This window comes from Xiphias gladius, chromosome 12 (assembly GCF_016859285.1).
Source record: "Xiphias gladius isolate SHS-SW01 ecotype Sanya breed wild chromosome 12, ASM1685928v1, whole genome shotgun sequence".
NCBI classification, from domain to species: Eukaryota; Metazoa; Chordata; class Actinopteri; order Istiophoriformes; family Xiphiidae; genus Xiphias; species Xiphias gladius.
Window position 1 is genome coordinate 13,205,071 of NC_053411.1, and position 269,930 is coordinate 13,475,000.

Genomic DNA, 269,930 nt, shown 5'->3' on the forward strand with positions numbered 1-269,930 from the left:
TCACACTAGATTCACCGGCTGTTTTAGCATCTGTGCTGTGACTCAGGGAGCAGAGCTTAATTTGTGCTGTGGCTCCTTGTCCGCTCTGCACTGAGTTTATAGTTGATAGGTATCTGACACAGCGATATTTTGTTCAGATCTGGTGGATGCTGGCAGGCTGAGCAGAGATGAGGTGAGCAGTGCAGGCTCAGCTACTGTCATGTTTGCTGGAAATGTGTTGGAAAGGGCAATGTGAAGGTGTGGTCAGTATCACAGTGTGGGTGTAATGGCAGAGAGAGAAGAAAAAGAAGAAAAAGGCATAGGATGTAATAGAGAAAGAAGTACAAAAATGTAACAACCCAGAAGAAAGGGTAAAAAGATGAGAACAAAAACAGGAATATTTTTGATAGTTTTTATTATACAGACTACGATACTTCTTAGCCATAACTGCCATAGTTGTGCATCTCTTGTTGGTCAACACACTGTTTGACACTCACTGTCTTTGATATTAAAATGAGATAAGGCCACCACTCTGTGTAAGCCTGTCCCATTGTTCTTCATGCCATGCACATTTCATCAATGCTCTCGGGATGAATGCCATATCTTAACTTGTAAAGACTGCCTGGGATAAAAAAGATGAAGAAAGAAGGATGATATAAAAAAAAACACAAACACACAACATTGGGGAATCACAGAGATGAAAAACTGGCCAAGTCTTCTGAAGGCCACCACAGACACAGGGTAGCCTTGATCTGCACAGATATGTAAACACCCTGCTGTCCTAACTTTCAAACATAACAACGTCCTGGCTATGGTGCACTGTCAAATTGTTCTTGCACATACGCATTTAGATATTTCAACTGCAAACTGCAGATAATAGAGCTGGCAAAGACTTGTCATTAATTTAAAAAAGGGTTTGAAATTGAGCTGTTGCTTGAGCCCCTTATGCTCTGTCATAGATTTTTGGCAGGTCAGCACAAATGGCAGCAATACTTGTCTATGTGGACAGCTTCAGTTCAAACACTACAATGATGAGAAAAGTAAACTTTTATCCTCTTAAAGGTTTCGTTAGTAATGTTTTTGAAATATTAAATTTAGGGCAGATGTGTTTGATTGCAATTGCAATTGTTTTAAAAAAAAATTAATAATCTGCTTAAATTAAAAAAAAAAAAAAACTTAAAAACTAATCTGCTTCATCAAGACTGTGTGGGTGTGGTCAGACAACACATCAACTGATCATACCAACATTTTGATTTAACTATTACCAAATCCTGATTGGTGCATGGACTTACGTGATTAACGTTGGCAGAAAATAGTATGATCACGTTAAGACCACGTACTAAGAAGCTGATTGACAGTATGGGTTTTCAGGAATTAAATTAACACACTTTTTCACAGTAAAATACCGCTGAAAGTTAATAGGTGATAATATTGAATTGTTACCCAGTTATTTTCTAGTGCTGCTGCCCATCAAATGTACTACCACTTTCTCCAAACCACTGACCATGAAAACTGCCCGAGCTTTAAAAGCGCTGTCCATCACAGTACTGTCACTGACTTGAAAAACCAGCCTAGTGAGTAAACACACACATTCCAGTATGATTCACAGCCATACCTGTCCATAAATGGAAACATTTGTTTGATGTGTTTTCACTGGCCCAAAGTACACTGCACATCCCTGCCACTGGGCCCCAGAACAAAGGTCAAATTCCTAGTGAAAAGGTCACATTCATGTGTCATGGGTCAATTCACAGTGAGTAGAAGGTTTTTGTGTTTGTTACTATTGTTGTGTGCTCATTTCCTATGCATTTATGCTTGTGTACGTGATTGTGTGTGTGTGTGTGTGTGTGTGTGTGTGTGTGTGTGTGTGTGTGTGTGTGTGTGTGTGTGTGTGTGTGTGTGTGTGTGTGTGTGTGTGTATATGTTTGTGTGTGTGTGTGTGTGTGTGTGTGTGTGTGTTCTGTTCTGGGAAGAGGGTCATTCAGGTTTCATGCCCTGGTTGGCTTTCCTCATACTAAGGGACACTAGAGGGATTTAGCTGTAAAGCCTGCTCCATTGTTGTCCAGCTGGTGGAATGTACTGGTCCCACTGAGTGTGAGTGTGAGCACGTTTGTGTGTGTGTGTGCGTGTGTGCCTGTGTGCGTGTGTGCGTGTGTGCGTGTGTGTGTGTGTGTGTTGCATACCTGCATATGATAATGTGTGTGTTTGTGTATTATGTGTACATCACGTCACTGCACATTCTTGTGTTGCCTTCCAGTGTGTTTGCGTGACAGTACCGGGAATGTGAGTGTGTTTCTTTGCTTTTGTATGTGTATCCTGGATGCCATGGCTTGTGTGTGGGTGGGTGTATGCTTGTGTTATTGTAAGCCTGCTGTTACCATAATCACCTATAATGCTGTATCAACAAATGACCTTTCATGAAACTGTTCTCTTCAAATCACACTCAGTAGCTTTAGTTCTGCTCAACATGTAGTTATGGATGACTCACCTGATTGAAAGGAGTGAGCCGGTTCAGAAAACGTAGAGTGTTTCCATCAAGTGTTATGGGTCATAATGGGATTTTGTCCCCAAACAGTTTTTCTACTGATTTTAAAGTTGTTTCAGTCTTGACAGTGTTTTGACTTGGATTACTCTTGACTTTGAGCTTCGTCCTTGTGGACGTGCCATTCTACATCTTCCGTATGAAGAACTGTATGAGAACCTCCACTGATTTTAGGTCTATTTACAGGTCTTATGGAGGTTGTATAAAACCTTTTGTGTTCCCAGAGGGAGCTGTGTGAAGCTGTGATAAATTGTCTCAAGTTATGTCACTTGAGTGATGTCAGCGTCAGTTGACTACAAGTTTAAAAATGGAAATAAAAACAAATTGAGTTGGTTAGGAAATTAGAAAGAAGTGAGTTTACCAGACCTCTGTAGCTGCTCCTCATCTCTGCACAAGGCTACATTAGCCGCTACTAGCATAACACACCCAAATCTCTGACTGAACTGTCAGCAGATGCATGGTGGGTAATGTAGGCGCCAGGTTTTTCACAAGAAAGAAGAATGCATGGAATTTTAAAAAAAAGAGAATATCTCTGGTTCTGCTGAACTGATTTTGAAAATTTTTCTTTTAAACTTTCCTTCCAGACTCCGACGGTACTATAGCAGTGAAATGCTAAATTGGTGGAGTACTCTTTTAATACTGTGTTAACGACCTTATTTCCTTGTAACCCCTTAAAGTGAAGCAATGCTTATTCGTGACCAATTTTTGGTGTGGTTAAAAAAAAAAAAAAAATTAAAAATTAAAAAAAAAAAAAAACAAAGATCAGAAAAATGAACATACCTTTTAATTGTTTGGTGACAATGTTACTGTGTTATTTAATGTTGTATTTGGCCTCTTTATGATTATAAAGAAATTCTTCAAATAACATTAATTATGAATTCAGCAAAATCCAGCATGTGTATAATTTGATATCCACCACCACCATCCAACATTGGACAGGGGGTTGATAGGTAACTGAAGTTTATGTTTATTTCTATGTTTTGGGTTTTTTTTTGTTTTTTTGCTTGCAAAAATATTGTTTGTGGACGGTGTTGAGTCTTCTAAGACTGTGGAAGTGGAATACCAAGCGTTCAATCATGGACTCTATAAAATGTGACAATTAAATAGTTCATATGCGTTGATGACTTTCTGTAGTCCATCTGGTAGCAGACGTGTGTATTGTGCTTACCTGGATTTGGAGAATTTGTTGGTAAGCAAAGCTATGTTATTTTTGTCGCATCTCAATTAACAATATGCCCACTACTTAAGAGTAAATAACAGACCTGGTGATTTCTGATTTTAGTGAATCTTGAAGGAGTAGTAGGGAATAGTTCCTATTGAATGGGTCCTGTTAAAATACCATTTCAAGCTTGGCCAAGAGAGAGGACCAGGCCTCAGGACAAATGCCCATTCAGACTCAGGTTTAATTTGCTCAAACTCAAATGAAGGCAAGAATGCACCATGCAAGACTATTAATAATTACATTTTAAATATCTTATACTTTTGCTTTTGTCTAGGTTATGTACTATCCATTATGGGTCGTCGGCGGACCCTCCCTAACATCAACTCTCCAGACTGGGGCATCCGGATGCAGGCCGAGAGGCAGGCTGTCAACTTTATGGTCCAAGGTGGGATGACTGACAGCTGTTTGTGGATAAAGTCAGTCACTGTAACGTAAATTGATATCTTCACAGTTAAAACATACTTGTGTGTGTGTGTGCGTGCGTGCGTGCGTGCGTGCCTGTTTACCTGCACATTACAACTCACTTGCAGGGTACTACCCCTTCGCAACACATCTGTGGTCAAGCAGATGTGTGTGTGATTTTGTTTATGTGTATGTTTGCACAGGTTCTGCTGCTGATCTCTGTAAGATGGCCATGATCAGAATTTTCCACCTGGTCTCCTCCACCACCTCGATCTCTGCCAGGTAAAACCACTAAACATGGCGCTACTGATGGAGAATGCTCTTAATACAAGCCATTGCTCCCATATTACACCTAACACTGTATCCTTCATTCTCTGTGAAGGAAAAACATGGCAATGCGCTATAGTAATAGACAGGAACTGGCTGAGTCTGTCACGCCAAAACGCATAAGAGGCATTCACTGGTTTACCAGCCAAATAAATTTGAATAATTAAATAGTTTGTTCCAAAATTATTGCTGCTGTTGTACGCCAAACATTCAACTAAAGTAAACACACTTGAAGCAAGGGCCAAACAAGAATTAGATGGATATGTTGGGAGAGTAGGGTGCAAAGTAGAGGGAGGACTCGAGTTCCCTTGTGGTGGTTTGCTGATGAAGACACTTGGGATCAGCTGTGTGTCATATGAGTATTAGTAGCTGTAGCTGTGGCTGTGGCGTGGTCGTAGCTGGTGTTTAGTGTATTTTTGAATGTGTTTGTAACTGCAGGCTGATAGCACATCTCCACGATGAGCTTCTCTACGAAGTGGAGGACTCCCAGGTGGAACACTTTGCAGGTAAATGTACTGCATTCAGTATCAGTGTTGGAGATTAGTTACCAAATATGCTTGAAATTTGTTTTACACATTAAAGCCTGTTTTGGTTTATTTATGTAACAATTTTAAAATGCATATACAGTATGGTTGACCACTGCTGTGCACTGCATAAAAGTGCTTTATATTATTATGGCTATGGTCACTGATATGATTGTTAATATTTGTGTGGCTACATGTGTGCATATACTGTACTTTTGTGTGCAGCTTTGGTGAAGAGCACAATGGAGTCCCTGCAGCACATAGACCATCTGGGCGTCCATCTCAAGGTGATTGACTGGAACCTGAAAGTAAAATCTTTCAGTTACCTAACACTGTCGATTCAACACTGTGTGAATTGTGCAGAGATCGTACACTGCACACTCTATCTTTAATTGATCATCAACACAAAGTTGAAGGTTTGTTTTTGTTGCCATGGCACCCAGGCTAGTGGAGATGTACACATTAATAACCATACAGTATTAGCAGAGGGGAAAGAGCAGGACCATGGCCCAAGAAATAGGCACATGGCCTAGCTGCACTCTTTGCCTTTACTGTTAAATGCTACTTACTAGTTTTATTTTTCTATTTTTTTTAAATCAGAAATCATCCTTACTGCTTTTTCAGTAAAACCAATAATTGCTCATTGAACTACTGACTACAGACAACAAATAACAAGACCCCCATTTTGTAAAAGTGTTTTGAAGATTTTCAAATTCATTTATTTGCTTCAGAAATACCTACTACTTGCGAATATTTTGCCTCCAAAAATAAGAGCATTTGTAGTCAAATTACCATCAATTTTGAGGCTGCTCTTGTGTTATGCAACAGTTAGGTGAGTGATGAAAATCAATTGTAGGTCACTGTGAACGACATCTACACATGTATACCAACACCCTGACATCTTTCCCCTTTTTTCTGTATGTATGTGTGCATGTGTGTGTTTCCTAGGTCCCCCTGAAGGTGGCAGTCTCCAGTGGCAAGTCCTGGGGGTCCATGTCTGAGCTTAACATCCCTCAGCCGTCTCCCTCTCCTTCTGTTTGAGTCCTTCCTCCTCCCTCCCCTCACTGCCTGCCTTTCCACCTTTTCCACTCCTCTGTATTCAATAATAAACTTTTCTCTTACCGACATTTTCTCCCTTCTCTCCCTCTCCGTGTGTTCTCATCTTTCTCTGAGTTTCTTGTTCCACTTCTCCCTTCCATAGTCTATCTCTCCGCCTCTGACTTCACTTGTCCTGCATCCACATCGCTATGGAAACCAGGCAGCTGCAGCTCCTTCCAGCTCCCAGTTCGCGCTTTCACTCCATCCGTATCCGGGGGCAACGGCAGGAGCCGCAGACTGGATTGCACCAGTTCTCTTTTTTCTCTCTTTCTCCATCCTGAAAAAAAAAGATTCCTTGTCCTCTTCTCCTCCGTTTTCACACTATCTTGTTAAGACTAATCCTGTTTTCTCTGCTTCATAGCCAAGGTGAAACTACACATTTGAGGGAGTGCTTGATATTTATCGGTTCATAAAATTGGTTGTCGGTATGCTTTGTAAAAAAGGACATAGCGGTTGAGCTACTGTGTACCTGAAATATGGTGTACTGTGTTTAAGGGAAGACTTTCTTGTTTTTATGCTTTGTTCGTGCTGAATAAAACTTGCATTTATTCTGTGTTCTTACAAATGTGTGTGACAGGATGTTCCCACTTAATGAACCTAATGACATAGCTCATACATTTTCATTTTTTCATGCACGTTTTTCTATGTACGCTAGGCAGTAATCCTTAATGAATTTAAGCTAATATGCATATTACATTTAAGTGAATTGTTAGAGTTGATACTCTACCCTTAACAGAGGTGTAGAACAATTGAAGCAACATAATAACCTTGTATTTCAATGAGTGAGTTTAAGTAATAGTTCCAGACAATATTCATGTCAACCTCAATTGTCGTTGGATGATTTAAGAGAGAAATTATAGGGTAAAAAAGAGCAATGGAGTGTTTAGAAAAAGTCACTTATATTTAGCAGATATTCAATTACTTTAATACCATAAAACCTTTGTGTTGGTTGCATTTAGCTGATTCAAAGCAGATGATCTAATTTTGCTCATCATCCAGTGAGCCTCCAGCGCCTCGCTCTCTCCAGCTCATCTTTTATCTGCTCACTTGGCTCTAGCCCACTCACCCCTTTGTCTTGTTCATGCCTCAGTCACACACACACACACACATTCCACGAATGTTCGTACACAAGCATAAACACAGAGTTCAGAAAAACACACGCCCACTTTTTTTTTATCCACACAGCCACCATTAATGCACTCACACACAGTCACCAGCTTCCAGGCACACTGACCGAGTTTCCTTGTCTCTGTCAGCCATAACAAGACTCTTTTGGCCCCTTTTACACTATCCTCCAATTAGGACCCTTTAAGCCTAAAGAAAAATGGGCCTAGGCAGAACCATACCCTGTCTGCCATTTTAAACAAAGCCTAACCCCCATTACCTATTTGAAAGGTCACTTCATGTTGGCTACTAATTATAGGAGTTGTCACTTTTTAGGTCGGTACAGAGGTGGCATGTAGCGTATCCAGCAGATCCTCCAACAGTTCTGTATTGTCATGTATTTACAATCCTCTAGTTTTACTCTTTTTCAGTGGAGCGGACCTTCACTTTGCCTGTTTAACCCACTAACAGGAATGTGCTCTCCATGTGCTGATGTGAGAGAAGCTTTTCTCACCAGGTCAGTATGAGCAGTTCAGAGCCTAAGCAATGGACAGTGTTATGGAAATCTACCCCTCTATTCTTTCATTGTTCTGTGGTTTTAAGGGTGCAAGGCCTTCCCCCCCTTTGAGAGGGGAGTGTGAGACTGGTATGTGCAAATTCTAGAGAGCACTCTGCACTTTTGGAGCAGGGATGTTCAAAGTAGGTATGAAGGTAAAACAAACACTAATAAAGCTGTTTTCCAGCGTTTCAAACTCCTTTGTTTGTGTTTAGCCAATGTAGAGGATGCGTCATCGTACTGAACTGGCACTAGACTTTTGCTCTACCATCAGTTGGAACAATTTTTATTTTTGTTTATTTCAGCAGTGAAAATGGGCTGGCAGCAGGTCATTTGACAGAGAGAATAATTATTATTCCATGCCTGTTATCTTCTCTTTTACCAAATTAATATACAGTTACAAATGCTGGGGGAAATAGTATGTAAAACTCTGTTAACCTCCACTGTATTTCTTGGACTTTAATTTTAAACATAACGAATGAGGTTATGATTATGTTCATTTCGGTGACTAATACCATCACTTTAATGACCTGTGCCATTAACAGGAGCCAAGGCCTGAGGGTCCCTCTGAAGACTCCAGTTGTCAAGGGCAACACATGAGCTTCCCCTTGCTGCCATGGTGACGATGAGATGTGTAAGTAGACCCTGCGGCATGTATTCTCACAGCTGTGACACTTATGTCACTTCAAATATAATATTTACCTCAAATTATTCTCAGTGTATGTAATTTCCCTTCTCTACTCTGCCTCAGTAAAATAAAAATAAAAAAAATCAGTTTACAGTTGCAACATATAAAAGCTTAATGCATCGTCATGTTTAATTGATACAATATATGTACATCCATGTTTCAATCATCGTCATAATGCAAGAAATCCCATCTTTACATCTATACAGTGTTCCAGTTGTTGTCAGTATAAAAGAAAGCGTTAATAGTCACAATAATAATAGTAATCCCAGTGTGGTAATACAGCAGTCTTCCAAAGGAATGGCAGAAAGGGAAATGAAAGCTAATAGACCCCAATAAAAACCAGGTTGTCACTGCAGTCTCACTGAGGTCGGGGCAGACCGGTTGAACCAGCACCTACACTGTTGGAGTCTCTCTCTCTCTGACCTGCTTCTTCGTCTCAACAACTCTCCCCCTGGGAAACACTAGATCTGCTAAATCATCACCATGCTTCTCCTCATTACTATGCATGAGAATCTCAGACCACATCTTCCCTCTGTATAATTTTGACTCTGCTTTTCTCCTTTTTTCATTCTCATCTCTTCCCGTAACCTCGCAAACCCAGTGGGCCTCAGGCGCTATGTAATCGTCGCTTCACTTTGCATGCCTAAGGGCCTCTTTTCTCAAATTCCTCACACTAGCCAAAGCACCCATCTTCCCCTACAGGTCCCCTACCCCTCAGTTACAAAGTTCCCCTCAGTTGCAATTTAACCCCCTTCCCCCCTAAGTCCATCCATCTCATCTATCTATCCATCAGTCCCTCCTTCCATTCCTTGATCATGGCCGGCTGGTTGACCTGCCTGCCTCCCCACAGTGTGGCTGCATATCAATCCCCTGCTGTGCTTTGTACGGGTTGGTTTCCTGGCAACAGACAACAGCCATGACAGGGCTCCAGGGCAGAGAGAGCCCCTTGCACTGCAGCAGCTTGCTATAGCTAGATAGCTCAGTCCTGAGCTATCTAGCTATAGCTGATATTCATTGCCATGGCTGGTACGCATGTGCTACAAGCTAACAGAGCTGCTGCAGTTGCAGTGTTTTAGGCTCTCTCTGACGACTTGAGAGTTCAAGCAGACAGGCAGGACAGGGAAGGCTGTGTCTGAACCCATCAGTGTGGGACAGAGACACCAGGGCTAAGATGGTGCACTTTAGCCCCTGAAAGTGGCTGCCATTAGTCAGTATGGGACTGTTGTGAGGTAGTACAGATTAAGACACCTGCACTACTGTAGAAACTGTTTATTAGTGCTGTAAATATCATTAAAATATATTTTATATATTTTAAATCCACAGTTTCTGTTACAAAAGGAGTAAAAATGACCCCCACATGCTATTTACAGTAAAATATACTTTACAACTTTACAGTTACTAACTTGCAGATTCAAAAAAAGACTTTGAATCTCACTTGTAAGAAAAGCCAACATGGTTGGGTGTTGTAATTCTGGCAGCTGCAGCATGTTTTTTTAATTGATTATTTTCAATTGTACTGACAGAGTGGTTTTATTGAAGTTGCAGTGCATGTCTCAGTGGTTCAAGTTAATCAGAAGTCTTTGTGGTTAAATAAAAGCTCAGTTAAGAGACTTACAGCAGATAGCACTTTCAGAGCGTGGCTATGCCATCTTTTTTCCTGTCTGCTTGAGCTGCTCTTTCTTTAGCATCCATTATCCCCCCTCTTGTCATTTCCCCCATTTACTATTGACATCTGTACAAATATGCAGAGGTACACCTGTGTACTTCAACTTTGAGTTTTAAAAAACACATCTTTGACACTTCTTTGTAAAGAAAAATACAAAAAACAGAAACATTTTACAATCAAACACCCCTTCAGGCTTCGATATAATGAGTGGTAATGTCGCAGTGCCAATACTGCAATGGCATCACTGCCATTGGTAATTGGTACAGTATAAGGGATATAACATCATTGCAGCATTTCATGTTTATAATAAAATCCTTGCACAGAGTATGTCATTATTTTGTGGATTAGTCTGTTTGTCTGTATTTATTGCTTGATTAGATGGCACGTGGGCAGGATTTTTCCAAATAATACCAAATAAGTATAGGGTTTTGTTGAACAAAATATAGCCACATAAGGAATAAAAATGCAGCAATTACTGTCACCTTTGGCAAATGTCCACCTCCAAAAATAGCCATGGGTCATAGTATGAATTATATATTATGTTATCATGTCTTGTATATATGTTTAAGATATATACAGTCAGTATTACAGGAGAAAGAGAAACTTTATCCATATTCTTTATAGGAAATATAGAAAAATCAAAACTACTTGTACTGTAATAGCAAAACAAGACACAGTTGTGCTACAAGTGCTTATGTGTTCTTGGCACCTGTGGCCTCAGTCCAGAGTGAGTCCTTACGTATTTTCCACAATGGTGCAAAATCCTCACCAGAGGTAGAGAGAGAGAGGGAGTCCATGCTCTGGAGCTCTGATGCTGCACATCTGCTCCCGCCGCCCCACCATACCCCCCTTTGTAACTGCCAATGTGGTACATTCCTCCCTCACCCCTCGCCCTCCTCGTTAGGTGGAACATTCCAGGCGACAGCCATCTTCTGAGACAAAAATGAACTCCATCGGGATTGGGTAAAACCAGCAAAGATGACAGGTTGCAGAAAATAATACATCAGCAATAGTAGAGATACGGCTATTTACAGTCACACAAAATTTCTAACATCTAATGTAGTGGTTTAATCACTTAATGAAAAGAACCAATAGCTGCTTTTCACCCCTTTCCACTGTTCTTCTCATTCATAAAAGTAAAAAAAAAAAAAAAAGCAACCAGAAAAGATTCAAAACATAAAAATCTTTCTAAGACCTTAAATGTCGGCAGTTTACATTCATGCCTGTGAGTGTTCGCCCCCAAGAATGTTGAGCATGGACACACACCATCAGAGTAACACAACACACCCACAGGATCTGTACAATTGTGCAGTTTCGAACTCTATGCTCCTTCACCAGTAGACGAACTGAATAAAATAATGATCAAGACAAATATAACTTATATTCATACCGTTTGGTTATTTTAACAGCCAGAACTGAATGTGGGCATGTTTTAGGATTTGAAAAACTGCTGAAGTTGAAGCTTTGGCTTCAGTAGCCTCAGCTTGTGCCTCTGCGTCTGGCATCAGAGAGAGAGTATCAGATAATCATTTTTGGGTTCTAAAGCACTCTAAACTAAAAGAGCCTTCTCCAGCTGGAGAGGCCTTTATGCAGCATACCTTCTCAAACCTCAACCAAGAGGAAAGCACACGCGCACTCAAACAAATCCCAGAAAACCAAATAGAAAAAGTGTGAGATTGTTTTTGGATTGTACATCAGCAGAACATTTCAGAGGAATGGTTTTGTAACTAAATTTACACTCTGGTAGAAGTTGCATACAGTTTAATTACTACATTCTAACATTATGTATGCAACACCAGTTTTAAATGAGAGGTGAGACTTCACAGGCTATAGCATAGCATTCACATGAAGTATAAAACAGACATAAATGCATTATAGTCAGTGCGCTTCATCTTTACAATTCAAAATCACCCTTTAACTACCATAACCCATGCAGGCCACAACATATTTTTGAACTTGTTAGATTCCAGTGCATAAGGCTTTGGCAAAGGCGTTTTGAATATGACCTTTGTTCAGAATATGTACCGATACGGATAATAATTTCTCCCAAAATACATGAAGGAGCATTTTAAATTTCATCAGGCAAAAACTGAGATTGGCAGCAGCAGAAATGGCTCAGAATTGACAGACTTCACATTCTTCCACAAGATCCAGACTACAGTTTATTTTACAATCCACCTCAGAAAAGCCCATCTCTCACTCTCAACCTTCAGATCCCACCCAAGTCTTATAAAGAATGAGTTATATAGTATGGATCTAAACCCACCGGCAGCGGTAACTGACATTAGTCATTTGACATTCCAAATTAGTCTCTGTTTTTCTGTGTCTGTGAGGAAATCTGAAGCTTCAGGACCTTCAACAATGATATCACATTTTGTTTTAGGTGAAATAGATGGTTTAAGGTCAGATTTGTTATATTTGGAGACAATCCAGAAAAAAAATGGTAGTGTTCATACAGTAGTTTGGCTGTTGTATCCTGTTACCTAATTTCCTGCTTAGTTTAGTGGGAGGTTTAGAAATACTGTATGAAGGTCTGTGGTAGCTGTTGCTCCAGACACATCACAAAATACAGTCTGGTCCTCTTCTCTCTCTCTCCCGCAACAACCAAGTTTAAAGCAGATGCATCAAGGTAGCGTCAGGCATCCTCAACGTGTTGGCCCCATGAAAACATCTAAATTAGTTTTTGAAAACAATACTGTCTGATGTTTTTAGTGCATTCATGCCTTGTGTTTACTTTGTGGAACTTCATAGGGAAATCTTAGTTTGACTAAAATTAAAAGACAAAGAACTTGTCAGTAGCTAAGCCTCTTCTAGACATGTCTTGTTTCACATGGCTTGAACAAAGTGAGGGATTGTGTACTATCATACATCCTTAACTTAAAAAATATATATATATTGTGGCAAGTATAATCCATTCTTAGATGCAAAAGAAAACAGTGGAGGGTCAGTGTGGGGTTGGAGGACACTTCTGACAGGGAACACAGCTATTGTCTGTGACAGCTGGAGCCAAGTCTAAACATTTGACCTTCACTGCCTGTTTCCTTTATTTGCATTTGATAAACTTGGCAAAGGGGTTGGCAGATGCAAGATATTTCACTTGGTGCTCATAATGAACCACAAGATTTTGCACTATATACTGCATGGGAACGTGTGTTTTCTTTTGCATTGTTCATCTAATGCCCATTGAAGATCTTATCTTAGTCCTGCAAAGTGTTTGGGAACCTTATTACAAGCTGGTTTAACAGAAGAAGAGCTATGATGCTTTCAGTCACATGCCCTCACTCCCACTGTGATCAAGGAATAAAACTAACTTTTGTCCTCCAGCCAGTGACGGATAAATCTGCGGATAAATCATGGCCATTTTAGAATGGGATACAATTTCTAAACGATGGTTGGCTACCGCCTAAAGATTTATGAGCACTGGCTAGTGGCTGGTATTCATTTCACAACCTGGTCTTGATTACAGAGAATTAAGATATTTAAAATAAAATAAATTATTATAAATAATTGCAAGTCTATGGTTCCACTGTATGCCATGTGCTAGGGGTTTTCTCCCCTAAAAGTTATATTTGCATTCCAAAACACAATTCATGCAAATGGTACAATTTTTCTTTTTTCCAAACAAAGAAACACACATTTCTTTTACATGTTCATCTAAAAAAGAAGCTTATTTTCTTTTTATATATATTCATATTTATTTATATTGTATATATATATATCAGTTAATTTTTTTTTTTCTACACTTTTCCAGGGCAGGCACCGTACACACACCAGGTACAGAGGCATGCCACACTTGCATTGCTTTTTGCATTCTACAGTTGGTTGGCTGACAGGCAAGATGTCATCCAGGCAGTGCTGCAATTGGTGAGTGTATCCTATGTCTGCACCAACTCTAAACACACACACACACACACACACACACATTCTCACTCACTTTCTGTGTCTTCTGCATCACATCCATACTCATATAACCACTGGCACTAATCTTTCCTGTAGTTGCAGAGGCAGCGTCACACTGCCTAGATGACATCGGAGTAGGGGCAGGGTTAAGGGTTGGTCCAACAAGCTTCAAATGGTTTAATAAAAGCAGTGCAGCAAGGCTCTGTGGCGCATGCAGAGATGGGCAGGGAATGGGTTGGGCCTGGGACGGGGAAGGTCAAAGGTCGGTGGAGGGTGTGCAGGGTTCAAATGGAAGGTGTGGGGTCTAGCCCAGGGTTGCAGACAGATTCGTGAGTGGGAGGTAGGGAGAGTTTGGAGGAAAAGGGTGGCAAGGTAAGGAGGGTCAGTGCTAACTTCATGATTATGTTTGTATTCAGTTTTTTTTTCCTTTTTTTTTTCTTCTTATGTGATTTTTTTTGTTGTATTTTGCTTCATATTTTGCTTCTACAAATGGTTTAACGACACAACTTAGGCTCAGAGTAGTGGATGGCTGAATCAACTGCTGGTTGTGTGTTGGGAGAATGGAGATGCAGAGAAGTGTTATGGGAGAAACTTTGACGTTTAGTTCACTACATGAGTTTTCAACTTTATACACAATATAAATACATGGGGGAGGGGGAATACCAATGCCAATATATTGGTTTAAATAATTATTTGCTTATTGTGCTCAGTTATGTAATGTAGGATTGCAAGTATTGCCAGTAGTCATGTCTTACCCAAATTGTTCCCCAATAACCTGGATTTTAAGTATGTGGAGTGTAGACTGCAGCTACTTTGTAATTGTCGTAGTTTTGAAAATTTGCATATTACAATGTGGCAATATGTGTTTAAAGTTACAAAATTACTAATTACTAATTATCAATCAAATAGTAAACATATTCAAAATGTTAGAATTTACCGTGATTCAATCAGTAAACAATTTATGAGTACACATAGAAAGTAGTAAGGTTAGGTAGATAATACTTGACTCGTAGCAAGAAAGGTGCGCATCTGTTCACGCAAAATAAAAATAGGTTAATTGTTAATCATACAGTGTTGAGGCCAGGTCTAATGTCTGAACATAGCCTCATCAAACACACACATACACACACATCTACAAATTCCCAACAATCACACACACATACACAAGCTCTGACATGCAGCTATATTGTATCTTGGGATCTGTCAGTGGGACACTGCAGTTAGAAAGCGCCACCCTCCTGTCACCTCAACCAATCAGAGACCCTCTCCACAGCTCCAGTGAGAAAAGGAGTGATTAACTGATGGTAGATCTAGAAAAAAAAATTGAGAGGAAGGAGAGATCCGATCAAATATTTAGTGAGGAGAATGAAGAGGAGCTTGTGTGAGGAAAATGCAACTGTGTTGATCATGTCTGTTTAGGATGCAGGATACACACTGCATATTCTGGTAACCATCCTGTCATCCTTCTCTCTCTCCATGGGGGTCAGTAACACACTCTTGCTGTGCTTCAATATGGTATCTTCAGAGACTGGCTAAAAGCCAAATGACCTTGTGTGTGTGTGTGTGTGTGTGTGTGTGTGTGTGTGTGTGTCTGTCTGTGTCTGTCTGTGTCTGTGGGTCTGTATGTGTGGGTGCGTGTGTGTGACCAAGCTCTGTCCACAATGCACACACAAAATGTAACATTGCAGAGCTTTTCCCCACTCATCCATTGCTCTGTCCACCCCCGATTAAACAAATGCAAACGTCTCATTGCACCCGCCTGCATCTACACCTGCCTACTGAGTTTTGCTGTGGGGAAATTAAGAGAATGTGAGAGGGAAGAGAAGGCTTGAGGTAACGAGGGAGGGGTAAAGAGGGGCCTTGTGGAATAGTAATGAAGGGAAGTATTGATCTGAGTCACATGAGCTTAAAACCAAAGGGGCAAGGGAGGGTGCCTAGTAGGCGCAGTCTTCATAGTCTTCTATGAAAGCCAATTTTTTTCTCCCACAATGAAAAGGGAGGGGTAAAGGTACAAAAAAATAGATTAATAAAATAGAAGAAAAGAAACAAACTCTTATTGAAAATGTAAAAGTATAATACAAAAACAACAGCAACAAAAGCATAATAGTAATAAAAACGTTAGTGACTTTAAAGATGAAATAGTAGAAGTGTTAAGTAGTACTTGAAGTTATCTCTAATGACACAAAATAAATAAGGGCTGTCAGAGGAGAGGATGCGGTCGGGGCTCTCAGGTGAAGGAGGGTCGTTGCTCTCTCTCTCTCTCGCTCTCTCTCTCTCTCTCTCTCTCTGTCCCTCTCTTTCTCCATCTCCCCCTCTCCATCTCTCTCTCCCTCTCCCTGTCACCTCTCACTCCTCACGGAGCTGCAGGCGGTAGCGGCTGTAGCGGATCTGGAAGAAGAGCCTCTCAAGCGGCGAGCGGCTCATCCCGGGGAGCCTGTAGTCCTCGCTCTGGCCCGTTCGGCGGAAGCCCAGCGACTCGTACAGCTTGTGGGCGGCCAACTTGACGGCCGTCGTGCCGAGGACAACGGCAGCGTAGTTGTTGCGCACTGCGAACTCCAGGACACGACGACCCAGCGCCTTTGCGATGCCTTTGCCGCGGTAGCGCGAGTCCACCGACATGCGCCGCAGCTCAACCGTGTTGTCATCGTCACGGCCCTGCGCCGCCACGATGCCCACCACACGTCCATCGAGCACTGCCACCCAGAAACAGGAGCCTGACAGAAACGAGAGACAATACGTTTGATAAACTTAGGTATGGGTTGTATGAGCAGGGCATTGCGAAGGCTGTGGTTAAAGTTAAAAACTTAATAGAATAATTAATCATTTGGGGAAATATTACAGAGAGTCAAAAATTGAGACCACTCTCGTGGCTTTGTGGTAAATACGAAGCCGCAGGTCGGTTAGCTTAGCTTAGCTTACCTTAGTTTAGCTTAGCATAGCATAAAGACTGGAAACAGGTAGCCTGGCTCTGTTCAGGGGTAACAAAATCGGCCTACCTCCTCCTCTAAAACTCAGTACTTAACACATTTAATGTATATCTCACTTGTTTCTGTAAAAATAAGTGTAAAACTACAGGTTGTGGTTTAACTAACATGTCTAACGTATTTATTAGTAAGCTTTAGAGGTGCTGGTAGATGGATTTTGGACAGACTAGCTTTTTCCCCGTTTCAATTCTTTGTGCTAAGCTAAGCTAATTGGCTGCTGGCAGTAGTTACATATTTACCACGCAGACGTGAGAGTGATATTGATCTTCACGTCTACGTTTTGCCAAGCACGCGAATAAGCGTATTTCGCCAAACGTCAAACCATTCCTCTGATACTTTCAATGTTAATTCATATGTCATTAATTGCTCTATACTTATTGTTATATAAGCATAGAATGGGGCCGGAAGCATTTCAGCATGTGGTTTAGTGGTTTTATCATTGTACTGTTATAGTCTGGTGGGGATCCATGAAAAAGATTTTTTACCCTTGCATTCAGCTGCTCCAATACTCTGAAGCGCAAGACTATATTTCAAATCCCAGTCAGAAATGTTGTGTTCAAATACTTTCTACAGGAAAAGGTTTGCTACTACCCATGCATTTAATTGTGGGAACACAACGCAAACATGGTTTACTTATCAAAATATGCATCAGTGGCATAAAAAGCAGATATTTAGGATGGATGAGGGGTGTTTAGTACCAGAAACTTAGGTCAGAATGAACATCCTATGTTCTCATTAGCACCATGTTGCATCAGGTCATATAGCTTAAATGCTCTGAGTGGAGAGAACAAGGGAGCGAGAACAGAAGAAGGGATGCAGGGAGTAGATGAATGAAGAGGGACTGGTGCTTAAAGGCATTAGCGACTCAGTGAGATGTTGCTGATTAAAAGCGCAGGCAAGATGGAGCAGTCACTTAGGGCTAACAGTGTATTGGAACAGAGACGTAGATCTCAGAGAACAGCAAAAAAACACATTTTTTGGGGATGAGACAGACATTTTCCACGTTGAAAGGATCGTGTTGCAGGAATTGATTCTAATTTTGTCCAAACAACATTTTGTCATGTAAAAACTTCATAGACAGGAACAAAAGATTGTCATTTTTACAGCAGCTCATAATGTATCGGGGACTTGCTGTATCCCAGAGTTAATACGTCAAACACTTAGACAGACACTGGTGAAAGACAGACAGAAAGACTGATAAAAAGACTACCACACATACAAACAGACAAACAAGGTCAGACCATCACAGATGAAAATGTCAGAAGACAATGCTCCTCCACCAGAGTGCGGATAAGAGCTTGAATATCAACCCATTTTAATATCAGTCTGTATTCAGGCTGCAGTTTCTGAGCCGTTCACTTTGACAGAATGATTATGCTTGTGCAATATTTTCCTTTTTTTCTTTACATGGCATTTTAAATTAAAATAGTTAAGTTTCATGAGACAAAACTTTGTGAACAAGAGCTGTAGAACATCTTAACTATCGATTATTCTTGTCAGCTGTGTCACTAGCTTTGGACTCCATTAGTTGAAACTCTGTTTCCTTTATGTTTAGATTCAGAGCTAGAAAATTGCTCCTTAAAGAGAAAATTAAAAAAAGTTGAAATCCCACTGTTATTCATGGTCCCCACAGTAACCTGGCATAGCACATCAAAACAAACTTCATAGAGTGTTAAATAACAGACTAACACCACAGAGAAAAACTTCAATAAATAATGTTATGGGTTATAATCCTTCTTTGAAATCATTTCCCTTTGGATCTTAATCAGGCAGTTTTTAAAATGAACACCGCCTGTAGTCGCATGCCCTCTCAGAATTTCCTTTACCGATCATAATCTTTCAAGGAAAACGACGCTCTCAACCTCCTATTTATATTAAATAACCATAGTCCAACAGCCTTTCCATCAATGTCAGCAGTATTTGCGGCATGTGTTGGCAGTGCTTATACTAAAATGCCATCTGTTTATTATAGATGAAGTAAATCTGACTATTCCATGACTGTCAGAGGCTGACCTGTGGACATTAAAAATCTGTGTCCGTCTGTCCATGAGCTCTGAATCCTAATTCTCTCTCTCTGTTCTTACTCTCTCTTATCTTGCCTTTACACATAACCCATTCTCTCCTTTATTTCCGATTAATCTCTCTCTCTCTCTCTCACTCACTCACTCACTCTCACACAAACACACACACACGTAAGAAAAAAAACAGGCACGAACAGGCGGTCACATGAACATCCATGCTTCTGCTGGATTCCCCGTGTGTTTGGCGGGATTTGATGCCCCTGTAGCCCTGTGTTAAGCTGATCTGGAGGCTTCTGTTACAGAATCAAACAACTGTCATATGTAGGATGCAGCAGGAAAGCCAGAGTAACTCCCTGCCCTCCCAGTTTCCAACCAGTGTTCCACTAATCTGTTAGGGCAGGTGTGATTCTGAATTATATACAGGAGTATTCATAGCTCCTTGAAGCATCCTGGCACCCTAGTTGAGACGTTGTAGATTCACTGTCTGGCCAAATCAAATTTTGGGAGCAGGTATTGACACACCGGTGGGAAAAACTTTGCACGTAGGAAATGACTGATCAGAAATTTTTGTCCTGTTCACTTTCTCTGAGGTAATGTAGGTCACATGACTGTGAAGTGTACTGACATTAAATTAGGTAATTTTTGCATGATAAAAATCCTTCAGTCTTAAAAAAAAAAAACAATTAAACAGTGATGTATCACTGCCATTTGGGGCCGCCAAAGTGTGAAGTTGATTATGTGGAGCTTTGAATGATGGATGATTGTTTAAGAGGTTGTCTGTGTGATTCACATTTGCAAAGTGGTTAAGTGTCTTGCATCCTTCACTAATACTATGGAATGATGCTTCATTATAGGCAGATGTCAAAGCTGCGGTGTCAACTCCTGTGGCACTCTACCGGCATTATTATGCTCGTGTGTGTGTGTGTACGTGTGCGTGCACGTGTGCACGTGCGTGCGTGTCGGAGGCGTAGGAGGGGGGATACACTTCCATAAAGCCCTCCTGACCATCTGTCTGAACTGAGCCTGTGCCAGGAATGAGGACAGCAGAGGGACGCACGCACACCAACCACCCCTCTGCCTATCTGCTCGTCAGACTGTGTGTGTTTCTTAACACAATGTCTCAAAAACTTCTCTCAGATGACATGGACAATGAACTACACTGAAAAAAAAAAAAGAACTCAGAATGTGTCATCCCTCTCCCTCTGACTCTGCTTTTCTTGTGAAAGCTAAGAAAGGTATATTGATCACATCGCAGGTCAAAGAACTTCACATCTGCCGCATCTGAAACAGCTACTATTAAACTGCATGGATTTAGTGAACTATTGTTATTTCTGCTGGGAACTGCACTTCCTGAGAGATAGGAAGATAGAGGGAGACAAAGAAAAATGGAAAGAACAAAAAGAGAGAGAAAGTTATACGAGGAGTATTGTAGCTCAAGAGAAAGTGGAGAGGCCATAATGTTATGCTCCACCATTTATACGTGATGAAGATGGTCCAGACCCTCTAGTCTGCAAATCTGCGGCTGAAATATTACAATTGATACAAAATAGTAGGTGATTTGTGGTCTAATGTTGCATATGCTGGTTTTTCTACATAATTCCATAGTTTAGAGAAATTGCGATTCTTACCAGAGGGTTATAGAGGAAAATGTGAGGAACATGAAGGAGTAACACTTTCCTCTTTCCCTCGAGAGCTATTATAAAGCCTCTCTTGGGCAAGGCCCTTAACTCCTAACTCCTTCAGTTAGCATGTGTGCGCCACTCTGCAGTAATGAAGTGGATTTATTAAAGGATTTTAGCCATGCTAGTGGCAAGGTGCTAGGAATGGCAGGATCAGTCTCCCGGTTGTTCAACGACTTTGGTCCAGACTGAAATATCTCAACAGTTATTGGATGGATGGCCTTCACATTTTGTACAGACATTCATGGTCCCCAGAGGATGAAGCCTACTGACTTTGGTGATCCCCCAAATTTACCTCTAGCTCTACTAGCAGGTTGACATTTGTGGTTCAGAGTGAAATACCTTGACAACTATTTGGATGGATTGCCATGAAATTTGGTTCATGTTTCCCACAGGGGGAATTGTAGTAACTTTGATGACCCATTAACTTTTCATTTAGTGCTATCATCAGGTCTAAATTTCTCTTTGTCCCATAATTTAGTTTATGACTAAAACATTTATGTTTATGACTGAACATTATACCTACTAAACTAAAGGACGTTAGGATTGTCACTGTGAGTATATTACCATGCTGATGTTAGAATATGGCTCCAAGCATTAGTACAGCCTCACAGACCTGCAAGCATGGTTGTAAACTCAAGTCTTGTTAAAGATTCCTTACAGTCCAGTACCTGATATATTATATGTTTAGTACTTTGGAATTACTGTTGTGAATTTTAACTTTCTAGCAGTTTTAGTTGGTCTGTGATACAGGCTGGACAGAGAGGGAGATGATTGGGACTAGATTTTTCGTGTCTAGACAGGTGTCACGGGTCCTCTGTCCTAGAGTGGGGATGCATGGGTTAGAATTGATGGGTTGTCTTAAGAATAAACAGAGGATGGAGACATTTTGTCTACTGCTTAAGAAAATAGAACAGTTGCCAAGTGGTTGGACATTGAAGAGAGTATTGAGATAAAAGTGTCTGTAAAAGCAAAAACTCCATCCTTACCTGATGCTGTAAATGTATTTAAAGGTTGTATTTAAAGCCGTTTAGTCCTTCATGTCCCCACAAGATTGATTAGAAAGGGGGAATGAGTAAGACGCAATATGTCAACTATTCATCCTGTGATGTTTTCGAACAAGGCATTAAGCTCCCTGTTGCTCCAGCCCAGCAGCTCATTGCTTAAGAGTAAAGGTTCATGCAGTGGTAATAAAGTGCACCAACCATGTTTTGATGTGTGTAAGTTAGGCTGGAAAATGTTACGAATGAGTTATAAATAAATAAATAAATAAATCAGAAAAAAAGAAGAAAGCGGGAAAAGAAGAAGTCATTCATCCATCTTCTCTGAAAGAAGGCGTGAGCAGAGGAGGAGGAGGAAGGCGAGGCATCTGTGTTAACAGTAATAGTGATGAGCCTGAAAGGCTCCATTATTGCTGCTAGGGTATACAAACACAAAGAGGGGGAGGGAGGACAGAAAATGTACCATTAGTACGGGGGGGGGGGGTTACTGTATTCTTAATGCAACAGATCTAATTTCTTTAACTACTTTAAAAAGATATTAATATGCCTCCATGCATGTGTGTGGGAGTGTTTAAATACTGGCTGATGTTGTGATATGAGCCCTGAATAAAAACCGAAAAAATCGCGCACACATACTCAAACACTTGCTCAGACAGGAGCGCATTCACAGGAGTACTTTTTGTGATGTCTAACAAGATTATTCTCTTTTCCGACAGAGGAAACCTAGAGGGCTAATTCACTTGATAAGCGTTCAGTCTAGACGCCGCCTCACTGTGCTGTAGTTCACTTCTCTGTCAGCCAAACGCCATCCTGAGCACTCTGTGGGTGTAAGCCCCAATGAAAGCTCATAAGTAGCTTGACTGTATTCTCTGTGTATTCTTGCTTTGTTGGTCTGGAGTATTGTTTTGTGTTCTAATAATCAAACTGTGACTTTATGGTTATTTTTATGTGATATCATTTATGTTTCTCCGCAGCATGTGTGTCATTGTTGCAGGGTACATTAAACACCAGTGATTTACATTCCAGGAGCGGCTCTGAGTTGAAACTGTTGCATCCCTGCATGATTAATCTGACCCAACAGTCGAATGTGGTGCAATATCAGCATAATTTTCTATCCCAACAATCAATTCTGACCACAATCTTGTCACTTGCTTCGCTAAAAGGGCACAAATGTTTTGCTTTGTTGAGGCTGGATACCAAATAGAATCCTACAAAGCCAATAAAACTCCAAAAAAAAGGGCACCAAAAGGAGCTTTTTTGGTATTCATTTTGTTTTGTTTTTTTATCACCCAATGTATCCATGACCTGAAAACCTTGTGTGATTATTTTGCACTACCTATACATTACAGCATTTGGACAGGAAGTTGTTACCAGTAAGCAAAAAGCAAACAAAGATCTGCTAGATAAGACAAAGGCATGAATTTAGTTAATTTAAATGTACCATATGCCTGTATCTTCTTACTTTAATGTACGATTTTTCCCTTTAAAGAAAAATTTTTTTTAGATCGTTCCTCGGTCTTATACGTCACCTCTTTAATGCCCTTCCATTCAGTCACACAAACACAGACACACCTTTCCTCAGATCAGAGTGCATGCTGGGAGTATGGATTAGCCAGTCACGTATAGCCCACACATCAGCAGTTTCTTCCTCCGTCACGGACAAATGAGGGAGAGAGGAGGGGACTTTCAGACGCAGGACATGCTTTACAGTGCAAATACAGAAAATTAATACTTCATGTGTAATGAGGCTTGGATTTACAGTAGGAAAAGCTTTTGCCATCGACTTGGCCTTAAAGCTGAACTCAGTATGCAAAGGAGACTGATGCATTGACCTGTGTGTTGTCACGTGTGTATACACTCTTACAGAGACTCCCACACCCCCAAAGTGTGCACCGTTCTCTGTTACATTTCCATTAGCTCAGAGGAACTCATTATCTGGCCCTTTACTGTTGGTTTTACTGCCTTCCTGCCCATCAACGTGTCTACGCATGTTGTTTGTTTGTATGCAAACATGTAGGTACATGCCCACATTTTACACACATGCTACACTTTACTGTGTGCATGCCATTGTTCACATGGCTGCTACGGTTACAGCCTGAGGCTCTCTCTCCTCCCTCGTTCCCAGGGTCAAAGGCCATCACGGTGGGCTTCACAGCAACATGCAAAATGTGACTCCAGCCTAGTAGATCTGAATCTACGTACTGTATATTGTTCATGTATAAATCAAGACCAAGCTGATTTTGCACATCGGCAGAAATCGCTTTTAATCGATAACAGGCTTTGAAATTGCTAATCTGTTGTGATCCATTGTTGTTATTGGTCACCAGAGTCAACATAGCGAGACAATGCATAGTGCTGCAATTTATGACGCTGCTGTCGACTCGTCATCCACACTTTCCTATGAGTGTCGTTGTTCAGTATTGATTTAAGAAGAATGTGACACACAGACTAGTGAGATTACAATACATTATTAATGATCGGCTCCACTTCCTCAAAACGCTGGTTAGACAAGAAATACACATGTTCAGGTACTTGCAGAGGTCTCCACTTTCTCCCCATGCACTGTCTGGGGAAAGCAGAGTCAGCCAGTCATGTAAAGGACAACATGGCTAACACCATGACGGGCTGAAAATTTCAATATTTTGGAATACTTCTTCACTGTCCCTCTTTCCTGTTTTTCTGAGTCCTTTTACTGAGTGAGTAAGCACTTTCACACACCAAAACCGGGCAGTGCACTGTACTACTACTGTATGGAGTTCTTCTCTAAAATTTCAAAAAACAATAAAAAATGCCCATCACAGTTTCTCAGAGCTCAATGCGCTGTTTTCAGATTGCATGTTTTGTCTGACCAATGGTCCTAAACCCAAAGGTAATCAATTTACAGTGATAGAAAAGCAGTATATCCTCACACTGTTTTTAAATGTGTACAGTAATATCAATGTTGCTATTTAGCTCTGTATCTTTGTATCTACAATATAAAAACTGCTTGTTGCTAATTATTAGTAAATTACTTATTTTTGTTTGTTTATTTTTGAAAGAGACTGAAGGCTGTTTCCTTGACTGGGAGGAAGCATCACTTCCTCTGTGCCGGGATGATGGATAACCCCGTTGGCCACTGCAGTGCCTTCTCTGCACCTCCAACATAGATGAGACAGTGAGGAAGAGGAGGAGGAGTGATACAGGTGGGAGAGAAAAAGAAAATGCTGTGGCTCAAATGGCAACAAAGATGGAGGGATAGGAGAGGAAAGGATAGATGGAAGGATAGCTTGATAATCTGCGAAGCTTCAGCTGATGAGCCTGAAATATACCCAGGAGAATCCTTTGTCTCTGTGCTAACCAGCAAACTCCTTATTTCTCTGTCTTTCTCACATGCACACAAAACATATCTTTAGAGTTGTGGAGCACAGCCCTCTTTCAGATGCCCCCATTTTCCATGTAGCGCTCACCTCCTTCCCTACATTCACACATTTTCCCTCTCTCTGTCTCTGTCTGTCTCCCTTTTTCTGTCGTTCGGAGCTAAAATTATCACAGCAGGTACCAGTGGACGAAGCTGCTCTTTCCCCCGGAACAGAGCGAGCTCAGACAAATCCCACACAGACGCGCACACACACACACATTCACACAGAGCTACAATGACACTGACCAGCAGGTATTATAATGTCTCCTGCCTTGATGAGACCATGCAGTGGTAATGACGCCTCATTAAACTGCCAGTATTACTGAGTGGGTATCACTTCCAGCCAGCGAGGGTTTGGCTCAGTATCTTATGTCGCCCTCATTATATTACATCCACTTTATCGGCACTAAGCTGCTTCAGAGTGACCTAAAGTGATTGAGCGAGTCAAGAGTTCAAGGGAGGGGGTATGTCGTCCATGTACTGCTTGAACATAAAGGGAAACCTGTTTTCTGTATTTACAGTTGGTTTTGCCTTTTTCGGAAAAGCTGTTTAAATCTTTTATCATCCTTGGCTCAATGAGATTAAGTGACGGATTGTTACAGTAATGGTAGTTCTATTCATTTCCTATGAAAGGAACGAACAATCATGTGACCACGGCTTGATGAGATCAGTGCTGACGTGAACCAAGCACCCATAGAACTTTTAAGTAGAAGAATATTGTTATAGTATAGATAATATTTGGACGGTACTAAGTCAAGAACATTGTGAAATACAAAGTAGGTTTCCATACTGTACACACACCGTGCATCTAATGAAACCCTCACAAACTGAAGCGGTCATGTTTGGTCTGTAGGTACTGTAGCACCTGCAATATTCTCCAGACGAAATTAAGTTTGACATATTAACTAAGGTGAAAGCTTTATGTAACGACCAAGGGCTGCACTTGAATTTGATTGCTCCAGTGTGGCTAGTCTGGTCAGCTAAACTTTTTTTAAACTTCTTTTTTTTTTCCATAGTTTCACTGTCAGCCACAATGGTGCTGCCTGTAACTGGTCGACAATGACGGTTTACTTACAAATAGCTTTAGTATAACTCCATCTTGTCTTCTTATTTTGAGTACCTTGCGAGTCTTGTCTCCCTTGTCTGATTCATGCAGCCCTGTATCTGATAACACATCCACATAGATTAATAAATGTGTGTATTGTTGAGATCTTCTAGGGCAGGACTACAAAGGGATTAGATGAATGCAGTACATGGAATTAGGGTCAGCTGCTCATGGATAACGGCTTATGGACAAATAAGTTCAGTGGCATTTTGCAACTGTTTCTTAATCTGGATAAAATACCCTCAATGGTTAAGAGTCTCTTGTCTTCATTTTCAGTTCCTCTCAGCAAATGCAGCGTAGTTCTTAATACACCAGTGGTAGACATATTGATTGCCAGACTAACTCGTTAATTTGTGGCAGCTGATATTGAGTTGTAATTGCACCAATTTTAAGTTGTCAAGCTCTTATTGAACTGTTTAAATCAAATAAAGGTCTTAGGGGTTATATCAAATCCTTCCAAAATAATTTCTTTAAGTTCATTTTGACTTGAAATAGCTGAATCCAAACTGAGAAGACTGACTTTTAAATTGTGTTTAAAGGTTCAATCAATTTCCTTCATTAACTTTCACATAGGATGGAATTTAATTCCAAACTGTGTTTTGAAAATTAAATTTGCTTAAAAAACTCCTGACATGTCGGCAGCTGTTATGTTAAGGAAACAAGCTGTTAGGTTTTTTTTTTTTTTTTTTTTTAAACAGCCATATACATTTATACTCCCAGCCAATCTTCCTTCGGTTAGCTTTACGACTCCTCCACCTACACACGCACAATCACACACATGCACTTTATTATGGGGCAAATGAAAGAGATGAGAGCTGCCATTAAGTGGCAGCAGAGTGAGTGATCAGAACACAGGCACAAAGGAGATAAGAGTATTGATTGGTGTAGCTGCGGCATGTTTATAGGGATATGTGGCTCCAGTCAGTCAGTTTTCTTCCATTACCCAAGCCATCTGTGGTAAGTGTCTACTTATTATAGTTTATTCAATTAATTTCTTTAAACTGACAAAGAACATAAAGAATGAGTAACTAATGGCATCCTCTCTTTCTCTCTCCATCATCTTCTGACTTTGGATCTCTCCTCCTTACTGCATTCAAATGAGTGTTTCTCCTTTAAGTTGACGAATTGCTGGGTTGCAGCAAGACAGCATTTTCCGATTTATCCTCTATCTGTATAATTATCCATCTATATAATTACCTATCTATTATTAAATGTTAATTAAAAATGATTTAGGAAACCCTCTCTCAAAACGTGTTCTCACACACAAATGTTTTCATACACACGCTGTTAACGCTCAGACTTCCCTGTCATTCCTTCACACACACACAAACACACACCTTTAATAAACATTTAGTCATTATACTAAATTATATTTAGTCATAAGTCATTTTCATGGCTGGCAAAGTTCATTCCTTTTTTCACATTGCAGTCAATTTCTGACTTGTTTCACTCATTCCTACAGTAAGCCTACCCGGTATTCATTGTGGACGCTGTTTTCTGAGATGTAACACAATACTGAACAACTGCATGATGGCTACATTTTGTACAGTTTCGAAGATTCAGTCAAAACCAGGAACATCTCCATATTAGTTCTGCTGAATAGCTAACGTTAGCTACTTGGTGTAGTGGAAGCTGGACTGTAATATGAGAGTGTCATCCCCGCGCTCAGGCTAGACGTTTTCTTTGAATCGTTCTTATATTATTTTCTACTGCTAGCTGGCTAAAAGATGGCGGAAAGATTTCCTGGTTAATTTTAGAGAAATCTTAGTTCGCATACTGACATTGATGAAATAAGGGCTTAAAGGCCGTGGAAACTTGGTTTCAAATCTCTCCTGTGTAACAAAAGAAATTCATGACTAACAAACGAGGAATCAAAGTTACTGTTATTTTATTTATTTTTTTTTTTTTTTTTGGGGGGGGGGCATCCTTGGGTGTTATTTATGGAGAGGTTAGCTGTCAAAAACTCAGGTGTGATTTGATCTATTTAGTTGTTAACATTAGTAAACAGTCCCCCCGAGTAAATCTGATTGGTGCAGGGAAATACGTGACATCACCTTTTTTTCATTCTGCGCCCCGCCCCCACCACTGAGGGCACAAACAAAAAAATCTCTGACGTAAAAAAACAAAACAAAACTGTTCTAACATTGGCAGAGGATTGTGTGTTTGTGTAGGACTCAATCGCTCATAGAGCCTGGGCCTTTAAGTTCAACAAGGCCTCTGCTGAGCGCCAAATGTTGCATTCTGTACATAAGCGACACTCCTAGAGGTGCCTCTCCATCAGGACTTCATGTCGGTGCCCAGGTGTTCGTTCCCCCTGGGCCCATTCAGTGTGCATGGATATAATCATTAGCATTGTCCAAGGGCAGTGGTGCCTGACCCCCTCTAAACCATCACGGCCCTGCAGCAATAATGGGAATGCTAAATTGCAATTGTGTATGCTGTGGATTACCAGGCCAGAGGGCACAATGTCAGAGAGAAAGAGACAATGGGGGGCAATTGACTGGCTTAACTAACACCTGCTTTTTATATTGGCCACGTGGTTTGGGTTACAAGGGGATAAATGTGTCCAAGAAGTTACAGAACTGGGGAACGTGTGAAAATGTGTCGTGTGTTTGTGGTTGGCCATTACTCAAACTGAAACCTGAATCCTGAATAAAATGAATAGTTTGAGATGGCGCCAGAGGTGGATTGATTTTTCCAATTAGAAGGTTTAGTGGAGGAAATGAGCCTTGCTGACACCCAGTGTACTGCAGAAAGTATATTAGGTGTTTCCCTCCATGCGATCAATTGCCCTGTGAAGCAACCCCCTCAGCTCCCCCTGCCTGTGATCAAGTGGAACTCGGAGAGGAGGCAAGTTGGGAAGGAGTGGAGAAAGAGACAGGGAGGAGGGGTGGGAAAGAGGGGTGGAGGAGAAGGAAAGCAGCAACCTGCATATTTGATGAGTTGTCTCTGCATTGCCTGAAGACTCCCTAGACCTGGCCACGTTTTACTTCAAGTGTGCGTCAGGCACATCACCTTTCATGTAGTTATTTGGGGGTTTTTTTCCTTCCTGCTCTAGCAAAGTTACAGACCGTAACTTTTCAAAGTATGGAGACGGCATTTTTACACAGTATCTTCATCATCATTCCTCTTGATTTCATTTCAAAATCAACACAGGTGGTGGAGCATTGACAAACAAGACAATGTGTATTTATCTCATTATTCACACTACGGTGAGAACACTGAGTTTCTCCCACGTCTTACCTGTGGGTTTCATGTAATAAGCCTCTATGTCAGCCATGTCCGTGTGCAGAGCACAGTCCAAATAACTCTGGATAACTTTCCTGCTGTAGTAGTAGCGCGCACCCATGAGAATGAGGGGTGCACAGCAGGTCAGCGTGACGGATTTGGTCACGAAAAAGCACATTACTATGGAGAAATGGAAGAAAAATAAACGAAACCTGTCAGAAAAGAGAATCACATGTTTGATTTTGGCGGAATTCGACCCCACACAGACACAAAAGAAAAAGCAGATTCAGTATGGCATTTTTTAAAAGAGAAACAGTTACATCAAATTATAATGGCACAATAGGAGCACTTTGGTAAAGAGAAATCAGGATTAGTTCCACACAAGGCGGCAAAGTAACATTCATCAAACTTTGAAGCATGGCACATTAGTATAGCTGCGGGACCACACACTTTGACAGGATAATATTTAAGAATTTCAGTAGAGAGTACATGCTAGTATCGAATTCATCAAACCAGCACAGTCCATATTGGAGTAATTAGTCGGATGTGACGCTGGGGGGCGCAAAGGGAAACACCAACAAGCGGGCTTGGTGCTGCATAGCATGTTGCTGCGTGGCATGCAATAACCTAGCGGTTAGTTTACTCCACAGCACCCCAGCGTGGTGTGAAACATCAGCGCTGGACTGCAGGGTGCAATGACCTCTCGCGCTATTAGACAGACTCTAATTGTCCACAAAGAAACTGCATCGGAAGAGAATCTGTTTGGGGGACATTGCAGGCAGGGCTGTCATGTCTAGTGCAGGAGTCTACCTGAGGCCAAATTGATACATTGGGGCCACCTTTTCACGGCTGAACCGCACACATTTTGAGAACGCAACAGCTTGTTTGTTATCGACGCGCGTAACGGCAGCGGTCACGATACGCGAGGCCTTAATTTGCGCCGAACAACATCAACAAAAGCCGAGCGAGTTCAGTGCATGACTGGCGCATTGGCTGCTGTGCACAGGCGGACGGGGAGGGCTGGGGGGTGGGGTGGTGGTGGTGGTGGTTGGGGAGGGGGGGGCGTGTTCGCGCAGCGGGGGATTTTATGGATGTGTTGGGGTGGCGCGGGGGAGTGCTTTTTGGGTACGTGCGCGTACCCTCTGGACCAATCCTCAAATTCATTCACTCACTCATTCACGGCACCGGCATGTCATCACATCATCAGCAGGCTCGCCGGTTATACACATGCACCATGCGCCAGGCCATGCCTTTTGTTGCATGATGGGCAACATGCCGGTGTGTGCCGGCGGAGGGAGAGCCACGACGGGCACAGTGTGGTGTTGCAGCAGATTTCAACTTAACTGTACATCGCCTACAGGGCCAGATAGTGCAGAGAAACGTTAAATTGTGTGGGATTTAAGACCAGTTCCTCAAATAGCCTAAATCAGATTAGATGAAAACATCACACAAAAAAGCGCAACAGAGACATTAGCCTACACTGTGATGAGAGCTCGCTAATAAGTAGTACATACACAAATAATGTTGTAAATTACAATGAAGTTGTTTTTTTTTGTCATTAGAAAAGTGTGTCTGAGTCCCTTCATGGGAATAAATACGTCGGCGCACAGGCTACCTGATGCAAAGTAATGAGTGCTACTTACCTGTCAGAAGAGCATATAAAAACTGGGTCTTGGGCTGCTGCCTGAGCCCCCTAAACGCCGTGTTGGGTATCCTCTCCATAATACCCTCGTAAAAGATGCGGCGAACCTCCTCCTGATCCCCGCGCTCGAACTCGCGGATAAAAACCGCATCTTTCCTCACATCCTTGGCCTCGGCGGGGCTCAGTGCCGCGCTGGACGGAGGAGAGCTCCACATGATCGACTCTTTTTTGGTCCCAGGTATAGCATCGTGTTCGTCCGCAACAATTTTAGTCTCGCAAACCATTTTGGGAGACGAAAAATGCATGCAACTGGCCGCAGAAAAAACAACTACAGTTCGGAAAAAAAGTTGAAAGAATGAGAATGAAAATGGGTGATGCGTGAGATTTTCCTAAAAAACAGAGAAACGATGAAGGGGATAAGACGAAGGGGGATGTTCTGCTGCAACCCTGAGCGTTTCTGACGACCAAGACTTGCCGGTGTGATTCAAGCAGTATTTATAAGCGGGCAGGGCGGGTAGATTCAGGTTCAGGGGTTGGGTTGGTCCTCTCGCTGCACAGATTGGTGGAAGCGGTGCGTCGTTAGATGTTGATGGAGGAGGGAGGAGGGAGAGAGAGAGACGCTCTCGTTCTCTCTGTATCTGAAGCGGCTTCTGTGTGCCGGCGAAATGTGTATTTTGAGGATGTGGGCCCAGGGGGAGGGGGGCGTGATGGGGCGATTGCGTAGAGAGGTCGTTTCTGAGCAGGCTTGTCTTCATAATGTCTCGCAATGAGGAGGATCCCCGCTTTGTTGAGATACCGTGGCTATAGAGGATGCGATACGCAGCACAAAGGCGCAAGGTAAAGCGGGGGAGGATGCGTCAAAAAGGAGGAACTCCTAGTCACAGGAAGACTGCAGCCCCTCGGAGAAAAAGCCCCCACTCCGTTTAGAATTCAAAAATCGGGTTTAGGGTCAGGTTTATAATTAAACTGGGATGAGAAGAAGAAGAATCTGGCAGAGCTCCTCTATGCATTACATCGGTGGATGTGTCTGCTGTTGCGCAGATAAAAAAAAAAGGGGGGCTACTGTGACATTGAAGGGACAGAAAAGACCCTGCTGTAGGAAATAAGCATTTATATTCTGATACAATTCGACATTTTAATGACACCACGAAGCCTCAAATTCAGCTTGTAGTCGCCCCTAATGTCTGGCCAGTTGCTGCACAGCCTCCTCTGCCCCGTTGACTGACAGCTCTGCTGCACTGCAGTGATGCCTCCACGGCTTCCCCCTTCGCTCCGTCACCCTGTTCCTGTCACACATCGCCGCTAACATGGAGAGTACATCTCGCCTTACTGCGCATCTGAAGCCTCCCATTAGCCTCTATCTGTCGGGGACTTGCCTCACACACTAAGCACCGGCGACCACAATAACGGCTTCGCGCACGACTGTGGCGGTGATGGTGGCGGTGGTCATGATGATGATGATGATGATGATGATGCTCGATCCGGTCCTTTGTTGTCCCCCGACACTCCCTGTAATTAACCGTGGCTGTCGTTACACAGAGTAAAACCTCCACGAACAAAAGTCCTGCCATTATTTGGGTGTGCTTTTATTTTGACATGTTCAGTATAATTATAATTAGGAAGAAGAACAAGGCTCAGTTGACACTTCACAGTTTATGACAACACTTTCACCACTCGTCAAGAGATGAGGAAAAAAAAGATGGTAATAATATATACACATAAAGATGCTATACAGTCGGATAGAAATGGGAAAAAATAGGGTCAGTGTACGTGTTAGTATAAAATGTTCCAGTAAAGTCGAAACCGCACCATTATTGAGCATCACCGGCACATGGTAATACCTATAAGAATATCGTGCTATAAAGTTTTCCTTGATACTTTAATTGAGGAAAAATTAGAGTAAACATTTTTCAACATATGAACATGTGTCTCAGCCTCTTTGCGGAACCGAGGAACCTCGCAGAGCCACAGTCGCACGTGTAAAGCAGAAACTAGTTTGAACTGGATCATCAGAGGCAACCGGCTATTGATAAGGCTGCGTCCACCCCCACTCTTTCCCACTTAAGGTATCCCTTTCCCCTTCCTCCCATCCACAGAGCCGCCGTAGGAGGAGGAGCGCAGGCCGATAACCTGCAGAGGCAAAAAAAAAAAAAAAAAGTCCCCACATAGTCTGGCATTTGCTCTTAAAAAAAAAAAAAATGCGGTAGAAAGATGGATTTCTACGCATCAGCAACTGCTCTGCTGTGGGTCTCACCATGCCGATCGGGTGGAGGATGCTCGGGGCATGCGCACTGTTTTCTTTTTTTTGGTTGACTCCTGGCGGTGCTGCCTTCAAGTGCTGTCGGCGATGTCGCAACCATGAAACGGCAAACAGCAAAGTTGTAAAGAGCATCTCATTTTCGACGATTAAAAAGCGAATGATGGTTATACCAGCGACAACCCCAGATACACGTGACGATATTTATGGTATCTCCAAATGTAAATATTATCCTCTCAGCTTGTCTAGTCTGTGACGCGATTTTGGAAATAATACAGCATCCACCAAAACATCCCTCGTTCTCATAGCCTGCTTTCAATTTTCTCAAACACTTCCACTAAAAAAAAAAAATTAAGAAATTGAAATGTTTTCAGACATTTAATGAGATTAGCTGGTGTTTTTGTTTTGGAACTGTGCTGTTTTTTTTGACAGACAGTAGAAGGTGTATTTCACTAAGAAATTGAAGTACTGACCTAAAATTGATGTTGCCCACAGCTTGGATATCAATAGAGACTGCTTTCGTCGGTCTGAGGGGATGTCCGTAGATTTTTAATGAGGGGTTCGCAGATGGCAAAAAAAAAAAAAAAAAAGTCGGACTAAAGTACTTGTAAGACACTGCTCTGAGTTTGCAGTTATTGGTAGTTGCCATCTTTGGAAAAGGGGGTGCAATCTGTACATAACTGGCACCAAAAAAAAAAAAACATAACAGGACACATACTTAGTCCATCATAGTTTGAATCAAGTAGTGTATGTGTTTGTCTGGTTTATGAGAACATAAATAAAATATGAAATATTCTGTGTCTGAGTTTACAGTTTGCTGTCTTTTCTGTTCAGTCAGCTAGTGGATAGTTCAGTTTCTCCCTGAGGCATTTTGCTGAGTCCCTCAACAACAGATTCTTAATACCTCGTTATGACCAAATGTTTGTTTCACTTTCACATCAGCACAAGATCAGCCAAGGAGGGGTGCAACAGTTGTAAGATACATAACAGCTGAAAAACGAAGGGTTTATAACAGCTACACAAAAGCCACTAAGGAAAAAAGTCTTAGTCATTATGCGGTAAATAATCAACCAGTGTTGGTATTTTTTAAAGCTTCTGGATGTGCCCCACTTTGTATTTAGAACAATAAAAATGACAGATGCTCATCTACAGGGAACAGTGCAGTACAAACAGTGATGTTGCAAATGCTGATTATGGCTGCAGTATAAATGCGATGTCACGATTCAGTGTTTTCATCAAAGGGACAGTAAACATACTTAGCCAAAACTTAACAGCAGCCCACGGAATGTAAGAAGTTCGAGGTCAGAGAGCTGAATGCCTGTCACATGTCAAATGATGTGTCTGCAGAATAATGTAGCTTTAAACCCATTGCACTTAAAAAGCCCAATGAGCACCCTCCACGTCTCCCTTTGAAGATTTAATACTCATTCATATTCTTTGGGTGCTCATGACATGCGAGAAAAAGAAAACTGCTGGACAACGTTGCTATTCATCCTTTGTAATTAGGGTTCCACCAGAAAAAAGTCTATTTTGGTACCATCATTAAAAAATGTTATCTCCTGTACAGCAGTCATTTTAGGATATCTCACACTCAAATTTTCAAACCTGGCTCTACATTTTCAGACTTGGCAGAATATTCATGAATAAAGCTGTGTCAATCCCATGCGATATACTTTAAATTATATAATACTATTTTGCATAATTAGTACTCTTTGTTAGCATTGATCCTGTACCAAATGTGTGTTCTTGCTTCTCCGTTATTCTCCATATTAACAGCCCCGTTGAAAATCCCTGCAAAGAGCCCCACATATTGTTCCAATAATCTTGAATGTGACCTCTGCTACTTTGTGTTTCCCTGCAGCTGAGGAAACCCCCCTCTAAAGGTCACATCATGCCACTGTTGGTTCTCCTGCCTCTACTCCTGCCGTGACCTTTGACTCCTTTCAGCGACTGGGCAGCTCAGAAGGACTCTGCTGAGAAGTTTAATGCTACAGCCTGTTTCCCACAATGCAGCGTATCCAGGTTGGTTCTCTTCTCCCTCCTTGTTTTAGCAGCTATGCGTTTGCATGCAGTTAAACTACTTTTCATACTATAGTTTAGCTTAAATCCAAAAATCTGATCATATATAGTTAGCTACAGAAGTATTTGGACGGTGAAACAATTTTCGCAATTTTGCCTCTGTACACCACCACCACAAATGATTTGAAATGAAGCCGTCAAGATGTGAATGAAGTTTAGACTTTCAGCTTTAATTAAAGGGATTTAACAAAAATATCACATCAATGTTAAGGAATTACAGCCATTTTATATATATAGTCCCTTATTTTCAGAGGCTAATAAGTAATTGGAAAATTGGCAATTGATCAGTTTCATGGCCAGGCGTGGCCTGTTCCCTCATTATTTCATGACAAATTAAGCAGATAAAAGGGTCTGGAGTTGATTCCAAGTGTTGAATTTGTTTTTTGGTAGCTGTTCATGGGAACTCTCAATATCGGTTCAAAGAGATGTCGATGCAAATGTAGGTCATCATTAGGCTGAAAAGACAAAACAAACCTATCAGACAGATGGCAGAATGGCCAAATCAACAATTTGGTACATTCTTAAAAAGAAGGAAATAACTGGCGAGCTCAGTTATACAAAAGGGCCTGAAAAACAACGGAAGACAACTGAAGTGGATGATCACAGATTTATTTCCTTGGTGAAGAAAAACTCTTCACAACATCTAACCAGGTCAAGAACACTCGAGGAGGTAGGTGTCTAATCAGATTCAGTCAAACACTACAAAACCGATAGGACAGTGCTTCACAGTACAGATAGATAATGACCCGAAACATACTGTGAAGGCAACCCAAGAGCTTTTCATGGTAAAGACATGGAATATTCTTCAATGGCCAAGTCAGTCACTTGACCTCAACCCAATTGAGCATGCTTGTCACTTCCTGAAGACAAAACTGAGGGAAGAAAGAACCACAATTGAGCAGCAACTGACGGCAGCTGCAGTAAAGGCCTGGCAAAGCATCTGAAGGGAGGAAACTCAGCATCTGGTGATGTCCATGGGTTCTAGACTTCAGGCAGTCATTGACTGCAACGGATTTTCATCCAAGTATTAAAAATAATCCTCACATTTATAATTACGGTCAGTTTGTCCAATTACTTTTGAGCCTCCGAAATTGAGGGACTGTATTAAAATGGCTGTAATTCCTTAACATTTAATGAGATATTTTTGTTAAACCGATGAATTATAGCTGAAAGTCTACACTTCAGTCACATCTTGGTGGTTTCGTTTCAAATCCATTGTGGTGGTGTACAGGGGCAAAATTAAAAACATTGTGTTGCTGTCGTTAAGCAATAAAATAGCTAAGATAAAGAGTACATCAAAGTACAGGACTACAAGACAAAGTCATTTTTTCAGTCTCTTTTTAAGGCTTTAAATTAAGATCATAATGTTTTTCAACTTTGTGACAGAGATTCAGATGTGAAAGAAAGATTGAATTGTCAGGCCATGTTTCTCTGTGTGTGTGTGTGTGTGTGTGTGTGTGTGTGTGTGTGTGTGTGTGTGTGCGCGCGTGTGTGTGCGTGTGCGTGTGTGTGTGCGTGTGTGAATTTGTGTGGGTGTGTTGGTTTGTGTGAAAAAATTCTGACTTACTACCAGAGGCCTGTCTCCCTCTTGTGGTCACAGGTCAGATGCACAAAGGCAGACTGGAGTTTGAAGTAGTTTCTGAGACATGGAAATGAGGTGTTAGAGCTGTGGCCATACTCATTAAGTGTTTTACCATTAGTTTGTTTCCCAATATGCTCTATAGTTCATGGATAAGAAGTTTCTTTTGAACCCGATTTATGAAGCTGCTGAGAGCAGCCATGACTAGTTGGGGGGAGTGGGAAGAAATCAACCTTTGACCTCATTGTTATGGATGACGTTTTCCTTTAGATGCTTCATGAATACGTCCTGTTGTTGAGGGACATGAAGTTTCTTGACCTTGGGGTGGGAAGGGAGTTTTTGAACAACTAGTAAAACTAGATTGAGATGAATACAAGACATATGAACAAACCAAATGATAGAATATGCACCATTAAAGTGACAAATGTGGCAGACCCTTCATTTAGTATTATTACCACTTCATCCTTTCTAATCCAGTGATTGAGCCTAGAAGGGTTTAGCCAAAGTGGAGCAATAGATATAAACATTTGTAAAGATATTTGAGAAGATAAAGTACTCTAATCATCTAAAAGTCAGTGAACTTTTTTACAAGTTTTTGTTGAATAATCTATAATTCACTTTAGATTTGAGATTATGGCACAGTAGGAAAATAAAAAGAATTAAAATAAGAGTGAAAGCTGAGATATTGAAGCCTAGCTCAGTAGTGTTGTGTGTTGAAGGGTTTTTATTTTATTTCGGCACCTCCTACATCTTTCAAGGTGAGATACTGAAGGTTAATGTACTGTATAACATCACATTATTTCATTATTTCACTGCAAGGCAGTTGAAATAAGCTAATGCCTACTAAAAAGAAAAATGTAACTTCTTTCAATAGTGTCGGTTGCTTGGATCTCATGTTCAGATGATTCGAATGGTTTCAATCAAATTCTACCATAAAATGGGAGATACTGAGGGCTACTCTTAATATGTTTAACATATTCTTTCATTATATCCCTTAATGTCCCTGTAGGGGTTAACCAGCTTCATAATGATTCGACAACTCAGTTTATAGCTCAGCCAGAGCTGGAGCAGCAAGTATGAGGGTTTGTGACTAATCACACACTTAAGCTCTTCCACCCTTAATCTTGTGGCAAGACTGTTGTCGTTTTATTAATGGAGGAGCACAACAATACAAGTAAACAAAATCTAAAATTTTATATCTACACAACTTATTGGTTTATTAAGTTCACCTGTACCTACAATAAATCCTATTTTTAAAGCTTAAAGCCTTCACTTTTGCATGAAACTTTGTTAGAGAGTAGTTGTTGGAGTAATACTGAGGCAATTCAACATTAATTCTGGCCAATACAACACCACCACTAAATAATAATTACTCTAAGGTTAAATGAACACCTAGATGACACAGTGTCAACACAAAATGAGCAGTGTACACAAAAAAAATTGGTGAACTAGCAAGTAAATCAGCAAAAGCAAACAAAAAAATAATTTCAAGAACACGGAAACTGGGGCTTGGATATAAAAATCAGATGTGGAATTAATAGTTTTTATTTAATTTCTGCACTTGCTACACTTGCACAATGAGATATTGAGGAATACTTTATGTTTAATATAATAGTATTTGATTATTTTCCCGTAGCTCAAAACCAAGTCCATGCTGGAGTGACATATTAGCTCCTAATTCATCCAGTACTTGGACTACAGGTCTAAAACAAACATCAGCTGATGAGATATCATCTAAATATTTACATTTTTAAATTCAGCTCCACGCATGTCCTGAAAAAAGAACATAATGTTTTGTTCGTTTTTATCATTATTGGGAAACAGCATTAGATGTTTTGTGTCTGCCCTGGTGTGAAGATTAATTCATGTAGATTAAAAGCACGGGATGTTACAGCTCTAAGCAATTTTAGTTTTGTTATTGCTCCTGAATCTGCAAATTTCTCACGGCAACCCTCAAATCCTGAAATCTGGTATAGTGCCCTCAAAATTTGTTTGCTGTTATAATCATACGATTTATTATAGCACCTCTACATCTCAATTTCAGTGAGTGTAATAATACAATCGGGGAGCGTATCTTAAAGCTATTTACCTTTTATCAAAACAGAAAAATAGGACTCAAAGGAGATTTTCAGTTCATTCGATCCCCCCTGGAAGCTGAGGGGGATGTAAATGCATCAGGCCAGATGTTGGACTGAATGCACAATGATGTTATCTTTATATATTGTATATAACCACTGTGTATTATTCCGCCAGTTTGAAGGAGCTGCTCCTGATGTTTTCAGAGTTTAACGTTAGTGGCTCTGTCTTGCTCTTTATTGCATTTAGGACAGTTTACAGAAACCAAGATCATTGTTACCCTCCATAGCGTTACTTTTCTTCAAACACAGCAGTGAGTCCTCATCCTAAAAGCCTTTTGTCTTTTAGCAAACATGAAGTTTGTTTGTCGAGTATTGGACTAAGACAAGCAGCCAAGCAGGGTTATGTCAGAATGAAATAACAGTTGGATCTTACATTTTCATACATATAGGACTAGGACTAACTGCTGTAATTCTGACCTCCAATACAAGAACAATGCTCTTTCTGTATTACCACGATCAAGAACTAGCCAGGATACTGACATTTTGCATAGAACCTGTAGCATGGGCTACCCGCTCAGCACCAAAAAGCAGACAGACAAAGCTAGTGAATATCTGATGAACACAGTGGAGTATTTAGCAACTAAAGCACCAGATATTTCCCTCAGGAGTTGGTATACATCAAACCAGAGCCAAAAGGAGAGAGAATATTGGGCTTACATTTGTCTGGTGGCCACAAACACAACTCAAAAGTAAATGATAATGTTGCTCTGTAACTGCTGGACATAAAAATAATCATTTCAAATTGTCAGAAGAAGGTGATGATATGTCAGTATTGTCTTCACAACTTGTGACTTAACAAAATCAGTTAACACAGGTTCTGGACCCCCTTTTTACAGAGTTCTAGTTTTAAAAGGAGGGAGCTTGAAGCAAGGAAAAGTCAGTCAGTGATTTTCAACAAACTGACTGAGCTAATGTTAGTTCGTTTGGTCAGCTAGCTAAAGTTGATAAAATCTGCTAGAAACAGCTGTCATTTCAGCCATCAAAATGGACGGTATATTAGATACCTGCTTTTGTCTGTGTGAAATCAAGCCTATTGTTTCTAAAATTACTAAGAGTTTCTTTAGTAAATCTGCCGACTTTACCTTAGTAAACTGCATTTTGTGCCGCGCGACAGAACAGAACGGAATGCTACATGCATAGCAACAGTTACGAAGGAGGCAACAGTTACCATTAAATCTTGGTTTGTTTACCACCAGTTTTCAAAGCCTTTTCTGACTTACAATTAGATTTTCTTATCCCCCAACAAATTCTCATGACCCCGTACTTCTTGAACGATTGTGTGATTTTGAACGTGGCATACATAAGTACATTTAATTCATGGTTCACGAAACACTCAAAGTCCTGTCCATGTATAAAAATAGACTCATCTTTGCACTGAGGCGTCAGTATCTTATAGCCACAGTACAATCAGTTGTGTTTCCATTATTCGGCCTACTATCTGTTGCCTTTTTTTTTTTTTTTTTAAATGTATTCAAGTGATTAGCTATAGTTTCATGCTTGCTGAATGCCACTACTGCAAATATTATTGCATTTAAACAGCAACACTGAAACTCCCTATAATAATCCACTTGAATCAATGCAAGAAGAAAAAAAATTTGATACTCTAGAGGAAAACAAATTTGGACTTCAACTGAAAATAAGAATGTACCAACAGCTTTGATGGCGCCAGACCCATCCCGAGCACAGCCAGGAAATCAATCTTTACTAACATTTAAGTAACTGATTACTCCAATAGTACACTTCAGCCTTCAATTTTATCATTTGAAACCAACTGCTATATGAATCAGCAGGTTCATCAGTCTTCTTGCCCTGAGCCATGGCGCATTAGCCAAATTGGAGCGAGAGCTGAGAAACAAATATTTGAAAAGCAATTTTTTTTTTACTGTCTTAAAGTCAGGACACATATCACTTATTTGGTAGTCGTTGTACTCTGCACTGTAGGTGGCCATACCATATGCCTAGGAGCACTTTGTCACAAACCAGCAAACGTGTGGAAACTTTTCATTGGATGATCTTTATGCTGTAGTCACAGTGCAAACACTCAACGGTATGCCCAGCTCAAAATTATATATATATATCAAGTGCATCAGTCAGAAAGTTAGAATACTCCTGAGAGATCAGCTTGTCAACAGTATATATACCTGTCAACTGCTGGAAACTAAAGGTGAGTACAATACCTTTATTTTTCTGTACATGGACCCAACAACATCAGTTACTAAATACTCACAGAGCATTTGATAGTATGTAAGGTAAGGTTTTATGTTTTCTTTCAGAAAATGAAGATCCAAACTGTTTTCCTGGTTTTTGTTTTTGTGGCTACGATCCGTGCAGCACCATCACGAAACAATGCTGCACCAGTCAAAGGTAACTAGATGATAAAATGTGATGTATTATGTGTGTGTGTCATAATATTTGAAGGAAATTCCATTATGAATGGATGCAATTATATATCTTCCTAACTCCCACAGCTGATTCAACCAAACACGAAGAGGTTAATGCTGATGAGTCGAAGTGGAAAAGTGCTAAAGAGTGCCTAGCTAAAGATGAAGAACCCAAGGATAAAGCCTTGGAAGATGAGGAGCTTGAGAAGAAAGCTTTGGAAGATGAGGTGTTCAATGAGAAGTGCTTGGAAGATTTTGAGCTTGAGAAGAAAGCTTTGGAAGATAAGGTGCTCAATGAAAATTGCTTGGAAGATGAGGAGCTCCAGGGGGACCTCAGTTCCGAAGAGGATTAAGATGAAATTCAGCCTGATGTTGAATAAGCTGAGACAGATGAATCCCACACCAAATCCTGCCTGTATGTCACAAGTATACATTACTTTTCATACTTTTTAAATAATTTATTTGTACCAAAGGAGCAAACAAAGATGACAAAACAAATATGAAATAATGATGGCAAAAAAATACAAATATGAGTCAGTTTTTTTTCTCATATTTTTTAGGCTGTATATTCATATGTATTTGTATCTGCTCTTTCTCTGCAGCTTTCCACCACCTGATCTTCAGCACCAGGGGTATCGTCATAATCGTCTGTTACAATAACAGTGAATAGTAGTACAGCATTAAAACCAACAATCAAATAAAAGCATTTGACATCATGAAACAAGGTGTTTGTCTCCGTTTCTGTATCTTTACTAAATTTAGATTCCCAAAAATGCTGACATGAATTCAAAGTGCATAGTAAAAGGTGTCTGAAGAAGTTTCATCCTTAAAAAATTGGATAATACAGAATTAGTCTGCCAAACCACTGTTTTTCATTCCCATAAATTGCCCAAAATACTATTTTCCTAATAATTTATCCAGTCTGCACATATAGCTTTTCGGAAGGGCTATGAGTGAAACCATGTAGATACCTAAGTTTAAATTTCTAACATGCAAAAGCAGTTTTTCTTCAGTCTTTGTTCAGGACATTTAAAGGAATTTGTTGTGAGACACACAGTGAGCAAACATACTGTATAAACCCTCTGGGATGTATTCTTTAAAACTAGACTGTCCATACTTATCTTTGGGAAGAAACAGGTTTTTGAAATGAGATTCACTGTTGGTTTAGCCAAAATGAATATTTTTAAAAGCTCATGGATCATGAGGGAAGGCTGCAAGTCTTTGTCAGTTTGCCTTCATTAATATTTTTAAGATATGGTTACCCGAGGTTGCAACAAAAAACACAGCACCAGTTCGTGGCAACCAACAACCTCCCAGTGGAAAGACAGTGGTTTGGCAGACTGTTCTTTTTAGCCCAAAGAATAGACTTGGTATACTCCCTGTACAAAACGGAACTTGGAGTCTTGCTTGGTACATCACGGTTAAGGAGGGGCCAGAGGATTTGGCTGAACTTAACTTTGGAATCCAGACTGAGACCAGCTAAATTTCAGCAGAAAAATGAGTTTTTACACGCAATATGAATTTTGGTAGAAAAAATGCCTGTGTCAACATCATATGCCAACAAAACTCTGTGTGATTATGTGTACGGTGGAAAAAAAACAATTAGGGTGTAGTTACTTGTTACATTTGAAACCAGGTCTTCGGGGGCTTTAACAAATGGAATTCCTTGGAAAATAGATTCACCCAAATTTTTAAATGCTCTACATAAATTAAAGTAAACGTACTGAATTTAAATCATTTCCATTTACTCAATGTCATGAATACTGGCTCTGATATTATCATGAACTGAATCTGTACTGAAGTCTATAGTATACTGATACATAAACCTTGATAACTGAGAAAAAGAAAATACTCCTCAAGTTGCCTTGGCGAACAGCTGGTTTGCATCTGTACTGCCCTATCTAGCCTGCTGGTGCTCTGTGCTTACTTCCTCATCTCGAACATCTCTTGAAGTTCAAACCATGATTTCTTTTCTTCTTCAGAATTACTCTTCTGTCACTTTCCAGTCTCTCTCTCTCTGTCTGTCTTGGGTAGATGTCTATGTATCACTGGCCAGGCATCTTTCAAGATTGTCATTTTATGAGTAATTTATGGAGGCCCTTCAAAAATATATGTATGTATATTTAATGCATTATCATGCATATCACTAATTCATGGTGCCCTGCTAACACTGGCAAATTCTCCAGGCACCTGCTGTTACTGTGGCTTCCCACCAACCAGAGTGCCAGCATGGGGCTGCAGGGTAGAGACACCAAGATGCACTGAGTAACCATTAAAAGAGTTTTCGCTACTATAACATTTTTATACTTCACACATGGAGCTTAAACTGTTATATAGGTAGATGCACTGTCAGTTTAAAAGCCCAAAAAGCTTCAGCGTCTGCCTCACCAAGATTATCTGCAAATATTTAAAACAAGGGCAAACACCAGATTATTCACTGTGACCCCAAATGTGTTTGTTTTAATATCGTCCAGACACAGCTCAGAATATCTAGAATGGTTAAATAGAGTTAAATTTACCATGACACACAGCTCAGAGGTTCCTGAAAGCAAGACACCAATTACATGACATGGTTTAACAACTGTGGGCAACAGAGTATTGCCACAAATCTGAGGCTTTGTGATGGTTTTGACAAGTTTTGATCCATATTTAGGGACCATGGTTACTTTTTACGCAGTAAAAACAACATATAGTACAGTGGAATAGTCACAAAATATTGGCAACCAGCAAGAATGAAATACAACAAAAGTTACTTAAACAAAGACAAAACATTCTTCAAAAAGACACCTGATTTACATTTAACTGGTGGTTTATCTGAATGTCATAAAACAAGATTAAGAGTCTACAGCCATGCTAGGAGCTGTTTGAGGCTGTACTTAGGCACAGCAGTGCTTCGAGCTAAATGCTAATGTCAGCATGCTAACATGCTCAGAATGACAACGTTCACATCCTGATTTTATGCAGGTATAATGTTTACTGTGTTCACCATTTAGCATACTAACATTTCCTTTGTAGCATTACTCACAAAGTACAGTTGAGGTTGATGGGAATTTCAGTTTAACAGGGATTCAGTAATAAAGCAATGCATTGGACAAGTTTAAATTCTGGCTGTGCTTTTCACTTCAGAATGCAACCACTGGTTTCAACCAGTTGATGTTTAACACATTAAGTGTGAGCCAGAGGTGAAACAAACCACAGTCACCTAAGATTGGCTAAAGCTGCAAATTCCATGGTGACACATACACACCAGTGGCACACATGTTAAGCAAAATTAAGCAGACCACCAGCCTGCACTCAATGTGTTAATCCACCTGATATTTCTACCCGTGAAAACATCCCAAAATCTTTTTTTTTTTTTAGAATATCCTGCCAGTTAAACCTCCACCAACATGGTCTCGTGTCACTTGTCACTATAATGTACTGCTTTCTCATCAACCTAGTGGGGACTCCAAATCGTGGCGCTTTGTTTTATGTTGTCTTTCTTGCTCTTGTTGTTAATTCTATAGTTTTGTTTGTTTCTTTCTTTTTTTTCCCCCTTCTCATCAGGAAGAGGCATTACCAGCTGCTGAACTGCTTTAAGTTTTTCAGTTTCATTTCACACCGGCTGCCGGTCTTTGTTTTCAGCATCTCATTGATGGTTATGTGATGACTACCATGTTAACACTAATCTCTTATATTTTCCAGTAGCAGAAAATAAGAAAATCTGATGGGAAAGCTAATGGAGTTCCCTGCATAAAATTGCACACAAGGAGGATTTCCATGAAATATACACTTTTTTATTGGGGTAATATCTGCTTTGGTTAACAAAATAGCACATACAGTAGCTTAAGCATTTTTTGTACAGACTATGGGTCTATTATGTTGGATGAAACTGGTTTGTTTGTTTTTTTTTCTATTGACTGGACCACAACAATGGGGCAGTCCTATAAATGAGAATGTCCATAATTGACTGAGTGAGTGCTTGATCAGCCGAATGCCGCGTGACTGAGTGCTGACGTTACACCATTGGTTGTCCGGCTTAGTGTTTCGCCATTGGCTGTTGCTCTTTCAAAATGAATTGCCGCAGATAGTTACTATTGCGTCATGCTTCAGGCATCGTTGCCATCTTGGCGCCTTTGTCACTAGATTTACCAACTTTTCACACCCCTTAAGCAACTTTTCTTCACAAAAGCACTTAGCAACAAATCTAGTGACTTTTTGGACAAACGTTAGCTACCATCCGTAGAAGAGAGTCACTAAAATTGCCCTGCGAGGTTGGGCTTTCCCTCCGCAAGCACACCTTTCTACGTGTCTCACTCTTTCTCTCTGAGTGATCATTTTACAAGTAAATATAGCCGAAATCACAGCAAAGCTGTTGTCTTCAACTTATGTGTATGGTGATTTTGTCAGACAACATCTCAGTCATAAAATCCGGAGTTTAGCAGAGCAGAACAGCAGCTTGGAAATGTTGTAGAAGTGACTGCTAGTTAAAATGTAGTCACTATTTCATACTTGTTCCATTGTCTGACAATAGAAACAGAAAAACATGTAAATGAAGACAGCTTTATTGTGAATTTGGCTGTATTAAATTACTCCTTTATGTGAGCACAGACAGTAGGAGAGAAGCAAACTGATAAAGGGCCTTCCAGCCATATACTAGGTTTCGACCTAGTCTTACTCCTTAACACACCTCTCCAAACAACTGTCAGCAGTTTCAAAAGAACATAATCTGCTTGCAGCAAATTCATAATGTCTTGACTGAGAACATGTACCAGAATGCAATATCTGAGGTAACCATCCCTTCCAGTGTTTACAAAAAATGAAACTTGGCTTCGATATCAGACAAAATGAAGGTGAACATGAATGTTATTTGAGCCATCCAGTGGCCACTTCCCATGAAGAGGGGCTAGGCCAATTAGCACAGAGTCGTCCTCCACCTGACATTTTGGTATCAGAGAGTCTATCTTTATCTACATGGAGGGTGGGGCACAGCAAACACGCATAGAAGTCTGAACAGTTGAGCAAACAATAATGAATTAACAGTTCAAATATGTAAAAGTAAAGGATGAATAGTTGAAATAGCTAAAGGTAATGAATAATTGGTAGACACAGTTAAACGGACAAACAGTTAAATAGTCAGGTAAAAGTCATAAATAAGTGGCTAGCTAAACTGGTTGGTTAAAGGGTGGATGTCAATGTTCTGCATCTCTAGATACATAAAGTTTGCATTAACAGTATGAATGCAAACTTTATCAAACTGACCTGAACATTGACAGTTAAACTGTCTTCAAAGGTTGTAACAATACTAACTTTTACATAACCGATAGTGTTAAATAACATCCAGTTTAAAATCAATTCAAATGAACACATTTCAAACATGACAAGTGGTTTTCTAGTAAATACACCTTTCTTCTCAGTTTTCCCACATAAAACATTCTGCACGTCTGAATAATACATTTGCAGGCTAAATAAGTGCCGCAGTTGGGCAAGGTGAGAAAACTTTTGTGGCAAAGTCAAAGCAATGCCGAAGTAAGACAGAAGGATAAAAGGGGAAGAAAATATTGAGTATTTTGCTTGCTTGCCACCACTGGAGAATTTCAAACAGCTGGAGCGATCCAGTCAGCTTCTCCAGGAACAGATGAAAGAAATGTTGAAAGGCCTCTGTAGAGAGGACAAGCCAGTGAGAGAGTGGGGGAGAGAGTGAGAAAGAAAGTGGAGGCTGCTTGACAACAAGGACTCTTTTCAACGTGATTCAGCGTATATTCAGTTTCCCTGCATACCCAAACTTCTCATTCACTCCTTCCAGTAAAACCCTGGTAGGTTCAAGCTGCCTCTGCAAGAGAATTGGGGTTCGCCTGTGCCTGCGTCCTGTGGTGCAGTATAAGGGTGTTTGCCTTGATAGTGCTGGCAGTACATGGAGGTGCCTCTGGGCTGAGATTCCTGCCAGGTCACTGCAGGCGCTTCGGTGGCCAATGTATCTCCTCAGTTTTCTCTTTGTATCTATTTACAGTATTTCACCCCATCTGCATTTACGGCCACGAGGGAAGTGGAGAGTGCTGCATCACTGCGACACAGTTGGCGGTCTGCCTTTACTTAGGGCTCCTCCTGCTGGTGTAGATGGGGGCCTTGCAGGTTTTTATTCATTGCTGTAATCCCTGTTGTAAATAAATAAAGAGGAGCGTGCGTGGGAGGGATTGAAGTCAGCTAAAACGGAAGGACCTTATATCATAAGGTCTGTGACTGGTAGCCAACACGCACAGCGCTGACAGGGTTGTGGTTCTGCAGACCAGCTCCTTTAGAACAGATAGATGAACATGAGGGAGAGGTGTTGCTGTGGTTAAAGGCGTTGCCCGTATACAGCCAGTATAAAATTAAATATAGAAACATAACCTTTGATACAAATGTGAACAGAAGGGGGCCTTACCACCTAAACTTAATACATAATCTGCTATCCCTCCCAAATTGATTGTAGGATCTTAAAATATAATGCTAGACAAAAGCTAGTTTTTTTTTAAAATTGCATGGACCAAACAATTCATTGGTGAATCAAGAAAATAACAGAAAAATGATTGTTGCAACCCTAGAAAGAAGCTTGGGAGAAAAGTTTTTACACATTAGTTACGCATAGATATTGCAGCGATTCAACTACAAACTGAGCTATGAGACCCCGCAGTTACCACAATTAATAAATGAATGGATGCGTCCATGTTAGTGCCAGCATAAACCCACACATTGCTTCTTTATTACAGCTCACACTGATGACGTGTAGTATCAGTCCCAGACAGAGAAAACAGTAAAAGCAGTCAAGATCATTTGTTGTTTTTATTGATTGAGGTACAACATTAAGACAATAAAATGGTTCATGTTCATGAACAAGCAACAATAAGACATTTATTATTTCTATCTCTTATTTCTATCTGTTGCCTGCTGCAATCAGCATTCCTCTATTCATCCTCCCTTCTCCTGCTGATATTGCAGTTCATCCGATACTATACAGCTCATTACTACTCCTCCATACACCTTTGTCAGATAGAGAAGACAAAGTCTGTAGACACCCTCCGTGACATGTACCGATGTACATATTCATGATCTAGACATACAAATCTATATTAACAGTAGGTTAACAGAAAGTGCTGTAAATTCATGCTACAGTGCTGTGCTAAATCAAGACCTACAAGAACACTTTTTCTGCCTTAAAAAAAAAAAAAAAAGTCTGAAAATATTGTTTGTAAAATTTCACATTTCCTTCTGCTGACAATTTCTTTACAAAAAAAAAAGAAACATGGTTATTACAATTGAAAATTACAGTTTTTAATAAGTTACCCAACCTTTTTTTTGCGATAGAAGCCAGGCTGCAAATCAGTTCATTTCAAATCAGTGAAATTCCAGTCGTTTTGCTGATTCCTAAAAGGTAATTCAACTTAAGACAGAAATATTTTGAGCAGTTAAATAAATTTCCACGTGATGCTACAGTTTGATGTCTCTAATTGTCGTAAACATTAATCTCATACAACACATTCAACGAGTAAATTCACCAACGTATTCTACTGTATCTACATTATACAGTCAAATACTAAAAAGTACAAAAAATAGTTTGTTTTATAGGAGACAGATGAGAGCTGACTCGAATCTTATGACAATGAAGACAAACTAACCTTACAGGCATTTGTTTCACAATGTAAAACAGCAGTGGTATAAAAGTCATCCCGAATAAGGCAAAACAATAACATGCTTTAATGATGAATGATATGAAATCAAAGCGTCACTCGACAGTGATATGACCGAAAAGAAAATAAAGTGCCTATTGTGTTAATAAGTTAAGATGAGAATTACTGTACATGAGGAGAGTGGAACAGGGTTGTTTTCAGTGTGTCGGGGCGTGATGACAGGTGGACGTGTCCTAAGGTGTACTCGCGGCAGTGAAGTGCAGATCTCAGCGCAGCGAGTTGGTGGGCATACAGTCGCACAGAGCCCTCCTCTCTGCTCTCAGCACCAGCGTCTCTGTCTGCAAAGGACAAAATAAAAATGTTACTGCATTAAACATCAGCTGAATTCGGGGGGGGGCTTCGTGCATCCAGTAGTTCTGAGGGGGCACAGGTTCACAGATCGATAAGAACAGTTTTTATCTCATCTTGAAAACTGGCAGTTTATTTGTGACACAAGAGCAGTTGGCAGCTGGTTTACTGGGTGTGAATTAGATTTGTTTTCCACAGTTTCCTGTACATAATAAAATTATACCCAACAGAGATGCTATAAAGCCCCTAACAAAATGTAAAGCTAGAACTGAACTGGCCAAGTTTCCCATCCAAAGAAGGAGCTTTGTGTTTACTAGGGAGAGAAAAAAAATATACAGAAAAAGGGATTTTTGTTTCGAAATGAAAACAGAAAATGTTACAAAAACACAGAAATAGAATTAAACTGTTCAACAAAATTTTAATTGCCGTGACACCCTTGGCTGAGCTCATCGAGTCAAAAAAGGAATACTGATGATCTGTATTGAGAATTAATGCAGCAAAACACATCCACTGGTATACGGGGGATGCCGAAGAGAAAACGGAGTATCAAGTAGTTAAATAGTTGAGTCAAGTCAATTTTATTTATTTAAACACATTCTGTAACCTACCACATAAGCTCACATTAAATACAAATGTAAAATTACAGCGTATCATAAAACCTCCGGTGCATCCAGCCGTCATCATACACCAACTGTTAAATGAAACAGTCATCATCCGCTGGTGCATCATTAGCATTTAACACTTTGATCGCCTGGGGGATGAAGGATTTCTAAAACAAAAATCATAAAACAGGGGGGAATACAGGGCCCGATACACATAGGAAAATGACATGATGCGGGAGAGCAGGGCTTCACCTACCCTGGCGTCAAGGTTGAAAGCGGTCTTCTTTAGATCTTGCAGTGCCCTCTGCATAAACTCGAATGCATGACAGTCCACACACGGGCGACCTGGAAAGTAGAGGAAATAGTTCCGAAATAAAACGAGTCATATACTGGTCATTTTCCTGGTAGAATATAAATACCCTCTGAATTATTTTGTGAGGATTTTCTCTTTTAGACATCATCTCAAAGCAGATTCCCTCCTCATTAAGTGGGAGCCGTAAGTAAACTACACCTTAAAGAGAAGCTGTGTAACTTTGGCTGCGCAGTGCCCACTGTGGCCACAAGTAAAATTCACAGGATAATGGTAAATGTAAGTAGAGAAGAGTTATATAAAGAAATGTACTGTAACACAGCAATATTGACTTCAGGTTTTCTAACATGAGCTGTTATTAGTCACCATAAACTAGTGGTAACCCCAGAACAAGTAGGGCTTCACCAGCAAATCCCCGGCGTGTACTGAACTAGGGAAGGGGGGTGTTGTATTGCTTTTTAATTCAACTTTACATTTGCGAGAAGAGGACTGTGCCGTTTCTTCTTTTAAAACGTACATAGTCTGTAACGACTGCGACGATTAATCGACTGACAGAAAATTCATTTAAAGCATTTTAGTCTTTTAGTCTTTTTTTCAAGCAAAAAAGGCCAAACATTTGCTGGTTCCAGCATTTCAACTTTCAAGATGTGATGCTCTTCTGCCATATATGACAGTAAACCGAATACCTCTGGGAATAAAATAAGCTATCGAAATAGCTCACCTATGGCCCCGGGAAACTATAATGACGTTTTACACTATATCATGAAATTTTATAGACAAAAGAATTGATTAAATCGAGATCATAGTCTGATCAATCAATAATGCAAATAATTGTTAGTTGCGGCCCTATTTCATTCATTGGGATTTTACCGGGGAAGGTTTACTTTTACATCTCGGTGTAAATATTATTTCGAAGCTTTTCCATCTTGACAGTAGCAAATATAACTGTGGAGAAGGCTAGAAACAAGGTCCAATTAGTTCTCAAACGAAATTACAGGTATTTTCCTTCAAACCTCCTCGTCGGTTAAGCCTAGTAGAGAGGAATGAAATGTGTCTACGAGGAGCAGTGAGGGCCCAGTGTCGTGTTGAGTTCAAGATGTATACACCGAGTAAGATGACCTACAATTTCCACTAAGAAACCCCTGTAAAGGATCCGCTCTAATCAGATCATCGCTGTAAAATCATCACTGAGGTACGACAAATCACACCTGACACCCACTTTAAAACCTGCCCTGAAGAGGCAGGGGGGGAAAAAATAAATAAATAAAATCACAAATCTTATATTTAAATCCACCTACTTTCTGCAGGGATGACAGTACCCGGCTCCTGATCCGCGTCAGCTGCACCGAGACAGAGGAGCTGGACCGCCAGAAGGAGCACCGCTGCCTGCAGATATCCGCCGGATGCCATGGCGATGGTCTGATCGATTACCTTTAATATGGAGCCTTAAATCAGCAGGTGTTTGGTTTGCACAAATGCCACAGCGGAAAACGTCCTACACGGCCGTAAGTCAGTGAAATCACCAAACCTCACGGGCTTTGTTTAAAAAAAATAGTCCGCTTGTCATCGGTAAATAGTCGCACGGTTTTAAAAATACGGTCTACAGAGAATGAATCGTTTTTATTTAACGAAGTGTCTGTCAACCTACCGTCAGTCGGTCGATGATAATTCGCACAATCAGCGCAAGATGCCCACCTAGGATTGTTTTATGTAGGTGAAGGGAGCGCGCATGCGCCAGGGTACCCTAAAATTTGCTTTGGGGACCAGAATCAAGACTTCCGGTGACATCATTCAAAATAAAAGCCTGGACAAACGTGCACAGTAATACACACTATATTTATACACTCAGTTATCAGTTCATTAGTTACACCTAGCTAAAACTAATCCAGGCTAATACTAATATAGATTAATAATAGAGTCCTGCAATGTTTGTGTTGAAACTGTGTTAAAGAGGTGTTGATTCAACTGTGTGATCATTTTGGAGGCTGATCATGGTGTAGTCTATGGTATTTATATGTATATATATCTTTACATACAAGGTTTCCACCCTATATTTTTCTGTCGACAGTGGTGGAAAGTGAATACTGTATAACACAATGCATTATGTCGGCAATAAAATTGCAGTTATCATACCTACGTCTAGAGCTGCAACGATTTATTTAATCCATTAGTTGATCGACAGAAAATGAATCTGCAACTATTTTGATAATCGAATAATTGCTTTGAGTCATTTTTTTAAGAAAAAAAAAAGCCAAATATTGCTGGTTCCAGTCTCTCTAATGTGAAGATCTGATGCATTTATTGCACCTTTGTCGGTTGTGGGAAATTCTAACAGGAATTTTGCATTTACGATTAATTGAGAAAATAATCAGCAGATTAATCATTAATGAAAATAATTGTTAGAAGCAGCCCTACTTTCGTCATTTCCACTTTTTGTAGGAATGTTTTGAGACATCAAAAAATTATGCTGAACTCGTTCAAAGTAAATTAACACTCAGCCACATTTCATGTCCTTTTCTGATGATAGAGGCCTGGTATATTCATTGCTACTTAGGACATGATCAAATAATAAAGTACACCCACTATCATCACATCAGTTGATATTTTGCTTTAGTAGTGCATAGTCTCATTGGAAACCAACTGATTACATTACCACAACTAGCTGCACCACATTGAACGTTCAGTGTGTTTCTAATACAGCATTTTAGTTAGTCATTAAATTTTAAAAGAACTAAATGCATAAAAATGAAATAAAAAGCACTTTTCTGCCAGTTACACCCATACACAGTTACATTTTAAAGGTGAATTTTTTTTACACTTTATTAACAAAACAATACATACAACATATGGACAAATAAAATGTATCAAACCAGATATAGTCATAGTATTAAACTATACTTAAATTTGAAGTACAGCTGTTTGTCCTACAGATGTTTCAGGGTTCACTTGTGATTAATGTCCCCTTACTCCGTGTGGGCGGGGTCCTGACTGCTGTTTTCTTAGGTAGCCCGTTAAAATGCCCGGACTCAAAACACTTCTTTTTCCAAGATGGCGTCGATGAAGGACAGCGACACCGGCCTTTGGCTTCACAACAAACTGGGCTCCACGGACGAGCTCTGGACGCCTCCGAGCATCGCCTCTCTCCTCACCGTGTCGGTAATCGACAACATACGGCTGTGCTTTTCGAGCTTGTCGCCGCCAGTGAAGTTGAAACTGCTGCTCGGGATGCTGCACCTCCCCAGGCGGACCGTTGACGAGGTGGGTTGCTGCGCGTTAGCTTGGTGTTAGCCTGACAGGTACTGTAAGCGATTAACTCCGATACACAGGTAAAGGAAGAGCTGAGTCTTGCCTCGTTGCTCTTAAATCGAAACACTGCTCTTTCTGCGGGTGTTTTAATTTGCTTGTGAAATGTCTAATCACGTTATTAAATCTTTTTAGTTAGCGTTAGCTTGCTCTCTTTCACTATTGGCGATTGTTAATACCGTTAGCCAATTTAAGAAGCGGCAAAATACTTATCCGGAAGTTTGGTTTTTTTGTTTTGTTTTTTTTACATCAGTTTCAAGACTACAACATTTTAAAAATTTTACGATAACGTTAGCCGGCATCACGACTAACTTGTCCATAGCGCGCAAAGGCGCTTTCTTGCAGTGGTTCACCAGCGACGGGAAACATTAGCCTGGCGGGTCTCGTTCAGACATGATGGTGGGATGGGCACAGGCTAACTGAATGACTGAGTTGGAGGGCGGTGCTAGCTTTAGTCCGACATATCACCTGTTCAGCTGCCTAAAACGTTTAAGACTCGTCATCACTGTATCCTGCATATTCACACACAGACAAAAGCCCTACCTCTGCAGAAGTATCTGAACTACGGTCCTATTAATCCCTAGTACTCCAGATTTAATGCATTGTACAGTGGAAGAAGTACTGATGTTTTGAAGTAAAAGTAGCTGTGCCTCGACATAAATACACCCTATGACAGGAAAATGTGTCGCAAAAGTGTCAGAGGGGATTCCCCCGAACAACAGTGATGCTCCCCTCCTTTACCATTAAAGAGAACATCGGTTTAGTTGAAGGTAATCTATGACAGATTTATAGCTAATATCTGGAAGTACTCAGCCTCCCATATATCAGACCTATGGAATATACTCCCATGCTGGAAAGAGTACACCAATACAAACCACAAAATACTTGAACATAGAGGAATATAATAACTAGTAATAATATGAGACCGACAGAAAAACATTACAAAATTTATAAGCTCATAAAAGAAAAACAATCCCATTCCTCCATATTCTATAGAATGTATTCCTAGCATGGATTTTTTTTTTTTTTTTAATGACAACTATTAATGACACAAAATTACTTAATACTCACATATATCATATATCATATATCATACTGCTATATCATGTTAATATATCACATGTAAAGAACACCTATGTAAAGATACTATATAGGAGTGTTGTGTAAGGATGTTTTCACAGTCCTATGCAAAATACGTTCATAAGTTCTTAACAGTACATAAGTATGACTAGCAAAATGTACATAAAGTATCAAAATAAAAGTACCGGGCAGAATGCCCATGTCAGTTATATTTTTTGCATTGTTACTGATGGATTGATGTGTTGTAATTGTTAAAAGTGGAGCCAATTTTAATAACTCTACATTAGGGATATTGTTTTGTCTATTAAACCTTAGAAAACTGTGTAAAATTGTCAATAGGAGTCCTATGTAACATCTTCAGATTTGTTGTTTGTGTTTGTTTGTTTTTTTTTCCTAATCCATAGCAGGATTTAAAGATAAAACCAAGAATCATCATCAATCATATAAGACAGAAAAGTAGCAAATTCTTAACACAGATAAGTTTGCACCTGAGAAGGTTTGGCATATATTTACTTCAAAAGTGACTTTCACAATTAATCAACAGTATAAATAATAGCGCTGTAACTTACAAGGGCTCACATACTTTTTAAGAAGTTTGCTCTAGAAATTAAATTGAAAAGCGACTAAAATAAGTTGTTGTTGCTGCTAGACGTCTTTCTTCAGTTGAGCCAATTGTGTTGTTTGAATTTTGAATACAGAGCAATATTGTAGGTTGCTCTGTACTTCTGGGGGAGCACGGTGGTACAGTGTTTTTAGCACTGTCGCCTCACAGTGAGAAGGCTCTTGGTTCGAACCCTGGTTTGCATGTTTTCCCCCTATTTCCTCCTGGTACTCCTCCCACTGTGTGTGAGTGAGTGGTTGTCTCAGCATGTGCCCCTGTCCAGGGTCTGACACTGGCATCTCTCTCAATGTCAGATGGGATTGGCTCCAGACCCCAGGCAACTAGCAAAGGAATAAGCGGTATAGCTAATGGCTGGATGGATATATGATATGATTATACCATATTTAACAAAAAAGTTTTCCCTGCCCTTTTGCGTTTACACCATGTTAAAAGTTGACCGATGTTTCATACACACTATTACATAATCTCATTTTAAATTTGAGAATAAATCAATTATTTGGTATTTTTGGACACCAGTCTGTGTAGAAATCCAACAATATTTAGCTTTAGTAAAAGGGATTTTTATTTATTTATTTATTTATTATTATTTTTTTCCAAACACAGTAATAAGTTACTCAGTGTCCATCATCTTTTCTTAGGCAGCATTAGGCATTTTTAACTTCTGTTACTTAAGAGTTGTTACACACCACCTTCCTCTCTTGCCAGATGAAGGAGGCCCTGTCGGAGATAATCCAGCTGGCCACGGTGGACTCCGAGCCCTGGGTGCTGATGGTTGCAGACATCCTCAAGTCCTTCCCAGAGACTGGTTCTCTCAATCTGGACTTGGAGGAGCAGAATCCAAATGTGCAGGATATTCTTGGAGAGCTCAGGGAGAAAGGTAGGGATTGTGTCACTGTTTCCTTTTTTATTAATTTAGCTGTGGTGGCCCCACCCTGACTGCCACCTGGCAATATATGTTAAAAAAAAAAAAGTCAATATAATGACACACCATCTGGCCATATTACTGAGGTTGTTGCTTGAAAAGAAACATGATTGATAGATATAGAGAGAGATAGATATAGCAGAGTTCCCTTTGCATTTGGGCTCATATGAATTTAGATCTCCATTAGATAATGTGTCCGCACTGTTTGGAAAAATAGATGTAATGGAAACCACAGTAACTCTCATCATGGAAGTTTGTTCCCTGTAGTTTCATGAAAATTTTTTAATGAATACAGTTGAACAACTTCAGCCTATGTGTAAGGTGGGAATCGGTGGGATAGGTAAATGTATTTAAACAATTTAAATTACACCTAATAAATGCAGTTATGCAGTAGTATTTGCACTAAACTTCTGGTAAAAGCACCTCCTAATGATGGTTGGTTAACCAACAAAGTGGCGCATGATGTAAACGGTGCATAGTTTAGCTGAGTGCGGGAAATTCCTGTCTGGATCAGTATTACATGTTGTAACACAATTATATGAAATATGCTCTGCCCATTTGATGGTGAACAAGTACGTCAAAATGAAAAAGGCTAAGAAAACATTTGTAGAGAGGATTTAAACTGGAAATATATATCAACGCTCCCAGCTATGTGCCTGTTGTGTAAACATTGGAGGAATGTAATATGTATTAGGGCAGATGGTTCAACACTGATGGATTGCTTATTGTGAGACAAAATTTATCCCCCTGAAAATCCATAAAATGTGTTTCTGTTCCAGAGCAATATATTGAACCTTTTTTGCAACCAACCACATTAGCCTGTGGATTCTAATTCAAAGAGAGATTTTCGTTAATTTGCAAACCACTTTGGATTATCCTAACACAAAACAAGCCATTGAACATTGACAGGTCAAGTAGCAAAGTGGGTGTTCACCAGCCACAGACACAAATATACCAGGGTCATTGCTTTAGTAAATTCCCAGCTGACCTTGATCTCTCTGTGTCGTCTTGTCCTCAGTAAGTGAGTGCGAGGCATCTGCCATGCTTCCTCTGGAGTGCCAGTACCTGAACAAGAGTGCGTTAACCACTCTGGTTGGACCCCTTACACCCCCCGTCAAACATTTCCAGCTGAAAAGAAAGCCGAAGAGTGCAACCCTCAGAGCAGAGCTGCTGCAGAAATGTAAGTTCCTTAAAACTTTAATTGATACAGACCACCTTTCTGTCATTTTTTAATCTTCTGTGGCTTGCCTATTTATATTTATTAGGTAGTGGCTATAATGGTACAGAAGGTCAAAGAATTGTTACTTGTTGTTACAAATGTTTTTTTTTTTTTTTTTTTTTTTTTAATTTTTTATTCTGTTCTCTTCTAGCGACAGAGACAGCCCAACAGCTGAAAAAGACAGCTGGAGTGCCTTTTCACGCCAAAGGGAGAGGACTGGTCAAGAAGATTGACACTACTAGTGAGTAGAAAACCAACAAATACGCTTCTTTAATGCTGATTGAGGGGGATCGGTACTCTGAGTTCATGATTGGCCACTTCAGAGTGTCGTTTTGGCAATCCAAGTCTTAAGTTACTTGTGTAATTTTTTTTACAGTATTATCATAACTTTAATTTTTAGCAGTCAAATAAAGATGCAAGAAAGTATCGCTTATTCCACATGATAGCCAAGAAACCTTCTATTCTGGTTTCTGTCCCTGTTGCTGACGCATGTATCAATATTTGCATCACAGCTCCTCTCAAAGGGATCCCCAAGGCCCCGTTCCGCAGCCCCACTGCCCCCAGTATGTTCAGCCCTCCCAGTAACCGCACACCTATAGCCCCTGCACGGACGCCCCTGCGTAAGGAGAGGGGGGTCAAGGTAATGTTTGATTTAAGTCCTGCCCGGGTTTGTTGTTACGTGTTTGTGTTTTAATTGTCAATCAGTTCCTGCAGGATTTGTGTTTGAGGTTAGAAGTTTCTCACCGTTGGCCTTTTTTCCTCCTTCAGCTGTTAGATATTTCAGAGCTAGACATGGTCGGAGCTGGAAGAGAAGCTAAGAGGAGAAGAAAGACTTTGGGTAATTATATTTTCATTCCTCCATCAGTCCAAGTAACCTATTAGCCAAGAAATGTGTTATGATATTGGTCCTTACATGTATTCTTCTGCTGTAGAAACAGAGACCGGAGAGAAAGCAGCCAAAGAAGAAGCCGTGGTGGAAAACACCACACCAGACTACGCTGCTGGCCTCGTCTCTGCACAGGTACTTTACTCTTTTACGTGTGTTTCATTCTCTCTCACATCACTCAAACATTGTTGATTTCTCCTGTTGTGTCTCACAGTACCCCCTCCCTTATCCTTAAGTTTTTCTCTATCGTAACAAATCTTTCACGTGCCGTTTTGTTTTTCAGAAACTGGGGGCGCTGAACGAGAATCCTCTCCCGTCAACCAGCTACCTACCAGCCACACCCAGCATGGTTCCCTCTTCATCTTACATTCCCAGCTCCGAGGCACAGCCAGGTTAGACAACACCACGCTGCATTTTACTGTTTGCTTTCCTACTCTTATTAGTTCAAGGAGGTAAAGAAAATTTCCCTGCCGGCATCAGGAGAGCATCGTGTCTATCTCACAATCTTTCTCTTCATCATCTCCCTCTGAAGCGAATGCTGGTGGTTCGGGTCGGGACACGCTGCAGTCGGCTCGCCAACCAGAGGAGTCGGCAACAGTGGGCGCTGGCGCCACCCCCACCTTACCAGGACAGTATAAACAGAGGACGCCTATGTACAACGCCAGCACCACAGCAAATCCCGCAACCCCAACATCCCCCAGCACGCCGACCTCCACCCCCGCCAGCAACGGGCCCCCAGCTGCTGCGACTGCCAGCCAGCCGGAGACCCCGACCCAGCCTCCCAGCACACCTCAGACACCCACCCCGACACCAACTCCTACGCCACCACAGCCCCAGCCCAAGAAGAATCTCTCTCTCACGGTAAGGTGTAAAACCAGAGCCTGGGTAGTTGAAAGACATCCCTTTGATTTCATATACTCCTCCTAAGACCACCGAATCTATGAATTGAATACTGTGTATTTTTTAATTATCCACTGTATTCAGGGTCTTGATATGATTTCTTAAACCTTGTATAGGTCTTTTAAAAAAATGTGAAATTTCTCCATTTTTTTTGACACAAAGTAGTTATTAATTTTTTTAGAATTATGTATTTCAGCTCGTTTCTTCTCAGTCAGTTTAATTCTCTGCCACATGCTGTTTCTGCTTGCCAGAGGGACCAGATGTACGCTGCCCAGGAGATGTTCAAGACAGCCAACAAGGTCACCAGACCAGAGAAGGCCCTCATCCTGGGGTTCATGGCTGGATCCAGAGGTACAGGACTAGTCGCACTAGCTGCCTGATCGGAAAAACAAGTGTCTTCATTAAAGCAGTCATTTCTGATTTTCTGCCTTAGTAAGCCTGATATCGGTTGTTTTTTGTTGTTGTTTGTCCCTTTCTGAGAGAATGACACACTGTCAAACACATCTATCTTGTCACTATGAAAAAAAAAATTGCAGAAAATAGAATGAGATTTTGGAACAAACTCTTACAGGAAATACAGGAATTTAAATTCAGTGGCATACTGTAGATTCAGTCCTAATTACAGAATTTACCCGATGATTCCTGGTAAAGCAGTAATAACTTGTGTGCTTCCTCCCGTCTCGCAGAGAACCCGTGCCCGGAGCAGGGGGACATCATCCAGATCAAGCTGAGCGAACACACAGAGGTCTTGCCCAAAGCCGACGGCACTGGCAGCACCACCATGCTGGTGGACACAGTCTTCGAAATGAACTACTCCACAGGACAGTGGACCCGCCTCAAGAAATACAAACCCATCACCAATACCTCCTGAGGCGCTACACTCACTCACTCAAAAAAAAAAAAAAAAAAAACCACACACCCAAAATTTCTTATCCACTTCAAACAACACGTTTACACAAGTATTTACAAACACATTTGGGCCAAATCCAGTACTGGGAGGGTGAGAGATCGTCAAGGAGAGAGACGTCCTCCCTTTTCCTGCACCGCCAAAAAGAAGGACTCTGATGAATATTTCTGTATTTTTTGTTTGGTTGTTTCCCCTTACCCTTTTATTGTTTGTGTTTTTAAGTCGCCCCCAATTCCTGAAAAATGCTGTGGTCGGGAGGGGGTGAGAGTGTTATTTGAGTCTGAGCAGAGGAATTACTCTCACAGCAGGCACCTTTCAACATTTTGTACTCTTAGGTACAAGCATGTCATGTGTCTAGAAGGAAGAAAAGACGAACTGTCTGTATTTTTCTGTATGAATGTGACGTTCGCAGCTTATTCTTCTACCGTTCAGAACAGAATCATGGTTTGTGACAAGAGAAAATGGAATGATCATGGGCGGTGAATAGCTCATAGTGCTGTCAAGTTCTGTTTGGAGCCTTCTGGTAGATGTTTAATAATTTTTCATCCTTTTTCAAAAGAAGGGAAGAAAATAAAATGACAGACTCCAGGGGGATGTTTCTCATCTTTGTTTTTCCACTTTGAGCATTTCTTTGTTGAAGGGAACTAATCAGTAGTTTCATATGTGTTTTTTACATTTGATCTGCTCCGGACCTTTTCCTCCCCACCGTCATTTATTCCATTTTGAAATGATCACATGTTGATCGATGTATCTTATTTTCTTGCGCATTTATAGGAAGTAAGACATTGAGAAGGTTTTTTGCCACATCAAGCCTAAATGGGGAGCAAAGTGTATTTCCTAAAACGTTGAACTATTTCTTTGAACCAGTAAAATTTGCATTGTCCTACTCAGAGTAAAAAATATTTTTTTCAAGATTTTTTTTTTTTTCCCTCCTTTTGTACACTGAGGAGGGCATCAGCTGAAATATTTGTGCTAGTATTTTTTTCCCCACCACTTTGCATTTCAGCTATTGCCAGGTTTAGGCTCTTTACATTTACAAAAAATTTCTTCCTGGTTTGGTGCCATTTGGAGGGACGCTGGGATCAACAGCCTTTTCACTTGGAGCGTGCCTCACACCTGCTGCAAACATTTTCTGGTTATTTAAGAAGCTGTGAAGTATAAATGAGAGAAAAGACTGACTTTTTATTATTATTATTTTTTTATTTGCTGAAACAAATGAGTTGCAGCATAAAAAAAGGGCACCACAATCGATTAACTGTCATAATGCAACGTTCACATTATCACTCAATTAAGGTTTTGCACGTTTTTGTCAAGTGTGTTGAAGTATTTGTTGTTCGCCGTTACTGATGTCAGGTAAGTCTTATCTTTTTATCTTCTATATATTACAGTCATGTATGTTGCTAGTACTAGTCATGAGCTAAAAGGCCCTACACATTTACAGTACACACCTGCACAGGTGTTTCATTACTCTGGCCAATTGGACCCCCTCACACTTGACTGTCGCCTCCATTAATTAGTTGCACCTGATGGCGCAGGACAAATTACACCTTTATGATTCGTTAATGTGTCAGGAGTCCAGTTACCAACTCAGCATAGGTCCAGCCAGCCTGAACCCTAGTGGAGGTCCAATTAGTCAGAATAGAAATAACCTCTGTGTGTGTGTGTCTGTGTTTGCGGGACATTAAAATAGTGAACCTGTTGTACTGGCCTTTTGAGAGTTAAAATAGAAACAGCACATCTGCTGCACATACACATAGAACTGTACGGCTGCCAGTCAATAAATTAGGTAAAACAAATGTGTAAAGTCAAAATTGTGAAGTTAAAGTTCTTTAAGAAGCATCTGCTGTATTTCACACTGTGAAAGGTCTGATGTGGTGCCAATGTGCTGAAGTAGTAACACAGATAACCAGTCATGAACACCACAAAATCTTTGTTTTTGCGTGATAATGTGAATGCTCGATTAAAGATATTTCCACTAATATAAAAATCAATCTTTTTTTAAAGCTTGTGCTCATAACATAACAGTCCTGGAACAGGGTAGATGATAAAATCATGACAGACACTTACTGGAACGGCCGATCCCTCATTAGTACAAAATTAATCTATTTCACTTGAACATTCAGCGCTCTGATTGTACCTCTCTGTGATTGTGTACTACAGCAAGCAGCAAGGCAGATAGAGTACCACAATCTTTGATCCAACTGGCTCCAGTTTGGAGATTTGGTAATTGCTATGGGGGCATGGTCTTAGATGGCTCCGGGGTCCCTCCAGCCTCCAAACTTCTTCTCCAGGTAGAGGGCCACAGCCAGGGTTAGATGGTCCTGCAGCTTCCCACCTACAACCTGCAGACCCAGGGGCAGACCCTCCTCGCCCAGACCCAGAGGACACTGGGTGACTGGCAGCCCAAGGATGTTGATTATACCTGTAGATAGAGAAGAATGGATGAAGTGGTTTAATACCTGGAAATAAAGAGATGACTGAAGCTCTATCTGAAAGCTCTACTGGAGGACGTCCTGTAAGTGGAAACAAAGTATTACATAATGTGTTATGATCACTCTGATGGGATTTTAGGGTTATTCTATGAGGTGAAATAACATGAAAAACACAAAAAGCCACATAAAAGATGACTTGAACAGACACAGAATGGACTAAAAAGGTGCAGATCAAGGAAAAAAACAATTACAGTGGTAAAAGTAGTGTCTGACTGAATGACGGGAACTGTTAAAAATGCTAGCGGCAGGACTGCATTTGTATTGGTTTGTGTGAAGTTGTGTAATTTGCTATAAATGTTTATGTGTGAAAGAATAAGTAAATGAGGTAGTATAAATTAAGGATAAAGATGACAAAAGTAGGTAGAATAATAAGTAAGTGTATTATAATGAAGAAACAACATATGACTATATTTTTTTGGTGAGAGCTTAAGTTTCTTGTAAAAAAATGATTTTTTTACTTTAGAAAAAGCTCCTGTCACAGCAGAATTACGTGATTCATTACTAAAAAATTACAATCTAAACTTCAATAATGACAACTGTAATTTCCATCCTGCAAAACCTTTCAAATGAATCAAGCTGCAGCTGCAAAATGTTCAAAGAACTCCTTAGTTTTGCTCCTACGGTGGTGTGGTAGCTACGACGCTTAAGACAGCTCTGTGGAAACACGCCGGGCAGATGATCACTGACCAGTGTAGGTGAAGTCGAAGGGTCTGAAGAGCGGGTGGTGGTGTTTCGGTGCCACTCTGGGGTGCGAGGGGTAAAGAAAAATACCATCAGTGCCTAGCAGCTCGTCCACGTCCTTCTGCAGCTTCTCCTTCCGCTGGATGGTGAGGGTTGACGGTTTGGACGTATGGGTCATCTCCAGCAGGGCCAGACCTGAAGACGTCACACACACACACACACACACACACACACACACACACAGTTCAGTTCATGAAAACCTGGACAGCTACAGCTTTAAGACAGCTTCTACTAGAATAAAACAGGATGACTTTAGGAGCCAATACATCTTTTTTCTCCCCTCATTATTTATGCAGCCACAAATAATTACACAATTGATTTTACTACTGAAAGTTTCTTTTGTGTATGACTGCTGATGCTTATTGTGCTGAGTAAGTAATTGTGAAGACCTATGAAAATAAGTGATACTATTTAGTTTTAATTAATTCTTCAATTATTTTACAAAGTGTTGGTTCATTTATGTTTAATTTATCCATATAATTCTTTCATGTCTTTTTTTATTTATATATTGCAACTTTATTAGCAACAATGAACATTTTATTGAACCCATCACAACAGAAAATTAAATATTAACAAAAGTAGTTAAAAACCAGTATTGAAATAAAAATGAAAGTAGGACTTAATTGATAAATACAAGTTAAAATAAATGATAACAATAAATTTTTTTCCCTCTTACTGATAGCAGCCATGGTATGCTCCGATTTTCCCATCATCCATTTCAGCAGCTCCCACAGAGGCCACACTGGTGGTCCTGGTTCCCCCATCAGCATAGCAAATGCCACAGGAGGCTAAGAGAAGAAAACGTTTTAAACACAAATGTTTTTTGTTTCTAAAGGTCACGTAAGATACACACAGTGTGTATGTTATCTTTCATTGGCCACAGTGTTGTGCTGTTCCCATTCACCAACGACAGACACAGTCACGCGATTCCCATTTTCCGTTGCCGCCGGACTCCTCATCCTGTAGCGGGATCTTCATCACGCTCATAACACTAACCTGCTTTAGTGCCCTTACTGTCCTGTGGGTGCGTAAATTCAGCACCAGGCTTTCATTTACAACAAGTAAGTAAGTAAGTAAGTGATTTATTAGTCATGAAGTACCTTAGAACAGAAGTGCAGAAGTAGTACTCACTTGTAGCACATAAAATACTAGAAAAACACACGCTCTCTTCATAAAATTCTCTGCAGGCTTTGATGCCTGAAATACTGTATCTAAATCGACTTGAGAAAAGGTGCCAGAATAAAGAAGTTATTGTGTCAATATAATCTTTCTGTGTGCCAGCTGTCCCCGGTTAAATCTCACAGGGTTTTCCTCATTGCAGCAGTACCGCTCCTTGTAAAGTTAGTAGAGCACAACTGCTTTACATGCAGTTAAGCGGTGTAGTCGAGTGGTGTACCAGCCAAGGGCTCGAGCCCATCTTAACCTGAAGAGTAACTAGGGACTTTAGCTGTTAAATACATGTAGTGGAGCAACAAGTACAGTATTTCTCTCTGAAATGTGGTGTAGAAGTATAAAGTAATGTGAAAATGAAAGACTCAAAATGCAATTACCTCAAAATTGTACTAAAGCACAGTCCTTGAGTAAATGTGCTTAGTTACTGTCCACTACCACTGAATAAATAATGTCATACCAGATTTACCAAATGACCCTGCAGCCCTCAGATAAGTGTAATTGTATCACTCATCTTGTGGGGACGTTTTGGGGACTCGACTTCCTTCGAGAGCAAAAAGCGAGTCCCCGTAACATAAACCATTAAATTTTACAGTGAAGGCTTTGTATAAGGTTGGGGTAGGTCTCCAGGGAATGAAAGTAAGTCAATGTAATGCCCTCTAATGTGATGGAAACACGACTGTGTGTGTGTGTTTGTGTGCTGTGCCCAGGCAGCTAAACAGATTAGTGAACCATTTCTGGGCAGCAGACAATAGCCGCTGTGACTAAGACTCGGCCTGTTTTCTTTCACTGTGAAACATCTTAATAGACGGACTCTTGGCAACGGCAAATTAACAAATTCCTTTTTTCCTCCCGTCTTTCCTGTTTATCTTCATCCCACCACCGGGAAACCTGATGAAAAGCACTCATGATGCTGCTGTCCAATAGCTTTTTCTGTGCAGACATGAAGGGGCACACTGCTCTGGATCAAGTTTTCACGTGGACCTACCTTGCCGTCCTTATCAGGAAGACCCATGTAGGTGTCCCAGATCTGGAAGCTATAGCGGAGCTCAGGGAAATGCACTTCTTGGACTTCTACTCCGAGATCTGCCTCCAGATGCTCCACCACCTAGAGAACATCACATGAGGATTTCAATTATAAAAACGCCCCTGATGTGTTTGCATTTCCAGCACTCACTCATTTCAAATTACTTAACGGACAGATTCAACACACCTTCCTCTGAATGTCCCTGAGCTCTTTGCTGAGGGGGTTTGTCAGAAGAGAGCCCCCATCATGAGGGATGGTGAAGAACCGCAGCTTCTTCAGGTCAACCTTCGTGTTTAAGGACAACCTGCGTACACGTGTAAGCAAATGCTGCAAACAAAACAAACATTTGCGGACCAAAGACCACTGTCGAACCATCATACCTCTACAATTTGATCTTACCAAACACTCAGGCCAACGCAAACAAACGAGACCTGACTCCTGGCCCTGTAAGTCACGTTGGATTTTGGTTCAAGTTCTTTGCATTCACTTGATAAGGGTTTGCTTTTTCTGAATGCCATATTTGGATCTAATTCCCCGGACACCCTCACCTTTACCTGAGGAAAACCATCTTCCTCTCTATACCCAACTGGCAGCGTAATAACTCTGTAAGTGCACAAGCAAAGAGAACATGCTCTCCTATTTCTAGAAACCTACCGTGTGTGCTGCCTCAGCTATGAATGTATCTGAATGTTTATATAGTGAGGTAATATCGGAGAAAGACACTCAGTAAATCTTCCCTGGGTAAAATAAAATTTTAGAGTTAGGACACTAGCAGAGCTCTTACATGTGAGCATTGGGTCCCGCCATGATCTTGAGCATGGGCAGCAGGTCCTCAGCGTAGCGGCACATGGGACCAGTACTGAGGTACTCCTCATGTCTGCCGGAGACAGGAGGGTACTGGTTGTCAGAGGACACAACACCTGCAGAAACACATCACAGTTACAGTGTGATCGAATACATAAATATGTTCTTTAAACCTGCAATACCTGTTTGTTTGGCCACTTGGGGGCAGTGGAAACAAGTTGTGAGCACAACATTTGACATTTCATCCCCTTTTTGGTTTACTGTATACAGAGAACTTGTTAGCCAACAGGTGCTTATTTACACATCCAGCAGATATAGAGAAAAGGTGTCATTCATTTGGAGTCGTGTTTCTCTCCACCCTGACAAATGTTAGTCCAATATTCGCTCTTCTTTTAGCTCCATTTTGGGTCTCTGCCTACTCCTGGGGGAAACATCTGGCTCCTTAGCTGCTAAAGTTGCAACCTGTGTCTGTCTGCTGCCTGGTGCTGAGCAGTTAGTGTACGGTTATAGCCACTTTAAATATAACATGTACATATTTAATGTAACAGAAGTGTAAAAATAGTTCTGTATGTAAGTACAATGGATACTGTAACACCACATTACGTAAGGATAGGCGGAATTTAAGTTTAACATCAAGATTCTCTTACCCGGAGTGGTTTTATGACCAAATATTCCGTTGAAGAAACAGGGCATGCGGATGCTGCCGCCGATGTCTGAGCCTATGCCAATGACGGCGCCTGCTGCTCCAATTATACTGCCCTCTCCCCCTAAGGCCAGTAGGGAAAAGAGTCGATACACAGAGAGAGAGAGGAAATAAGTCCCAGGTCTGCTTTATCTTGTGCTTATTATAGTTTAGCGGGCAGAGCACAGTGTCTAGCATTACAAGGCTTGCTCGCCGAGATCAGTTCCTATAACTTCTACGTTTCCTGACCCGCTGACCGCTCCCCCTAGCAGAAGACATCCTTGAAATGATCTCACTCTACCATTTGAACCCCTTTTATTTTATTCATTCCATTAGTCTTGATACATAGGGTACATCCGTGCAGCAGCACTCCTACCAGTACTCAGTTAAAGGCTGAGTTAAAGCAATGCGATGCAAAATAAGTCTTCAGAAGCCGCTTACTCTATTTTAAAGCTTCTTGTAAAAGTTTTGTTTATATCAGTAATGTGTGAAAATCTGAGAGAACTTATACTGTAGCTCTGAACACACTTTTAGTTGATTGCAACATTTTACTTCCAGCCCCATTATTCAGCAACTAACGTATATCCAGTATAAAGACATTTCATAAATGTTTTACAACACACTATAATTTAGTTTTAAGCAGATATAAGTGTTTATTAATGTATTTTTTTACAACTATAACTGCTCCTGTGGACATCCATATGTGGAACCTGGTGTATAAACAGATAATGAATGACAACATAGTAAAACACCATTGTAATCATTTAAAGTATGTCTTCATAGGAGAAGTTATAATTATTGACAAATATTGTACATCATTTAACACAACTACGTTATAGTGAGTTATAAACTATATGGTAACTGTTTGTATATTGCTTAAAAATGCAAACTAAGGGGGCTTAAAGTTAAAGTGTTACCAAGACACCTAAATTGCCAAATAAATGTAATGTAACATAATGTGATGTAATGTAATGAGAAGGACAGGTCTATATTTTTATTCATGACAGCTGAGAGACACAAGTTACAGTATAACTCCAGACTCTTCAGTCCTGTCGGTTAATTCACCTCAACTGTGAGTGTTCAAAAAAAATATGAATTAAATAACTACTAAATACTCCCAAAGACATGTAAACAGATTCTGAAGTGGAAAACCGGTAGAGGCCAGAGCCTCTGTGTTTGTGTGTCTGCAGTGAACTGTAATATGATTATGAGGAAAAACCAGGGCTACTCCTGGAGACAAAGAGACTGGCTTCAACATGAAGCCGTTGTGAATAAATGATTCGACTCTCTGAACTGAAAGTCAACAAACGTGTCCGATTTCCCTCCTCCCCCTCATCATTCAGTAGGTTAAACCAGCCGCTGCTGACCTGAGCTTCCGCCTGGTATCCTCTCCAGGTCGTACGGGTTGTTGGTGGTGCCGTGCAGGTGGTTGTGGGACTCGTACCACATACAAAGCTCGCTGGTGTTGGTGACGCCCAGCGGGATGGCCCCCGCTCTCTTCAGCAGGGCCACCGGTGGAGCGTCGACGGTGGCCACGACTCCTCGCCTGGCGATCACACCTGTAGTGCAGGGCATCCCTGCAAGACGGAAATGTGTCAAATGCTCAACTGCATTGTGGAATAAACTCAAAACTAAAGACTGGCAAACTATTCTTCAAGTTATAAAGTCATTCTTATTTACTGAAAATGCTTTTTCTTGTGTTCTCGTACTTAGTCTTTATCAATTACTGTTTGCACAAAAGTCAGAGACTAGGTGACCAAATGCAAAAGTGGCTTTCATAACAGGGTTTTGTAACAGGATTAACAATGTTGCCTCAAAATCTTACCCACATGTCATAATAACCCTTGCTCAACTGCTTGTTTGAACTCTCCACGTAGTGTTATAATGTTCCCAATGAGTGGGTGCGGGTGGATGTATGTTATCAGTATCAAATGCTGACTCAAACACTGATCATGTGAAGAGCCTGTTTTATAGTGGCTGACAGGAGATCGGATTTCTGGAAGTTACCCTGGAGAGCAAAGGACTCTTTGACAGAGAGTGGGACTCCCAGTAAAGGCAGTCGGTCCTCCAGCACCTCCTCTCCTCCAGTTTCCTCCTCTATCAGCTTATCAACCAGGGCCGCCTCCTGGAGGGCAGCAGTAAACCTGGACGGAGGGAGAAAAAATAAACTATTTGTTGAATTCCCGATTAAAAAGGACGGACTTTAAGATTATGCATCAGAGAGGAATCTATAAATATGTCAGAATTCGAGTGTTCAAAGTCAGTGAGAGAGAGAATTCAAGTACCATGACGATTATTACGCTTCATATAATTAATATACTTTTCAGTAACAACTTTCAGATTTTGTGTTTCAGTTTGTCAAAAGACAGTCTCAAACATGACAGATGATGACCTAAGTAAATAGCCTGCAGGAGTAAAATTAAAAAGGAAAATGTCAGCACTGAAATAAATCATAATTTAGCTCCAAACACCCACAAGGCGAATGATTATTAATAAAGAATGTGGGAGCACCATAGGGCTGCAACTAATTTCCATTATCAATTAATTTGCAGATTATTTTGTTCATAAAATGTCAGAAAATGGCGAAAAATAATTTCCAACAGCCCAATGTAACGTCTTTAAATGTCTTGTTTTGTCCGATTGACGGTCCAAAACGTCAAAATATTCAGTTTAATATCATGTACAACAAAGAAAAGAATCAAATCCACACATTTGAAAAACTGGAACCAGCAAATATTTGCTTAAAAAAAAAAAAAAGACTAAAACGATTGAGTTATCGTAATAGTTGTCAAGTAATTTTCTATCGATCAAGTTATTGATTAATTGACTAATCATTGCAGCTCTAGAGCACAATATACATTAAAAAGATAAAAGCTAAATATCAGATTTCTTGCCTGTCTTTTATAACAGCGTTCAGAAAGGGGTTGACTTCCTGGATCCTGTCAATGTAAGCCTGCACCACCTCCACACTTGACACCTGCAGAAACAACATTTTGTCTATTTAAGTGTGTGTTAGGATTAGTTTCACACACACACACACAAACACATCACAGACGTCACTGCTTACATAGAGTCCACTTTAAGCAGTGTGTGCATAAAGGAAGAGATACCCTCAACGAGCACTTTACACCTGTACACCTGCTTATTCATGCAATTATCCACTCAGCCAATCATGTGGCGGCAGTGCGGTGCATAAAATCCCTCCTGTCAGCCGAGAGCAGAGATCTGAGGCTGTGGTGGGCACAGGCGCATCAAAACTTGACAGTTGACGACTGGGGGGGGGGCGTAGCCTGGGCTGAGGAACCTCAATTTCTGCTGAGGCAGCAGATGGTAAGGGTCATAATCTGGTGTCAACAGCGCGGCTCCATTGACCCAACCTGCCTTGTGTGGACAGGCCAGGCTGGTGGCGGTGGGGTAACGGTGTGGGGGATTGATTTCTGGACACACTTTGGGCTCCTTCATACCAATGAGTCAGTCTGAATGCCACAGCCAATCTGAGCAGCGGCGCTGACCGTGCGCATCCCTTCATGGCCACAATTTATTCACCTTCTGGTGGCTACTTCCGGCACGAACACGCACCATGTCACGAAGCACAAGTCGTGTCAAACTGGTTTCATGACCGTGAGTCCAGTGGTCTTCAGTGGCCTCCCACAGTCCCACAGGGAATCCAACGGGGGGGGCTCTGGGCATGTGGTGGAACAGGAGACTGGCAGCATGACTGTGCATCTGACAAATCTGCAGGAATCCTGCGATGCAATAACGTCAACCTGGGGCAGAATCTCACGGGAAAGTCTCCAACGTCGACGCCACGGGGAACCGAGGCTGTTCCGAGAGCAAGAGGGATGCTCAAGCCAGTATTAGCGTGGTGTCCCTAATAAAGTGATCGGTGAGTGTATACAGGAGGCATAGGTGCGTTGTCAGTCCACAGGTGTAACAGTCTCAGCTTCAGGGCTTGTAGACTTGGAAACAAAAACTAAAAACTGTTTGGGGGCAAAACATCCTTGGAGAGTGGACCGGAGGTGCAGCTGTCTTTGGCCGTAATAAGGCTTGTAAATTTAAAGAAAAAAACTAAACAAACAAACAAGAAAAAATAAGCTACAGGGATCATGTAAGACAAAAATAAATTCACACAACTGCTACTATCTCCCCACCAGCTAAATGCGAGTCTAAACAATCATTAACTCGAAATAGTTCAGTGACTATGAACTGCACAAGCTGCGATTCCCCTCCGCCCAGCTGCGGTTGTCAGTTGGTTTGTTTTTTTTTTGAACGGGTACAGACCTCTTTTCGCCGGATCCTCTTGGCGAGCTGCGTCGCTGACACGACCAGCAGCGGGTTGCGGGCGGGCGGCAGCTTCTTCCCGGCCACTGCGGGTCGCCGAGGCGAGAGGAGCCGGAAAAGCATGGCGAGGACTCCCATGACCGCCTTGAAGACCCATACCTGAACCTTTTCCACGCGGCTCAGACCCATGTTTCCACCGCGGCGAGGGGACGGGAGGTCAACGGTTGCTCGGCGGCCGTCACTCCGGAACACCAACTACCGTGTACCTTCCGGATAGTGTATACATACACATATATATATATATATATATATACCTGCTAGTCAAGTCGGCACAAGCGGGTGAGGACGAGGATACCACCGGAAGTTCAGTGTTTTGCCTTCAAAATAAAAACCACTAACTAGCTTCATATAGCAAAATTTCAGGTCAAGTCATTGCCAGGGGCGGATTATAACCTAGTTCATTTAAAAGTGCTGAAGTACTTTTAATTATGTACTATACTTAAATACAATTCGAGGTTACCTGTGTTTTACTTGAGTGTAGTTATGGGGTTTAGAAATTCACAAGCTGACTAGCAGTAAAAGTAAAGCAATTTAATAGCCAAGTCATAAAAATTAGCCCCACCGTTAGCAGCTGCAACATTTAAGAAAAATACACATTAATACATCAATAATTATAATCCAGTAATGTTACATACAATCCCGTATTATTCTGAGATGGAACATTTTGCATATCAATACCTTTACGTGTGGTAAAATTATATTTCAGTGCTAATACTCTTGTACAACTAAAATTTTAACAGGATCCCAAAAAAGCTAGACCTTGATTAAAGATTTTTTATTTTTTTATTATTTATTTAATTACTTATTGATCAAACTACTATTTCCAGGGTCAAGGGTGAACTTTCAAGTTAGAATTGTATGCAATAGTAAGACGATTAGGCCATAAAGGTTGTACTTTGAAAATAATGACCGGAACATTTATAATTTCTTCTGGCGAGTTTGACAGTGACTTCTGCCTCACAGGTAACCAGAGGTAATGTGTAACCCGTGGTTTTTAAAAAATAAACGCGGTTGCATAATAAGCTCTGTTTTACGTGTTAAACTATAATTGAATATGACATTTAGAGGTTAAATTAAAACCTTTTTTATTTTCTGAAAATTGTGCAACAAATTCACAGTGAGAAACATTAACTTTTGCCCTCACACAAGCCAGGATTGACCTCAAGTAGTCACTGCTTGGATAGTCAATTGTATTAAAAGTCAAAACTTCATTGAATTTACACACACTATTTATAGGTTTACAATAGGATTCACGGGATTCAAATTTTAAAAACATTAGTGGTTCTGTAATACAATTAAATATAACAAGCTTATACACTATGCAGCATGTACATGGAATGGCAGTACTTGATTTGATAAGATAATGCCTATGTTTCTATGCTTATCAAAACAGTGAATTAAAAAAGAGTGAATAAAAATGAATAAGACAGACAAAAATTCTTATTACAACCCCAGGAAAAACAGGGTTATATGTTATATCCATTCACTTAACTGTTCAGCTGTGTCTTCTGTTTTCCTATGATGGTCTAAATCAGTGGTGGAAAATAAAAAGGACAGTCTTTAGGCACTTGTTCCTTCCTGGAGTATTTCCATTTGGTGCTACTTCCTACTTCTACTCCACTACACTTCAGAGGCCAATATTGCGCTTTTTTTTTCACTCCACCACAGGCTCCAGCGACTATAACCGTCTATCAACACTAGAGCGCAGCATGGCTGAAGGCTCCAGCGACCAGCGCGTTGCAATGCAGGTCAGTGGGTTAGTGGAGAATCTACACTGTCCATTAGTTCCTGTCTGCTGCTGTGTTGTGCTGCGCCAACATCACACTGGGCCGACATGACGCTGGTGGAAGGACTTCTACACAATGCACTTAGTGTTTGGTTTTAGAGACACACGAGTGCCTTTTTTTTTTCCTCCCAAAATTATGTAAAGTAGATATTAAAACTGTTCTTGTAGGTGTTTGTCATGTGACCTTTTATCTAAATTTTATAATTTCTCCTTTTCCTTGCCTCTCTCCCGTTCTGAAATACCCAAATAAAGACCTAGACTGGATAAAATCCGTGGTGGAAATTGACTGAGCACAGTACTTCATGTCCTGCACTGAAGTACAAATTTGCAGTACGTGTACTTTCCTTCGTTCTCCCATTCTACTTTACTTCAGACCTTCCTCCACTCCAGACCAACTATGGCAGTATATTGCCACTTCCACATTGACGCATCAGTAACCATAATCCAATCATAAAACATACAGCAAAATAACAATCTCAGGGCTGAGCAAGGACTTTTACTGTTGATTCTTTAGGCACATTTAGCTGATAACACATCTGTGCTTTTACTCAATGAACATTTTGAAAGCAGGACTTTTGTTTGTAATGATATATTGATCTTTTTACTTAAGTAAAAGATCTTGGATTAAACTGTCGTGGCACTTGCACCAGCCTAACTTGCATAGATTTGACTTTTTTGTATTTATCCGTTGGCTGACACTATATATTTTTAGGTTAAAACTAACATCTACAAGAGCATCTCAACACTGTATATTTAATCAACTCATCAATATATAATCTGGTTTATTTTAAAGAGCACCTTGGTGGCAATTATGTGTTAAATCATGGCTCCTGTATCTTTAATTTAAATTAAAAAGCGACTAAACTGCCCCGATAAATGTTTCAACGACATGAAAGGGGCTTTGTGCGCTTATCATATTGTTGGAAAAACTTCATATTGGGTTTGACTGTGTGAATAAGAGAGATGTGAAATCAATAATATCCGCAGAATGGCAGCATACACCCTGCCTAGCTATTTATTGCTCCTCTTATTTCGGGAGAGAACTAATGAGGTTAATTTTTTCTTTAAATTCTGTCAACTGAAGGAAGTGGATGTTTTGCACACTTTAAAATTTTGCAACCTTCTGCTCACAGATGTTGACCTACAACCCGTTAACATATTCACACATAGCTGAGAGGCTTTATCTTGGGCAAGTAAACTTTTTCTGTTGACAAAATGAAGAGACAGTCACTGAAATTAAGAGATAAATACTTCTCAAGGGCTACACCCAGTCTGAAAAAACATAATAGAAACATATCCCAGTCCCAACCGAATGGGGAAAAACAGATCATTCCTTACCTGTAAGGTGAAACCTGAGGCTCAGAAAACTACCAGGCATGTAGAGACAAGAGGGAAGACCAGAGATAACACACAAACAACAGTGTTTGTATCCCTGTGTCAGGCTGCTAGAGCTCTGCTGCTGTCTGGGAAAGTGTGTAAAGTAAATGTGATTGCATTTAACTTCCCATTATTTTGCAATTATATAGTGTTTTTGGAGTGTATACCATGTGCTCTGCTGTGTTTGATGGGAACTTTAAACCCCCTGTGAATGCAGGGCTTCAGGGTAAATTGATATGGGGTCAATGAACAACAGAGGATGCCTTTGGGCGCTTTTGTATTGATTTCCGTCTTCTTCCGTGTCTGTTGTCATGGGATAGACACCACATGCCATCTACCTATAGCTAATTATTGTGACTCTCACATTTCACATGCACAGTATAAAAAAAAAAGTCTATAAAACCCAAGATTTTGCAGGCCAATGAAATTTTGGCTCATAATTTTATACTCTGTACTCCCAAATGGAACACATATAGTATTATCCAGCCATTTAATTTTCTAATGAGATCACAGTCAAAACCCCCTCTGTTTCCAGTCATCTTTGAGTGGACAGTAATTTACTTTACTGTTCCCTTTGGATGAAGCAGCACTTCACTCTGATCCACTTTCCAGCACCTCCACTCCACCGTCTTGTCCCTTGGGATGAAAAAGACTTTTTTTTTTTTTATGAGCATAAGTGACCATTTTCATTAATTAAAATTTAAAGTGTTTTGAGTTTTTCCGTGATTATTCTTCGTGGGATAAAACAAGCAAGATAAACATCCAGGGACTTTCTGCTAAAACCAAGATTACTCTCAGATAGTTTAGCTCCCTAGAAATGCACTGCAGCTCCAATCCACTTTTTAATGGTGGGGGGAAATTGCCTTCAAATCGATATTAAATCCAAACAAAATGCATCACCATTATTACCTAATAATTTAAAAAAGATGTGGAAAATGTGCAGAAAAGGTAACATATTCTTGCAGTTTTTTATGTAAATATTTTATGAAATCTGGTAATGGCCCACATTTGAGTACAACAAAAAACATCATGTGAAATCACACACGTGAATCTGAACCACATGCTGTTTCGTCGCATGTTGGACACGTTTATTTTCATATGTGAAATATATATATATATATATATATATATATATATATATATATATATATATATATATATGTATATGTGATATTTGACTGTATTTTAAACGTTTCTAATAATGTTGTTTTGACGTGTATGTTTTGTTACATGTGAAACTGTGTACACCACGTGATGCTAGACAAATTGGACACATTAGAGAGAAACGAGACATTAGAGTAAATCAAATCCAATCTAATTTAATAAATAATTTCACTTTCAGCATTGAAGGAGAAACCCGGTTATGTTAATCTTGTTTTTCGTTGGGGGCCTTGACAGCCCTCCTCCATATCTCTATTCAAGTTCAATTAACTTTTCGCAATTGAAAGAATGACTGGGCCACATAAAACATGATAAAAAGTGATCAAATACAATCGACATCATTTGAAACATATAACAATTGGATAATATGCTGAATTTTATTGTTTTTTTGTTTTTTTCGTTCTTATTTTTCTGTAACCATGGGGTATAGGTACAGGGTACAAGAGATAGGTGTCTATATTGTAAAGGCCAAAGAGAGAGAGATGTTGGCAAATCTCGAGATTGTATACAGGTATTGAATTAATGGATGTACATTAAGTGCATTCAGTCTCATTTGTGTTACGTCCCCGTTATATTTTTGAAAAGTGGCTTTTTTTCCATATAATGTTACATGTTACATGATATTTTGAGAAATTCTTTAATAACAAGAAAACGATATTGCTGCTTTTTTAAAATATGGACCATCTCTAAGCTCATATATCTGTGTCTGTGTGTGCAGAATGCAGCACATACTGTGTTATTTTCATATTTATGTGTGTTATATTACATTTGTGTACAATGCTAATGTGGCTTCCCCCACCGTCAGCAGCAGAATGGCCATCTCCAAAAGTCTATTTGTCTATCATCCAAGATGAAAGGAGGAGGTTGAGAAGGGGGAGAAGCGGAGGGGTGGACCATGTGGCAACCCCTCCACCCCCCAGCCTCTTACCTCTGCACCTCCTTGGGGGACCAGCGTTTGGGAGCATGAAACAGCTGGTGTGCTCCAAAAACCAATTATAAAGGCCCCCCCCCCGACTGGCTTCCTGTAAGCCCAGGCAGGGGAGAGTGTGATTGTTAGCACCCACAGATGAGCCTTAACAAGGGGCCACCACTGGGATGGTCAGATGGGAGACAGCATGTTCAGGATATAGATTGGCGCTGTCCAGACCTGGATGTATAGGTGGAAATTGGAATTTCAGACGCAGGGGAGGCCTGCGTTTAATGTTTTATTTACACTGAAGTCTCTCTTCTGAGGGGCCTTGACTGGAACTCCGTAGAGAGTTGGCGGTGTTTTGGTGTGAATCATGACAGGCGTATGTGGTTGAAAACATTTTTGGACACAAGCATCTTAGCTGGAGCAGGTTTAATGCGTTAAAGGTGAATTTCTTGAGACCAAAGACTTTGTTCTTTTCTCTAAAAAGAAATAAAAATCCATTTATGGGGAAATAAAGCTATAATTTCCTTTCAATCACTGTAGCTAAAAGCTTGTGCCTCTGTTGTAGTCCTACATATCCCGTTGTCCTCTTTGGAGATTGAATCTGAACAGCTCATGTGTTAGATGCAGCATGAGCCTGTTATTGATTCCCTTCCTACTGGGCGCTGTTAAAACTTTTCAGCAGGGGATCTGAATGGGAACCACATGAGACCGCCTCATTAAAAAACATTTTTTTTGTCCCTTGTGAGGGCATAAAACTCACATTGATTTTAGGCCCTTATGCTGCTCGTAGCATCAGTCTAACTATAATGGCAAAAATGAATTAGTCTTCTCTTAGTAGTAGACAAAAACAGGTTTAAAATCACATATTACATATCAAAGTACTAAAAAGTATATCTGCGTTCTGTTCAGGGAATATTATCCAGGAGTCATTGTTTGGCCTTTGCCTTAAAGGTAGGAGGCTTGGGTGTGTCTTGTTGTTTGCTCTTCACACAGATAGTTTATTTATAATCAGTCAGTCTATAAAGAAAGAACACAGAACGACACCGTCAAAGAGTAAATACGCCCGGTAGGTGGTAAAGTAGCCCTGAGACAAGTCAGAGGGGTCAGGGGGGGTCAACATAATCCCCTGTCACACACACACACACTCACACATACACAGGGATGAATGCTTGCACATAATCCTCACACACAAGTTCACTGAAGCCCAACTTGGACTCAGAGCAAATACAGTAGTCAGTGTGATGAATAAGTGATCAGCAGCACTAAATAATAAATGGTTCATATTATCATCAGCGACAATGGTGTGACTTCAGTGTTTTTCCTCTGGCTTTAGGACAGAGCCAGTAAAGTGACTGTATTAATAATGCAGCGACAGACACACAGATCTGTTCAGCGGGAGGACACAAACCTTGACCCGAGCAGCTCAAAGAGAATCGCACGCCTCCGGCTGAATGTGTTGACGGTGTGTCATTACTCGGGCTATGTGGCCGTGATGTGTGAGATGACTCCCCGCTGAACGACACCCTGGCATCCGGCACCTTCAGGTGCCCCACACAATGTTCACGATCAATTGTGAAGAGCATTAATATCCATGTCTGAGTCAGTATCATCTTTTAAAGCTCTTTTCAAATATACTTTCATCAGAGAGCTTATATCATTTTTCTTGACTTTTACTTTGTCTCTTAATTTCTTTTGTCTTTTACTTCTGAAATTGATGTGATCTATTTGACTCTTGTCAACTTAATGTCTCTTTTTGCCTATAAGTTCCGCATTGGATTAAATGTCATATTTAATTGTAAAATTATTTAGTCTAATTTGCTGCCTTGTGTGGAACAATTTGTATTTTTGGTTTTGAGAAGTTCTCTGTACATAAATACAGTTATGTCTCCAGGTGCATAAATACATTCACAAACTTTAATGGGAAATTAAAATGGCTTTTCTCCATGTACACGGGATTCATTTTAGTGTTTAATTCAGTGTTTTATAACATACTAGAAGCTAAAGTGCATTTTAATAATTCATCCTTTTGGATTCATTCCAGTCAGTTATTTGTTATAAAATCTTCATTCAAGTGCTACCAAAATATTTCCCGCCAGACTAATCTGCAATATTTCAACAGGGGAGTAATGGGTCTTCAATTTAGTTTTGAGATTCAGACTACAAATTAGTTTGATAAATATCAGTTCAGCCGGACAGCATTTATTCTGAAGACATCACGCACATCACTGGTTTGCAACCTTTTTGACTCATGGCGCTGGTTGCACACGTCTGTGTTCAGACCGCTTCATTTTAAAAGCTTTCACAGTCCCCAAGAGGTAAAAGTCTTCAAACTCTGTGGCAAAACAAGAAACAATCAACAACATTTTCAGCAGAGGAAGTGTTTTTCTCCCTCTTTGATATCACGTTAATCCGCCTGTGACACTTGACCCTTGAGGGGTCCTGACCTCCACCCAATGCCGGATTAAGGACTGGGCAAGGCGGGCAACTGCTCCCAAAAAGCCCCAGTTTCACTTTATGTCACGTTACTTTAATAATCATAGATTCATTTGGGAATTTTCACCAGGATAGTAAAATATCAACCGAGGCAGGTCCTGCGTTGTGTCTTGGGGGCCCTCTGTCACAATGTAACACACCATTTAACAATTAAAACGAATTTTAGTTTAGTCCTTGTGTTCACATTCCTAAATAAAGTTGTGTTCAATCAAATTAGCGCAAGTGCTGCATTACCGATTGGCTCCTGGGCACGTGCTGAGGCTGCCATGCAGAGTTCTCCGTGCAGTGCAGCGCACTAAGGGGAAGTTGGAGGCAACTGGGTGTGCACACAGAAGATGGTGGTGGTGGTGGTGGGTGGAGGAAGGCTCTCCATTCCGTAAACATTGGTTTGCTACGGCACGACTAGGCCTGTTTTCTGGTTAGTGCACACTGTAGCCCCGTATGATGGGGCGAGCTCGGGTACCGCGGCACAGCCAGGCAGATAGGTGAGAACCGGGCCGCTTTAAGCGCCCCCACAGGTGCATTTTTTCGGTGATCACGTGCGGGCCCGCCCCGCCTCGCCTCCTCCAATAAAGCGCAGCAAAAGTCACCGCTCCGCTTCCTTCATGCAGCCAAACACACGGCGAGGCAGGCGCGGAGGTGCGGCGGCGCGGACGTAAAACGAAACCAATTGAAGCCCGCGTGCGTGAAGGCGGTTCGAGGCGGTGCACAAAGATGATTAATTAGTAAAAAAAAAAAAAAAAACACAAAGCCGTCGGTAACCGGACGCCGCAGCTGATCCGGGCTCGGGGCTCAACAGAGGACACCGGCGCATGAGGAGGTTATGTTTTTTTTTTTCAAGACAAGGCCAGGTAAGTTAGACCCCCGCTTCACGGGCGAGCATGAGTCTGAGCCCGATCGCGGTCCAGTTGCGCGTCAGCATTTTCACTTTGAATCGCGAAGCCGGCGGCCTGTGTGTGTGTGTGTGTGCGCGTCCGTCCGTCCGTCCGTGTATCCCTGGGGGGGGACTTCACTCCGTGACGGACGAGCTCGGCAAACTCCGCTCAGTTTGGCATCCATAATTTAACAAGCCGCAGTCCGGCTGTGGGAAGATCCGCCACACGCCGGTTCCTGCATCAGGAGGCTCCCGCGGGCAGCACGCGTGTGACCCGGCGACCATTACGAGATCCCTAAATACTGTCCGAGTGATTGGATCAGTTTGAGGCAGACAGCCAGTGTGTGTGCAAAGTGCAGGCAGTGACAATCGGACGTGATATCTTGCTGCATCTACGGCTGTTATCAGTGACGAGCAGATAACATGTCACACAGCCTCATTTACATACCACTCGCTGATGGATTTTTTTTTAATTATTATTCTAAACGACGTTATTGTTTGTACCATGCACTCCGTGAACCCAAATTTCACCTTGTTTGTCTTCGTGGCGATGCACAGAAAATGTTCAGCGCAATTTGAGAGCTGCAGTCATGCGTGCCTCGAAGCCCTGTGAGTCAGCGCAAGATAGTTTTTGTTACTACCTGTAATCATTTTCCGACAGCCGCACTAGTTAGGCAACACGCCGAGTCGGCGGGAGCAGGAGTTCTGGTAGCAGATCGGTCCCATCCAATGCACACACTTTATGATTTAGTAAATTAACGCCCCATGTTTCCGCCCCCATCATCACTGTCCCTCTTCAGTTTTTATAGGCTGCAGCGCCAGTGAGGCAGCTCTGTTGCGCACTGGAAGCCCAGAATTCAATTGGTGGAACCAGGAGGGGAGCCCCGGCCTTTTCCACTGCAGGAGGAGAAGAGTTGGAGGAAACGGAGAGAGAGAGAGAGAGCGAGAGAGACGCCGCTGCCAAGACAGCAGCAGCAGCCTGCGCAGTTTAGAAAGAAAACGGCACTGCCTCCTCTGCTGCACGGCATGAGGGACTTCACCCAAACTGCGCACTGACTCTGCAGGATGCACCGCTGCAGCTGCGTAGTTTGTTAAAGACTGAGAGACGCAAGCCTGTTCCGGACCAGGGCAGGAATTTGACCGACGAGCTCGCTGACCAGAGCTGCGACATTTCCTTTCCCCACTAAGCGTTTTCCTCATTACTTCCCTCCGGCGAGCCCTGCGCTTTGGCCTTGCGGCGGACATGGGAAATGTAAACAGTAGTCGTGCTGGATTTTAAACTACGCACACGTTCCACGTCCTCCTCCCGCCCCCTCCTCCTCCTCCTCCTCACGGGGCGTCCGAGATGGAGACGAGGGTCGAGCCGGAGCAGGAGGGAGAGGCAGAGCCGCACATGCACAGCGTCCACGGAGCCAACCGGATCCGACCGTCCTCCTACCGGGCCCTGCGCAGCGCCGTGTCCAGCCTGGCCCGCCTAGATGACTTCAGCTGCGAGAAGATCGGCGCGGGGTTCTTCTCCGAGGTTTTCAAGGTGAGATGAAGTGTCTGTGTGTGTGTGTGTGTGTGTGTGTGTGTGTGTGTGTGTGTGTGTGTGTGTGTGTGTGTGTGTGTGTCTGTGTGTGTGGTCCCCAAAGGTATGGTCAACGATGCTTTATGACTCACTTTCTAACTGTACTCTTTTGTTACGCACACCTAGGTTGGTGTCTTGTCGAGGACAGGCTCTAGATTTAATGTGCACATCCTGCAGGTCTCCATGGATACGCAAAACCAAACCGTCTGTATTTATGGGACTATTTTAGATGATTAGACAGATTGTGAACTTCACCAAAGTTCTAGACAGCCCAGAGTAAGTTGTTGACTTCCTGTTAACTCACTTGACTCGACTTGATCCCTCACCGTCAGTGAAACAAGGGGTATCTATGGCAACCAGTGCATCCTGAACCAAACACCAAGGAGGAAAAAAGCAGCCTAAGGCTGAATATTTGCAGGAGGAAGTTGGTGATGAAGGGTTTTTTTCTTTGTTTCATGGTGGAAATTTACACCTCACTGTCCCCATCCGCTCGTCCTCTCCTCTCCAGGCTCGTTTGCAGTGACCCACATGTTGTGCTAGGTGGACGCGACGTGTTTTGGTGTGTAAGTGGATACGGTCAGGATAGGTAGATCTGGCACACGTGTAAGTAACCCTACGCTTCCCCCTCTCTCTCTGTTCGGACCCCAGCAGCCTTCATCCCTTTGTCACGCTGCAGTTCACTTGCATAGGGGCTAGTTCCAGGGAACGCCTCATTAATGAGCACTCTGAGTTGCCACACACAGCCCGGGCCGATGGTGTGAGAGATACACGGCACAGAGAGTAGCCGGCCTTTAAACGAACTGAGAAGAGATCTTGATTTACAGGCTACGCTAATAAGGATTTATCTCACTTGATTGAAATTGATTTATAGGTACTGAGAAGTTTTTGGATGCATTCAATGTTCAGGAAGCTGGAGCTCCACAAATTTTATCTTGGGCGTTATAGGGCCTAATTGATAATCAGTATACATTAAAGCAACAGAGTCGAAAATCTAAATCTTTTGAGAATCATCCTCTAAATTGGAAAGAACCTAAACCAGCTTGTTTTTAAAGAGATTTCATGGTTACCTGCTGAATATGGAGCCTGCAGCTGGTTTTATACAAGACTTCAATAAGATCCAGGATGAACACTGACATAATGAATGAGTTTCTCTCTGAACATTGAATATCAGGCTGCGCTGTGCGAGCAGTGTACATAAGGCAGGTTTGATGGCTGATTAACTGTTGTGGTTTTGATTATAAGGAGACGATTACTAGTTATAGTCCTTCCTCCTCCTTTCTGAGAAATGAACCCTAAACTATACAAACGCATACACTCAAAGTGGCTCAATTGATAGATTTTCACCCTTTGATCTAGTTGTGAGGTGTTGTAATATCTTTTAGATAAAAATAAGTAAAAAAAGTAATTTTTTTTTTTTTTTTTTTTTTTTTTTTTTGCAAAGCTGGATAACAGTGAACACCACACACTGATTGTGTCAGCGTGATTAGTCCACATAACACGTTAGTATGGAGCAGAACATGGATCCACATTTTAACGAATGAATGCTCCACATTTCATAGATGACCTTTGGAAAATGAATATTGTAAAAAAAAAAATGCCAATAAATATAGAGAGAAGTGACTGATAATAATAAATCATCTTCATCATTTTTGTCATTTTATAGGAAAAAAACTAAATATTTTTTTCAAAAAAATGTGAGTTTTTATGGGTTTTCTTTGTTTTTATGTAATTGTAAATTGATTTATCTCTGAGTCTGACAAATTGAACAGTTTGAAAATGTCACATTGGGATTTGGGAAAGTGTGATGGGCGTTTTTCACTATTTTGGAGTTTGTTTGGTTTTTTTTTAGATTAGATTATAAATCAATGAATCATGAATATCATTAAAGAAATCTGTCATGATAATTATCAGTTGCAGCGTTCTCCAGTTAAATCAGATTAGCAAGGCGTGATGCTATTTAAAATGGCTTCATTTCAGTGTTCTTAGACAGTTCGGATTATTGTGGTTATATGCAGGTCGCCACATGTGCAAATATGTATTTTATGAGGGAAATTTAGAGCTGTTTATCTCTGTTATGCAGAGTGTAATTGGATATTTCTCCTCCTATCAGTCCTGCGTCAGACAGAGGTGTCAGTCTGTTCTGCAGAGTTCAAGGTCTCATGTCTTTGGCCCACTAGAAGTCAATGGATACATGCTTGTCATATTTTTGGGAATCTTGAACCCTTCAAAAGGACTTTAACGAGATTTGAAATCATTAAAAACTGCTAACTTGCCAACTTAATTGTTTCATCTCTCCTTTGTATATGTGTGCCCAGAAGATATCTTGAAGATGTCATACAGCGTTGGTCTGTAACCCCATGTGGGATGGGTCACATGTTTGGTATGACAAGTAAACAGAAATGTACCATAACCTGCAAAGGTTGAACTGTGAAAATCGGCAGGATTGTTGAGTCAGTGTGCTTGGCATGGCAACGGTGATCCATGCTACCATATTTGAGCCGTGCAGTAACGAGAGGTGAAGTGGAAGGTTTAACGCAGTGGAAATGCAGGATTGTGACATTTCATACATTTCAAGCTCAATTCTTAATTAGATGTGCTCTCTGAACAATCCAGTCTTAAAAATGCATGGCCAAGTCGACCCTCAGCTCATCAAATAAGACTTTTTGTGTTGTGACTTCCCTCTTGTGAATTCTCCTCTTCTAAAAAAGGCTCTTCAGGCCACTCAGCCTTCAGAAGCCACTCCCTCAGCTTTGCCCTTTGAATGGCCAATGAGCATGCAAATGTGACCGTGTTTACTGCTGGCTTGTCAAGTTGGCACTTAGGTTTGGATCAGCTTGCCCTTTGATAGTGCCATATAAATGCAAAATTGTTACCGCAGCTATCAGTCACATTTAAAAAGTTTGCTGACATTGCTGACTGAACGATTGTTCCTGTGTCCTGCTTTAGTTCAGAGGAAAGGGCCTGACTGTTCTGCTGCAAAACCTCTCTGGGATGTTTTTGTTTATTAAGTTTAGAGGCCACTAAAATGTATATGTTGCATATACTTGCATTCAGGCTTTGAAATGAATGTCCTGCGCTTGGCTACAAAAGCTCTGGCCTCCCGCCATGTGTGTGTGTGCGTGCGCGGGTGTGTGTGTGTGTGTCTGTCTGTGCGCGCTGTTGTTGAGCTTCAGTCCTCAGTGCAGATCAATGGACGCTCGCGGCAGGCAGAGAGACAGCCATTCACCTCTCCAGAGTGCAATTGTGCAATCTGAAAAAAAATTAATAAATAAAAGGGCAAGAAAAAAAGGGGGGGGGGGCACACGTGTCAAGACAAATCCTTCAGGTGCTGCTTTTCATCTTCCTTTAATATTCTTCCAAGGAAAGTTCTCTCTCTCTCTTTGTGTGTGTGTGTGTGTGTGTGTGTGTGTGTGTGTGTGTGTGTGTGTACTGCCAGCTTTGGCTTGTTCAAGACTCCTGCTTTTGTTTTGTGTGTGTGGGGTTTTTTTTTTTTTTTTTTTGGTTTTGTTTTCTTTTTTATCAGCTTCAAATGCAACCCTGATAAACCTGAAGGCTCAAAAGCAATAAAACATAAAACCCCTCAATCAAAAATAAATTGCACCGTCACTAAACGGCTCAGTTAACTGCAGGTCATTATTTATTCTGTGTCTCAGGGCTGCAGGGTTTTTTTGAACACACAGGACGGTTCAGTTTCTAAATGGATTACTGCATTAGCGTGTCGTTTTCCAGCCGTTTCTGGTCTGATAATATTTTATATATTTGCTAATACAGATAACACCTGCTGTCTAAGAACCAGGAAACACAGAACCGACTTCTTATCAGATTTGGTTCTCATTTGGCCCTTCTCCATAATTTACATGAGACATGAAAATCTCACAACATTGTTTTCAAAAGCTTACGGAGCCCCCCAGTATACTCAAAGGCAACTTCAGTGCTTAAGTTTTTGTGGCAGTCGTGTCTGTTAAAGATCAGACTGAGTTTTAAATGTGGTCAGTGTTGGTCTTTCGGATATCTTCTAGCCAGCTCTAACCACTCAAACATGACTTTTATCAAGAGTTTCAAACAAATGGTTCATCATTTAGGGAAAAAAAAAAAAAAAATCAGTTTCGTGTAAGAAGTTAAATGAGAGGATACCACATTTGTTTGTAGTCTAAAACTGAATCTAGCTTAGCCAAAGATGGCGAATTCCACCTACCGGCGCCTCTAACACATTATATTTTGTTTTCTTGATCTGTGCAGAAACAAAAGTGTAAAAACTGCATGTTATGGTTTTGTGCCAGATTTTTAAAAAATACATGTCCTTAGACAGATCCAGGCTAGCGCTTTCCCTGTTTCCAGTTTTTGTTAGCTAAGCTGACCGGCTACTGGCGGTGCATATACAGTGTATTTACCACATAGACATGAAGCTGGTATTGACCTTCTCATCCAACTCTCAGGAAGAAAGCAAATAAACGTATTTCCCAAAATGTTGAAATATTTAAAGTATTGTATGTATGTATGTATGTTAGTTCTGGTACAAAACATCAAATAATAGCATAAATGTTTAACATTGTGCACAGTCCCTTACAAATAAAATGGATAAATGTACTTTAAGTGTCTTGTTTCTCATTCAGCAAACAACCTTTCAAGTGAAATATTGAGACTGAAAATGTTTCAATCTGCTGCTCTCTGTTGATTCAGTCTAAAAATATCTGTCAGGCTTCGTAAACCCAGACAAACGTTGTTCTTTTTTTGCTCATCATTAAACCATAGAATCCAGATTGAGAGTTTTTTATCGTCTCGTTGCTTCACTTAACTCCCCATTCTTTCATTAACATTGGGAGAAGGAATAATTCCATGGCTGATTTGACTGTTTGTCCTGGTATTTGCTGCCAAAAAGTTTGAGGCAAAATTTTAAAGTTGAAATACATGTTGAGAATTTTTCCATAACAAAACTAGTCCTCGTGGAAATTGTCATACCACCAGTGATTGGCCCGATTTAGAGTCTAGTGATGGATATGTGTGAGTGTGTAGGGGTCGTTTTATGCTCACACATGAGATATGATGATAAAAAGCCGAGAGAGAGTAATTTAGATAGAGAGAAGAGATTTTAAACAGACAGGAGTCTCCAGAGGACAAATACTGTCAACATGATTTGGAGTGTGGGGTGTGTGTGTGTGTGTGTGTGTGTGTGTGTGTGTGTGTGTGTGTGTGTGTGTGTGTGTGTGTGTGTGTGTGTGTGTGTGTGTCAGCTGCTTGTGTCAGAGGAAATGGGTTGCCAAACACTGCTGTGGTGCCACTGCTTGTGTGTGTGTACGTCTGTGTTGTGTATGCCTAGTTTCCATCTGTCAACAACAGTGGTTTGATGAAAATTCAGTAGGATCAACTTTTCAACTTAAGTTTAATTGTATTCTGATGGTCACATCATGTTACAAAAACTGCAAAGCTGTCCTCTTACAAAATTCACATATTAATGACTTAAACTGTAAAGTTTGTTTTTCACATGTGCGTTTTGTCTGTAACACAAAACGTGTTACATTGCACTGAAGATTAACATTGTGTTGTTTTTTATAGTGTTCTGTAGTTTTGCATACTTTGCCATATTGTCATTAGCGCTGCAGCTAATGATTATTATTTTCATAATAGTTTGGTACATAGAGTAAAAAGCATAATCCAGATAATAGTGAAAAATGCTGATTAATTTATTGTAGACCTTATTATAAATTTAAAAAAAAAAAATAAATAAATAATGTTTTTGGCATTTTTGCTTTAAAAAAAATTGTTAATTATTATTTGATTATAAAAAGGGTTGCAGATCAGTGTCTTTTTTTGTTTGTTTACTAAGTGATAAAACGATTTCATTTCAGCTCTAATCGTCACATATTTTCCTAATGGAAAAATGTTATTAATATCATATCGATATCCAAGTCCTATCATAACTTCCATCTTTAGTGCTGAATTGATTAGTGGATTAGTCAGTCAAAAGAAAATTAACTAACAACAATTGATAATCTATTAAAGATTTAAGTCATTTACAATGCAAAACTGCCAAACATTTACTTATTCTTACTACTTTAACGTGTTTTTTTTAATGCTTTTTTGTTTTTATATAAATGTAACCTGAATATCGCTGGGTTTTGGACTGTTGATTGGATGAAAAGCATTTTTCAAGAATTGTTTTTTTTTTTGTGGCATTTTTTTAAGCCCTAATTAGATAGCCAGCAGTGGAAAGCTGATGGGAAATGAGCGGCGAGAATGAATTTCAAATTTTGGATGTGAACCAGGGATGACGTGATTCATGGTCAGCACCTTAACCCCACCAGGGCTACCTAAAGCAATTTGAAGGCAAAACCTTATATAGAATAAATGAATGATTGATTAATCGGAAAAGTAATAATAATAATACGCTTTAGTTGCGGCCCTAGTCCTCTTCATTTCGGTTAAGTTTTGTTATTGACTACATGATCTTTCTTAAGACGAGTCAGCTTTGACATCCTATCAGTTTTGGGTTAAGTTCAGCCGTGACTCATCTTGAAGCTGTGCATGAGAGGGAGAGATTCTGATTTTGGGACTCTCCCATCAGGACGTGTTGAGATGCGACCAGTTCTTAGTAAAAACCTGGCTGCTGGAAGAGTTTCATCTCTGGGAAGATAACAAGACAATAAAGGAGAGGGGGGGTTGCATACACACACACACACTATCCATCATCAGCTGTCACGTTTGTGCTTGTGAGCAGTTTCAGTGTTCAGGATTAGGAGGCTGTGTGTGTGTGTGTCCGTGTTGCTTTTGGGTGGTGGTGTTGGTATGGGAGAGCCAGTGCAGACTTGAACATCAGTGGCTTAGTGTAGCACTTTTCCCTCATTGTTCCTCGCCTCCCTTGCTCCAGTCAGGGCCTGCTCCGTTGCCACTCACTGCACAAGTATTTAGCTCTGTTTACGTTCTGCACGGCCACACAAACACGAAAGCGCTGAGCATGTCATGTGCCTGTCTTCACTTGAACCACCATGTTTATTGCTGAAAATATTTCAACTTGACCCGGGATTAAAATAGAGAAGTGTTGGGCAGGAGTTGCACCATTATCTGTTTGCATATAATCCTCCAGATCATGGTTACCAGAGACAGCGTATGTGTGTTTTACGTCGGTGCGCAATGAGTGTGTCCTCCCGTCCACATGTTGGTAGTGTGGTAGTCTGTAGCTGGACCTCGCGGAAAACAGCTCGCTTGTAATAAAGTTAAACAAAGGATCAGTGTCTGCATGTGTGTGTCTAGCCAGCATCACAAAAATGTTTTTGTAGTGGAGCTGAGCTCAGTTGTTTTAATTTTCATCTCCCGTCATGCTTTAAAGAGTTAGTTGACCGAAACGCCAAAAAAGCAAATACTCATTTATCTCTAGTGTTATCAAAGCCACACAGAGTGTATTTCTTCCACCCAGGTTGTTAGACGACTGTCTCCGAAATCTCTGCCTCCACCCTGATACAGTGGAAAAGACTGGCATTAAATGTGTGGCGCTCACTGCAATCAGAAGTGACATTTTAAAGATGCAGCAGCAACATCTCTTTCCAGAAAGTGCATCCTCGTTAATCCACAGAACACACTAGAGACAGTTTTTTTTGTTTTTGTTTTTTTCATTTGAACTGCTTTCTACCAAAGACACATTCCCTGCAAAAACTCTTCAGAGTTGACAGAAATCTTTGGGGATTCAAATCTCGAAACTTGGGTGATTTAAGAGTACTCCAGCAACTTAGTATTGCAGTTCCAAAAAGTTGGGGGATTTGTTAGACACAAATATTATTATTATTATTATTATTATTATTATTATCATTATTATTATTAACTATTATTTTTTTTTTTAAATTTTTTTAAAGATGGTCAAAATTGAAACGGGGGGACAAGATTATCATGACTTTTAATCCATAACGACTTCCACTCAAAAACACCGGATCCTACATTAACCATTATGTGGTAATGCGCTGTAACTGTTTCTCTGCTTCCCAAACACTCACAGCATGCTAGAATGATTCCTGTAAGTTTTATTTTATTACAATAGAGAAAGCAGAACATTTTGAGCCCAAATTGGCTGGTAAGGAGGTTTTGATCATTTCAAAAGTTACAGGGGACTAGTTATTGCCGTGGTACTAAAAACTGAGTCACTGGCCTGCTGTGATTTAATTAAAGTAATAGCGGAAAGACTGAATTTTATGGTACTGACCAAGAAACTGTAATGTGGATTGGTCGTGTTACGAGATTTAAGTGTGGTAAGATCAGTGTTGGATCTGGACTGTTGCGTCTCCTGGATCAGGTTGTTTCTCTGAGCCCGGCTCAACCGCACAGAGGGGACCCCCCCCCCACTCACTCACTGATGGACCCGGGTTGGCCGGGTGCCTCGTCTCAGTCGCCTGCACACATGCATTCTCACTCTGACACTTTCACACACTTTCTGTGCGTCCTCACGCTGTAACTGAGAGCTGAGCCTCAGGCAATGGCCTAAGCGCTGTGTTGTTTTGTTGAGAATCGTGAAAATTACGTCTCCTAACCGACACACACACATGCAGAGCAAGTGGAGTCCACCGACTCAGGGACTTAACTCAGTCTCTTCAAAAGTCAGCATGAAGCTCACAAGTGACATTGGTTGAGGCTTTCCTGTTTTGTTTTTTTTTTTTAAAGTGATGGCTCAAAATGCTGATTCCAAGGAGAAATTGTGCTTTAGTATGGTTTAAAAATTCTGCAAAAGTTATGTATTTAATCATGGTGAGGTTACAGGAGTAGATCCTGTTTTTATGTCTGGCTGTCAGGTACTTTTTCATGTAAAAACAACAACAACCTAGCTGTGAGCTAAACATTTAGATCTTATTGTTTTGCTTTGCAGAGTCTTATGGCTACAAGAAATAGATTTCAGAGCAGTCTTGATGTATTTCCACTGACAATCCCCACTGTTTATTTGGAGACCCCAGTGTGGTTTATTTAAAAGTTGATTTAAATTTATGAATGTGTACGTTCAGCTGATGAAATGATAACAGTGGTCTCTTTAGGTGGGAAATTGTGAAGTAACCATGAAATCTACGAGGGAGAAAGAGGCCTTTGGGGTTAACCCGGTGTCCGCAGGCAAAGTCATTCTGGTGTGTGTGCGTGTGTGTGTGTGTGTGTGTGTGTGTGTGTGTGTGTGTGTGTGCGCGCGCGTGCATGGTCACACTCAACCACACTCCACCTCTGCGAAACTGCAGCAGCATGTAATTTGTTCTGCAGGGAGTTTTCTCTTTTCGCCTACAGAATTGCAATTACATGATGAAAGTATGTGGTGCACCTGAAAAGTATTTGTCCACGTACTTTTGTAAATATAAATAATCACAAACATCGACTGAATATCTGCCCTAAAAAGGGCTGTGGCGGACACCAAGGTCATGTTCTCAGTATTGTTTGAGGAAAATGGGGTGTTTTAATGTCCTGAGAAGAACTTCATATTCTACAATTTCACTTTAAGCCTGGTTCAAATTTTTTTTCTTTTTAGTGTGGAAAACCTTCAGTTTGACTGTTTTTAGGCTACAAATATACATAAATACAATTAAAAATACAATAAGTCCTATAAAATAATGGGAACTGGTATTTCTCTACCAAACATTATATTCCTGGCATTGCCGGAATGACTTTGAAAAAGCATTTAAGTAATTATTTTTAGAGATATAATTTGCCAAGAACATATTTTTGCAGCTAAATTATTAAAGAAAATGTGGAAAAAGAAGATTTCAGACTTTTTTTGGTTGCTAGTCAAAAGCCCTGGACTTTGGAGTCTTGATCCGTTTTCTAAAATCCTGTGTACAAAAACAATGATAAAACATCATTAACAAAATAAAACTCCGAGTTTCTGTTTGTTTCAAGCATTAGAGATTTCCATATGTCAGTTAAACTGATTTTCTGGCCTTTTGTGAGACTGAAACAAATGTTCCTGCCATGTCTCTGCTAATACAATCTTTATATATTCAGTGTAAAGAATCCTTAAAACCTTAAAATCCTTGACATTTTAAAAATCCTTGACATCTCTTGCCCTTGTGTGCATCCTCCATCTGCAGTTTCTGACAAATCCTCCCCCTCTGTCTCGCTGTGCATCAGTCTGCCTCACTGGGCCGCCAGCTAATGACAGACATCGCCACACATGTTGGCTGCACAGAGTGAGAGGGAGAGGAGATGCCTGTGACCTTTCCTCTGCTGACAGCAGTACTTTACAAGGCCGAGTATGTTTGAAGGAGAGCTTTAGGGAGTGTCTGAGCGCGTGCATGCTAGCAGAGGTCTGTCATAGGAGTGTGTGTGTGTGTGTGTGTGTGTGTGTGTGTGTGTGTGTGTGTGTGTGTGTAATTGCTCCATATTGTGGGCGTAATCTTTATGTAGGCGTGGACATCAGCATTCCAGCGGCTAGTCCGTGGAGATGACCGGTAAAGCAGTGGGCATAAAGCATGTGGGGGGGGGGAAAAAAAAACACACCATATCCTTCTTGTGGTGGCTTTGCAGAGTTAAGCCTGTCAGATAGTTAAGAGACACCACACACAGACAGACAGACAGACACACAGACAGACGGACAGAGACACAGCATGCATGTACACACCTTAGAAAAGGTTGCCCAAATTGCACTTGAGCACCGTGTTGAGTCAAACAGACTCGCCCTGTAATGATGATGAGTGAGAGGTTGTTTGTTGGGAAGCTAAAAACTGTCGGGACAAAACAGTTGGGTCAAGCAGCGTTGCAGTTCCAACCACTGCTGCATCATCAGCAGTTGGCTCACGTTTGCACTGTAACCTGCCTATGTGAGTCACTGAGTGTGTATTTTGTGTGTGTGTGTGTGGGGGGGGCTGGGAGACAAGCATGTAACACTCTCTTCAATTAAGTGAGAGGGCAGATGTGTGCAGAAAAAAAAAAGGCCGACAAGTGTGATGTAAATCCAAAGCCATGCACAGCCCCATGGTCCTGTGCATCAGATAAATCTGTGGTAATGGAAGCAGGAGGAAGCTCCTTGTGTATAAAGAAGCCTAATCGGCTACGGAGCTCTGTCTACCAGCTGCGTGAGTCCGCCTCATCCTCTAAGTGCTGTAAATATATAAAGAGAAGCAGAGATTAGTCCTGCACCCCCTCCACACTCCTGTTGTGCGTGTTTAAATTTCTGCTCGGACTTCCCGCTCTGCAAGAGGAAGCAACTACTGTACCCAGTGTATGTTTGGATCTGTGTGTGATTTACATGTGTGCATCCATGCATGCGTGTAGCACTTTGCCAAAGGCTGGAGTCCTCAAGTGGCTCAGCGGAGAAAGGATTTAGTGCAGCAGAGACTGACTCTCATTGACTGGCTGTTCATATGGAGACGGCAGCCTTTGTCGTGTGTGTGTGTGTGTGTGTGTGTGTGTGTGTGTGTGTGTGTGTGTGTGTGTGTGTGTGTGTGTGTGTTAATAGCATTACTCACTGCACTCTGGTCTGGTCTCTAATAGGCTTTGTGTTTCCCATCACCACTCTGATCCTCGGCCAAGCAGAGATCCAGGCCAGTGTCACACTGACTTCAGCTCTTCACTTGTGACTTCGGCCACTCGCCCCCCCCCCCCCAATTCTCCCTCCCCCAAGTCTTTCATTACACGCTCATGTCACTAATGAAGACACAACCCGAAACCCTGTAGTGCCAGTTCAACTTTATTAATAGCTCGAAGGAAATTTGGTTTGCAGTCAGGCAGTAAAAGTCTGATCCCTGAGCCAAAATGCAAACAAAAGCTTCACCTCACAACCAAAACAGGTTAGCAACCTGCTATTAGTCAAACTGATTGACGGGTCATTTTTAGTCCGCCTAGGTATTGTTATAAGTTGTTATAAATTAAAATTTTAGATTTTGATTTTTGAATTTTAGATTTTGATTCGGACCAAAAATTAGATGCCAACTTTGTATTCTTTTTTTAGCAACACGGCTCTTGGGGTAGTCAGTCCACGGTCCCGACTGAAATATCTGAAAACAACTATGGAATGGATTGCTATGAAACTTTGTACAGACTATCATGGTGCCCAGAAGATGAATCCTAATCTTCTGACTTTTCATTTTAATGCCATAATTAAAATTTTGATTTGTCCAATACTTTGTCTAAATACCTGCAAAACTAATGGCATTCCTATCAGCCTCAGCTGTAGTTGTGCTGGGAAATGGTGGGAAATGGTAGCGAATGTTAGCATGCCAACATGCTAAACTAACACAGCTGTTTCACCATGTAGACTCTTGTCTTGTTCAATGCTCTGCGCTACAAATGCATTTTGGATGATACCTAAAGAGATGTTGAGGTTAAAAACCCAGCAGTACTTGAAATGTACAGACAAAAGACAGCAAATATAATTTAAAATATTGTAGTCAGACATTTATTTTCATCAAGTCAGTCTTTAATCATGTATGCAATTACAGATTAGGCCCTAGTAGAGAAATACATTAATACAAGAGATGAGCATTAAAGTAATATAAAATATATACAAATTTGTAAAAAGAGTTATGAGAAAACTGAACAGCAATCCTTTCTAGTTGGTGCCAACACTTGCCTTCACACTTATCTCAAAAATATCTAACACTGGTAATTACACACATAGTACTGGGATTTCGCAGACCCGCGAATACAACACACACACACACACACACACACACTCGCAGACTCAGAAACACCTCTGACTTTTTCCCCCCGTGGACTCGTCTGCTGCTTGTGTGCGTTTCTTTTGAAAGTCTCGCCAGGCAAATACGCATGAACACGTAGCCCGAGGGGGGAGCATGTCGTGTCTCCATGGTTACCATACCAGACGGAGACCCTGCCATAGCAGCAGGTTGGGGCAGAGAAACAGCCAAAACAAATGGAGAAAAACTCAACTGGCCGGCTGATGTTTGATGGCCAGGAATATTGCCGAGCACTGAGCGGTAGTTTCATTGTATTATTTCAGATGGTATTAACTCATGTATAAATAAATTATCATCATAAATATCGTGCTGCAGGCCTGTTCTGTTCAGAAATATGTTATATGTGCTCATGTGTACTTTGAGGTACTTTCAATCTACTAATAGGTTGATTTGAAAAGTGGAACAAGCATTAATTGCTACGGAGCGTCTGGGCCAGTTTTTTTTCTTTTTTTTTTCTTTGTTTAATAAAAAAAAAGTATATTTTCTAATGCTAAATTGCACAATATCCCCAGCTTTCCGATTTCTACACAAACAATGTTGCACTTGGATTTTTGACATCTTTTCGCATTGTGTCAAATTGTGAATTATTTCAGTTTATCAAAATGAAGCATTCATGTGGGGTTTTTTTTTTTTTTTTTCTTTTTCTTTTTTTGTGTGTGTTGTTTGATTCAGGTGCAGCATCGCGTGTCAGGCCAGGTGATGGCTCTAAAGATGAACATCCTGGCCAGTAACAGAGCCAACATGCTCAGGGAGGTCCAGCTCATGAACAGACTATCCCATCCTAACATACTCAGGTAACTGAAACCCTGGGACTCCCATATTTCTGATTACTGCGAGTTGGATTTCATTTATGAAATATGAAAGGGAATATCTTCTTGGTTTTGCTTTTCTCTCCTTTCTTTCACATGCCTGTGACGGATCTGTTATGTCTGGTCCATGTGACTTTTCATATAATATCTTTTGTGGGTGTGGAAATTGTTGTTCTCCTTTTTTGTTAATGAAGTGGTGTGTTTGTCTGCTCGGCCACCAGGTTTATAGGGGTGTGTGTCCATGAGGGGCAGCTCCACGCTCTCACAGAGGTAAGACACTAATTAACCCTTATTCCCTGATACCAAACCGTGATGTAAGGCAGATTGATTTCGGTAAAATATCCAATCGCCTGACCACTATTTCAGTTAGATTGTGAGCTCTGTCTCTTAATTCAACTACAGGCCTGTATTTGTGGCCTACATTGTATAAAACAAGATAAGCTCGTACCAAGTAAAATCTCAAGCTGATCTTGTTTCTACATTTTATGCAGTTGATGGAGATTCACTCTTGAAACACCAACTCCAGGGTACTACTTTCTTAGATCCTTTACTTTAAAACTTATGAATTATTATTATTATTATTATTATTATAATTATAATTATAATACCTAGTCTCTTAAACTATTGATGGGATAGACACATCTACATCAGTTTACACCTTTATAATCACACCTTTTATAAAGGTGTGAATGGGTGTTTAGATATCAGGTGCTTGTTTTGGATCACGGGGGAGAAAAAGCCTTTTTTGAAAATCATATTTTGACATTTCTCCCCTTTTTGAAGTCTTTAATGTCTAGAATAAAAACACGCCTCTCCACATGAACTCCTACTTGATCTAATGCACAGTAAGAGCATCCACTCTGACGGCCTGACCAGCGAGGCCCCAGTTGACTGTATTACAGAGACAGGGATCAGGCAGCTCACGACATTTCACCTGTTTCTCAGATGCGATGGGTTGACCTGACGTTGCCCCGGTAACTGAGCAGCTCGCCAGTGAAAAAGAGAGAGAGAGAGCAGGAGATAAGAGGGGGATTTGGAGTTCTGACGCATGTACTGGCAGTGTTTGTATAGCTTTTCATCATGTTGTATTGATCAAACAGGTCAGCAGGTTTCACAGACAAAGCGATTTTAAAAATGAGTGATTTTATTATTATTAATGAATTAAATAATACGCTTATTGAGAGGTTTAGTTGATGGACAGGTGGATAAAACTTGTGGTTCAACTATTTTGGGGCTTCAGTTAATGATTATTTTCAGTACTGATTATGCTTTAGTCAGTTTAATCTATAAAATGTCAAAGGGGGGGTCCTGGTAGATCGTGGTAATCACCTAGGCCTCATTCCTGTTTCCCCAGCCAATATTAGAAGCAGCTCTCATATTATTTTAGGCAGTTTAAAAATGGGATACACGCACTGTGCATTACTAATGAATCTCTCATGTTGCTTTTTATCCTGACGATCCAGTACATCAACGGCGGGAACTTGGAGCAGCTGTTGGGCAGCGAGGTGTACCTGTCTTGGAGCGTACGGCTCAGGCTGGCTCTGGACATCGCCCGGGGACTGCAGTATCTGCACAGCAAGGGCATCTTCCACAGGGACCTCACCTCCAAGGTGACGATAATACACACATGCATCACAGCCCACGTACAGTACACACACATCGCTGAACATCAGCGCAGACTGACGCTCCACTGGGGCACTGCACCTGAGGTAGCGATACATATGTATTATGTGCACTAATGCACACGGAACTACAGCCACTTAACATGTAGATGCTCAAACACAAACTGATAAACTGAACAATAAAAGTGGTAAAACTAGATTTTAACGTGGGACCCCACTACAAGACGGTGCCTAAAAATTAGGTAATAAATCAGGTTTTGCTTTAAGGCCCTTATCTTCTCAGTTTATATTGTGATTTTGTCATGCATACAGTATTAAAAAACATATTTGCGACTGATTAAATTACAACAAATTATTTGCCAGATATTGAACCTGGAGTTTTCAGGACCCCAGAGGTTTCTGGGGACCCAGCGCCTTGCAGAAATCAAGGTTTTGGCTCAAGCCTCCAACATCAGTCTGTCCAAATAACAGGGACCAGCAATACAAAATAGGAAAACGGACTAGAAATAATAACCGAAAAAAATCTAGGTGCTTGCCCTCGAATCAAGCAGCAAGTCTGCGAAGGAAATGTTGACATGCTGGAAACTGCTTGCCATTCGCAAATTCTGAGTAGAGATTGGGGTCATATAGCTGCTAAGAAGTTGACATTGTGAAATAATCCCTTCATTGTGTAAAAACACAGAAATAGACCATTTCTGGGGAGATAAAGGGATGTGTGTGACCTCTGACCCTCTCTGCAGAACTGCCTGGTACGCTGGGAGGGCGGCGTGTGCTCGGCCGTGGTTGGAGACTTTGGTCTAGCGGAGAAAATCCCAGATTACAGGTCAGTCCATAACAGTCCATTCATCAAAATTTCTATCAACACTGTGATTAGATAAGTCACGCTCAATAAATTACATTCTTCCACTTCTCTCTTTGTGTTGTTATTCTTCATGCCATATCTCCCTGTGCAAATGTTTAAAAAAAAAAAAAAAAAAAAAAAACCTCCCACAGCTTCTCTTTTCTGTCGGAGTCAGTCCGATGAGACAGAGTCACAAAAAATGAGACCTATTGCTCACACCAAAGCAGAGTCAAGTTTTTCCAGAATATGCGGGCACATATTGTGGTTAAAACTCCCCCTCTCCGACACAACTTTCTCTCTGTGGAACAATTATTACTAATATTGTCAGGCGTTGTTTTAAGGGGGAGGAGGTAGCAGAGACAGCAGCTTGACTCGCAGAGGTGGTGTCAATATTTAATGTGACCGGCCATGACGCACGACAGACTCTCTGCTTCTTCCCCTCCGTTTGCAGCTGTGCCTCTAATATGCACTGACATTTACGTGACATCTTTTATTCTCCACCATCAATTCACCACTGGCCTGTGCTGACTATAAATAACCAGCAGAGTTACAGCCATCCTCTCGTGTGTTTTTTATTTTCTTCAGCTGGTTTTCCAGTGACATCATGTCTCTCATAGTGTTGGATGATCAAATTCTTTACTTAAACTAAAAGTAGTAATAGCACAGTGGGGAAAATGTTCCATTGCAAAGAATTCAACATTTTACTTGTGCGAAAGTGTTAGCAGTAAAGCCAGTAACTATACTCATGTATGATAAGTAAAGGTACTCATTGTGAAGAAAAAGAAAATGTTTAAAAATCTGAAATGAGTCTTCAAAATTTCAGAAAAACTTTGTATCTCTCAAGTAAATGGGGAAGAAGCATGGCCATGCTCCTGTACGGGTTAAATACATTTTCTTGTTTTAGTGTCTGAAATGTAATGTGTTTATCTAGCTGAAAAAAAGGCTTTTAGTAGTTAAAACATGAATAAAATCCCCAAAATGTGTTTTTTTTTTTTTTTTTTTTTTTTTGCCCAAAGTTAGATGAGCAGATTGACAACACGCTGATGGCTTTGTGAGAACAGAGCCAGGCTATCTGTTTCCCCCTGCTTCCAGTCTTTATGCTAAGCTAGGCTAATCACCACCTGCCTCTAGCTTCATGCATACTCAGAAGTGCGTGGTATCAATCTTCTCATGTAACTCTTGGGAAAACAGCAAATCATTTTTCCAAAATGGAAATATTCCAGAAAAGTAGCTGTAGATCAAATGAATTGTAATTTAAGTGCATAACTTGCACTAATGCACTTTGTTTTTCTGTTACAACTTGACCCCACTACTTCTCCTTGGCGTCCATATAAGCCCATGACTCAAATTAGACAACTTGTCTTCTTTATGAATATTATTTCTCCAGAAACAAATCAACAGTCAGGCAGTGAGTTGACAACGATGTAGAGCATCACCTGAATTGTTGGGATGTCGAGGCTGACTTTAAAGAAACGCAGCAGCCAGTGTGTCATGGCTCCTGCCCACGCATGTGCACTCACACACACACATACACTCACACACTCGCGCACACACTCACTCACTCCCTCACTCCCTCACTCGCGCCATTAGCGCCTCATCCTCCCCTCCTCGCTCTGTCTGCAGTCATTTAGGGAACACATGACTCTCGTTGAGACAAGACAGCTGCCACTGTAACCTGGCCTGCCGTTTTACTGTGTGCTCTCCTTCCTGTGGGTCTGTTTGTGCCCAGCCACCTTTTTGTGTTTACACAAGTGTGCGTCATTGTCAGTGGTGGTGGGAGGGGCTTGTAACCTCAATGGTTTTGACGCTTTCTACTAAAATTTCTGCTTTAAAACCTCAAAATCAATCCAATGAGGTGGAAAAATTATGTCCACCAGGCTAACGACAAGGCTAAAAAGTTGACTTTTTTCTCGTGAGGCTGAGGCTTCCACCTGACTTAACGGCTGTGCATTCCTGCACCTATAAAACATGAAGCGTCTGTTTGCTCCAGCCTCTGTTTCAAAAGCAGCCGGTGAATTGTGTTTCCGTCATTTTCAAGGGCATGTTTGCTTTTTCTTTCAGTCAAACACTGTTATATCCTGTAGTGGAGCACTAGCAGAGAATGGATGATTGTTGACAACCCTTCTCGAATGTGTGTGTGTGTGTGTGTGTGTGTGTGTGTGTGTGTGTGTGTGTGTGTGTGTGTGTGTGTGTGTTGGACTGCTAGCATTGTGCTTGTGGCATGGAAGGAAAGAGGGAAGGAGGGAAGGAGAGGAGATGAAGGGGTTTTAGGAAAAGCACTCCAAATAAGGTCAAACTATTCCAGTCCTCCTCCTTTTGCTCTCTCTGCCTTACTGGATCTCTCTGCCCTCATAGAAGGCACTCTTGTCCTTTACGCTGCCATAGTCCCTCCCGAGTTTTTCCTTTAATTCTTTTCTATTCATTTTATAAGGTTTTTTTTTTTTTTTTGGTAGCTGTTTTCCCTCTGCTGCTTTCTGTACTCTTGATTTTGTCGGTTCACTTCTCCAAATGTTGTTTACATTGGGAGCCATGACCGTCTCTGAATCTCATTTCTCCCTCCGCCATCACTTCCCTGCTTGTATTTTTTGCAGCATCATAACCCACAGTAGCAGATGGAAATAGCACAGAGAGGAACTATCTGCCAGCAGGGTGTGTGTGTGTGTGTGTGTGTGTGTGTGTGTGTGTGTGTGTGTGTGTGTGTGTGTGTGTGTGTGTGTGTGTGTGTGTGTGTGTGTGTGTGTGTGTGTGTGTGTGCGTACGCAGGCATGTTTCCAAGCACGTTGTCCTTGCACATTCATGTGTTCCTTCCTTTTTATGCTGCTTAAATTTCACAACGATATCTCGGCATAACTGAAAAACACTGTAGTTTCGCAGATACAAGGGAAGTATACAGACACACACAAACACAGCGCTAGATTTCACCTCATAAAACCCCTCTTAGATTGGGTTCAGCATTAATGAAATGGAGCGCGATGCCTGCTTGCTCAACTGTTCTTGTCTGATCGCTTGTTTATCTGTTGACATCATCAGTCTCTTACAAATGGCAGAGATCCTAAATGGAAAACAAAGGAAAATATTTTTGTCTCTCATGCATCAATATTGGGTGAAGTCTGGACACAGACATGCATTACTTTATCCTTATGCACATACCTAGATATTTCATGTAGTCGTCGACCCCTTTTACTACTGCTGCAAGTAATGAATATTTTCATCATTGATTATTCTCAGATTATTTTCTCTATTGATCGTTTGGTCCAAGAAAATGTCCAAAAATGATGAATGCCCATCACAAGTTGTTGAAATCCCAGATGACATCTTTAGATTGCTTGTTTTTTTCCGACCAGTGGTCCAGAACCAGCAGATATTCCTTTTTCTGTCACATAAAATGAAGAAAAACAGCAAATCCTGACATTTAAAAAAATAACCATCAAAGGTTCTGAAAGCACAAGGAGACATCTTCAATTGTTCAAAACCAAAATAAACTGATGTGTATATATTGGATTTTAATAGAACATCAAACACAGCAATAAAAATCTGTAAACTTCACATTTAAGCAGCTGGAGCCAGAGAATATTTGCATATTTACAATTTTTGCCTGATATAAATATCAATATCTAATGAATTGATTCATTAAAGCTTTCTCATCATCAACTACTTTAAAGCAATGTCCCCCAAATTATACCCAGATCATTTCAAACTCAGATGTTGTGAAATTAATTTGAAAATAAATTTTCATTCACCTCCAGTGTTTGGGGTGGAGGTGGCAATCTCATAACCAAGGTGAATAAAACTAAAACTTATCTGGGTACCACTCACTTATATTATAATTTGGTTGAACCAGCCTTTTAATGGTGAGGGTTATTAGATATTATTTGGAGCTGCATTCAGTTTTTTTATTTCGGGGACTTTCAGGCCAACCACAGTGAAAGCAGTTAAACAGCAATTAAAACGTCGGTCTGTTTTTCTCGCCTTTTTGTGAAGATTTATTTTTCAGATTCACTCATTTAAACTGATGGATAAGCCCTTAAAGAAACCTTGTTATACTGATTAGTGATATTTTGTAATGCAGGAAAACTGAATATAGCAAGTTCGATCCTCTAAGTGCTGGTTTAACATCAAGCTCCCCTCTGTTTCTCTCCTCTCTCCTCCATCCATCCCCTCCTCGTCCCTCTCTTTTTTTTGCAGTGAGGAAGAAGACCAGGATCCCCTGGCTGTCGTCGGCTCCCCCTACTGGATGGCCCCAGAGGTGCTCCGAGGAGAGGTGTATAATGAGAAGGTACTGACGGATCGCTTTCTTCATTACTCTCCAGCTGCAGTTTGTTGCAAGAGTTCAAGGTCCACAATGTGTGTGATGAAAGCTGCTCAAATAAACCAAGGAACCAGGCAGCGAAGTAAAGCAATAACTATTTAATAAATCAGTTATTATGTCGAAGGGAACCAGGAATTTAGTTACATAAGAGGTGTAGTCCCTTGGCCTGGGTTACTAGTATTTTCTGTATTGCTTGGTGGAAATCTTGATTGCCTGTTAGAGTTGCATTGAAGTGATGATTATAATGTTTTAGTTTTATGCAGCCTGTCTGGGCTCCGAGAAACCACAAATAAGTATAAACCAGATCCAGAATGTAGTGCATATATTTAGATTGTACTGCAAAAAGTAAAAAAAAATTATACAAGTCCACATAACCTGCATCAACAGGTTTTCAGACCTACATGTCTACAGTAAAATTTGTAGATTAAGTAGAAGTATGTAGAAGTAAAGCATATTTAATTGTAACCTGAAAGAAATAAGACTTAATAAATAAATAATACTTTTCTTGCTTTCTTTTTTAGAAAAATTTGACCAACTACAAAACAAAATTAACCAATATTTTTTTGATCTGTACACTAGAATATTTGAGTGTTTTGTCAAGGCGTTAAATAAAAAATTAACAAATTTATGAAGTTTGATTAGATAAAAGTCATGCATGCTGTCTTCCTGTTTCATGTTACTTCATCCTTACCTTTCGTTGCGTACCTCGTGCTCATCACCTCGTCTTCCTCTCTCTGCAGGTGGACGTGTTTGCATTTGGGATCATCCTGTGTGAGATAATTGCGAGGATACAAGCCGACCCTGACATCCTGCCACGCACTGAGGTACGGATTACGGCGTTTTCATCGCAGTGCCTTAACGACTCCCCCGCTCCATCATCATAATCATCATCATCATCACATACTCATCTCATGCATGTCTCATTTCATTGAGCCCCGCATTATATAATTGTGTGACCTCTGTCACAAAGGCACAAAGGTATTACTGATAATCTGCAAGTCATCTTCTAGGACAGTTACTGAATTTGTGCCTGAAGTCTGCCAGTATTTCAAGTGTCCAGCACATGATTGTTGTGCAAGCATAAGTGTCAAAATAACTCGTAACTTTAAGCAACAGTTTCACCATTGTCCGATATGATTTTGGAAAATCAAAATGATAGATATTTAGTTTTGGAATTTAATCTGCTGTTGGACAAGCGGGAAGCTGACTTTCTTACCTTAACAGAAGATTGCATGCCCCAAAAATGTAACTGCTAAAGGGCTCACAATAAGCAACTCACTCAGTGCATATAATGCCTTATGATGTGTGATCTGAGACAGATCATTACATACATAGACATTTGCAGCAGATTTTCGAGTTGCCCCGTGTGTTAAAACTGGAAGAAGCAACAAAACTAGGTATATCTAAAACTCTTTTTATATTAGTTCACTGTTGTCTCGTACTGCAATGCACAGACAAAATATGGGAACTGCTCACGGCTGCCAAAAAAAAATTAAAAACAAATTGCAAATGGTTGTGAAACAGCGCCAGAACCATATCATACGAAAGTTTTGGTTTCTTCATTGTGAAATAGCATTCCAAATTTGCAGTTTGATGACATCTCTCAGTACAAACAATAAATGAATCTGTTGTATACTAACTGCAAAAATGGCACATGTAATATTCCATTACATACTGTAGAGTAGTAGTATGTAATACAGATTAAGGACACGGCATCAGTGTTAAAATCTCAATCAAAGCCTTTTTTTTTTTTTTTTTTTTTTCTCCCCATGCCATGTAATTTTTGAAGGGCTCTTAAAACATATTTAAAAGCAAATCCCAAAAGAAAATATACAAAATCTAGATTTCTTTTGACCTAGGGGAACAATGCACCCATAGACATGAAGGTTAAACCCTCATTCTGTGACACTTTCTTTGTGCTTTTCTATAGGACTTTGGTTTGGATGTGGAGGCCTTTCAGCAGATGGTGGGAGACTGTCCTCCAGAATTCCTGGAACTGGCCATCGCCTGCTGTAATGTAAGAAACTCATCTGACAATACACTGTCCCCGATTTATGATATTGTTACCTCCCTGTCATCTGTCTATTCTGCTGTTCTCTTTGGTGCAGGGTCACTTGTGCCTTTAGCCTGTTGTTGGTGATTACATAATAGTCTGAAGAACTTCAGGTGCAGGTGTATCTAACGCCTGTCAACTTCAGTACATATGTTGGTCTCTTGTTTGAATAAACCAGAGTCACTTCTCCGCAAAAGTCAAGATGGCACACTCTCTCTAGAAACATTTCTGTAACCCCACCCAACATGGCACGAGTCTGAATTGAATGCTGTCAGTTTACCAACAAGGGGAAAGCAGCATGCCTTTTTTTTTTGCCTTTTTAAGAGCACTGTCCAAAAAATTTGTGACTTAACTATAATTTTTTTCCTTTTTTTTTTTTTCTTTGCAAAAGGAAATAAAACTAGCGCAATAAATCAGGAAATGCAGCAAATGTGCTCATTTGAGGGTCTGAACAGTCTGTAAAATGTTTTTATGGGTTCAGGCCTTAAGAGAGAAACGCCCTTAAATAAGGCATAAGTGATTAATTCATGACGTTAATTCATGGATATTCTCCAAGATGGTTTATATACAGCATATGAGCAAATAGAAATTAAATGAGTCATGACCTACTTTTTTATCATTTTAACTCGGCCGACTGTGTAAAATAGGAGGCAGGACTCTATAAATCATACCCGATGAATGATAAAGTTTATTAGGATCTACATGGTTGCTTGTGATAAGGAAAAGAGGCTTTTGTTTTTTCTCTTTTGTTCCAGATGCCAAATAATGCTGGAGCATTATACATTTATTCTTAATGGTCCTGCCATGTTTATTGTAATTATGGAGCATTTCTGTAAACTGTGTTTAAAGTGAGAGGGGCAGATCAGGAGGCATCTACCCACCTGATCCTCACTTTAGTTTGATGACCAAATCAAAGTCTAGATTAATTTAGGTGATTAAATCAACCTTTCGCACTGCAGTTGTCAAAAGATTGTCCGTCATGCTCCTGTTCAATCTGTTGAATCTTTCTTTCCTGCCAGATGAATGCAAAGCTCCGTCCCTCCTTTTCCCAAATCGTAGCAGAGCTGGAGAGGAGACAGGCTGAGAGGAAACGGAAGGACGAGCCAGCGGTCAAAGGTGAGTCCTCACTAGGCACCTGCGAGTAAACTAAGATTTGTTTCAGAAAATTACCACTAATCACCCTGGATTATTTTTCCTTTTAAAGCTGTGTCTCTAGCTATTGGCCCTCTGCGAAGACGATCCCTCTGCCTCCCATCAGATCCTCGCCTCTCCCGCAGCAAATCCGACATGCTCCACCCCCCGGACACACCCCCCTCCGTCAACCTGGCACCTCCCGCTCGTGTCAACCCCTTCTCTCAGAGAGAGGACCTCAAAGGTGGCAAAATCAAGCTGTTCGACACTCCCAGCAAGTCGGTCATCTCCCTGACCTTCACCCTGCCCCCGCCACCAGACTGTGACGACCCCTCTGCGACTCAGACTGACGGCGCTGACCTGCCCAGGGGGCACAGACGCTGCCACTCGCTGCCTTGTACGCCTCCGCCTCACCTCACTTCGGCGCCAAACACTGTCCTCACCGAGGAGGATTCCCCGTCTGAGATAAACGGTGAGACAAATGGAGAGAGCGAGGAAGACAGACTGTTAGGAGAAGAGAGGGAGCTCAGGGAAGGGAGTGAGACTAACCTGGCAGGTGAATCAGGTCTTCCTCTGACCCTTGAGCCCTTGTCACTGGACCTGCTGGACCAAGAGGAGGAGGAGGAAGAGGGGGAAGAGGAGCCCATGGACTGCACCAGCTCTCCGGACACACAAGACAGCCCTTCATCTCCTTACTCCAAACACTCCCCTCCTCCCTCGCAGTCCTCCACCCCCCTTCAATCCTCCACCGCTCCCTTTTCTAACGGCTGGGGGTCTGCCATCTCAAACGGGCCGCCATGTCTGCCTCCCCTCTCTCATTTGGACAACAACAATGTGGTCGTTAGTCGACCGCTGGGATGGAGCACCCCTACCACCAATGCCGCCACCACGACCAACAACAACGGCTACCACTCCTCTCCCAGCGACCCCGCCGGGTTGTCCCCATTCGGCTCCAGTAGCGGACACTCTCTGGACCAGGAGGAGGTGATTTCCTGTCCTGGCTGCTGCCTCGCTGGTCTCCGCTTCCCCTCCATTTGTCTCAGAGCTCCACCACGCAGAAACCCCTACAAGAACCTGAACGGGGACCACGCAGCCTCACGTGGACTGCTTTGTCCGGGTTCCAAGGGTCTGGCGCCCTCCCCTACCCCCACCACCACCACCACCAGCCTAGAGCCGGGTCGCGCCTTGCCGGGGGCGCAGACATAAACCCTGACTTCTCAACACCAAATACAAGCAGTAAAGACAAAGCTCTTCCCTGGAAATTAAGTGGGTCTTCTTAAAATTTGCACAGATTTTAACAAAGCAATACCCTGCTTTTTTTCCAGACACACTTTTTGGTGCAGAGATGTTCTGAGTGTTCAGATTGGTTTCCTAAAATACACACTTTTGACTTTCTCCATGAAAGCTGCAGGACAAGTAGCTGGCATCTGTGCTGGTAATTTTTTTTTTTTTTTGTTTTGTTTTGTTTTGTTTTTGTTTTTGTGTCGCCCTCTGCTGGGCTGAGGGTCTCACAACTTGAGATGTCAGCTGTGCCTGCATGGATCTGACTGATGATCGGCAGCATCCAGAACTGATCAGCATGTAAACACTCCGGTATGGGGCCCAGCTGGTTAGATCCTGTATATTCGCGGATGTAAAGGTTCTTATGACTGATGATATTGATGAATGATGATGCTGAAATGAGGAATGTTAAGCTTATTGTTACTGTTGCAATGATTTTTGATGTTTGGTGCTGTTTCTTAATGAACAGGCAGTTTTGCTTTAATGTATTTCATTATCAAGAGGTGTATAGTGCACTGCTGAGGTGTGTGTGTGTGTGTGTGTGTGTGTGTGTGTGTGTGTGTGTGTGTTTGTGTGAGAGAGAGAGAGAGAGGAAGGGTAAAGTGTGCTTTACACCATTCTTATGACTATTTTTGTTGCTGTATGATCTCCATAAGCACTTCAACTGTATTACTGTTGTAAATAAGGAAGCTATTGATATCATTATTACTTTTGGGAATGAATGGTCAAAGACCTGCTTAAGAGATGTACAGATTCTTATTATTTAAAGATGGCATTGAATAAAAAGATAGAATACAGACATGTATCTGCTTCCTTTCTTTCTTTTTTAGCCATGTTGGTCTGTCCAAAACAGACAAAAAAATCGTTGTCCTTTGGTTGAACGTTAAAGGTTAAAATTGCACACACCTTCGACTCGAGCTTTTTGTAATATTAGTGTTTCCCTCCTTATTTTCCTGTGCGATCAAGGTTCAAGTTCCCAATAGTTTCAACTATTGTGGTCATGAAGAACAGGAAATAGCCAGTGGAGTCAAAACAGGAGCAGCAAACCATCGCTTAAATATCACTTTTTTAAAAATCATTAAATAACTTTATCTTCTGCCTCTAACTCCCTGTCTCTCATTTTTTTTCCTTGCCCTCCTCTTTAAATAGGTTACAGCCTTTCCTCTCTATTTCAAAATCGTCAGCCTTAAATTAAATCCTTCTCTCTCTCTCTCTCCTCCCCTTCCACCGTCCTGCTTACTCCAGTCTATCTTTCTCCCCTGCAGCTTATTCCATGTACTCGTCAGTGAGTCTTTTAAAGGTGTACTTGTTTCGCTTTAATGGGAGTCAGTCACCTCCAGCACTGTGCTGGCTGTCCTCAAGACCATCACAGTCTTTCCCACTTGATCCAGGGGGATCATTAAGTTGCCATGGAGACATCAGGTCTAAAGACGGGTCGGCCGAGAGCACCGGTGGGGTTGTGCGTCATGGTCGCCCTGCTCATTAATGGTGAGTACTGAAGATAATATAACCGTTAAAGTGTTCTCCTCCTTTACTTTTCTGTGGCTGTTTGCTGCGTTGCACTAAATCACTCTCTCCTCTGTGGTGCGTCCCTGATTGCAAGTGTTAACGAAGTTGTGACAGTCAGACTTAACAGGTCAATGAGCATCTGTGTGAGTGTGCTATTTTGGTGTACCTGTTTCGTGCAATGTTCCCAGGGTCGTCTGGGTTAGTCTGTTACACTGCAGTGGAATCACTGGATTTAGGCTGCCTCCTGCAGTGGGATTGTCCCCATGCCAGTCCTAATACCACCTACACCGTGCAGACAAAGACGCAGGGGTAAGTCTCACTGTGTTAGTGTGTGTGAGACATTTCTGTAACGTCATATACTTTGTTTGCTGCTGTAGGTGCAGTACTTACTGTATTTATCTGCATATACAAGACACTTTATACTCACCAGTCAATTTCATTGTCTCAAGTGCAGTTTTTGTATTTCATTTTATTTGTGACTAGTTTGTCTGAATACACTTTAAGCTTTTTTGTTTTTGTTTAACCACTTTTTTTTTTTTTTTCATGATTAATTGTATGTGTAGTAGATATTTTGGATTTTCCTTTATGGGGATCAGTGACACTTATCTAAACTATTATACTCTACATGTCAAAAAGGTTTAGTAAATGTCTACACTGCTGTAGATCTGCTGATTATAAGACTACAAAATAAATATTTGTGTATTTTTCAAGCAAGAAGCACAATTTTCAATTTTCATTTAAGAAAGGAAATAAATAGGGTGCAAAAAGAAAATATACATTTAGACAGAAAAGATTAAAATATATAATCTGTTAACAATGAGATAAAAGGCTTCTGAGATAGCGATGACAGAGCACTATTATGCAATAGAATACTTTAATAGAATAGTATGAAAAGAAAAAGCAGTAAAATAAGGAAAAGAATACAGTAGACCGCCTGTGAGAGAATATTCCTACATGTAAATCTGTATATCTGTCTTTGCACATGCACATTACTCATAACTACACAACATGACTGTGTGTTCCTGTGTTGCAGGGACCCCTGGCAGGACGTGCCGTGGTGTGCCCTGGTCTCGTCCCACAGCTGTGACATCTCTCAGGCCTTCTCGGCCTTCGAGCTCTACAACATGATTCGTCTCGGCGTCCACCTCAGCCCCAGCTCCACTGTCTGGATCAAGCCGCACAAGTTCGACTACAGTGACTTTGGTCAGTGACAATCTGCAGTTTCTGGAATGCAGTGGTCTCAAAACCTGCGGGTCCAGAGTGCCTGCTGGTTTTTCCTCTTTTTAGTTGGAGAGTTCCTCATAGGGGTAAAACAGAAGTAGTTGCCAGTAGGGATGAAACATTTCAGACTCTTGGCTCTCGTGTTGAAACTGCTGCTTTAACAGTGTCATTATCTGCTTTAATGATGTTAGAGTGGCTCTCGCCATGTGATTAATGCCGCACTTTAAAAGAATTAACAACTCCTTTCGCCTCCTCTGCCCACCCAGCTTTCAGCCCTCCCTCTGTCTCAGTCTCTCTGAAAGATGACAAGCTGTTGGTAAAGGTGGAGTTCCCCTGTGCTGCCAACAGGAGGTGCTCTCTGGAGAGGTGCTGTCCTCTCTCTGTACTGATTGACCCCTGGACAACAGTGACTGTGTACAACAAGCTCAATCGCTCAGAATACCAGGTCTAACATGCTTTGTCATTACCTGGTAACGTTATTTTGTTTTTACCAAAAGTATAAAATCTGAGCGATTCCTGATGGTGATTTGCAAATTAAAAAAAACAAAAAAACAACAAAATTTATGTTGCCATAATAATAACTTCCACCTGTCATTTATTAAATGTTGAGGTTTTTGTGTAAGATTGTTGTGGCATCCTTAACACTAAAACTGAAGTGATGAAATGTAATTGCAACTAGAGGTTCTCTCTTGTTTAAACCAGCTCAGTCCCTGTGAGTTGTTTCTATCTTTTGAATCTCTGGTTTTGTTTTGAGAAGACCGGCATTTTGTGTTCTTGCAGAGCCGTACAGTTTGGACCCAGGAGGAGGTGTCCTTTGTGGAGTTCTCTGGTTTGTCTCCAGGTCAGAACTACTGTGCCGTGGCTAACTTCTCCTTCCCGACCTTCTCCATGGCCGCTTCCCCAAAGTCTGCCCCTCAGTGTGTCGAGATAGTCTCCAAATCAGGTGTGGAGAGGACTGAAGCTTAGATGCTAACTTTTGAAGCTTGAGGCAGTTAAATCATGCCGTGACTTTTAGCATTTACCTGAAGCACCCTTAGGTTTGACAGCTCAACCCATCATTAAGCAGGTTAAGGATGAGCGGTGGATGTGATGGGGTTGTTCATCATTGTGCAGTCACAGAGTGATCCTCGGTTTTTGCAATGATCATGTATTTTAAATTAGGTTATTTCCTGGTTTAGATGCTGTAATATGAAAGATTATCAACTGAGGGGTTAACACATGGTTCCACATTTAATTTAATAAAAGGCAGCAGCAAACAGTTCTTTAAATTCAAGGCCCAAATCTTTCCTAAGAGTTGAAGCAGACATCAGGTTTTCTGAGTTTGTTCCAGATATGTGGTACATAAAAAACCGAATGCTGCTTCTCCGGTTTTAGTTTTGACTCTGGGGACAGTAAACAGATCTGTCCCTGATGATCTAAGAGGTCTGGACCTTTCATAACGTTTCTCAGTTTAAGGGGTCATTAGACCAAAAAGAGGGTTAACTGCTCACGGTCCAGTTCAGAGGCTACTTTGATGCTAAGGACTTTCCAGGAAACTGTGCTGCCAGAGGGCCGCTCTGCAGCCTCAGTGCTGATTCATCTTGTTTACCCCGGTTGTGAAATTATGCTGTGTCGCTTGTACATTTGTTCGACCTGTATGTGTTTTCTTTCCACAGGGCTGCTGCCTGTGCAGTGTCTGGGAATCGTGCTGGCTTCTCTGCTCCTCGTTCCACTTCTCATTGTGTTTCTGAAAAAACCAAAACGAGCTGCCCCAACCACTGAAAATCAACCCAAGACTTCAGTATGATTTATTCTGTTGCAGTTCGTTTATCTCTTCTTCTTTATACCACACTTCCTACTTTTCCACAAAAGATGTTTCCAGATGAAGTATTCTCTTCTTTCTTTCTTTAAGCCGTCTGCTCACGATCCAGTCTCTCTGGTCCCTCTGCCCGTTGTCCCGGTCGACCTTTGCGACATCCACGTGGAACTCGTCGAGGACCACATCTCCATCGGGCCCTCCACCAGTCTCCCGTCCAGACACGTGTGACAAATGGAGACTGGTACTAAAAGACTGAGAGCGATCCCACCACGAGTGTTGCTCTGTAGGTGCAACGCATCACTGTGCTCTGAGGTTTCAAAAGGAGAGGGAGTTAGACTTGTACACCTCTGCAAGTGTGACCTACTGAGTCCACTTAAAAGGTCTGGATGAAATCTTAGCTTGCATTGAAAGCAAAATTGAACAGCAGCTCAACGTTAACCAAGTGTTCAAAACCAATATCCGCATTGAGAAAACGGAGAAATAGCCAAAGATTTGTTTCACAATTGAATTAGACCAAAAAATCTGTCAGGCTTATATATGTAGCTTATCACAGATACTGCATATGTTAGCCAATGAGCAAAAAGAGAGAGCAGGACAGAAATGCCAAAGACATGTTTGTGCTAGTTAAGAAACGCAATCTTTATGTCCACCAAGTGTAAAATACTACTATAATATCTACCAGGTTTCTTCACCTGTGGTCAGGCGCTTTGGGTAATGACGGAAAGAATTAAGCAGCAGAAGTGTGTTTTCTTTGCGTTGAAGGAGCCGGTTGAGGTGGTTCCGGTATAAAAAGTAATTCGAATGCAAACCCAGAACACGCTGGAAGGATTACGTATCCCATCTGGCCTGAGAGTGCCTCGGGATTCCCCAGGAAGAGCTAGAGGACGGCAGATGCGTCTCACATTCCCTAGTTGCAGCCTCGACAATGTAAGGATTGATTATGTTTCTTTGTCTTACGTGAGTATGTGAGTTTTGGAGTGTTAGTCAGACATAATAAGCAATCTGAAGACATTACATCGGGCTTCGGGAAGCTGTAATGAGCATTTCCTCCTGTTTCCTGAGGACCAAACTATAATCAAGTAGCCCACTGTCTTGCTGTGATGAAGTGTCTTTGGGCAAGTTCATGAATCCTCTCCAGCTCTGTACGTGCTGTTCTGTACCTGAGCCTGACCTCTGACCTTTCATTCTTCTGCAATATTAGGCAGCACACTGTAGAGAGAGGGGGAGAACAAAATGTGTGACAAAGGTCATGAACCAGAAACTAATCTGTTATCATGAGCACATTTTGTTTTTTTTGTTTTCTTTTTTCCTTTCTCCTGGGCCATCAGATGGCCTCTAACATTGTGATCCGGTTTAGTTGGCATGAAGCGATCGAAACGTGGCTCGCAATTTTAAACATATAAGCACATTTCTCTGGCTCCGACTGGCTCGTCAGAGTCCGATATGAGTCAGTCCGCTGCATGAAGGTGGTCAGAGAATTGACTGGTGAGTGAGATCTGCTAATGAAGCAGAAATAGTTTATCTGACGGGTCCAAGAGGAGCTTTTTTTTCTGTGTATGTACACGTCCACGGATTCTGTGAGAAATCTAAATCTGGTTGCAGTTCTTCCCCCCCTCTGCCTTTCGAGCTGAGGTCCAGTGCCACTCAACAGGCCAGTCCAAACCATAAACTTCTTAAACAAGAACTAAGAAAACTTCTGACCCCCCACATGCGGCCAACAGCTTCTTCATGCTGCTCTCTCTCCCCCCACCAAAGTGATAACAAAGGGTCGTTTTTCCTGTCATTCATTGCTCTGTAATGTTTCTGACTCAGTTGCCCCATCCGAGCTCCGCTGCCTCCTGTCCGTGACCGACGCCTCGTTCTGCCTCCTGCATGAAAAACAGGAACATGTTGACATCTCACTTTTCTGCCTTCTGTTTTGCTGGTGTTGCATTCTTTCCGCAACATTGGGGGAGCCTTGGAGGTTTGGCCATCCAGCATTGTTTGTTTCCCCTTCTACGTTTTCCAGAGTCCACAGAGACCCGGGGGGTTGTCCAAAGGTCCACGCACAAGCCAGTGGTATGGCTTTTATTAATAAACACAGCGCTTACATTGTGGAGAGATGATTAATGTATGAAGCAAAAAGTTGGCTTGTGTGAATGAGCACCTGACTACACAACAGGCGAGCTGCTGTTCTCTCCAGCATCCAGAAGCAGAGCACATTTGACTTTTTTTGTTTTTTTTTGTTTTCTTTTCTGCTTTCTGCGGAAACTTTTCTGAAAATCTCCACTGAGATGGACTCAATTTAGCTTATTCTCTGGTTGTGTGTGAGTGTATGTTGGCGTGCACTGCCCTGTAGAGTGAACTGCAGTGTGTTACAGCACGGCTGAACAGAGGCGACCTTGTTAGGCTTGTTTCTTGTCTTATTGCATTTTCTATCATGATTGTTTACCAGATTATGAGTTTTGCGCCTACAGCTCATTTTATATTAATGATATGGAGGAGGAGGTTTATGTCGAACACTAACTTTTGAAGCTGATAACAAATTATGTATATAACCAAAACTCTCATGATTTCACTTCAGAATTGTAAAAATGTACCAAGTTTATCAAACCACGGTTCTTATTTTTAATTTTAATAAAATGACGTGAGGCTTATTCAGAGCTCTTAAAAAATCAGTCTCTTGGTCTGTTTCCTTGTTGACTTTATGGCAGTCAGTAATGTTACTGATAACTTGAAGTCAGTATGTGCAAATTCATTTCAGCCTCCAGTGTATTAAAAATATAGACAACTTTGGTTGAAGCAATTATTTCATAATATATACTATGAAATCAGACATCAGAACGGGTTAAAATTTAAGTGTAATGTTTGAGTTTTTAAATGTACAAAAAAAAAAAAACCTGCGTCACAGTGGAAGTTGGCTCATGTTCACAATATCCTTTTTTTTCCATGTTGCAGAAGCCGAGCTTTTACAAGCCTCTTAGCATTTCGATGCCTTGTGGGATAACGATTTTTTTTTTTAAGCCTGTCCTGAAGCATACGCACATGCCCATATACATCGAGTTATTTTTGGCTGCTGGAATTGTTTCTCCTGTATGTGGATATCTTCCAAACGAACCTGAGCATGTAAGTATTGTATCCAGATACGTAAAAAGAAATCGTATCTTATTCTTAATAAAAACATCCTGCACCATGACCCATCAGTCCTGCTTCCTAACGCCTGCTCTGCGCTGAAATGTAATCTCCACATATTTAGTGTTTTTGCAATTTCTTGTTCATTCCCATATTAGGTGAAAATAACTGCAGTGGTGTAGTGTTCCACCAAAACATTTTAATGTTTGTATTTTAGAACCTACCAATTTGCCAGGTGATTGGATTCTTTTGTGCTGAATTGTTGTCAAAGCCGATGTATGTTTCAGACATGTAGACAGTGTTGGCATCAATCAAAATGACCAGTCTCATTTTAAAAAACTGCATTACCTTCTGGTAAAATGCTGGGGCCTTTGTTGTGCCGAACGTGAATACATTGAGAGTTTCCTTCCTCCTTACTCGGCTCGTTTACTTTAATCAGCAGCTGTATGACGACACACCAGAGAAACCTGACGCAAAGAAACAGCCCACTCAACGCAGTAGAGGGTGTCTGAAGAAGCTTGTTCTTATATTACGTGCGCTGGCTTGTCTTTCATGTCTTTGTGTGTCTGGCAGAAAATGCTTAGTCACTCACTCGGTGACTCACCAACCCTCTGGGGGTTCTTCTTTGTTTCTACCCCCAGCGTCGACAGTGTGACCATCCACAGATGGTCAGCAATGCTCAATTAAGAAACGTGTTGCGCACCATAAACACTGTGTGGCAGATTTTTTTTTTTTTGGCTAAAATGATGAAAAATACACACTGATTTAGAAATACACAAATAGACAGTACATTCAGTTGTATCAAGAGTCTTTTATTTGGCCGTACATCTCATTCATTCATTTAATAATTAATATACATGATATATACATAAGCCAACAAAAGACGTCCATGTCCTTGTTTAGCCATCTTGCAGTAGAGGTTGGCAGTGCATTCTTGGCCTTTTTAACAGTGTCATTGTGTTTCTTTACTTCGTCCTCTCGCACCCGCGCAGCATCAGTAAGGTCAGAGCCATATGATCATGTGTCCCTGCTCCAAAAGTTAGACCCAGTTCATCCTTGTCTCAGAAGTCTCTGCTCATCTGCGCCAGTACTGAAGAGAAACAAGAACAAAGTTACATCAGCCACCAGGATTTAAAGGTTGACATTTTGGGAAATACATTCTCGTTTGCTTTCTTGCTAAAAGGTAGATGAGAAGATCAATACCACCCTCAAATCTTTTTTTATTAAACCACTGTATTCCTATTATCTATAATTACATAGCTATCAAATAGTATAAAAAAATTTTTTTTAACATGAAGTTCGAGCCATTTCCCAAAATGTTGAACTATTAATTTAACAGTATAAAGAGACTACATTTTAACATGTTGAAACTTCACTTGCCAAAGGCTGGTGTTGCATGTTTTATCCCGTTTATTTCAAATTGTGTATTATTACCACTACTGCTGAACAGTGTCCAAAGTACACCATAAGTTTTTACATTGGTGTTTGTACTTTTCTAACACAGGTTTCAGTTTAGTTTGCTGCAGAGTGAAAATTAACTGCTGGAGACTTGAATCTTGCTCTAGACAAAGAATCCATCAGAGTGAACATTTAATTAGCTATATTTTAATCAGTTATGTTATTATCATGTGGTAATCTTACTTATTGGTCTTAACACGTTAGGAAAAACCCCGAAAAGAAACTATGAGCTAAACCTTAGATGTGAAATGAATTGTGTGAATGTAAAGGTTTCTTGTAATGAAAACGATGCAGTTCAGCAGCATGAATCCCTTAAAACTTATGGAACATTTTGGTAAATCGGCAGCAGTGATTTTCAATATAGACTAAATTATTCAGCAACATCAGTATGGTCATTTGATAAGATGGCGACGTGATCAGACAAACCCCCTTAACTTTAGAAACTTTTTTTTTTAAAAGCATATTGTGTTTGTGTGCACTTACTTGGGCAAACTTGTGTATCTGCTCGACCACAGCAGCAAACAAAGCACCCACACTCTCATCGATCAGACTCTGCATGTAATGAACCGCCTCCTCATCCGACAAGTCCAATCGAAACTTGTCCTGCACCTGGAAACAAAATATTTAATACAATGTAAATGTCACTCATAGTTCAACTGGGCAACTTTGCCCTTTTGGCAGCTCTAAGTGAAAATGAGGGAACGACCTGAATTTTTATACCCATCCATCCTGTAAATCAGTGTCATTGTTAATTCATGGTGACCATATAACTGCTAACAGATTTTCATTTGCTGTCAATATGTCCGGATTTTAACAACTGCTCTAACGGAAAGAAAATGTGAAATTTGTCAGAATAGTCCTAATAAAAAACGTCCTGCTTAAATTGTGAGATGTTTGTTAAGGTGGGGAGACAGAGTCACAGTGCCCCACCCCCTGTTACTATTCAGTCAAGCGTAATAACAAACTTACCTTCTTAACAGTCTTGTCGGGCTCCAGAGCAATGTCAGGAATATTGGCGTCCACCATGAGAGAGAACAGATTCAGGATCAGGTTGGAGTATCTGGAGAAATGGAGGGAGGATGGATGTTTTACCTCAGTGGTTAAATATGTGCAGTGATGAGTAATGTGTGTGTTCTATGTGTGTCTGAACTCTCACCTCCTGAGGTGCAGGAAGGCGGTGTAGCACTGCTTCCTGAACTCCTGGTACTGCTCACTCTGCATGCCTCCCATCCCCTCCACCATCTCTTTACTCAGCTTCATGGGCGGAGGCAGCGGTTTGGGGTCTCTGCCCAGGATGTAGCCGAAGTCGATGTGGAAGAGCTTCCCTGTGGAAGGAGAGAATATTCTTAAAAACAGTTCAGTAAAGTAGGATGTTAATAATACAGAATGGGGAAAGAAAGAACACGTTTGCCTCACCAGTCTTCGTCAGTAGCAGATTGTCAAGATGTCTGTCTCCTACTCCCAAGATATAGGTGATGACACAGTAACCAGCTGGAGGGGCATGAGAGGAATCAGATCAGTTAGCGTGTTCTGCAGGTAGAGCATACCAACCGACTGAGCACAGATCTGCTACAACTGACAAAAACATGGTCTCACCACAGCTCTTGACGTAGGTGTCCATCACCTCAGAGCTGATGCCGTACGGTCCTTTTTCACTCGGTGCATGCTTCCTGAAGAAGCTCTGTTCAAAAGAATGATGCCATTAAAAGGACAGATTATGTTGTATGTCACTTACATGAAGTGTGGTGACGACAGAGGACTACATGTAGTCTTCCGTTGTCCTGATTGTGTCTAGAACTCTTGTCACCTGGATGTTCCCTTCAGTAGCCAGGACTTCAGCAACAGGAACAGACTGGACAAACTGCATGAAACCTGGAACAAGAACAAAACTTTTTTGCAGGTACTTTCCTTTTTTGAAAAAAAGTGTTTTCTTCATTCTGCCAGTGACTGAATGTCTTGTTGCTATTTTTTTTTAACCAGATTTCCTTCACAAAAAGAATATTAATTTCAATGGGACTAGCAAACAAAGTTTCTAGTATTGTAGTTACTCTAAGTAAGGAGTGATCTTACCGTGCTTGGTGCTGGTGGCCAACACTTTGTAAGGTGTCAACTTCAGGTCCAGATTCTCTTTCCTCAGAAGCTGAAGACAAAATATAAAAGTTTAGATTCAAAATGAATATTTTTTTACAGCATTTTAAAAAGAGCAGCTGTAGACTGCATTATAATTATCAAAAATTAATCTTTTGGACACTAACCGATAGAACCTGTACACTAACATAAAAGTACAATTACTTGGTCCATAAGTGAGATGATCTGCAGGATGAGCTGGTCCTGTCTCAAGTCATCTCCATGTTTGAAGATGACTGGGTACATGGCTCCATCCTCAGCCTTGAAGATCAGCTTGGCTGGCATCAGAGCACTCTGAAACACACACAGAAGAGACTCATGAACAATGTGTCAAACGGGTATCGGCTTTAGTCCAGACAAACTAGGGCGAGCTGATTCTTACTGAAGATGAAAATAAGCATGGAAAATTTTGTGAATGTCTTTTCTAATGTTCCAATAGTGACTGAAGATTACCGTAAGGGCAAACACAGATGTAGCTATCTGCAATCCGTCTTTTATGCTTGATCAGCCAGTAATACAACACAGGGGTCTGACAGCCATTAATATACAAGTATTTAAGGAATCGATCAGTCGTAGAAGTGATGACGTTTTCTGTACCTTAAAGAGCGTAGCTGTCTCAGGGACGATACCTCTGATCTTGATCTGAGGCTCCAGAGGAAGAGGAATTGGCTCGATCTCTGAAAGATTCACCTTCTCGTTGTCAGCCAGCAGAGCCTGCAGCCGCTCCGTCTGCAAGGCACAAAGGGGAAGGACGCTGATGTTAACACAACTCAGCAGGATCAGTGTGTTCATGGGCTGTTACAGTTGAAACCGACCACCAGAGTCAATGAAATGTTTGTATGCGCATAAGTAGTGCTTTCAAAATCCAAAATGCTTTATAAACAAAGGCAAGAATATGAGGGTTTTCGTTGCATCATGTGCTATAGCAAACGGCAACGGAAATATTTGATAGTTTATTGAAAGAAAATGTTAAAAGCCCGTAATTTACTGTAACATTTAAATAAGTAGCAAACCATGTGGGAGAATATTATACAGAATACAGTTATAAATCTGCATAGAATTATAATCGCAGATTTGGATTTTAGGATTTGTTTTGCATGTAATTTTTTATGTGTGGGTGTTCTGTTATTACCTTCTTCTTGCGATTTCCACTCTCCCTTTGCACAGCTTTCATCAGCTGCACCAGTCTGTCTACAAATGTCTGCTGGGCGGCCAATAGCGACCGCATCACCCTCACACTCTTATCCCCCTGTAGGGAAGAAAAAGTGTGAGTGTTAGAAATGGAGGCGAGATAGATAAAGGCCGGGGTGACGATAATAAATGTATTTGCTTGCTACGAAATGCAACTGTAATGAAGACATATCAGACTGCTGACCTTGAGTAAAGCCTGACTGAACCTCCTCATGACGTTCAAGTACATCTCGTGGGTCTTAGGATCTCTCTGCTGAGTGTCCTGATCCTCACACTCCACAATCACATACCTGAGGGAAAACACACTGGTTTTGCAGACATATGTACAAACACATTCTCAGTGGTAATAGACTAAGCTGCTTTTGTTCTTTGGTCAGGAAAAGAAAAACACACTGAATTATACTCACCAGTACAAGTAGTTAGCAAGCGTGGAGTTCTTGCAAGCACGGGAGATGAGAAATGTACAGAGGTCTTGCTACAAAGAGATACACACACAATGTTGTGTTTCATCACACTCTCATCATAACAGACTAACACAAACAACAACACGAATTTTGCTTAACTAATTGGTGCTCTCCATGTGCCATTTAGGGGTTTGTACCGATTAACACTGCATTCCCCTATGGGACAATTCCTTTCAGCTGTAGTTTTATTTTCAATTACATTTAGCCTTTTTTACCTCCAGATTCTCACTGTCAGCTCCTTCCTTGCCTTTCTGCGGGGCAGTGGGGGGTCCAGATGTGCCAGATAGAATCTGGGAACTACACAAATAGGAAAAATAAACCAGAACTGATTAATAATATATAATATAATATAAAAATATAATCAGAACATGGCGATTAAAAACTTAAGTGAGCTTTTCTTCAAACTGACAAGTTAGTATAGACAGTTTTAGCGTGTGAAGGTCATTCTTATTTTATCATTAGGTCAACACTGTTGCAGAGTTGCAGTTCTCTGCATCCAGCTGACAGGATTCCAAGATTCTGGCAAGAGATTTGGATCTGCCAGTAAAATCACAACACCAAATGAGTTCATAATGGTTCCTGAAAGAAAAATAATCAAATTCTGCAAAGCAGAAAATACTCTCCCAACCAGTGAGAATGTCTGAGATAAATTTAGATCCAGGCAGTTAAAAACAAAACAAGACCAAAAAAAAAGGAAAAGAAGAAAAAAAAATTTCACTGGAGGTAGAACAAAAGTTCCAGGCCCCTCAGTGTCATTTTAAAATATTTTTGCAACTGACCACAAGAGAACCTCTACGTGTGCCTTCCTTCTGTCAAAGCTGCTAGTAGTCTTGACTTATTAATGATCCACAGCCGGAGTAGTTGTCAAATTTCTAATCCAAGTACTGACCTGTCCAGTGAGGAGTCATCTGAAAGTCCCTGGCTGTCTCTCTTGCTCCCCGGCTCCAGGCCTCCCTGAATATCACTGAAGTTTTCATATTTGAGCGCCTGGACCAGCTGGAGAAGATACATCAGCAGGTCCTAGAGAAGAGAAATGGGAATAATTACAGTGATGTTACAACACGAGTTTCTTTCCAAAGTATTTTTCATTTCCTTTGAAACTCAGGTCTATCTCTAAGTAGCTCTAAAACTAAAACAAGTCTGTTAAAGTGTAATTAATTTAAAAAGTACTGAAAACGCGTCTTTAATGTATGCTTTTTTTTGGGTTAGGGTGAAATTTGAACACCCAACCCACTCACAAAAACACACTTACTGCGCATACTTCAGACACGATCGATAAGCACTAATTTTAAAACTGCCAAACACGTTAAAAGCATAATTACAAACATAGCTGGAGGTTATACTTGAGAGAACGAAAACATTTCTACAAGTTGTATTCACAGAGATTGACCCGTTATCATCCACCCAGAGACGTATACAATCCTCCTGATCCCTCTTGGCCATCAACGCCTACCTCATCATCCGCCTGCTGCAGCCGTGCCACGGCATAGCGTCTGACCGTTGGGTTGGTGAACTGGGAAGACAGCAGCTCCAGGGAGTCCTCCACGTCCATGGGCCTCCACTTCCCCAGCAGCTCCAGAGCCTGCTTGGCCTCCTGGGGCAGATCCCAGTTCACACACTTGAGGAACTTCGTTAATGCCTGCAGCAAGAGGAGGAGGAAGAATTCAATATTTGGGAGACTGTACAGTAACAGGCTCCTAGATTATTGTTAGAATAAGTGAGGATTGGCAAGAAAGCTGTCAAGTCACACAGAGTTATTTAGCCTTGGATATGGCAGAGAAGAAACTACTAACACACTCACCTTCTCCTGTGTGGTGAGGTAGTATCTGAACTTCCACACCAGGTCCTGTTCTTCAGAGCTCAGCTGCTTGGTTGGAGGGTAGCTCACGATGATCTGTTGGTGCATACAGACGCACACAGACTGATCAGTTTCAGTGATTAACATTTACTAAAAAAAGAAGACTTGGTAGTAACAAACAGGAAGAGTGCTATCTATCTATCTCTGTTCTCATATTCAGTTATAAAGGCATACCAAACACATGAAGTGTGTGACAAGAGCAGTCATTTAAACCAATTTATCAAATATCTGACATTTAGGATTATCTATTGAAAACAAAGGCTACTGATGAACTCTGACTTGCATGGAAAAGGGAAAAAGGGTAGCTGATATAAATGCCATATGCACCTGTAAGTGCTTTAATAAATAACAGCTTTATCTACAAGTTAAATTTCTCCATATCCTTTTTTTGAAAAGCAGCTTTGATTATGAAAAGCAAAGAGCTACAACTACGCGTAACACCCAGAGAAATGATCCTTGAGTATTTATATCTGCGTATGTTGACACATTTAGTTCTGGTACTGGGAGTTCACATAGGCTCAGTCACATTCAAGGCTTCTGTAAAATCTAATCCCTACAGTGCTCATTTTTTTTTTTAGCTTAATTACTACGTCATCTCACAGCTTTTCAAGAATGATTTTGCCTGGTGACCGACTAAGATTTCATTTAATTAGATTTTATCATACTATTATTCAGCTGAAGTAAATTTGGTTGGTACCTCTCTTTTGTTATAAGTTGTTCTGCTGTTATTTAACACAAGCTTAGACTAGTTTTAAACAATACCAACCAAGGTTTTGGAAGGTTGCTGCAATGTATGGTCTCCTGAAGATTTGTGATCCCTTTTAGAGCTCTGCATAGCCAGGCACCTGCCTACATCATCAGTAGGTCTCTGAGGAACTCTGATCAGGGTGCTGTGGGGTTGTGACTCTCAAACTTTGAATCCATGAACATCTTCATAAAGAAGCTTAAGACTTGCCTTTGTGTCATTTTTATTTATTGCCATTTATGTTGTTTTTACTCCTCTTGAGTCTGTATTTTATGTCTGTATTATTGTGAACCACTTTGTGGCATCTGAAAGATGCTATAAATATAAACATTCTTTTTGTTGGATTTAGAAACCAGACTTCTAGGTGCTTACATTGAGCTGGTCACGTGTTGCAGCGTTGGGCTTCAGGTCGTGATCTGAGGGCCCACTTCGGAGGCTGCGAGCCAGTTTGTGATGCTTGCTCTCCACCAGGTTCTCCTGTGAAGAAAAGTACAGAAAAACCTAATGTATACAATATAATGTGAATTTAACTCATAAAACTGAGAGTTAATCTGTACACAACTTCTTTTGTATTTCGTCAACAACTTCACAGTCATCATAAATGTGTTTGTCCCCTCACCATCCCCATCTGTGGGTCAGGAACTTTGACAATGTCGCAGCTGGTAAGAACGGGTGATGTGTCGTCTCCATCCTGAATGGGGACCAAGTACAATAGACCAATCAGCTGATACCATTTCCAGTGTTAAAACATAGACAATTGCTTTCTTTATGGGTATTAAATGTTAATATGTACCTTGTTAAATACTTATAAATATGGAAATACCTTTTCATAGTAGACAATGCTGTACTCCTTTTCATTTGTTTTGACACGCGGGAACTCCACCATGAGGTACATGAAGTTAGAGCTGCGTTTCTCACTCTGCAGAATCACACACATGAGGACTTTTACATTAAACTCAAAAGACAACAGATAGCAATTACAAAGATGATTATTGGAAAATTCTACATGCATGCATGTGAAATGCCCGAGACAATCCTGCATAATCCTTGCCGAGTAAATTTCTGCACTCCTCCAAGATCCCCAGACAAGTATAGTTGTTACTAATCTCTACTTTTCCAAGTCATGATAGTCACATATTTCCAAGCAGCCCTGATTCATGATATAGCATATAGACTCTGAGTGTATTTCTAATATAAAAACAGACTCCATTAAACCGTCTCACCTCGTTGATCATCTCGATCTCTCTGAAGGTCAGCCGGTCCAGCCAGTCCACCTTCACCATGTGGCCCTGTCGATGGGCCTTTGTCAGCTGGATGGAAACAAGAGTGGGAGAAAGATGGGAAGAAGAAAGAGGGTAGGGAAGCGAGGGAAAAAAAAAAAAAAAAAAAAGATTTACTAAAATACAAAACTCAAACATACAGATTGATTGAGGTTCTGTTGCGTCCGAACTGGTCACAGCATGGTGGCTGGTGTGCAAACAGCTCGACCAATCATGCACAAACAGTGCCAGCAGCCAATCCAGCACCTCCAGTCACGCACTCAGCAGCCAATCCACTCATCAGTCAATGTGGGTGTCGGGAATGTAAGCACACACTTGGCCATGAACAGGAAGCCCACAACTCAGCTGGTTAGAATTAGTACTCACTCTTTGAAACAACATATGAACTGGTAGCAGCCGACCTTAGATATATTAAGTCAACTGCACTCTGGATTTATCAAAAAATGAAGGGATCAGTCAGTCTTTTTCAGAAATGAAATGATTAAAAAACGATCCAATCCAATCAGATGATGTTAAAATGAAATGTATTGCCTGATGCCCGCTTCTAAATTCTCCAAAAAGCTGCAACAAGTTTACAAATATAATTTCCTTGTGTCCACATACAAATGAAATCCATGCACACACTAAAACAAAATACATTAACGTATGGCAAGAGCAGAAAACTTAAAAACCAATGTGTGTGATGCTTTCAAGAACGCGGCCATACTCCCACAACATAAACAAATGTTCACACCAAAACCTGGGTCAAAATGTATTTGTATGGGTTTATACTACATACAGGTTCTCCACACAGAACAAAACAAAGTGTTCAGGGATTTAATATAGGAAAGAAGTATTTAGAAGTTTATTTAACTTTCCTGACACAGTCTGAATTGTCCTAATGTGGTACTCCTCATGTAAATCATGTGTGACACAAGTGAAAAGAAGATACTAAGATTTATTTGTAAATACGTTTTGCCCAAGGCCTTGTTCACACACATACAGTACACGACATACACACACATTCTGCATTGCCAACACTAACTCCTCCACATTTACTCACATCACTGAGTACCTCCAGGTCAGGGCCCTGGAACAGATGATGTTTTAGACAGAGCTTTCTGCATTGGAGGGTTTCTCTCTTTATCCAATGCACACAAAATTTCTTTTTCACCCTCCATCCTATCTCTTTCCGTCATCCTTTCTCTCAGCCTTTCAGTCCTACCCCCTCCTTCTCCTCTCCTGCACCATTACACTTCTTTATCTCTCCAATCCTTAATCCTGTTCTCCTGTCCATATACATATTGTACCTTGGCGAGCCTGCCCATCTGGTCCTCTGTCAGGCTGCTGCTGGTGCGTCCCGGTGTGGTGGTGGGCTCCCCTCCATCCCCCTCCACACCTGGCCAAACTTTCAGGTCATGCATCCCTTGCCGGAACATACTAGAAAATGACAGGAGGTGGTGTTTCAAAGTTACACATCAGTGTTTTTTTTTTGTGTTGTTTTTTTTGCTGTCTTTGCACATGTTTGCATACAAATCTTTGCAGCTCTGAGGTGAAGTCAAAGCTGATCTTCAACCTGGTAGCAAAATACAGAACATCTGTAACACAAGCACATATAATAGTGCGAGGGTAGACTCACCCATATTTGCCAAATAGAGTGACAGTGGTGCCCCCCACGGGTACAGCTCTGCCAGGCCCATAGATGTCCCACACTGTGAGAGCAACCTGGGCACTTTGGGGAAGATCTGGGTACTTCACTGGCAGCCGCAGCCACTCATTCCAGCTGCACAGGACAACAGGAGAATGAACAGAGAGAAAAAAAGATAGACAGAGTTTGAGAAGACAAAAATAAAGTTCTGTTCAACTGATATTTATGTTTTCTGACTTTTTACGTCACTGTTATCAGAGAGAGAAAACACACAAAAATAGACAGACTGGAACTCACTTCCAACGTGTGCTGAACGCTTTATACGAGGTGCGAACAGGCAAGGCGAGAGGCTTTCCTTCAGCAAACACCTGACAGGTAACGTAGAGGTCCGAGCAGTTCTCTTGATAGAGGCCAGAAAACCTCAGCATGGGGTCTTCAAGCAATGCTTTGTAGCTCTTCTGCTCTCGCTTTCCTTCTAAACTGCCTCTGGAGGACGAGAAGAGAAAGACGGTAGTAAGAATGGAGGTAAAGAAACGGAGAAACAAATGGTTTGTTGATGTTATCAAGAGTGCTACAATTCGTCCGCCTACAAAAAAAATCAACACTTGGGTGACTTATTCAAGGTTGGTTTGTGTTTTGTTTTTTTGTTTGTTTGTTTTTACAGTGTGTTCTTAAAGTTTGTAATTTATTGGCTGGGCTTCATGTGGATTTAATTTTCCAAAATATTTTTCATTTAAAAGAAGATTGAGCAGATTAATCGATGCTGAATATAATCATTAGCTGTAGCCCTAAATACGACATTCATGAAAAATGAGTCTTGCCGTGACACTGATGACAGCCTGATTCACTTTGTCCCAGTCAGATAAGATTAGAGAAAAACTGGCTACAGTCTCCAGCTGCTTAAATAATTTGATAATTATTGTAAACCAATTAGACTCATAACCTACACATGATTTTAATACAGAGACGAGTGCGCTTCCAGATTCCTTATGCTGTCTGAGTCATGGTGGAGAAAGTAAACATTCTACTGACTGGTTCAGTCAGTTGATTTCAGTTTACCAGAGAGTGAATTAACTGAAATCAGTTTATTTTTAGTGGATAGAAATTTATTCCAATTCTGATAACTAAATAATAAGCGTAATTATTTGGTTATGAAATCAAAATATCAAATATTGTGTGGATACACTTTCACAAATGTGAGGAGTTGCTTACTTTTCTTGCAGCTGTAGGTCAGACAAGGGCTGCAATGAATTTATAGATTATTCTCTTTATAACTCGATTAATCAGTTGAAAGTAAAGTTACTTCTTCAAAGCACAATTTACAAAAATATATATGAGAAAAGCAGCAAATCCTTATATTTTACCTTGACAAATGACTTCACTGATCAGTTCCTCTGAGTAACTGACAATTTGTCTCAGTACTAGCTCAGACTAACTTCCCAAACAAATTTAACACACCACTCTGGGATATGTAATGTTAATAGCACTTTTGGTTAAAATTTGATAGACAAACGGTCTGTTATGGCAGCTCTGGGTGGTTTAAAGCTTAGATTAAAGTCAGAAAAACGTATATGAATGAGACACACATATACTTACTTATACACACATAGCTTGAGAGGACGATACATTGACTTACATTCATTTCCTGGAGACTTACTCTAACCTTAAACCAAGTTTTTACCCTAAAATGTAACGATTTACGTTATGGGGACTTGGGTTATGTCCTCAAAAGGATGTCGAAGCCCCACATCAAAAGTAATGCAAGTACACACACAAACACACACAGCAAATGAGCATCACGTCAAGTCACAAGATAGATTAGTTACACCGCTTGACAAAATGCGAAGCGTTAAATTCAAAACTTACATCTTAAGTTGAACGTTAATGTCCAAGTCACAGCTGTAAACATAGTTGAATTTGTCAGTGTCCATCTTCCGACGGAAAAACACTAAAATTTAACCAAAAACCTGACGACTTCAACATGAAATCCCGGACGGTTATGTGAGACTTTGCGAGCGGTTGGGTTTGTGACAAGGCCCCGGATCAGCACAAAAACACTCCTCGGAACCCAGCCAACACACCGCCCACACGGCTAGAGACGATACCAGTCCGTACACGAGTTTAAAAAGATAACTTTAAGCGCCTGAATTCACGGTAAAGACATTATTTTAACGGCTGTCTCGCCGGGCATGATTTGGTGTTTTTGATAGCTACACAACAACACAGAAGCAACCGACATATACAGCCAGACTAAAGTAGTCGATTCTAGATGCGGCAGGGCTGCATCCACCACACGGCGATCATTGTGTCGTGGTTTGATTAACCAAGCCTGGTGGGGAGAAGTGGGAAGTAGAAAAGAGGCGGGGACGCCAGCATGCTTATTAAAGGTACATTACAATGAAAAAAATTTCAAGTACTTTTGAGTATTACTTTAGTTATTAGCCACATTATATAAGGATATAATACATCTTTTTGTACCAATAGGAATTATATGTACGTGTCTTTTCTTCAATAATAATACAAAACACCCAAGACTGAAATCAGGAAGGCTACGGTGACCATGGGCAAACTAGCGAACAAGCAAATAAATAAATAAAACGTATAATGTGTGGTATAAATAATACAGGCTACATAGTAAAACCCATACCACAAACACGCAAACTGAAAGAATGGTCCTCAGTCCATGTGCAACTTTGGATCGTTACTTATTTTGGAAACTTTTATAGAAACATTCAAAGAATTTCCAAGGATATATTACTTCATTTCGCCAACTAGAATCGTTGGAAATGTTGTTCGTAGGGCTTAAGAGGGTGGACAAGCCATTTTGGTTGTATGAGAAAACAATCCAAACTTAAGGACCACTTACAGCTTTTTCTGGGGCTTTCAACCATGTCACGTGGTCTTCATGAATGAAGTGGCTGCATAATTCATCCATATCGCAAGGACAGTCTGTGTGGGCTTAAAAATTAAGCCTGAGAGTCTTCACTTAAATCAATTGGCTAAGTTCTACAGCTCTAATGTTATATCAGTGTTTGATTCTCATGAAGCAAAAGTTGTTTTTAAAGGTGCTGCACAGCATACAGTAAAAATAGATCTGACACTCCTGCTAACAGGCTATTCATACTGCAACTAATAGCAATTTTTAATTGGTATCAGAGAGATACAATAAACCTCCTTCCTCTAAAATTAAAGAAAAGACAGTCGGGAACACTGGTGCACCATATATCAATGACGTGGAACTATAGATCAAGCATACTCTGGAAAACTGTTGTATTATGTATGTTTATGATTAATTAATGGCTAAAATTAACAGAATTTAAAGAAATTTTTAAATTAATAATATATATAAAAATATATTTTTGCAGCCTGAGTTTAGCAGCCTTTTAGGGTAGAGTTTGTCTACATGGAGGTTAATGGATATGACAAAAACAGAAAAAAAACAAAACAGTCCTTTTATCAAAGATTCGACATGCCAAGTATGATGATTTAATGACGCCAGTCTGGTGAACATCCAGCAGAAAATTCTCCCCAGTTAAAACGCACTTGTCACCAATTAAGTGCATATCCGTGAAGGGTAACAGGCGTGTGACAGGAAAATCCTCATCTTTTGTTGTGATGAGGTCCTCCCTTTCCATCAATGCTGACGACAACCAATTGACAAATCAGGGTGTGAACCCATCGTCGCTGTATGTAGGGGACCCATAAGCTCTGCAGAGGTCAGCACCACCCTAGCTGAACTTATAGAACAGTAGTAGAAATAGTATCCAAATAAAACATATAAGTGAATAAGGAAATTGACTTCTGAAATTCCCAAACTATTCCATCAGGCCTTTATAATTACCTATATGTTCATATTAATGAAAACTTGAACTGCAACATGTCTTCATAGTAAAACTGAGCGGCGTGAGAGAGGCAAGTGTGAGTCATACAACTGAATGAAGAAGCAACCGTGACGGATGAGGGAGACCTATCAACACTCTCCGACTACTGTGGGGGTACCAGAGAAAAGACACGTAAAACACCACGTTATGAGGCCCCGGGGCCTCCTGTGAGAGGTTTGAGAGAATTTTTCCTATGATTTTGCATCTCAGACTGCAGATAGCAAACAAGTGGAAGAAGATGAGCTAATGTTTTGTTGGCCCAGGGAGCAATATTGTGCTGCATTGTCAGGCCAGATTACATTTTGTATTTTTGACATTTTGCTTCTTCTTTTTTTCAAGGATGAACTTGTGAGAGCTGACGCAAAGATTACACGGAGAAGGCATGTTTTTCTGGGGCAGAGGCCAAAATTGATACAAAAAAAAAAAAAAATTAATACCAATGTATAAGCTAAATAATTTACACAAGGATCACGATCTCTTTCGATAAATGTGTTGTGAAAAAAAATACTGAAAAAAAAATGGGATGGCACTGTTAAAACATAAAATGTACTTCATTAGCATTTTGACAAAAATTCTTATCACAAGGTCCTCTTACTTGGTTTTCAGCCACATCTTATGGCCTTCATCATTGGGTTAAGAAAAGAGGAGGAGTTGAGATCTGGTGACTGTAAAGGCCATAGCATATGATTCATTTCAGTTTCAAACACATCAAGCCATTCAGTGACTCCTCTTGCCCTGGACAGAAGCATCTGTAGTCATTTATTGAGGTGTTTCCTTTACTTTTCCACCTGTCTGTACATTCACACAATTGAGGGCCTCGTAGTAACTATAGCAACACTATACATTTCGACTTTTGACAAGATTTGGTTTATTTATACAAGTGAAGTTACAGATCAATATTTAGGCATCTATATTGGTCACATATTCAGTGGCTGGATGGCAACCTGGCTACAAAACCATTGGAGGCTGAAACGTAATGTATCATGTTTGATAATTCCATCCCTCTCTCCTCCTCCTCCTCCTCCTCTCCTTAGACGTCACCTCTCTTTCTCTCCCTGACCTCCATCTCACCTCTCTCCTACCCTTTTCTCTCTTAGTCACCGCATGGATGTGTCATTGTTTCTATCACTTTAGAGGTTCATGCCCGTTGAAGCGCAACGAGGTGATCTCCGGAGTGCCAGAACAGTGCCAAGACACAAGATTCCCTCCTCTTTACCTCCCCTCCACACAAACCACCTCCTCCTCATTCCCAGCGGATGGCTGCGCTGATGCCTTCCACAGCCAGGACTGTGGGCCACATGACGGTGATAACCACACCTCCACGCCATCGTCGTAAAGCCTCGTGATGTATAAATGAGGGTGCAAAGGGAGAAGAGGAACCAGAGGCTGACCAGACCAGATGAAGATGGAGATTGCCGGGGTTAACTGGCTGCTTGCAGCTGCAGGGTTTCTTCTGTGGACCAGTGGCGTCTCTGCTGCACCCATGGAGTGCCACTTCAACTCCAAAGGTGAGGCCCCAATCTTTAAATTCTCATTGACTATCTTTACTTAAAAAATTAAAACAGATCTCCATTCTTAAAAAAATAATAATAAACAGCAGCATGTTTCTGAGCAAATTTTCTGACTGTCACATGTTGTTCCAGCACTGTGTGTGTTTGAGGGGAGACACTACTCACTGGGTGAAACCTGGATGGACAACACTTGTATGCAGTGCACCTGTCTGCACCCCGTCGGTGTCGGTTGCTGTGAGACGTGAGTACACAAACTGTGTGGTTTGGTGTCCAGATGCTCACAGTTATTGTACTGCAGTCAGTCAACTTCAGAGAGACTGAACCAAATAGTACAAGTTACTTCATAGTAGTGGGTCTAAATTAATGTGCCATGAGAAAATCTGGGTTTGCTGTGTATTGCATTTGGCGGGGGTGTAAGAAGTATTCAGGGCCTTTAAGTAGAAGTAGCAACATTACAATTTAAAATTTCTCTGTTAACAGTTCTGTTTTAGTCAAATGAAAGTACAGAGATAACAGCAGCAAAATGTACGTAAGTATTTAAAGTAAAAACAGACCATTTCAAAGTGTTTTATAAGACTACTGTGTTATTATTACTGATATAAACAGCATTTTAACGTTGTAGCTGTGGTTGAGGCTCAGTTGAACTATTTTACATACTGTTATTCAAATAGAATATATCATATTCTATAATCGATTTTTACGATATTTTATGCGATGATCGTATGTTTGTATTTAAAAATCTTAATTTAGAATGTAAGAATTAACCATAGCAGTAGAATAAATGTAGTGGAGTAACAGCACAATACATCTCTCTGAAATGTAGTGATGTAGGAGTATAAAGTAACTGAAAAGAAAGTACAAGTACCTCAAAACTCAACTCAAGTACAGTTCTTGGATAAACATACTTAGTACTTTCCACCACTGGCATTTAAGGCTAAAGAACTTGTTCTATGCTTTTATTCAAGCCCTTTCCTCAAAATGTTGTCAAGACTTGACTGTTTTGCAGAATTCATACCATTGCAGGCAACCTCCGGCGACTGTCGATTTTCCTATATGCGCACAGTGATACCACTGAACCAGCACAAGAAACTGAGTCAAATAGTGTCGGTCCACGTTACAAAGAACAGAGTGGAGAGTGCAAAGAAAGGTTTTTTCTTTTTTAAAGCCATAAAAGTGACTGTAAAACTGCAAAAAGCCATCGAGTCTTCTCCTTTACCTCCATCGATATCCAGGGTACATCGGCCGGTGGATTTCCCTGCGTGGTGTGAGGTTCGGGTGGAGCCAGTGACCTGCAAAGTGTCTCTGGTGCAGGCAGCCGATCCCCGCCTGCCCTGCTCCCCAGGTGCGAACTTCATTGACCCCAGCCATGGATCACTTCAGCTGCAGCAACAGCTCGAGGGGTAGAAAACCACTCAAACCAACGACTATCTGTTTGCCTGTGAAACCAATACTCACTACAGTTAAATAACTACTTTTATCATATACATAACTGTACAAATATAAAACCTTAACAGCCTGTGTAAGTTTTGGTGTTGTATTATTAATGAAGGAAACGTGTGTGACATTTGTCTGTGAAAGTATATTTAAGTAAAACTGCAGCATTTTCCAGCAATTTTATGAAACCGAGCACCAAATGATGCACCGTGTAAACAAATTTAGGAAATTCAGGCATCAATCTTCTTTAAATAAAACTTCTTTTTCAGTATATATTTGATATATTAGGTAACATAGTAAGCGGTTTGTCTGCCAATGGCGGCCTGAAGCTTCTAACTCTAACTAAGAAGAAGCTACATAACTTTATTTTAATACAGATTGTGTGTAGAACTTCTCATGCCAAAAACTGTAAAGAAATCTGTTTTTGGAGACACCAAGCCAAATGCCATATCTTTAGTTAATCCAATAATGACTTGTTGTAAATATAAGCATATATATACACACACACGTATTAATATATACAACAAATTCTATTGAAATTGACCTGTTCTCTGCTGTAACTCATTTAACCTCCAAATAAAATCCTTGTTTACAAAGACAAATGATGTTGAACTCTGTTTAGTAATGGATAACTCCCTCACACATAATTTATCAAATTTAAATCACACTTTTAATTAATTTTTCTCTTGTAGTATTTACATGTCAGTGAAGCCTTTGCTCAAGCTGAAGGAAAGACAGTTAAACAGTAAAAATATCATGGATAAGAAAGAGCTGTCTCATAAAGTCAGAAATATCAGTTGTGCGAGTGAATAAAGGAGACAAAGATCAAATAAATGCATAAACGCACAACAACCACAGCGATAGCTGCACTTCACATTGTCAATGTGAATTGATCTTCCTAAAAGAAATATGTATTCAAAGTTAGGATGCATCGAAAAATGCATATGACAAAAGGCAAAATATAGGTTGCATACTTAACATATCCATCAATGGCTCTGCATTTACAATGGAAACACAAAAAACAGATTCTTTGTTCCTGAAATGTGCAAGTCTGTGCTAACACCCCCCCAACACACACACACACACACACACACACACACACACACACACACACACACACACACACACACACACACACACACACGCACACACAGACACACACACAGACACACAGACAGGACCACACAATCATCTGTCAAGACCCCCAGAAACACAATATTAATGCCTGATCATCTCTCGGTCATAGTCTCACAGTCAAATATTAATGCTGTTGGTCCCTGTAAACTGGGACACGTAGGATGCCAAGGCCGGGTTGGTAGGCAGGACCTTGATTGGCAGATCCCAGCTGAAGGTATCCACATCGACAAGTTCTGCCCCGGCCCAAACTGTGACCTCTGATTGGTTCTGCAGAACGGTGGGTGGTTCCATAGGCTCCCGGGCGGTGACGAATTCAAAGTGCAGCCGCCACCTAAGAGATACTGTACAAAGAGGTAAAGATTTGGGTGTTAACCTTCATGTGTAACAGTTTGACTTTATTCTGCATATTATCATGTTAAAATGGGGCTTGATACTCAGTTGATTATATGACACAAAGTTAATTAAAAGGCACTAATAAAGGCCTAAATAACCTCTTAAATGTTGTAAATAAAACTCAATAAACTAAACTAAATAGATTTTTGCCCACCTTTAAAAGCTGAGTTCTTTCTTGAGATAAATTAGATGCCTTAGTCTTTGAATATGACTTTACTGTTCATGAAAAAACACGTTGAACACATTTCTTTCCTCAAAAAAACATTTGAAAAGACAGATTTTGGATTTTGGAGACAGAATTTTTTACATTCATGTTTGCCAGCTGTCTTTTTCTTTCCCGTCTCTTGCTGGCACACTGCTGTTTTTCTTGGTGTACTACCGCATGAAAGAAAATCAGGAATGGGTATCATGTCTCCCACAAACTTGTGTGCGTGCACAAGATAAAATCAAAACTGGGACCTGCTTTTAAAAAGATGTTACTCCATAGAGTTACTATTATTAAAAACCTCCAGAGGATACCTTTAACAAAAGTTGGACATGTGGGACAAAGGACAAATTTGCCTCCACGATAAAGTCTGCATCTATGCGCGTAACATATTTTATCTTTGTGATGTGTGTAAATCATTTTTGTTATTAACCTTTAGGAAAATAATGGCTCTTAAAACATTCTGTTAAAAGCAGTACCAACAATTTCACTATGGCAAAAGGTTTGGACAACACTGATCTACAAAGTCATTGTGGTGGAGTCTGAAATTTCATGTTTGACCAAAAGAAACACACACAAGATAAGAAATAAGAAATTCTGCCCTGTAAGGCTAACCATTGTGATTTTCAATGCTAGAAGACACTGTAAATATTATAATAACTGCAATTATTTGGGGGAAAAACAAAAATCAGAAATGTGATGTCTGAGCAATTACTTGAGATGTCACGTTTGACATCAGACAGGTTTCAGCCTATTGGTGACTGACCTATGTCTGTGCTGAAACCCGGTGTGACATTGAGCGGGATGGGGAGGGAGAAGTGGCTCGAGGCAGTGTGGAGGCAGGACTCCATGTGTCGCCCGTGTCCGGTCACACTGACGGCCTGGCCGGGACGCCGCTGGTACTGCTGCTGGATCTCCTCCTCACTCTGGAGGCTCACGGAATACTGGAAAACACATACATGGGCGTACAGGAAGTCATAATTCCCACACTGGTTAATTAGAAAAATCCAATGTTGTACAAAAAAAACTGAGCGTGCAGCAGCGTACAAATACAAGAACTATAAATACACCTGTAAGCAGGGGATGTCGCCCTCTGAGAAGTTGAATGTGCCGATGATGTCCTCCCCAAGTCTGTAAACAGTCTTGAAGATGCAGAACTTTGCCACTTTCCCTCGCATATTGGTGATATTGAACATGTCTAAAGAAAACAGAATCACACAGGTCAAAGTGGAAACCCAAATAAATAAACTGTGGAAAATGTAAATCATAATCGAGGATTATATGTAGAATACCTTCTTTTAATTAACCCCCCCCATTATAGAGCATTTACTAAAATCCAGTTTGTGTCTTCTTTACATTTTCTCTAGACATTGTATAATGCATACTATGTGAAATTACTCACGTGGGCAGCGTCTTGAGGTGGTGACCATCAGCATGTCCAGTGCTCTCTCCAAAGGCCGAGCATCCCTGCGGCTCGCTTCCTCTTCCTCTAGGAACGGGTTAGAAGGAGAAACCTCCTCATCCTGGGGAAATGGAGGTTCTGGCATGCCTACAGATCAGACAGGAAAATGTCAGACATTACATGTACACAGTATGATAGAAGTTACATGACGAGACTATTGTCTTTATTTCCCCTGACCAAAGACAGTGGTAAAAATCACAAAAATAAACTGGTCCCTTTCACTTAACACAAACCTTTCTAGAATAAACCAGCAAATCTTAACCAGCATTTGGCCTGTTGTGCTGCTATAACTTTCCTCATACTAATCTTCACCAAGAATTATGGAAAAGCAGAAGTAAACATTTCACCACTCTTGTGGTTTCAACACCTAAGTGACACACCTCATTAGTACTGAAAGCTTTAAAGTGCAAAATACAAGAATTTGAGGTTAAAATTGATCCAGAGTAATCTCACCCTGCAGAACCAGCACTCTGAAGGGAACTCGGAGTAGTTTGATGGGAGAGTTGACTCTCTGGCAGCCAATGGTCAGTTTGTAGACGTATTTCACTGCCTGACCACGGAAACTAGGAGGACCATCTATGGGTACAACCTCACTGTATGAATCTGTGGTAGAGTGAATCACAAAGAGAAAGATATAAGTTCATAGGTAAACGCTGCATGACCATTTGGGAGAAAAATACTGGATATTAAAAATTCTAAATCTCTTTAATGCCAACTGGTCTGTAAAGAGGTTGTCATTCTGAGACATGTACTAAGGCATACCTCTAATCTTTTGAAAGTTATTTTATCACAACTTTGTTACACTCATGTTGTGAAAAGATTTAGCTCATTTTTAAACTTGTTGATTTTTGTGAATCCAGGTTTTTCACATATGCAAACACACTTACAGGTTTTGCTCTCCCCAGGGTCCAGGCGCAGGTCACAAAATAGTATCTTAGGTGGTGTGTCCAGCACACACTGCCCTCGCTCTCCTGTAGAAGAAAAGAATTGTTGCGGAGATTTGATGCATTTTACACATTAATAAAGAAGGCCACTGAAACAGGACTAATAATATCCAGATCCTTTCAAATCTTTGCTGTATTTTAGTTAGTAACGAAACGTTTTTGTCTATTTAAAACATAATAAATACTTCATGTAAATTTACTTCTATAAATGTTTACTATAGAAAATAGTGTTTTTCAGTTCTGCTTATCTCAGGTTCCACCAAGTCCTCCTTGCACTGACCTCTACTTGGAATTAGCACTGTGTCGCTTTCAGCCTGGACATCCTGTTTATTGCCCTGGGACGGGAGGGCCACCCTGCTCTCGCTGGCATGAAACTGACAGTGAATCTGGGCGCTGGCCCATGCCAGCATCTCACTGGGACACAGTTGTAAAACAAGGATTACACAATGGCATCTAAATCTCACCAAAATAAACACCTCATTTAAAAGCTAAATCAACATATTACTTTAGAAAACCAAAACAAATCAGGATTCTCAGCTTAGATCTTAATTTTTTTTTAGATAGCAGGTACCCAGGGTCACTGTACACGGGGCAATGACATACAGAATGAAAGTTCTCTTCAACAATGCAACGATAAAACAACGATACAAAGATTACAAAAAATTAGGGCTGCAAGTACCGATTATTTTCATTACAGATTAACCAAATGAATGATCATTTGCTCCAAAAAATGTTAGTAAATATTGACAGACACGCATTATAAGATCCCATTGCCCAAGGTTCCGTCTTCAAATGTCAGTCCAAAACCCCATGATAAATTAATAAAAGTAATTAATGTTACCATCACAGACAAAAAAAGGCCAGAAAATATTCTCAGTTGAAAAGATGGAACCCAAACGTTTACATTTTTGCCATTATTGCTTAAGAAAATTATTTTACGTTTTAACTGATCATCAGGTTTTTTTGCTGATTATTTTTCTGTCCATCAACTAATTTATTATTCGACCAGTTGTCGCAACTGTACGAAAAGCACGTAACCACTGCTCTTCAGGAATAGCTTTAATTTGCCTTCTCTCTAAATTATATTTAACCTGTGGTTTTGTGAAGCAGTCTTCCATGATTTGGATTTAATTCCCAAGCTTTGGCTTAATCCAGACATCCCATTTTAATTATTTTACCACATAAATATATCACAAAGCAAACTCAGAGACAGAAGCTGGCATGTATTATGTGAAGGTCTGTGATCAATCAAGAGGTGAGAGGAGTAAAATCATACCTGCTGGCAGAGGTGGAGAGGTGGGATATCGGGTTGGTGAAAGTTATGAGACACTCCATGAGCTCCCCGGCCAGAAACACGGGGCCTCGGGCCATGGAAGCCACCACCTCGATCATCTGTAATGTTAGAAAACAACAAGGGTACGTTACCAGGATAAGAATACGATCGCAAAGCACACTGCGATCTGAAAAAAAAGAATTGTTAATACTAAAGTGCTGTAAGACTGCATACACAAGTTAACTTGTTTCGTCCAGCTTGCTAATAGCTTGTTTTAAGGATAATTTGAACACATACCTTGGCCTCAAACGATACTGCTGCGAGACAATTACGTTGTCTTATCCCGAGGCACACCTGAATTTACCTCTCGAATAAAACAACTCAATATCTGACCATATGTCCAGAGGGACGGACATACATTGACATATTATCTATTTAGCTACCATTCCAGCTACAATAAACAAACAAAAAAAAATCTAAGGAATATTCGATATCCGCTGCTGTGCAACAAATCACGAACCACGGGAAAACAAAACTTCAAAAGAATAGAAACATATATCAAAAAACATGCATTTTATTTGAGAAGAAGTTCTGCTCAACGTCCGAGTGATATCTCAATTTTAGTTAACCATTATTTCAAGAATAAAACAGCAGTTCAGAACTTCGGTAATGTTTTTTGGTCGGCCATTTAAGAGACGTCACGTGGCAGCGCTAACAAGAGGTGGTCGTTGCTACGGTAACTAGTAAGGAGGCGTAAGCTCAATATTTACAAATAACCTTTGCTTTGTGCATTAACACCACACATTTTACATAGACCTTTTAAAAAATTATTTATAAACTGTGTATTTATCAAAATCTGCCGATGACTGTCATTTCGAGGAAACATTGAAAAGTGGGAGTGAAAACAACCCCCCGCTCTTACTTCAAATGGTACAGGCTCGGCAGCGGTTATGCGAGGTTTGCACTTTATGTTCCTAAGTAGGGACTGTCAGGCATCATCTACGTCCAATCTTTACGGATTTTGACTCCAGCAAACTCCAACAACAATTAGCCATTCTTTGGTTTCTAATTTAATGTATTTTGACTGCTTGGTTGAGGTTTGGATCTGCTTGTAAATAGAGGCGGTATCTGTAAGCAGCCTCAAATGAAATTGCTGCCTGAGAGGCAAATTGAGGGCACTAACCCAACCCAGTCAAACTTTTTCCATACTGTGCTAGCCGAAGCTACAGGATACTGACAGAAGGCGGTTTAGCGCTGTAGCGGGATGACGATATCGCTCTGGTATTGTAAAAATAACAGTCTCTTCTCTACTGCATTTAATTGCGAGTTAGCTAGTAGAGTTAGCTCCTGTTTACTGGCTAGCGAAGCGGTGTCTTAAGCTAACGTTACATATTAAATGATTAAAGTGATATAATGCTATCAGTTTTGCGCTTTTGCAGCTAAATGCCGGCTACTGAAATGCTTGCTTGATATCGGCCCTCTCGAATGTCCACCAGGTAAATGTGATCCCAACTTTTTAACCATTATGCCCTGTCTAATTTCACCGCAGGTGTCCCCACTGAATGACTGAGATCCTCAGTACTTGTTGTCGGGCTTAAGCTGTCGTCCATCCATCCACCCATTCAGATACCACAGCTGACAGCACAGCCACATCCGGACTCCATACAAAGGAGGCAAAGGGATCTGTCATCTCTCCAAAAAAAAAAAAAAAGAATCCAGTGGGTGATGGTGAAGAAAACTGATGCAAATAGCCCCTTAGAAAATGAACATAAGGAGCTGTAGGGACTGAATGATCATGTGGACAGCAATAACCTTATAATGGCATTGGGATCTCCCAATCGAGGGAGTAATTATTTACCCGTAGGTCCCTGTCCAGCAGATATTCAGAACTTGTCAGTTGAGGATCGGCTTGTCCAACAGGAAATACTCTTTGCAGTTTACTGATCCACTTCAAGATTTCTAGGCCACATGCAACCACCGCCTTAGTGTTTTTGCTCCATGGTGAAGGCACGATCGATCCACTCTGTATGCAAAAGGTTGTGACAGCCTTGTATTTATATTCACTCAGTGTTTGCCCATTCCTTTTTCACTACTATAAGCTTCCTATTGCTAGAAATCCTGATAAAATGAGTACAGAGTGGGGTGAGAAATCCACAGCGGACCTCATGAGTAGGTATGTCTCCAAGGAAATGGGATATGGAGTACCCAAGGATGGCTGGCGTATCTGTCTGGCACACGAGTTCAAGGAGAAGAGAAAGCCCTTTCAAGCAAAAGATGTCTCGCTGTCCAACATCTGGGAACACATCGGCCTTGGAATCAGGTGAGCCTTTCACTCTATGGTCCCCCAATAAATGTACGGACAATAGACTGAACAAACAGTTTTATTCATTATGAGGAGACGCAAATTAAGGAGAGGGACTGAAAACATTAATTTGACAATGGTAAATATTTTTTTGTACTCTTTGAGCGCCATGGAGAGTTTACCTGTTTTGACACTGGCTGTTTCAATTACCACCTTAATATGTCATAGCAACCTTTGGTCGAGGCCTTTTAACCCACATGATTGTTTCCATGGTGTAGTACCTGCAGAGGCATTAGCACATTAGTGTCATATTTCTCAGCCGACACCTGAAAGAGAGAGCAGGTGTGAGTTGCAATCCTGCCTTAAAATGGTTGATGCTGCCACAAGTTATCATATATAATTTTTCAAGCAGTCCAATTACCGAACATGGTAAAACAATTAATGGTCCATATTATGGAGCTTTAGTTTGCAGTTAAAAAGATAAAAGATTTCAGCATTCACCACAGTAACACCAAAAGAAGCATAAAACAGTAAAAAAAATATTAAACTAATTGAATATTAAGTGCATTCAAAGCTGATAACCATGGTGCATTGCCTTTTACTGTTTTTGTCAATGTTGGCTAAAGGAGTGAGTGAGTTGTTGTGCCTGTGTTTGTTCTGCGTCCAAATGGGAGCACTTTACACATCTGCTTAAAGGGGTGAAAGGTTCTTTTGCAATGTTCCTCTGCCATTCTGCTGTGTGCAGATGTGCAGATGATAGATAGTTCTTGGTGTTTCTTGCCAATGATTTTCCCTTGGTATTGCCATACTAGCAAACTGGACAGTAATACTGCAATACTGTTCTCTATAAATTTTCGTTTAAATCAAAAGGTTGTGGTAAACTGAAAAGACTTAACTTTTCCAGATGAAATTAACATGTAGTTGAACTTTTTTTTAAAGTGGTTCAACAGCCCTGGTTCCAGGTCAGCTTCAAGTTCAAGGTGAAGTTTATTTACTCCTCCATGACTTCAAAACCTCTCCAGCAATAAAGGCAGGAAGGTTTAGGTGGTCTATCATTTACAGTCACGGAAACATGACAGGAAACACTGTGTCTGCTTGTGTAGTTGCCAGAAAATAGAGCTTAAATCTTCTTAGCTGAATTGTCTGCCTACAGATATAGAACAAAAAAAACCTAGCACAGATCTCCACATCTGTTGATCCGGTCTTGTTTGTATCCTCAACAACCTGCTGACATCTGAGATGCAAAAGTAGCCCATTCTGCAGCTTTTGTGGTCTGTTAGGTGAACAGCCAGCAACACTTTCTATCACTTATCATTTTAAATCTGGAGAGTGCAGCTTGACTGAGAAGTCCTTGGCTGTGTGCCTGAGTGAGTCCGGCGTGACAGTCATCATCGGTCAGTCATCAGGCCTGCTCTTTAGGGATCCGGACTGAACATACTTCTTTTTCATGCAAGCTCTCTGAAAACAGTTTGTGTTAATACTAAGGCACAGACTTGCTTAACTTATCAGGGATCTGTTGAAATGTTTCCCTAAAACAAACATACTGCATTCTTAGCTTAGGCTGCCACAGAGGATAGAGCTCTCTCCCATTTCTCATTCATAGTGTGACCTGTTCCACTTTATTGCCATGACAACATTTGTTAATTACTGCACAGATTAATGTGACCGTGGTTATGCAGGAGGAGGAGACTGTTTAGAGGGTGTTAAAAACGGGGTTAGTATTAAACCCAGGTATAGCCACACCTTCAGCTCCGCATCATTTGAGTGAGAGGTGTAGCAATGTTTAGTTACCACTAGGGGAAGGTCTGTGTGGGGGAAAAAAAAAACAACACACACACACTGTAAATTATCTGTTTTTGTACAGTATACTGTACCCAAAACAAACAAGTTAAGTGTGTCACAATAAGTGACAGTCCATTATGATTAAGCCTTGAGGGGAAAAATAAGAGAAATTTAAAAACCACAACTCTTCATTTTGCTATACAGGCAGCTTTAGGCACTGCTGGTTGTAAACAAGATGGCATACACAGGTTAGATTCAGAGTAGCCTACTCGGCCTGCATTCACAGTTTAAGATCAGGGTGAGGACCATTGTTTGCATTCCAGCTGAGCTGCAGAACAGCAAGATCCTGACAATAGCGAAACCTGCCTCGGCTTCAAATAACACGCTTCAACTGATCCCTTTCATCTCCTCCTGAGTGGAGCTCTATCGCCGGCGTGCCATTGTCGTCTCTCTGGACTGAGCTTTCGTTTGAGGTTATTGTTTTTCCAAACAGTCAGACGCTGTGTTGTCACGCACGGCAATTTTGCAGCTGCACAGGATCTTCCTCACAAGTAGAAAGCTGAAATGTTATTGATTATTCAGTTATGTATACACGGTCGTAATGCTGGGCACAAAGTTACCCCCCTCCCTGTTCTGACTTTTGTTCTTGTGGATAGTTGACGAGCTACTGGCATAAATATTCAATTACTGTACCAAAATTTCCTGTACTGTATTTTAGGGGAGATGGGCCACCTCACCTGGAACAGAAGAAGGGCTATTTCCCGCAGCAAATGGCATATATTTAACAGGTGTGGCTGTTGTTTAGGGTAAAGATCACAAGATGTGATGCATCCAGATCTGAGTGACTTCCCACTTCCGCTGAAGAATTTCCTGGGTGAAACTCTGCTATACTAGAAACATACAAACATTTGCGGACGCTGTCATTTGAGCATCTTGACAATGAAGCTTGCATACCTTACTGCTTCCTAAACGATTTAATGTTAGTCACTGCAAAACATCTGTCTTGGACCACAAACAGACTAGGATGTAAACATAAACCCCCTAGCTTTTAATAACACTGCTTTGACACCTGCTGTTTTGGCCTCAGAAGGAAATGTCTGTAGTGATACCGATTGGCCAGTTGTCCAAACAGGAAGCAAATTAAAAGCGAGAAATTGCAGAACCTGCAAAGTCAGTGTTTAGTCATTGGTGTTGTTCACCAACTTGTCAGCTTGCTGCAGATATATCACAGTCATGCTATGCAAGGGGACAGTAAGAGTCTTGCTTATTACACATTTGGTCTGTTTCTCATTTTGCCAGGGCTCTCTTGAGACCCTTCAAGGGCAACTAAAACTCCAAGCGCTCCACTTTGGAAATACAAGCACAACGCTGCAGTGTATAAAGACTGTCAGCTAAAAGCTAAAGCGATGTAGGACAAATGTAATTAGGGGCATTACAAGCACTGTAGCAAATTCCGTGCTGAACTAATGGCCTGTCTAATGCAATACAGCCGCTCAACCAAAAAAGGAACTTTATACTTTCGGGTTATTAGCAGAAAATCTAGCATGTCTGAGATCAGAATTCAGAGCATAAACAGATTAACCATTCTGATGTTGAACTTCTGAGCCTCTGGCCGCAGGAGTTGTTTGAGACCTTGTGTAACATAGCCTAATTAATATTTTACACTACAACACCTAGACATACAAGCACACCCACTTGTACACAAACCCCCACCATTAACGTCAACCAGATAAAGTAGAGCTACCACTTTGACTTCATTCCCTTCATCTTACAAGTGCATCCTTCATGCAGCTGCACAATGCCCCTATTTTCTCTCTGCGTGTGTCTGTGTGAGTCTGTGCCTGTGTGAGCGTGTGAGCGAGTGTGAGTGTGCAAATTGTCCACTGTTGAATTCAGCTTAGGCTGAGAGGCTAAAGGCTTGGAAACAGCTGTAGCTGCATTTAACTGACTGATTGGAGAAAAATAAACAAGTAAGGAGAGAAAGCATGATTACTAATTGCGCATGTGCTTATGATGGTAATTGTAAGCTCCTTTTTGAAAATTAAGAGCATCCCTAATCAGTACCCTTCAACATATGCCCATAGTTAGGGTGCATGTTGTCTTAACATGTCATGTTTAACGGTGTTATTTCTGATGGTTTTTGAGTCTTTGTCAATATTCTCACTTGTTTTTGGCCATCTTCATTAACTTTCACATCCTTCTACTTCTGATTTGTAAGGTGATCAGTGTACTGTATACTGTATATGTGTTCACCCAGGTATCTAAAATGGTGGTACAAGAAGACCCAGGTGGAAAAGAAGGCTCCATTCATTGATATGTTTCGTGCCCAACCCTTGCGTCAAATATATGGTGAGTTCAGGTCTATCCTACAACAAAATATGCTCCGTTTGTCAAGTTTTATGTTAAAAGACTGAATTAGAGAGAGACAAGTGGGACACATTATTTAAATAAAACAACCTGTTTTATGAATGCACTATCAGTTTAGGTCTGCTCAAAAACTCTGTCTAATCTTAGACATAAACCTAGTTTGAACCCTTGAATTTCACCAATTAAGACCATAAAAGTCACTGAAAAGTCACTTTTCCACATCTGATTCCTAAGTAGGCAATGGTAACCTTTCGGGCCTGTCCTTTGAAGCCTTTTGTAACTTGTTTTTGTATGAATATTTATGAAGTGACATGATATGATACTATTTCTCAGTGTTAACTCTGTACTCCCAATTTGCAGGTGCTCCACTTGGTGGCATTGGAGGAGGTACCATCACAAGAGGTTGGAGGGGAGAGTTCTGTAGATGGCAACTCAACCCTGGAATGTACCACTACAAAACTGTCACAGCCAACCAGGTATACAAGATCTTAAACAGCCTGAGATTCGTGCAAAAGTATAATACATCATAAAGAATGTTAATTTATCTGGCTTTATATATTTTGGTCTCCTAAAATCATGTACAATAATCTGCTGACTAATAAGCGGTTAAGTCAAGGTTTACACTGTTGAGAAGTAGTCACTTGTCTTGAGACTACAATGGGGCTGCTTTCACTAAAAAAGTAATAGCCCATGGTTAAAAACAGTTCTTGGCAGCTAGTCTAAATTTATGGGTCTATTTTGTTATTTGGATGGTGCTGTTATGCACTAGTCCTCAACAGTCATACAGGGACAACTTTATAGCAGAGGAGACAGGGATACCAGATTATTTACTTACATCAGCCTCAGTAGACTATAACACAGAGAATGGTGTGTTTCGAGGAAAGAGTGCGACTCTTTTTGTCCCTTGAAAAACTTGCTGTCTTTTTCTTACTGTCATTATCACGACCGTGCTCTCCACCTGAATAGACGGATGTCAATTCAAGTTTATTCATGTCCCAAGAGAGTAAATTACATACTTCATAAAAAAACTCTTTTAAATGTCTCATCTCCTAACATAAACACAAACGAAGGATAAAAAATGTAGGACTATGTTATCATGTTCTTTTGCTTATTTTTCTTCATCTTAGTTCACAGTTTGTTTGCGACGCGGAGGACAAACAGTTTACCAGCAGGTGCTATCTGTAGAGCGTCCTCCAGTGTTACAAGGCTGGAACTGGGGCTACTGTGGGGAGTATGCCTTCTACCACGCGTTGTACCCCCGCGCCTGGACTGTTTACCACCTCCCAGGACAGAACGTCACCTTAACCTGCAGGCAGATTTCCCCTGTCATTCCCCATGACTACCAGGTAACCGAGGCATCCCTGGATTTCATTCAGCCCAATATGTGTCATGATGTTTTTGTCTGGCGCTTGCAGCTCGAACAGACAGAGTTTGTGGATATGAGAAAATAAACAAAGGATAGGTTCTCGATTCAACCCTCACATCTTGGTCATTAAAACTAGAGCTAGACTGATAAATGGGCAAATTATTAGCTAATTGCTGCTCTATCGCTGTCAGTGGATATGCTTACAGTGTATATGAACTTGTACAGAAATGCCAAATTAGATTTGAGGTAATTTGGAAACAGCGTCACCTTTACATCACTTGTCCAACAGAGAGCACTGACAAGTTGATTTTTTTTTTTTTTTTCCTCTTTTCTCTTTCCTCTTTTCTCTACTGTCAAATGTGCCACTCAGTATGTATTTTGGTCACAATTGTTTAAAAATTCAAATCTAATGGATCCATGTCAAGATTGTGGTTTATGCTATGTGTTTATGTTAAAAAATTCTATTGGCCTATGTATCATTATTGAAATTATAAACTCCGATAGATATCAATATCAGTATTACCCTAAAAAATGTAGTAGTGGTCAGGCTATAATTAAGATGTTTAATTATGAAACATGTCATGTCTTACCCTTAACAAGTCAATTTGAATTTGACCAAACAAATAAGAAGTCAAGCAGACAAACCAAGTGTGGAAATGATTAATGTTTTAAACGAGCCCTGTGAATTATTAGACACTACACAACAGCTAATTTAGCCAAGCAATCAGATGGGTAACAGATGGGTTGCAGTATACTGATAATCCATGAAATCCATAAAAGTTAATTAAAAAGTTAAAATTGGTTTCGGGTGGTCAAGACATAAGGATCAGTGTCAAATATTTTCTTATAAAGACTTTGTTCTTGCCTTGGATATTGTTATTGATCCTTGTTCATGTTGACAAATGCACACGTTTTAAATTTTAAAAAAAGTAATTAATTTGGGTGATTCTTCCTCAAAATACCGCAAAACCTTTTTGTGCATGTTGCGCAGCACTTTCAAATATACATAGGAAATACTTGCTATTGGTAAAACAACATTTCAAATAGTATATGTTGACATGTTAGTTTTGAAGTCATTCAACTATACACATCTTATTTCTCTCAGGATTCTAGTCTCCCAGTGGCTGTATTTGTGTGGGACATAGAGAACAAAAACGACTACGATCTAGATGTCTCCATCATGTTTACTATGGTCAATGGGTCAGGACACAAAGACGACAAGAGCGGGGGACACTGGAATGAACCATTCCACCTGGAGAAGGAGGGGGAGGCGGTGTCTGGGGTCTTGCTACATCACTGCACTACTGTAAACCCTTACACCCTGTGCATTGCAGCCCGGGAACAGGTTTGATTTATTTCTATAATTTTAGCAGCTTCAAGAACGTTTTTGTGGTAGTTTTTAAGTAGTTGCTCAAGCAATACCCAGGGAACAAAGCCATGGATTTTAAACAATAGTCTCTGTTATCTGGAAGTGGTTTTATAATGATCAACTGAGTTTTCTTTGTGAAATCTGCTGTGTTAATGAGCAGTAAATTTTGGATTTACCAAAGGTGTGTGTGTGTGTGTGTGTGTGTGTGTGTGTGTGTGTGTGTGTGTGTGTGTGTGTGTGTGTGTGTGTGTGTGTGTGTGTGTGTGTGTGTGTGTGTGATTGCACATTTTAACAGCCTGACAGGGAGGTCAGTCACCAGACAGCGTTCAGTCCAAAGGGAACCTGCAGCGGTCTGTGGGGTGACCTCATCACTGATGGACGACTGGACTCTCCTACAGGTCAGTGCTTAAAAATAGGTTGTGGAAGGATGAGACTGATGCATAATGGAACAGATGCCTAAAGTTGTTGTTTACTCCGGATGAAGAAGTAACATAAAAAATTAGAATGAAAGAATTTGATTCACAGTAAAGTACCCACTATAGGAATGCATCACTTGAGTATTAAATATTGTCAGCAGATATCACAGAGCAAAGCAGAATTTGGGATAACCCTTTTTAAAATGGGTTACCGAGTCTTTCAGACACAAAGATACACTGTATAAATCAAAGAGAAATCCTGGCAGAAATTGAAAATGATAAAATCGACTTAAGAAAAAGTCACACTTACTTACAGGGCACTGTGATTGTCCAGAGGTTTAAGGAATGCACCATGAATCACACGGTTTGAGCACGGCCCAGAATTAGCTGCAAGTCTTCGCCATCTCTCTACCCTCATTTTCTTTAATTTCTCTGCTATTAACTCACTGATAAGGCAAGAAAGGCCTCAGAAACATTGAAAGAAACGCACATTTATGAAAATGTATTTGGGGCTTGTAAAAGCAAATATAAATATTTAGTCTTTTATTCCTAGATGCTATAAAAAGTTTTGTCAGTTGACTGTCAGTTTGTGGGTTTGTCAATAAGGATCTAGAAGCTCATCAATGTCCGTAAGGGCTAAACCACAGTGTGTTCATGTAAATTTTTCAGTGGTGGTTTTCTGTTTCATGCAGTTTGCTAAGTATAACATTTTTTTTGAGTTAAATGAAGATTCAAATACGACGTATTCTAAGATAACCTTTCATCCTTCTCTGTATTACTTCTGCAGGTTCCAGCCCGCCGACGCCTAAGGGAGAGAAGGTGGCAGCAGCGTTGGCTGTGGGCTGCTCAGTTCCGGCTCAGGGCCATAACACCCTGGAGTTCTGCCTGGCCTGGGACATGCCCAAAATCGCCTTTGGCTCGAGAGAGAGGGAACACATCAGGTACACAGCTAAAGCTTCTTGTTTCCTCTGTTACATTAACTGAACATCAGTGTCACTGAAAAGCGCTAAGAAATGAGCAGTTGTTAGATTATTCTAAACATTTTCAAATGGCTTTGGTCATGTAATGTTAGTGTTAATGCATTACACAGGTCATCATAAAATAGTGTGAGTCTCTCTTTATGTTGAATAGTATTCGTACGGCTGTTGTGTTGTGCTTCACTATCACATGCAGACACTGTTCCCTTCAGCTGTGTTTGCACCATTGCCATAGTTCTTTGGTTACAATGCAAAAAGACCACACTGGTGTAGTCTTGTTAAATAATATACTTTCTATGTGGTGTCCTATTTCAAAGCCTCAGGCCCAACTGAAAATGACATACCCCAAACCTAAAAGAAAAAAGAAAAAAAAAACTAAAAAAACTGATCTTGTAATGGAATTCAAATGTTAGACTTACGATGATGCATTTAAATGCTTTTAAAATGTTGAAATAATCCAGATACAATGATTTCTGCTTTTGTATTTTTTGCTTTTGTTGATGAACATGAAGCATTCTTGTGCTGACTTTACCAGCTTGTGGCTTTTCTGTTTCCAGGAGATACACTCGTTACTTTGGGACAAAAGGGGATGCGTCCCCCTCTCTCAGTCACTATGCCCTAACACACTACAGACAGTGGGAGAAGGCCATTGAGGAGTGGCAGAGGCCAATTCTGCAGGACAGGTAGTTCACAGCTCCGAAAGCTTTGTAGTTTCAATGAAAAATGATCCTCAGACAGTAAACCAAAGATGATAAATTATGATGACCTCAACACCAATACATACGGTTTCAATTGGTTTATCAAAGTAGACATCCCATTTCCAAACCATGAATGCTTATAATTGCTTTCGAACTGTCAGTTCACCTCAGCATTTATGCACTGCATTTCCTTGGCTTGTATTTCACTTGTGTGTTACAGTTCTCTACCCTCCTGGTATAAATCGGCCCTGTTTAACGAGTTGTACTTCGTGGCGGATGGAGGGACGGTGTGGACGGAGCTACAGGAGGATGCTGATATCAGTGGCGGCATGTGCAGCGAGGACGAGCCGTTTCCAGCTCAGCCGGCTGTCGTCAAGGAGTACGGCCGTTTTGCCTACCTAGAAGGTAAGTGCCATTGGGAAACACTTGGCAAGACTAGACACTGCAGTTTAGAGCTGAAACAATTAGTCAATCATTGATTAGTTTACTGTCACAAAACTAAGCAGTAGCCATTTTGATTATCAGTTAGTAATTTTGGTAATTTTCAAGCAAAAATGCAAAACATTCCTTGGTTCTAGCTTCTATAATTTGAGGCTTTTCTCTGTTTTTAAATAATAGTAAACTGAATTTAGAGTGTTGTTTGAAAGCAAAAGATTAGACGACGTTAGCTTGAAGCCTGGGATTGGGGGTTTTACACTATTCTCTGACATCGATATAGTAACTGGCAAATTAATCAATAATGCAAATATTTGTTGCAACTCTACTGCACTTTGTGTCATAGTATGTTATCAGTTTGTACTGTAACGTGTATATATTTTTTTTTTTAAATCAAGGTCTAGAAATTATTAACTTTAATAACACCAGAGGCCCGCATTGATTGAGGTTCACCAACTAATAATGTGACATATCTGATACAGAAGTGAAGTGGAAATGACACAGAGCTAGAAGTAATTGTGTTTCTTACCATTTTTAAAAAAAAATCTGGTTCTTCATGCTAATACTTATTAAGCAAAGCAAGTGTCCCTGCCAAAATTATGAACTGACAGTTTCAGTGTTATGGTTTCATCCATGTGGTCAGAACTGAAAATAATGTGACCCCCCTGCTCCTTTTTGGTTTGTTTTCGGTGCCCACATGTATTTAACCAGATCTGTCACATGAGAAAATGGAAATGCTTTCAGCTATAATACAAACATTAACATAGCCTTAAATTTTGAAGAAACTTGCAGTACCTGTATAATTAAACTTTTGAGAAATATTCAGGGTTGGCAAAAGTGAAAAGAAAAATCTGTCTATATTAAATGTGTGTTTTATTACCTATATTACTAAGCTATTATTGTTTCTCAGGTCAGGAGTACAGAATGTACAACACATACGATGTGCACTTCTATGCTTCTTTTGCACTAATCATGCTGTGGCCCAAACTTGCCTTGAGTGTACAATACGATATTGGTGAGTGAAGTGCTGTTGTATTGCTTGTTTTATCAATTATTTAAGCTTGTGTATTTGATAAAGCGCAATACCAGGCTTCACAGCGTTGATCTCTTCTCAGCTGGCAGTGTGATTCAGCAGGACCCAACAGAGAGGCTCCATCTGATGAGTGGGCGGTATTCTTCTGTCAAGGCCAAAAATGTGGTGCCTCATGACATAGGAGACCCAGGTAGGAGAAAGACTACATTAAGTACAACAATGAGGGGAGGGGAGTGGAGTGGAATAACTTTATTTATTTATTTAATTTTTTTTTTTTGGCACTAAAAACCATATTGAAAGCCCATACTAGTGGTTTAGCAAATTTTAGCACATTTATCTCCTATAAAACATCATAACTCATGGCTGCTACCATTTTTACCATGTTATAAGATTTATTTACTACCTTTTTAGGCAATGGTAGATTTCTTTTCAGTTCTCTACCAAATGAAAATCAACTTACCGAGCCTTGAAACTGGCTTGTGTTTTTTCACGAACTGTCTCTCGGTACCATATGATGTCTCTGTCCCTAGATGATGAGCCATGGCAGAGGGTGAATGCCTACCTCATTCATGACACTGCAGACTGGAAGGACTTGAACCTGAAGTTTGTCCTGCAGGTCTACAGGGACTTTCATCTCACCCAGGACAGTCAGTACCTGCAGGACATGTGGCCCATCTGCCAGGTATGACTGACTGATCTAGTTGAGTCAGTTGAATCAGTTCAGACATAATTGACATAGTGTCTTATAGGGTTTTTCCACCGTTAGTCGCGCTGAGCCATGCTGTGAGTGTGAAAAAGTGTTTTTCCACTGCACTGTACAGCAAGTTAAAGTAGTTTACCTGTATTGCTAATGAAGCTCTGCTAACTTGGTGACAAAAAATATGCATTTCCTGTAACTTATTCATAATAAAAGAATTTTGCCGCTTTTCCAGTGTAAAGCTTTTAGTGTGGAGCAGGCAAAGTAGGACAGGTTCGGTTTGTATTAGCAGTAACTTCACACAGCTCTGATACAGCTGAAAGTGATCAATAAACAATAAAATCAGGCTGATATCTCAAAGTGGAAACGCGAACACAGGAGTGACACTAGACTCCAGACCACAGAGTTTCGGGTGGCTACAAAAGTGCTGCGAGCTGAACACAGAGAGTCTTTACAAACAAAGATTTCTCTCTAGTCTCAGCACAATTTAATTGCTGAGGACCCCAGGACCACAGCAGTGCTGCTTGGTGTGGCTATCCCCTGCTGTGAAGCTGTAGTCGAAACGCAGACCATGTAATTGAAATACCCTATTAATTACTCTCTGTGTAAATATTTGTAGGCCATTAGATTATTAGATTATTTGGTCACTTAATCAAAGTTTTCCCCACTCTGTCTTATTTTGGTTGTACTATCAGGTGGTGATGGAGTCAGAGAAAAAGTTTGACCTGGATGGAGATGGACTAATAGAAAACTCTGGATATGCTGACCAGACCTATGACGGCTGGACAGTGACTGGACCAAGGTGAGAGTTTAAAGAGTGAACAGGATGGAAAGACATGGGAGCGTTCTACACTAGCCTGGGAGGGATGAATGAATGAATGAATGAATGAATTAAATTAAATTAAATTAAATTAAATTAAATTAAATTAAAAAAAAAGAAAAAAAAGTATTTTAGCTAAGGCTCAGTGATACTGACCAGTCACTATTACCACACACAGTCCATTAAGACATTCAGATACTATTAAGAAATTGGGAGCCTTGAAGCACAAAATGCTTCGCCTCAAAATAAATGTAACCCCTTTTATTGAATTAATTCCGGGTCCTTAATTGATTGGGCAGTCCTCTAAGAAAGAAACTACTGTATGATAGTTTCCCTTGAAACATCAAGTCTAAATTGGAAGGCAGAGGGGAGAGAGTGAGGGAAGGAAATGGAAATCGAGGAAGCATGACTTGTTACAAACAGCAAGAAAAATGTAGTTATCACTAGCTGGAGTGCTTCTCTAAATGTGACCTGAGAGCTGAGGTTAAGTTCAGAGGCTGTACCAAAGATAATAGGCTTTGGCTTCCAGAACTGACAGTTCCTGTTTTCAACTTGACAGTAGAGACAGAGGGCTCGCCATACAGAATGCTTCAAAGATGGCAAATTAACTGAAGCCATGTAAGGGGATTCATACACCGGCTAGATTGACTTGACAAATTTTAATTTACTGAATTTGTGTATTATGTAATTAAACTTGAAGATTCAAATGAAGTAGGGATCTTATTACATCACTTAGTAAATTAAAAGTACATTCGTTAAGAGCTGTGTGACGCTCATCTGTCATTTGTTTTCTGGTGTCATTTTGTTTATATGTATTTTACAGTGCGTACTGTGGTGGGCTGTGGTTGGCGTGCCTGTGTGTGATGTGTAAGATGGCCAGACTAGTGGACAACGACGAGGCATACCAACATTACAGGAACATCTTGGACAGAGGCAGTGCCGCTTTTGACCAACTGCTGTGGAACGGTAAGTTCAAACACCCATCTGTTGTGCTTTGTTCAGTATGTGTATGGAGAGGCTTCACTCGGTTGTGTTTAGCACCGGTATAACAACATGCAAATCATGTATTTTGATCAGTAATAGTGAGATGCATGTAAAACTCATTTACTTGTTCCCATGTATGGTAAACTAGTGGGTCAGCTAAATTTGCAGCAGTTATGCAGCTATTGTTTTTAGCAAAGTCCAAATAATTTGTAAGAGTAAGCAGCTTGAGACTTGAAGTGACTTATTTATTTTTAATTTTCCCATTATGTTTAGGCAAGTACTACAACTATGACAGCAGTGGGAGAGACCTTTCTAACAGTGTCATGTCTGACCAGTGCGCAGGCCACTGGTTCCTGAGGGCGTCGGGCCTGGGGGAGGGGCACTATCAGGCAAGTTAACACCCCCCCCATATTTCAGCCATCAGCAGTAAGGCCAAAATTCCACAGAGTTCCTTGAGTTTGTTTGCCCATACAAAGCAGCGCAAAATGAAGAGGAACTCTCTAAATAATGTCAAGTACCGGATGGCCTACCATGGATGTTAAGGGGCTGTATTGACAAACATGTATTTAGACTCAAACTTGCCCAACAGAAGTTTGATAAGGGAAAGTGGTGCCAATTGTATGTTTAATGACATTTGTGCACGTCCACAGCAAATGTTTCTCAATTGACTAATCCAATAAAATACACATCTATTATCAAGAGTAGGGTTAAGGTTTGGCTCTAAAACGACCTTTTAAAAGGTCATTTCCTTTCCATTCTGCCAAGGTGTAGGATACATAAACGCCAAGTTGGGAATGTTTTTCGGATTAGGACACTCAACCCCACTTCCTCTCTCCTTTCAGGCTTTCCCACAAGAAAAAATCCAGAGTGCACTTAAATCTGTCTTTGACTTGAATGTAATGAGCTTTGCTGGAGGCCAGATGGGAGCAGTTAACGGCATGCGTCCTGAAGGAGTGACTGACCGCTCCAGCGTGCAGTCCGATGAGGTCTGGATTGGAGTAGTGTACGGACTGGCAGCCACTATGATCCATGAGGTTAGTGCGTGTGTATGTTAGTATCTGCTTTACATTCAAGGAATGAAACAGTAATGTGTACCATACTCACATTTTGTTGAAATGTTGCCGATGTGGTGTTGTTGCTGTTGAGCTGAGGTGACATCTACTGTCCTTCTTACCACATCTGGTTATACTGCTGCAGCTGTTTTTCTTTTTCTTTTATGATAGTCAATGAAATATTTTTGGGTTTTGTACTATTGGTTGATCAAAACAAACATATGCTAAACAATTAATTGAGAAAATAATCAGCAGATTAGTTGAGAATGAAATTGACTTAGTTGCAGCCCTATCTAGTTATTTTTTATACTGTAAAGCACTGATTTTGTTTTGTGTCTTCTATTCAGCTGAGGAATGAAACCATCATGGTGTGTAATGTAATGTATTTATCAACATTAACAAGTGTTCATAAATACATTACAGGAGGTCAGGAAAGTTAAACCCACTCTTTCACTCACCTCTTTTCAGTGGCTAAAAATAGTGCCGCTCATTACTCCTTAGTAAATTATCATTAGGAGGCCTGCATTCTTGACTAGTTTTGTTGCAGTTTTTCAGTGGTTAAGAGTCTGTTATTTTTTTTCATCTAAAATTTTGTGCTGGTGACTATCTATTAAAGGAATAGTTCCACATTTTTGGGCAATTGTTGTCACCATGAGGTTGCTAGTGACGACAACACTCCAGGAAGTCCCTGCTCCTGGTAAAGAAATAGTACGGTACATAATCCCCAATAAAACTGCACCTTGTCAGTTTTACACTTTGGTCCTGTGCCGATTAAACAGATGAGATATAACATGTTAATTATTGAGTTTTGGTGATGCACTTGGCAAGAAAGCAAATGTGTATTTCCCAAAATTTTAAACTATTCCTTTAAGTTTACACTTACGTTTGTATTTATGATATGATGATTACTGTGTAGGAAAACTGCCCTAAAAGTAACTTAATAGCTGATAACAAGTGCACGTTTGTATGGCTGGTGGCGTTGCCTGTGTAACGTTAAGTATAATACTTCACTCCCCTGTGGCTGTCTTTTTTTTTTTTTCTCAGGGTATGCGGGAGGAGGGTATGCGCACTGCGGAGGGTTGCTACCGGACTGTGTGGGAGAGACTCGGCATGGCATTCCAGACTCCTGAAGCCTACTGTGAGAAAGGCATCTATCGCTCTCTGGCCTACATGAGGCCTCTGAGCATCTGGGCCATGCAGCTAGCCCTCAATACTTCACGGAAGGATCAGACCACATCAGCTGAAACTGGAGACACAGACAGGGAGCAGGGACAGGATTTGAGAGAAAACCAGAGCTAGGAGTTGGGCCATTAGACTGGTGTGATTAGAGAGGTATGAGTCTGAAAATGACCTCAAACACTCCTGCAGCCACCACTCTCATCTGTGCTCACACCCTGCAGTGCTCTGTTTGACTGTTTACAGACCTTGAATTTAATTCTCTACTGTATGTCTTGCTTCAGATATTTTGTCATTTGAGGCTTGAGATCATAACTGTGATGGTTTATGCTTAACAAAGCCAGTGTGCAGTGTAGGGTGGTAGCCAGGCACTGTCACAATCATAGCCAGTATGTATATTAATTTAAAAATTGATTTTGTGTTCCAGCAACATACTGTATATTTGCACGCATGTACACACACACATGCAAGCTCTACATTTAACAATTTACAATCATGTTAATAACAAAGTTTGCATATTTGCAACAGGTTTATATGCTAAATATTTGAAGACTGTTGTCTGTTATTATACTAGCCACATGTAGTCATTATTGTCTTTAACAGTTGAGTACATCACAAGGCCTGTTAGGGAATCAAGTCGAATTTGATTGATTATTGGATCAGATATATAGACACTTGAAAAGAGTCAAGAAAATTGAAGATTTTAATTTGAATGCTGTAATAAGTGATGTGATATGTGACGAGTAGTGTTGGAAATTAAGTCTGGAAAAAATCTTTTTTTGTCTTTTTTTTTGTAAAATAGCATTGGGTGCCTTGTTGCATGTTGATCTATATCTACAGTATATAAATGTAGCGGCAACATTTACTATGTTTTATAAGATCCAAACTCATGACAATCATGCTGAATAAATGACTTAATAAGATGCAACAGGATGTTTGCTGTGTTTTTAATTAATGAAAACAAATGTGATAGTTATGAAATACAACTAAGTAGCTGCATGGGGTGACCGAATGTCAAACGTACTAAAAGACAGACACTAGTTTTTTACTGTGTAGGCCTCCAAGATTAATAGGACTAAACTCAATTAATACTTTAACAATCTACAGGGACATCAGAGGTTAAGTTACAGAGTAAGATACAGACAGGTGACAAATTAAAGGAAAACCTGAATAAAATGCTTCCATAGCGGGCACAAGGAGTCACTGAATGGTATGAGTATTAAAATTTAGTGAATTATGTGATATGGCCTTCATAGGCAGCACATCTTAAACTACTTGAGTACTTAATGAGAGATTTTGGACTGGCACGTTGACATTCTCCAACACCATCATCAAAACGCCAAATGAGAAGAAATATATTTCAAAAGAACTGTGTTCAATAGTTTGGTTTCTTTGTTTACTCCCCCCCCCATCTGTATGTTTAACATACTTTAGCATACGGTCTTTGTGTTCTTGAGTGCTAGTAAATGTACTAATTAGCTGATTTCAAACTATAAACATTTTGTTTCGGAGAGTTTCATGGCCACCAACACATATGAAATATTTCCTAACAATAAGCCCTAAGTCTAACCAAATACATTAATAAAACACACGGCATAGCAGAAACCAGAACAGCCAAACGGGCAATCAAAAGACTAAGATTAATTGACTCTCGCACAGGCCAAAGGTGGAAGATAAGTGCTCAGGCAGTTCAACTGACTTTAGTTACCCGTCTCGTCTTTTCTTCTAGTGCCACAAGGAGACAACATTTTTCATATGACTTGTCATGGCTGAATCCAAATAGAAAAGGTTCTGTGATGTGTTCGTCAACACTTACAAGCAGTAAAAAGATGCATTTAAAGTTTATCACACCGGTTTCAATCACCTGCTGCGGTGTCCACAGCTGATAGAGATTCACCTACCACCTCATATACCGCCTGTACTCCATTTATCTGAGTTCCTCTGCCCTTCACCCTACGTTAAAAAAAAAAAGGGCACATCTAAATGGAGCAGGTTACTCATTAACATGATGCTACCTGGTTATTCAAGCACAAAACACGTCCCCGGGTAGCCTTTAACCTCCAATCTTTCGTTTACCAGCCAAGCGCCAAGTTTGTGACTTTTATTTACATCAGTTTCAATTGTACTCTGAATTCAGTTAGGACATACTGCTACTTGTGAGGTGTCATATTCATGCATGTTCCTCCAACCATTATGCCTGAGCATAGACATCAAGGTACTTATCTACATGCCTACTTAAGCACAAAACTCTACGTCCCTGGGTGGGCTCGAACCACCAACCTTTCGGTTAACAGCCGAACGCGCTAACCGATTGCGCCACAGAGACTCATATCCTTGCTTTCTGAGGTGTTGTATATTCACCTGAGTAGATTATCAAAACGAGGCATGTACTGTCTGCAGTTTAGGTGTGTGCACACTTGCATTGTACTCACATTACTAAAGACAGCATTAAGGACCCGTGGGACACAGTATACCCAGTATTTACAATATTTGTGCCTGTTCAGACAGTTCCTGAGGTTATACATCCTTTCAAAAAACACAGGGCTATAGGAAAAATCTATGTCCAAGGAGGGGCCTGAAACCACCAACCTCTCTGTTAATTGCTGAACGAAGCGGCTGCACCACAGGAGATGACTGTGGCCCACAAAAGAGCGCGTGTAGCTTTGATCTTGCTTTGTACACAACTCACATATAAAACTATATAGTATAGGCTCATTACTGTTTTGACTTCTGTATAGTAACAGAAGTAATGTCTTTGCGTCACCATCAAGCACATGTATTCCTTTTGAATCTACATAGGTGTTAGGGTTACACAACTGCCCCCAGCTTGAGGGTGGGTGGCTTTGATCCAAATTCTACATCAATCTAATTTTAGCTGGTAAGACCGTACAAGTGAGGCTACATGGCCAGGCAGTGACAGCTTTATGTGTGTATTATATTGGGTGACACCGCTCTATGTGAATATAGCAAATCACAAAGCAAAGTTTCTTTGGAATTTAAGGTCACTCTTTTCTCTATAATTTTTTTACACTCTGTACGACGACTGGTGGAGTTTCTTTGAATCTGGAGTAAATTTAAAAAACTTTGTTCCCGTGAGAGGGCTTCAAAAAGTCGTCATACCAAAGCCTGGCCATTTGCCTTGATTTGGACTCATCACTTGTTGTGATAAAAGATAAAATGTTGCTGCCGTGACAACTTTCCAGATTTTCTAAAATCCTAAACAGGATAAAAACATGCCATAGAAGCCACTGGTGTGTATTATTTCAATTTTAACTTTCAATTTTTTTGAAACTTAAAGTATCAACTTAAGTGTTGTTTGGCTTTGAATTCAAATATATTAAGACACCTTGTCAACAGTCTGTCTACTGACCAGTCAGATGACTGGAAAAACTGAGTCATCATTCCTATAGGATCCTGACAAATAATAAAGAGCAACAGATACTTTTACAGATCAGCAAGGTTGTTTTCCTGTTCCAGGCTTTAATTTTTCTCCAGGTTCCCATGTTTTCCACTCTTCCCCCAGGTTAATTGTGGTTCATTGTGGTCACTTTCAGTTTTCTAACTGAAAGTAGTTACAGTGCAGTTTTTCCTTACAGTGTCAATGTATCTGAATTGTTCAAGTCGTGTATTTTTTTTTCCAGCAGTGAAAATGGACTTATTCAGACTTGTCAAAGGTATTGAGTTGGAAATTTACTCTCACTTTTTATTTAATTTTGGATACAAGAACATGCCACTATTCTATAGGTGACGTGCCCTGTTCATTCTGCAATACTAACCAACCTTTTAGAGAGGTAAATAACTATTACAGGTGGGTGGGCATTGAAGTGGTAGCTACACCCCCTCAGCACAACAGCCAAGCTGTCTCTGTGGCGCAATAGGTTAGCGCGTTCGGCTGTTAACCGAAAGGTTGGTGGTTCGAGCCCACCCAGGGACGTGAAGTTGTGTTTTCTGCTCGGATAATCAGGTAACCATGCCTGCAGGCCAAAAGGCACTATGCAAGTCTCAGGTTTACAGGCAGCACAGACATGGGCAAAACATTAAACTTTACACATTAGGGCTTGAATGGGTGCTAACACTGTGCCGGTCGTTAGGGTGACAATCGACTCGTCGACCCAGTCTTTCTGGTAAACTTATATGTTAATGTATCTGAATTGTTCAAGTCGTGTACTTCTTTTCCAGCAGTGAAAATGGACTTACTCAGACTTGTCAACGATATTGGTTTAAATTTTTTCTATTCTATTTCTATTCTTTTTCTATCCACTATTCTATTGGTGATGTGCCCTGTTCATTCTGCTATAATAACCAACCTTTCAGAGAGGTGAATAACTAATGCAGGTGGGTGGGCATTGAAAATGGAAGCCACACCCCCTCAGCACAACAGCCGAGCTGTCTCTGTGGCGCAATCGGTTAGGCCGTTCGGCTGTTAACCAAAAAGTTGGTAGGTCAAGCCCACCCAGGGACGTTGCGTTTTCTGCTCGGATAATCAGGTAACCATACCTGCAGGCCCATAGGCGATATGCAAGTCTCAGGTTTACAGGCAGCACAGACATGGGGAAAACATTATACTTTACACATTAGGGCTTGAATGGGTGCTAACACTGTGCCGGTCGTTAGGGTGACAAGTGACTCGTTGACCCAATCTTTCCGGTCAATTTATGTGTTAATGTATCTGAATTGTTCAAGTCGTGTACTTCTTTTCCAGCAGTGAAAATTGACTTATTCAGACTTGTTAAAGGTATTGGTTTGAATTTTTTCTATTCTATTTCTATTCTTTTTCTATCCACTATTCTATTGGTGACGTGCCCTGTTCATTCTGCTATACTAACCAACCTTTCAGAGAGATGAATAACTAATGCAGGTGGGTGGGCATTGAAGATGGGTTATGAAAGTCTCAGGTTTAGAGCAGCACACACATGGGGAGAATATTACGGCTTGAATGTTTCTGAGAGGTATTCCAGAAAGCATGGTCAAACAAACCTGGCATAAACCCTGGACTTGGGGTCGAAGAAACCTGTTGCGACATACCCCAGGTTTTGGGGTAATTGATCCAACAACCATGAGGGATTCAGAGATGAGATTCAGCAAAAATCAGGGAATGCATCCACATATGGTTTTTGAGACTGACAGATACAAACTTTGTGTCTCATATCAAGAGTTTGTGTCTAACAAACTCCTAGGACTTTCTTTCCAAATTTCAAGGTCCATGATTACATTTTTTACCATAATGACCAGCCCGATTTAGAGAGGTAAAAAAACTTATGCAGGTGGGTATAAGTTGACGATTGATGGAACGCCCCCTCAGAACCATCGCACGGGTGTCTCTGTGTTGCAGTTGGTTAGCGCGTTCGGCTGTTATCCGGTTCTAGCCCAACCAGGGATGTAGTATTTCCATCTTAATTAATCAGGTAACATCATGTAGATGTTAGAGAGATGTAGCCTGTTCTATTAGTGCTGAACCAAGGCAACCGGACTTGCTTGAAGGTCTTGAAGTCGTTTCGCCTCTCATCCGAAAGGCTTCTTCAGTTCTAACTGGCTAGTGGGGGGTTCAGCAAAACTTTGCGAGTCGTTGAGGTCACATGAGTCGTTGACCATCATGGTCATCATGTGAGTTGTTGGGATTACATGGGTGCTAACACTGTGAGGGTCGTTAGGATGACAAGTGACTTGTTCACCTATCATGTGAGTCTTTCTGGTCAACTTGAGTGTTGTTTGACTTTGAATTCAAATAGGTTAAAAAAACACAACAACATTTTTCCAGGTTTATCTAACCCTTACACCTTATGATCACGGAAACAAAGGGCCTGTACCACCCGAAAAGATTAGTGGGTTATCAAGCTATCTTTGTTGCATGACTAACCTGATCAGGAGTAGGTTAACTTGAGAGGATCAGATCAAAACTTGTCAACAGTCTTTCTACTGACCAGTCAGATGACTGGAAAAAACTGAGTCATCATTCCTATAGAATCCTACAGCGCAGTTTTTCCTTACAGTGTCAATGTATCTGAATAGTTCAAGTCGTGTACTTTTTTCCAGCAGCGAAAATGGACTTATTCAGACTTGTCAAAGGTATTGAACTGGAATTTTAGACTGACTTTGTATTTAATTTTGGATACAAGAACATGCCACTATTCTATAGGTGACGTGCCCTGTTAATTCTGCTATACTAACCAACCTTTTAGAGAGGTAAATAACTATTACATGTGGGTGGGCATTGAAAATGGAAGCCACACCCCCTCAGCACAACAGCCGAGTTGTCTCTGTGGCGCAATCGGTTAGCCCGTTTGGCTGTTACCTGAAAGGTTGGTGGGTCAAGCCCACCCAGGGACGTTGCGTTTTCTGCTCGGATAATCAGGTAACCATACCTGCAGGCCCATAGGCGATATGCAAGTCTCAGGTTTACAGGCAGCACAGACATGGGGAAAACATTAAACTTTACACATTAGGGCTTGAATCGGTGCTAACACTGTGCCGGTCGTTAGGGTGACAAGTGACTCGTTGACCCAATCTTTCCGGTCAATTTATGTGTTAATGTATCTGAATTGTTCAAGTCGTGTACTTCTTTTCCAGCAGTGAAAATGGACTTATTCAGACTTGTTAAAAAGGTATTGGTTTGAATTTTTTCTATTCTATTTCTATTCTTTTTCTATCCACTATTCTATTGGTGACGTGCCCTGTTCATTCTGCTATAATAACCAACCTTTCAGAGAGATGAATAACTAATGCAGGTGGGTGGGCATTGAAGATCGAAATCACACCCCCTCAGTTTAATAGCCGAGCTGTCTCTGTGGCGCAATCGGTTAGCGCGTTCGGCTGTTAACTGAAAGGTTGGTGGTTCGAGCCCACCCAGGGACGTAGTGTTTGCATTACCTGTTGAGGTGATGCACGTCAGAACATTACAGCTTGAATGTTTCTGAGAGGTTTTCCAGAAAGCATGGTTAAACAAGCCTGGCATAAACCCTGGACTTGGGGTTGAGGAAACCTCTTGCGACATACCCCAGGTAGGTTGGGGTGTTTGGGCCAATAACAATGCAGTGTCAATGTATCTGAATAGTTCAAGTCGTGTACTTTTTTCCAGCAGCGAAAATGGACTTATTCAGACTTGTCAAAGGTATTGAACTGGAATTTTAGACTGACTTTGTATTTAATTTTGGATACAAGAACATGCCACTATTCTATAGGTGACGTGCCCTGTTAATTCTGCTATACTATCCAACCTTTTAGAGAGGTAAATAACTATTACAGGTGGGTGGGTTTTGAAGACCGAAGCCACACCCCCTCAGCACAACAGCCGAGCTGTCTCTGTGGCGCAATCGGTTAGCGCGTTCGGCTGTTAACCGAAAGGTTGGTGGTTCAAGCCCACCCAGGGACGTCGTGTTTTCTGCTCGAATAATCAGGTAACAGTGCCTGTTGAGGCCATGCAAGTCGGACCTGCAGGCCCACGGGCGCTATGAAAGTCTCAGGTTTAGAGCAGCACACACATGGGGAGAACATTACGGCTTGAATGTTTCTGAGAGGTATTCCAGAAAGCATGGTCAAACAAACCTGGCATAAACCCTGGACTTGGGGTCGAAGAAACCTGTTGCGACATACCCCAGGTTTTGGGGTAATTGATCCAACAACCATGAGGGATTCAGAGATGAGATTCAGCAAAAATCAGGGAATGCATCCACATATGGTTTTTGAGACTGACAGATACAAACTTTGTGTCTCATATCAAGAGTTTGTGTCTAACAAACTCCTAGGACTTTCTTTCCAAATTGCAATTTCCCAGCTGTAGATTGTAGAGCAATGGTAGAAAAGAAGCTATTGTGCTGTATGTCTCTTAAATGTGGTCAGTTTTCTAAGTGAAATGGTCACGGAAACAAAGGGCCTGTACCACCAAACAAGATTCGTGGGTTTCAAAATTCCAACTCAATACCTTTGAAGAGTCCGAATAAGTTAATTCTCACTGCTGGAAAAAAAATACATGACTTGAACAATTCAGATACATTGACACTATAAGGAAAAATTGTGCTGTAACTACAGACCCTCTCTTTTTGTTGTGCTTTTTGCTGAGCTCCAATCTCATCATCCGATCATGCTATTCACTGTCCAATATGAGATTGGACATAGGCGAGACTGGATTATGTACTACAGGACAGCAGCGTTCAAACTGTGTTCTATTCATTTTTTTCTGCCTTTATCTCTATGTTTGTTATATTGTCAGTAAGTCGTTATTTTTCTGCAAAAACAGGTAGGGTTGCTGAATTAGCAATTTCAAGGTCCATGATTACATTTTTTACCATAATGACCAGCCCGATTTAGAGAGGTAAAAACGTATGCAGGTGGGTATAAGTTGACGATTGATGGAACGCCTCAGAACCATCATACGGGTGTCTCTGTGTTGCAGTTGGTTAGCTGCTCGTTGTTATCCGTTCTAGCCCAATCAGGGATGTAGTATTTCCATCTTAATTAATCAGGTAACATCATGTAGATGTTAGAGAGATGTAGCCTGTTCTATTAGTGCTGAACCAAGGCAACCGGACTTGCTTGAAGGTCTTGAAGTCGTTTCGCCTCTCATCCGAAATGCTTCTTCAGTTCTAACTGGCTAGTGGGGGGTTCAGCAAAACTTTGCGAGTCGTTGAGGTCACATGAGTCTTTGACCCTCATGGTCATCATGTGAGTTGTTGGGATTACATGGGTGCTAACACTGTGAGGGTCGTTAGGGTGACAATTGACTTGTTCACCTATCATGTGAGTCTTTCTGGTCAACTTGAGTGTTGTTTGACTTTGAATTCAAATAGGTTAAAAAAACACAACGACATTTTTCCAGGTTTATCTAACCCTTACACCTTATGATCACGGAAACAAAGGGCCTGTACCACCCGAAAAGATTAGTGGGTTATCCAGCTATCTTTGTTGCATGACTAACCTGATCAGGAGTAGGTTAACTTGAGAGGATCAGATCAAAACTTGTCAACAGTCTGTCTACTGACCAGTCAGATGACTGGAAAAAACTGAGTCATCATTCCTATAGAATCCTACAGCGCAGTTTTTCCTTACAGTGTCAATGTATCTGAATAGTTCAAGTCGTGTACTTTTTTCCATCAGCAAAAATGGACTTATTCAGACTTGTCAAAGGTATTGAATTGGAATTTTAGGCTGACTTTGTATTTAATTTTGGATACAAGAACATGCCACTATTCTATGGGTGACGTGGCCTGTTTATTCTGCTATACTAACCAACCTTTTAGAGAGGTAAATAACTATTACAGGTGGGTGGGTTTTGAAGAGCGAAGCCACACCCCCTCAGCACAACAGCCGAGCTGTCTCTGTGGCGCAATCGGTTAGCGCGTTCGGCTGTTAACCGAAAGGTTGGTGGTTCGAGCCCACCCAGGGACGTTGTGTTTTCTGCTCGAATAATCAGGTAACAGTGCCTGTTGAGGCCATGCAAGTCGGACCTGCAGGCCCACAGGCGCTATGAAAGTCTCAGGTTTAGAGCAGCACACACATGGGGAGAACATTACGGCTTGAATGTTTCTGAGAGGTATTCCAGAAAGCATGGTCAAACAAACCTGGCATAAACCCTGGACTTGGGGTCGAAGAAGCCTGTTGCGACATACCCCAAGTTTTTGGGTAATTGATCCAACAACCATGAGGGATTCAGAGATGAGATTAAGCAAAAATCAGGGAGAGATGTAGCCTGTTCTATTAGTGCTGAACCAAGGTAACCGGACTTGTTTGAAGGTCTTGAAGTCGTTTCGCCTCTCATCCGAAAGGCTTCTTTAGTTCTAACTGGCTAGTGGGAGGTTCAGCAAAACTTGTGAGTCGTTGAGGTCACATGAGTCGTTGACCCTCATGGTCATCATGTGAGTTGTTGGGATTACATGGGTGCTAACACTGTGAGGGTCGTTAGGGTGACAATTGACTTGTTCACCTATCATGTGAGTCTTTCTGGTCAACTTGAGTGTTTGACTTTGAATTCAAATATGTTAGACACAAGGACATTTTTCCAGGTTTATCTAACCCTTACACCTTATGATAACCAGACAAAATGAGTGGGTTATCCAGCTATCTTTGTTGCATGACTAACCTTCTCAGGAGTAGGTAACTTGAGAGGATCAGATCAAAACTTGTCAACAGTCTGTCTACTGACAGACAGGGCACAGTGACCCTGGGTGTTTCTTGTCCTTCGAAATAGCCCAAACAGGTGCTTAAAATGGAGAATGGAATGTACTAAGTGATACTTCTCTATTCTACAGTTTAACTAACTGAGAAAAACATAACACAAACTGAATATCATTTCCCACAAGACTCACAGATACAAACTTATTGTCTCAAAGGGTCACGGAAACAAAGGGCCTGTACCACCAAACAAGATTCGTGGGTTTCAAAATTCCAACTCAATACCTTTGAAGAGTCCGAATAAGTTAATTCTCACTGCTGGAAAAAAAATACATGACTTGAACAATTCAGATACATTGACACTATAAGGAAAAATTGTGCTGTAACTACAGACCCTCTCTTTTTGCTGTGCTTTTTGCTGAGCTCCAATCTCATCATCCGATCATGCTATTCACTGTCCAATATGAGATTGGACATAGGCGAGACTGGATTACGTACTACAGGACAGCAGCGTTCAAGCTGTGTTCTATTCATTTTTTTCTGCCTTTATCTCTATGTTTGTTATATTGTCAGTAAGTCGTTATTTTTCTGCAAAAACAGGTAGGGTTGCTGAATTAGCAATTTCAAGGTCCATGATTACATTTTTTACCATAATGACCAGCCCGATTTAGAGAGGTAAAAAAACGTATGCAGGTGGGTATAAGTTGACGATTGATGGAACGCCCCCTCAGAACCATCGCACGGGTGTCTCTGTGTTGCAGTTGGTTAGCGCGTTCGGTTGTTATCCGGTTCTAGCCCAACCAGGGATGTAGTATTTCCATCTTAATTAATCAGGTAACATCATGTAGATGTTAGAGAGATGTAGCCTGTTCTATTAGTGCTGAACCAAGGCAACCGGACTTGCTTGAAGGTCTTGAAGTCGTTTCGCCTCTCATCCGAAATGCTTCTTCAGTTCTAACTGGCTAGTGGGGGGTTCAGCAAAACTTTGCGAGTCGTTGAGGTCACATGAGTCTTTGACCCTCATGGTCATCATGTGAGTTGTTGGGATTACATGGGTGCTAACACTGTGAGGGTCGTTAGGGTGACAAGTGACTTGTTCACCTATCATGTGAGTCTTTCTGGTCAACTTGAGTGTTGTTTGACTTTGAATTCAAATAGGTTAAAAAAACACAACGACATTTTTCCAGGTTTATCTAACCCTTACACCTTATGATCACGGAAACAAAGGGCCTGTACCACCCGAAAAGATTAGTGGGTTATCCAGCTATCTTTGTTGCATGACTAACCTGATCAGGAGTAGGTTAACTTGAGAGGATCAGATCAAAACTTGTCAACAGTCTGTCTACTGACCAGTCAGATGACTGGAAAAAACTGAGTCATCATTCCTATAGAATCCTACAGCGCAGTTTTTCCTTACAGTGTCAATGTATCTGAATAGTTCAAGTCGTGTACTTTTTTCCATCAGCAAAAATGGACTTATTCAGACTTGTCAAAGGTATTGAATTGGAATTTTAGGCTGACTTTGTATTTAATTTTGGATACAAGAACATGCCACTATTCTATGGGTGACGTGGCCTGTTTATTCTGCTATACTAACCAACCTTTTAGAGAGGTAAATAACTATTACAGGTGGGTGGGTTTTGAAGAGCGAAGCCACACCCCCTCAGCACAACAGCCGAGCTGTCTCTGTGGCGCAATCGGTTAGCGCGTTCGGCTGTTAACCGAAAGGTTGGTGGTTCGAGCCCACCCAGGGACGTCGTGTTTTCTGCTCGAATAATCAGGTAACAGTGCCTGTTGAGGCCATGCAAGTCGGACCTGCAGGCCCACGGGCGCTATGAAAGTCTCAGGTTTAGAGCAGCACACACATGGGGAGAACATTACGGCTTGAATGTTTCTGAGAGGTATTCCAGAAAGCATGGTCAAACAAACCTGGCATAAACCCTGGACTTGGGGTCGAAGAAGCCTGTTGCGACATACCCCAAGTTTTTGGGTAATTGATCCAACAACCATGAGGGATTCAGAGATGAGATTAAGCAAAAATCAGGGAGAGATGTAGCCTGTTCTATTACTGAACCAAGGTAACCGGACTTGTTTGAAGGTCTTGAAGTCGTTTCGCCTCTCATCCGAAAGGCTTCTTTAGTTCTAACTGGCTAGTGGGAGGTTCAGCAAAACTTGTGAGTCGTTGAGGTCACATGAGTCGTTGACCCTCATGGTCATCATGTGAGTTGTTGGGATTACATGGGTGCTAACACTGTGAGGGTCGTTAGGATGACAAGTGACTTGTTCACCTATCATGTGAGTCTTTCTGGTCAACTTGAGTGTTTGACTTTGAATTCAAATATGTTAGACACAAGGACATTTTTCCAGGTTTATCTAACCCTTACACCTTATGATAACCAGACAAAATGAGTGGGTTATCCAGCTATCTTTGTTGCATGACTAACCTTCTCAGGAGTAGGTAACTTGAGAGGATCAGATCAAAACTTGTCAACAGTCTGTCTACTGACAGACAGGGCACAGTGACCCTGGGTGTTTCTTGTCCTTCGAAATAGCCCAAACAGGTGCTTAAAATGGAGAATGGAATGTACTAAGTGATACTTCTCTATTCTACAGTTTAACTAACTGAGAAAAACATAACACAAACTGAATATCATTTCCCACAAGACTCACAGATACAAACTTATTGTCTCAAAGGGTCACGGAAACAAAGGGCTTGTACCACCAAACAAGATTCGTGGGTTTCAAAATTCCAACTCAATACCTTTGAAGAGTCCGAATAAGTTAATTCTCACTGCTGGAAAAAAAATACATGACTTGAACAATTCAGATACATTGACACTATAAGGAAAAATTGTGCTGTAACTACAGACCCTCTCTTTTTGCTGTGCTTTTTGCTGAGCTCCAATCTCATCATCCGATCATGCTATTCACTGTCCAATATGAGATTGGACATAGGCGAGACTGGATTACGTACTACAGGACAGCAGCGTTCAAACTGTGTTCTATTCATTTTTTTCTGCCTTTATCTCTATGTTTGTTATATTGTCAGTAAGTCGTTATTTTTCTGCAAAAACAGGTAGGGTTGCTGAATTAGCAATTTCAAGGTCCATGATTACATTTTTTACCATAATGACCAGCCCGATTTAGAGAGGTAAAAAAACGTATGCAGGTGGGTATAAGTTGACGATTGATGGAACGCCCCCTCAGAACCATCGCACGGGTGTCTCTGTGTTGCAGTTGGTTAGCGCGTTCGGCTGTTATCCGGTTCTAGCCCAACCAGGGATGTAGTATTTCCATCTTAATTAATCAGGTAACATCATGTAGATGTTAGAGAGATGTAGCCTGTTCTATTAGTGCTGAACCAAGGCAACCGGACTTGCTTGAAGGTCTTGAAGTCGTTTCGCCTCTCATCCGAAATGCTTCTTCAGTTCTAACTGGCTAGTGGGGGGTTCAGCAAAACTTTGCGAGTCGTTGAGGTCACATGAGTCTTTGACCCTCATGGTCATCATGTGAGTTGTTGGGATTACATGGGTGCTAACACTGTGAGGGTCGTTAGGGTGACAAGTGACTTGTTCACCTATCATGTGAGTCTTTCTGGTCAACTTGAGTGTTGTTTGACTTTGAATTCAAATAGGTTAAAAAAACACAACGACATTTTTCCAGGTTTATCTAACCCTTACACCTTATGATCACGGAAACAAAGGGCCTGTACCACCCGAAAAGATTAGTGGGTTATCCAGCTATCTTTGTTGCATGACTAACCTGATCAGGAGTAGGTTAACTTGAGAGGATCAGATCAAAACTTGTCAACAGTCTTTCTACTGACCAGTCAGATGACTGGAAAAACAATTCATATAAGGAAAAATTGTGAAGAAACCTGTTGCGACATACCCCAAGTTTTTGGGTAATTGATCCAACAACCATGAGGGATTCAGAGATGAGATTAAGCAAAAATCAGGGAGTTGTTGGGATTACATGGGTGCTAACACTGTGAGGGTCGTTAGGGTGACAATTGACTTGTTCACCTATCATGTGAGTCTTTCTGGTCAACTTGAGTGTTTGACTTTGAATTCAAATATGTTAGACACAAGGACATTTTTCCAGGTTTATCTAACCCTTACACCTTATGATAACCAGACAAAATGAGTGGGTTATCCAGCTATCTTTGTTGCATGACTAACCTTCTCAGGAGTAGGTAACTTGAGAGGATCAGATCAAAACTTGTCAACAGTCTGTCTACTGACAGACAGGGCACAGTGACCCTGGGTGATTCTTGTCCTTCGAAATAGCCCAAACAGGTGCTTAAAATGGAGAATGGAATGTACTAAGTGATACTTCTCTATTCTACAGTTTAACTAACTGAGAAAAACATAACACAAACTGAATATCATTTCCCACAAGACTCACAGATACAAACTTATTGTCTCAAAGGGTCACGGAAACAAAGGGCCTGTACCACCAAACAAGATTTGTGGGTTTCAAACCTCCAACTCAATACCTTTGACAAGTCATGACTAACCTGATCAGGAGTAGGTTAACTTGGGGGATCAGATCAAAACTTGTCAACAGTCTGTCTACTGACCAGTCAGATGACTGGAAAAACTGAGTCATCATTCCTATAGAATCCTACAGTGCAGTTTTTCCTTACAGTGTCAATGTATCTGAATAGTTCAAGTCGTGTACTTTTTTTCAGTGAAAATGGACTAATTCAGATTTGTCAAACTATTGAGTTGGAATTTTAGGCTGACTTTGTATTTAATTTTGGATACAAGAACATGCCCCTATTCTATTGGTGACGTGCCCTGTTCATTCTGTTATAATAACTTACCTTTTAGAGAGGTAAATAACTATTACAGGTGGGTGGGACTGACGATTGATCGAACCCCCCCTCAGAATCATCGCACGGGTGTCTCTGTGGTGCAACTGGTTAGCGCGTTCGGCTTTTAACTGAAAGGTTGGTGGTCCGAGCCCACCCAGGGATTTAGTACTTTCATATTAAATAATCAGGTATATAATAAGGTAACATCATGTAGCCTATTCTGCTTGAAGTTCTTGAAGTTATTTGGACATTTCTAACTGGCTAGTGGAACTCCCCACTAGTCAGTGCCTCAAGAACCTCAAGAATCACATGGGGCAAGGCGTGGATGGGACCTCAAAATAACAAAATCAACTTATAAAAAATACTATATAACAACATAGTAAGAATAGGCCAGTTTTTGTTGTTATTATTGATGAGCTAATTACAGCCTTGGCAAGCAGCCTTGCAGCTTTTGCTTGTCCTGAATTGTCCTGAATTATGATTAGATGGACATTTTTGCATCAGTAAAATTCAGAATAATTTAGAATAATTAGAACACTTATGTGTTTACACTGCACACATACACTGCACACATGTATGTATATTAACGTGAGAATGTATTAATGTGCATATAAAGCATATTATATGATGTTGGTATATATTAATCTAATACATTCAGAGATTTTATTATTTATTTTTTTTATTATTTTCAACATACATGCCCCCACCTTTTTTGAGAGTAGTCCATGATGGAGAGGATAAACCAAAGGTACACAGCAGACAGCCAATCTCTCCCTTGTTGTTTGCATTGCTTCTGCTTGTGCTTTGTTGGTGCCTTGGAGTCCAGTCCTGAAGCAGACACAAATGAAAGGGATGTCACAAGCACAACTGAAATGCACATTGTTGCATTGGTAAGTTACATGTTGATTGAAGGGTAATTTCAGTGGTTTTAATTATCGTCTTTTCCAAACTGTAATTTCCCTGCAATTTTAAAGCATTAAAAGCATCAAGGGTCTCTCTTGCAAAAATGCTCTTTGTGCCTTTTCCAGGGAAAAGTCCTGGACAAAACGAGAGCACAACAAACAAACTTTCCACAGTATCTAACAGTGTCTTAATAGTACACAGTTACATAGACACCCAGACACGCACTTCCCTTGAAAAATGTATCTTCTAATTAGCAGATATATACATGAAACTGGACGTAGATACACTATTTAAAACAAGTCAAATGTGAAAACACAGTTACCCCCATGAAAATACATCTACAATCTTAGGGAAGTTTAAAAAAGTTGAAAATACCACATCGGAAGTGTCAACCTGTATCTACTGTATATATGGCGATGGATTTCTGCTAAATCTGCAGAGGATTTTACAGGAATTTAAAGCCCGTCGTATGCTTTTTCCAGGAAATGGTCCCTCACAAAAAGACGCAAGGTTGACCTCGCCCACGCTAGAGAATGCTTCTGTCCACACAAAGGAATTTCAACATTTCGAACGCACCTTTCCGTAGCCCGGCTAGCTCAGTCGGTAGAGCATGAGACTCTTAATCTCAGGGTCGTGGGTTCGAGCCCCACGTTGGGCGCATTACTTTTTCTCTGCTTCTTGGTGGACTCTTTTCTTGATACGTTTAAAAGAATTAAATAAGATAAAGAAAAAAATTCAATAGGAAAAAAAATTATACACGTTATCGTAACAAGCCTGCAGGGCTCTCCTGCTCATATCTCATCCGCAATCAGTTACTGCGATCGGCTGCACTAACCTATGTTACACATAATTATACTATGGTACACATGATTTTTTTTAAAAAGCAACGCGCCCAACGTGGGGCTCGAACCCACGACCCTGAGATTAAGAGTCTCATGCTCTACCGACTGAGCTAGCCGGGCTCTGTGATTTCCGTTCTTCCGCACCTCGCCCCGTATCCTTCATCATAACAAACCATCACACAATCTGTCACCGGTGCTGCAGAGCACACAAACAAAGAGTCAGTAGTCCTCCGCATGCAGCTACCTTGTCTCTGTGGCGCAATCGGTTAGCGCGTTCGGCTGTTAACCGAAAGGTTGGTGGTTCGAGCCCACCCAGGGACGGGAAAGTTTTCTTCTTGGTGAACTGTATCTTAAAACCGAATCGAGTGAAACAGATAATATATAAGTATGTTAAAAAATAATGCATTGCTACCTACGCGGACCTCCCCCATTGAGTTACCTCTTAGCACGATGTGCTGGAAGCATCTCGACCCCTTAACCATCTCAGTCCCTTAACCCTACCAAATGTGTTTAAAATGTCTGCTGACAGACAGAAATACAGTTTATGGCAATTTATGGCAATTACGGGGTGTTATGTAATGTAATGTACACTCAGTAACACGAGTGTCAGGGGTGTATTAATCTGTTTATTAATTGTTTTCTGCATGCAACAGACCCCCCTCACTGAGTTACTTCCTAGCACGACGTCCTGCAAGCATCTTAACAGTTTTATGACTCTGAAACGTCTTGATAACGTTACGAACTGTCGAAACACCTGTAAATTTTGTTGAGGACAAATGCATTTAAAATGTCTGATAATATCTATCTTTCAGCGTTTAGTGATCAGATTATTCATTCGTGTAACCCTAACCTCCAACGCTAACCCTACTCCTACCCCTAACCGTAACAAATATCACAAATGTGTTCAAAATGTCTGCTGACAGACAGAAAGACAGTTTATGGCCAGTGTTAAGTAACATGAGTATATTAGGCCAATTCTCTATACAATTAATGAGACATTTGGCCCTTTGCTAAGTCCCATCCCCCAAACGCAGACTGGCCAATCATATCATAGCACTGGCCAACTCCGACCAGGGTCCAAAAAATATGTGGCTGCGCTCCATAGACTCTCACGCAAACCTTCAGGGATTTTTTTGGCAATTTTAAGCGTGATTTAGAATTTAAAGTAAACAAAGAATATATTGAATATTACACAATGGATATTGAATATCACACAATGACACGTAGATGTAAGCAGATATTTTAAACACATTTGTCTACAGCATTTACCTCTGACTTACATGACCCGAATAATTAAGCAGAAAACACTTCGTCCCTGGGTGGGCTCGAACCACCAACCTTTCGGTTAACAGCCGAACGCGCTAACCGATTGCGCCACAGAGACTTGCTGGTGGAGGCTAAAGTCGCGGTGGGGGGTGCCGGCGAGGCGATCAGTGTCACCGTTACACGTGCTCCCGACACAACGTTCACCTTTTTCATCTGTTACTTGTGATGAACCATGCTGAAAATGTGGTCGCGTAAGGTCTCTGTGGCGCAATCGGTTAGCGCGTTCGGCTGTTAACCGAAAGGTTGGTGGTTCGAGCCCACCCAGGGACGGCCTCTTTTTCTATTGGTCAATTACTAAGTCATAGTGGTAGCACAGTTCACTTTCTTTCTTTTACATTTCAGTCAAACTATTTCTCATTTCCTGTCAAATGAAAGCATGTTTTATTGTTAAAAGAAAAAAAAGCACTCACCATAAGTAAAGTACCGGCACTTGTTACGATACAGTGGGAAAAAAAAAAAGGCTTTCGTCCCTGGGTGGGCTCGAACCACCAACCTTTCGGTTAACAGCCGAACGCGCTAACCGATTGCGCCACAGAGACAAGCGCGCTCAATGGATAACAGCTAAGATTTTTTCTCTGTGAGCTCTGTAATAACAGAGATATAAGCAAGACAGAATCCCCGATGACATGTAAGCACTGTCTGACACTGTCCGAAGTGTTGCCACTGCCCTGTCAAAAGAGTTGCGCCCAACGTGGGGCTCGAACCCACGACCCTGAGATTAAGAGTCTCATGCTCTACCGACTGAGCTAGCCGGGCTGTTGACTAAAACGACAAAGCATGTCTAAACCGATGTCTAAACCGTCATTGAACATTAGGAAGTTTTTATTCAATTTGCTACATGTAAATATACCGAGGCAATTTTCTATTAGTAGACGCCTTTACGTCAAATATGTAGTCTCTGTGGCGCAATCGGTTAGCGCGTTCGGCTGTTAACCGAAAGGTTGGTGGTTCGAGCCCACCCAGGGACGGTCGCTTTTTCACAGACATGAATAGAAAGGGACGAAATTATTGTATGATTCTATTGTTTTAGCATTTAAAATTGTTTTGAAAGCAGCTTTACAGCTGAACGAATGAATTGTTTTTGTTTTTGTTTTTTGTTTTTTGTTCTAGTATTTTTTGTAAAAGGAAATACAAGACACATCTGGGCAGATCTCTCACAAACCTGTGAAGAATACAGCCGGAACTTGAATGAAAAAAAGAACATAAAAAACATAAAGAACTGGAATGATAGTAATAGTAAAAGACTGAATTCTGTTCAGCTAACTACTGGCCTCATTATTCATAATTTTTTTCAATATATATAAATATTTATATATATATATTTTTTTTTTTCCAATGTTGCAAGAAAATTTGCCACATGAAAGAGGGCATGAAATCCCTATTAAATGTCAGGATATAACACAAAGAAACAGAGGAAAAACTGAAGCGCCCAACGTGGGGCTCGAACCCACGACCCTGAGATTAAGAGTCTCATGCTCTACCGACTGAGCTAGCCGGGCTGCTGGACTCCGTGGACGTCAGTGCCGGCTATGATTTCAGTCAACGTTGTGCTTCCTGTTTGGAGTTACAATACATTACAGTATTACAGTAATTACAGTATTTGCCTCCGAGATGTAGAAGTATAGAGCAGCATGGGAATGATTGTACTTCGAATTTATACTTATAAACACACACATACACGCACAGATTTTAACTTTACGTAAGCGCGCAAAGCACCACTAGATGGCGCCACTTCACTACAACAAAGCACTGGTGGCTGCAGGTGTAGAGCGAGGTCAGCTTCCGTTTGACACCCGGCTTTGAGCCTCGCTCCCTGGCTGCACAGAGTGGAGAGGGGCGGTGTTTGGATGTTTCGGTCGATCGGCAGAGCATTTATTATATGAGCAAAAAATAAAAAAGATAAATTAAAAAAAAAAAGGGGGGTTGTACGCAGTGCAAGGGGAACCGCCAACAAACCACGTGATCAAACGCGGAAACGGTCTGACAGAGGAAAGTGGAGTGGAGAAGAGAGGGGAGTGGAGGTTTCGGTGTCCGTTGGTGTTTTGAGCCGCTGGCGCTTTCACTAGCCGCTCTCCCCGCACCGAACAGTGCACCCACACGCGCAGACGACCGCGGTTTTTTTTGCTGTCTCTACGGCTTAGATGTGCGGCTCCCGCCCGGCGTGAATGAAGCGAGGTAAGCTCGGCGGACAAGGACAAACAAAGCAAAAGAAATGTAGGTTTTTTACGTTTGGCAACTTTTCAGTAAATTACTAACACCTAGCAAGGACGGAGTCATCTGTCAGGGCAGACAAGCTAACATGTACTTTTAGATTCATGTTTCTGTAACTGCTGTGTATACTGTAGATATTATTAAGGTTAATAAAGTCACTCTTAGTTCATGCTTATATCCAGTGGTGGAAAGTAACTGAATAAAGGTTACACAAGTACTGTACTTAAGTACAATTTTTGAGATACTGCACTTGACTATTTACATTTTATGGTACTTCACAATTCACTACATTACAGATGGAAATGTTGTAACACTACTTCTTACTCCACTACAGTTATTTCAACCTTTGGGTTACCAGTTACTTTGCAGATTAAGCTTATCAATACAAAATATGGTCAACAAAAAAAATATTATGTAATATTGTAGGTTAAACTACCCAGTTAAGTACTTATAATTAGTCCACCGTTACCATCTGCAAGAGTAAAATTACAATCCAATAATATGATATACATTATTCTGAAATGGTTACTTTTACTTTTGGTACTTTAAGTACACTCACTTGCCACTTTATTAGGTACACCTAGCTAAAACTAATGCAGTCTAATACAACAGTCCTGAAATAAATCCTACCTTCATGAGGGTTATAATGTTCAGCTTTTGTTGACGCTGTGGTAAACAGGTGGGGATTCACCTGTGCGATCATTTTGGAGGATGTAGTTTGTGGTGCTGTTGAACTGGATTGCGTTATGTTGACAGGTGTTCCTATTATTTTGCCCCCCCCCATTTATATCAATGAGGGTAGGCTAAATGACGAAAACACCTCTTTGGATAATGCAATACAGTTCAACAGTACCACGAGCTACATCCTCCAAAATGACCCTGCAGTTGAATCAACACCTCTCTAACACAATTTCAACACAAACTGAACATTATAACCTTCGAGAAGGTAGGATTTATTGCAGATCTGCTGTATTAGACTGCCTAAGTTTTAGCTGGGTGTACCTATTAACCTGCCAACTGAGTGTATATTTTGATGCCAATACTTAATTGTACATTTACTCAAGTCAAATTCTGAAAGCGGGACTTTTTTACTTGTAAGGGGCTAAAGTTACACAATGGTATTGCTACTTTTTCTTAAGCAAAACATCTGAATACTTCTTCCACCACTGGTTATATCTCAGTCACAGTGATGTTAGGATGTGTGAAATGTGTAATATTCACATTTGAGGAGAGGGAGCGTTTTTTTTTTGTTTTGTTTTTTTTTTGGATAAAACATGACACTGCAGTGAGATGATGTTACCTTTATAATGACAGCCATGTTTTATGTTTCCTGTCATTTCCAGCGTGTGCCTCTTTCACATGGAGGAGAGCAAATCACTTTCCAAAAATAACCAGCATAATTTCAAAGCAGGGAATGAATACCTGTTGCTGCTGTCTGTGGCATCTGCAATTTGTGGCACAGAGCAGAGGGAGAGCTATCGGTAACAAAGCCTGGCTGGGCTTCAGGAATTAAATAAGGTGGTCGTGCATGTAAATTAAGTTCAGTGTTCACACTCTTTGAAGGTTACCGCAGAAGGAACCCGTCTGCACAATGCACAAGATGTTACAGCAAGAAAAGCGACGACTCTGGCTCTGATCTTCATTTGCCGTGTCTTTGTTCCCAGCCTTGGCTGAACTAAGAGAAAGAAGTACAGACCACAGGTTCTTCTTGGGGTCACTGGCATTGCAGAAGTGAGAGGTTTCTGTTAGAAAATGTGTAAAAGGAAGAATTATACAAATACCTCCCACTAAAAAGAATCAGCTGAATTCTAAGAACAAGGTCAGACGTGGCACATTTTTGAAGAGGGAACATTTCCAAGGCCGTTTTTAGACCAGCAGCATCTCATTTGTGATATTTACAAATTGGAATAAGATTGCTTATCAAGCCTGAACGAAAGAAATGTAGGTGTATGAATGTATACGTGAGCCTCATCTGTTAAGCTTGGCATAAAGAGCGAGAGACTGCATCTTCAATTTTCCTGCAGTCCATTAATGGCTGCTTTTCCACTGAATTGAGGACACACACTCAAAATTCACAATAATATGGATACTGTATATTTGCAGTTACCAAGCAGCAACCAGCAACAAATGTGTAGGGAAGCCAGAGCAAAAATCTTGCCGCTGGGTGTTTTCTTATTGAGAAAACTCAGACAGTTTTGATCTCAAAGGAAAAAAGTTCCCCAAGTCCACTCTTGAATACGTAGTCAGTAAATCTTGACCATTATGTGGAAAGATGCGGTGTGTGTTTGTGTGTTTGTGTGTGTGTGTGTGTGTGTGTGTGTGTGTGTGTGTGTGTGTGTGTGTGTGTGTGTGTGTGTGTGTGTGTGAGAGAGAATCCTTATTCTCTCTAGTAGGCCAAAAAAAAACAAAAAAACCTGCGTAGAATGAAAACACAAAAAGCAAAATTGCTGTAGCAGTGTTTTTCCAAACTTGGAACTTGCAGAAGGGGTTTTGTTATAATGTGATGAGTTATTTGTGGTCATGTAACACTTCCTTATTATTGCGACAGTAGATTAAATAGACCTGCCAACTATCCCTTTCACTTATGTGCTGCCGATACCTTGTTATCATGCACAATAATGCATACAAATATACTGTGTATTTTTTTGTATTTCCATATTTATATTAAGCACCTCCCAGAGAAGTAATGAACGTTCTCCATCTGTGCGGAGGCCCAGTAACAGCAGCTTCAGCCCCTAGCTAATCCTCTTAGACTGTTTTGTTGTTTTCCTTTAATTGAAGTCTCTGTCAGGAGTCCCTGTATTCCTGGCTTGACTAGTACAGCACAGCTGTGCCCTCAGCTGAAATACAGACTAAACTGGGGTCATGGATTTAGAAAGAAAAACACCCTGGCAAGCTTACTGTGGCGAGGGGTTATTTTCCCGTTCTTTTTCTCTCTTGTGTACAACCTTTACCTCCCTACGTATCTTCTCATGCTCCTCGTGATCTAATAATTGCCTATTGTTTTTCTGTCTCTCTCCCTCTCCTGTTATCTGTTGCTAAGTGCATCTCTCTCATGGTGTTCTCAATCCCGACTTGTTTTGCAGGGTGGCTCTGAGGTCAGACTGCTGAGATGACAAGGCTGTGACAGTGTGTGTCCAAGTGTGTCTGTACTGGACCAATTTCTGTGACATGGCCGCTGCTAAGAAAAGTGAGTTTTTATTATTCTATTCACTGCTTGTTGTAATTACTGTGACATTTGCTAACTTTTGATATTTAAATGTTCTTCGTATAAGCCTTTCAGTGGCAGTAAGTCATGTAGTTATTTTCTACAGCTTTGGGAAGCAGAAGAAACCATTTGAGGCAGACAGGATAATCAGTACTTAATATTCAGGATGTGGGCAGCCACGGCTAACCCAGAATCAAAATGTATGTTTTTCAGGATCAAGTGGTCTGTTGTTGTTGTTTTAAGTTCTAGTGCATAATTAAACCCTGTGCCAACAGGCTGAAAAATTAGTTGCGCGCATGGATTTCAGAGGAAGTGACCACTGGTCCCAGAGAGGACCCACTGTTGAACCCACTGCTAAAACCAGATCTAATTTCCCATAGGCCCTATTCAGTTTCAGTCTCCTCCTTTTAATTCTTATATCTCTTTCCCTGACATTTCATTTGGAAGTTCAGAATCAAGTAGGCTTTATCCGCAACTGTGATTTATTTTAATAGCAATGATTTACAAAAATAAATAAAAGTTTGTGGGTGCAGGAAATCACATATAGTTCAAAGCTACATTGTAGTGCGCAGGGTGTATTGCTTCCATTACATATAAGCCCCCTTAGCCAGGAAGTGATCATAATGTTTGAAGCTCTATCCTATAATATGCCTTTGGTGAATTAGACTTCCTTCATTTTTGTACTGCATTCAGCGTTTCTTAGTCCTTGACTGTCTCAATGAAAGGAGAAAAAAAAACAAAACAACAGAATGACAAATTCTTCGGTATAAGTTGTTGTGATAGAGAACCCCAAATGAACCTTTTCACCATTGCGACAGCCTGGATGTATTCCAGGAAGGTTAATCAATTAAATGTAAAAATACAATCAGGTTTTTTTCTTTCAGCTTGCTTTCTTGGTAAAAGGGTGTGTAGGAGGTGATGAGTCAATGTGACAGATTTTGGTTGAGGCAAGCAAATTTATTTCCTCAAAAGCAGGAATATCCAAATAAAGAACACTAGGAACAAGGCTGGCAAGAGGACAAGACCTGGTACAGAGCTGTAAATAATTCATTCATTCAATCATTCCTCTTTATATTACTACCGTGAATAAGCCTCCTCTCTTACCCGGTGGAGTATGGGTGCTTGTTGTCATCAAGGACCACTCTGCAGGCCTTTGTTCTTTTTGATAAGGTCACTGAATGAAGGCCGGTGCAAAGGGAGCCTCTCTATTGACTTCCAGTTGATGGCATTTTTAAAAATGTATTTTTCATGTGTCAAAGATGAACTGAAATGTCAAAGGAAGACTATATCTTGCCTTTTTTATGGAGAGTGTGAAGAATGTGTTGCCACCTTGGGGAAAATAAAAACGTTTTATTTTTAAGCGCTCTTTTAATTTTCAGTGACGCTCTAAAATTGTGTAGCTTTTAAATCTAATGTGGAAAAATTTGAACACAGCTTCTCAGCTTTTTGAAAACCCTTATTTTTGGTGTGTGAATGTGTAAATCTTATTGAAAACTCTGACATATTGTGGTCAACACATACAGTAAATGTGGCCACAGAGGAATTTGTAAAGTCTACGGTCAGTGTTATATTTTCTGGATCCGCGAGTACGTGAGGGTCTGCTATGGTGCGAGTGACGTGAGTTTCGTCATCGGAGTGTGTACGTGTGGCTCTGTAGGTGTACCCTCCAGTTGGTTGTGACACAACTATGCTACAATGGCACCAATTTTATTTTTTTTAAATTTTTTTTTATTTTTACAAAGACTGCTGCCAAATGTTGCAATGTGAACAAATGCGAGGGTCCCAGGTTTATTGATATCCTCACCAGCTGTCGAAGCTTTGGATTTGCAGCGGGAGGAGAGACATCTCAAGTTAATCAAAACAGGAAGTAAACCTACAAAAACGTGCTGGACATAGTGCTTTTTGAAGAAAACAATCACATGACACAGCTGATCAGTTGCAGGCGATGGTGTATTAGCCAGGAGTGTAAAAGTTCCACTGTCCAGCCTGCAAATGCTGCATTGATCGAAACCAAATGTGGTGCTTCTTTTTTGGTCCTAGTCCTGTGGTTTTTCCTGCACAAACATGCAGATTTGGGTTTTATTTGAAGGAGTTCAGAGAGAAGAAGGTTGATAGACTCACAGAATACTGTAATACTCAGCAGAGCAGAAGCAGATACACTGATAGATAGATTAGCAGAGGGACGGAAGCAGATAGAGATTAATCTGAAATAAGCCAGTTCAGTAGAGCGTGCACGTGTGTGCACGTGTGCATGTCAAATTGCTTGTTCACATGCATCTGTCTGGTTATGGCTCTGATACTACCGAGGGGGTAAGTCTGGGTGTGTGTCCCTGCTCTCGCTTGGTCTGGGTTTATCAGACCCATCTAAAAGCCCACAGAGCTCAATACTGGAATATGGAGCCTGACAGAGAGGCTTGGTCCAGAGCTCTAGTACTGCTGGGATACTGTTGGTGTATGTGCAAGTACACAAATACAAATACAAAGGAAAACAACAAAAGTCAGTGCTGAAAGAGTAATGAAAAAAGAAGAAAGCAATCCCAAAATAAATTGTGCCAGCGACAGATAAGTTTTTCCTGCGTAAACAAGGTAGCAGCCGGCTGCCCCGTAGATTAAAAACCATAGTGAGGACAATGGAGATGAGACCTGAGGATGATATTGCACACACTGCACATAAAATGCTGTTACATAAACACTGTGTAACTGACTTGTCGGCCTCTAAAGAATTAATAGCATTTTCAGAGGCCAAATAGTCGATCACTCCAACATTAATCAGTTGTTCATTAACATTGTAAAGTTATGAATTATCTACCTCATGCTGCATTTTTACATAATGGAAGCAAGAATCACATTTATTGCTCTTGTCGTGAGGTGAGTTTTCTGTTCATTTAAATTACTGCTGAGGCTGGGCCAAGAGGATTCGTGAGGACAGGACAGGAGAAGTACGGCTGTAGCACTCACTGCAAGTGTGCAACTCGATAAGTTACAACTTCAACACTGCTGCTACTTACATTCCTAGAGTGGGAGGAATTATTTTGTATGTACGGGGTTCTAGAAGTAAATGTTTCATTGATTTTGTACAGACAGTGTAAAGTGATTGACAGCTGGAGCACGTCCGAGGCTTGGACAGGCTTGAAACTCTCCCGTTTTAATCATCAATACAGGAAGACGAGCGGCTCTGTTAGAAAAGATCTGGTTTTGTGATTTAAAAAGTCAAAGATGCAACACTAGAAAAAAACAACTTCCACTGTACTACTACAAAAAACATAATTACAGAAGTTAACTGTGACTCCCAAGGTACATTTTGCTAAGAGACAACCAACCACTGATATTAAGCTCATCTTATGATGGCTGCTTACGATGAACTGGAGCTGAGGATTACACTTATTAGAAAACAGATAATACTACTTTACAGTTATTCGCTTTGGGATTCTGGGTCAGTTTCAGGTTGATTTGGCAACTATGGTACTGGTTTCTGTTCCCACCTGCAACAATAAAGCATGTTGAATGCTCGACAGCTGTGATTTGTGCCTCTGACTGGCTTCGTGGCGATAGCAGCTGAGGCTCATGGGCATCATCATTTTTCCTGTCAGCTTTCCAAGTCAAGCTGGATGGAAACACATGTTTTCTCAGGAACAGAGTTCAGCGAATTAAAATTAATGGCCATAGCATAAACCTATAGTTTTGTGACACTCTTGTTTCAGTGCTGAGGAACATTGAAGATATCATTAAAAGAAAACTTTGCATTAGAAATTTATATTGGTTTGGGGGGGGGGGGGGGCTACTTTGTTTTATATGGATAAAAAAAAGAAAAATACAGTAAGCCATTCTAAAGGCAACAGGGATAAAACGGTCATTACAATCTGATGCACTTCATAGAGGGACATAGAAAGTGGCTGAGAAAGCCTAACTGCCGTAGAAACCTTTGAGGAATCCTTTTAATAATTAATTATTAGTTGTATAGTATAGTATATCAAATTTTGTTAAGATAATATTAAAATTAAAGGATGTGTCCACGGTGAAGAACAGCACAGTTCCATGCACACATTGGTTTGGAATTAATTTCTGAAAATTGACATATGCTTCATTGTCCTTGGGTAGAATTAGCATGAATCAGCAGACCAGCTACACCCACCAACATCATGGTTCTGCACTGTGTTTTGAGGCATGTTCGATTGCAATTCTTGTTGTGTAAATATACACATAAAATCATTGCCATATGTCAGTTTCTCGGGCATTTCTTCCTTTTAAGAAAACAGTAAATTACCAGAGCTGAGTAGTTAGTTTTACGATAATGGTTCTGATGGTTTTGTCTTAATAGTTGTCAGATGTCTTGAATGGATAATTTCTCGTGTTGGAGAGAAAGTTCGGTTAGACTCACTGCAAATGAAGGCCCCCTCTCTTTATGTGGTATGATGACCCTTTTAACTCTAACCACTGATAGACTGCCTTACGCTGTTAAAGCCTGTCATTATTAAGTGAATGTAATTACAGTCATGGAGCCCTATTGTACGAATCTCTAGGCTTCATGCAAAAATCCTCTTATACCGGGAGTAGAAACTTCACATAACAGGTCCCATAAAGGGATTAGCTCATTAACTTGAAGCTTTAAGTCTTCATATGGAGAGCCCTTCTTCTCTAGAAGGGAAAACACACCCTTATATATTCTTGCAGAATACTTTAATTGGCGATCCCTTTCACTTGGAGCTACTACAGTATTTATTTGTGTGGCTGATGCTTTTATTTTCATCATTTCATACATCATAAATGGTGCTGCATATCCGATGTGAGGTTCAATGAAGGCACTTAACTTTTCAGAAAATAGTTAGATGGTGGAGGAAACAGAGTGCAGAAAATAAGACCAGTCGAACCACCAACTGCGACAGTCTTAAAGCATAAGCACTTTCCATCTCCATGTGAAACGCACCAAGTGTATTGAATGAAAAGATGCAGTCAAAATTTTGTAGTGTCTGACTTTTCTAAACTGTACCTCTTTATTGCGAAATTCAAACATTCATTCGAACGTGGGAAAAAAATAAAAAATTTAATTTTAAGGACCTGTTTGAATTAAAAATTTACAGTCTATAAGTGCAGTCTATAATTAATTTACCTTGTGGTCCAACAGAGGGGCGCTCTTTGAATTCACTACGAGCTTGAGGTATTGCTGCCCTTTTGACCTATCAGTAAACTGAGCAAATAAATAAAAAGTAGGATACTGGTAAGAGAGGTCATGCTAATCGGATAATCACGACTCCAAAGCTTCGGGCATTGTGTGCAAGGGTTTTGGGTTCCTCGCCATAAATGGGAAAATTTCCAACAAAGGCTGTTTGCTGACTTTGTCAAAACCATTGCCTTACTCTACAATGACAACAAATCTGAGGATTCACCTGCTTATTTTGTCACTAAAGTGAGGCGGCGGAGGCACTAAAAACAAGTGGAGCCACATCTACTGTACAGCCCCGTCACGCTGCCTCTTGACGCTCGTTAATAAATTGGTATATAGATTTCTTTCAAATTAGTTCAAACGAATATGTGCCAGTTCGAATTTGTTTGAACTTGACTTTTTGAAAAAGTGACGGCCCTAGTGTAGAATGAGAGCTTTAGTGTGACTTTTGTAAGTAGAACAGTGTCTCAAACATGCTTAACTTTAAACCTTTTTCGGTGTGCACGACAAGAAAAACTGGTAGAAAAATCATGAAAGATTATCTAAATTTGTACATTTATTGACAACAAAAAAAGTATTCATAAAGGTCATATACATCTTTAATAACTGCTTTCGATTGGTGTTAAAATGTTAAGGGTATTATTAAGCTTTTCACTCAATATTTACATACATCTTACAATGCTCAAAAACGTCACACGGTCACATATATAACACCAAACGCTGCACTACTAAATGGTTGTCATAAAATAAATGCGTTTTGAATACTTTCCTATCATTCTTATATTTTATAAGTGGGTGACATATTATTCGAATGGTGGATAAATTAATTTGGGAAAAACTCTTTATCAATGCTGTACAACAGCACAACAAAGTGTAGTATTGAATTTAAATGAGAGCACATAATCAGATAAGAAAACTCATTTTCAGATATTCACCGATCCCTGACTTGTTATCTTTTATCTGAATTTGGGAGAGACTTGGGAGGTTACGCTGTCTAGGACCACAGGAATAATAAATTCGGTTTTAACTTACTTCACATCTTGGATATCTTGTATTACGAATTCCATTACGGGATATTGTTAACACTACAAAGTGTTTTGCACTATCAAACAGCAAACAGCATTCCTCCTCATTTCCACTTTCCATTTCTGCGCAGTGATCCTGCACATATGGAACATGATGTAACTCCTGAACTCATTATTGTGACCCACATTGCTGATAGCAAGGATTCCTAATCTCTAATATGAGTCTGAATAAAAGTTTAATGGAACTAGGCCCAAGTGGGACAGTAATGGCCTGTGATTCATGTAATGCAAGGACACAAGTCACTTTATTAATTCAGTTAGATGGACTGGAGCAATTATGCACTGTAGGATTGTTTCTTTAATATTAATCACGATGTATTTAGAACATATAGAGACTGGGGGGTGGTTAGCTTTAATATAAAGCAAACTGCTCTGTATCCTTCCATATTTCCTTCTCCTTGCTTTTCCAAGGCACGTTTAATTTAATTACACTTCAAGACCTCATGTGCTGTTGTTTTGGAATAAGAAGTTAATTATGTTTTTGTTGGTTTGATTGTCAAGATAAATGTTACATTTTTACCAGGCTCTGCTCTGTTAGCCTAATAATTAATACAGACGGCACCAATTTCACCAAATGGTGGCTTATCATTGCTTGGCAGAGAGAGTCAAATTTCTCCTTTTCTGAGAAAAGTCTTAAAATTAGTCATGAATGACTATTTTCTAGTCCAAATATGGAGGGGAAGAAAGCCTCTGCCGATAAATGTAATTTTGGAAAACAAGAATTCAAAGAATACAATCTCCTCAGCTGTCAGTTTGGCAAGAACAACAAATTAAAGTTTAAATTGGAAGAAAAGTTTCTGGAGCAATATGCTTAAACTTGCATCCACTATTTTTTCTGCACCAGGCTGTAAATACCAACATAATATCACCTTATAGTTGTTATGGTGAATGTAATATCAAACAGCTGCTATTTATGCATCCAGTAGACAGAGCATCGTTGGTATTTATTTTAAGTTGTGTTTCTGGCCATGTGGCAAATCCAATGTTCAGTCTCCTTTTATAGCCCTGCTTTGGTTCCCACCAACTCCTAAGGCAGATATCTGGCTTTTATAGCTCCCGTATGCTCCACTATATTCACCAGTTAGTCGCTAAGTTTCTCTGTTTGCCGTTCTGTGTTGGGCAGATAGCATACAGTTGGTTTTTAGAGCTTTTTTGCATTAAAAACAATGGCCCGCTGCATCTGGAAACAATACTGATGACAGTGGCTAGACTGGACCAAAGCAATAAAATTGTGGGCTTCGAAACACAAACAGTCAGTTGAAAGGTGCTAAAAGGCTAAGTCGAGGGGAGCTGCAGAGTTGGGTGATATTTCGCTGTGGGTTTGTCACTACGACCCGGGAGAGAAGGCCCTGCCAATAAATGTTAGCAAAGGGAGAGGCATATCCCAACTTAGAGCTTTTTTGGGAAAAGACTTGAATTAAAATCCTCAACTGTCAGCGTGGCACCAACACTTGATTTAAGTTTGAATATGAGCAATAGGCTTAAAGTTAGTGCATATATTAAAAAAGTCTTTAGTCAGTATACATTTAAAGCTATTGTAATTTTAAAATAGGTGATAACTTCAGTCTTGGTTTTGTCTTAAACTGGTTTCTTGTGTTTGCTGTGTCCTGTGAGACTGGATATAAATACATCTGAGCCAGAGAAGCAGTGACAAAAGACCTTGTTCTGAAGTTAAGTAGAGTGTTTTTATTTTAGAAGGGGGTGAGGTACTTAAAATAACAGATAGACATGCATATCTGTGCCTTGTTGTCACACAGTGTTTGAGTTGGCAATCAGTAATACTGGCTACAAGACAAAGCTCAAGCACGGTGTTCATACTGCTGATCGGAACACCTTTGAAGTTTTGAATAAATTGAGGATAATTGGAAGGATGCTAATAAGCAAAACATAGTGCCCAGGAAGTGTGTGTGTGTTTGTGAAATACACAGTAAGATGTTGGATATGGCAAAACACATGCACACATACACACACAAAGAGTTCCTATGAGAAATGGCATTCAAATTAAGATTATGAATAAGTCCGAGTGGCTCTTAAAGGATAACTCTCTATTTATAGAATATTAAATAAATATTTAAAAGTTTAAGGGTGGCAGAGAAGGCCAGCATACCGTATTCTTGGAATTGTTTACTTATCTCTTGTTGTTTAAATTCTGTACATGTTTTACACTCTTTTGAGGTCTGGGAAAATCAGACCCAAAGCCCTGTGAGCAGAAATCCAGACACTCTGTTGTCTCAGAGAAATATTATTTTTTTAGGAGGACGGGGTTTATTTGGAGAACAAGTTTATATTCTCCCGGATTGAAGTTGCCTGGGTCGGAGAACAATAAATATCAGTATGTCTCAGTGTCATAGGAGAGTACCAAAACCTAAAGGGAAATAATATGTTTAGCTTGTAAGCCCAAAACTACTTTAACCCCTTTATTTTGACAGGGATCTCATGAGGACTGACAAAGAGGGCTTTGTAATGTAATATTACTGGGAAGAAAAGTTCAGTGGTACACTTTATTAGCTGTATTTGCTTTATGATGTGTGCAAAACTGTTGATAAGCTGCAGGACATTGGTTGACATCAGGGACCCCCCCACCCCCAACTTTTTTTTGTCTCACTGACTGAGTAAATGCTTTCTTGATTTTACCTGGAGACAGCAGAAGTTACTGCAACAGTTCTACCATCTTTCACTCCAAACCATCTACTCTTTCACAGACTTTGTCCTTTCCTCTTTAACGTTTTCCCTTTTTAAAGTTTTTTGACTCCTCTTCTCTTCCTCAACCTCAGTTTCACCATCTCCTGCTTGCTTTCTCCCTTTGCCTTTCTATGTATGAGGAGATGCTCTCTTCTCTCTCTCCTTCATTACTGCCAGCACTGTTTCAATGACAAAAGCACTGAACACAATATATGATGGGTACTCTGCACTGTATGTGTGCATAAATACTTGCCTTTGTGTGCTTTTCAGGCCTTAACAGCCCCTTGAGCATTCAGGCTATCAGAGCAGATTTGAGTGATTGTAAAGTGCTCTGCTGTACACTCCATTATGTCACTAAAAGGATTCAACTGACACTGTTTAACGTTCCTTTTCTCCCTTTAAAGAGACCCAGCCTGAGTGCTCGTGTTCATATCCGACCCTTAGCCGCTCTTCCCTCTTTTTTTCAGGTTGTGCGAAGGCAGGAGGCGTGCGCTTCTCAGAGGAAACCCCTGCTGCCGGAGCCCCATCACATGTTCATTTCGACGAAAAGCTGCACGACTCCGTCGTCATGGTGACTCCGGAGGATGATGGCAACTTCATGGTCAAGGTGTGCTTAACCTTGCAATAGCCTGACACTTGATAGCTACAGCTGATGAGCGACATCTCTTTTGTATTCACCCAATTTTCATTTTATTCTTTTTTTTTTTTTCCTTTTGTGTTACTTTTATTTTCTTACTTTCTAGAGTTAAATGTTTCTAAGCACATAAATAGTCAAGGCAATGTCTTTTGTTGTTTTCAGTGTATCTCTGCTTTTTATCCCTAGCAAACATTCACTCAACCCCAAAAATCAATTTCTGCTCTTGCTGCTTGTTCTGTTTGAAATTCAGCTCCTGTGACTCTGTTTGCGATTTCCACAAAAGAGAAGACCTTGCTCCTACCGTCGGTGTTATCTTCAGTCACTGCAAGGTCAAATCTTACAGTCGATCCACTGTAAATGCTACATGGACAGTGGTATAGATAATTCGTTTTTATATCCAGTCTGTCTTCTGTTCCCGTCAGTTCTGTTATGTGATCACACAACAAACAAGATTTTCCAACCCAATGATCGCATCACAGTGGCACTTTTATTGTGCACCACTCCTTGAGTCTTAAGGCAGCCTTACGAATCCTGAAAATTGTACACAAGTTGTGTCAACTTGTTAGACAGAGGATGTCACCAAAAGTAATGTATTAACGATGTTAGTAAGTAATGTAGTAATGTACTATATGCATATTTGGAGCCTTAAATCATAATTAGTACTCACGGACTACTGAGATATTAGATGTTCCACTGTTTTCACACAGTCATAAAGAAGCACAGACAGAAACAATCTCAGACATATCTAAAAAAGGTCCAGAATTAAAAGTTAAAAGTCGTAACAGCTTACGTAGTCTGAATGATCTTATCCACTTGAGTTTCATTTGGAAAAACCAACATTACCTCATCACAGATTGTATCTGTATTGTCCACTGGCCCTGACAGTCTTGTAACTGGTCATAATTAAGGGCTTGACTTCCCTCGGTGCCATGATTATAAAGTGGCAGATATATAATATTAGAAGGTAACTCTTTGATCTAGTGTGTCAGTCCCCTCACGAGCATTGTTATGTTTTATCTGCGAAACAACCAGGAGAAGATTAAAGTCTTTCCTCATCACCGGTAATCTCCTCCGGTGGCTATAAAGGCACAGACCAATGATATCAGACTAATAATCTTGAGTTCAACTCAGGAGCCAAGCGACGGCAACAGAAGGTGCCAAAGGCTCCAAAACTTAAAAAACTGTAATAATCGGAGCCCTTTGAAAAACTTACTCTTCTGTCTTAAATTTGACCATCAGTGACCATTAACTGGTCTTAGCTGCACAGATTTCATTTACATTGAAGTTGCTCGAAGAGATTTAATTTGTCAAAATTTTACAGTTTTTAAGCCATACTAGCATACTCACTTTGGTCGAGACATACGACCAGCAGAACTGATCATTTTTCACTAATTCAGTAAATGTCTTAACATCTACCCAATGGATTGGCACAAAATTTTGTGCATAGATTCACTGTTATAAAATGATGTATGCTAATGACTCTGCGGATCCCCTTACCTTTCATCTAGCACCATCATCAGGTCAAAATTTTTAATTTTCCAAACAAAATATCAACCTCATACAAACTGTACTTTATGTTCAGGGCTAATCAGCCAATGTTAGCCAGCTAAGGCACTAAACTAAGATTGTGAACATGGCAAACCTTGCACCTGCTAAATATCGGCATGTTAACATTGTCACTGTGAGCATGTGCTGCTGTTAGCAGTTAGCTCAAAGCACCGTTGTGGCTCACAAATACTCCTAGTGTTGTTTTCAAATGTCAGATAAGGACACCCCAGAGTATCACAATAAAAACATTGTCCACAGTGTAATAATAGTACCTAATGTGCAAGCAAATCAGAAGCACCGATCTAAATGTTTGAGAAAAAGGCACAGGCGAACGGGCAGAGGGCCGACCTCATGATTTATCTAAAAAGTCATGGATTTGTTTCTGTCCAAGTGGCTGGCACAGAAAAAGTGCCAGTGCATCGCAAGTAGCTCATGTTTTCTGGATGGCTTTTGAAAACACGTCCTGCCTGCAGGTAGAGTATGTCCTAGAATAGTTTATATCAATATTACAGAATGACTTAAGCTGTCTTTGTTCTCATTTTCTGCCCCTTTCATTGTCACTGAATAAACCTAACCTTCTAACCTTAGTTGGCAAATTCAACAAACAACTACTTCATTCCTTTCTACATTTTATTTCCCGGTTAAAGAGCCAGCATGTTTAAAGGTACATATAACTTTGCCTGGTTTAAGTTATATGGTGTATAGATATATATATACTGTATGGTTTAAGTAGTTTAATGGCATAGATTCCCTAATAGACATCAAATAAAGAGCTTCAGAGGGCTTTCAGGTTAGCCTTTTCTTCTTTCACAATTTTTCAGTCATACCAAAATCCCAAAGGAAAGTTCTGCTTATGCTCACTGTAACTAAGCCTTTCCAAGCGTGGAAAGTAATTCACAGCCAAATCAATTTGCTTAAAAGCTGTGTGTGCAAGTGTGGACAGACTACAAACTTGGCTGTGACCTTCACAGTTACATAGCAGCCTGCTTCCGCGAGTGTGTGTCCGTTTCTAAAAAGCCCTTTAAGCGTGCTTGAGAGTGGGCACAGAGTACTGTCAGCCTGGCGTCGTGGCTCGTAGTGGAGCTGAGGGGGCTGGTGTTGCTATGGAAACGATCGGGGGGGTTGGTGATCCTCGCGGGCAGACCGAAGATGAGATAGGAGTGTGTGGGATGGAAAGCGGCGTGCATACAACAGCTGTGTGAATACCAGTTTTGATGGTTATTCGAATTTCACAAACAGGCGAGGGTCATGTAGAAACACCACATAATATTTTTCTTTGTGCAAGCTCATGTTTCCGATTTAAGATGGTGAAGCAGTGCATGGAAATGAGCAGCTGTCAGTGCTACAGAGATCAGCTGAAGGCGTGTTGCTGTGGAGGCCACACATTTTTAAATATATGGATATGTGGTTATGGATATGGAGGATGTGTGGTTGCCTACAGTAAACATTGGCATAGAAGAGAAGGGACATATGAAGAGGCTATACTGGTATTTATTTTTAGTTTAAAGCTGCATTAATCAATATTTTTAAATGGTGGTAGTGACAAACCAACACATATTTACCATGCAACTCTCTTGCTACGCTCAGCTTCACTGAGCGTTTTAGCAGTTTTCCACTCATTGTTCTGGTTTTATGGCCTGCAACTTAACTGTTCTGGTCCAGTCTCATTGTTCTCATCAGCGTAGTTTCCAGATGCAACAGACAGTTGTTTTCAGCAAAAGAAAAAAGCTCTGATAAGCAGAAAGACAGCAGCAGATAGGATTATGTGTTGTTTCCACATGAACCCGGCTGCTGGATGGGCAAAGTTAGCAACTAGCTGCTGAACATAGTGGAGCATTTAGGAGCTTAAGAGACCGATATTTTCCCCGGGTGATGGTGGAGACAGAACAGAGCTAAAAAGAGAATGAATATTGGACTTACATTCATTAGGTGGCCATTAACACGACTCCAAATGAAAGCAAATGTTGCTTTATGTGCGCTAGATAAGTAAATAGGTTTGCCAACATGTTGTGACCCCAAAAAAAAAAAAAATTATTAATTTACACAGTAGCCTAATAAAAGTTTGGTTATTTGTTGCAATAAGAAAGCCCTTAGTGTCAGCCTCACTGATTTATTTTGATACATTCTGCTTTGTATCTGGTTTCATCAAAAAAAAACTTTTTTTGCACAACAGAGCACTGACAGAAAGCAGACTGAAACGTTGGCATACCACAGCAATTCTGAAAGTTCAGTTACTCTGTTGTGTTTATCGAGTTATGCTCAGCCTGATTATGACTTTAGTTCAAGTATGTGTAAGATGCATGTCCAAGCATCGAGTTTTATTTATTGATTTTAGTTCAGCGTTTAGTTTAGTTCAGTTTTTAGTTTATTTTTTGATTTTAGTTCAGCGTTTAATACGACCCGACCTGTTTTTAGAGAAGCTGAAGGATATGAGTGTTAACCCTACTCTGACTAGATGGTTTTGTTCTTTTCTAACTAATAGGACGCAGCAAGTGAAAGCTCAGTGGGACACCGTCAGAGACCCTACACAGCAATACGGGGGTCCCACAAGGTTTATACTCTTTACATTGTACACAAACAACTGCAGGAAAGTAAATCCAAATAATTATATCATAAAATTCATCAAGTGGCGGGACATCAACCAACTCATTCTAAATGTCACCAAAACACAGGAGCTGGTCTATGACCGAGCGATTGACCATGAGCCAGTGGTCATCAAAAACCAGTCAAACACTCAGGTGTCCTCATAAATATTCATGTGTCAGATCATGCAGCTGTTCTACCAGGCAGTCCTTCAGAGCATCATTAGATTTGGAATTACAATATGGATTGGCAACCGAACGGTACAAATGAAAAGCAGGCTTGCCGTTACACACAAAACGGCCTTGTAGCTAAGAGGGAAGAAAGAGTACAAGGCCCCTACAAAGCCTGTACGAGCACGTAGTCATGACACAAGCGACAAAAGTCGTTACGGATTCTCAACATCCCCTCTTCTCTGAATACGAAGCTCTGCTATCAGGAAGAAGACGGCCAAAGTGCAAATCAAACTGCTTGAAGCTATTGTTTGTTCCAGCCTCCATCAAGCTGCTCAACTAAATCTTGATGCAATAGAGCAATGTGCAATACACAACCACTTTAGCACTTAGCGCTTAGTTTCGTTTTAAACCATCATGTTGTCAATGTCAAATGTCTCCTTTATGGTTCTAAGATGTTCTGTTTGTTTGCTTATTAGTTTGCTTTTTGTGAAGCAACTGTCTGGTATCGTGTCAAATGCTGCCTATGTTGTTCTATGATGTTTTTGTGTAAAGCAACGGACCATAGCGTTGTGCTACCGTCTATGTCAACCCCTCTGGATGACTGAGTGATTTTATGGAGTCACCAAAATTATTTTTATATTCTAGCAATGCGAACAGCTATAAACCAATATTAGAGGAACTCACAAATTAAGTTTATAAGTCAATGTCTTATTCCCTGTCTGTGGAGGATTGCCAGTTTTTTCTTCCCAGTGACATCACACGTGTAAAGTTTTCCAGTTTCTAGTCAATAAACAGCCTGTTATATGTATAAATGCTGAGTGAACTGTCCTGGTGAACTGGAAATGACGTAACTTCATAAAATGTGTGTTATTTCACTTCAACTTGACTAAAGGATTACACCACTGTTTTGGATGAACTCTGAGTCGTTTGTGTCTGTGGGTGTATCCGCACTCAGTAGTCCTTATACATACTGTACATTAGATTCATAAAGAAGAATTACTTTAAATTGCTTACTAACTGATATGTTTCATGTTAGTTATGACTTTTTGGTCTCTGTCAGTGACACATTTGACCACTTGAACTCTTTTTTTTTTTTTTTTTTTTTTGGCCCAAATCTGCAGCATGAAATTCATATTAAATCCCGTTTCAGAGACAGCTCACAGTCTGTGGACATGCGTGGGTCTACGCTCACAGAATGATTATTGTTTTTCTCCGCAGTGTTCCCTCTCTCCGTTCCCACTTAATGCTGCTCTGCTCTGCCTGTTGTTTTAACCGGGGGTCGTGTGGGGCTGAAACTGCTGTTTGCAGCTCTAGCTGGAGGGGCTTTGGGCTTATCTCTCCTTGCCTGCACTTCCCTGCTGTCTCGCTTTTTATCCCGTCTCCCCTGGGAGGCTTTCCTCACTCCTCTCTGTGACGATTCCCTCATGAATTTTTCTCTTCGCTCCTCACTCTGCTCACTCCTCACGCTCTACCTCTCGCTTACTGTTTTTTCTTACTTGTCCACCTTATAATTTTTTTTGTATGTGGATAATAAGAATTGTATGAAATATGCAGCAGGAGCAGGAGCTAAGACAGTGAGTGTTTTGTTTGGTTTTGTCACTTATGTATTCAACAATTTGCTACCTGTTTTTTTTATTTCTTAAAAGCCCTATCTTCTTTGTCCTGTGCTGTCAAACGGTCTGAAAATCGAACAGTTTTGTTTATGGCTCACAATTAACTTTTTTTCAATATCGTTTTCTTTTTTTTTTTTTTTTTTTTAGATTAATAAGGTAACAAAGTGGGGAATCCTCAGTGCAAAGGAATTGCCTTTAAATTGAATTACAGTATTTAGGATAATAAATGTTGCTGAAAATAGGAGCCAGATCATTAGTATGACACTTAATATTTATTTCATTAGTTAGTTAAGAACTTTACTTTCCACAATGGGGAAAATTGTCTTCGGTTTCACCAAACAGCACTAAAAACAATACGAGACAATTTATGGGGACAAAGCATCAAAAAACGTTTTATATTGAATTTTACATCTCACTTGGTCGCATGTAAGGCATCCCTGTAACTTTTATACCACATGAACATGTTGAAAAATAAAACACTTAGCACCAGATTCTTATATTATATCATTTCCAGGGTTCGCTAACTAACTCCAGCTCCCTAAGTAGACACAGTCTCTGTGTGGCTTTCTTGAAGTGAGTATTTCATGTGACATTGAGGTGACCATCAATCATGTTTTCAAGTTGTTTGAATCTGCTGACGGATATCTTTGTGTTTTAGTTAGTCCTTAGTTGGTTTCTAAATTTGGGAACAGACTATTTTTGTCATATGCGTGAAGCCTCTGGCTATGGTGAAGAATGGCAAAGGTCAGAAAAGTGAAAACTTTTCCACTTCTGCCTTATAAGAAATCCGGCTTCTTATTTAAACATGATTTAGCTCTTTGTGACCTCTGAAGTTCCTCCTTGCTCGGAGGGTCCACGTTGGCCTTCATGTTTGGGTGTTCAAGCTTTTGGAGAGTCTCCACTACGACCTCAATACTGATGTAGAAGGTGAAGCCATGAATAAGATTAAGTTCTTGAATTGCTGACAAATCTATTCACATGGGATTAGTATTATTGGAAGATCTTGGAGTTCAGTGAAACCCAGAAAGTGACTCAGGTTTATTTCCCATCAGGGTAAAATGACCAATTTGGCAGAGGTTCGGGGATTAAATTCACCAGAGCAGGAACTAATGATTTCAGTTAGAGGACTCGTTCAAGAAAATTCAGCCCAACAGTGAAGTGTTTATGAGAGTTTCTTATCCATGTTACTTATAAAAAATAATCCATTATTTATTGAGCCAAAGCCTGTTTCCCCTCTGTGTGAATCCCTCTCTCTCCATTATTCTCTTCTCAGCCAACCCCTCTCTCCCTATGGTACAGTCGGATTAGTCCAAAGTTTATAGCAGAGAGAAGGCAGCCATTGTGTTTCCTCCAAATCGCTAAATCTTTACTTGACTGTTTGCATTCCAACCTTATTAATCTCTCTCCCTCTTCCTCGCTTTAGGTTGGCTTCCTAAAGACGCAGCACAGATACGAAATAGTGTTCAACTTGCCCGAGGTCCCAGCTCTGGGGAAGGATGTGTGTCCAGCGCCTGTGCCCAGTCCACACCTCCGGATCACTGACATCACACCGGCACCAGAGGGTAGGACCAGAAGAGAATACGGAAAACAAAACATCAGTGAACACAGCCGAGTTTGCATCTCAAATAAGTTTTCAAAATATGAATAAATCCATGAAACTTTCAGAGCAGAAAAATCCTCTTGGCCTACTGGGCCACAATTAAACAGTATAATTTTTATTAATAGGTTTTTGTAATTATCAGAGGCTCTTCATTTTTTCGCCATTATCTTTGATCCATGAAAAATTTTACCCCTGAGTAGTGTCTGCAGTCTTCCTTTTAGCCCCAACAACCGCCACCAAAAGGATAGGGCAGAGAGTATATTCCCTAGGAGGCCAGATCCAGGGCTAAAAAAGACCAAAAATGACTCACTACTACTCTAAGCCTTAATTGCTGCGAGTGTACAGTAGTAACTTAGTAGTAAGATATAAACATTTTGTTCAACTCAGAGCTTCTCCCATCTGGACTTTATGGTTGGACTGAGAAAGGACACAGTTCAGGGGTATTTTAGTCAATGAATCAAACTGAAATTGTTGTAGTAGCTGTATATAGCTGTAATATACAAATCATAATAATGATGTGCTTATTTCTGTTGCAGGCAGATCTGAGTGAAATACTTGGAAGCAATTTTCAGCAGCAGTGTTGCAGGCTGCACAGGGTACCAGATGGCTCAGGATTACAGTGAAAGAAAGTCCAGATAGTGCCAGCTCAGCAATCCGCCTCTGAGGAATCATAAAAACAAAACTGACTTTCATATGTTTGTCTTGTATTCCTGTCACACAAACCCCAAACGTTTGGCACCTGCAAAGGATATTAAAAAAAAAAGAGAGGAAAAAAAAGTGGAACAGCAAACTTGATTGTGTGAAAGTCTTAACTGGATTTCCACTCACCACTAAACCGGCTACTTTGGGCCAAAGGTGATCCTCTAATGTTTCTGGGAGTCCTGCCCATTACATGCCTCTGACCAAGGCAGTTTATTGACCTTTACTTTCAGCTCACTGTCACACCCTTTATATTACTCTCTGATCTGTGTTTGGAGCTGTGTTTGTGTGTGTGTGTGTGTGTGTGTGTGTGTGTGTCAGCTGATGTTAAAAGCAGCAGGTGTGCATGTATGTTTGTCTCTGTGTGTGTTTAATATATATGCGATTGTTTACTCATCAGTCAGCTGTGTTAATGTATTTTTTTCATCATGCCTACATTTTGTCCTTTTGGCCCGCCGGTGGTCTGTCTACCATCAGTCTGATCCACGTTCAAAACATTTTCAGACGCAGATAGACTGAGTGACAACGGTGTGTTTGTCGCGCAGTAAAAAACCCTGGCAGCACAGAGGAAACCCAATCTCTCTTCCTCTTTGAATTTTTCGATATCTCTGTGCTTTCCAGGAGGTCTGAAGGTAACGTGCGAGTACATGGCCCAGCAGGAGGGAGTTCTTTGCGAGGAGGTGCTGTTGCTAAGCGAGACCAACGAGGACATCTGTGTTAAGGTCAAAGTTCACGCCAGAGTCATGGGTGAGGCCACTTTAACAATACCGGTGATGATGAGCTTGTTTTTCTGTGCTGCCTGTGGATACAGCTAATATGGCACCACACTTCAGTCGGTAGAGTGAAGGCTAGAGTGAATGTAGTGATACAGAAGAGTGTCTGCAGGTTGTGAAAAGAGTTGGAAAGCATTGAGTTCAGTTCCCTCAAAAAAACAAAAACGTAACAAGGTTTTAAAAATACTTGCATTTTATTTACAAAGGTCTTGAATATTTTTTCTTGCCGGCGTAGACGGTAACATTAGTCACTAGACTCATAATGTAAATAAAGTGTCAATTTTAGCAAAAACTTCAATTAACAAATTTATTATTTTTTAAATTACTTAAACTGTATTATTTTGTAATTCATAAATCTGTCCATCACTTTTCAGCCGCTTGTCTGAATCCAGGCGTGGATGAATTATGAGACAGAGGGTATTAAATTGTATTTAATTACAGACAAGGTATTAAATTGCATTCTGTGTGGCATCAAAAAGGTCTTTAAAGACTTAAATTTAATTTGTGAACGCTGCAAAAACCCCATAAGACAAATAAAAACAGCAAATCTTCACAAATCAGAAGCTTAAACTTGAATGATTAATGGATCATCAAAATAGCTGCAGTGTCTCAGCATTCAGAAGCCCATTACGTCTCTCATTTCTGCCTATTTTAATTCCAAAGCTAGAATTGACAGATCACCAGAAGTTTGAACTTGCAGTATCTTCAGTGGCGCACTGGTGCCTCCTGCTGGTGAGTCTGCGTGAAGGGTCAGCGTCACTTAAACGAAACTCGGCACCAAATCACAAGTTAATCACCTACAACCCTTAAAATTAAGAAGTTACATTTACGCACAGTTTTTTAAAATGAAATCACATAGTAAAATTTTTATAAGGACTTATCTTGTGCTGAAAAAAAAACAGCTGGAGTATCAAATAATTGGTATAGTGCTGTTTTAGAAAAATGCACAATGGATGGAAACTTATAAAATGGAAAGCTATTCTGTGGCTGTAAGACGGTAACAAAACTGCTCTCCTACACTGTAGCTCTCCTGTTGTGGTCTCTGCTATTGTAAAGCTCTCCGGAGCAGAGCACAGGCTGTAAAGAATTTGCATTTTCTCCTCTTAAATCAGTGTCAGTAAGACTGCATCAGACTCTATCTGCAGACGTTGGCGTCAGCACATCGAGAAATACGTTAAGGGGGTGTATGTGTATTTCCATCTGTGCCTGTGTAAATATAGTGGAACTTGTGTATTTCCTCAGGCATGCATCTGTGTGCTTGAGGATGAATGGCAGTTGTGTTGGTGAGTGTTTATTTTGACTCACAAAGCATAGCCTCAACATCTGTCCAGATGCCTGTGTGTAACTGAGGCCTGGACGGCCACCAGATCAACGGATTAAGCTCTGCCTCAGCTAATACTCTTAGCTGCACTATTTCTATTAGATCAGTGACTGAGTGGGTAAAATTTAACATTATAATGCAGGTTGGCTCAGCGTTTAATCTGGTTTGAATACACAAAGATGTTAAAACTTTCCTGAAGTTATTTGATATTGTGCTAATTGTTGTGACATTTAAGAGCGGTCAAGAATATGTGGGTTTTTTTTGTTTTGTTTTGTTTTGTTTTTAATTCATCATCTAAACATTAATGTTTGAAGCAAACACTTCAGTCGTTAGAAATGTGTAAAGCTTGTTACCAATTTTAAGTCTGTGTTTATTGGAATCATTAGTTGTGTAACAGCTGATAAATTGATCAATTAGTTGATTGGCAAAAAAACTGACAGCTGTTTTGATAACTGCTTAAAGGTTTAAGTCATTCATCAAGCAAAAACTACAAAAAAATGTGCTAGTTCCAGCTTCTCAAATGTGAGGACTTGCTGCTTTTCTACGTTTTATTTCACTGTAAATTAAACATCTTTGGGTTTTGACTGTTGGTTGGATAAAAATAAGCAATTTCAATGGAAATCTTAAAGGGCATTTTCACTGTTTATTGATAAATCAAAGATTAAACAATTAAACTAACATGAATCATTTTAGTAATCGATGTTGAGAACAGTCATTTGTTAGAGCGTTAATGATCATAAGTGCTTTTTTTACTTATAGTGGAAATAACTGTGTCTGTCTTCACAGTCCTTCCCCTCCTTCTGCTATGAAATTGGGGAGGGGAAAAAAAAAAGAAAAAAAAAAGGCATGTTGCATTGGCCGGGAATCGAACCCGGGCCTCCCGCGTGGCAGGCGAGAATTCTACCACTGAACCACCAATGCTTTGCTGTATATCCACGGTGCACTCTCGAAACTAAATAGTGGGTTGGATACAAACTATGGCATTATACACACAGACACACACACACACAGAAAGAAAAAGGCGCATTTAAACGGTGGTTTAAAAAGTTCCGTGACAGTTGGTTCAAAAATGTTCATTGTATGCGGTCCATTCAGAGCGCTTGCAGTATTTACCAAAACCGATATGTTCATTAGTCACCGTGAAAAAGAACCGCAGAGGTTGATCAGTTCCTAGTCGTACAGAGTGGATAGTTTGAAGCCCTGCGGTCCTGTGTCTTCTGAGGTCTTATTATTGTATTGTGCTCTGCTGCGTTTAGGACGGGAGACCTCCAAATGGGAGATTTCTTATGGGAGGGTCTTGCACCGTAAGTGGATACTTACAAGAAGGAGGGAGGGGGGACTGTTGCCGTAAACATGGCCTCTCAGTGCGCACACGTCGTAGAAGAAAGCGCGGACTGTGTGGATTAAATTCTTGCCCTTTGGGACTGATATTTAACTGTAACCTTTGATTTGAAAATCAAGTGATGAAGGGTGGCGCATTCGAGCTTCCTCCTAAGTGAGGATCTAAGGCAAAATCAAAATTGTTTTTAAACTTCATTCCTCTCCGTCCGCGTCTCTGGCAAAAGTCAATTGCTTTTCTCCAGCTTATTGAAAATGCTGCCACAAGGCTTTAACGTCAAACACAAGGCGAAGAAAACGCACTCTTCGCTCCCATTCTTGCCTCCCTTCGCCGGCATCCTGTGAGTTCTGGTGGTAGATTACTGATACAACCGATAACTTGCAAGGAACCGCACGGTCGGACTCTCAGCCGCATGCTGTGCATGTTCAGGCACCGGTGTGCTCCATCAGACCTGCGCGGCGGATAGCTTTTGATTTCTGACCTGGTCGAGCAGCACGTCGTAAGAACTAACCCCTGAGAGAGCGTGAACCGGCCCTGGAACTGGCTGCTGAGACTCACAGGCGAAACCAATATAGGACTGTCGTTTAAATCACTTAAAACAATTTTTTTACCATAGGGCCTTTTTCTAATTTTACCAGTTATTTCAATTTTGTATCTACTATTTTCTTTATCTGATATTTTCTTTTCTCTTATTATGTTATCATTTGAACACATTTGACTGTTTCTCTGTTTTACCGTAAAGCACTTTGTAACCGTGTTTGGGGTAAGTGCAACGAGAAAAGAGTTTGGTGTTATTTTTTAAGTGGTCCTTTTCTGCTTTTTGAACTTCACAAGGAGCTAGAGAACATTGTTTATTGTTTAAAGTTTTGTTACTTCCTTCAGGTTTCATTCGTAACACAGTGCACGACATGTTGGCTGCCAGATGGACTGAGGTTCGGGGAGAGGGGTACGGGGGCCTCAAGGAACCTTGAGTCCCATTTCTGGCTTCTGAACTGTAAAGAATCGATGTGCTCACCTCGATTCTTTACCTCGATTCTTTATACCTTCTTTACAGAGGTGCTCACCTCGTTTCTTTACAGTTCAGAAGCCAGAAATGGGACTCAAGGTTCCTTGAGGCCCCCGTACCCCTCTCCCCATCCTCAGTCTATCTGGCAGCCAACATGTCGTGTACCGTGTTAATTAATGACATTCATGACAGAAAGGCTGAGGGGACGAGACTGTGCCCCTGAACGAGCCAACTCTCCAGGAGCTACTCCAGATATTGCGTATCGTGGTCGTTATTACAGATATTAGAAAATGTTTGGAAGGTGAGCGGGTGGTATTTGATCCTGAAAAAAATCTTAGCACGTTTTTTCCCATTGAAGAAGTGTCTACCTTAGTGTCTCTAGGCCATTGCTCCCTCGGGTTTGAAAACTGTAGCTCTCGGATCAGAGATTTCATTCCTGTCTCGCTCTGCCTCTCACACAGATCGCCACCACGGTACGCCGATGCTGCTGGAGGGAGTTCGCTGCATCGGGGTGGAGTTGGAGTACGACTCCGAACAGAGTGACTGGCAGGGGTTTGACTAAATCTCAAGGTCCTGCCCTCCTTTCCCACCTGAAGTACACACGCGTATAAACACAAACACGGAGTCCTAAGAGGAAATGAGTGTCTGTGTCCTGAGAACATTTACATACGAGAACAATCATCTGCTGTGACTCTCGCCACAACATCGACAGCGTCTGAACGGACATTTTGTCGCTTTGCTGCTTCTTCCTCTGGCTCCTCCAACTTTCCTTTGTTCATCCCGACATGCTGTATTCTCTGCTGTTAAGCTGCGTTTTCCTCACTGAACCTCTGGATGGCAGCAGTGCTCTTAAAAATCAGTGCAGCCTCAGATCTTTTCTCAACGCCTCTTGTTCCCCAGTTCACGATTTACCCGACGTGCAAAGTGCGACATTTATTCCACATGAATTTACAGTAGCGAGGGTGTAAATAAGGGCTCGTTTATTAATCCGAAAAGGCATGAAACTGACCCTAAAGGAAGGAACAGGTCTGCACAATTCAGGGGAATACGGCTGAACTGAGAAGCAGTGCCGGGCCTGTAGTGTCTCTGTTTCACCATGAGGCAGGCGCCGCAGACCACTGTTTATAACGCTCCCCAATCTGCTCTGCTGCAGACTGGTCACAGTTCTCCATTTAAAGGAAAAATCCAACTTTGACGTTCTTAAGCATTTATATAATAAAAGTCTGTCGGGTTCAGTGCATTTCAGGGGTTGTAATGGACATTTCTGTTGTACTTTACCTCCACCTGCCCTGACTACTTCTGCTTAGGTTTTATGGTTCATTGGCAGCTACAGAAATGGAGAGAGGGGGTTTTCCAGTCATGCAAAACAGAAAATAATGCTGAACTTCCCCTGTAAAAAGCCTGAAAAACAGTGCATTTATAGTAAGAGGCACTGTCTCTTTTATTGTGAGGAAGTGAAAGCAAACTGTGAGGTCGACTGTTGACGTTTTAGGTCAGTGATTTAGAATTTTCTGCCTCAGAATTTCTTTGTTGTTGAGCGCTAAATATCTTCACACGTTGTTATGTTTGGCCACTTTCCACAGAAGTAAAAAAAAAAAAAAAAAACCCTGTACAACAAAACGACAAAATTGGCTCAGAAAAGCAACACACTGTGCGTAGCCGACAGCTGTTTTACAGCAGTCAGTGTATTAAATAGACCTGAAATTATTAGTTGATCAGCGGGAAAATTAATCTGCAGCTATTATGATAATTGGTCAGTCAATTATGACATTTTCGAGCCTGACATTCTCTGGTTCCTGCTTTGCAAATGTGAGGTTTATCTGCGTTTCTCTGTTTGGTATCGCTGCATGTTTAATCTCTTTGGGTTTCGGAGTGTTGGTCGGACAAAGCAAGACGCTTGAATACATCACATTGGTCTCAATTTTTCCTCAGTATTTTCTGACGTTTGACGACCCAAACTATTAATCCTTTAATCAAGAAACTAATCATTAGGACAACAATGAAAATAATCTTTGGTTGCAGCCCTCGCTTAGTACTGTTTTGGGTGGATTTTTCCTTTAAGAAAGCCCTGCCGCAGCAAGTCCAGTAAGGTTTAGGAAATATTAGCATTTTCCTTATTTTGATCAAATTCAAGAAGCCTTCAGAAAGACACACGCGTTGTAAGTGCCTTTCATCACACCGTCCGGTTTCCCACTTTACTTGAGCCTGGTGCCGTTCTGCCATCTACCGTAAACCCTTATCACAAACACTGGACCAACTACCAGACCATCACACGGACCAGTTCGGAGCAAAGGGGAGGCGAAGTGACTACTGGGACTGTTTCGTGATCAAACAAAGGGAAACTAAAAAAAAACAACATTTTAAGAAAGCGTCTGGGTTTTGGAAAGGTGATGTCGTTACGCTCCGGTATAGCAGCCGCCTGTTTGTTGTCTTTCCAGTGTTTAATCCCACTACATCCACCAGCTTATCACAGTACGAGTGCAGATCAGAGGGGGTCGACAGGCATGATCATCATAACAGCCCGTCGGCTCTGCTTAATTTACATTTGTGCTTAAAGAGCAAGTGCCATGATCTGGCTGCACTGCCATCTTCCCACCATAGCCCTCTTTCTCTGTTTCATTCTTGTCAATCATGTTTCATCGTCTGCTTTTCGTTCTGTCGTACCCTACTGAATACATTCAGCCTTAAAGGAAATGACTCTGTGTGTAATTTCACCATATATTAGACCACAAGCTGTTGGTGTAGTACAGATGAAATACATTTATTTGATGTTTGCTTGTGTGTAATAGGTCAGAATCTGGATTGTTCCCTCTTAGTGTAAAACTGAAGTGCTCCGTAGGTTACCGTTTCAAGAATGTAGCAGTTTATTTGTTGATATCTGCTCCCTGCGTGTGTGATTTGTGTTTTCAATGTCAGAAATGAATAAAAAGCACTTTTATGGTTGAGTTTTGGTCACTTCCTCTGCCCTCTGTCAGTTCGTTGCAGGAACACCTGGTGGCAGTCTACATCACCGCAGCGGTGTTTGATCTGGGCCAAACTAACTGTGGCCTACAAATGACCTGTGTAACATGTTTCCTCCCTTATGTCACCTCTGTTACACCAAATATTTTTCATGTGATTCCAGAGTAGACGTAAAAAAACAAAAAAACACACATCCGGAGGCATGACTTACCTTAAAAAACTAAGGACACCAACATTTCAGATGAATGTGAAAGTCTTCTTGGAATGGGGGGTTTATTTCAAGATGATCTGGTCCACATTCATCTTTGTGCAGCACAGTCTCACCCCAGTGAGGACGCAGCTGGTTCTGTTTAAGGGGCAAAAACTGTGGTCATTTTAAGTTCTTGGAAACACTGTGTGTTGCACGTAACAGGTGTGTGGGTGTAAACTTCCCAAAAAGACTAATTCGGGTGTCAGGACGCACTTGTTTTTAATTTTCAACAAGAATTCAACAAGACTCAATAACATTTTTGTTGTTATTTTACAGAAATCTCCTCAGTATAATTACTGTTTCCATAAATTATTAACTTTTTACTTGTGTTTCATTTTAGTATTTAAAAGTCAGAAATCACACCGGTCACAAAAGGATTTTTAAATCAGACACCAAAATCTATTTTTTTGTTGCATGTTTTTTTCCCCCTAAAACTGTTTTTGCAATGATGACAGTCTTGTGTGAATTCCTCTGCTGCTCTTTACTTTCGGAGTCATTTGCAAAGGAAGCATCACATCCATCATTTTTTTTTTCCCCTTAAAAAACGAACTTACTTACGAATTGACCCTTAAATTCCCAAGGGAGAAACTGCATTTTTATTTTGCTCCTTGCATTAATCTGACTCAAAGTCTCTCCTCAGCTTCAAATTTGAATGTACTGCACATTTTTTCTTTTTTGCAGGAGAACCAAGGATGGAAAACAAGAGATATTTGATTTATGGAGATTTCTGATGCATAAGAAAGTAGAAAATTCCTTTTCAAAATGCTTCTATTAGAATTCAGGAGGTGTCAAATATGACAACTAATTACACAGAAGTAGTTCAACTAATCAGTGAAATCCTTGGGGTTTTTAGAGGCACTGACAGCGACTGTGGTCCAGCGAACAGCCTCGCAATTCACAGAGCCTCCCCCACGGGCGAGAATGGGTCAAGTGCCGCAACAACTTTTACACAGAGAGTAACTTTTATTTCCAATCCACTCGACTGAAAATTTACCCCAGTGTTTTACCTCCACTAGAATACTTCGAATGAGCAAAACGTAAGAGATGAGCAGGACACCGGGGGAGTCGTGGGGAGAGGGCAGGCTAACCGGTGATGTTAAAGAAAACAGTGAGTTTTAATTCGAGTTGCTCCCCTGACCTGCTGCCCTTGAAGTCCAATTTACAAAGACAATCATGGACGTTTTAAAGAAACAGTGTCACTGTGAGATCGCACCTTACCGCGAGGCTCTCTTGCCACCAACATGGAGACTACAAAACTTTTCCCCACAACTAAATTTAAAACTTCGTTTTTAGATCGGCTTTTACAAAGTTTACTGCAAAAAAAAAAACAATGTGAAAAGGACAGAAGCGATTTCAGAGAGTAGGTTTTGGCTTTTTTGGACTCTTTGCCTCTCTGTTTCAAATTAAGCCACCACTTAAGGTAAAAAATGTTTACTGCAAATGCGACTTTCAAAAAATCCTCACTGGTTGTTTTAAATCGGGACAGTGAAGAGCAGGCAGGGCCGGACCACCTGCGCGTGTTTGGGGCAAGGGGAAGAGAGGCCGGAGGAAACTGAGAAGGCAGCGATCCTCTGCTCTCCTCTGGGACAGTTCGTGTCCCGAGCTAAACCCGCAGCAGCCGCCGCCGCCGCCGCCGCTCCTGCCTGCACCAAACCAAAAAAAAAAATCGTTACAGACGTCAGGAGAGACAACCTTTAGACCGGAGGCAGATGTGCGCCCGTCGCTTCTGAGAAGAGCCTGGCAATGACGCAGAACTGCAGAGGGATCAGTTCCGGAGGGAAAATGGGGCGAAATATCGAAAACCTCGTCTTTATTGGTCGATTGTGACTCCTGCGAAAGTAAAGTTAAATCCTTACGCGCATAAAGTTTTATTTTAACAGTAGTACAAGTATCTGCATATAGCTTTTAATTTTTTTTTTTTTTTTTTTTTTTGTAATCATTGATTTCTAAGCATAAATCAGTCTACAATTCCCGTCACCACTGTTGTGGTTATTAATAGCAGCAGCGGTCGTATTTATAGTGGTAGAAGTACCGCAGTGTCAGCAGGGGTCATACGGGGGGAAACCAAAGTGCAACGAGCGTCGGCCATGAGCCCGCTGCGGCGGGGAGCCCAGATCAAACGCGTCTGAGCGATTCAGGTGTTGCCGTGTGTTGGCAACGGATGCTGTTAAGCTCGGAGCTGCGAGGGGGTTAAAGGAAAAAGAAAAAGAAAAAAAGATTTAAAATAAAAAGATAATCGTTTTAAATTTACCATGAACTACGGTTGGTCATTCAATGCTCAAAAAAAACGAACACAAGTACAGAGTTACTCTGAGGTGTAACTTGTTAACCTCACATCCTTTCCAATACTTCGTTTTTATCGTATTACGTTGTTATATGTATATTTAGGATCATCCATCTTGAAAGTGTGAAATGGAAATATTTGATCAGCAATTTCTTTCAAATTCCTAATGGACTGAACGGGGCCGGTTGTTACATTCAGATGTAGCCTGTGCACTGAAACGAGCAAAACAAACAAAACAAAACAAACAAACAAACAATCGAAACAAGCCCAAGTTATTTGCAGCGCTACCAAGCATCCACTCTCTATCAGTAACAGCTCACACGTTTCTAAAAAAGGTCCGACTTTCGTTCAAAGTAACCGGAGTTCCTGCTCCTTTTTTTTTTTATTTTAATTTTTATTATTATTTTTTTTCATTCACTGGCTCGAACGAAAATTGATAAACCATGCGGACCTGCGCTCTTCTCTCACGTCTCCACGTTTGCGTTACAGACGAGATATATTTCGCCTCTACTGTGCAACACTGTTTCTGTCCAGGGGCAGAAAGTGCGAGGAACATAATGTGTAAAAAAAAAAAAAAAAAAGTTGGGTAAAGCATGTGGCCCCCTGAGGGTGAGGAGAACCAATACCCAGATCAGAAATATGAATACATTTTATGATGTTTCTGCTAAGGAGGCGGTGTTATCACACTACTGGAATAACCTTGACTTCAGCCGGTGACATTTCATCACAGAGACGAGCTCAGTCTGTCTGTTAATGTGGACGTTAAACTGTCTTTTCACCAAAAAAACGGTGCGTAAAACTTGGCTGTCACACACACACACATCACATTCCTGCCTGCGTTTTTACATTCGTCCTCGTCCACATGTCCTTCCCTTCCTCCAGCCAAGGTTTTTTTCTTTTTTTTTTTTTTTTCTTCCCCAACAAAAGCCCAACGAAGCCTTCTGACTGGAAAAACCTCCGGTTTAACCACCAGTTCCAGCAGCAGTTACACGGCTTTCGAACTGGTTGACAAGAAATCCACAAAAATGCTTGCGTGTGACATTAAAAATCACCACACAAGACAGTTTCCAAGGGGCATTTTCAGCTTAATACGAAAACTTGGGAAATCTGTTTATACACGGGGTTTGGCCGCTGCAGGTTATTTACAGCACCTGTCTGAGAAATTAAGTCAGGGTCATAAAAATCTTTACATAAAACCCCTGTTCCGTGGACTCCTCCATGCGTTCAGCTGTGCGCCACTCCTGCACGGATTTGTCTGGAGCTTGTGTGGGACGTGTGAACTCTGCGTGGCCCCGTTGCCCTCCCTCTGACCTCGGGGAATACTGTAATCTCTGCTGATTGATCTCATTGATCAGGTTCATCTCCACTAGGCCGCAATCCAGGCGCGCACAGGAGAGCCAGGCGAGGCAGGCAGTGTGTGTTGTGCTAATAAACTTTTTTTTTTTTTTTTTTTTCCTTTTGGCCTGTGGGCATGTACAGGCAGAGAGTAAATCTGGGTTTTAGCTCTGGCTACAGGCATCAATGTTACGAAGCAACAGATATGTGCTCCTCTATCTGCAGTAATTTAATGTGATAGGGATTTTGAGAATAGCAGATGTATGAGTGTAGGATTAGAATAAAATGGGGCTTGAAGACTAATATAGAGGAATATCACACAAAAAAAACCATATATTTTTCCCTTTGATTGTGTTGCTTTCAGGCTGAAACCGCATTCAAATCATCAGGGGGATGATTAAACTTTCTGGAGCATTAAAGAAATGATTTTACAGCAAACAGTTCTTTTCAGGCAGGAAGGTCCGCCACAACTTGTCTAAAGTACAAAAACTTTTATTAAACTATTAATATCTATATAGATATATTATATAATATTTAATTGTATATAAAGCGTAACTTTCAGGGGACACGGTTGCATAATTGCATTTGAAACTAATTTAAAAAAAAACGGACATTGTGAAATTACACAAATAAAACAAATAAAACAAATAAAAATAAAAATGTAGTTGTTTCCCAGACGTGGTCAGAGAAGATCTGCCCCCACATTAAGAGTCGATAACACAGTGGTCGGTTTTACACAAGTCCACTTCTCCAGTTACATGAGTGTTACACAAGTGCGGACGGGCCGCGTAATTCTCTGCAAAGGCGGACGAGGTGTTCGGACCTTTTCGCTTATGCAAAAGTGATGTCGTTTCTCTATTATACGAGCAGAAGTCCTGCTTGAGGGCAAGTAAAAAGAGTACTAGCCAAATAAAGCACTATGATTTGCACTACAAGATTTTTAATGCATTATCATGTAAAAACAGCATTTTAATGTTGCAGCTGGTCCAGATGAAGAAAATTTTAACTAGTTAATATACTGTGGAGTAATTTCATCTAGAGCAATGAGTAATTTTTATATGCAAGTGAAATATATAATATGACATTTTTGGTCTTTTTTGGGTTACGTACCTGTTTCAGTCTTGCTTCAAACTGACAAACTTTTTCTTTTCTTTTTTGATTTTTTTTTCTTACTTTAAAAGCCTAATGCATTTTTTTTTCTTTAATAACTGTTAATGTATGGGCTAGAGATTGTCCCATGTACAGGTTTATTTGTGTATGGACCCCAGGAAGACAAGAAACTGCATCAGTGGAAACTGAGTGGGAATCCTCTGGACAATAAACAGCTGTTAAATGAATAAAAAGTACAACGTTTCCCTCTGAAATGTAGTGGGGCGTATTTATAAAGGAGCAGAAAATCAAAATCCTTAAGTTAAGTACAAGTACCTCAAAATAGCGTGTAAGTACTTACTTACCTGTCTATCTTTTTATGAACTATTTCTGCCTGTTTTACATTTTTGCATCAGGCTACCAAGAAAGAACTGACCCAGCAGGTGAGGTGTGAGTTGGTGCAGCACACATCCTTTACAGCAACACTGAGGCTTGTATGGTAAGAAAGGCAGCAGCCACAAATGTCCCTACAGTTGTTACTATTAATACCATACACGGTTTGACACTTCAAATGTTTCCTAACACGCCTAAAGACTGAAAACAAAATATGAACAGTCTTCAGAAAAAGTTAAACATGGTGAAAAATCTGCTTTTTGGAGGGTTGGAGTTGTGCACCAGTAAAGGGAGAGAGGGTGGAAACACTGGAGAGAAAGAGAAAGGAGAAAAAGTGTGTATCTGAGTGTGTGTGTGTGTGTGTGTGTGTGTCACAGCACAGCAGCAGCAATCAGTCCCCTCTTGTCTCGCTGCTGAGTGCAGCCTCTGATTGACAGTTTCTATTCATCCTCTGTGAGATTAGGCCAGCTGAAAGGAGTAACGACCCATGGCTGTGTGCAGTAATTACGGCCTCGGATAAGAAAAATAAGAAAAAACACACACAGCAAAACTATAATTATATAATCCCGCTCGAAATGTCCCCCCCCCCCGCAGTCTTTTCAAAGATGTTTCACCTGTAAAGAGGAAATTCCACCCAGTCTTTCAGTCGTTCCTGCAACCGAAATTATCTCACAATCACAACAAACTACAGGCTGCACCATCAACCTCAAGCGGGTAGAATAAAATGGACTGGGGTTTGATCAAGATGGCTCCGCATACATACAGTAAATGACTGTGAATGAGATGTTTTATAAGCAATGGAAAGCAAAGGTAGCCTCGCTCTATGCTCCTGTTTTTTTATTATTATTTTTATTTTTTTTAATCATGTGGTGCTCGTAGCAGCTTGTGTCTTCACAGCTTATTTACCAGCGAGGTTCTGTATGAGCGGAGGGTGCCATCTCCATGTCACAAAACAGGGACCCAAGGCAGTCGTGTATGGGAGGAGAAGGGACAACACCAGACCAGGGACACCTGTTAGATCTATGATCACTTTTGTTTAGACTGTTGATTTGAACTCTTTGATCACTTTCAGGCTTTGGTTTGTGTCATTGTGCTGGATGGCACTGTATTGTGCATGTGGTGCAGTTGTTGTAACCACCCCTATGTACCTGTGCCTTTGGATGTACCGTGGGTTTTACCAGTATGGTTTGTTTTGAAGACGATTTTTTTTTTTCAAACTGAGGTGATATTTTATGCTGATATTTATGTTTGCATCCGACCATTTGGGACGTTTTACTGTGTACGCTGTCATTTTTGTCAGGATGCGGGCTTCTGAAGCAGCATTTAGGGACATCACAAACTCACAGTTAAAATCACAACCAAGAATTCTAGGTTTCACACCTTTTTTTTTTTTTTTTTTTATGGCAGGGGAACCTAGTTTGTATAAATAGTAAAATCACATCTCCTGTCTTTTGACCCTTGATTTGGATACGTAAAAGTAAACTCCGGGGTTCATTAAGCATTTTAATGAAGAGTACATTTATAGAAACATATTTCAACACTCGGATATGGCTCCATCACATCAGACTGACTGTCCAATATTTTACAAAAAACACATATTGGCCTTGATATATCGGTCTATACGTGTAAATACAGACCTATATGGGCTATGCACATATTATGTATATATTTGCTAAATTCATGTTTTCACATTGAGAATTTTAACGCCCATTAGTAAGATTTAAAGGGGTTGAATTATGATACGTTTGACTGTATTTAGGTTTTACCTTACTAGGTCAGAAGTGCCTACTGTGCGCCCTGCACTCACACACACTTCTCTGCACCAGAGAAGTGTGTGTGTGTGTGAGTTCGGCCGTTAAAACAACCGAACAAAAAAAAACAAAACAAAGAAAAGAAAGAAAAAGTCAGATTCTGACCGAGGCTGTGGGGAAACCCAGGCAGCGCTGCGTCCGTCCGTTTCCAGGGCGGAGTAGCGCGCTCAACCATCGTCTCATGTCTCCGTGCCTGATCCCGGTCTGCGGCGCCGCTCATCCTCTTGTCAAAACGTGCCCCTGCCGGCGGACCAATCGGCGGCGGCTCTGCGCGGGCAGGAAATGACGTACCGGGTTCCTGCCTCGGTAAAGTGTACCGTGTCACCACAAATACTATCCACGCACCAACATCTCTCATCTGTTAGTGCAGGCAGGGGTGTATCAGCCGCCCCTTCTCCGACGTGATGTTTCGGCTGCAAAGCAAATTGTAAAAAAAAAAAAAAAAAAAAAAAAAAAAACAGACAAGAGTGCTCGAGACTTTATTTGTGAGCAAATGTGACCAGTTCCCATTTCCCGACAGTCCCCTCCTGTGGGGTTTCAACACAGATACCGTTTCTTGTGCGCTCTCCAAAACCAGAAGACCACCGACCCCCTTATGTGGCCATCTCACCGCCAACAACACACAATCAAGGATCCGCAGATGCAGTCGGTGTGTTCGGGGGTGAAGTAACAGGCTGTTGCTTTGGACAGACCAGAAGAAACTTTCCTCCCTGGCTTGTGTACGGTGAACTGTGGCCGTTGCTGTGTGGGTTTTTCATTTTTCTTTTTTTTTTTTTCTTCTTCTTCCTTTTTTTTTTTTTTGCGCGCCGCCTCTCACTTTATTTCTACGTGGGTGAGCAGTGTGTGAGTGTGTTTGTGGCACCTCCCCGCTCCTCCATAGATCCAGTTGCCCCCTTGTACCTTGCAGGCTGCACCATGCATGTCTTCTGCACCCCGCGGTTACTGTAGTTAGAGCAGGATCCAGAGGTTTCCCCCCTAGCCGACTCCCCATCGCCTCGGTTTGGGCTTCGGACCGTGCGTCATGCCGCGACACCTGAAGCACACTACGGTCCCGTTGCTGGACCGCGTGGTTCCTTTGTAACTGGATCTACTTTTTTGGAGGGAGAGGAGGGCATGCTCTCCTCGTCTCTGGAGAACACTTGCAAAGAGGATAAGAAAGTAGAAAGAGAAGGGTGAGCAGCAGCGACAGGAGGAGGTAGAGATAATCTTAGAGACTGTAACTTGTAGATGTTTGACCAGGCCACGACTATGGGCGATGGGAACCACCGCTGTGGACCCAACCCGCTGTGTCCGGACCGGATGGAGACAAAGTGCCGCGCCGAGATAGGGAGCCGGTCCCCGGTTCAGAGCTCCACCGACACCCCGGGGACATCAGCGTCCACGCCGACGTCCTCCAGCGAAGACGGACACGACAAACTTTTGGGAGTGGACCCTGACTACTGTCGGAGGATATTAGTAAGGGGTAAGTGGACGACAACGCCACCAAGCACTGGTTTATTCTGTGTGTGTAAAACTAATCCTCAGACTGGGGATCCACGGGAGTTTCCAGGAAAGGGTGGGAAATTTTAAATTCACTGTTATTTTATCCACAATTATGCCAATTAGAGAATGTCCAGCAATAACTGGACATAATCACAGGCTTCCCTCTAGACACCGTTATCCTCTGACCTCCAGTATTGACAGTCACACCGATTACAGTTATACAAGACAGATAAATGGTTTGAACTGGGACAAAATCTTAAGAACCCGAATGTGAACTTGCTTTGTGCTTCTCCCCTTAGAAAATTTCAAAACATCACTATAACATATTATGGCCTTAAAGAAGGCGCATATAGTAGCCTATATAAATGTGAAAATGTGTCCAAAACTTAGACTGGAGCTCCCAAATATATATGATTTTAAATTCTAAACAAAGTGGTCAACAATACAGCACCTCTGGCGCAGGGTGGAGTATAACGAGCCTCTGTTGTGGCAACAATAGGCTACTTCCGTGATACCTAAGTAGCACCAGACCAACCCTGTAAATGATCATTTAGAATAAAAAGTAAGATCGCAGTGTAAAGTGAAGTCACTCAGAAAAATATTGTTTGGCACAGCTTGTATCAACTGTGGCCAATAGTTTCTTGATGTGAAAATATAAACAATTGATTGGTCGAATCAATAGTCAAAACAATTCAATCAAGCCTCTCTTAAATATTAGTCCAGGGTCTACTTCTAGTATTTTTTTCCCCCTCACACATATAATGAGTATTTCTCTGTAACACATCTGTGTGGCTTTAGGTTTGAAAATCAGGAAAGTGCTCCAGAAAAAAAACAAAACAAAACGGTTTCAGGATAGTCAGGTGAAATTCACCCCTGTAGGCTGTTGTGTGGCTTTTATCAATAAAAGAGCTGATATGAAACACATCAGCTCTCCATCAGCAATCACTGTGAAAGTGGTGTGTTAGCTAGTGTGTGTTTGTGTGTTAGTTAGTGTGTGTGTGTGTGAGTGTGTGAGTGAGTGTGTGTGTGTGTATGTGTGTGTGTGCGCGCGTTAGGTTACATGTCAGTGGCTGATTGCCTTTGTGTGCTACAGTTACGTTAATGAACACCAGAGCAATATTTAATTCAATATTATACTGAGCGTCCACTCCCTCCTCCTGCAGCAGGAGTCTTTGAATGAAAGAGGCTTTTTAAAAAAAAAAAAAAAAGTAAATATAGAAAGTGCAGATAAAATCTATGGAGTCATCAAACACTCCTAGAATAAAATGAAAAACGTCTGTTGTCATTTGTTTTTTATGTAAATATTTTTATGGGATTATATGCTCTTTTAGAGCCATATTGTACGTCTAAATGGCCTGAAACGGTTGTATTTAATATACGTTTAGAGGTTAAATTATAGAAAATTAAACTGTACAGTAAATGTGTGTTTATATATGTGTTGCAGGAAAACTAATAGAGCGTCAGGTTCCAAAAACATGTAGAAAACATGTCTAGAACTGTCTAGACCCATAGGTTATTTAATATAATTGCATTCAGGACATTTGTAATTATTGTCTCAGAACGTAAACATAAAGACTGTGGTAACTTCAGTAAGGGGGAGAAAAAAAATCTAGAAAATATTATATAAGGAGTATTTTGGATTGTGCTTTCCAAGAACAAAATGTCAGCAGCTTGCCTGGTTCACTTCCATTCAGAATCCCATAAAGAAAAGAAGATAAAATGAAATCGCGAGCGGTGTCTTTGTGCTAGATCTTCGCAGGGGTGTGTAACTATATGCTGTGGACAGAATCAATATGTCGGCCTATCAGTTCTCGGTCACAGGCGAATGTTGGGGATGTTATGGTCGCTGCCTGGTTGGGGGTTTTGTTTTTTTTTTTTTTTTTTTAAATAATCTTTTCATTGACCGTTTTTAGTCGAGCAGTGTCCTGTGCCAGAAGCAGCTCATTTGCTAAGAGGAGAGTGGCGTTCATATAGTAACGACTAATTGTAAATAATAAACGACACGGGGGACGTGAGAGGAGCAGAGAACACGCGAAACACTGTGACAGGGAAATTATAGACGTGGGTGCACATTTAAAAAAAAAAATAAGAAAAATAACAGGAAAAAATCTGAAAAAAGCAAATGTAGTAATTCTAAGACCATTTTATTGTTCAGGGTTTTTTATTATTATTATAAATAAATTCCTGCTGTGATCAGTCATGTTCTCATGTGGTTGAGCCACTGTTTATGCTTATTTCTGGTCCTTCGAAACACTAAAAAAAAACCTTTTTGATTTGAGATCCGGCAGGTGCTCATACATTGTCTGCATAAGCTCGTGAAATCGTCGGTACTGAGTTGGTTCTATTGTGCCGCATCGGTCGCTGGTCAATGGTGTCCATCCGAGCAGGAAGCGGCCTTCAGAAGGACAGGGGTGTGTGTGTGTGTGTGTGTGTGTGTGTGTGTGTGAGCCGGTGTCGGTTCAGATACCGCGCAGTTCGCGCTGAGCGTGGCCACCGAAAGGGCCTGCGGTGTCAGGAGATGTCGTCGAAGCGGAGTTCTCAGCGCTCGGGTTTTCCGCGGAGAGGCCACCGGAGGGGGTCACCGAGAGGTCAGCGGGTCTGCCTCAAGCCGCCGGTTCACTACTCGCTCCGCGAAGGTCCCCGTCCGAGTTTGGGCTTCTGTTAAGCTCCGGAGCCCACGACCAAAAAAAGTGCCAAACTCTGCTACTGCATGTGCACGTCTTGGGAGAGTTTAATGGCCCCTTTCTGGTGCAGACTCTCACTTGGCCCGGCCACACGTCACGCCGTGCGTGAAGATGGAGCTCTCTCTCGGGCACGTCTCATTTGGTTAGCCCAGGCATGCGGGCTAACTTAACGCCCAGGAATATAAAGGTGCTTTAATACAGACCGGGTCGTGCAGGGAACACAACTGGCGAATTGACCGCGCTTCGTTAACTCTTTTAATTCGCCCGCAAATTTTATTTCGTCGTTTACGCATCTACTCTCCTTCCCTGAGCACCTGCTGTATTCTATATTAGCTGTAAAGTTTTATTTGCCTTTTCCACCACCACGCCTTCAAAATACGCCAAGCAGCGGATGGAGACACACACTTTAACAACGATATGTATATATATATATATATATATATATATATATATATATATAATATGTATGTATGTATATGTAGCCTTTATGGCTAAAAACAAAGAAACAAGAAAAAAACCAAACAAAAACATCAGTTTTTACTCACTGTGTTAGTAACTTTCGCAGTTAGCCGGTAGCCCACCGATAGAAAACCTATGGATGTGTGGTTTCAATCAGTATTGTTTCATATTTCATTCGGGGCTCTTCATATTTTATTGGATTGCATATTTTATGACTTTAAAACCCTGGACAAAGAGGGGGTCTTGTCTGGCCTCGCATGTGATAAAATACGAACAAAATATTCTTGGCTACTGGGCGGTCAACAGTCACAGGGATTTTATTGTGGGAAGCAAAAATCTTTAAAAAAAAAAAAAACAAAACAAAAAAAAAAAACCTCGCGATTTGTCGATTAAACCGCAATTTAGGTGTAAGTAATGCATCATGATATTTATTTTATTTTATTTTATTTATTTATTTATTTAAGTAGACAATATCCTAATGGTTTCTGGATCCAGATCTGGGTGTAATGACTGACACCTCACGTCCAGAATTTCTCACGAATATTTCAATATAATGTAAAGCTACCTTTTAATATACGTTGTTTTTGTGGCCTGAATTTTTTTTTTTTTGGTCTGTTATTTAAATTAGCTCTGATTTTGCAGACAATCTTTGAAATTAACACCAGGGGAAACCATCGAAGCAGCCAATTTGATTTTTGTCACACCAACTCAGATTAACAACAGGTAGCCTGCCACTGGAGGGGAACAACAACCGAACTAAAAATAAAATAAAAATAAAATTTGCACAACACCACTAACAAAAACGGACCCACACACGCCTAACCAGAAAAAAAAGAAGAATTAAAAGTAAAAAAAAAAAAACAAAAACAAAAAACAATTAAGGAACAAGTACCCACTTTAATGACAGTTTGATCCACACACGCGCACGCACACACAAATACACGCACACACACACTCGCTCACACGCTATGTTGCTGTTATGAATAGATAATGGCGCACAGCCCTTTTTACTAGGAAACGGTGTTGAAGCTTTCGATTTGACCTCTACATTCCCGGACTAGTTTGGAGTGAATTAAATTCGATGCAGAAAGAGAAACAGATCCGTGCCAACTACACTCACAGGAGGGGGGAGGGGACAAAAACGTATAGGGCCATTTTTTTTTTTTATTTCTGGCAGTGCAGATATTCAGTGCTCGCAGTCAGCCGGTGCCGGAGAAGGCGACACCAACCAGCAAGAATGAGCAAACGACGCCAATTTTATTATCCCCTCTTGGGGTGACGTGCCAGACAAAGTCTCTCCTACCTGCAGTGCTCTGTTTTACTGACTTGATTTTGAAATCTGAGCTTTATTTTCCCACAGAGGGGAAAGATGTCTGATACCTAACCTAGCCCGTGGCTGCGATCAACGTTACGCAGGCGGCTCAAGCGCAATTTATCTGTCTGGGTTTTGGCCACGATGCGAATCTTAACGCGAGCGATTTAGTTTTAATTTTCATTTGGCCCTGATATCGCGGAGTGGATTAAACTTAACTACAAGGCTCTGGCATCATTACGGGCCCCCACGAAGCCACCGATTTAACCACATTGGCCCGATTTGTTTGCTGTTATGTTCAACACACTTGTTAGAATTGTGTAAATAGGCGATTATATAAAAGGAAATAGTGCCGTTTAGTAACAGTCTCTTACGTTGAAAAGGGCACACGTATGTAGTCTGTTTATGCCAAAGACGTACAGTCGGGCAGCCATCAACCCACTTTCTTTTCCCCCTAAAGCCATAAATATTACATCAGTTTTGCACCGTGGAGGCCTAGATTCACTCCAGACGTATAGGACGGTGTGTTTGTGTGTTTTCTGTAGCGTAGAACTGCTGAACAAGTGGTTTCATTTAGACCTTTAGCTAAGTTTGTTCTCTTCACTTCAGGCTACACGTGTATAGTGATGGTCTGATAGCCTATAGCAACAGCCTCAGTTGAGTACTTACTTGCATTGAGCCTATGTGAGTTCACTATGCACTGACACTGAGTGTGCGTGTGTGTGTGCGTGTGCGTGTGTGTGTGCGTGTGCGTGCGTGTGGGTTTTTTTTTTTTTTTTTTGCTCCGGACAGACGCCAAAGGCACCATCCGGGAGATCGTCCTGCCGAAAGGCCTCGACCTGGACCGGCCCAAGCGCACGCGGACCTCCTTCACGGCCGAGCAGCTGTACCGGCTGGAGCTCGAGTTCCAGCGCTGCCAGTACGTCGTGGGCCGCGAGCGCACCGAGCTCGCGCGGCAGCTGAATCTCTCGGAGACGCAGGTAGGACCGTGTTAGAGCTTTTGTCCGGTTTTGTCCGATTTTCCAAAAAAAACAAGGCATATAAATAAGCTTTGAAAAACGAAACGATTATTTATAAATATTTCAAACGAATAAGAAATTCTCCCACCAAATGTAGTTTTTTAGCCTATTAGCCTAGCCACTGGTTGCTAGCCAAAGTAGGCCTAAGCGTAGCCTATTGGACATTATAGTGGTAGTTTCATATTCTACGGGCAAAAATCAAGCAGGTGTTTTCAATTAGCATATTTGAAAAAACATTTTTTTGAATGATTTGGTCACAGGTGTGTTCGGCGGCTCTAATTGACTCCTCGGCCAATCAGAGAGGAGGCAGAAGCGCGAGTTAGCTGCCCCGCCCAAAACGGTTTTCCACAGTCGGCCTCCGTTTTGAACTAGCAAAATGTGGTCTGCCCACATTCACGTTACATCGGTGCATCGTTAAACACACTTATAGTCCAATGCATCAACAGCTAGGACACCGGAGCCTCAAAATTAGATGAGTCGACGCCTTCCTGACACACTGAGCCACATTTCAACACACTGTCAGTCTCTCAAATGAAGTTTTTTTCATCCCGGGGCTACTGGATTGAATTGCGCTCAGTATCTGCACATGTGTGTGAAGGTAGGAGCTAATCAGAGCTTCATTGTTGCTTCTAATCAAAAAAAAAAAAGGACAGGAAGCAACAGTCCTTTCTATCTCTGCACGGTGTATTTGCTTGTACTTGGATTAAAAATTAAAAAAAAAAAAAAAACCCGCCTCTTTCCTTCCATTTTTTTTTTTTTTGCAACTGTGTGTTTCCACAATGAAACGGTAAAGTTCCGGATTGTTTGCCTTGCGCATCAGCCTGCTGGTGCATCCGGGCTCCTCCGTCTGAAATTTCGTGGCACTCACTCATCGACCCCGCGCGCTTCGTTCAAATCCTCCCGCAGCGCCGCGAGCCCGGCCCCCTCTGACTCACGCAAGCGTACGTATAAACTTTACGGGATATTCGCAACACTGCGTGTGTTTTGTTGAAGAAACTGCGAATTTCGGGCTCGTTAATAGCAGTGTAGAGCTAAGCAGCAATAGACAGCAGTGTGTCAGACCAACCTCTAAGTTATATTTATTTATTTATTTATTTATTTATTTATTTATTTTTACCTACGATACAAATCTCAAAGAAATAGTTTTGAGAATAGCCTCCTAACCAAACTGGCTAAAGTGCGCCGTTTTCCTCAAACAGCACTGTTACGACTCGACGACTAACGTGGCCTGTACCAATAGAAACGTACTGTAGATTTACACCACATACGTAGTTGCGTATCATTTGCATTTCAGATTGGTTTTCCAGAGGCCGTTCGTGTGCAAAGCATAAATCTTTGCGAATTCAGTTGTGGTTTTATCACGTTTTACGCAATGAAGGAGGAATCCCTGAACTTTTGGGATTGTTTTTGAAAACCTGCAGGCACCTGTTGCCAGCAGTGCTCTTACTGTAGGAGCCTCGGCCTTATGTCTCTCTCTGTGTGTACGCATTGCATATGTGCGCACTGCATCGACACGCACTCACGCGTCAGTAGACGACACATGTTGCAAAAAGCCAGCATTTTTTTTTTATTTTTTATGAAAAATAATAATAATTTTAAAAAAAGAGGCACAGATGCCAATTGGCGATGGTGACAGCTTTCTCAAACGAAACCTCAAAACTAAATCCACAAACAAAGGATAAAACATAAATAAAAGTGGCAAACACACTCACACTTTTATGCACCTTTATTTTAATTTGTACAGTATATAAACAGCGGGAGACTGGTTTCTAGGCCTTTTTGTGCAGTTCAGAGGTGTGTGAAAACACTTGTTGCAGGAAGTAAAAACACACATGCAGGAGTGTACGCATCATCACTGTGAAACCAACGGTATTATCTAACCACACAAAAAAACCTACTCAAACATAAAGGTGATCGGATGGTGTGTGTGTGTGTGTGTGTGCGCACGCGCGCGTCTCTGTGTTTGTGCGCGCGCGTGTCTGTGTGTGTGTATGTGTGTGTGTGTTTTGGGAGCACAGAGCAGCCACTGTGTCCCTCATTAGCGCTGACACTAGGGGTGTTAATGGGAGGGCCTCGGCTTCCTGCTGCTGCTGAGGAGACGCTGTGCAGCAGAGGATCGGCTGATTGAAACCGTCTGAAAACGGCCTGACCTTCAAGTGAGAACAAAATGTAAATAATAAAAGTCTCCTCACCACTGGCAATATGAAATATTAAGCCCATTGCGCTGAATTTTCTTAGTGCTGTGTTGCTACCGAAGCAGCTTTTAAGCCTGATCGAAAGGCTTTTAGTTGGCATCGGTGGCGTTTTCTCACTTATTATCGTTTTCTTACTGATTGCTCCTTTTGCATGTTTTAAGCAAATGCGACCACTCAAAGGTAATAAAAAAAAACAGAAGGAAAAGATGGAGGCTTTCAAACTTTTAGGTCCATTTTAAGCGAGGTGTTTGGAGCGTTTTCTGGTTTTCAGGTGACTTACGGTGTTTGTTGATGTTCTTGGTTCGCTACTCAAGGTTTTCACAGGTTTCACAGGAGGTCATTTGACTTTGATGGTCAACTCAAGGACCGCTAGATTTAAAAGCAGCTCTATCTGTCTGTCTGTCTGCCTATCTGTCTATCTGTCTATCCATCTGTCTATCTATCCATGTATCTATCTATCTGTCGATCTGTCGATCTGTCTGTCTATATCTGTCTGTCTGTCTGTCTATCCGTCTATCTGTCTATATCTGTCTATCTGTCTGTCTATCTATCCGTCTGTCTATCCGTCTGTCTATCTTTCTGTCTATCTATCTATCTATCTATATCTATCCATCCATCAATCTCTCTGTCTGTCTATCTGTCTGTCTATCCGTCTGTCTGTCTATCTGTCTATCCGTCTGTCTATCTTTCTGTCTATCTATCTATCTATCCGTCTGTCTATATCTGTCTGTCCCTCTGTCTATCTGTCCCTCTGTCCCCCTGTCTATCCGTCTGTCTTTCTGTCTCTCTATCTATCTATCTGTCTGTCTGTCTATCCATCTATCTGTCTGTCTGTCCGCCTGTCTATCCGTCTCTCTGTGTGTCAGTCCCCCTGTCTGTCTGTCTGTCTATCAGTCCCCCTGTCTGTCTGTCTATGCATTTACTTGTTCGAGCTTTTTCTCAGTTGTTTTCTTCATGTATGTCATTTCCATGAACACGCTCCTGTTTTCCTGTTTCGAGGGCAGCGACGTGGTTTCTGTTGTGGGCTGGAAAACTTGTCCCCTTCTGTTCGTTGGGTTTGGAGGTTTGCAATGAGACAGTGCGCTATTATCTCAAAGCAATACGAGGCCAGTAACTTGGAATAAGCTTCGAGTTAAAATCCAAGTTCGAGTTTTCGTTCTTTTGTTGATGTTTTTCGAGCATAATAGTCCTTTAAAATGGGGGGAGAGGGGGGGTCTTCTCTCCTTTAGCCTATTTCGATGAAATTCAGGTGTCACAATTAAAATGAAAACTTTAATCCTGGTGAAATGTTGAACATTTTATTTCGGTAAAAAACCATAAATCAGAGGTTTTGTTGTGTCTGCGTGTCGTTGACTTTTAATAAACTAACCGCGACATTTTCCTGTCAAATTTCGTTGCTTTGTTTTTTTTTTTTTTTTTTTTTTTTCTAAATCACTGTTCCAAGTTCTCGTTCAACACAACTCTTTCGACTAACACAGCGTGGATCCTTGAAATTTAACCCAAACTCCGATGACAGTTAGACATTTGATTTCAATTAAATTCGGGGAAAAAAGCGAACTTTCCCTTTCAGAAAAAAATCTAGAAGTTTAAAGCACAGACACATTTTTTTTCTTTTTTCTTTTTTCTTTTTTTTCAGAAACCTTATATAAACGTGACAGGCCTATTTATCTGTGACTGAAACACAAACACTAGTTACAGTAATATGGGAGGCTGGGTCGTTAAGTGTTTTTTAACAATGTTTGGGGATTTGGTCATTGACCCATGGGGTAACTCCAATTAGTTTGGTCAGGTATTCAAACGGATCACGCAATGAGGCAGCAGACGTTGGAAACACACAAAGACACACACACACACACGCGGGCGCACGCGAAAAAAAATTATGAAGATTTATGGAAACTTAAAAGAAGTAATGTTTTTTTTCTGAAATTTTCTGAAAATAAATGAAGAAATGGCTGATTAAAATGATTTTTATATGATTATTATAGATAATTAGACTCTCATGTCGCGGAAGTATCGCGCCAAGACGCACAAAGTTTGGATTAAACATAAAACATGAATTCATTTTGGCTTCCAAAATATATTTGTCCCCCAGAACCCGTAAACCCGTAAATGTCGAGTTCATATTCAACGTTAATGTTGTCGCTTTGCTCGATCACGCGAAAATATTCTAAAGTTGTTGCACCTGTGCTAATTAAACTGCCATTTTTCATCGGAGTTATGCTTCAAATCCAATTAAATTCGGAGCGAAAGGAGCCTAAGAAACGCTGGTTTTTAATAATTCAACCTCCCTCTGATATTCGAGTCCACAGATGGATAAAACACGTCTATAGAAACTTATTTTTTGGCTCTTAGTAGCTGCAGCATCGTGAGAGGAAACTCTTCGCGCCCTCAGTAATCACTCTGCTGTAACGCGTTACCGAGTAATCTGTTACCAGCTCAGAGCTCTCCCTCCATCCCGGCAGGTGGCTCTCCGCTACAGGATAACACAGCAGGAGGGGGGTGGTGTGCGCACACAAATGCATACACACACACACACACACACACACACACACGCATACAGAGACACACACACACACACACACACATACAGAAGCCCTGAACTAGAACATGAAAGCCCCCACATTTCATTTACCTCCATGAACAGTTTGCCTACGGATTTCACAGGACAGATGGATGTTCGTGGAGGCTTCAGCTCTTATTGTGAAGGTATGTTGTGGGGATTTCTGCATATGAAAGGAGGCTCATCTACTGCTGAATGGAAAATCTTGATTTCTAGAAACCTCTTATGTCTACAAATGTGGAAGTCTAGTGTAAATATCAGCTGTTTGGTGTACTTTTTCTACATAATTCTGTGTAAAGAGGAGCTTAAAACAACAAAAATACAACAAACTTTTTAAATTCTCAAACTTTTTTGGGGGGGCTTTGTAGGACTCTTTAGTTGTACCTCACTGTAATAATATAAGTATTTTGGAGGCTCTTTCTTGATATCTTTTTAGCATTCACCTCACATCAGACTAAAAATCTGCAGTATCACACTACGTCCTGCAACTTTTTTGTAAGAGAAAGACGAAAAATCTACTCAGTCTTCACCATGTCCTACAAGTTCCAAATGGTTTTGCAGTGAAGCTTTAGGAGCTTTCAGGACGACATGCCGTGCGGTCACTGTAAGCTCTTCCACAGTCTTCCTGAGTTCAGTGCAGCTGACGTATACGCTGCCATTGTATCGGCCTATTATTGTTTGCAGCCCTTCCATGGAGAAGCTATGGATTTAATGGTCTTTGCGCTGCGTTGAACTGGTTTAATCCTGCAGCAAATGGGAGTGAGCTCAGTGATGGAATCATGTTTAATCTATAATGGAGAGCTGGCTGAAAAATGCACAGCTGTTGGCAAATTTTTGCATCTGTTTTCTTTTTCTTTTTTTTTTTTCACAGTTGTTTTTGGACACAGTGTAACAGGTTTTTGATTTGACACATTTCTCCTTTTAAAGTGAATGTTTGGGTGGGATGAAATTTACGAAGGTGATTGTTCAAACATGTTTTATGAACTACAAAAAAAAAAAAAAAATCCTCCAAATAATTGAATTAAACCTGGACAGGTGTTTTGGTTTTTTGGACAAGGAAACAAGTTTTTGTGGGGTGAAAACCCTGAAAAGAGATGAATGACCGATGGAGGCAGGTTTTTATTTATTTATTTATGCATTAAATGTATGTCTATGATATACTGTAGTCACCTACTGGTAAACAGTTGAGTAACTATTAAATGTGCACCTCTTTGCAAGAAGAAAAAAAAAAAGGGGGGGGGGGGTTAGATATGTAAATGCGAGTGCAGCAATAATTTAAATTTTTGGGACATTTATTGTGAAACAGGCATTATGTTGTGGAGAATTTGTTTGGAAATTCGTTTTTAAATCTATTTGTGACTCTTAATAAGTGGAAAAAATTAGAATGAATGAAATATGAACTGTAGCTTTTTCTCTGACTTGTGATCATGCAAAACATTGTGTGTATAGTTAATGCTACGCACACACACAGGACTTCACAGGGTGCATCTGCCTGCATGTAGGTGTGTGTGTGCGCGATTGTGCCTGTGGTTGTTCAGAAGTGTTCCTGGTCTCACTGACTTCCCGCCTTACTTGCATAATCGCAGCCTTATTATCCAGACCATGATGGAGTACAGACTTAGTGCATGTGTGCACTCACACAGAGGTGAGACCCTGCAGTGGAGAGCTTTAAAACATTCGACAGGCTCTCACACTTTCCTCGTTTTGATCCTAGCGAGTACCTGCACCACCCTGATTTTGGTTTCTGTTTTTGTTCACCGGACTGTCACGTCAGAGTGTAGAAAAACTGTTCACGGGACGGTGAGGAAAAGTTCAGCAGCCAGACTTAAGCTGAGATCCACAATTTGTCTTTGAAGGTGTTGCTCTTACCTGTAGCCACATATTGAACCAATCAACCTTACAGGTGTATGTGTGCAACATGAGCTCAGGTTCAGATCCATGCATTTGTGTTAGTTTTAGCCTGAAATCAACTTTTTGATTGTCACAAAGTGGTATACTAAAATGGTATCTTCTGGAAAGAGTAGATATAGATCTTTTTTAAAAATGTTTTTTATTTTTTAGAAATGTCATTGTTCGCTAAGGTTTTTACACTGTTGCTTTGATTATATTGGCTGACAGTCAGAGTGTGCAGTGGCCAGAAGGGACAATTTTGACAACATGCAAAGACAAAAAAAAAAAAAAGTTTTACAATGAAAACACTTAGACGATCTCAGAAAGCGTACAGCCACTTGCTGATGTAGCGAAACACATTTTCGGTTAATGTACTCACATACTTGATATGATTTAAGACCACCGTCCACCTTAATGTGAAACAGCCAACCTCCAACAGGTCTTCAAGTCACCCAAGATCAGTGTCACACTTCCTCTCATGTTCTGCCTGCTGTCTTTTCTGTTAGTCGGGTGATTTCTTGGTAGCCAACAGCCCCAGGCAGACACTTTCAGACGGTGCTTCTTGTTGCTGTCTTGTATTTTTTTTTTTGCTTGTGGCTTTCTGTATACCAGGGAGGTTGGAGGTCAGGTGTTACCCTGCCAACACCTTTAGTGTGTTTTTTATTTATCTAGGATCTTTTTAAACATGTTGTGTAAAGCATCTTTGAGTGTCTTGAAAAGTGCTCCACGAATAAAATACATTTCAGGGTGAAGAACCCAGACAGGCTATTTTAAAAATTAGGTGAACCTAGGAATCTAAATTCCCATCTGCTTGCATAACTGGTTTTGAAATACATCTATGAATATTTGTATAATATTATTATTATACTAATAATAGGATAAAAAGGCTTGGTTTGTTAACACATACTGTAGGGAAAATCCCCAAAATACATCTCTGATTCCCTCTGCAGACTGAGGAGACAAGATGACAAGTTGTGTTTATGTGTGGGTCTACGTACAGTGAATGTCCTCGTTGTGTGTATTGTTCTCCATGATGGCCCAGACAGACGGTGTCTGGCCACTTGTCTGGGGCGTAGAGGACCCGGTCATGACGTATAGCTGTGCAGATGTAGCAGAGAGGTGGCTGCACAGTACGGGGATTGTCCAAACACTCTGAATAGAGAAAGAGATAGGAAGGGAGACAGACAGACAGACACACACATTGGTGCTTTGTGCTGTCAGTTAAAATGTTGGGGCTCCGTGCTGTAAAGAAACAAACTCTTTCCTCTTTACTCTGTGGTGACCTAAAGCGAGAGCATCATCTTCAGAAGAGGAACTTTTGTCCGCCTCGATCATGGTCAGGAGGAAACTTGTGAGGCTCTGATTATCTAATCAGTTGATTAGATAATCAAAAGAACATAATAGCAATTAAGTCTTAGTTGCCTCTGTTCTTAATGACTCTCAGATTGAATTGACTTGTTTCATCAACTTCTGGCAGAGTGAAGTGTGCGTGTGTGCGTGCGTGTGTGTGTGCGTGCGTGTGTGTGCGTGCGTGTGTGTGTGTGTGCGTGTGTGTGTGTGCGTGTGTGTGTGTGTGTGAGTGAGAAGGTGGTGGATTGTGTAATTTTCCAGACATATGGAGGCGCATGTGATCCTTCACCTGATGTGACGACAGGGAAATCAGCAAAATTCGATCCCTCTCACACGCACAAAAACACACGAAATCACACGCAGTCACAGACCCTGAGTGGCTCAGGTCTGGCCCCAAGATGCCAGGACAGTCAGTGTGGTCAAAGCTTGTCCATGCTACCATTTTGTGTCATTTGCCAGGCAAATGTGTAATGCAGTTAAACTGGCGGATTACCTACGTGGCAGTTTACAAACACCTGCCACTGGAAAGGGAATGCTGAATCCCCACCATGTGTTCACAAAGCAGCACCTGCCGAGAAACGATGACATATTTATGAGGAAAATTATCAATTTTATTTATATAGCCCACAATCCGGTGGTGGAAGAAGCACTCAAATCCTTGAGTAAGTCATTGTAAAAATATTAAATAAATAACAAGTACATGAGTATTGTTATAAAGTTATGTAGAATGGTGGTTTTATATAATATCAGTATGTCAACGACTTCTTTGACATGGTTCCCATTAGTTTGGAGCCAACTCCGAGTGAACGTTCAGTAAACGTTAAATAAGTTGGACCTAGCAGTCTCCATCAGGTTTGGCGAGTTCATAGGTAGTCTGTCCCTCCCACCGCCGCAGTAAATAATGGATTAATCCTGGAAAGGTTGTTGATGTAGTTGTTATGAAAGTAACACAGCTGATTGTCCCACCAATGAGAATTTGGTCGGACGAGAGCACATCGACCAACCAGTCCACCAGTCGACTGGGAGACTGCATACCTAATAATCAGATTGTTGCTAGTGATATGTTTAATTCTTCAAAATGTTTCCTGGTTTTAAGACTTCTGTGTCTTGCTTTTGCCAGCTATGACAACAAAATCAATATGATTCCTAAAAGATGAAAAGTCTTTATTGGTTTAGAGTTGTGGGCATCATGAGCCTCTTTGGTAAGGACCCACACACTAGACATTTTTTTTTGCCGAAGGGGATTTGAGTAACTGCGGGGTGACATGCAAGAAAAGTCATGGACCACCTTCAAACCCCTGCTGATTTTTTTCTTTTTTTTTTTTTTTTTTTTTAGCGAATGAGGGCAGTTCATGGCTAGCATTACAGTATGTGAAGGGAGGAGGTAAAGGCTGTTATCTAAACCCTGGAGGGGTTCACCCGGGTGTGGGGAGAGAGGGCTGTGAATGGATGGAGGACAAGAGAGGGAGGGGCTAGAAAGAGGTGGGCCTCATAACCCAAGTGCTTTTGTGCTAAGGAGGATTAGGCAGCCATATCTACCAGCAATTCTATAAGATGGGGTTAACCCCTGGCTGAACCTGGCTGGACATGTGCTGCAGGGATGGAGGACCAGATTGGGTTTATTCAGGCAGGGTTAGGTTAAGGCAGTTGGGGGGGGGGGGGTTTAGGGGTCAGGTGAAATGTGATGGTGGTGATGATGAAGATTTTGGCACAGGTTTGTGGTGTGTACTTTTTAAGAGAATGCAAGGCAGGGGGAAGGCGTGAAGTTAGGTTGAAGGGGAGAGAAGGGGAGGGTGAGGCCCAGTTTGGTGATGCACAGAGTTCAGCAGGAGCAGCAGCAGGAGGAGGAGCAGCCGTCGTATGGAGGTGCTGTAGGGACGGCTGGTATCAGTGCACTGTAGAGCAGAGCCGGGCCGATGTCCTTCACAGGCAGTTTGCATCAGAGTGAGGAGGAGTGTATCTGTGATGGTTTTTGATGTACAGTTTTTTTTTTTTTAATCCTAAAGCTGATGTCAACATGGATTTGATGACCACTCTAAGATGTCCCATAATGATAATACAACACTATATTGTGCATAAATAATATTTTTATCTATACAAAATATATGCCTTGGTTTTTTTTTTTCTTATCCATGAAGATGTTTATTGTCTAAATCTGGTTTGTTTAGTTTAGCGATCATTTAGCCCAGATGTAAGTAAGTAGAGTTTTATGTATATACAGGTGCGTAGATTTTATATTACTGAGGTAATTAGTCCAAATTCCCCCTGTGAAACCCCACCACTTTTACAAATTTTGACAAGACACCAGAAAAGGTCTTTATATTTTTTTCACATTTTCTGTATTCATACCCCCTGCGTGACTAAATGCTGCTTCAAAACAAACTCCACAATGCCAGAAGTATAATTCGGGTGGAGAAATACTACTGGTACTACCTAATGGTAGTTACGTCCCTTTGTATGTAGCAGTTTTAAAACAAAATGTTAAAAATGTTACACAAATGTGAAAAAAGCACGACAGTAAAAAAAAACCCAAAACAAAACAAAACAAAGAAAACCCAGCAAGATAGAGTTAACTAGGCAGGAATGACACTGACAGAATATAAGTGAGTCCAGAGAAGTTTTCTAAAAAAAAGTTAATTGAATTGGATGATCTGGTAGTGAGAGGTGAACTATTCTGAGGCTGAGTGGCACAGACTGAAAATGCATAGTCTCTGGTTCGCTGACCTGCGAGACATTAAGCTATTACATTAAATGGTTAAATAACCCAGGAAATGTTAGAATTCAGTCCATTTTGCAAGTTTGCTTTGTGAGAACTCTACATTTTGTAGTTGCTACATGTCTTCATAATTCCTTGATTAGTGCTTTAAGTCACTTAAATACATGTTTTTTTTAACAAGCTGAATGAGATCTTTTCAGTGTTTGCTCTTACCAATGCTAAACATATGTTAAATAACCAGTTGATTTATCTTTTTTGTCTAACACTATTTTTATAGAGTCATTGGTCCATTCAAGCGCCTTACTAAAATGTAATTATAAAAGGCAATCATTCTAATTGTAGGTAATTGCTACTGGTATCTTATAACCTGGAGCAGTTTTGACAAAAGACTGATATGTTGATTCATCACACGCAGTCGAGTAAGTCGTGACTTCACCTTGTTTCCTCTTGGTTTCTTTAATAATGGCAGCCACTGGTCCGTCACATACAGTGCAGCTGAGTACACTTCGGTTACCATTGGTCCCTTACATGACACATAGCGGAGTATCCACTGGTCCGCTACATCCAGTTTAATGGTCACTGGTCTGCCTGGTACAATATCCATGGAAAAGAGTTTTCATTGTGTGCTGCGGCTCATCACATGCCTGGGATCAGGGGGTCTGAACAGGGTCACGGTGGGATCACTGAGCCGCTGGAGGGGTCATGGAAAGTGTGAAAGACAGTCACCAAGTGTCCTTCTTAAAGACTTTACTGTCACAATCCCGCATTTCACTTTGCATTATCTGCATTATACAGCCAGACAGGAGTGTGTGTTTTATCTCCTGGATGTTTATGTTAATGCTTTTCATTGTTGTAGCTTAGGTCAGTTCAGCTCTATTGCATCACAGTAAAGCAGGGAAATAAAGTGATTAAAAACAGAGTGATAAAGATACAATTTGGGCAAACAATTTCGAACAAAAGAGACAGAATTATGAAAACATCTAAACAAACAAATAACTTCTTTGTTCCAATTTTCTCCCGTTTCTCATCTTTAACTTGACTGAGTGTCATGTTGGGACACTACAGAGCTTAGCTGATTTATTGATCACGCAGTTGATCTGTACACCGGGTCTTGATCTGGCTTAACCTCTCTACCTCTAGCCCAGTTTCCCCGCCGCTCCGTTTGCAGCTGTCTGGATTCACGGCGCAGGTCTCTGATTGGCTGACCTCGGCCGGACTGGCCTGTGTATTCATGCATGCCAGCCTCATCATCTCTCCCTGACCTTGAATTTACCCCACCCTGCCCACATGTACCCTCCATCCTTTCGTTTTTATCCCCTGCCTTGTGTTTTCTCTGGTGCATCTATGTCCCACCTCCGTCTGATTTTATAGCTGCTCCTTTCAGTCCCCTCTGCTGCTTCTTCAGAGCGTCTTTACTCCTTAATGTGACGTATTTCCTGTTGAAACAGGACAGTGGGGTGGGATATAACACAGGGAGAGATCTTGAAAATGTAAACCAATAAGATAAAAGTTCATTTTATTTGATAAGTGGTTGTGGAAGTGGGAAGTTTTTCAAATATTAATAATTTTCCTTATTTCTTCTTGTTAATCTACGCATATTTCAACAACATTTTCTTTTACCCTTAATGCTTTTCTACACTCCTAAAATTATGGTGACACATCAAGAATAGTTATTAAAATGTGTATGTATGAATGTTTTTTTTTTTTTTCAATCTAGCATGAGAAGTAAACTCTGAGATGTTAAATATTGCAAAGTTTGTTTTCCTTTTTTATTTCACAGTGACGGACTGTCATACAGATCCTGAGTCAGAAAAAATAATAAAAAGGCGGAAAAAGAGAGAGAGGGGCAGAAAACACTCAACCTTTTCCCGTTCCTTTGTCACTTTACAAATCTTTTGTTTAACTTTTAACAATTGTCCATACATAAAAAAATCACAGTCTATATTTAAGTAACCGTTTACATGTAGGATTTGACGAAATCATCGGCTGTCTGAAATTATAAGTCTGGTGATAATTCTGTATTTTTCTTATCGTCAAGAAAACCCCATGAAGAGACCAAAACCAGCAATGAATTCATCCTATTAGAAAGTATTGTCCATGTATCCATAGCCTCGATATATCTTATTCTTCGGTGCCAACAAATTCACTCTTTACTCCTGTTTGAGTTATGTTTGTCAACTACAGTGGCCGGCTTTTTTAGTAAGTTACTATTCCTTTTTCAAACATGAAACTATATATTTGTGATCCGTTTTTGAATATTTACATCTTCAGTAGGAACCGATGGGGTTGTGCATTTTGCTCACCAATTTCCACATCCCTCCATCCACCAGTCTCGGTTTTGTCCTCCTCACCTCAGTCCCAACCTCCTCATGTCCTCACCCCAGCAGGCCAAGAGTGCAGCAGGGCGGGGTGCAGAGGGCGAGGCCGGGGCAAATGCAGGTCACGCCAGATCTAGATCTCGCTTGGTAATCTCTGCCCCAGCTCTGAACTCTGGATCCCATTGAAAAGGATTTACATCCAATAGTGTAGATGTACCAAAGGCAGCTTTGCTTTCTTCTCTTCACAACATTTTACCCCTCTAATAAAATCCCTGTAAAACACCAGTGACCAGCAACATCCACCCCCCCCCCCCCCCCCCCCCAGCAATCGATAGGAGGATTGTGATGTGAACAGAAGCCTGAGCCACACCCACACTATGGGGATAAAGCACATGGACTAGTTGGGAAAGCCTTTTATAGGATGTGGGTGTTTGGAAAGCGGTTGATGCACGGGTAAAATACAGAGAAAGATCTCAGAGAGGCCGTGTGTGAGCTAACGAGGGAGAAATATATACCGGGAGGAAGGAGAAGCAGCTTCACAGATCAGTTCTGCTGCCTGTCCCACCCTCCGTCTCCCCTCTTATCTCCACCTCCCCTGTTATCTCATCTCCCTTTTTATCTCCATCTCCACTCTCCCTCCCTCTGTGCCTCTTTTGGGTCTTTGCGTAAGACTTTCTGGCGTGAGTATTCCTCTCTGAGCTGCGGGATCCTCTCCGATCCCATTATTTGTGTCGTGGTCAGTAGCTGAAACTATGATCACACTTGCCCTAGCTGCCTGTTTAGGCTGCCTTTACAGTGCGGTGATACTGTAGTTAACACCAGTCGACCTGAATACTGCCCCACAATCACCAGCTGCGTTTGGCCTCTAATCTGTGCCACCCAGTTAGGGAAAGTACTTGTCACCCTGGCACAGGTGTTTTAGGGTGCTGTTTCTTGAATTCAAGTGAAATTCAGATGAAATTGCAGCGACAGGTTAACGCTTTTCAGTGAATATTAGTTGCTAGTGTCTGCACTACACACTGTTGCCCAAAACTGACTGACTGGGAAAGTCCAGAAAAGTAACAAGCAGTTTCAAAGTAGTGAGTGGTGGTGTGGCAGTGCGCAAGGAGAGAGTTGGACCATGCAGGAAATAATCAGATAACTTCTGAAGTACTTGACCCAAGATAAGCTGGAAACACATTTTGCTGCATGCTAGAGTTATTAAAAGTATTTGGTTCTGAAAATGTTTTCCCTAGAAGTCTTTGTTTAGTTGAAGAGAGGGCTGAGACGAAGCTGGATGAGTTTGAGTCCTTGAAGTTGAGTTGAGACAAAATGGAAGTTAAGATGCTATTTGGAGTCTGTCACTTCTACCTTTTTGTGAAACCGAAACCTTAAAATCTTTCTGACATCAACCCAAAACATCTACACAGCGACGAGGCTCCTGACACCTAAAGGAGTACTGGATCTTACTGATAAACGGGGGGTCATGTGAGAGGTCCGCTCACAGCAAATGTCTGTGCGTATGTGCGTGACTGTCGCGTGTTCAGTTCACATGTGACCTCTCTGTGAATGTGTGTGTGTGTCTGTGGCCGTGTGCTCCCATAGTTCTGCTGTGTTTGCATTGTACCTTCATCCAGTCTTTATACATGGTTCATTTTTGTGTGTGTATTTACATGCGGTCGTCTTGCTGTTGTGCAACCCAAGAGTCATTATGAAACTTTTTAATTAAGTTAAGCTACATACCCTTTACAGGCTTATGCATTTCTGCTGTTACAGGAGTTTCCCTTTTAAGTTGTTGGCTTGCCAATCCCCATTTATCAGGGATTAGATTACTGGATTTCTACGAAAAATCACGATGAGGCTGGAAAGTCTGTCGTATGTGTAAACAACTTTCAGTGCACTGTTGCTTCAACTTACACGGTGTGGACGTGAGGAAGAGCGGAAAAAACAGAGAGATAAACCTGATGATCATGTGGTGTAACATGCTCACCTCTTCACCTGACTTCTCCTGAAAGAAACATGTACTTTGTGCTTTACGACATTATTATTATTTTTTTGTTTTGTTTGTTTTATTAGATAAGATTAAAAAAAACGCAAACTCTGGGCTTGACATATGGGGTTGGAACTCTTTTAAAGGAAAGAAAAAGTTGGATCGATGTCTTTCAAGCAACTTTTACTGTTTCACACACTTTCACCAACTCCAAACTTCAAAACAACAAGTTTCTCATTCTCTATCTGAGATGTGATTGAAAAAGCACAATAATCAGAAGCTGGGAAGACAATGTTAGATAAATGTAAGGAATGACCACAGAGCAACATTATTGGGACTGTTTTAAGTTTGCAGTAAAATATTTAAACTGAAACAAAAAAGAAAATGAATGAGCAGTTACTTTTATAGGATATTATTCCTTTAAATTTGATCATTATTTTTCACCATTTTCTGACATGTTTTGTCCAAACGATTAATTGAGAAAATAATTGGAAGATTAATCAATCAGAAAACGAATCCTTAGTTAGAGTCTTATTAAAAAAATGTAAATCTATTCAATCTATTCATCATATCTTCCCCTTTAAATCCTCCAAAATATTTACAATCCTAAAAGAAAAAATGAAAACTGTACCTGGTGACTTTGCCACAAATGGGGCTTCACGTGGCGTCTTCTGCATCTGCACCGTTGAGCTAACCTTGTACTCTCATCCGAAGAGGCGCCACAGGTTGAGGAACATGCAAAAGTATCATAATGTGGCAACGAACTGCTGTAGATTGTTGGGGTAAAAGAATTATACACCGGACAGATTTCCTTTGACCTCACAAAACCAGCAGAGAAGCAGGAGTCCAACGTGCCTTGATAAGGTGTGTATATAAGTGTTTCCTAACCATTGGTACTTGTACCACATGGGGTACTTCTTCAGTAGTCTAGGGGTAGGTGGGGAATTTTTTTTTTTTTTTTTAAATGTTTTTTTTAAATTTTATCAAAAAATCTGAAATGTGAATCAGAACAAGATGACAAGAAGAATTTTGAGCTAGTACTCCGACGCTCTGCATGCCACACTGTGAGCTACGAAGAGTCTGTAGTGAAAAACTGTAACTCGGTCAGGCTCGCATACATTTTTCATGTGTGCGATCCCGATCAGAGGTGGCTCTCCGTGCAGCGATCTCCTGTGACCCCACCGTGCCCTCCAATCAACGTCCCACCCAGCCCCAACTTTTCCACACGCTATACATTAAAGCTACACCGAGCCCCATCAATTAAACATGGTGGACAAGGACAGGCAGAGTTCACCGAGCTTTTTATCAATCTGCTGCGGGGTGGCGTGATGACTGGTGTGGTGATCTCTAAAGTTTGCTGCCGTGAGAGAGGACGATGGTGCAGATGTTGATGGTGATACTGAGTTTATCTTTTAATGTTACATTTTCACTTTCTTTTTCCTCTGCGGCCAGAAAATACATTGCATGCCTTAACATTCTTTGACTAAGAATATATTTAGACTTTTGCAGACCTTCCTAGGTGTTCTTCTGTGTTTCCCTTTGTGTACCTGAACCAATATTCCCACTCTGGTGTATAGCTTTAATATCACTGCCCTCTCCCATATGTGCATGTCTTTCCTGTTAGAGCTTTGAAGTGTGAGAGAAGAGAGTGCATGGGACCAACCATGATCAAATGTGCAGAGAAAAACAACAGACTTGATCCAATGGCTGGTGCCAGGGGATTCCAGCATCTCTGCTTGTTCTGCACGGATTTATGCGTGTATGACTGGTTTATGGCTAGGGTATTGCGTGCTCTCACCGCTCGCAACCGTGAGCGCGCAGAACATGCTACATGGTAGATATGCATCAAGCAGAGGTCATAAAGAAGGCAGTCACACGTGTGTTCAGCCTGTGGAAACCGTCGGCTTTTGGGCATGTAAAGGGGATGTAGGAAATTGTCAGGATATGAATTGCAGATTGCGAGTTAGGCTTATGTAAATGCATGTTTAAACAATGATCTGCGTTGTAAAGAAGAGAAAAGTGTGGATAGCTCATGAGTTATGACATTTTTAGCAGAAGAAACTTTGTGGTACTTTCTAAGCACAAAACGACTTCAAAATTTACAAAACTGGCTAAACATCCTAAGATTTTTGTTGCTTTTATTACATGAAATATATATAAAACTGTGATTTCTTCTCTTTTGGACTTTCTAGCCCTTTTTATTTCTGATTGTACTGATTCCACCGCTGACAAAGTGTGTGTTTGGAGCAAAAATAATAATAATGTGAATCCTTCTTCCTGGTTGTGTTGTTGCAGGTCAAGGTGTGGTTCCAAAACCGCCGGACCAAACAGAAGAAGGACACCACCAAAGATTCAGACAAACGCTCTTCTTCCACGTCTGAGTCTTTGGCCACCTGCAACATCCTGCGCCTCTTGGAGCAAGGCCGCCTCCTGGCGGGCCCCGCCCCACCTCCCAACTCCATCTTAGGGCCTCCGCCTCACCCAGCAAATGGCTCCCTGCTGAGCAGCCCGGGCGGAGGCTCCTCCACTTCTCCTGGAATCAGCAGCAGCACTCCTCCCAGCTCCCTACCAGGAGGGACTTTTGGGATGTCGCTGCCATCGCTGGGCGGCACCCCACCCTCACCACGGCTGGGCGTCCCGCCGCCGCACTCCCTCTGCTTCTCCATGCCGCTGTTGGGGGGCGCTCATCATGAACTGACATCCACCTATGGCTGTGGCTCCTCAGCTTTTGAGCCATACATGCGGCTGGACAGGAAAGAGGCAGATTTGGGTGGAAAGAAGACCGTTTCTTAAGTAATGTGTCCTTCTTTGAGGACGCCTGGGGACTGGGGCTTGTCTTTGTAAGAGCTTTTCTCCCCAGTCTCTCACCCCGCTGCCTGTTTGACACTCAAGCGGCTGCAGACAGGAGGAAGAAATCACCCTGGATCATGAGAAATGTGAAAAAGGAAGAGACCAGGTTGCTTTCCTTGCGGCACCATTTTGTGCCATAGCACCGTTCGGCACACTGACACAAAATGGTGAAACGGATGTGATGTGACGGAGACTCTCCCACATAAAAAAATAGAAAAAAAAAACTTGTGAATTTTTGCAAAAATGCCGTGTGTGTATGTTGTGTGAACCCTGACAGACAGATGTTTTTATCACCACTCTCTTCGCGGTGGTTTTAAGTGACTCTTCATTTTTTTTGTCCAGTGAGTTTGTACGTGTGGTTTTTTCTCTCTATAAAGGCCTTCATTTAATGTTCAGGAAAAAAAAAAAATACTTGACATGGATAGTTTAGACTGAATCAGTGTCTGAATGAGAAGAGTGGTATTTCAAAGAAAGCAGTTTGTACACATTCCTATTCAAGTGGCCATGTTTGATTTTAGTTGATGTGCTATCACAATATGGAAGAAACACTGAAAAAAAAGAATTGTAGCATTTTAATATCAGTCTGTTTGTTGTCCAGCATTAGTCTTTGTAAATTCTTTATTTGGTTGTGTTTGTTTATGAAATAATATGTGGTAGGATCTGGACAAATGGTGCAAAATCACATATCTAGATCCAATAGTTTAATATAAAATAACATGATGAGAAAGAAGAATAGTTGTTTGAGAAAGCTGGTTAGACTCTGCCAAAGCATTTATGGATTAACCTTCGGAGGTGCAACATTTGTGTCCTCCAATCGGTCAAGGAAGTCAAGATCAGGCTGAGAAAAATTACCTTTGAGCCCAGATTAATGTTCGATTCACAGACGTAACAGTTTCTCTTTGAGTAATCGGCTGAAAGACGTTCTCGTTTAGTAAATCTGACTCAGAGAAAGAGTTTTCAGACACGTAAGTTAAGAATCCGGACAATGTTTTATTTACAGGACCAAATTTGTGTAAAATTGCTGTAAATGAAAGAGTTGTGGTTGGGACTAGAGCTGCAACGGTTAATCGATTAGTCGATTTGTCAGATGAAAGAAAAGTATTTTGATAATCTGTTAATCGTTTCAGTCATATTTTAAGCAAAAATACCAAACGTGCTGAAATGCTGTTTTTCTTTGTCATATATGACAGTAGATTGATCGTCTTGTCTTATTTTTTTAGGTGGTCGTCATGGTTTGCAACACATCACAACAACAGCTATCGAACAGATTTTGTTCAGGTCATATCCATAATTACATAAATCTCAGTGTCTTTTACACAGGAAACTTTTACGGTATGCACATGCTTAGAATGCAAAAAGCTGCAGCATCACGTGAAACTTTGAGTTACAAGCTTTTTAGTGGTTGTTTATTTTTCTTTAAATGGATATTTTGTGTTTGCTCCATGTTTCTTGTTTTGATTTTTAAGATCACATTTGGCTCGCCCTGCTGTTAGTCTTTACCTTGGCCCACCTGTAACAGAAAGACTCCTCTGCTTGCCCCTCATTTAAAGCACTTTATCTTTGCAGTTTTTTATACATCCTCCGGTATCCTTTTTTCTTTTCTCTTTTTTTTTTTTCTGCTTTTTTAAGCCATTTCATTAACTGCTGATCCACACTGAAATCTGGTCAAACCTCCACAATTTAGAACATCGTCGGTAGTAACAGAGTAGGTATATTCAGAAAAAAAAACCTCAGTTATTTTCAAATAAACTGCAGTTCTCTTTCAGTTACATCTTTAACTGATTGATTTGAACCTAAATTGACCTCAGGAACCCATTCAGAAAACATGTTAATGCAGGACAGGCTGAAGGAAAAAAGAGGAAGGATCAGCTGCAGTATTTTTCTATCCCCTATATGATGCCATATGTCCAGGTTTCCTCGTTGTCCAAAGAAAATCAAAACTCATCTGCAAGAACCGGCAGTTCCTAACAGTTTGCCCTCAATTTGTCCGTGTCAGATGAGTTATCGCCCCCTTTTCATAACTTCTGTCTGTCGTCTCATTTTCCCATGTATCTATTCATTTCTAGGTTTAGTCTCGTTGTGAGGTTTAATATGTTTTTCCCGAACCCTTTCTGTTACGTTCGCTGAAGGTGACACGACATCATCTTTAAAAAAAATGAATAAATAAATAAATAAATGGACACTCCCCTCCCGTGACATCAATTTAAAAAGGTGCTTACAAGCAAAGGCCAGGCTACATCTAAAACAGCCGAGCGTGCTTCAGCTGCAGATACGTCTCTCGCGGAGTGCATAGAAAGGCTCTGACTTCAGCCTATGAAAACTCCCCGTCTGTTGGCTCACCGGGGCCTTTTCACGCCCGTGTAGCGCCGGCTGTCAGCTGGTGATTTGTTGTTGTTGTTGGTTTCAGACCCCAGCAATGCTGCAAAAAACCCCTGTTATCTACTCATGGCTCTTTGCAGCGGTGCACCTGGGCTGTTGTCGAACACTGTATTATTTTCTATAAGCACCATCCATAATTCACACGCTGCGACATCAAATATTGAGCAGAGAGATGGAGCTGAGAGGTCAGGAGGCTTGCTTCTCATGTAAGGCCGATGTACCCTTTCACAGACCCTCTTTTTTTTTTTTTTTTTTCCCTTTACTCACAACAGGGTCGTTTCATTCCTTGCTAAATTGCTTTCCTGCTGTGTTGTAAGCAAAACACAGTCTCTTCTCCCCCCTTTTTTTTTTTTTTGCTGGAATATTTCAATTTTTTGTTACAGTTTTAGTGTTGATTTCAAGTCCACACTTGCTGCACAAGCTAGTGGATTAATGAGCACTTAATGAACAAAAACAGCTCAGCATTAATCTCATTTGCAGTCATTTCTCAGTCAGTGTGACATGAGAGGAGGATCAGATATTAAAGAGACAGTTTTTTGTGGCTCAGTGTTTAAAAAAAAAAAAAAAAAAAAAAACCCAAAACTTCTCACTTCTCTTATTTCCCTCAAAATTCAGCACTGACTCCATATTCTGTCACTGTGCGGTGTTGTTTTGTAATGTAAATCTGCAGTCACTGTGTTGTACGCTCAGTCATGAAGAGGCTACTATAAAAGCAGCTACAGGATGAATGCTTCAGCTTGAGGGAGACAGTCAAAGAAGTGACACGCCACGTCTCCTTCAGACAACAGAAAGAAACTTTGTAAAGCCCTGCATCAGTTGAACAAAAGCCTTCGTCTTTTTTTTCGTTTTTTTTTTTTTTTTTTTGTTCTACAGTTTTTCTGCTTTCTTTAGCTTTCTTCTCATCCCATCTGAGTGGAAGTGTTGCTTTTGTTGCGTGCAATCTGTGACATCTTGCCCTTGTTTAGGTTTTACCACCATCTCAGAAACATCAAGGGTCTTCTTATGGCTGTCACTACTGCATCATGATTTTCTTTATGGAAAAAGTCCTTTGAGATTGTGTGAAATATTTTTCTTTATTTAAAAAAAAAAAAAAAAACTGATTCTGCTAGGTTTACTTTTTCTTTATGCACAGCCAAGGTCCTGCATAGGCCATAACTTCTTTTCTTTGAGCAGTAAAAGTTACTTAATGTCAAGCTAATGGCACCAACTACTACTTATGATGAACAGACTCTATGTACATAGATATAAATTTATATATAAATATATATAAATGGGTCTTTGCACAAGTTATCTCCATGTCCGCTCCATGTGATTTTAACAGGAAAAACAAAATGCAAAGGAAAGTTCAGAAAAAAAGACTTTATATATGCTTTACAATTCTTTGTCTCATTAACATTTTGCACTTATTTAAAGAGGCTTACTTCTGTTTCTGGGCTGACAGAGCTGTTTTCACGCTCGGCCAAGATATTGTACAATATGTATATGTATTTTTATTCATATGCATATAAATATATGTCTATGTAATTTGCTTCCTGTGTTCTGTTATTTTTCATTCAGTCACCGGCCTCAAGGCAACGGAAACTAAAGTCCATGATTCATGCGAGGAAGGTTTTTAAACTTAATCAAGGTAAAAAAAAAAAAAAAAAAAATGTATTTCACTATTTGCTGTACATTTATTACATCACAAAGAAGTGTGTGATATGAGTCAGAAAACTATTTGAGGAAAAAGCTGCTTGTAACCAAACTGCTTTCAGACGGCGGTTCAGCGAAAACACGACATTCTCTTTGTGTCTAACTGACATTTGCATGTCTGAGCTCACTCTATTCACGCTGAGGTTTTTGGGCTTGCTCACAGCTTTATTAAAAACCTTGGCTTCTTTATCCTTTCCACAAGTGTGGCATAAACATCAGCGTAGTAGACACATCACCTTTTCAGACCTTTCTGTTGAGGTATTGCTTTTAAATACTTCGCACTTTTAATTTTGTTTCAGTTCTGATGGTGGCACGCAAAGACTCATATGACATACCCTACGGTCACTGACTAGATGAAAATATGAGAATATACGTAGGAAAACGTGGAATGTCTCAGGCTATTCTGCTTTTTACCCTGTAAGAAATAAATCAGATAATAAAAATAAGACATTTTTTTCTGGCCAAAACAAGAACAGCAGGTTGTTGTGAAGGACTGCTGGTGAAACTACAAGTGTCATTTACTACTTCTGAAGTGAATGGAGCACAGTTTGTTCTGATTGACATCTGCAGGGGCCAGGAAAAGCCCTTTTGGGATTCAAAGCACAGTCCCCCCACCTCATGTTGGTCTTTTCCCGACGAAGTAAATAGCTCAAAGTATAAAACTTTAAACAAAATTGAATTATGCCAGATGCAACTGGACGTATCAGGTATAGTATAGTTCCAAAAAAACAAAAGTCCCTTTAGAGTGTTTGTTTTTGCATTTTCATTAAATCTAAGGAACCGAACAACAATGAAAAAGCAATCCTGTATTTTGACATGCAGGACAAGACAACAGTCATCATTATGTTCTTTGTAATTTATCATTGTGTGACTGTGATCTCTGAATTGATGTGAGGAAACGTAGCAGATCAACAAAGCAAAAGGGAGACACCTGCCTCCAAAACAGAGAAAGTTGTTTTTCCCCACTGAATCACTGTTTTAGCATCTAGTCATGTTGAAGCAATCAGCAAGTAAAGTTACATATAAATAGTTTCTGTTTCTCACAATTCTCGCTCGATATCAGTGGTGTTTTTTTTTTTTGAGATTGCTGTTTTTTTGCATTTTGCCTATATGAGAGTCTAGAGAGAGACAGGAAACAAGGGGAGAAAGAGAAGTATGACGTGCGACAAATATCCCTGGCCAGGAATCAAACCGTGGATGTTGCGTCTGTGTGGTATGTGCCTTAACTATTAAGCCACTGGATGCCCTACCTCAGTGTTTTTAAGATGCAAAGTCATCTACTGCACGTAGCTGTTGTTGAAACGCCAGTAACACCGAACAACATCTCATCTCTAGTCCTGACTTTGATACCAGCAGCAACCAGTGTTGGCTTCTGAATGCGTTCTGTGCAAAAGTTACAGCAGCTGAGAGGCCTATGTCTGAGCAGCCGGGGCTCCAAACTCCTGGGAGCTCCTGGGCTATCAGGAAGTACTATCTCATAAACAGAAACCTTCTGGGGGGCAGAGACTACAGTCCAGGACATAAAAAATTGGACACATCGCAGGTTCCTGCAAAATGAAATTCAATAAAAGTTCCCGAGTTCCTAAAAAGGGCAATAAATGAGGGAATAAAGTAACCTCTTTGCCTCTGCAACACTTCTATTGCAATTTTTATTGCACTGAAAACTTTCACTTATGTTAGTGTCTACAGCACATAATTGTTCTTATTCCCGTAGATAGAAATAGGAATCGTATTGATGGTGCTTCCTAGGAAGTCACTATAGATATAGATAGAGATATGAATGTGTAAATGCATGAGGATCTGTGTTCAGTATTAAATGAATAAATGTGACATTACAAAATAGATAATTATATCAATGAATAAAGAAAAATCATAAAACAAATTCAATTTATTTAAAAAAAACTCAGCTCATTATAATAAAATATTATTCCATAAGATAGTTTATTACATAACAAAGGTGTTTTTCATAGCATCCCAGCAGCTCTTGTATCAAAATGTCCTTTTTTTGTTTCACAACACAATTTTTATTTCATGATGCTACTTTTTGTCGTTATGTGTCAGTGAAGTAAAAAACAAACGGAACGGAGCCAATTACGTGATTGGCTGTCCCAGATAGTTCAGTATCAAATATATAATTAACACTGGGTCTCCATAGGCCTGCATGATGCAGCAGCAAGTAGCCTTGTCACAAGGCAACAAGTTTGATGCTCTAAGTTGTTGCTCGAAAGACAAAAGACAGTTCAGCTCACCGAGCTCTATACCTGTCAGCTAAATCGCATTTCGAGAATTTATCCAAAACTTTACCAATGACACATCCAATTTAGAATAATCTGCAAAGAAAGAACACGTCATGTTACTTTTACAAAGCTGTAAAAGTAACCACACTTCATATATCCCCGTTAGCCCAGACTTCAGCGTGGGGCACTTCTCCAAGATGGGACAATTGATCTGCAGGGTGCCAATTATAGTGACTGGCACCTTTATTTGAGCAAGGAAGAGGAGAGGGCCGGCAGAAAGGAGACCAGATGGGTGGCCTGCTTTAGAGGTGGGGTGTAGAGGAGGGAGGGGACGGACAGGAGGAACTGCCCTGCAGCAGAGGAACAAACTGTGGTGGTAAACAGCTTCCAGTGAGGAGCAACAGGACCCAACTAATTGGGTTTTTATTGCTGTTTTTAATTGGTAGTCTCTCTTAGCTTTGTGCGTGCAGCATGACAGGGAGGGAAATACTGAGCAGTGCCTGCTTGTTTCCTTGAAATAAAAACATAGCCCAAAAAAGTGGTAAAAAATAAATAATAATAATTATCACATTTGGGGCAGAAGTGGTTTATTCCATAGGCTCCATTGTTTCCTAAAGATTTTCTGGAAAGGAATTGATATGTAAGTGTATGTTCTGTCAACACTGTTCACTTGCTCCATTTCCAATAAATTAATTACAATTAATGTCATTGTAAGACTGTTATTCAGTGCACAACAGCTGAACCTACAAAAATGTGATATTTGTCTAAAGCCAAGCACACAACTCAACATTTCTAAAGAATCAACTTGCCACCAATGAACGATAGCAGAGTTCTCACAGACTCTTCAAATAGATCTAAATAACTTGCCATTCAGTTCATGCTTTCACTATTCACTAATTTACTTGGTATCACTCAGCATCAACCATAAGGCAGAGTAGATTCAAACCTATATTCTGCTCTATGTTATATTTACGTTACAATATAACAGATATAACATATCTAAAGTACACAGGTTTTTCTCAGCCCTTTTTTAATTTAGGGCTATGTACATCATAACTGACTAATGCTGTAGCACTGTGCGGTGTGGGTGCGATTATCTTTTGCTATCTTCCTGTTTTTATGTTTGGAAAGACCAACCAAAAAGCTACAAGAACCTTGGTCAAAATCCAAATTATATGACTTTAATATGATTTTTTTGCTTGATGCCAGCTTTTAATGTGACAACAGCTTGTCAAACAGTTTGTGACTGCATTCACAGAAAACTGATGTTCGACATTTAATCTTGCTTATGAATTACAAACAATAAAAACTGTATGAGATTCATTTACTTCAAAACCTGTGGTGTGAGTTTGCTTTCCCGATTTGAACTCTGTGTAATCTACCTATACCTTCATATAAAAAAAAAAAATGAAGAAGACTGAGTGAGGGTGTAAATAGATGAAAGGGGAAAAAAAAGGAAGAATGAAATGTTCTCTGTCGTTTCCACCTGATGCCTCCCACTAGACTTGTTTTTAAAGTCTTGTGTGTAAGTGAGCACCAGATCAATTCCAGATCAGAACTCAAAAGCTGTGTGTTGTGCATCAACAAATGAGCTCTCAGCTCGATGTTGGCTCTGTTTTCCCTTTAACAGCCACCGTATATGTTTGTGTGTGTCTCTGGAGGGTCCACAGACCTTTAGGAATGCATCACTGTCCTGCCACCCCCACCTCTCCTCCCATGCTCTCCTTCCTCCCTCCCTCCTCCCTCCTCCTATAAAGCAGCTCAGCGGCCCATCAGGGGGGCCCCTCGTCTAATTAGGGTCACTAATTGGGGGCCGGCCAGGGCAGAGACCCCTCCACACCTGCACTGTCATGTGACATTCAAAGAGGTGCGCAGGGTCAAGGGTCACGGCGGGTGGGGGGTGGGGGTGGGGGGTTGGATTAGTCTGACTGAGCAGATGAAGAGTAGGGTTGAAGGACGGCAGGCAGCAAGACAACAGAAAGGGAAAAATGGATTTTCAAATGGGTTTTTATTATGAAGCTTGTCAGCTATTGGCACCCTGCATCCTGGTCAAATGTTCATAAAATTTACAGTTAAGACGTTATGAATTTTAGTACAAAGATCAACACACAAGCAAATTACAAAAACAGAAGACAGAAGAGAAATGTCGACCAAAGAAAAGCATGAATTAAGAGGTTAACAAAATATTTGTGTCTATTGTAATGCCCCACCCATTGTGTCTGTCATCTCTACTATTTAATCAAGCCATAATGCTGATAAATCAAAATATGCAACATCAAATGAAAGTGTACTGCGCTCTAACTTTAAAAAAAAATGTCCAAAAAGAAGGAATGAATATACAGACAAATGTAGAGGAAGTATAACAAGAATACAAGAAATTAGGGCGGGGACCAGTCCCCGGTCAGAGGTTAATTGCCAGGTGACCTTAAGAGCCGGACAGCTCAGTGGAGGCCCCAAGCCTGCCTGCCTCTCTCAGTTTCTCTCAGCTTCTATCTCGGCTTCTCTCAGCTCTCGTGGACTAAGTGATGTCTGCTTGTTTTGACACGATTCACACAAGAGTCGGCTCAAGCTCGCCGAAAAGATTCACAGCTGCATTCCTGAGAACCAAACCGTCCCGAAGGCCGACCAGGGGAGAGAGGGAAACAGCCAGCTTTGGGGGAAATGTTTTAAATGATGCAAAGGCGGGATGTGAGATGATGAAAGAGGTGCTGATTTTGTATGGAAGACATAACGTATTAAGGAAGTCAGTGCCACGTGTGTGTTTACGTTAAATGTTGGTAGGTAAATTAGACAACCGGTTTTATAGGCTTTTTACATGAAACACACTTTGACATGTCACAGTAGGATAAGAACAGGTGTAAATAATAAAACGAATGGCGGCTGAATTCCATTCAGCTGCTTTAGTTTCAGGGTCCTGGCGTCGTGCAGGCATGACTCACTGTCACTCTGCCATGACCTACTATAGAAAAGAGCCATCTTTAATGTTATTAGTAACATCTGTGCTTTTCTTACTATTACAAGTCAAAATGTCTGCTGTGAAAAAGAACTGAAAACGTATTTCATTCGTCTTCCTTATGTCAGCTCATGGAATACAATATCTGCTCGTAGCAACTACGGTGAGATATTGTTTTTTTTATGGTTATGTGTTGGCACTTTTAGGCCTTGATTAAGGTTAGGGAAAGGTTGTGGTTTTAGATTATCATGGACCACATTCAGGCAGTCGTTACGGTTTTGCACAAAAAGTATCTGGCAATACAAATTAGTAGCATATAAACATAATTTCTGGGAGACTAAGGTGGAATCAAAGTACACTGTAAGAGTCTCATAAAAGCAAAGACATTTTCCGGAGATTTTGATCCAATCACATGATCTTCACCAGCATGTGGAGTTTTCCCAGTGGGTATGGTATGGTTTTTTCTTAGCATTTTAAGGACTTCTCTGCCATGTTGGCTTTAAAGTTGAACTTATATACCCCTAAAATAGTCCAGCTGTGGAAATCTGTCAATAGCTCAAGCTCACAACTCTGGCTTGATGGACTACTACACAGGCTTACTCTTTAGGATAAAATGATACCCACCTTAAATTATGTTTGCAGAGGTGAAATGTATGTATATATTTTCTTATTTGTTTGCATATATAATATTTTTCTTCCTTTTATTTTAATATGATCGTTCATATTTGCACCTTTTGATTTGTTTGTATGTTCATCTGTGGGCTACACGTTTCACTGAATTATTTTTGTAAAATTCAATAAACACCTTTGTAGCGAAGACGAAATCAAAAGTTCACTCACTGACCTTGGATGACAAAACAACCTCACCACAAAAGCACACTGGGCGCACTCCATCTCCTGATGAAGACCATGTGATATGATCAAAAGTTCCAGAACAGCTACTGAACTAAATTGACCTTGTGGAGAAATATTTTTCTCAACTGGTGTTTCCAAGGTCAAGAATTGACGTTAAACCTTAAAGAAAATTTCACTTTAATGACTGAAAGTAAATGATTATATGTATAATATATACATTTACTGTTTTACACATTATATAAAATAGTGTCTTCAATACTGTCATATTGCATCTGAACATTTTTTTTCCACTTTGCTGATGCATTGTAGTGCAAAAGCAAACAAGCTTGCATTTTCTGAAGATGAAAATATTTCAAAAGCATATTTTCGGTCCCCTCTGCAAACACTAGAATCAAGGCCTAATGCAGGCCGAACATGTGGACAAACAACCATTCAGACCAAAGAATTGTAGGAGACCCATCATGGCTGTATTGTTTGGCATTGCGACACACTCACACACACACACACACACACACACACACACACACACACACACACACACACACACACACACACACACACACACAGATACACGCTCACAGGACAACACATCATTTCACTGTGCGTCCGTTCCTGTTTCAATTTTTCAGCCTTTCACACAGCTGAGTGAATCGTCCCTCTGCATACAAAGACGTGCAGCTGAACACATAAAAAGTTGAGATTACACATTGTAGTTTGCCTTTCTGCACAATAAATCCCAGCATTGTTGTAACCGGAGGAGAGGCCGCCGTCTCCCTCTCCTTTTTTTCACTGAAAGCCCAAAGCCTTCAGTTTACACTTCTGCTTTAACACTGCTTACACTTCATTTACACTGCTGTTGCAGGAATCAAGGACACTTCCCTCCTCCTCTTGTTTCATCTGTGCACACAAACGCCAGACAAGGCCACGTTTTTGTATCACCTCTCCACCTCTGCTTCCAGTTTTATCACAGTTTAGCCTGTATTCATATAGGACAGCTGTGATATTATGTGAAACAAGCAATAGTAGTGCAATAGTGCAGAACGTTCCAGTGTTGTTTTGTATTGTGCTGTGAATCAGTGGACGGAGCTGCAGATTGACTTGACAGATCTGGCCTTGGGTATAAAGCTGCTTTTTTATGAGCGCCTGTTCCTGCGCTTATCTTACCATTGATTAGGTCAGCGGACTTTCAGAAAGTGATCACCCCTCAAGGACACAAGATGGCGCCTTCAATTGTCTCCCGGAGCACAATGCACCCGACATCTAAGGCGATGATCTTTCACCACCACCACCACCGCCAAAACAGTCTCGAAACCTTGGACTCCTCCTGAGTTAGAGGAAACTCTATTAGCTCTGCTTTTAAATCCCCCATAGTGTCTTTCCTCTCCCTTCGCTCTGCGTCCCACAAGCATAATGCATAGTGCTAATGCACAGCAGAGTGCAAAGTGAATGCAGGGGTTTCATTCAGAAAGCTTCTTATATTTTAATCATCATCACATACTTCAAGTCTCACTGAACTGGCGAAGCCTTCAAGGCAAACCGACAATAGGTAATTACGTATTCGGTGACACTGAGGAATATGTTATTTAGAGCTCAACAGCACAAAAGAGTGCTTTTGGAAATAACAGATAAGGTGATGATGAGCATTTGACAGGCTTTGGTTAAAAAAAAAAAAAAAAAAAAAATGAAGCAGTTAGTCTGAAAGAAAGAGGAGAGCAAAGAAAATACTTAAGAATTCTATAAGACAATCTTAATAGAGCGTGTGCATGTCCTTGTATGTCTAAATGCCAGTCACTTGTTGCTACGCCGGAGTCTTGAGTAGCTCATTGAAAGCCTAAGGGCGCATATGCCCTCAGATGAATGAAGTTTTCTGAGGATATTTTCCTCTATAGTCTCTCTAATTTCATCCGTTCCCTTCATTGTACTGTGTTATGATTGATTTTGAGTAAAGTCTCTGTGTCCGTGACATCTAGGCTAAGTGTTCAACTTATGTCTTTGTTAATCGTTGCTTCTAGGTAAATATTTCTAGGAGCTGCAATCGACCGTTCGCTCTCAAGCTATCCCTTTTTTTTCGCACAGCACATACTGTGTGCAGTTTGCAGTGATAACAGTGGCAGATTTAACATCAAAATTCACAGCAGTTTTTTTTTAAAAACAGTGCGTGTCTGGTTTCACACAGAAGAATACAAAAGCAGGTTTTTCCTTGCTAGCTGACGGCTGATAAATTTGTCGCCTGAAAATGGCGACTGTCGCTAGCAGATTAGCAGCTAGCTGAATAATGCTCATTTTCCATGAGTTGGTTAAAACAAAAACCATGTAAAAGGGTTTTAATATATCAACTTGATGGCTACATACATACATCAATAGCTAATGCTACATGAGGAGGCTAAAGCTAACAGGTCCCAGGCAGAAGTCAGCATCCTCACCGGTTACGATCCATGTGGAAGAAGCTGGTTAGCCCCAGTGTTAGAGTCCAGCAATATAAATAAATTGAAATGGTGTTTTGTTTTGACACAAACCTGTTTCGGATGCTTATTTGAGAAAAACAAACAAGAAACACAGAGGTTAAATTTGTGCTTCAAGTTTTTTCCAACAATATGTCTTACTGTTACAAGAGCAAACCCTTTGAGGATGAGGACTGACTGATGTGTTTGTGAACATAACAGGACTCTCCTCTCTGCACCGTGTGGGTGTGTACGGACCGTGTTTGACTGACAGCTCCTTCCTCTCTCTCTCCCTCCCCTGTTGGCTTTGTTGCACCTGTTACAGATGACACCTTCACCATTTCTATTAGTGCATAGAGTGCACTGACCTCACCTACTTGCCATAAACCTGAGCAGAGGCCTAATCAGCCGGAACATCTTAAATCACCGGAGTGGGTGTGCAGAGTCAAGGCCGTGGTTGCCTTATAAGCACTCTCCTGGTACAACCACGGCTGTTCGCCTGAAGCTTGCTTTGTTGTTTTGCTGTGTTTGCAAAAAAAGAGAGCGGCACAGGTAGGCACAGGTAGATGACGCGTCTCTGCCTGTGTACATTTTTTCCTGTTTTCATCGTAGTGCTATTACTTACCAGGCATTCATTGCACAATCCGACATTACTCCAAAACAGGTATCTTCCAGTCTGAATAAGAATGCGACCTGGATTTTACTAGACCCACCTCGCACAGTTTGAACTGCAATCAGCCTGCAAGATGGCTCTTTTAGCACAGTGTGAAAGTTTTTGCAGACCAACTGTGGCCTACTTAGCATTTTAGCACCCAGCAAATCTGAAGAACTCTTAGCAAATACACTCCGTTAATAGGACCCAAAGTAACCCCCAAATCATGTTGTCTTCAGCTTTTTGTTGCAAATATTGATAAATCATTAATCAATGCTATTGTGTCATAATTTCCGAAACAGTATCATAAAAATCTCATTGTCTCACCTTTTGGTTTCATGAATTTTCACCCTCCGTCTGCCAATTTATGACGTCATGATCACCCTGCGGCATTTATGATGTCGGACTATCACGTTTTTTTTTTTTCACACTCTGATGGTTTTGAAGGTTTGTGTTTACAACTCACGGACTGAAAAAAATTGCAGATGCATTGGCCGTGCAACCTTCATTCGGAACACATTTGACAGCCGTGTGCTCCCTTTTCAATGGCCGGATCATGCAGTTAACTGGAAAACGGATGCACCTTTACACCATCTTAATTGTTTGCTCTTTAATTGTTATCTAATTACTTTATATATGTTGTAAGGATGGTTATATACACAATAGAACACCTTGTATGTAGTTAATTAATGATCTTTTCATGCTTGTTGATTCATTTTAATAATAACCAAAAAAAACCCTGGCATCATAAAATAGGGCAGGGCATAATTCCTCTGAAATAACTGCCTACATGACACTGTAGAAATTTGCTTGATGTCTCTGTTCCTCTGTCACTCAGTCATCTCAGCAAGTATATTTCTGGTCTGTCTGACAGGGAGAGACAGTGACTGTTCTTGAACGTTCCTTCCTCCTCTTCAGTTGGCTGAGATTAAATTAACAGGTGTCCAGTGAACCTTTGATCTCCAAACCCATTGCCACATCTTCTTAGTTTAATGATGGGAGACAACCGCAGAGTTTATACCTGTAGCATTATGCCTCAAATTTCGGGGGGAAAAAAGGAAACTGCTCAGTATTTCAAAAATAAAAGTGCACCTGTCAAAATAAAAGTCCACCTGTCAATCTAAAGACAAATGGTCTTCAAAGGTACATTTCGAAAGTTCTGAACGGAAAAAATATAGATTCATAGATTACATTAGATCAGGTTTAACTTTATTGTCAGTGTGAAGGGTACAAGAACGCAGCCATTGAAATACCATTGGCATCTAACCAGAAGTGCAAGTAGTATGTCTATGTAACAAGTGCACTAAGAAATGTCTATATGTATATGTTTTTTTGTAATAGATAAATACGTAAAGTATACACAAGGTACAGGATATGTTTATGACACAGAGATGTACAAAATGCAGGGAGGGTGCAGAGCTTACCTGGGTACAGAACTGACCTGGGTCCAGAGCTTACCTGGGATCGCAATACAGAATGTCCACCGATCAATCAGTGTATGTAAGATGTGAAAATGCATTACGTTATAAGGTGTAATTTTGTCAAATATGGGCGCATTTTAAGGTTGAGTCCAGTTCTTATTTTGCAAAGTTTCCAAAGCATGCACTTGAATCAATTTAATGTAATTATTTCATGATTCAAGCAATATCATCTTCATTTTCATCTTGTATATAGTACTTTTAATAAATACTTTTAAGTGTGAACTTCAGTGATAGTCCAAAACAAATACTTTCCCTTCATTTTGTTCAGAGCGGCTGGTTCCACATATTAAAATGGTCCATATCCCCTTTTTAAATCTACATTTCAACACTTCCCTTGGATCATTCCATCAGGCTCAGCTTGACCCTATGCACCCCTTGGGTCACTGCAGGTTGCCCTCATTATAACAGGGGGTCTCCACCTCGGCCCAGTCCATCCCCCTATTTGTGTCCTCCCTAGCAGAGCCAAAACGACCACACATGAACCCAGGTTCCTACCCGGATCGTAACCTATAACCTCGGGAACTTCACCTCGTTCTTTGCCTCCATTCATAATTCATTCACTAGAACTCCAGCAATCCGTTTAGTCAATGAAAAGGGAAAAGACACACATGCACACGAGAGATCATTTCCTTGTCCTGCCCTCAGCTCAAACCCAGGACGCCCACACACACACACACTCCTTCACACATGCATACATCCTCCAGTGCTCACATGGTGCTCTTTTCCGGGCTTGGACTGAAAACAGAGGGAGCTAGAGAGAGAGAGAGAGAGGGAACAGGGGCTCAGAACGTGATTACTGGGGAAGAGGAAGGGAGGAAAAGGAGGGGGTCGAGGCAGAAGAGGGGGCCCCTCTCTGCCTTTCAACGGACGTGTGAACAAAAGCCTGGTCAAACTGTCGGGCCCACAGCCTAGGGTGTTTACTGCTCTTGTATCTATAACCAACAAATCAAGGATCCCCCCCCCCCCACTACCACCTCCACCTCCACAGCTCAACTCCCCCTGCTGCCCCTTTTCCCTTGAGCTGCCCTGGCTTTATTGGGAACAGCAAATTAAGGAACCATCCATCTGGGTGTGATCACCAATTACGGAGGGAAGCTGTCAGCATGCATTAAGGCCTGCAGGGAAGGCGGGCGTGTTAGTGCGGCTTTTATGAAGAGGGAGGCGAGGGAGGGAGTTAAGGAGCGAGAAAGTGACGGGATATGATTAAAAAATCTTTTAGAAAATGAAAACATTTACGTTTTTTTTTGAGGTCAGAAGTAACTAGAACTTATTTGGGCCCTCCTGAGTAACGCATTTGTCTCGTTGTGTTTGCATCAGGAAGACAGAGTCCTCTCATTATTTGTTGTTCCAAACACATTTATGTCGTTTCGTCAGCTGAGGCGAGGACGAGTGAGTGCACTTTTTCAGTGCGACATAAAGCGATCATGTAAGCGATATAAATATGATAAAAACTCGATGCAGCTTATGGCAGGCCCCCTTTTGTCGCTGCTCACTGGTACAGGCGGTGATTCCCTGTAACACTTCTCCTCCGGCCAGCTTTCTCACAACACAATAGGGCCGTCATTAACTTTTTGCTCCATCGGAATGCTGAAAGACCCCGTCGACCAAACGCCCCCCCCCTCCGCCTCCCCTCCCCTCGCTCCACCATGCATCCCGCTTTTCTCTTCGCTTGCTGGTTTTCCAGGGCCCTAATTTACGAAGGCCAGGTGTGCGCCGACCCACTGTAAGGGGGGTGAGGATGGGTGAGGAAAAGGGTGAGTGTGGGGGAGAAGGGGTGAGCGGTACACAAAGGGGTTCCACAAACCAGAGATCCTCGGTGCAGACTATTTTCCAGAATATTCTCTCTAAACCAGTTATTCCCAACATCGAGTCACAAAATAAATCAACCACATAGCTTATTTCTGTTCCACAAATCTATGGTTATTTTTTCAGACTTTCTTCTGATTTAATGTTTTTCACGTGGCTTACTGGACCATTTACCACTTTCGGCCTCTAAACATTATTCAAATGAAACAAGGAATCTTTGGTTGAACCGGTAACATCCAGTAGACATGTAATGATGAAGAGTGACACTAGACGTGGCTTCATTTTAATGGGTCACAAACCAAATACGAGAAACACTTCACTAAACTGCACATGAGTGACTTCAACCTGCATTAACAGATTTTTGACAACTCCGGAGTAACAAACACAAACTGTACAGCGACATAGTAGCGCCATTTAAGTTGATATCGCAAAGTTGTTAGCATCCAGCAGACACAAAGCAACATTAGCATTCTTATTGGAATCGTGTTTCTGGCCACCTGGTGAATGTGAGCCCAATATTTACTCTCCTTTTAGCTCAGTTACGGTCGCTGCCAAATTCTGAAGGGAATATCTGACTGCTCCACTGTGTTCACCAGCTAGTCTCTAACCTTGTCTGTTTGCCAGTTAGTGGTGTGCAACTAACACTAATGTGACTTTTTAGAACTTTTTTGCCAAACACAATTGCCTGCTGCGGCTGCATATGATGCTATGGTGCCATGATTTTATAAAAAAAAATGATTATAGCTACTTTAATTTTGTTTATTTGTGTACTTTTTTGGTTGCAGATTGTGTGTTGCATTCATGTACATGGCTATGTGTTGCTCCTGAATTGGATATGTGGGGGTTTATGTGCAGAAAGCTATGCTTTCTATGTGATGTGTCACTTTGAATATGTGCTCTGGCGGAACATATGAGTATGAATGTGTGAATGAGTCATTGTGTGTGTGTGTGAGGGTAATTGGAGGACGAAAGGGGGGAAGCTACAAGTCGTTCCAAAGTTGTTCACCAGCAAGCCTGCCAAGTTGAGCGAGTAGCTCAAAGCTCAGCAGCTTTGCTTTTTCGGAGAGACGCAGCGGGTGGGTCAGGAGGGAGGAGGGGGAGGAAGAGCGGGGGGAGGACCAGGACTAATTGCCACTAATTGAATTGGATGTGCTGATCAGATGGGAGGCTGTGGAAGTAATCTGAGTTGTCACAGCAGATAACGCTGGGCCGTCCCAGAGTGTCCGCCTCATGTGACAGCCTGTAACATAGCCTGCGAGAGGGCACTGGCCCCCTTTGTCACCACCACAATAGGGGAGAGAAGCAAAGTTGCCAGTTACAGTGAGCAGGAAGGAACAGAGGGGGGAGTCATGGAGGGGAGAGAAAAAGGGGGAAGTGGGCAGAGGGAAAGAGCGGAAGTGGAAAAACAAGGAAGCGAGATATGACTGAGATGATAGAGGGAAGCTGAGGAAGGGGATGTTCTGTGGATGGAAACAATGGTAAAATGAGATGAAGACATACACTGGGAGGAAGAAAAGGGGGTCGGAGGAGGTGAGACTGTGGATGGAAATTTGCTCTCAGTCAAGAAATCCGCAGCGTCTGCAGGGTTCATTCACAAACAGCGGGAGCTTTATGTGTCAAGGATGTAATAGCGAAAAGTTTTTAATCAGATGCACCACTGTGCACACATATGTTAAACTGCCAGAGACCCTCTTTCCCAAGAATTTGAGATTATTGTCATGGTTAATGAATGCTTCAAAAAAAGAATTACAAACTGTCCGTACTTGCCAAAAGGGGACATTAAAGTTTCAAAATATTCGTTCTCTGATCGCACTTTATTTAGATGCTGATCGTCAACTTGTCGGCAAAAAATTGAAGCGTTTCAGGTGATACACAACTGTGAAAGGCTAGGGGTATATTTAGTGGGGTCAATGTCATACTGATAGCATCAGGTTGGGTTGGGTTATTCAGATACAGGAAATAGTCATGTGTCAATCCAACATGTACTGACTTTTCAGGATTAATAACAAAAGGATGACTCGAAAACGAAATTAAATAAATAAAAATGAAAATTCAACATGATTATGACTTCTCCATTAACTAACTTATTTTAAAGCACTTTGAGGAATAAATATGCATTTATGAAATTTAATAGAAATAACTGCCAGAAATCCACCTGAAGCAACATTGCAGTTGTACTAATAAATGTATATAAAAATTGGTACACATTGTAGATTTGCTGCATTACCATAATTTTCTTTTCGCTAACTCAACATAAATTGAGGTATGAAAGCATTCATGATTAAAACTGTGGATTTTCAATTTTACAATGATCAACACAGTATTACATCATCAGGGACAAAAGACAACGTATGGTAATGTGTTTTCAGGTTACATATGACTGTTTTTTATATTATTGTTATGTAGTTTTTATTCATTATACCACTTTATTCAGAATGCCCAGTAGAAGTTGTACTAGTTTATTTAGTTTATTTAGTGTTTAGTTTATTTAGGGACACCCAGGGAAATTGTTCAGTTTAAATCAAAAAGATAATTACATCAAATACCCTCAAGTCATGTAAAATGTGGTTTTCCAGAAAGACAATATCGTATGTAAATGTTAATACATAGCAGTTTGAATGCAGATTATTTTATCATAGTACCAAAATGACTTGGGGAAGACCCAGGATAGGGGATCCACCTTATCTACATAACTGCTTTTTTTAGGCATCACCCTTGGATGTTCGTAGCATGCTACCAACTCTAGTTCCACTGAAATGGGTTTCTTATACTTGTTGACATCAGTTTTCAGAGGGGTTTTTTTGTGGTTGTTAAAACTGATAATAAAGCTTCACTGCGGTGCTAGTTTGATTTTTTTTTAAATCTCGTCCTGTGCGTGTGAAAGGACCAAGCTCCCAGGCACAATTCATATGTACCTTCAATATTAACGCTAGTTTGTCGATGTTGTAAACTTTGGACGACGATGATCAATAATTTGCCTCTGAGCCTCTCCTTTGTCACACTTGAGTGCGTTCCCAAAGCACACCTGCACTCGCTGCGGCTCAGCAGTGTACTGTACAACCGCTGCTGTTGATCAGAGAAACACAGGATAATATGAGAACAGGTGGACGACAGCGACTGACAAAAAGAGAGAGAAAGAGAGAGAAGCAGAGAGTGGCTGTGGGTCTTTCCCAAGCCTGCAGCAGTCCAATTAAGCAGGATTTCTCCCACTGCACATCTAACTCTCTCACACACACACACACACACACACACACACACACACACACACACACACACACACAACCAGAGCAGCTGTGCAGTCAGTTGGTGCTATTCAGGGAGGGGTTAAGTCTTGTCAGCAGGATGAAAGCAGGATAGAGTTGTCTGTGTGTGAACCTGAGTGTGCGTGCATGCGTGTATATCCACATTTGTGCATTTTTGTGTCGCTATGTATATGTACTCTGTGTGTCTCAGTTTGAATGAGTATGTGTGTGTGTGTGTGTGTGTGTGTATGTTGTGTAAGGGGTGAGTTATGCACGCAGTGGGCAACCCGGGGCAGGCAGATGTGTGAGTGTGCAGTACTAAGCCCTGGCGAAGCTCGCTGCGAGGGGTCATGACCTTTACAGAATCAGTGCCTCTGCATGTCAGGACTAATGGAAGGGCCCCACCAGCTGCACAGAGAGGAGGAGGAGGGAGAGGAAGGGAGAGAAGAGGTAGGAAAAAAGATGAAGAATGAATAAAGACTGAGGTGGGAGAAAAGGGAAGGATGGGGAATAGTTTGGAGTTGGAGGGAGACAGTGGGAGGAGAAATGGCGAGGAAGAGGAGAAGAAGTAGTCTGAGCGAGGAGGGGCTGGATTGGGAGGAAGAAGGAGGATGGAAATATTGTTTTAAGAAAGGAGTTTGAGGGAGAACAAGCTGTAAATACTAGTTGGAAAGATGAAAAAGAAAAAAAGCTGAAAAGAGAAGAGGAAAAGAAAAGAGGAAAACAAGGACAAAGTGATATAAAAAGGAAAAGAAAGAAAATGAGTTACAGGAAATGCAAGGTAAGGATGAAAAACAGAGTTTAAGGCAAGCTCACACGAGAAAAGAAACACCAAGTGTGACACATACAGGTATTGTGGAGAGATGTCCGGGTAAGAATGTAAGCAAAGAGGGAGGAGTGATGGTATGATGGCGGGATGGAGAGATAACAGGAGAAACAGAGGGGGAGAGATGGGTGTGGCCTTGGTGATGAATACAGATTTTTTTTCAGGTTTCAGTCCTCTGTCTGGTGTCATCCCATCTGCCTGCACCCCTGTATTTCCAGTAATATGAGCCTCATTCCAGTGCAGAGCTTTATTTGTTTTAAGTCTTTGACAGTCTACGGCCTTTGAGGAAAATCATGTGTTGCAGATAAATATGTCAGATGACTTGAGTGTGATTGGTGGATGCTGTTGAAGTTGATATGATTTTTGAAAGGTTCTGGTGGAACTTTGGGGGCATGTTGTGAGGATGAACCAGAGGTGGAAAATACTATTGATCTATATTTACTCAAGTTCTGTGCTTAAGTACAGTTTTGAGGTAGTTGTACTTTACTTGAATATTTCCTTTTTAATGATATTTAACAATTATATTCCACTACCTTACAGAGGAAAATGTTCATGTTGTTGCTTAGTTACTATTTACTTAGCCGAGTTAAATGTTTAGAAAATATATATGGTCCTATAAAATTATGTATTTTAAAGATTAAGCTCCCAGACAGTGCACAGGATACTAGTATGAATGCCAGACAATTAAATGCTGCTGACAAATTGATGCATCTGTAATAAAAATCCAATGATATAAAAATTTTGGATAATATAACACATTGAAAGGGTTCCAAAGTGAGTATTATTTATATTTACTTTTTAAAAATAACTATTTGGATACTTTGGTACATACAACAGATAACACTAATGGAATGCAAAGTTTAAGTAATGACTTTTACACTTGAGGAACTATTTTTATTTTTTATCACTTTACCACTTTTACTGTCATTCATTCATGCAACCTTTATTTATACAGGGAGGTCAACGAAAGCAGTTTTCTTTCTTCTGCATGGGCGCCCTGTTAGACAAACAGTTAGACGCAAATCCAAGTTAACCTTAAAAACCTAGACCAACCACTGCAGGTACAGCAACAGCCAACGGTGGACTCAGTTGAAAGTATCCTAAAGTAAAGGACCTGAATACTTCTTCCTCCCTTGGTAAGGGCAGTGTAACTTTTTGAGGAAAAACTGTGTGACCAGTGCTCACTTTGATCGGAACTAGACGATGAGAGAAAGAAGTGCAATTGGCTTAATCTAAGTTTTTTTTAAAAAAGCAGCAATTTCTAAATTAAAAAAAAAAAAAAAATTATTGTTGATTTGTTCAGCAAACACCAAATAAGGCTCTAATTTTTTCTGGTCCTGACCTTTACCCTTTAAAAGTCTGCATGAAGTTGTGTTTTCCACAGAAACAGACATGTTCTTTAAAACTACAGTAGTAGTAGTAGTAGTATGTAGTTAAAACTACATGCCAGTTAAAGTTAAAATCAGGCTGTGTTTATGCATCTCTTTGTCGTGTGTGTTTTGTATCCATATGTTATATATAAGAGGCTATAAATAATAAATTCAAAATAATGACAAAAAAGACCAACTCTTCTCTGAGACACATAATAATTAATTAAGTAGTTTACACCTTGTAGCTCATTCGATGTTAGCTTTTGTTGTAAAAAAGTTACATTTTGGAACTATCGCCATTTAAACAGAAATGAGAATATATGATTGGATTTAAAACCAGTATTTAGGAGTGTTTATAGCAATCAGGTAATTGTTGTGAGGTGATGTCTGGCACTGATAGGAACAAATTGGCTCTGAGGTTTTTTTGTAGAGAAGACAAGCAGCAATCAAGATGAGGTGACAAAACACCCAGTTATGATTTAGGAGATATAGTTTATAAAATAATTTTTCGTTACATGAAAATTTGTGCTGTTTAACACTTTCAAAATAATTCCCGTCCAGACAGACGGACGCCTCTATCAGTATCAGCCAGGCCAGAGTCTGCTGACTGTGTATGTGTGTGAGTGTGTGAATGCATGTATCTGTATGAGCTTCAGTGTGTGTGTACGTGTGTTTGTGTGTCTCTGTGTGTGTTCAGTGTTCAGCTGCAGACAGTGCCACTGTGTGCCCACCATGACCAGACAACCTGCTTCCTCTCCCGCTATGACCCGGAGACGGTGATCGACCGTCTGTGCCACTTTGTGCCGGGTTTAGCAGACGGCTTCCCCTCTGACATCATCACTGTGAGATGGTGATGTAGCTGCCATTACAGGAGACGGGGCGCAAGCCAACGACGGAGGACACTGACAGTGTGTCTGGTATTTTGTTGGGCGTACAGAGGCTGAAGTGTTTTTTTTTTTTCTCTTCCCGACTTTGCATTTAGAATTTAGTCCGGCATGAGCAGAAAAATTAAAGAACAGAGGTACACACACACACAAAAAAACTTCCTTTTCCGCAGGTGTTGAACAAAACAGGAAATATCAAAAAATAAATACTAAAATCCACAGATTATTTCTTTTCTCCAAAAATAATAAACAAAAGTGAATAAAAGATTACTGGGCGAGCATAGACACTGTGCAGATTTTACAGTCCTTAACATACGCCTTGTACAAATTCTTTTTTGAGATACCAAATGGCCACAACTTGAATTTTCACTTTTCATTTGCATTTCATTTTTATTAATTTGCATAGTATCCAATTTAGTTTTCTACTCAAATTCCAAGTTCAAATTTTTTTCCCCTGCAGTCTGAGGATTTAGAACTGAGCAGAAAGCTTGCAGAGGGAACCTGTGGAAGAAACGCGGCAGAGCAACAGGTGGCAGATCACAGAGTTAGAGCGACACCTACAGAACCCAGACTGGAAAAACTGCGAGCTTTCAGCCAGGGAACACACACATGCAGCCTTTAACAGCCTTTAAACGTCTGTAAGTTTACAGAGAGCCACCTACAATTAGCCAAACAGGAGGTTCAGCTCAACTTCCTATTGGATATATACATGTTTATCGCCCTGATGAGTTTAAATTCATACTAATTTTTGCAGGGTTAAATATTTAAACATATCAGAAACGGTGTATCCAGGCATTTACAGTATATATACAAAGCTAACTTGCACTGCTTGAGCAAAGATGGTTTTTTTTTTTTTTTTTTAAATGAAAGACCTATACAGTGCAATAAGAAATGCAATGATCAATTTTAGAGTTGGTATGATACCTGAGTTTTGGAAACCAAACTTTTAATTTGTTTTGATACTATACCCTATTAATATGTTTTTTCTACAATGTCCTATTTTAAAAAAAAAAAAAATAATAATAATTGAAACTTCTGTTATTCACCGGGGTTTAATTTGGAATTTTATCACAAGAATTTTGTCTAAAGTAAATATGGCCCCGAATTATTTAATTCAACTCAATTCAAAATGCTGTATTCGTCCCTCAAAGGGCAACGTGAGGGAAGCTAGTTTGGCAAATATAAAAACACACAAAACCCCATAAAAATCCATTCATGCGCATATAAAACTAAAAATACAAAATATGATAGCGGGAAGATTAAAAGAAAAAGCCACAAGGGTTCATGGCAGTGGCCAATCTGACCAATGGTGTCCAAGGCCACAGAGACACATTACAGAATGCAATCCACAGGTTGCCCCAACCGAGCACTTATTAAAAGTATGTTTTATATCAGAGAATATTTGATCAAATCATAGTAAACAAGACTGAGTATCTCACCGGGCATTCATTGCCAGTAGTTGGTACCTTTTCTGATAATCACATATTATTTTGAACAAAAAGCACCGAGGTTCAATACATAGCCCTGGATTAAAGAGCAAAACAACATGGGGATAATAGACAATCGGCTCCTTTTTCTTCGTACAAAACATGCTGCTTTAGAGGATAATTTGGTTAGAAAATGGATAGTTTCATGGCTATTAAATTGAAAATACAAATTGCAATAAATGTACATTGTAAACTAGATTAAAAAAATACATATAAAAATTAATTAGATGAAATCCAATATAAATCCACCCCACTGCCTATGTTTACATGCTTTATCTCTCTTCCGGAAGTGACTTGGATTTTAAATATTCATAATCCGTTCTGAGCTCTGCAGTTGCACATACTGACCTGCTGAACCTTTAATGTCTGTCAAGTCTCCAGCATGGTCAATAGCAACAGTAGCCAGTACGCATCTGTGAGTATTTCTCCCTCAGTTCAGTGGGTCGGTACGTGAATCTGCCTGTGTTTGTGTGTAACGTGCGCCGAAACTAATCACAGGAGAATATTGTCATTTACTCACTCTAATAGACTCGGTCATCATCCCCTGGTCTAAACTAATGCAGAGACAAATCCCCCACAGGGAATTGACTGACTGGCTGCTATTCTCAGCGACGACATAGTCAGATCCAACGGGACTCATTCATTTACACCTGCAGCCTCAAACATTATCGTGTGCCTCCTACAGCCACGTAGTAGTGAATCATAAAATCCAATAACATGAATGCACTTATAAGCTGTGGCTGCACGGTGATATAATATCAAGTGGTAAACATGGCCCACATATTAAATATCCCATTAAATGCGTATAAAAATTCCTGCTGGCTTACAGCAGATGGTGAAAGGGTAGTTTGGGGTCATGGAAAATGATACCCCTCTGTTTTGAGGGAAACACAAAAAAGTGTTGGTGTTTGTTTAGACAAAACGTAATGGCTTGGGCACGGCTTTTATGACAGAGAGGGGAGAACGTGTGAGAGACAAAAAGGAGAGTCTCACATTAAAGTGGATGGAGCCGGCGGCAGCGGCGGCGGCCCTGTTTGTTTGTGTTTCCAGCGTACAGTGGAGTCACCAGGAGGCCATCAGTGTCTGCGAGGCTCCTCTGTCACAACGCATCCCGTCTCCCTCCCCACTACATCTTTCCTGCCCCTCCTCTCTCTTTTTCAGCATTCCCTTCTCTGAAATCCCAGAAACTGAATGTATGTCACCATTTTACTAAAAAAAAAAAAAAACACCCTCCTCTTATCACTCGACTGTTAAAATATGTCTTTCATTCCCTGCCTCTTCTTCTCTCCCGCCCTAGGCCTTGTCCTCTGCAGAGTTCACGGCCCCGCTGACCTCTTGTTGACCCCAGCTTGACCTATGCAGGTTAGCGTCTCTGTCAGCTGCAGCTGTGGTGCTGCTAAAAGCCTGGATAATCCAATCACACAGTCATTAGTGCTGAGTAGGCCAGAGCCGGAGCAGGTGAGCGTGTGTTTGTGCGTGTGTTTGTGTTGTTCTCTCTCTCATAATCTTTCTCTTTTACTCTTTTTTTTTTTTCTCATTTCACACACAAACACTGTAGATTTACCCAGCAGATAATCATAACCTTCCCCTCTTTGTCATGTGCTGAAAAATACACCAGATCAGTGGCGTTAAAACCAAAATCTATCACCTCAGTGCAATTCTGACCCGAGTATTAAGCAGCCAGATGCTGCTGTAGTATAACATCCCGAATCAGTCCTTTCAGCTTCACTAGCATCTGCTTTAAAACAGAGTCGTGGACCAACAACATGTGCGGATGCAGATGAGGAAGGGGTTGCCAGGTTTGAGAATTTCAGGATGAAAGGCATGCGTGGCGTAAAAGCCAGTCATGTCGGAGATGTAAAGAAGATGAGAGGGGCCAAAGACTGAAGATAAACCAGTTTTTGCTATGTTATTTTTTTTTTTTTGGGACTTCCAGAGCCCCAGTAGAACTTAGGAGAAAAAAACAAACAAACAAACATTATGATCTTAGCGTCTATGAAGAAAATCTTTCATCTTAAAGCCTGTAAAGCCCAATAAAAATTAAAAGAAGAGAAATTGGCTACTTTTAGTAAGATGGTGCCAGTGCCTTTTAATTGGGTCTTTAATATTGTTTCTCCCCCCTCCCTGTCTGCTACCATGGGGATGTCTCCCTTTTAGTCTTAATGGAACCTACCTGATTAATTACAGCTAAAAACAATAGTAATTTTAATGCCAATGCTACGCTAGGACCTGCATATGACAAAACCTTAAACACTGTATTGATACATTTATAACATTTAAAATGGGGCTTTTTGTTCATTTTCTACCCTGCACTGTAACTTTTTACTCCTATTTATATTTGACTATATACCTTTATTTGACTCTTGCACCTTAATGTCCTTTTAATGTCTAATGTGAAGGATTTTTGAAGTGCCTCACTTTTTTAAAAGTGTTATCCTTGCCTTACTAAATGCGTTCCAAAAATTAAGAGCCACCTCAAAAATATAAAATTTGTTAAGAATGTGTACTGCTAAGTAGTGTCTAAAGTGCAACACACACTGGCTGCGTATTTTAAGAAGACAGCAAACTGAAAAATAACTAAAATTACTAAAAGTAAATCTAACTTTAAACATTTTATCATCAATCTTGGATTGCACGTTCTCCTCCACCTTCGAAGTTTCCACAGATACCAAACATGTCATGGCTAAAATCGGGGGAAAAAATGTGTATAAAATGCTGCAGAAAATATTTTCATTCGACAGGCTTGTGCAGCCCAAAAAAAACATGGAGTCTCGGGTTTGAAAAATTCCACCTCGTGGACTCGTCATCGGCTTCCCTGAAACAGCGGAAAACAAAACCTATAAACGGTGGGAACAGTAAGATGATTTTTATTTTTCCCCAAACGTGGTTTAGGGGAACACTGAACGAAACTGGATTGTCACGGGGCTCCCTGACCGTTACGGTTTTAAGGAAGCTTCGCACCTGTTTGCCTACTTTCTTCCATTTTCAGCGCTCTGCGGTGCGCGACATTGTAGGAAAAACGGTGTGAGCAGCTCCACACTTTAACGCTCAATTCTTAATTGCTGTTATTCGTACAGCTCTTGTTTGAGGCAAAAATGTTGTCGCAGTCTGCCGCCGCTCAACATTGTTCCCAACCATTTTTTTTTTTACTGACGTTTGTCATATCGAACAATCAAACACGTGTACTAATAGTTCACGTTGCTCTGTATTTATATCAATTTAGGTTCGAAGTGCGGTATGAGTCAGGATGGCCGAGCGGTCTAAGGCGCTGCGTTCAGGTCGCAGTCTCCCCTGGAGGCGTGGGTTCGAATCCCACTTCTGACAGAAACGTTTTGAGAAGCCCCGCGTTGAAAACCCTTCTTAAAACTGATGGTAAACACAGGACAGGACAGGACAAGACAGTCCGGTCTCTTGAGTAAACTGGATCGAATACCCGAGACACGCCGTCGTCTATGTTGTTCGGCATTAACCAGTGCTATCCTGCTGGTAACTTCCGCTTTTTCAGTCAGACTGAGAGTTGTTGTTTTTTTCTTTTTTTTTTTTTTCATTTTGGCAGAGACTTTTATTTTGAAGACACACTGGCCTCAGCGATAACGCAACAGTTGCAGCTTAAAATAGACACATTTCCAGCTCATTCATGGCTTCAGCATGCTGCAACACATGTAGCCCCTGGGCTGTGAAGCACAGCAAAGTGCAAATCTTATTATTTCTGCTGTATGAAATCATCGTGACTGTGGCTTATTCTTCAAGTGCAGTAGAGATACTGAGCTTTAATTACAAATGCACATCCCCAGCATGCAGCGAAGAAGTTGAGTTAATTTTTTGCAGTCTAAGAAAACAGTGAAACATGATTATTCACAAGGTAAAATACAGAAATATATATACTCGAGTCAGTGATGAACGTAATAAAAGCAAATAAATAAAAAAGTTAGTATTTAATAGTAATTAATACAATTTCAGGTGAAAGTCGCAGGCTACTGATAACCAGGGCTGTAGCCAGGATTTTAGAAAACAACAAAAAGCCCTTTTCTCATAGGATTTTTTAAGTCATTTGACCGGACGCCACAAAAAATAAAATTAAATAAATAAATAAAATTATTATTATTTTCAATTCCGCTTTCAGGTATAAAATTCTGATGGGGAATAGCTCAGTTTGTTATTTATTTATTTTTTGTGGCGTATGATATTGTGGTGATATTAATAAAGAAGCCTGTGTGTGTTTGATTAAGACAAAAGGGCTGTCAAAATAAAGAGTCATCACAGAGTGATTATTGCAAAAACTACCACATTTATCATTCTTATGTATCGAAATCTGTCCTGCTCATTTTTCAACCACCATTTTAACTGAAATGTAAACATGATGTTCAATTTTAAAATGGCCAGATTAAAAAAAAAAAATCAGCACCCTTTCTCCCGGTGAAACAAAGTGAGCGTCATAAAGGCCAAAGGCTCACTGAAACCCAAAGCCTGCCGTGTGTTTAGTCTTTGTGTTGTTTCAAAAGTAAATGCTGCTGCCTTTCTAATCCCGCTCTATTTACCCAGAATTTAAAGATGCAGTTTTAATGAGGGCAGAGTTTCCTGACAATGTCGCCCACTGCAAGAAACACCAGACAACGGCTAATGTTAAGTGACAATTTCACCTTTATGAACATGGTGGAGAATCATTAGTAAAGGTCATGGCGACAGGCTGGAGGAGGTTTTGGTGCTCAGGTGGTGCCTGTAAAGAGAGCAACACACTGAGAGAGAAAAGACTCATTAAATCACAAGGACGTCACTGCCATGACTCACAGCAGCTTTTTATCGTTCAGCTGTGCAGGCCGTCCAACTGTGCGTTGGGGGTGATTTTAAAAGAAAAAAATGTATCAGTGAGACCTTTTGTTTGTTTTAGATCACCTATCTTCGCCAGGAATCATTAGCCATGTTCATTGTTCCATGTTTGTGTTGCAAATAAAGAAATTCTGCAGCCAAAACCGCTGGCATGTTTCAGCACAAAATGTGAATGTTTGAAAGTAATTTCTGAATTTTATAGATTACCTACATACAGTGATAACTGTTCATTACAGCCATAAAGACATCCTATACTTTGGTCCTATATTTTGTGGTGGCGCATAACTGTAACTGCTTGGAATAGACTGCGGTCAAATACTTGAAACTGTCTTCTAAGATTGAATTTATCCCATTTAGGTCTGGTTTTGTTGTCTCTGCTTTCACTTGCCAACTATAAGGGGTTATAAAAGCAATTTAAAGGTTAAGTCTGGCAATATTTATTTATTTATTTAACTGTAAACAGATCCCATGAAAACACCACAACCATCAATGAACTGATCCTACAAGTATTGTTTGTGTAGCCAAAGCCTGATTAAAAAAAAACCCAAAACTTATTCCTCTGTGCTATAGACCTCCATTGTTCAAAAGCTATTAAAACCAACACTTTCTCTTAATTATTGATTACATCTAAATACAACTAATTTGCAACAGCAAATAAGTCCCGGAGGAAACATAATTGTGACTGGATTACCTTTTCTATTGACATAATGAGGATATTTTGTTAATTTACGTTTTTGGCAAGTTGCAAATATGTTGATACTGAATGCATCAGTAAAATATTCACAAACAATACATTTGTTTTCTGCCAAATATATCCAGTCTCGCAGCGCAATATCCACTTGCAATGACTATAGCTTTATTAAACTGTTTTATGGTTCTGTTTAGACTCTCACAGCACTTGGCTAAGGTTAGGGTAAGATCCTGGTCTGGTTTAGTACAGAACAAGTTCACAACGCATTAGACACCACTTAGTGAACAACATTTAACCAAAACCGATCATTCCATAACCTTAAGTAAAGTGTGGTTGTTGCCTTAAACCTAACAACACGTGGGTCTCAGGACGCAAACTCTCTCTGGTGTCAAAGACCTGAGCTTTGTGCACCCCACTGCCCACCCAACTGTTTCCCCGCGAAATCTGTGTGGTACATAAAAGAAGCGCTTCATTCACCCAAACTTTTTCTGTGAACATAGCCCAGCCAATGATTACATTTAAATAATTGAAGCAACAGTGTTGCACTGGGTGACATGTTCCTTCACTGCAATGAATATTGACACTGTTTATTTTAATTTTATAGCACACATACTGTCCTGCTGCTGTAAATACTTACTAAAGTGCAAAATGTGTATTATTCCACAGCTGAAAATAGTCCCCAATAATTGCACTATGTTTGTGTAATATTTGCTAAAAACTGCAGCACACCGCTGTTTCACATTAGTCCCACAGATGTGGCAGGGAAGGCAGACAGTATTAAGAGATGGAGTAACGCATTGTTGGTTGTGGTTTTTCCATTGGTTGACAGTCAGGAGAAGACAGAATAACACAGGTCTTCCTTATCCGCCTTTTACCCTGAAAGACCCAACCCCACATATCTGGAGCTCCAAACAAGCTAAATCAAATGCTCAGACTTAAATGGTACTTAACCCGCGAGCCGTCTGTGTACCCCTAGAAATCAACTCCTGGAAGGTGGCCGAATAAATAAATCAGGAACGAGGGATGAGAAATTTGAAGTTGTTAAATTATTCATGGTGGAGGATTGTGTGTCATCAACATCATCACTGCCACCCAACTTCGTCTCGTGATTTATCACCCAGAATTTGGTTCCCATGGCAGGTGTCTGATGTTTCAAAGGGTCGTGAACTCTGAGCACAGATGCTAATAGGGGAATAAAAGCAGCTTTGCCTTTGCCCGGCTGCTTGAGTGACATTGATCTTGCAGCAGGGAGACAGTGGCGTCCCTCAGAGACCACACGAATGGACACAGGCTACATTTTCCTCTTTTCACTGTGTATGCTTTGGGGGAAAAGTTCACACATCTCCTCCTCTAGTTTACTTGTGACATCAAGAGCAAAAAAAAAAATCAAACAAATATCATCAATAATTACATAAGAATAACATGTCTTTAGGGCAGCCAAAGGCAGACGGTCTTATGATGATTAAGACGGTCTTTTGGCCAATGTAAGGAAAAAGTTCCTTTTTTGGAAATCGTAGCAGTGGGGGAGGGTTCAAGCAGAAATTCCCACTTGCTTCCTTCATAATAAGCTGAGTGGTGCTCTGAGAGACAGAGGGTTTGTGTTTGTGTTGCAATGTGCAGCTTAATTTAGTTTAACAAGGAGCTAAATACTTGAAACGCAAGCAGCCGGCGAGGATGTGGGTCCAAGGAGAGGACAGTGCAGCTGGAGGTAAGACTAGATAACGTGGCTATAAACTGCTGCTTGGATATTTATTTTGGTCACATGATGACTATTGCAATTTCAGAAAGACATCTCAGTATCTAAAAAAATGACTAATGTTTGGAGCAGGGTAAGACAATAAAGGGGTTTTAGCTCAAAACTTTTGTTCATGACTAGATATTAGGGATTCAGTGCATGAAAAATTTCAATATGACCTTTTTACTAACCCTAAATGTCTTTATTTTGTGTAGTTGATCATTTTTTTAAAAGCAGATTTATAATTTTATAAATGTTGAACATTGTTCAGTCTTGATCAGATTGTGTTAACACTTTATTATGTTTCATTTAAAGGGGAACTTTATGCATCAAAGTTGTTTTACATGTCTTGGGAAGTACTGCTGCATATGTGCAAAAAGTTGTATGAAGTCTCTTGTGGCTCCAGAGGGAGCTGAACGAAATCTGATACATGTCCTTAAGTGATGTCACTTGAGTCAGCATCAGTTGCGGCTGAAGACTACAAGTTTGAAAATGAAAAAAAAAAAAAAAAATCTGGGGCTGTGGAGTTAGAAAGAATTGATCTTACCCGACTTCTGTGGCCCGCCGCTCATCACTGGTTGAGGCCAGCAGCTCGAGGCTACATTTATGGCAACTAGCGTAACAGGTCTGAATCTTCGACCAAACTGGCAGCGGTCGAGTTGCATTGTGTGTAATGTAGGCACAAGGTTTTGTCAAAGAAGAATGTGTGGAATAAAAAAAGACAATATCTCTGGTTAAGCAGCGTTGATTTTGATCTTTTGTTTTTTTTGGCCGTCGTGAGTCTGACAAAAATTGTAGAAGTGCAATTCTAAATCAGCAGAATAAGATTATCTTAACACAGAGAGTGGAAACAGGGGCAACTGGCCAGTCTGACTCTGGTTTTGCGTAACAAAATCCACCTACCAGCACCTCTAAAGGTCATTAATCAGCATGTTACATCTTGTTCGTGTTTGGTTGTGGTTGTGGCTTTACAAGGGATAACCTGCCAGGCTGTTTCTTGGCCAACCAAGTTCAATCCTCACGTCTAAAGTTTCAGCAAGAAAGCTAATTAGTGTAGTCCCCCTCATAATGTCCAAGAATTGCTTGAGGAACTACAAAGCTCTCAGTTTGTTGGAAAAAGTGAAGTAGGAACTGTCAATAAGCGTGAGTCTGAAGTCACTGAAAGTGAAACATGTGTACCCGAGGTCCTTCTGTGATTTCGCTTCCTGTATATCTCTGGGCAAGCTCCTTCAGAGGGCTCTGTGAACTTCCTCTTGCAGTCGCACTAAAAGGGTGTGAGGATCCTCCGTTATCTCGCCTCCACTGAGCAAATTCTCTTCTCTGCTGACACAGTCAATTTGACAATCTGTCTGTTGTGCGATGATAAAATGATTTTCTATTTCCCACAGAGTCTGATGGAGAGAGTGGTTTATCCTCTGAAGATGAGGGAGACATTCAGGTATCACTGATAGTGATGGGCAGTAAATTACTTTTCAATTAATGCCGCTTTACTAATGTGCATTAGAGACAATCAGCGGGGGGGGGCACTAAATATCCTGCTGAAGTAGATGTACCCTTACATCTTCTCCCAACATTCAGCGTTTTAATCAGAGAAAAGCTATAATATTTGCCTTCTCAGCTCACATTTTTAAAGTAAAATAAGTAACAAAAAGATTTTAAAAAGAAAGAAAAAAATTAACCAAACTGCAGATTAAAGCTACAAGTGCACAAACTTGATTTTATGAACAAGGAAAAATCAGATTATGGTGTCTTGACTGTCAGTGAAAATAGAATAAAATGTGAACTAAATCAAATACATCAGTTTGTTGGTACGTAATTGATCTCTTTCTCCTGTTGTGCTTCCTTCTTGCATGCTGATGGTGGACTGTTAGTATGAATTCCTGGAAAAGCAGAGGGATGAAGCCAATCAGAGACTGTCTGAGTTGGAGGAAGGTGAGAATTCGGATCATTTTTTTTCATTTTCTTCACCTTATTCAGCCAGGCCAACACATAGACAGAAAACCACTCAGCCGACACTTCAGTGCATGTCAGCAAAGAGAGGAAAAGAAGGAAGGAAGATGACACAAGTGTGGACATACAAATGTCAATACTATTTTCAAATACTGAGTTTTCAGTTGATTCTGTGCAATTTTAATTCAAATCTCTCATCTCCTATATATTTTTTTGAGATTGCCATAACTAACAACGTGCCTCCCTTCATTTCCAGTCTCCAATCAGCTCTTGAAAGAGATTAATATACTGGAGATCCAGTTCCAGATTGAACGGTCATGTAGGGAGAGTGTTGAGGCCCTGGCTGTCAAGGTATGTCTATTGACTAATGTAGTTGTTTCCTAAGTCTGTCCTATGTCATTTCCCTTCCTATACCCCTTTCACGTACTTTCCTTTCCTGTGTCCTTTCCTTCACTTTCCTTCCCTGTTTCCTTTCCTTTCTGGTCCTGACATGTTAAAGAACCGGTGTGTAAAGCAGCTTCACATACCGTAGGTCATGGGATATACACCCTAAACCTCACCTTACCTTGCTTGTCATTTTCATACTAATAAAATAAAACGACAGCATCGATCTCCAGACTCACCATCGCCTCCTCTGTTGCCTAGGTGACCAAAGAGAACAAAGCCCTGAAGAGGAGGAGCCAGATGCTGATGCCGCTCATCCCCGAGCTGCCTGAAAACCTGGCTGCCGTAACCTTTGACCCAGAGACTGACTCAACAGTTGACAGCGATGCGGTTGATCTTGGTGAGGACACTAGTGGTGAGGAGACACTGCTACTGGAGAGCCAAGCCAAGATCGCAGGTTTGCCAAAACTACTCATGACGTGAAATTCAGACCTTTTTTGTCTTCCTGGTAAACCAAATCGAAAACAAATTGTCAAAAACAAGCAGAAAGGGGCATGTATAATTAGGAATAAAAGTAGCAATTCAGCTAGTGTTGTTCACGATGTCCCAAAAATAATCATCATGATATATTAAAATCTTCCAGTTCAGCCAATTAGTTGAAAAACTGTGTTAATTGTAGTTAATTCACGTATTTATCTTCAAAAGCATCTTCAAAACATTTTATATTTCTGGGAAGAGAGCAAACATCTGTGTGATCAAGAAGTTATAACCCACCCAAGGTTAACGAAGGGAATGTGATGTGGGGCTAGGGTTTCTCTATACCTGAATGAGACGGATTATGAGCTGTACCTTAAAACTTATTTTTCTTCAACAGATTTCCATATTAACATGATCCACAATCATCCGTAATCAGATCAGATCACTGAGGAACTGGAATAAGGATAATTTCAAATTTGATGATAGTTTTGTTCTTTGCACGAAAATAGTGGTCAACCCAGATT

The 269,930-nt window shown here is 40.8% G+C and overlaps 13 protein-coding genes, 1 long non-coding RNA gene and 18 other non-coding genes across 38 annotated transcripts in view; 20 read left to right on the forward strand and 12 right to left on the reverse strand.

Moving 5' to 3' along the window:
* Window positions 1-6,578, forward strand: part of poln (polymerase (DNA directed) nu) — a 52,183-nt gene extending 45,605 nt beyond the window's left edge. Inside the window, exons 18-22 of the mRNA XM_040141563.1 lie at window positions 4,018-4,128; window positions 4,349-4,427; window positions 4,911-4,978; window positions 5,222-5,283; window positions 5,945-6,578. Coding sequence (XP_039997497.1) covers window positions 4,018-4,128; window positions 4,349-4,427; window positions 4,911-4,978; window positions 5,222-5,283; window positions 5,945-6,037 — 413 coding nt within the window. The 3' untranslated portion in view covers window positions 6,038-6,578. The remainder of the gene's footprint in view (window positions 1-4,017; window positions 4,129-4,348; window positions 4,428-4,910; window positions 4,979-5,221; window positions 5,284-5,944) is intronic.
* Window positions 6,579-16,354: 9,776 nt separating this feature from the next.
* Window positions 16,355-31,370, reverse strand: nat8l (N-acetyltransferase 8-like). Its single transcript, XM_040141308.1, has 3 exons — window positions 31,067-31,370; window positions 29,439-29,603; window positions 16,355-16,722 (listed from the first exon to the last, which is right to left on the reverse strand). The coding sequence occupies exons 1-3, from the start codon at window positions 31,368-31,370 to the stop codon at window positions 16,355-16,357; spliced, it is 837 nt and encodes a 278-aa protein (XP_039997242.1).
* Window positions 31,371-48,752: 17,382 nt separating this feature from the next.
* Window positions 48,753-52,131, reverse strand: c12h4orf48 (chromosome 12 C4orf48 homolog). Of its 2 annotated transcripts, XM_040141039.1 has the most exons (4): window positions 52,054-52,131; window positions 51,704-51,836; window positions 50,352-50,440; window positions 48,753-49,483 (listed from the first exon to the last, which is right to left on the reverse strand). In XM_040141039.1, the coding sequence occupies exons 2-4, from the start codon at window positions 51,813-51,815 to the stop codon at window positions 49,412-49,414; spliced, it is 273 nt and encodes a 90-aa protein (XP_039996973.1). In that variant the 5' UTR covers window positions 51,816-51,836; window positions 52,054-52,131; the 3' UTR covers window positions 48,753-49,411. The 2 variants fall into 2 exon arrangements, with proteins under 2 accessions (XP_039996973.1, XP_039996974.1); XM_040141040.1 differs by having other exon boundaries at window positions 51,704-52,100.
* Window positions 52,132-53,412: 1,281 nt separating this feature from the next.
* On the forward strand, window positions 53,413-60,249 carry nelfa (negative elongation factor complex member A). Its single transcript, XM_040141036.1, has 11 exons — window positions 53,413-53,663; window positions 56,116-56,287; window positions 57,351-57,512; window positions 57,703-57,792; window positions 58,064-58,191; window positions 58,320-58,389; window positions 58,484-58,572; window positions 58,721-58,829; window positions 58,970-59,298; window positions 59,589-59,688; window positions 60,024-60,249. The coding sequence occupies exons 1-11, from the start codon at window positions 53,454-53,456 to the stop codon at window positions 60,206-60,208; spliced, it is 1,644 nt and encodes a 547-aa protein (XP_039996970.1). The 5' UTR covers window positions 53,413-53,453; the 3' UTR covers window positions 60,209-60,249.
* Window positions 60,250-62,325: 2,076 nt separating this feature from the next.
* On the reverse strand, window positions 62,326-71,798 carry faah2b (fatty acid amide hydrolase 2b). Its single transcript, XM_040141038.1, has 11 exons — window positions 71,442-71,798; window positions 70,055-70,137; window positions 69,168-69,304; window positions 68,528-68,737; window positions 67,126-67,245; window positions 66,459-66,594; window positions 65,861-65,978; window positions 65,636-65,755; window positions 64,154-64,265; window positions 63,424-63,612; window positions 62,326-62,666 (listed from the first exon to the last, which is right to left on the reverse strand). Exons 1-11 carry the CDS (start codon window positions 71,628-71,630, stop codon window positions 62,491-62,493), a joined length of 1,590 nt encoding a protein of 529 aa, XP_039996972.1. The 5' UTR covers window positions 71,631-71,798; the 3' UTR covers window positions 62,326-62,490.
* Window positions 70,461-78,644, forward strand: LOC120797405. 2 transcript variants are annotated; one of them, XR_005708510.1, is made up of 4 exons: window positions 70,461-71,046; window positions 73,170-73,249; window positions 73,540-73,617; window positions 78,075-78,644. It is a non-coding gene; the product is annotated as an uncharacterized LOC120797405 (long non-coding RNA). The 2 variants fall into 2 exon arrangements; XR_005708511.1 differs by lacking the exon at window positions 73,540-73,617.
* A 1,180-nt stretch (window positions 78,645-79,824) lies between these two features.
* Window positions 79,825-107,171, forward strand: tesk1b (testis associated actin remodelling kinase 1b). Its single transcript, XM_040141035.1, has 11 exons — window positions 79,825-80,085; window positions 80,909-81,639; window positions 95,001-95,122; window positions 95,359-95,407; window positions 96,601-96,747; window positions 97,500-97,582; window positions 101,786-101,876; window positions 102,650-102,733; window positions 103,840-103,926; window positions 104,982-105,078; window positions 105,167-107,171. Exons 2-11 carry the CDS (start codon window positions 81,454-81,456, stop codon window positions 106,297-106,299), a joined length of 2,079 nt encoding a protein of 692 aa, XP_039996969.1. The 5' UTR covers window positions 79,825-80,085; window positions 80,909-81,453; the 3' UTR covers window positions 106,300-107,171.
* Window positions 107,172-114,804: 7,633 nt separating this feature from the next.
* On the reverse strand, window positions 114,805-127,065 carry pik3c3 (phosphatidylinositol 3-kinase, catalytic subunit type 3). Its single transcript, XM_040141452.1, has 25 exons — window positions 126,630-127,065; window positions 125,061-125,249; window positions 124,755-124,898; window positions 124,426-124,555; window positions 123,080-123,166; window positions 122,680-122,775; window positions 122,476-122,547; window positions 122,229-122,333; window positions 121,055-121,147; window positions 120,707-120,892; window positions 120,143-120,273; window positions 119,469-119,550; window positions 119,197-119,264; window positions 118,974-119,079; window positions 118,731-118,847; window positions 118,196-118,327; window positions 117,764-117,892; window positions 117,542-117,611; window positions 117,279-117,343; window positions 117,068-117,152; window positions 116,888-116,962; window positions 116,628-116,796; window positions 116,441-116,531; window positions 115,955-116,080; window positions 114,805-115,103 (listed from the first exon to the last, which is right to left on the reverse strand). Exons 1-25 carry the CDS (start codon window positions 126,692-126,694, stop codon window positions 115,089-115,091), a joined length of 2,628 nt encoding a protein of 875 aa, XP_039997386.1. The 5' UTR covers window positions 126,695-127,065; the 3' UTR covers window positions 114,805-115,088.
* A 2,978-nt stretch (window positions 127,066-130,043) lies between these two features.
* Window positions 130,044-131,559, forward strand: msmp1 (microseminoprotein, prostate associated 1). The gene is made up of 3 exons (XM_040140287.1): window positions 130,044-130,152; window positions 130,288-130,396; window positions 131,388-131,559. The coding sequence occupies exons 1-3, from the start codon at window positions 130,044-130,046 to the stop codon at window positions 131,557-131,559; spliced, it is 390 nt and encodes a 129-aa protein (XP_039996221.1).
* A 1,114-nt stretch (window positions 131,560-132,673) lies between these two features.
* Window positions 132,674-137,732, reverse strand: rgp1 (GP1 homolog, RAB6A GEF complex partner 1). Its single transcript, XM_040140960.1, has 9 exons — window positions 137,301-137,732; window positions 137,007-137,122; window positions 136,011-136,144; window positions 135,674-135,757; window positions 135,240-135,389; window positions 134,727-134,873; window positions 134,395-134,522; window positions 134,091-134,268; window positions 132,674-133,067 (listed from the first exon to the last, which is right to left on the reverse strand). The coding sequence occupies exons 2-9, from the start codon at window positions 137,120-137,122 to the stop codon at window positions 132,844-132,846; spliced, it is 1,161 nt and encodes a 386-aa protein (XP_039996894.1). The 5' UTR covers window positions 137,301-137,732; the 3' UTR covers window positions 132,674-132,843.
* Window positions 137,057-155,397, forward strand: gba2 (glucosidase, beta (bile acid) 2). 3 transcript variants are annotated; one of them, XM_040140957.1, is made up of 18 exons: window positions 137,057-137,146; window positions 138,553-139,323; window positions 143,345-143,436; window positions 143,815-143,930; window positions 144,582-144,800; window positions 145,926-146,165; window positions 146,485-146,587; window positions 147,393-147,546; window positions 148,140-148,265; window positions 148,501-148,685; window positions 149,626-149,730; window positions 149,831-149,938; window positions 150,279-150,430; window positions 151,141-151,247; window positions 152,089-152,231; window positions 152,523-152,638; window positions 153,092-153,283; window positions 154,346-154,600. In XM_040140957.1, the coding sequence occupies exons 2-18, from the start codon at window positions 139,031-139,033 to the stop codon at window positions 154,598-154,600; spliced, it is 2,706 nt and encodes a 901-aa protein (XP_039996891.1). In that variant the 5' UTR covers window positions 137,057-137,146; window positions 138,553-139,030. The 3 variants fall into 3 exon arrangements, with proteins under 3 accessions (XP_039996891.1, XP_039996892.1, XP_039996893.1); XM_040140958.1 differs by lacking the exon at window positions 137,057-137,146 and adding an exon at window positions 137,934-137,960; XM_040140959.1 differs by lacking the exon at window positions 137,057-137,146 and adding an exon at window positions 137,972-138,284 and having other exon boundaries at window positions 154,346-155,397.
* A 1,332-nt stretch (window positions 155,398-156,729) lies between these two features.
* On the reverse strand, window positions 156,730-156,803 carry trnan-guu. Its single transcript has one exon. It is a non-coding gene; the product is annotated as a tRNA-Asn (tRNA).
* Window positions 156,804-158,337: 1,534 nt separating this feature from the next.
* On the forward strand, window positions 158,338-158,411 carry trnan-guu. Its single transcript has one exon. It is a non-coding gene; the product is annotated as a tRNA-Asn (tRNA).
* A 2,844-nt stretch (window positions 158,412-161,255) lies between these two features.
* Window positions 161,256-161,329, forward strand: trnan-guu. Its single transcript has one exon. It is a non-coding gene; the product is annotated as a tRNA-Asn (tRNA).
* A 443-nt stretch (window positions 161,330-161,772) lies between these two features.
* trnan-guu lies at window positions 161,773-161,846 on the forward strand. The gene has a single exon. It is a non-coding gene; the product is annotated as a tRNA-Asn (tRNA).
* A 1,938-nt stretch (window positions 161,847-163,784) lies between these two features.
* trnan-guu lies at window positions 163,785-163,858 on the forward strand. Its single transcript has one exon. It is a non-coding gene; the product is annotated as a tRNA-Asn (tRNA).
* Window positions 163,859-166,263: 2,405 nt separating this feature from the next.
* On the forward strand, window positions 166,264-166,337 carry trnan-guu. The gene has a single exon. It is a non-coding gene; the product is annotated as a tRNA-Asn (tRNA).
* Window positions 166,338-169,489: 3,152 nt separating this feature from the next.
* trnak-uuu lies at window positions 169,490-169,563 on the forward strand. Its single transcript has one exon. It is a non-coding gene; the product is annotated as a tRNA-Lys (tRNA).
* A 1,325-nt stretch (window positions 169,564-170,888) lies between these two features.
* trnak-cuu lies at window positions 170,889-170,961 on the forward strand. The gene has a single exon. It is a non-coding gene; the product is annotated as a tRNA-Lys (tRNA).
* A 231-nt stretch (window positions 170,962-171,192) lies between these two features.
* Window positions 171,193-171,265, reverse strand: trnak-cuu. Its single transcript has one exon. It is a non-coding gene; the product is annotated as a tRNA-Lys (tRNA).
* Window positions 171,266-171,392: 127 nt separating this feature from the next.
* trnan-guu lies at window positions 171,393-171,466 on the forward strand. Its single transcript has one exon. It is a non-coding gene; the product is annotated as a tRNA-Asn (tRNA).
* A 989-nt stretch (window positions 171,467-172,455) lies between these two features.
* Window positions 172,456-172,529, reverse strand: trnan-guu. The gene has a single exon. It is a non-coding gene; the product is annotated as a tRNA-Asn (tRNA).
* Window positions 172,530-172,667: 138 nt separating this feature from the next.
* Window positions 172,668-172,741, forward strand: trnan-guu. The gene has a single exon. It is a non-coding gene; the product is annotated as a tRNA-Asn (tRNA).
* Window positions 172,742-172,936: 195 nt separating this feature from the next.
* Window positions 172,937-173,010, reverse strand: trnan-guu. Its single transcript has one exon. It is a non-coding gene; the product is annotated as a tRNA-Asn (tRNA).
* Window positions 173,011-173,154: 144 nt separating this feature from the next.
* trnak-cuu lies at window positions 173,155-173,227 on the reverse strand. Its single transcript has one exon. It is a non-coding gene; the product is annotated as a tRNA-Lys (tRNA).
* A 138-nt stretch (window positions 173,228-173,365) lies between these two features.
* trnan-guu lies at window positions 173,366-173,439 on the forward strand. The gene has a single exon. It is a non-coding gene; the product is annotated as a tRNA-Asn (tRNA).
* Window positions 173,440-173,897: 458 nt separating this feature from the next.
* Window positions 173,898-173,970, reverse strand: trnak-cuu. The gene has a single exon. It is a non-coding gene; the product is annotated as a tRNA-Lys (tRNA).
* Window positions 173,971-174,236: 266 nt separating this feature from the next.
* c12h20orf27 (chromosome 12 C20orf27 homolog) lies at window positions 174,237-201,742 on the forward strand. 2 transcript variants are annotated; one of them, XM_040141062.1, is made up of 6 exons: window positions 174,237-174,685; window positions 177,769-177,872; window positions 187,286-187,425; window positions 194,796-194,934; window positions 196,293-196,418; window positions 200,572-201,742. In XM_040141062.1, the coding sequence occupies exons 2-6, from the start codon at window positions 177,854-177,856 to the stop codon at window positions 200,670-200,672; spliced, it is 525 nt and encodes a 174-aa protein (XP_039996996.1). In that variant the 5' UTR covers window positions 174,237-174,685; window positions 177,769-177,853; the 3' UTR covers window positions 200,673-201,742. The 2 variants fall into 2 exon arrangements, with proteins under 2 accessions (XP_039996996.1, XP_039996995.1); XM_040141061.1 differs by having other exon boundaries at window positions 174,237-174,646.
* On the reverse strand, window positions 198,616-198,686 carry trnag-gcc. The gene has a single exon. It is a non-coding gene; the product is annotated as a tRNA-Gly (tRNA).
* Window positions 201,743-210,694: 8,952 nt separating the features above from the next.
* vax2 (ventral anterior homeobox 2) lies at window positions 210,695-237,987 on the forward strand. Of its 2 annotated transcripts, XM_040140327.1 has the most exons (4): window positions 210,695-210,952; window positions 211,473-211,695; window positions 216,963-217,150; window positions 234,483-237,987. In XM_040140327.1, the coding sequence occupies exons 2-4, from the start codon at window positions 211,482-211,484 to the stop codon at window positions 234,978-234,980; spliced, it is 900 nt and encodes a 299-aa protein (XP_039996261.1). In that variant the 5' UTR covers window positions 210,695-210,952; window positions 211,473-211,481; the 3' UTR covers window positions 234,981-237,987. The 2 variants fall into 2 exon arrangements, with proteins under 2 accessions (XP_039996261.1, XP_039996260.1); XM_040140326.1 differs by lacking the exon at window positions 210,695-210,952 and having other exon boundaries at window positions 211,050-211,695.
* A 24,596-nt stretch (window positions 237,988-262,583) lies between these two features.
* trnal-cag lies at window positions 262,584-262,666 on the forward strand. Its single transcript has one exon. It is a non-coding gene; the product is annotated as a tRNA-Leu (tRNA).
* Window positions 262,667-266,442: 3,776 nt separating this feature from the next.
* Window positions 266,443-269,930, forward strand: part of shtn2 (shootin 2) — an 11,275-nt gene continuing 7,787 nt past the window's right edge. The window contains exons 1-5 of the mRNA XM_040140384.1: window positions 266,443-266,568; window positions 267,984-268,033; window positions 268,467-268,527; window positions 268,802-268,896; window positions 269,191-269,386. Coding sequence (XP_039996318.1) covers window positions 266,535-266,568; window positions 267,984-268,033; window positions 268,467-268,527; window positions 268,802-268,896; window positions 269,191-269,386 — 436 coding nt within the window. The 5' untranslated portion in view covers window positions 266,443-266,534. The remainder of the gene's footprint in view (window positions 266,569-267,983; window positions 268,034-268,466; window positions 268,528-268,801; window positions 268,897-269,190; window positions 269,387-269,930) is intronic.

What these genes read in the sequence shown, in the direction of transcription:
- nat8l (XM_040141308.1), bottom strand. Translation starts at nt 31,370, where the DNA reads ATGCATTTTTCGTCTCCCAAAATGGTTTGCGAGACTAAAATTGTTGCG. An exon ending in TTTATATGCTCTTCTGACAG is followed by an intron (nt 29,604 to 31,066) that starts GTAAGTAGCACT and finishes ATTTCTCCATAG; the next exon opens with TAATGTGCTTTTTCGTGACC. An exon ending in TTATTACATGAAACCCACAG is followed by an intron (nt 16,723 to 29,438) that starts GTAAGACGTGGG and finishes CGTTTCTGTCAG; the next exon opens with GCTCCTGTTTCTGGGTGGCA.
- c12h4orf48 (XM_040141039.1), bottom strand. Translation starts at nt 51,815, where the DNA reads ATGGCATCCGGCGGATATCTGCAGGCAGCGGTGCTCCTTCTGGCGGTC. An exon ending in TACTGTCATCCCTGCAGAAA is followed by an intron (nt 50,441 to 51,703) that starts GTAGGTGGATTT and finishes TCTACTTTCCAG; the next exon opens with GTCGCCCGTGTGTGGACTGT. An exon ending in CTTTCAACCTTGACGCCAGG is followed by an intron (nt 49,484 to 50,351) that starts GTAGGTGAAGCC and finishes TGTCCTTTGCAG; the next exon opens with ACAGAGACGCTGGTGCTGAG.
- nelfa (XM_040141036.1), top strand. Translation starts at nt 53,454, where the DNA reads ATGGCGTCGATGAAGGACAGCGACACCGGCCTTTGGCTTCACAACAAA. An exon ending in AGCAGAGCTGCTGCAGAAAT is followed by an intron (nt 57,513 to 57,702) that starts GTAAGTTCCTTA and finishes GTTCTCTTCTAG; the next exon opens with CGACAGAGACAGCCCAACAG. An exon ending in GTAAGGAGAGGGGGGTCAAG is followed by an intron (nt 58,192 to 58,319) that starts GTAATGTTTGAT and finishes TTCCTCCTTCAG; the next exon opens with CTGTTAGATATTTCAGAGCT.
- faah2b (XM_040141038.1), bottom strand. Translation starts at nt 71,630, where the DNA reads ATGGGTCTGAGCCGCGTGGAAAAGGTTCAGGTATGGGTCTTCAAGGCG. An exon ending in AGAGTCCTTTGCTCTCCAGG is followed by an intron (nt 68,738 to 69,167) that starts GTAACTTCCAGA and finishes TCCGTCTTGCAG; the next exon opens with GGATGCCCTGCACTACAGGT. An exon ending in GCATACCATGGCTGCTATCA is followed by an intron (nt 63,613 to 64,153) that starts GTAAGAGGGAAA and finishes TGACGTCTTCAG; the next exon opens with GTCTGGCCCTGCTGGAGATG.
- tesk1b (XM_040141035.1), top strand. Translation starts at nt 81,454, where the DNA reads ATGGAGACGAGGGTCGAGCCGGAGCAGGAGGGAGAGGCAGAGCCGCAC. An exon ending in ACAGGGACCTCACCTCCAAG is followed by an intron (nt 96,748 to 97,499) that starts GTGACGATAATA and finishes CCCTCTCTGCAG; the next exon opens with AACTGCCTGGTACGCTGGGA. An exon ending in ACATCCTGCCACGCACTGAG is followed by an intron (nt 102,734 to 103,839) that starts GTACGGATTACG and finishes GCTTTTCTATAG; the next exon opens with GACTTTGGTTTGGATGTGGA.
- pik3c3 (XM_040141452.1), bottom strand. Translation starts at nt 126,694, where the DNA reads ATGGACACTGACAAATTCAACTATGTTTACAGCTGTGACTTGGACATT. An exon ending in ACTCTATTTGGCAAATATGG is followed by an intron (nt 124,556 to 124,754) that starts GTGAGTCTACCC and finishes GTCATTTTCTAG; the next exon opens with TATGTTCCGGCAAGGGATGC. An exon ending in GCCTTCCTGCACCTCAGGAG is followed by an intron (nt 116,532 to 116,627) that starts GTGAGAGTTCAG and finishes CCATTTCTCCAG; the next exon opens with ATACTCCAACCTGATCCTGA.
- msmp1 (XM_040140287.1), top strand. Translation starts at nt 130,044, where the DNA reads ATGAAGATGGAGATTGCCGGGGTTAACTGGCTGCTTGCAGCTGCAGGG. An exon ending in GTGCCACTTCAACTCCAAAG is followed by an intron (nt 130,153 to 130,287) that starts GTGAGGCCCCAA and finishes ATGTTGTTCCAG; the next exon opens with CACTGTGTGTGTTTGAGGGG. An exon ending in GGTGTCGGTTGCTGTGAGAC is followed by an intron (nt 130,397 to 131,387) that starts GTGAGTACACAA and finishes ATCGATATCCAG; the next exon opens with GGTACATCGGCCGGTGGATT.
- rgp1 (XM_040140960.1), bottom strand. Translation starts at nt 137,122, where the DNA reads ATGATCGAGGTGGTGGCTTCCATGGCCCGAGGCCCCGTGTTTCTGGCC. An exon ending in CTCTCCACCTCTGCCAGCAG is followed by an intron (nt 136,145 to 137,006) that starts GTATGATTTTAC and finishes ACTGTGTCCCAG; the next exon opens with TGAGATGCTGGCATGGGCCA. An exon ending in CCCTGGGGAGAGCAAAACCT is followed by an intron (nt 135,390 to 135,673) that starts GTAAGTGTGTTT and finishes ACTCTACCACAG; the next exon opens with ATTCATACAGTGAGGTTGTA.
- gba2 (XM_040140957.1), top strand. Translation starts at nt 139,031, where the DNA reads ATGCAAAAGGTTGTGACAGCCTTGTATTTATATTCACTCAGTGTTTGC. An exon ending in ACCCTTGCGTCAAATATATG is followed by an intron (nt 143,437 to 143,814) that starts GTGAGTTCAGGT and finishes CCCAATTTGCAG; the next exon opens with GTGCTCCACTTGGTGGCATT. An exon ending in TGGACAGTGACTGGACCAAG is followed by an intron (nt 151,248 to 152,088) that starts GTGAGAGTTTAA and finishes TGTATTTTACAG; the next exon opens with TGCGTACTGTGGTGGGCTGT.
- c12h20orf27 (XM_040141062.1), top strand. An exon ending in ATGGCAACTTCATGGTCAAG is followed by an intron (nt 187,426 to 194,795) that starts GTGTGCTTAACC and finishes TCCTCGCTTTAG; the next exon opens with GTTGGCTTCCTAAAGACGCA. An exon ending in CATCACACCGGCACCAGAGG is followed by an intron (nt 194,935 to 196,292) that starts GTAGGACCAGAA and finishes TGTGCTTTCCAG; the next exon opens with GAGGTCTGAAGGTAACGTGC.
- vax2 (XM_040140326.1), top strand. Translation starts at nt 211,461, where the DNA reads ATGTTTGACCAGGCCACGACTATGGGCGATGGGAACCACCGCTGTGGA. An exon ending in TCGGAGGATATTAGTAAGGG is followed by an intron (nt 211,696 to 216,962) that starts GTAAGTGGACGA and finishes TGCTCCGGACAG; the next exon opens with ACGCCAAAGGCACCATCCGG. An exon ending in TGAATCTCTCGGAGACGCAG is followed by an intron (nt 217,151 to 234,482) that starts GTAGGACCGTGT and finishes GTGTTGTTGCAG; the next exon opens with GTCAAGGTGTGGTTCCAAAA.